The 288,358-nt window shown below is 43.7% G+C and overlaps 1 protein-coding gene and 1 pseudogene across 3 annotated transcripts; both read left to right on the forward strand.

Moving 5' to 3' along the window:
- The first annotated feature begins 10,473 nt into the window (after positions 1-10,473).
- On the forward strand, positions 10,474-136,870 carry LOC121438881 (annotated as a pseudogene).
- Positions 136,871-166,280: 29,410 nt separating this feature from the next.
- On the forward strand, positions 166,281-191,417 carry LOC121438935 (tribbles homolog 2). 3 transcript variants are annotated; one of them, XM_041639443.1, is made up of 4 exons: positions 166,281-166,386; positions 166,564-167,952; positions 173,217-173,509; positions 189,061-191,417. In XM_041639443.1, the coding sequence occupies exons 2-4, from the start codon at positions 167,683-167,685 to the stop codon at positions 189,527-189,529; spliced, it is 1,032 nt and encodes a 343-aa protein (XP_041495377.1). In that variant the 5' UTR covers positions 166,281-166,386; positions 166,564-167,682; the 3' UTR covers positions 189,530-191,417. The 3 variants fall into 3 exon arrangements, with proteins under 3 accessions (XP_041495377.1, XP_041495379.1, XP_041495378.1); XM_041639445.1 differs by lacking the exon at positions 166,281-166,386 and having other exon boundaries at positions 166,431-167,952; positions 189,061-189,555; positions 190,264-191,417; XM_041639444.1 differs by lacking the exon at positions 166,281-166,386 and having other exon boundaries at positions 166,431-167,068; positions 167,221-167,952.
- Positions 191,418-288,358: the final 96,941 nt, after the last annotated feature.

A 288,358-nucleotide genomic window follows, 5' to 3' on the forward strand; every position in this document is an offset into this window, starting at 1 on the left:
GCCTTCGAATTTGGCTGTCTGCAGATCTTAGGCCACTGATCCTTCACAGTCCATCCCTCAGGAGGCCCTGGGCAGAGGAGTCTAGAACTATCCCGGAAATGTTTGAAGGTCCAGTCTTGGTTAGAGGTCACCCACTGGTATGGAAGGACTTATCGACAAGCTGTCCTTGTGATGTCTCCAACTATGGGGAGTGCAAGAGACAGGCTGGACCATCAAACAGAGACAGAGGATTGGGTTGTGGGGTCCGTGCAGACTGAAGGATACAGTTGTCAGAGGCAGGAGAGATGTTCCAACAGTTAAGAGCATGTGCTTCCTGCAGAGGACCTGGGTTCAGTTCCCAGCACATGTATGGTGGTTCAAAGCCAACCACAGCTCCGTTCCAGGACCTCTGACCTCCTCATCTGACTTCTAAAGGTACTAGGCACACATGTGGTGCACAGGCATACATCTGGGCAAATTACTCATGTGCATAAAATTAAAATAAATCTATCACCGAGTGGTGGTGGCACACATCTTTAATCCTAGCACTTGGGAGGCAGAGACAGGTGGATCTATGTATGTTTGAGACCAGCCTGGTTTACAGAACAAGTTCTAGAATAGGCTCCAAAGTACAGAGAAACCCTGTCTTAAAAAACAAAACAAAAAATAAATTTATCTTAAAGATCTTAAAGAATACAACTGCGGCTATAGTGGGTTTGAGGATTTGTAGAATATAAAAATGTACATCAAATGATCACATGTGCTTAGACACATACACATGTGTAATTTATACAACAACAACAAAAGAAGGTAGAGCATTAAAAATGGCTACCAGATATACATCACAGACAACAGAGTAAAGCACATTAAAAATGGACACCAGAAGTGAACAGAAATTAAGCTGTGTATAGTGGGACATTGTTGAAATCTTAACACTTGGGAGTCTGAGGCAGGAAAGCCAAGGGTGGCCTGAGCTCCAGAGTCCTCTTGGCTGGGTGGGGCTGTTCAGTGACACTTGTCTCAGAGTGATCTGCACACTTGTGTGTAATGTAACTCCAGTAGGCTCATTGGTTCACCAATGTGATTAGGTGTGCTTGTTTCTTTGGTTTGCTGTCAGTGTTCTGTCTGGGGAAGCAGACATTTGTCTAAAACGCCATGGAAAAAGTCACACCTACTGGTCCCTAACGTGTAGACCTGGAAGAGGATTTGTTCACACCAAAATTCTGCTCAGCAGTTGGGCAGTTGACTTTAGGCCATTATTTCAGATGGATTCCATGGTTCTGACCCCAACACTCGGGAGGATTTGCAAATCCTTGAAGCAAGCTCTCTTCTGAGTGCTTTACTGGGAAATGTAAGAGAGTTGGTGAGACAGTCACAGAATTATTATATCTACCAGAAATTCGAGTGCAGAGAACAACTTCTCAATTATTCATTCATCCCCTGATTTAATCAGTAGATGATCTCTTGGGAGAGCTCCTAACAGGTACTGAACTGGATGGGGAAATCAATAAGACAGGGCCTCTTACGATTCTACCTGGAAAAGCTATCGGGAAAGTTCTGGAGAGCATAGAAGCAGAGCCACTTGCCCTGAATGATGCGGGCCCCCAGGGGGGGGGGGGGTGGAGAGGAATATTGTAGAGTGGAAACAAGCTGGCTGAGGGCATATAGAGGACTAACATTGCAGGAAGTGCAAAAGGAAACCTTTTTAAAATCTGAGTTTGAAATGGTAGGCCGTCCTACATAACAGTAGAAGGAATAGCTGCTCTCTCTAGCATGGAAGACATTTCCTGAGCCATTAAAGACCCTTCCAGGCAGAGATCCTTCTAGGTCTGGATGTGAGCTCTCCCCAAGGACTGACCCTACTCTTTGCCTGGAGATGTCTGCTTTGGTTCGTTGATCTGTTCTAAAGCTCTCAAAAAAAGGTCTGTGTGATTCTCATTAAATGTTGTGCTGCAGAAACACATGTGCATGAAATGCTTAGCCAGGTGTCACAAGTAAGCATGTGGGGAGCTAACATGGAAGGGAAGAAAGAAAGGGAGAGAGACAGAAAGAAAGAATGAAAGAAAGAAAGGAAAGAAAAAGAAAGGAAGGAGGGAGAAAGAAACACAGAAAGAAAAAAAGAAAGAAAGAAAGAAAGAAGAAAGAAAGAAAAGCAAGGAAGGAGGGAAGGGAAGGGAAGGGAAGGGGAGGGGAGGGGAGGGAAGGGAAGGGAAGGGAAGGGAAGGGAAGGGAAGGGAAGGGAAGAAGGAAAGGAAGACTGAATGCCTGGACTGTCTCCAGGGCCTCTGAGAAGCCCTAATGAGGCGCTGCTTTCTGGAATCCAGACTGAGAAACACTCTTATCCTTAGTCCAGGATACTATGAGAATACCAGTTTGGTCTGCTGAATCTGGATTTAGAGGTGCCAAAAGGCTCTGAGGGTAAAAATTTTCTTTCAGGGCTTTGATGACTAGAAATCCTAAAGTGGTTCTGCATGGCTGGAGCTTCGGGCCATTCTAGACTACTCTTTCCTCCCCCAGTTTCCCTTCTTTTTTTTATTTTTTTAAATTTATTTATTTATTAAGAATTTCTGCCTCCTCCTCGCCACCACCTCCCATTTCCCTCCCCCTCCCCCGATCAAGTCCCCCTCCCTCATCTGCTCGAAGAGCAATCAGGGTTCCCTGACCTGTGGTAAGCCCAAGGACCGCCCACCTCTATCCAGGTCTAGTAAGGTAAGCATCCAAACTGCCTAGGCTCCCCCAATTGGGGGTCTGAAAAAGCATGGGATAAATCCAGACTAGCTGAACATAGTGGACAATGAGGAATACTGAGAACCCAGTTTCCCTTCTAAGCAGCCCCACCCTTTCTATTACAGTGTGAAGTCAGCAGCTTTAGAAACTGTTGTCTGTCAGAGAGAGTGAACAGGAAGATGCTACCTGAGGCCACTCACACCAACTCCAGTGACTGCTTCTAGATTAGGAGAGTGGCTCTCCAGTTCCCAGCTTCCCCTGTTAACCAAGACCCTGAAGAGCCAGCTCATCAACATTTCACCTCTGCCTCATTCATTGCAGGTATCCACACTCATCAAGATCTGCAAACACCGGAAGGTTTGCTGACACCGAGTCTTGTCTGCCTGTGGCCCTCCAGAATTCTGAACAGACTTGAGAAGTATGGGCAGAGTCCACCATTAACTCAAAGAAAAAGAAAAAAAGCCACTGCGAAAGCTGCTGGCTGTTCTTATTAGCTTGCATATGTAGAATGTTTTCAATTAAATAAGCACAGATGTGTTTCCCAAAAGGAAACGACAGTTAACTGGGTGGAGGAAGCGAACACTTGGTCACAGAACTATCTCAGAGTTTGCCCTCCACAAGAACAACACAAGAAGGGCTTCTTTTCTGCTAGGACCTATGGCTTATCATGAAAGAGAAGATCTGTCATCATGTGGACAGGCCCGTTTGGTTCTGAAGGAAATCAAAGACTCTGTTTCAGATTACCCAGACCAAATTCTAAATCAGTGGCAGACAGAAGAGCCCCAGAAGGATCCTTGAGAGATCCTGTCAGCCAGTAAGGCTAGTTGTCTCCTCAGACATCTTGTTCTGGGGATCCCATCTCTGCCTCCCCAAGCTGGAATTACTAGAGGGCTTCCATGCTCACCTGGAGTTTACATGAGTTCTGGGGTTCCAAACTCTGGTCCCCTTGCTTTGGAAACTTTAACTACTGAGCCATCTCTCCATCCCAATATTAGTATTTTTGGTTAAGGGAATCCTAAAACACTCAACCAAGTGTGGATCTTGCTTGCTTCTTTCTGGGTTCCTGCACTGAAAGAATAGCAGAAAATGCCCACTCCTGTTTTAACTATTGCTCTCAAAATGTATGGGTATGAAAAAATAGCTGAAAACAAAGTAAATAAAAAGGAGGTTTTAAAAAAATAGGCTACTTTTTGCTTGGTTTGTGGACATGAAAGATAATGGAAGGGGAGGGGCATGAACAAGAGGATGATAGGGGAAGACAAAATAACAGATGGTTCTGGTTATATGTGGAATCTAGATTTTTAAAAATATTTACATATACACATGACATGAAAGCATCAGCGAGGAAGGAAAGGCCCAGTGAGAAGAAGGAAGGAGGCTCTGGAGGAGGACTATATAGAAAACACAGGCTGCATTTGTATAAAAAGAGGATAATCAGAATACCATTCTTTTATATGCTAGTTACAATATAAATATCATAATTAAAGATCATGAAATGATACAGAGTATTTTGTTCTCCAAAATAGCAAGCCAAACAGTTGATTTGGTAGAGTGATCCAGCTCAGGGTCACGCCTTTAGAATGGCCTTGAGATGGACACACTGTTTGGTTCTGCAGACTTGACTAGGTGTAGCAGGGAGCTGGGCCTGTGAAAGCAGGTCAGTTAGCAGCATGGTGAGTGTAACTGTGAATAGACACACACACAGTATGCTGTTTTAGAATGTAGGTATCACGCAGTTTTTAGAGTTCAGCCGCTTTTCCACGGTCATATCATGGTCATCAAGAAACTGGACACCACACAAGCACTCTGGATATGAGAACGATCCTGAGAGTGTGGCAGCTGCTCTAATATGAGGACCAGTACCTCTGGGTTTGGTGGCTGTCTCCAGTAAGACTTTGGCAGGCAGGCTACTGAACTTCTCTACCCCACGTGCCTTCATTTATAGTTAGGGCAGCAGGCTGCATGGAGAAACTGGGGAAAGTCAAGACAGGACTATCTAGATAGATGAAGATCTCAAAGAGGATAGCAGCCATCCACATGGGAGAGCCAGGGGAAGAAGCTCAGCCTCTCTGTGCAGATGCAGAGATGTGCGTTTGCATGTCAGTTTCCCCAAGTAAGGATAAAACAGAGGCCACCTGGTGTAAACTTGTCACATCCAAAATCCATGAGTCTTCAGCTAGCTTGAATACATCTCCCCCCTCCCCAATCAGGGAATAGATATGAAAGTAGAGTATGATTAACAATCTCTATAAATTCATTGGAAAGCAAGAGAAGATGATGCGAATGCTCCATCTGAGACATCAAGTTTACTTGATTTTCCAAGCAGAAAGTGAAAAGCCTGTAAAAGAGATGGTGTAAACTGGGCTTCTCCCAAGGAGGTATGGAAGACAAACGTGTTCCTTCCTTCCTCAGCTTCATAGAGGCACTGCCCAGGCTAATAAAAATCAGCATGTTTTAGAAAGGAATATTCCCCCGCAAAGAAAACCCTAATGGTATTGTAGGTGTATATATAATTCCTTAAAACCTACCAGTACCCTATCACTGAAGAAATAAAGGAACACTGCCTGAAGCAGTAAGAAGTATGCTGAACTGAAAGGGAGTTGCCTGGCAACAGATTAAATTATTTCAACTTTGTTTCTGCCTTGATAAAAATGATGCAAAGAGAATCATGAAGACACTATGAAGATCTTTAGGAACAGTAGCTTCGACAGTCCCCATATAGCACAAGACAAAGTGCCTATAGCTAGAGATGCATGCTCAGACTACATTTCCCAAGCTCCCTTGCAAACAAGAGTCTCTTTAGAATATGCCAATGGATGACTTGGGCTGTGAGTGGAGGGAGAAGCTGGAGGACTGTGTTCTGACAGTGGCTGTATGAGACTTAGGGGATCTAGCTTCTAGTTACCTGAATAGGGTAGCACCTATTTGGGAATGCCTGCCTTAGGTCCAGGGAGCCCTTGTAGCATGGATCTGAGAATGTTCTAGCAGGTAAAAAGCAGCAGCAGCCTGCACACCCATCCCCAAGTGTGTTAGCACATCATGATCACTGGATCAGACTGTCTTCCCTCTCATTCATTTCTCTTCCTCTTCATATACTCTTTGGGTCTTCCTGCTCTTATAAGACCTTCCTGCAGTTAGCACCTCTATTTGAAACCATCAAAGCTGTTTCTGCATAGATGAAGACGGAAGGAAATCTATGAGAATTACATTCTCTTGTCAGACTCAAAACTGCAGAGCTATAGCAGTATTTTGTTTGTGTTTTAACAAAGCTTACTGAAGATCAGAGTGCAAAGTTATCCACATTTGTTAGCTATAGAGGTCGGGCGGTGGTGGTACATGATTTTAATTCCACACTCTGGTAGACTGGGTTAGGGTGCAGAACACTTTTCTTAATGTTGAACCATTCTACTAACCATAGCTCATAAGTCAATTGCTTGGGTACCAAATGCTTCATGGAAAAAAAAGTGGGGGGTGGGGTGGGGTGGGGAATCCATACCTGGGTTTTGACAGACTTTGAGCAACAAAACATGTGTTTTCTAAACTCTGTGTCCTGGATCATGGTTTGGGGATTAGCATGTAGCGTGTTATCACATTTAATGCTTTTCAGAAGATGGGAAGAAATCTCAGTCTACAAGACAAGCACTCTGCATGGAGGGCCAGTGGGTGACGTCTGAGAAACAAATAAAACTTCAGATCAGTGCTCTCTCTGTGCAGACAGCCCCAGTCTCTTTCCATACTACTTTCTGTTACATTCCCTTGTGTGGGGCAGTGTTGGATCTATTGGCACTTGGTGTGTCTAATTGAGGAGAATCTCTGGCGGTGGCAGTTTGGGCGCACTGACATGAATTTATATATGCGCTGTCTCTCCAGAGCAATGACGCTATTGTTATCTATCCTCTTGTGGGAAAAACTTCTAGAAATAGTCTTACCACCCACTGTGTGGATGCACACAATGCCCTGACACCAAGCAGAAGGGCCAGAGGTTGATTCACCACATAAAATTGTCCCCAGCCCTAGGACTGTGTGGGTTGCAAAGACTAAGGCAGGATCTTGAATGTCCAGACTCAGGAGCTAATCGGTGGAAAATCCCTCTAGTCATCAAACATGTAAAACACTAAGCGGATAATTTGAAACAGAAGTTCCGTCCTTCCAAGAATGTAGTTGATAATGCCGTGTCTACTATTAGAATGTCCCACATTTCCCCCCCTTCTTTCCAGAAAGGAATCAGATGTGGGAGAATAATGAACACAACTTTTCAAATGTCCTGCTAAGTTGATAGGAAATGCCAATGCCGAAAGAAACAGCCAACTCCTATTCTCCCAGCACACAGAAGACTGCTTGGGACTGCTAAGAAATGCTGACTTGACAAAATTCTTAAGAGTGAGTTCTGTGTAAGCGAGTGCCGAATGTCTTCAAACCTAAGCCTTATTCTAAGGCACCATGTGGGGATAGGTTTTCCCCAAATATGGCATGATATTGCTGATTAATTATGACAGAAGTTCTCTGAACTATTAATGCAGAAGCCAAACAATTGAAGGAAAGATCAAATTGTCTATATAGTTTCTCTTTGCAAGATCTGATAGAACTATTATCTTAGCTTGTGATTTCTTTTGCTGTGATGAAATACCATGACCAAAAGCAAATTGAGAAGGAAAGGGATTATTAGGCTTATACTTCCATGTCATAGTTCATCATCAAAGAAAGTCAGGAAAGGAACTCAGATAGGGCAGGAATCTATAGGTAGGAACTGATGCAGTAGTCAGAGAGAGGTGCTGCTCATTGGCCTGCTCTTCATGGCTTCCTCAGCCTGCTTCTTTACAGAATCCAGGACCACCAGCTCAGAAATGGCACCACTGATGGCGGGCTGGACCCTCCCTCCATCAACCACTAATTAAGAAAATGCTCTACAAGCTTGTCTACAGTCTGATCTCATGGAAGCATTTTCTTGATTCAGGTTCCCTCTCCTCAGATGACCTTAACTTGTGGCAAGTTAACATAAAACCAGCCAGCACACGTATGAAGAAAAAAAGAACATATATCGAATTTATGATTGAGTTTTACTAAGGCATGATTCCTTCACAACGTTTTTCCTCAAAGAAGTATGTGTATGTATGTGTATGTAAGTGTGTATGTGCATGCATGCGTGTACATGTATGTGTGTGTGTATGCATATAGATGTACAGAGGTCAGAAAATGGCATCAGATTCTTTGGAGTTAGAGTTTCAAATTAATTATGAGCCATCTGGCATAGGTGCTAGGAATCAAACTGAAGACCTCTGCAAGAGCAGCAAGTGCTTTGCACCATGGGGCCACCCTCCTTCCAACCCCTCACATCTGCTTTTGAACACAAAAGTGAAAACCTTCGTTCTAAGCACCTAGAGTAGCGGTTCTCAACCTGTGGGTCGTGACCCCTTTGGCATCCAATGTCAGATATTTCCATTATGTTTCATAACGGTAGCAAGATTCCAGCTATGAAGTGGCAACAAAAGCAATCCTATGGCTGGGGTAACCACAGGGTGAGGAAGGATATTCAAGCATCACTGCATTAGGAAGGTTGAGAACTACTGAGCTAGAGGATATGGGTACTTGGGGACTATTGGCTGCATAAAGGATTACATAAATTAACCAACAAGGCTTTGCTTTATATTACATACACACATGTATGCACACACATTGATAAACAAAATGATATTACTGGTGGACTTCTTGGCCTCTAAGTAGGATATCTATACCACCTCCTCCAAGGTTCGGGAACATAGTAGAAGAGGAGGCAGACCAAATAAAATGGTAGAGCCGGAGGATGACCTCCTAGAGATGTCTTTTGGACATGGTATTCTTGATCTCCCTGCTGCCATGGCTACCTTGTGTAGGTAATCCTGACCTGTACAAGACTTAGCCCATCAACATTTCATCATGGGTGGGAAAGAAGAGCCCATGATGTCTTCCCCCTCCCCAAAGAGCTACCGATAGCTAATGGTTGCTGGAGGATTAGTTTCACGTTCTTTAACGATATAGCCACTAATATACTGTCTGTCCCCTAATAAATAAGATCCCACGCACACTTATACAAGTAACTCTGATTAAACTCATTTGGTCATACATACAGAGAAAAAGACACTAAAGTAGGAGGGGGACCTGCTGGGGTGAAGAAAGGGTTTGTTGGGAGTGGGAGAGGGATAGGTAACAGGGAGTGGAAATGACTGAAATAATTCATTAGATACATATATGAAACTCTCAACAAATAAAATAATAAATTTAAATGGATTTTAAAATGCTATTTACTCTTATTGAAGCTAGCCGACATTTACTGAGTATTTGTTCTACCTACAGGCACACACGTTTTTTTATTAGTGCAATCCACTTAGCTCACACAGAAAGGCAAACATTCATGTTTCTAAAGTAGAATTGTTTTTGCCTGAGGTCATACAGACAATTGTTGGACATTTTCCCAAGGTCAGCAAATAAGTTATCAAAATACATTGAGTTGCTTCTATTTCCCTATAAAATGTCTACTGAGCATTGAGGGAGGAACACAGAAAGGGGGGGCAGGGATTTGGAGGCTCAACCAAGCTGTTATTCACCAGCCAAGATGCCCGAAAAGGTGAAACTCCATTTCATTGTTTCCTTGCTAGACAGGGAGAACACAGTGAGTGTGTGTGGGTGAGAACCTTAAAGATCTGAGGGTCAACCCAAGCTCTGACATTTTCCAGTCAAGGTTCCTGAAAATGTCAAAATCCACTTCATCATTTCCTTCTTGGACAGTGAGGACACTGTGAGTGTGTGTGGGTGAGAGGCAAATTTTATTTTTTAAAAACTCTTTCTTAGGACTAGAGTAATATAGTAAGAATAAAGACCCACGCTCAATCCTCTAGAATCCGTATGAAATTGTAACATGGTGGCATGCTCTTGTAGGCCATTGCTGAGGAGACAGAGACAGGCAGAAACCTGAGGTCACCGGCCAGTCAGTCATGCTGATTTGTTAAGTTTCCAGCTGAGAGACACTATCACAACAAACAAGGTGGATGACACCTAAGGAATGACAACTGAGGTTGACTTTTAGTTTCTGCATGGGTGTATATAATATTTGCACACTTGTGGATAACACACACACACACACACACACACACACACACACACTTGATGCTATTTCACCAAAGCCTCTATGCAGAGAGGGGGCATGGACCAGTCCCCTGTCTAGTTCAGAACTCCTTCTCAACCCTAAGTAAGTTTCTTGCTGAAACATCACAGCATCCGTGTGTGCCAGATATTATAGACTTTCTCAAGAAGAACATGGAACCAGCTGCTCAGAAACTGCCCCTTGCCCATCTAGAGGGTAACTGAAAATGGCATATAGTCATATTCAGTGTGAGCACCAATCATAGCTCTTCTGCTCATGGACCAAGAACCATAGCTCATCCTTCCTTAACCCCTCCTTTCCCACTTCTCCATCTCCTCAGGGCTTCCCACACCATTCTGGTCGGCAGGGCTCTCCTTCCTGTCCTCCATTCTTGAACACTTGCAGACAACTCAAGTCCTGCTGAAGTATTACGACTCTCACTGGGTATTCTATTTGGCATCACCAGGTGCAAGTTGCCCCCTTGTAAGTTCCTCCTCAGACTCCAGTTCAGCAAGCTTCTTGGAAGGGCTTCTTGCTGGTTGATGTCTTTACCCTTAACTCAACTCTGAAGTCTTTGAATCAGGGGAAGCCCTAACAGCTTGGAAGGCCTCGGCACTTACACCAAATACGTTCTCTATAAAAACGGAAGAATGGGTCTTGGAAAAGAAAGGTCTGTGTCTGGAGCCAAGAGGAATGGGAAGCAAGGCCACTTGGGGGACTACACGAAAGTAGAGGAAGAGAAGAAAGAGCAAGAGGGAAGAAAAGACTCCACTGTCCTCGGGAATGAACAGAAGGACCACCATGTACCAGGCAACAGATGGAGGAAGATGGTAGGTGACCTGAGGAGTTCTCTCTAGACAAGAGAATGCTGATGTCTGGGAGGGCAGCCGGCTCAGTCTGGCTGCCACAGTTAGGAAACCATGAATAGGTAGACATCTTCAATAACACAAGTTTACTTTTCTTAGCACTTAAGTCTACAGGTCTAAGGTCAAGTTCTAAAGAGGGTCTTCTTGGCCTCTGTGTGATCAGTTCCTTGGGACACCTTTATAGGGACTTTCCACTGAGCACGCCCAAGTCTGTTGTCTCTTCGTCTCACAGTCTCACAAGGATGCCAGTCTTCTAGGATGAGGTCCTCATTTTGCCTTAATTGTCTCCATAGACTATTATTACTTCACTCATGCTCAAGGCTAGGAATGTAACATGTGTGTCTTAGGGGGAAGTAATTCATTCTCACAAGACGGGTATTGACATAAGGAAGAGGTCTTTGGCCATCCCAGACGCTGCACTGTGTCAGGCTCCCAGGTAGCAGCAGTGATGAGCTAATTTGCCAGACAAAGGCAAAAGAACACCTCAGGGCACCCAAGAGCATAAGTGGATCCACTTGCAAGATGGTTTCTGTCAGACAGGGAACTAAAGATGGGAGAGGGCTGGGCAGCCTCAGCAGACAACAGATGCAAGAATTTTGGAGTTGAGTCTGGAGTTTTCCCTCCTAAGAACACAGTGGCACAGAAATAAAGCCATCTTATTCTTCCTCTGGTCCTGGGAGATATCAGAGGTCAGGCCTTGTTCAGTCATTGGCCAATGAACTTGAGATAGTTGTAGGTATGAGTACAGAGGAACTTTCTCAGCACAGACTTGACCCTCAGACACTAGGTCGGGAGAGCCATAGAAGACATTCAGTAAGGAAAGATTATGGTTCAACCCTCTGAATTTCGTTTTGAAAATAAGTGGCTTATTAAAAGGCCCATCTCTAGGACTGGAGAGATGGGTCAGTTGATAAGGTGCCTGCCTCATAAACACAAGGACCTGAGATTGGATCCACAGTACCCAAGTGAAACCTAGACATAGTGGCATGCATCTCTAACTCCAGCCCTGTGGCGAGAGGGGTCCAGAGACAGGAAGATCCCCAGAGTTCTCTGATTTGTTAGCCTCGCTAAAACAGTGAGTTCTAGATTCTAGAAGGGACCCTGTCTCAAAAAAAAAAAAAAAATAAGTTGGGCTGCAATTGTAGAAAACACATAACTCTGGCCTCTGAACACACATGCACACCCCCCTAAGGATCCCACAGAAACATGGACGCATGTCACACACACATCTCACCAGCCCACCCACTATTCTCCATCTCCTTCTAAGCCAGCGACTGTTCTTAGTTACTCGACATTGTAATCCCATGAACTATGTTTATTTTTGAGTGGGACTTGGCTCTGCTTTTAGTGTTAGGTGAAGCGGATGACAATGTACAAGGTCCCTTCAGGAGGAACACTGTAAATCAAAACTCTCCTTCCTGGCTCTCGGCCATTTTGTTTCGCATACGTAGGACACATCCATTATATCCCATATAAATTGTTCATCTTTTTAGGATCTGCATCATTTGCTCCTCTGATTCACTACAACCCCCTGTCTCTGCTCAGGAGCTGCCCTGATTGGGATGTAGCGGTCCTTACTTTCACCTCGCCTGCTGGAGCCCTTGCTAGGAGACACACTGGCTCACATTGTTCCCCCCAAGAGGTAAAGCAGACAGAGTGGGCCCGAGCATAATAAGACAGCCCATTGGAAACAGTTTCTATGCTTACATCTAACCGACTTTCATCATAAATTAGGGATTTTGAGGAGAATGAGTCATAGAAAAAGAAGAAAGTAATAACCTGCTTCAGCAATCAGCATATTCTATCCCCCTGGTGACTCATAACAGCAGACTCGAGTCAGGACAAACAGGGCTCCTGCCAGAAAGTGCAGTTAAAAATAAGAGCAAAAATAGGGACGGGGGTGGCTGGGGAGCTGTACCTGGAGCTTCCTAGCCTTGTGTTCCCTGATGAAGAGCTGGGCTACAGGCGAGCTGAGAGTCTTCAGCCCTTCAGGAGAGGAAACAGAGGGAATTTCTGATTAAAATCTCAGTTTAGAAGGGCATTAAAGCCCTGGATGTGGCTAACCCCTTGAAAGGACGGTGGCTGGTCAGCAAGAAAGGCTTTTCCAGAGGGTCAGAGAAGAGGAGAGCAGACCATGGATCCAGAGTACGGTCCCCAGTCAGTGGTGCCTTGGGGAGGCAATCAGGCCTGTAGAAGTTGGGATATGTAGAAGGAGTTTAGGTTATTAGAAACATGCTCAAAGGGGAATTCAGGACCTTAGCCCTTCATGCCTCTCTCCTTGTTCTCTGCTGCCATGAGGTGAATATGTCACATGCTCTTGCCACAGTGTGTTGTGCCAGCACAGGCCCAAAGCAGCCCTTGACTGAGCTCCCTGAAATGAGGAGCCAAAACTAACCCTTTAGTTCTCTACTGTACTTTGTCCTGTTGGAGAGAAGCATTCAGACACTGTGAAGATGAGCAGGTGTCCACATTCCTAAAAATAAGGCTCACATTAAATAGCTCTTTGCTTCAAAAACCAGATAAAAACAAACCTAAATAGGGATTTCCAAATCCTCAACAAACTGGGAGGACAGGCTTTGGGGAAGGTTGCAAAATCACAGTCCCACAAGCATAGATTAAGCCACGCTCACCACAGCTGTGGTATCCTGAAATCTCCTATGAGAGCAATAAGGAGCTGGTCTAAAAGTTTCCCTAAATCAAAGAGGCTCTTTCCTTAACCTCTTCCTACCCAGTGTAGGTGGAACTTCCTGTGCACCCTGGGAAGTCCCCCCACCCCAAATACATCTCCAGCCAGACAACTTCCTGTTAAGCATTGAGTCTTCCACTTCCTGATTACACGACATAAGCAGAATGCTTGCTTTCTCAGACGCTTATTAAGTAGGAGTGTTCCTACCTAAACAGAGTCCTATGTCACCGAAAATATACAACCCAAGCGCCTAAAATAGCATGTGTGTACAAACCAGTTGATGGGCCTTTTCTTTCCCACTCCCCTAATTAGTAGCTGCAGTCTGGTAACGGAAAGTAAACGAATTAATGCAGACACTCCCCTCCAAGTCTTAGGAGCACGGGGGAATGTCTGCAAAGGAATTAAGGTCTCCAGTGTTAATGGGAAGGAAAGAGCAAGATTCATGGGTCAGCTCCTCTGGGTCTTCCTTGGTCATTTACTCCCTTGTTCCCAGGAGAGGTTAGGCGATTCTCTCAGTGAGGGAGGGGACTCCAGTTTTCACAGTTCTGCCATCCCAGGCCCTACTTTGAAACTACAGACCTTGACAATGGACTCGTAGGGATTTGTGGCTTAGTGTTCTTTGTCCTTCCTTGTGATCTCATCCCAGGAGCCATCCACAGGTAGAGTGACTTTATAGGGACAGAATAAAGGTCAGATAGTGGGGGCTGGAGAGATTGCTCAGAGCCAAGATGGCTAAGAGCGCTTGGTGCTCTTGCAGAGAGCCAGTGCTTGGTTCTCATCACCCACATGGTGCCTCACAACTTTCCGGAACTGTAACTCCAAGGAAGCTGATGCCCCTTTGGCCTCCGTGGGCTCCCACACATGGGCCATTCACTCACAGACACACATACATACACATAAATAATAGAAATAAATCTTTAAATGAAACCCAAGAGCTCAAGCCATGGGAATGAAGAAACCGACCCAATGGTCTCCACACACTGCCGTCACGCAGTTGTTTCAGGCTATCTCTCATCACACTGACAGGACCCATTACTGAACTCCATTCTTTTTTCCCAGTCAACGCCCTCATGATCTTTGAAAGTCTACTCCTATGAATAGTTCCAGTACAGAGCTAACCTGCAGCTAACACTCTTCCCTGTCATTTCAGAAGTGTACGCCCAAGGGTCATCATCAGCTGGCTTAGATGGGCAGTCATTGCAGCTGTGGTCCCTGCCCTCAGCTTGCCAAAAGGTTTATACAGAACCCTCAAGCTCTCCCATTTCACCATATCCCCCCATTCTCACATAATATTGTCCACTCCCAGAAAAGCCCAAGACCCGAGATGATGGATGGAACTCAACAGGATAGATTATGGTCTCCAGAAATGACCATTCATAACCGTGGTACTGATTGATCTTCCACAATCAAAAACCAAAGTATATTTAACTGTTCTGAAGCCCTGGAAGGCCTTTATGTATGCTTCATGATGGAGGAGGCAGAAGAGGCACCTGTAACTTAAACATCCTGATTGGAATCTCTGCTACATGTTTTGACATACTCGATGGTTCATGTATGTGTCATTTTCTCCAAAAATTCCCTTGGGAGCTCTGATCCACCATGGAAGAATCCCAGACCTCATGAGGCTATCTGGATGTTTCCAGGATAGAATTAACTGCTAGAGAGAGCACACAGGGCAATCAGGACAAGAATCCACCCACACTAGTTCAGAAGGTTAGCTCTTTCAGTGTTGCCAACATCTAATTGAAGAAGGAAAGAGGAGTTGTTGGCCCTAGCCACATTGGATCATACCTACACAAGAAGCCCACAGCACTTCCCTGCTGAGTCTGGGCCAGGCCCAGAAATGTGAGAAATTATAAAAGGAGAACAATAGTGGAATACTACTGTTTAAAACTAAACACGTATGCAGTAGACCACTGGAGCTGCTTTTGCTACCTCTCCGTGAGGAATCACTCAACACCCCGAGGATGCCATGTCATGGGATTTGGGATAAGTTAACTAGGGGGCAACGGGACAAAGGGATAAGTCAAAATATAGGGAGTAAAAATCTGGAAGAGACTCAGACTTCAAGCAGATTGTCAGAGGAAAACGAGCAGGAGTGGAAAACCCTCTATGAGAAACTAGAGTACAGGGCTCATTTTACATGAAGGTGAGCATCTTGGCACCTGTGACACGGATGTGTACCCAGGATGACCCAGACACGATTTCAAGGCAGAAGACTGACAGTGCTGAGTGACTGCTTCAGCTTAGGTGTAGCGACATGGGAAGAAATAAACAATCTATGATAAAGGGCTGAACAGATATAGGTGCCAATCACCAACCTGAGGATGTGTGTTCCACCCACATACATTATCATGTTGTCCTCTGGCTTGTACATGCCCTTTGTAGTACATGAACCCACAGACATGCTTACACATGTGTGTGTTTGTGCAATCACAGACACAATAAATAGTGAGAATTAACACATTTACTGAAAGTCAGTAAGCATATACTATATTCTAAAAGGAGGGAAGAATTTAGGAGTGCTATCTGGGAAATCCTCCCTAAGCATTAGGATGATGAGCATATATATTGAATAATTTTGTTTTTGGGGAAATATCTAGACAAATCCTTAGCTGGTATTTTTTATTGCGTCTTGGGTTCTTAATTTTTCTTTTCTTGTTATTGTATTTTAGGAGGTAGAAACATGCTTTGGAAGCCAGCCCCTTCTGGTCATTTTCTTCTATTTTGTAAGCCAATTTTTTTCCTGTTGGTCATCTCCTCTGCTTTACAGTGTCTTTTTAGCTTAACTTAGTAAACCTTGCCTATTTTGGCTTTTGATGTCATATCTAAGAAGTCATTACAAGAATCAAAGTCAGGAAGTCCTTTCTTTTTCTAGGTATTTTACAAATTTGGCTAAAATGCATTTAATTTCTTAATCCATTCTGAGCTATTTTTTATGTAACTCGTAAAACCTCTTCTACATGTCGACATCCAGTTTTCCCAGCATTATTTGTTGAATTGTCTTTCTGACATCTTAGGGTCTTAGCCTTCCTCCTGAAATCAGTTGATCTTGTGAGTTAGCCAGCTTCCTGCTGCTATGAGAGAACCCCAGAGAGAATTAGCACAGAAGAAGGTAAGCTTGGGGGCACCTCACAGTTTGAGAAGGTTCTGTGAGTGATTGGTTGGCTCTGTTGCCCTGGGCGGTGGTGGCATGGTAAATCATTTCAGGAGCCTGCAATGAAGAAAAACCGTTCACCTCATGGGAACTGGCAAACAAAGCAGAGACAGAAGGGGCCAGGATGCCAGAATCTTCTTCAGGGGTGTCATCTAACCATCCAACTTTCTTCCAGTTGGTTATGTCCTCGAACTGTCTTCCTGTCTCCCAACGGTGTACCAAGCTGATAACCAAGCCTTTGACTTATGCACCTTCAAGGAACATTCAAGTCCATGCTATGTACATGTGAATTAACATAGAAACTTTATAATCTGCTGCGTTTGTGTGTGTGTACCTCTGTAGTAGTACTTTAATTACTATAATTTTGTACTATTTTTAGAAATAGGGAATTATTCAGGGAATGTGAATCAGACTGTGATGAACCTTGAATCTGCCAGGCTCAACATTAACACATTTTTTACTTTGTAATAGTAAGGATTAAGTATTGGTGAGGATGTGGATAAAATCAAATACTATGGTTTGTTGAGAATGCAAATGATGTGGCAAATGAGAAACAACTAATACATTCACCAAAAACTGAGATGATAACTGTCATATAATCTAGAAATATCTATTCTACATAGTCAAAAGAATTTTAAGCAGGAGACACCTGCACTTCCACATTTACTTCAACATTATTCGTAATGGCCAAAATAGGGAATATGTATCAGTGGTTGAAAGAACAAATGAATCCAGTGTGGTATTATATTATACAAACTAAATACGGAGTTGTTTGTATCAGCAGAGGTGTTTAAAGCAAAGGTACGACAATGTATCCCAGGCTTGAGCACAAGAACACCCTGGACCTTACTTCTTGGACACCCTGTGTTAGTCTTCAGAATGGGAATGCCCGTCATTATTATTCCGTTTGCTGCCTTTTCTGTGGTGTGTGGATACAGAAGCAAGAGCTCACGTTTCTTAATGCACCATAGTTCTTCTGATCTTGGAGAATCTGCCTAGTGGTGCTGTGGTTTTGACCTTATTTGGGATCTACCTTAACATACTTGGAACAGGCTAAGACAAGACAGTTGGCAGAAAGCCCTGGCCTGATGATGTCGTGGATCAAGGCTTTGGGCAGTCTTTTGAGGAAAGGCAAGGGACATCAGTGGATTTCTAATTTTGAAATAGAGTGGATTACTGTACCCGGAGGGTAGATCCTGCAAACCATTTATTTTTTACCTGAAAGTGTTCACACCATATATATAGACTAAAAGACCCCGTTAGGATCATCCCCTTTCCAGAGCAAGAGATGGAGTCTATGAACTTGGGTAGGAGTTTGCTGTGGCCTTGATCTCATGGCCACCATGGTGGAGAAACTGCATGGCAAAATGATAATGACGGAAAGAGATGCCCAAGTTCCTCCAGCTGCTGTAGCTCCAGGTATTGGAATCTTTTCCATCCCAGCTGGAAATATGGGTGGGAATATCCCGATTACTCCAGTCTTAACATTGACTGGCTATAGCAAAATAAATGAAACTCAATTTAAATTATTAATTTGAGGTCAGTTATCTTCCAAAGATTGAGAAAAGACTGATGCGTATTATTTTAAAGTCACATTGTCTGAGTTAATTTGTATAGAGCAATAGATAAGCAGGATAGTGAAGCAGATTTAACTATAAAGAAATAATGTTAGGCTAGCCAGCTACATCATTACAGCATCATATGCTGGGGAAATAAAGAAGAAAGACGGAGATCCAGACAGAGAGGGCCGGGCAGCTGTAAGCCAGCATAAAATAAACAAAAGGATGCTACTACAAAGCACGAGAGAAAGAAACCACTACCCAATAGCTACATGTGGAGATATCATAGGCAAAACCAGAAATCAAGAGCCACTGAGAAGACTCCAGAGGCAGGATGAAAAACCAGCATGAAACAAGCTGGAATCAAAACCCTCCCAATGAAATCTAACTCTCTGAAAAAGAAAAAGGTGAAATACTGGATGCACTCAGTGCTGGGGAGGTAGTTCACTTAGTAAAGTGCTGGCCACACAAGTGTGAGGGCCTCAGTGTGGGTCCCCAGCACCCACAAAAGCAAGCCAGCATGATGTTGGTAAGAGCAACCCCAGCACAGCAACAACAGGAGTCAGAGGTAAGACAATCTCTGGGGTTCGCTGGCCGCCCATGTACCCAAATCAAAGGGCTCCCGCTTTGATGAGAGACCCTTTCTCTAACAATAAGGTGGGGAGCCAGTGATGAAGGCACCCAATATCACTCACACACATTTGCATTCACACAGACATATGCATGCACAGACATGATTATGGACATGTGCCTGCATATAGGTACACATTTACACACACATATACATGTTTGTACATGTACATGTACATATACATGTTTGTACATATACAAACATGCATGAATGCACTCACACACATGCAGACATAAGCATACATATGAGCATGCATGCACACACTTGCATAGGAGCATGTACATACATGCATGCACACACATATCATGCACACAAACTCACATACACAGGCACACATGCAGACAGTTGAATGTGCACACTTGTACACATCCACACACAGGAATATCCACACACAGGTACACATATACACACACACATATGCAATATTTTGAAACTCATCTCCTAGACCATACAAATACATGGAGCACAATATTTATTCTCTTGAAGAAGATCATCTGGAGAGGATGACAAGGGAATTGGGAAGCAGCAGCTACAGCCTCTGCATTCCATAGCAGCTACACAGGGGACGAGGGACAGCTATGAGCGAAGCTCAGCAAGGCTTTTTATAGCCTCCATTTGAACTGCATCCTGGGTAATACTTGGAAAGGTTTCAGCATTAGTTGGAAGCTCTACCCATCATACAGAGACATTTTCAAAGTCGGGCAAACCTGCTGATGTTCCATCACTTTCTCCCAGCTGTAGAGGAAGCAGAAACAGCGACAGAGATTGACCATAGCAAATGTTTACGTATAGTTATAAAGAATAATACACTGAGACATAAATCTTGATGAAGTTTGGTTGTCCCTTGAGGAAAGGATATATGGGGAGGCTCTGGAGAAGCAGCCCCACATGGCCTTTCCTCTGGACTTCCTTGTTTGAACAATAAATCTCCCTCATTTTATCCAGCACCATCTGGGGAAAATGGGTACCAGCTCAGCAGAGTCTAGGGGACTGGTAGTATACAGCTGTCAGGTCATGTCTTTATTGCTAGAACAATCCAATATAAACATAATTACCCCAGCCATATAAGAAAGATACACTCTGGAATACCCAGAATAAACCCAATTATGATAATAAAATTATACAGAATTGAACAGGAAACATCAACAAATCAAAGCAGTCAATTACCTCTGAGGCTTCTTAAGGAAATGGGAGTCATGAGCAGAGAAACCAGTTCTGAAATGGAACCTCGATGGTGAGAGACAAAGAAGCTTTTTCACTGAGCTAGGCCATCCAGAAAGGAAGCAGCTGAGCCGAGCTGTCAGTATCTGAGAGGCGTGAAAGAAATCTCAGGCTACTGTAAGCTACTGTGAAAGCAGGAAACCAGAGAAAATGGAAAATAGAAAAAGGAGCCCGTGAAGACACCATGGAGGAGTTCTGCCAGAAGGAAGTCTTCACCAAGTCACAGGATGTATTCCAATCCAACAAGACAGTTTCTCAGAGTGATTGTATTAAAAAGACACAATCAACTGATATCCTGGCTTAAATGCCACAGGGTTGTCATCTCAGCTACTGCAGAGGATGAAGCAGGAGGATCACAGTTCAAGACCTTTCTGAGCTGCAGAGTGACCTCCAAGCCAGAGTTGAGCAAGTTAGTGAGACCCTGTCTTGTGATAAATAAAAAATAAAAGAGGAGATAGGAAGCAGGGAATCAGCTCTGTGGTGAGATGCTGACTCGGCATGTTCAACACACACACACACACACACACACACACACACACACACCACGTTCAACCTATAACACTGGAAAAAATGGTCAATAACAGGCAGGCATAAAAGAAAGCAGCAAACAGTGAGTATCAAACATTAGCAATCTAGGTGAACTCAATCATGCCTGAGAGCTGTCGTTACTGCCCAGTTTATTGCAGTAGCAACCACAATAACTCCACTATGGGATCAGCATAAGTGAGGGTTAGTGACTGTGTGTGAAAAAATGGGACCCATCTACACAATCACAACAGATGGCATTGCTCTCACACAAAACATGAAACCTTGTCATTTGTACCATTTTACAAATGTACCTTCATATCAAGGGGAATAAACCAGGCATAGAATGACACCTCTTGAACAGTTCACCCACACTTGGGAGCTACAAACGTTAACCTTGTGGAATTAGAAGGCTGGTAGTGCTTTAGTAGAGGGTGGCAAAAGGGGCGGGGTAAAGAAAAGATGATTGGAAGCACATAGGTCAGACAGGTAGACCGCAGTCTAGCTTTCTCTCACACAGGAAGGCAGCTACAGTCAGAAGTACTTCAGTAGGGGTTTCAAAAGGTCAAGAAGAGAATTTTTTTTAATGCCCCTGACACAGAAAATCTTTAGTTGTTTGAGAGAATGAATAGGAAATTTCCCCTTGTTCAGTCATCATATATTGTATACATATGTTTAAATATTACACTGTAGCCAACGATGTTCATGGTTATTATGCGTCAGTTAAAATGAACTGCCACATAAAAAGTAATGTGAAGGGCGAGGAGAAGAGGGGGATGCTGAATGGAATCAAGGTGGTTATGGAAGAAGGGACTGAGGTCATCAGGAACTCACTGGGAAGCACTGTAGGCGGCGGCAGGGGTTACAATGGAATGGCAGAGAGGAAGCTACACATCACAGAAGCAGTGTATGGGCATCCACATCCTTGGAATGCAGAAGAGGAAATGGTGGAAACAGCTGTCAAATACAGAAGAGTAATTTCTGAATCTCCCAATTTGGGAATATTTACATACACATAAGAGAAGGTGGTCCAAGAGACGGTTGGCATGGATCCCAGCTCATCTGACTCTGGGTAGCCTTCTTGGGTTGATTCAAACAGTAGAAAAGGAATACTGAAAATGCTAGTTTTGTAGCTGGGAAGATCGCTTGGTGGATACTGTGCCTCCTACATAAGCAGAAGTAGCAGAATTTGCATGACCGGCACTCACATAAGCCAAGTGGAGATGGGGAATAGTGACTTACCTGTAATCCCACTGCTTGGGATACAGAGACAAGAGCTCCTGGAGCAAGCTGCCTAGCTGGAATAGCTGAATCAACAAGCGCTATGACAAACAGCAAGACACTCTGCCTCAGCAAAAGAAGACATGAACAATAATACCTGATGTTAACCTCTAACCTCCCTACATACACACACACACACACACACACACACACACACACAAACACACACACACACACACACACCAGTTTAAGGTCTTGTGACTGAGAACACAGTGAGTTAACTGTGATAGATTGAAGGGCATCACTGTGAGAGGCTGCATCTACAGGTCTTAGCAATTGTTGATGTCTTTGTCAAACTTCTCTGAACATTAGTTGGGGGTGTGGATGTGAGACTCTTGCAAAAGAGAGTTAAAAAAATAAAACAAAACTTAGACTTTTACAGAACACTGGGTAATGGCAGACAAAAATGCAGAAATGTCACCATTTCATGACGTATGGGGTGAGACACACATGATCCAGGCATGTTATAGACAGCCTGGTAGTCATTTAGGTATAAAGAGCTTGAGGGACGGACATCCTAAGAAATGCTAGGATCCTGAGACTGAGACTTTGGTAAAACTGTTGGTCAGAAGCCAAGGAGAACTGAACCAGACTGAACCAGTTTAATATAAGACTATGGGTAGGAGGACCGATGATGAGGATGGCGGCCATTGAGGAACAAGAGCAATGAGAACGGAGGCGTTTGGTCATCTAAAGTACATGTGCTGGCTTAGACAAGCACATAGGTATGCATTTTAAAATACAGAGAAGAGAAATCATTTTCCTTGTGAAGAAATATGACCTTGTAACAATGATAGACTATGGGAAAGTGTTTTATAACAGTTCTCAGGAGTGTATGTGAGTGTGTGTGTGAATGTGTGTGTGTGTGCTTGTGTGTGTGTGTGTGTTCACAATGGAAAAATGAAAGACAGAAAATTCATTGGAAAAGTTTTTGCTTGCATGAAAGTAGATCCTATGAAAACTGCTAAGATGAAATCTTCCTAAATATAATAAAGAAAATGCAGATGACTGAAAACCAAAGGGAATGTTTTATGAATAAGTCTGAACAGGTTGAAATGTGCAATGTGGAGAGTAAGGTCTGGTGGGTCAATTCTGGACAGGGAGCTTCCCAGGAAGTGGGAGGGGTGGGTGGACCTGTGGACTTGGTCTCTCTCTCTCTCTCTCTGGCTCTCACCCTCCCTCCCTCCCTCCCTCCCTCCCTCCCTCCCTCCCTCCCTCCCTCTCTGTTTCCCTTCTTCCTTCCCCCCTCTGTCTCCCTTCTTCCCTCCCCCCTCTCTGTCTCCCTTCTTCCCTCCCTCTCTTTCTCCTCCCTTCTTTCCTTCCTTCCTCCCTCACCCTCCCTTCCCGTGTGTCTGTGTGTGTGTGCAAGTGTCTCTGATGTATGTGCACGAGTATATGGTTGTGTTTAAAGGAGGATGACCCTGTTCAGCTCCATCTTCCTGCACCTTATTCCCTTTTCCCAGGGTCTCTCACTGAACTAGAGCTAGCCTGGTGACCCACAAACCTCATCAACTTTCCTGCTCCATCCCCACAGTGTGGAGTCACAAACATAACAACCCATCATGCTTCCTACCTGGGCTCTGAGAATTTGAATTCAGGACCTCATGCAGCAAGCTCTCTTACTAGTGGAGCTGCCTCCCAGCTGTCTTTTCTTTCTTACCCTTTCCCCAACCAGGCTTATTTTTATTTATAAAAAGTTAGGAATATAAACTAGTATGAAAGCTTTACCTATCTTTAACTCTAATATCAACTGTTTTTCCAATGGTGTCATTATTGTTTCAAGATGTTTAGGAGCCAAATTAAAAATCACATATAAAATCAAAGCTGCCTCAGTAATTTCTTTTTCCTAGGTTCACACTCTTCTTTCTCTTCTTTACCATAAGAAATGTAATAGGTTCATTAATTTGTAATGAACAAATTACAATTGTGTTCATGAACTTGCTATCTCAGAAATGGAATCATGTATATTATTCTGAAAACTACATTTATAGTCAAACTTCTTTCTTTAATATGTTCACTTTTTCTTATTTTTCATTTAGATATGTTTATGGATTATCTTAAGTAAAATAAAGTTTCCCTGTTACCAAGAAAATATATATCCTGCATTGCTAATTGTAGGCAATGGGTGTACCAAGAAACTCTATAAGTAGCCCTGAGGCCCCTCAAGATGGATTGGCCTTCACCAAAAGTCCTAGCATCAGGGAGGCTGACCAATAGGGTTTTGAGTTTGTGTTTAGCCTGGGTACATTGCCTGTGGGGAGGGGGGTAATATAAATAACAAACAAACACAGAAAGAGAGACTAGGTGAGGAGAGGAAGAAGGGGCCAGAAGGAGACAGTAGAACATGAGGGAAGAGGAGGGATGTTTTAAAAACCCATCGGCATATAGCAAAATGCACAAATTAGCATCAAAAGGATTTGTTTACCAGAATAAGAATGAGTAGCAATTGCAACCTCACTGAGTCATGGTGAAGTGTGGCAGAGGATTCAGTCACGAGTGCACACACCACACCTGTTTAACCACTTTAGATCACACTCATTTAGGACGAAGCTGAGAGAACACTCTGGCAAAAGAGGATCACTACTTCCAGATGATTATCCTGCACCCCCTCATCGTCACGGTCCACAACAGGAAATGCTAGGAACACCCAATGGTCCCTTATCCCGAAATGATGATGGATAAATAAAATCACAGCAATACCCTTGGAAGAAATGCTACTCTTCATTCAAAAGGAGAGTAGAGCTAGTATTTATGAGGATGAGCCTGTTAATATAAAAGTTGCCTTATTTATTCTCTTTTGTTAGCCGTTTATTGATAGTGGTTTCCATGAGAATTCCTCTTGTTTTCCCTTTGCCACTTTGTTTTTCTTTCTTTTAAATCAGATTACAATCTTGTGCATTACTTCTCCTGATGCTGTTTGCAATATTGACAGAGAACAGAAAAAGTACATTCATTGCTGCTCAAAATTAATGCGGAGACACAAGTGAAAACCAACAAGCAAGTTTTCGAGAGGATGCAGAGGATACCATTTGCATATTGGAAAATGTACCAGAAAAGCTCAATCAAGATGTAAGTCAAGTAATACTGTGAAATAGCTGTGAGTATTGATGGCAGGAATATGAGTTTGTACAAGTCAGAAAATTAGGGATCATCTATCAAAATTAAGTATTCTGTTTCATGATTTTACAATTTCATTTTTAAGACTATGTCTAAAATAATTACTCAGATATCTCAAATTATAGACATGAGGTTATTCTTGGAAAGAACATAAATATCCTTATTTAGTTCAATGGGAATAATTTCTCTTGCTTTATACAATTTACCACGTGCACTGGCTGATTTTGTCAACTTGACATAAGATGGAGTGATCTGGGAAGAGGGAAACTCAACTGAGAAAATTTCTCCACCAGATTGCCTGTAGACAAATTCAGGCGGCATCTTTTTGTGTGTGATGATTGATATGGGAGGTCCCAGACCAGTGTGGCTGGTGCCATCCCTGGGCTGCTGGTCCTGGGTTCTAAAAGAAATCAGGCTGAGCAAGCTATGAGGAGCAAGTCAATAAGCAGCTCCCGTTCATGGCCTCCGCATCAGCTCCTGCCTCCAGGTTCCTTCTCTGTTTCTCCTTGACTTCCATTACTGATGGACCGTTACCTGAAAGTATACACAGAAGTAAACCCTTTCCTCTCTAACTTGCTTTTAGTCATGGTGTTCATCAGGGCAATAGTGACCCTAAGACAGAGGCCCAATCCTAAATGAGAAGATAGTGAGAAAGGCCATTGCTTCAAGTCCACAGAGTATGACTTCATCCTATCAAGCTGCAGAATCGGACTAAACCTACCCATGATGATAGGGTAAGAACAGAGGTTATTTGGGGGAAAGAAGGGCTTTGACAACTGAAATGGAACAAGGTCCCCTTGGAGATGTCTCCTCCCTCCCCCCAGCCATCCTCTGTGGCTAACATATCTTCCACTAGAAATATTTATCAAGCAAATAGTCATCAATTTTGCCCTTCCCTACTTCTTACATCTCAGGCAGTTTGTCAAGGGCTTTTAGGAAACCTTAATATGCTATGTTCTTGGCTGATTTCCAGACTCACAGTGGAGAGATACAGGGCGGACTGAATGATTCAGTGTTCAAAGGGTTAAGCCTAAGATGACTTGGGGGGTGGTGGAGTTCAAAGCCCTTGCCAATAACTCTGCATTATGTGTGGTATTATCCAAGTGAAATTATCATGTGTTAGGGAGCGAATGAAGCAAATGACTGGTGATGTCATCCAAGTGATCACTGCTAATGAATATTTTACTCCTGGGATTGCCCGGTGCTGCACAGGCAGGAATGAGGGAGCCGATTTCCACCAGTCTCTTTGGGTTGTTTACAAGCCATTCTGCAAGCTGTAAATGCCAAATGTCAGGAGGTGATAAACCAGAATTTGAGAGCGAGGCATGGATGTGGGGAAGCCAAGTTGAGTTCTCTGCCCTTTGGCAGTGTTTGGAAGGGCTTTGTCCTGGTGACATGTATTAAACGGTTATACAATCTCTAAAATAAAAGAGTAAATTAATACTACAATATTCAGTTTATTTACAGAAGGGAGTTGAGAATTAGAATGAGAATGAAGTGGAAGACATAACTTGAGTGTGACATACTTTAGATTCAGGGCCATTGCCAATACTGCTTCTTGATTAAGTGACTTATTAACTTAGAATTAGTGATTATCAAAGGCTCAGGTTTATGCTTGCCCTCACTACTCAGCCCATCTCTTTGCTTTCTGCTGCCCAGTAGCATCTTCCTTTGAGGATGAGAAGCCCAAGGACTGGACTGGTAAGAAAAACAAGGAAGAATTGCTCCAGTAGATGGTGAGGGACAGGCACAAGCTAGTGTGTGCAGAAATACTCAGAGCCATGGCCTGTCATGAAAGGATTTTGCTTGTCCTGAGGTGTTCCATCCACTTAGGCTGTCTGTTAGACATGAATAACTTGGCTGGACCCTAGCCCCATGATACTGACCTCCAGAAGAAACTGGATAAAACATAAAAGCATGTCACTGCTAAACATGATGCCTAGCTTCAGATCTGGAAAGACAAGGACAGAGCCATTCACAAAAGAGAAAGTATATATTTCTCTGGAAGCCATGAAGGTTAAGGGCAAAGTCAACTTCACAAACTTATAGTAGCCACGACTAGAAGGACCCCATTGTTGGTGATACTTTGCTTCTGCTATCTTGGATTTACTAATAATCTTTTAAAGATTTTAAAAGACTGTATTTGTATGTCCTTGTATGCAAGTCATGTGTATGCGGGGGCACGGTGACAGAAATGGGTATTGGGTCCCCTAGAGTTGGAATTATAGGTGGCAGTGGAGTTACCTCACATGTGTGCTGGGAACAAAGGTTGGGTATTCTAGAAGAGCAATAAGTGTTCTTAAATGCTGTTGAATACTCTCTCTCTCTCTCTCTCTCTCTCTCTCTCTCTCTCAGTGGTGTTTAGTGAATCAAGTTGTGCAACCATGGGAACTTAGTGGATCTGAGAGCAAGTACAAGGGTACCGTGCTCTACGAACCGATGTTTTCCATTCATGCTGACATGCTGTACTTAAAATTCATCAGATATTGAGTCTGGAAAGATGGCTCAGTCAGTAAAATGCTAGAGGGCTGGCTCAGCATCTGTGTGAAAGTGAGCACATGGTGGCATGCCCTTTTAATGCCAATGCTAGGGAGGTGTGTAGTGGATTTTAACTGTATTTTTAATAAAGACTGCCTGAAGATCTGAGACTAAAACAATCCCACTGGTTGGCCTTACGGACCAGATTATAGTAACACACACCTTTAATGCCAGTAGCAAGACTAGTTGCCTTAGAAACTGGGCGGTGCATGCCTTTAATGATGATGGTCCACACTTTGAATCCCAGCCCTAGAGAGGATTATAAAATGGGAGGAAACAGCTCTCAGTCAGGCAGTCTCCTTCTGAGATTCCGGGAGGCAGGATCACCATTTCAGACTGAGATTAAGGTCAGAGCCAGTGGCGGGCCGTTTTGCTTTTCAGGTCTTCAAGTTGAACCCTAATTTCTCTCTGAGTTTTTCTTAATTGTGCTTCATTTGGCACCCGACTTTTTGGGGTACTGATGGAGGAAGGTCATTGGCTAATAAAGGAACTGCCTTGGCCCATTTTATTGGTTAGAGGATAGGTTGGAGGAGTAAACAGAACAGAACGCTGGGAAGAAGAGGAAGTGAGCTCAGTCTCGACCGCTCTGATCTCGGGAGCAGACGCCTGAGAGAGACGTCATGCCCCGCTCCCGGGATGAAGCTCCGACCCAGGATGGACTAGGCTAGAATCTCCCCGGTAAGCGCACCTTGGGGTGCTACACACAGATGATTAGAAATGGGCTAAATTAATATGTGAGAATTAGCCTAGAAGAGAATGGGCCAAGCAGTGATTAAATGAATATAGTTTGCGTGTTGTTATTTTGGGGCATAAGCTAGCCGAGCAGGCGGCTGGGGTGTTGGGGACGCAGCCCTGCCACCCCAAATACTACAGGGTACAAATTCATGAAAATGCCATTTGCCTGAGACTTTTTAGCTACCAGCCCAGGTTAGAGTCGGGAGTGAAAGTCCACCTCTAGGAACAGGACCCAAACCTAGTCTAGTCCCTTGGGTTCGGGAGAAAAACTAGCACTCTCAGCTCTGTACTATTCCTGCTTAGCTTCCATGTAAAGATGCAAAATATACAGAGAATCTGGATACTGTATATTATTGTGTTATCTTTGAATTGTTTGACTGCTGAGGAAGGAGCAATAGCTGTTAAAAGGCTTTTGATTATAAATGCTCCATTAATCCAACTTATATATTTTGAAAATGCCTTGACTTCAAAATTTAATTCAAAAGATATGTTACTTTGGAAAAGAGGTTTTGCTTTTGTTTCCACAGGAAGTGAAAGGCTGTGGATTCATTCTTGCTTAAGAAAAATAAGGTATGATCAAAGAAGACCTCTGAAAAATCTCCAATGGGAACAGGTGACCCAGATGATCCAATGTTTCAGAGTACATTTGTTGCAGTTTCCTCTGAGTTCTACATCCAGAACAGCTTCAACACTGCTGGCTGAGATGACCCAGCCTCACAGAATACTCTAGTAAGGAATTGATTATAGATCTAAATTTTCTTTGGGTTTCCATAAGATTATCAGTGACCCCAATCAGCAGGAAGTAACCTGTAAAACTATGACCACATTCCTCCCCAAAAATATTATGGATGTTTGTTTTTGTTTAATGTGTTGGTTACAAGTTGTTACTGACAATGTTCAGGAAAAAAGCTAAGCAAAGGAAATTAGATTCAAGGTTCTTGTTTTGAAAAAAAAAAAAGGCCAAATAGTGGTGGTGCACGTCTTTAATCCCAGCACTCAGGATCCAGAAACAGGCAGGTATATATGAGTTCAAACTCAGCCTGGTCTACAGAATGAGTTCTAGGATGGGTTCCATGGCTATTGAGAAACCCTGTCTCAAAAAAAAATCAAAGATAGAACAAGAGAGAGAGAGAGAGAGAGAGAGAGAGAGAGAGAGAGAATAAGAAAGGTAGATTATTGAATCTACTCTGAAAAGAAAAAAGGGGATATATATATATATATATATATATATATATATATATGATAAGTTTAAAAAGGTAGACTATTAAATCTATGTTTAAAAAGCAACTATTAAGAAGTTCAAATGGCCAAAAGACACTTAAGATCATGCTCAACTTTCTTAGCGATCAGGGAAATGCAAATCAAGACAACTTTAAGATACCATCTTACACCTGTCAGAATGGCGAAAATAAAAAACACCAATGATAGTCTTTGCTGGAGAGGTTGTGGAGAAAGGGGTACACTCATCCATTGCTGGTGGGAATGCAAACTTGTGCAATCACTTTGGACAGCAGTGTGGTGGTATCTCAGGAAATTCGGGACCAACCTACCCCTGGACCCAGCAATGCCACTCTTGGGAATATACCCAAGAGATGCCCTATCATACAACAAAAGTATATGCTCAACTATGTTCATAGCAGCATTGTTTGTAATAGCCAGAACCTGGAAACAACCTAGATGCCCTTCAATGGAAGAATGGATGAAGAAAGTATGGATTATATAAATATTAGAGTACTACTCAGCAGTAAAAAACAATGACTTCTTGAATTTTGCATGCAAATGGACGGAAATAGAAAACACTATCCTGAGTGAGGTAAGGCAGACCCAAAAAGAGGAACATGAGAAGTACTCACTCATATTTGGTTTCTAGCCATAAATAAAGGACATTGAGCCTATAATTCGTGATCCTAGAGAAACTAAATAAGAATGTGAACCCAAAGAAAAACATATAGGCATCCTCCTGAATATTAACCTTCATCAGGCGATGAAAGGAGACAGAGACAGAGACCCACATTGGAGCACCAGACTGAAATCTCAAGGTCCAAATAAGGAGCAGAAGGAGAGAGAGCATGAGCAAGTAACTCAGGACCACGAGGGGTGCACCCACACACTGAGACAATGGGGATGTTCTATTGTGAACTCACCAAGGCAAACTGGCCTTGGTCTGAAAAAGCCTGGGATAAAACCGGACTCTCTGAACATAGCGGACAATGAGGACTACTGAGAACTCAAGAACAATGGCAATGGGTTTTTCTTCCTACTGCACGTACTGGCTTTGTGGGAGCCTAGGCAGTTTGGATGCTCACCTTACTAGACCTGGATGGAGGTGGGTGGTCCTTGGACTTCCCACAGTTCAGGGAACCCTGATTGCTCTTTGGGCTGACGAGGGAGGGGGACTTGACTGGGGGATGAGGAGGGAAATGGGAGGCGGTGGCGGGGAGGAGGCATAAATCTTAAATAAATAAATAAATAAATAAATATCAGTTATGCCCTGCAAAAAAAAGCAACTATTAGTTTTAAATGTTTTACATTGGTTTTACTTTTGTATATTGTATGCAAATTTTGTATATTGATATAAATTTAATTTTGTTAAAACATATTTTACAGACATTTCTAATCTTGTTTAAGGTGTTATACCTATACGCTCATTTAACAATGTAATGCAAATTTCTAGTCCTTGAAAATTATTATTATAGATATGCTAGGTTTGTAAGCCAAATATGCATACCCCAACATTGCAGAGGAACTTTGGGTGACTGTCCAGGCAGCCAGATGTTTCTGTCATTACTTACAGTTTTTGGGAATCGTTTGCTTGCACTTCCTGCGAACTCAGTTAGTATTCCTTCTTGGGTCTCTGAGAGTTAAAGGTTAGATAGCCGTAGTTATAGTTTTCCAGACGCAGAAATGAAGTTATGGTAGAAAGTAAATTGGACTTACCAAGATAGGATAGATATGAAATATTTTTTTCTGAATTTGTCAAATGCAAATGGACTAGACATGGTTGATGTATTTATTGCTTGTATATATTGTATATAGCCATTGTACCTATTGTATATAGTTTCCTTATATTAATTATAGCCTTTATTTTAGACTAAAAGGGAAATGTAATGGATTTTAACTGTATTTTAATAAATAAAGACTGCCTGAAGATCTGAGAGGAGAGTAAAACAGTTCCACTGTTCAGCCTTACAGATCAGATCATGGTAACACACACCTTTAATCTCAGTAGCCATGAGGACACACACCTTTAATCCTAGTAGCCACACTAGTTGCCATAAAAACTGGGCGGCGCATGCCTTTAATGACAGTGGTACAAGCCTTTAATCCTAGCTCTAGAGAGGATTATAAAATGAAGCTAACATTGTATGGCATCCCAACAGGTCTTGGTTAAATTAACATTGCATGGCATCCCCACATCTTGGTAAAGAATATTGCATGTGGGGCTATACAGAATAAGTCAATAATTCACTGATTTGGGGAACAGGAGTGGAGCACTTTTGTATTTGCATTGTATAAGGTTAAGTTTTCTGTGTAGAATGATATCAAATATCATCAATTATCAAATAAAAACATTGGCTTACATATGCAGACACCATGGTGGAATAAGGCTTTGTATTTGTGTTTTACACTGACACTTATACGTACACACACACACGCACATACACACATGCACATAAACACACACACACGGAGGCATAGAAAGGTTTCCTTATATATCCTAGGTTGCCCTCAAATTCATGATCCCCCCTGTCTCAATCTCTGGAGGGTTGGGACCACTGATCAATGACACTACACCCAGCTTTATATTTGAACTAATTGCATGTTACTTATACTTTTTGAACTAGGGACATCATATTTTTCTTTCTTTGTCCAGAAAATCATGTCACTACTCCCAGTGAGGAGTTGAAGAGTCCCTGGCTGGCCAAGATGGCAAATCAGAGGAGAGTCGGGGATGTGAAGTACTGTGTCTATTCTACATGCCTGAAAACACTCCCTGAAAACTTGCCCCAGTAAGGCGAGATGATATTTTCCCTAAGCTCACACAGCCTGAGTTTCAACAAGGCAGTTTTCTTTCTTAATTTGTTGTATGAAGTTAATTAAAAATTTAATAAACATTAAATAAAATAGCAAAAATCGGGAAAGTTGGTGTTGTAACCATTCCAACATTACAGCCATGTTTACTGCCCACAGCTCACTCTGTACTTTTTTCCTTACTCTGGTTCTTGCTTCCTGCTGGAGGAGAACCTCAGATGCCAACCCTCTAACAACACATCCCTCAGCCGCACCTTTCCCTGGGGGGCCGCCATGTCTTCATTGCTGTCCCTTTCAAATTCCCTGAGGCATAGCAGCACATCTCTTCTTTGCTTCTCTGGACCTGGAGAACTCCTTTGTTAGAGCCCCTACCCCTGCTCCAGGAAAGGAAGCTGCCATCTTGCTGAGGGGAGCCAGGCCACACCTGCCTGTTGATTCAATGCCCATTTCCCCAAATCACTTTTGACAGGAGCACCCTATATGTGGCTGTCTTTGACAAGTTGGTAGGAGATATGTAGAATGCGTGGAAAGGGAATTGACAAATTATCTAATGGTAGGATGGTTTTAATGAAATAAATTACCTCAAGTTCTCAGCAAACATGGCAGTTACGTCTAGAGTAAATAACACTGAAAGGTGCAGGCTACAGAAACTCTCATTTGGTGGCAAACGTTCAGGGCGTTCATTTCTCACTTCATCAGGAAGCAAACATGTATAACATAGTCACGTAAAATGGATCCACATCCCAAGTTTCCTGTATCTGACATTGTCCTTTTCAAATATTTATTTAATTTTTAAAAATCACATGTGTGTATGTGTTTCTGTGTATGGGTATGTGCACGAAAGTGTATGTTTTGACTGTGGAAGCCAGAAGAGGGTGTCCAATCTCCTAGAGCTGGAGTTACAGGCAGATGTGGGCCACCTCCCAGAGTTGTATGTGTCCTTAATGTGCCATCATTTCAGCCTACTATTTGAAGTTCTTGAGAGAGGGAAATCTCTGCCTCATAATCCACACCAGGATTGAAAATGAGAGAATTAGATGCACTTATCAATGATGAGGCTCTGACCAACTTTCTGCCACTCAATGTCCCCACCTGTTCACCTGGGGCTATGAATATAGATCATAGTTTTATTACCAAGATTGTAAAGTGCCAAAGAGACAGAGAAGGTGATTGTAATGGCACCTGAGAAATTCTAGAATCTTTAGAGTGAAGAAAAGAAATCCCTGTATTGTCAAGAGCATCTCATCTGGCAGGTGCCATGATTGACACGTTAACCACATTTCTCTTCATGACTTTGAGCGGACTAGACCATTATCATTTGCTGTGAATGAGAAAATCGACTCTGAGGGAGAGTGGATCAGCCTCACTCCTTCTGGCGCCTGCTATGTGGAAATCAGGAGGGGACTCCTTCATACCTAGCTGGCCAACCTGCTGTTGTCCTGCTTCTTTGCCTGCAGTCATGTACTGTTAGGGACTGCAGACCACCAGACCCTTGTTTTCCTCTGCTCTGAGAAACCTGCAGCTTATCTGAGCATGAGACCCTGATGACAGGGGAGTGGTTTCTGGTGGACCTGCAGCTGAAAGATCCTGAGAACTGGGGTGTACCAGAGCACTATATAAGCTGCCCCTGAACACAATAAAAGGGGCATTCTTGGGGAATTCAAGGATGACCCGTATCTCTGTGTTTGTGTGTTTAAATCTCCAAGCCCTTGCCCAAGACTCATGAACCGTCTCAGAGCAGGCACTACAAGTAGAGGCTCCCAGAGAGATCGGGAACAGGGACAGGCTGAGAAGTTGCCCTTGGGAATGGGGAAGGTGAATGGAAGGCCTCAAAAAGAATGGAAGAAGAAGAGTAAGTTTTTAAAGAAACAGAGCCTAGACAATCATATTAAAAGGAAGTCTTTAAAGAGACAGAGTATAGACAGATTAAAAGGAGTAAAGAAATAATAAGCCATGAAAGTATGAAATTTACACAGAGAATTTGGATTATGTATATTGTGTTTTCTTTTGGTTTTTTGACTGGTGAGAGACATTTGATTCTGGGAACTGCTAAGAAAGGTATCTTGACTTTAAAATATGGGTCTAAGGATTTGTTGCTTTGGAAAAGAGGTTCTGCTTTTTATTTCCATAAAAGATGAGAATCTATGGATTTCTTCTAGACTAATGTGGTGTGATGCACTAAGACCCCTCCGAAGCTCACTGTGAATACCCCCAAAGAAACTTCACCCAATAAACAGCAGAAAGTAGTATAGAGAACAACGCCCAAATTCCCCAAATTGTTTGCTAGAGGTTGTGTGGCCGAGGGGGACACTGCAGCAGTGCCAGGAGCATCGGGAAACAAGGCAACAAGTGTTGAAGCCGAGGTAAGCGGGAGCTGCTCAGACTCTGCTGGGCTGCCCGTCTGTGAGTGGCGTATGGACAAGGCAGTGGAGGGGTGAGGAGAAGGCAATGGAGGGGTGAGGAAAAGGCAACAGTGGTTCTGGCTCTGCGGGCCCATGGTAGTATAAGCAACAGGCTTTCCTATAATTGCCGAGCCGTCATGTAGGAGACTTCGGGATCACCGCAGGTGGCCACTATTGTCACCGCTGCAGCTCCTCCATGGCAGCTGGAATTGCCATCAGCCAGACAGCTGCTGTGACTATCTTGTAGCCAGGACCAGCATTTAATACCATTCAAGTGGAACATAGAATGAGCATGTTTGCTAGGGCATTAGTCCAACTTATTGCTATCATATTTGTGCCACACCCAGGACAGTTAAGAACAGTGCTAATTATATAGAAAAGGGGGAGATGTTGGGGACTGTGGACCCTCAGACCCTGAATTTCTTGTAAACAATTTGTTATGCTTGCAGCTGCTCTGAGCAAAACAACTGTTTTCCTGTGTTTGCAGCTGCTCTGAGCATGAGACTCTTAGGTGTTCCTGATTGTCAGGGAAGTGGTTTCTGGTGGGTTTGGCTGGGGCATGGCTATCAGTTAAGGATCCCTATATAAGCTGCCCCTGAACACAATAAAGGGGACATTCTTGTTTCAAGGATGACCTGTGTCCCTGTGTCTCTATGTGAGTATGTGTTTAAATCTCCAACCCCTTTCCTGGCTGGGGAACCATAGCGCATAGAACAGGCATAGTGCGTTACAATGTACCTCTCACTCAAGTCTCTCCAGTGCTCTGAAATTGGTAAAGTGACTTCAGATTTATGAGTATTGTGTTCCAGTTTATGAGGGTTGTCCGTGCACAGTCTGACTCTGTTCCCAAGGATGAGAAGGCAGATGAGCAATACCAAGAAATGTGTAGATCTGAAAGGTGATAGCATTGTGACTAACACTATAATAACGTGAGCAAAAAAACACAAAAAAACAAAAATAAAAACAAAAACTAAAAAAACAACTACATGCCATTGTATTCTCAGATGCTAAGTGTTCAGACCTAGTCTGTGGTGTGGCATTGAGCAATGATAAAAAGTACAACTGCTGGTACCCAGTTACTAAAATGAAATAGATTTCACTAGTTCCTGGTTATAGGCATACATCTGATACAGGAAGATGGGTTTGAAAAAGTCCAGCCTGGCTGATTTCAGAATCTTTGCTTTACAGTTTACCCAAGGTCTGTAACCTCAGTGGGGAGGTGTGAGAAATGAACCACGTGACAAGCACGGACAACTGAATCTGAGATGGGCTTTAGAGCTAACTGCCACACTGAGATTTACTCTCCACCAGCTCTGCCCAGGCCATTGTTAGAGCCCCATGGTATTTGTCTTCCTTAATTCTTGCCTTAACTGATCAATTCTTTCCATCCTATAAACCACAAATGTCAGTCATTCACCCTCCCTCTTCTCCCGTCCCCTTCCCTACAAGTCCTCTGCCCCATCCAGAGAAGAGTACAAGGATGCTCTGCCAAAGATGCAAGACACAGCAATGTCATCATGCATCTCTAGTCTCACTGATAAATATTCCTACTGACTACCTACTGCTGTCTGTACAGAGAAGCATCTAAAGGCCTCTGAGGTCTGTCTAGGGTTCGCCCTTCTACCTCTGTTTCATTGTCTATTAATATTCCACTCATAATCTATTCACTACCACTCAACGAATGACACTGTGTCAGTTCTCATGGATGGGGGTCTTTTCTCCTATAAAGCTTCCTGTGGGGGCTGCCTTTCCTGAGCTCCCACTGTGCTGTGAGGGTGATGTTATTTAACAGTAGCACCCCTGCTGTAGGTGACAACTCTCCTGTCAAATCTGTTTTTGTGTCTTTACTGGAATCAGAACATACATCTTGGAGCCATTGCCACTTGGTATGGTATCTCACTCAGTTCAGACACTTGCTCAATGGTTGCTGGCTAGACCCATCTGAAACTGTCCAGTGTTGTAAGGAGTAGATGGTTTCTTTTCCATATTCCCATGCTTATACACCAATCAGGGTTTCGGTTTCTTTTGTTTTACTTGTACTTGAGGCCTCACAGATGCTAGGCAAGTACTCTGCCACTGAGCCATATTCCCAGGCTGGAAGATGTGTGTGTGTGTGTGTGTGTGTGTGTGTGTGTGTGTGTGTGTGTGTGTAATGCACTGGTAATTTATTTGGGAATTTAGTATAATCTTTGGGAAACATTAGTCAATAGTCAGATCTAATAATAATTTAATAATTTAAAATTAATTATTGTTAAATCACTTAATGTGATTTAATAAGAATTAAATGATCCTATGTTTCTATGGCAGAGATAAAGCTTATCCTGCAGAAGATGGAACCTATCTTAATTTCCTATCCATATCACCCTCAGGTGTGACATCTATAGAGATGTGAAAGTCATATGTCATATGAGGAAGGACTATTTCTCTCCAAGTTGGTGCTAGAGAAGCCAGGAAACAGACTCCACTTGTTACCTCTATTAGGGGTTATCTTGTCTGCAGAAAGCTATCTTGCTCAAGGTCATTGTCTGAGAATGATCCACAGCCAATGTCTGATCAGGAGCATGGACTTATCATCTCATTATATTCTGTGAAAAATTCCAGAATGAACAATGGCTGTTCTGAGAATGGGGGTACCAACACCATCACCATAAATTTCATTCACAGTATTCTGCTATAGGTGGGACTGACAATAGGGCAGGGCATTGCAGAGACATAAATATAGTCAAATCATTATTAATGTCAGATGGTAGCATTTAATTATCAAAATCCAACAGCAATTGTAGCAAAATTAGAGTGGCAGGTAAGAAGGCCCTTTGTACAGAGTAAGAAAGATGGTCAATAGGTGATGATGTCCCTTAATTAAAACACATGGAAAACCACTAAGAACTGCCTTAATTCACAGCATTACATGAAATTGAGGATGCATGATGTGGTAGCTGAAAACAACGGCCTCACTGAGAGAAATTCCCATTCTCCTGTAGCGTTCTGGACCTGATCCAGTGTTTGTATCGAGAGCCCATTAAGTAAAGGCAATCAATACGAAGAACCTGCAACAGAATAGGATGAGGCATGGGAACTGCCCTGATGATGGGGCCCAGTGCTTTCCTCAAAAGGACCAGTAGACATTTACCCAAGGGACATTATATGGACTGAGTAAGAATATTCAAACTCATATCCTTGCTGGAGGCCCAAAGTCATCATGGCCTTACGTTGGCGTATGACCAAGTGAAGTGATGGGATCTGATTAATGTCCAACTAACCATGTATTTACAACTTTGTTTCTTTTCCCAAACCCATATGAAACTGATCTTCCACAAAGTTAAAATAATGAAACAAAAGCAATACTGGATTCTGTAGGTGTGTGGAAGGTGGGTTTCTTCCTGGAGGTTTTCCTTATCAAATCCTCATTTGGCTGATTGGTCTAGCTGTACAAAGGTCAGATGATACTTCGAGGGTAAAGGACTGCCACAAATACATCTGCAACTACAGCTGCACCCCTTGCTGATTTGGTACCCTAAATAAAATGGATTTACCTGGTTTCCACACATGGTTTGTACCCACACTGCGGTCATTTCTTTCAACTTCATCAACAAAGATCATAATCAGTTCATCTTTAGATTCATTAGACAAAATTAAAGGCCTGAAACTATGTCCAAGGGTGATATTTATTCTCCCCTTCTTCTGCCTTGCCAATGGAACAGTCCAAAGAGACCCGGGGCTATTGAATAACCCAGGGCATCAAGCTGATCTTGTTCATCAATCCTTATCAGACAAAGCAGACTAAAGGATCCTAAAGTTGCTACCCCATTAGAAATCATGGAAAGGCCCGTGCACAGATGGTAGGGGGAGAGAGACCCTGCAGAGATTCTGATCTCAGCACATCAAACATTTAAGGGTCAGTAGTTCAAGACAATCCAGGATCCACTTTACTATTTTTCTCTGTAAAAAAAACAAACAAACAAAAAACAAACAAACAAACAAACAAACAAAAACAGCTAACATTCCCATGTGGTTCTTGAGCCATAAATCTAAAACCAAGGTATTAACAGGGCCATGCTTGCTCAGAAGACCTTCATAGAAGCTCATCTCTTGCCTTTTCTTGCTTCCAGTGATTCCGACTTGTGACCACATCACTACAATCCTTGAATCCTTGTCTACATTAGGACTTTGCTTTCTTCGGTTGTTAAATTTATCCTTTGTCATCTTAGACTTCTGTGTTTATGTGTATGTGTATAGGTATTTTGCTTGCATGTAGGCACAGGCACCATATGTGTTCTTGATATGTAAGGAGGCCCAATGAAGGTTTTGGCTACTCTAGAACTACAGCTATGGACCATTGTGTGCTTTTAGGTGGGTGCTGGGAAGAGACCCCAAGTCCTCTCCAAGAGTAGCAGGTACTCTTAATCTCTGAGCCATCTCTCCAGCCCTTTAACTTGTCATTAGACTCATTGCCAACCTGGATAACCCAAATTATTTTTTTATCTCAAAATCCTTAACTTAATTATGCCTTCAATGACCTTTTTCCCCCCCAGGGAACATTGCTAATATCTTTTGAGGATCCACCATTCATTTTTACAAAGGAATCCAAATAGCAAGTCAAACTACTCCATCGATCTTAGTATACATAGATTCATAGGCAGTAGTCTGGCTAAACAGGGCAAATATAGGAGGACAGAAAGAGCTAGTGGGGTTGAAGCCTATGGGTGGGCATGTGTGTGTTTGGGGGTGTTGTGATGGATGCCGAAGCTGACTTCGCATTTGAGCAGGATTGATGGAGGAAGGTCATTGGCTAATAAAGGAACTGCCCTGGCCCATTTTATTGGTTAGAGGATAGGTGGGAGGAGTAAACAGAACAAAATGCTGGGAGGAAGAGGAAGTGAGCGCAGAGTCTCAACAGCTCTCCTCTGGGGCAGACGCCTGGGAGAGACGCCATGCCCTGCTCCTGGGCAGACACACGCCATGAAGCTCCGACCCAGGATGGACATAGGCTAGAATCTCCCCGGTAAGCGCACCTTGGGGTGCTACATACAGATGATTAGAAAATGGGCTAAATTAATACGTGAGAATCAGCCTAGAAGAGAATGGGCCAAGGAGTGTTGAAAAGAATACAGTGTCCGTGTAATTATTTCAGGGCATAAGCTAGCCAGGCAGGCGGCTGGGGTATTGGGGACGCAGCCCCGCCGCCGCCCTTATTACTTCACACCATATAAAAGCATCCTCCACAGAAGTGGCATGGAGCAACCAAATAGAGAAAATGTCAACCAGTCCTTGTGTGATGGTTCATTTCAATGGCCAGCTTGGCAGGATTTGGAGTTACCTGGGGAAAAGAGTGTCAAAGAGGGATGGTCTAGATTACATTGACCTGTGAACATGCCTGTGAGAGATTTTTCTGAAGTGGGTTAATTTGGATGGGAAGGCCCACCCTGGATGTGCGTGGCACCATTTCATGTGCTGGTCATGGACTGGATGAACAGTAGAGAGGGAGCTGAGCATATATACTGTCCCTCTGTTTCCCAACTTCAGATTGGATGCTGAGCACTCCCACAAGCTCTGCCTCTATAGCTTTCCTGCCATGATGCACTGTAACTCCAGCTCTGAGCCACAATAAGCCCTTCCCCCTTGAGTTGTTTTGGTCAGGTATTTTGTTGTAGCAACATATAAAATAACTAAGACAGCTTGTCATAGCCCAGCGCTGACACATGAAGCAAGCATGTTGACAGACATAGAGTATCTAGAGACTGACCTAACAATAGGCTCACTCTTTGACCAGCTCTGGTGTTGTCATTGAGTATCTACATCAGAAACAGAAATACTGCGCCTTCCCCTGGAAGATCAGCGGGTGCAGTCTGTCCTGCCAATGCTGGTGACTTTCTCAGAAAGACTGACAGACATTTCAAAGTATAGAATGAACATCTCAGCACCACTCTTTGAAGGCTTATAGAGGTTTGGGTCTGCTAGCAATGGTAAAGACCCAATTGAGCCCACTGAACAGCAGAACTGGGAGGCAGGAAGTGGGTCAATCATGGCAGAGGTGCTGCTGGTGGATACCATACCATCCAGTGCATCTGCCCTGATAAAGCTCCTAAAAAGTAGATACAGAGCTTCAACTGTTGGCAAGAGAGGCAGCACATGCCTTAAAATGCCCAGGAATCTCATCTAGGCCACTCTGCTCATAGCGTTTGTATCCACAAATAAAACCTACCCAGGACAGAAACTGTTCGCAAATCTGTGACTGTGTTAAACATGTATCTGCTTTGTGTTCTTACTGTTCCCCAGGCAGTATAACAATTTATAGCATTGGTTATTAAGTATAATCGGGAAATGATTTAAAGTATAGCGAGGGTGTGCACAGGTTTATGTATCTTTTGTTAGGACTTGGTTTTAGTATCCTATCCTCAAGGATCCTGTGAGCATACCAAAGGAGAATTGTGTTTCCAGCCATCACTATATTCTGTGTATGCTGTCAGTCACACAGGACTGTTACAGTCATTTGAGATATTCACCAACTCCAAAAGAAAATTGTCTCCTATATGCCTTTCTAAAAAAAAAAATAGCTTTAAAAAAGGGAGTGGTTGGGATAAAACCGGTCTTGCTGAACATAGCGGACAATGAGGACTACTGAGAACTCAAGAACAATGGCAATGGGTTTCTGATCCTACTGCATGCACTGGCTTTGTGGGAGCCTAGGCAGTTTGGATGCTCACCTTACTAGACCTGGATGGAGGTGGGCGGTCCTTGGGCTTCCCACATTTTAAATTTTAAATAAATTTTAAAAAAAAGGGAGTGGTGAATCATCAAAAATATAATGTTCATTAAGATTATAGTTAAGCAGAAGGCAGTCAGGAGGGTGTGATGTGATGCCAAGGGGAGACCTGGTATAATACCATGCCTTGTGCCCAGGCCTCTGCCTGACCAGAGGCTGCCACAGGGAAGATCTGCAGACAAAGGAACAGATACTTTCAGTGTACCCACCTTTTTACTGGGGAAGAATCTGGGCTTGGAATAGTCATCATATCAAATAGAAGTGACAATCAAGACATTAAGAAGACGAAGCTGTCTGGGAAAATAAGCCCAACTGCAGTGTCTTCCTGAACTGTGAGAGACTGGAAAAGTCACAAGAACAGACATTGCATTGTTTAAAAAAAAAATCAAAGTACAGTTTAAATAATGGCAAGTTGTAAGGATGGTGGTAGAGTCAGTGTACACAAGTAAGGTGGAGAAGGGAGAGGAAAGAGGGGCATTCTTCTCACGTGCCCAAGCATTACCAGTGACATCGTGTGTCAGCTCTAACATTGGCGTGGTACCAAGGACGCTGCGATGTTTGCCCCAGAGGTCTTGTTCCGTATTAGTGTCCCTTTCTGCTTCTGTCTCCTTTCTGACTGTAGGATAAATTTCCCCGTTCTCATTTGACCAGGCAGTGCTGTATTTCTCTTGAGAAACACTTGTTAGTGTTAGCTTCAGTTTTCCTGAACACCATGAATCTCACATAGTCGGTTATCACTTCTGCCCCAGATGCCAACACATGCAAACGTGGCTGCATTCTGGAATTTTTGTTCACCGGGGCAGGATGCACTGATACTCGTCTTGCAAACTAACTGCATCCCAATTCATTAATTTTCCTGACCCTCACTTCCTTACTCTCTGCATAGTTTCTCCATTTAAAATTCTAATAATGACTATATTTCTTAAGTTCCCTTCAATTATTTTGTTTTTGAAAGAACCAAGCTAACAAACAAATGTATAAATAGATGGGGTGTTGAACCATTAATAAATTTCTGGATTCCTCTTTTCTAATTGCTTCTCCTGTTTATCCTGGGTTGCCACCATGCCTTCCCACTGGAGCATAAATTTACAAATATCATGCAAATGCATTATTTGTAATAAAACTGACTAATGAGCATTAAAAGCCAATTATTTCTATACATCTGCTGGCTATGGCTGGCAATAACTATGCATCTTTTGGATTTGTGGCTGTGTTTGCCTTAGTAAGATTTTAATCACTCATTAATTTATGAATTGCAATACGCAACATGGGCACCCACAGTCCCCAGACTGCCTCAGATGTATAAATGAGAAAGCAAGGGAACCTCAGAGTACAACAACACAGCCTTCCTTTCTGAGCCATTTCTTCATTCACTGTCAACTGGAGAATCAGGGATGGGATCAAACAAAACCTCCACAAAACATGTAACATGCAGGTGATTTTGTATTCTGTTGATTAATCACTTTACTATTTATTATAGGAACATACTGTAGTGAGTTGTATTGATTGACAGCTCTGCAGGATCTAGAATCACCTAGCAGACTGCCTCTGGCCCTTATCTAGATCAGGTTAATTGAGGTAAACAGATCCACCTCAACAGTGGGAAGATCCACCTTTACTATGGGAGTCGCCCTTGCACTCCATAGAACAGGGTGGGGTTCCAGAACGAATTAAAGGAAGAACAACAAGCTGAGACCCCACAGTCATCTCTCTCTGCTTCCTGACATGACAGAATTGATGTATGCTTCTGCCGGTGAATTTCATCACAACAACCAGACAAGTAGCTGGGAAAACCACTACTACTTATGTCACTCTGGATTTCCTCAGTTGACTTCCGAGGAGCCTTCACCTTTCTGGAGGCAAGGTGCTCATGGAAGGCACAGGCTTTTACATTCAGATGGAAGTGAGTCAGACCCTGACGTCATCTAGTTCTTACTTGTGATAGAATCATAGACAGGTGTTGTTGGGGTTTCTGTCCTGCCCAGTTCTCCAGTCATTAAGTCCCAAAGAAATCACACAGAGGTCTTCATTAGTTATAAACTGGCCCATTAGCTCAGGCTTCTTATTAACTCTTATAACATATATTAACCCATTAACTCTTATAACTTATATTAACCCATTATTCTTGTCTGTGTTAGCCATGTGACTTGGTACCTTATTCAATGAGGCAGTCACATCTTGCTTTCTCTGTGGCTGGGTTAGGACTGCAGGCCAAGCTTCCCTCTTTCCAGAATTCTCCTGTTCTTGTCGCCCTGCCTCTACTTCCTGTCTGGTTGTCTCGCCTATACTTCCTGCCTGGCTACTGGCTAATCAGCATTTATTTAAAATATAATTGACAAAATACAGACCATTGTCCCACACCAAACAGGCACCATAGTGTCTTTATCCCCATACCTGCCAGCGAACATGTATCAAATGATAAAAGCATGCGATTATGAGTAGATAGGAATTACATAAATGACAGTCTCGCCTCTGAGAGAGTCACCCTTAACTATGGCAACAAGTATCTTCGAGAAAAGGTCAGTGACAGACTTCCCAACTGTGCTGAGAAATCCCACCCTAACCGAGAAAGGCAGAGTGTCTCTGACACCCTCTTAAAGACACACAACTGTGTGACTGAACATAATGTCCTCAGGTCATGTGTGGAGGTCACATGACCTCCCTTCTCATGGGGCTTCCATAATTTCCCTTTGGCGCACTGCCTGCTTCCTGCCCATCTGTCCTTGACCTCAGTAAATCCAGGCACAGAAGCAACACCACTGGAAGGAATGAATACTGCCTGCAGTAAATCCATCGTGGGCCAGCAGAGAATGAGAGGAAGGGCTGCTCGGGTAAGGTACTTTTACCTGCCCCACACTTACATGAGCAAGGGAAATGCAGGCTGTTTCAAACATATAGAAGTTAGGGTGCAAAATCATAAAAACTTATCCAAGAGTAAGAGGTCAGCATTAAGATGAGAGAGATGATTGCTTCTGCAAATTATTGTGAAATGAAGGTCTGCCACTCACTAGGCATTTAGCTCACGACACAGTTTAAGATTTAAGGGTGATAAGGAACACCTAGGTGAACAATAAGAGATCAAAGTGGGGGCACACTTTCCAACTGGGCTCAGGCTAGATTCATCCATATGGCGGCTTGTGTACAAAGACGTAGCAGACACAGTGCAAGACAGCAGGAGCCTCCTGGGTTGCAGGAGAGCGTTCTGACCCCCTGCAAAGCTGGGATTTAGCAATAATGAGTGGAGTGAGAAACAAGGCATGCAGTAGAATAAACAACCTGAGTCCATGTGCTTTGTGTCCTTGTTCATGAGAAAATATTATCACAGAAAGTTATACAGAGTTTGCATTGGTCCAGAGGTTGGCAAGGCTTTAAAGGAGCTGGTGGAGTTGGGAGAAAAAAATGCATCTGAGCCTTAATATACAAGCTAGACTTAAAATACAGACTGCTGGCAGTAGAAGGTGAACTGACAGGAACTGAATAAATGATATGGTATAAAGGTCAGCAAACAGATTCCCAAGGTCCAAATCCTTGGGACACGCCTGCTCTTATATTGGTCATGAGATCGGAACGGCTTTTATGTTTTTAAGTGGCTATGAAGGGGAAAAAAAGGATAAAATTTTACGACTTAGGAAAGTTACATAAAAACCAGATTCCAATGTCATTCATAGTGTTTTTCTAGACTACAGGCTCCCCTTTCCTTGTTTACAGATTAGCTAAAGCTAATTTCAGAAGACGATAGCAGACTCTGTGAGGCCACAAACCTTCACATCCTTGCATCTGCTTTTCAGAGATGATGGAAAGCATGTCAGCTTCAGATGTAGGGGACTCAACACCCAATTGGTGTAAGACACAACATGCATTTACTTTCTGTGTGTGTGTGTGTGTGTGTGTGTGTGTGTGTGTGTGTGTGTCCCTCCCTTCTCCCCATCCCCATGCATGCATGTTCCTGCAACTTTACTTTGGACTCGGAAATTGTGAATGGAGCCTGCATTATCTATAGCTCTCTTATTTGGACATAGATGGTCTATCCAACACATGATGGATAGACAGCCCCTCCTTCTGTATGAACTAGAGCTGGCAACCATTGCCTTTTCAGGATCTTAATATTTATCCGGCCACTGGTATACAGATATATTTATCCACACCATGTGAAATCCCATTACCTTGCCACTGTATAAAAGGGTAGCTAGGAAAATCTCTGTGGCCCTCTGGGGATTTCAGAGATGCTCCTCCAGTATCTGCAGGGATGAATGTAGGAAATGTTGGCCTCAGAGGCCCAAGCAAGTTTTCCAGGGCTGAATGGCACCTTTGTGACAGTCCCATGCCTCCCCTGCTGCAGGAGGACTTCTGTGGGCCTGAAGGAGTTCAGGCTTTATAGCGTGTTTGGCTAACGTGAGAATCAAAGGCCTCCCAGGTGTTAACAGTGGCAGCGGTGTGGAAAGCCCAGAGTGACACAGCCTGGTCCTGGCTTATGTTGGTTTGATTGCCTTTTTTTGGCATTAGCTAACTCTCAATTTCCTTTCACCTTTGGATGGAATGAACTGGGGGAGCTGAGGCAAAGTTTCCTAGGGATTAGGACGTAAACCTGATCTTCCTGCAGCCTGGATCCCTGGCTTGCACGAGGGGAGGGAAGGAGATGGAGAAGCATGCACCCCCAGGAAACCACAGCACTCTTCCTGCTTATGAGATGCTGAAGAAGAAATCACACTCGGCAGAGTTTGCTGATTACAAACAAGGGCTTGTCTCTCCTAGGCCATGGTAATGAAGGCTTTGCCTTGAGCCACCTACACCGTGCAGTGCCCGAATGGCTTCCTCTGACATGACACCTACAATCTGCAAGTTAAGGGCTCTACTGGGAATGCTGGGGTCCACCCTCCCCAATCCTCACCTCCAGACCAAACCTGATTACTTCTCTAAAACAAGCAAACAAACAAAATAAAATCACCAAAATAATCGCTTCACTTTACTCTTTGAGAGAGGGTCTCCCACTGAACCTGAAGTTGTTTCAAATTTCAGATAGCATGGACAGACAGCAAGCCTGGGCTCCACCTGTCTCTGCCCCCACTGCTAGGAGATTATGGTCACAAGTGTCTGCGCTTGGATTTTTTTAAACTGAATTTTATTGAGCTCTACATTTTTCTCTGCTCCCCTCCCTGCTTCTCCCCTCCCCTTTCAACTCTCCCCCAAGGTCCCCATGCTCCCAATTTACTCAGGAGATCTTGTCTTCTTCTACTTCCCACATAGAATAGATCCATGTAAGTGTATCTTAGTGTCCTCATTGTTGTCTAAGTTCTCTGGGCTTGGATTTTAAGTGGATTTTGAGCATCAAATTCAGATCTTCCTGTTTCTATCCTTTATTCCCCGCCCTCCCTCTCCAGAGGGACAGCGTTAATATTTCCACTGTTATACTCACAAGCATCAGGACTGTAGAGGATACCTGCTTAGTGGAGATGCCACTAACAGTGGGTGCTTCAAGAAAAGAGACCCAGGAAGAGACAGCCTACTGTCCCTCTGACTCTCACTGTGCCCCACTCACAGAAGGCAGACAAAGGCCACCGTGTTTCTCTACCAGTTGCCTCTCAAGACGAAAATGGTCACTGATTTTTTCCCCCCACTTAATAATATTTCATACAGAATACACTCAAAGAGGTCTGGGTTCTAGCTCCCAAACTATATTAGAGACAAACCCTATGCCAGACTCCAGGTTTCCAAGGACCTCTGACTTGCAAGCAGGGGCTCAGTCACTGTGGCATGCGGCTCTCATCTGGGGAGGTCAGCTCTTCACTCGCTTGTTTATGGAGAAAAGCCAGATGTCCTTGGCAAGTGGGCACTTGACATTCGAAACATAGGCTCCAGCCTGGCTTTGTTTCCTCTGCTCGAGACCGGGGCCTCTCCATTTCTATCTGCAAAGTACAAACAAGCCTTCTGCCATGTGTGTCAAGTGTTATTGAAAGCAAGCGGTGGGGCGAACTGTAAAACCCTTCAAGCGGGGTCAGAGAAAGCGACTTCACGCTTCTCTGAAAATGGACACTCGCATTTGATCCAAAAAACAAACAAGTGTAGAAAAGCAGGCACACAATCATTAGTCTCCATGCTTTGCCAAGACTAGGGCAATTGTTCTATTTTAATTACTTGATTGTGAAAATCATGGATGCTGAAATAAACAAAAAAAAGAGACAAGGGAGCCTGGGACTCTCCTGGGGTGGTCTTAATCAAATCTGATGGGAGCATCGGGAGGTTTAGCTGAGGAATGATGTATTGAACTAGAGACACTGTGCTCGGAAGGTGAAATGTCGGCTCATGCATTTGTGGACTCCCACCCTGGCCGAGAGTGACATTTTCGGAGTTGTGGGGCCTAACCGGAGAACGGTGTCGCAGAAGAGCGGGCCTTGGTGCTTAACCGACAGCCCTGCTTCTGGCTCTCTCTGCTTCCTGTTCCCTACAGATGGAGGAGGCGAAGCTCTCCACCTCATTCTCACACTGCCTGTTGCCATGCCTTCCCCAAGGAAGGACTATATCTGCTCAAAGAGTGAGCCAAAATCCATCCCTCCTCCTTGGAGCCCATTGGTCAGGGATTTTTGTCACAGAGACAGAACTACCTAATACAAGCGGGTAAGTACTAGAAGGAAACCAGGAGAAGGTTGGTAAACAGCTGCTGCACAGGGCAGACACAACACAGTGCATAAAGGAGTCAGAAATAAAACCATGGTGGCTGTGGATAAAAGAAAAATGAAGGAATGAGAGGTAGAATGTGGATTTTCTCGCATATTTTAATTTGGGCTAACAATATTTTATTGCTTTTTATTGCACTATACATTTTCCTCTGCTCCCCTCCTTTCCTCTCCTCTCTCCTTCTACCCTCTCCCATGAATCCCACGCTCCCAATTTACTCAGTCTTTTTTCCTTCCTTTGTAGATCCAACTATGTCTCTCTTAGGGTCCTCTTTGTTGTCTAGATTCTCTTGGGTTGTGGCCTGTTGGCTGGTTTTTCTTTGCTTTATGTCTAAAAGCCACTTATGAGTGAGTACATGTTATATTTGCCTTTCTGGGTCTGGGTTACCTCACTTAATATGTTTTTTTTTCTAGATCCATCCATTTCCCTGCAAATTTCAAGATGTCATTATATTTTACCACTGAGTAGTACTCCATTATGAAAATGTACCACATTTTCTTTATCCATTCTTCGGTTGAGGGGCAACTAGGCTGTTTGCAAGTTCTGGATATAATGAATAATGCTGCTATGAACGTAGTTTATCATATGCCCTTGTGGTATGATTGAGCAACCTTTGCGTATATACCCAAAAGTGATATTGCTGGGTCTTGAAGTAGATTATTTCCTAATTTTCTGAGAAATCGCCACGCTGATTTTCAAAATGGTTGTGTGAGTTTGCACTCCCACCAGCAATGGAGAAATGTTCCTCTTACCCCACATCCTCTCCAGCATAAGCTGTCATCAGTGTTTTTGATCTTGGTCATTCTTACAGGTGTAAGATGGAATCTCAGAGTTGTTCTGATTTGCATTTCTCTGATGGCTAAGGATGTTGTTGAGCCTTTCCTTAGGTGTCTTTCAGCCATTTGAGATTCGTCTGTTGAGAGTTCTCTGTTTGAATCCCTCAAGAGGAAATGAAAAATTCCCTCAAAGATGTAGAGGAAAATATTACATAGGCTAACATTTTTATATCTGAGGGCAGATCATAAATGAAAAACTCTGAAGGTGTGAGGACACAAGGTCCAACAGGCAATCTTTTCAGCAGGTTATAGACTGGGACATTTTCTCTCCTTAGGGAAAGATGATTTAAGCCAGCTTTCTAAGGAGTATCATGGTCCCTTGACCTCATCCATCTGGCCCAGTGTAGTCAGAAGGGTTTAACCTGCTGTCTCAAAACAGCAATGATGATCGCATGTTCACTGATTAACCTGCTTGTATCTTCAGCTCTGTGAGGATCTTCCCCAGGTTTTCTCATCAGATCTCAACCCTAAGGAGTTTTGTATCTCGCCATAATGTGAATCATTATAGTTTTCAATCTCACCTCCACCCCTAGACCATTATTCTAAAGGTTTAGTCACCAGTACCCACACTGTTGGGAAGTGAGGACCCCTTTGATATAAGAAGGAAGTTAGATCTTTAGATGCATTTCTTTGAAAAGAATATTGGAATCCTCTCTTTGCTTCTCAGTTATCATAAAACAAAGGTGTCTTCTGGCATGTTCATTCGCCATAAGGGGTTACCTCACCACAGGCTCAAAACAATGGTGCCAAGTGACAGTAGACTTAAACAACTTGCTCAAATAAATCACCTCCTTGTTAGTTGGCTTTCGTGTGTGTGTGTGTGTGTGTGTGTGTGTGTGTGTGTGTGTGTATGCATATATTTCAAGGCAAAGACCAGCTAAAGGATATGAGTTTGCTCATCTTTCAGATCCAGAGCTGGCATGAAAGGAAGACACGCCTCATCACCTTCTGTCTCAGACAATTCTCAGGATTTCCATGAGAGGCCATGAACTGTTGATGGAGTCACAGACACAGAGTGTGAGTACTGTCCCTGTCCCAGGGTGGATAACAGAGGGTGACATGTACAGTGTCCCATAGCCTCTCACAGCTTCAGTTTCCTCCTTGCGACAAGACGCAATGGATCCTGTGAATACTGACCTAACATGGACATGGAACAGTACTTGGCGCTGAGGTGCTGTCCAATAGAGGGTGTCATTCTGACTAACTTCCATGCCTTGCTGTCTGCAGGGAAGGGCCTCCAGTGTTGAAGGAGCTGCTGGCAGGCCCGCTTTTTGTCCCACCTGGCTCTTGCACGGCTAGCTTAGCCCCAAAAATAATAACACGGAAACTGTATTCTTTTAAACACTGCCTGGCCTGTTAGTTCTAGCCATTTATCAGCTAGTTCTCACATCTTGATTAACCCCTTTCTAATAATCTGTGTAGCACCACGAGGTGGTGGCTTATCGGAAAGATTCAGCATGTCTGACCTGGCGGCTGGCTCCATTGCGTCTGCCCTCACTTCCCTTCTTCCCAGCATTCTGTTCTATCTATTCCACCCACCTATGTTCTGATCTATCAGGCCAAGCAGTTTCTTTATTAATTAACCAATGAAGTCAACAGATAGAAAGAAGACACTCCCACATCACTCCACGTAGGGAATGGAAGGGCCTGTGTAACACAGACATCCCCAGACTGGACCGTCTCTAACCACTGCTGGATTGATAGACTTCTGTTTCCGTGGGCCTTCCAGTATTGATTGGCTTTGTGCAACCGGGTAATTAGTGTTTTCCTTCTGTGTCTGTACCCCAAGGTGGTTGCTTTTTAGAAAGAACATCCCAAATAAATGATTAATTAAGACTCCACAAAGTATCACTCTTGCAAGCCACTTATTATTCAAGTAGGAAACAGAAATGTTCACGCTGGGTTTTGTTAAGTCATGGCACACAGACCCATTAATTTCTCCGTCAAGTCTTAAAGCAGATCATTTCTTCATCAGTAATGTGCTTGGACCGTGGTGGGCGCTGGGGAAGGCAAAGCGAGAAAGGGAGGCATCCCAAGTGTAGAGACCTTTTAATGACAAACACTCTTACGTTTAAATTTACCCTACGTGCGTAGAAGGCAGATGCTGTTATTGTCTCTGTCCACAATGGGAAACAGGAGGCTTATGCTTTTGTGGATTTTATGTATAATGGAAAATGTCACAGGACCAGGACTACTGAAGCTTGGATCTGGAGCCTGATACAGTTGGTTGAGAGGTGTCTTTCTCCCCACTCATTCATGTGGTCTCTCCAAAGGGTGATGAAAAGTAGCCCATGTTTTACATGACTTCAGTTTTAGTCAGCTAAGAAAAATGCAGACAAAGCAGATATGGTTCCAGGCCGAGCTGCTCCGTTTTGAGTCCTAATTCTGAAAGATGAAGGAAGATGGATGGATGGAAGCTATGGTTTAGGCAGTTGATAGGTGGGCTCATTTTCTGAAGAGCAGACTGGTGTGAGAAGGTGAGCTGGGAGTTTGTGGGAGGTTAGGAATACTGCTGACTAGGAAATATATCAACCCAAGTTGGGCCAGTTCAAAAACTGAAGTAGGTACTCAGGAGCTGGCATATAACTCGGTCACCTAGTAATGGCCCCAGCTGCTGAACTTTTAAGGATTTGCGTTGTGTTCTCCACAACCCACATGCTGGAGGGAAGATAGTCAACTCTACCTTCTAGGCTGTCCTCTTATCTCCACTCACAAGATATGTGTATACAAGCATATGTGTATATGCTCGAACAGACACACACACACATACACACACACAGAGAGAAAGAGAGAGAGAGAGAGACAGAGAAACAGAGAGATAGAGAGATGGAGAGAGGGAGGGAAGGAGAAAGAGAGTAAACAGAGTAACTTTAAAAAATATTTTAAAGGCACTCGTGGCTGCTTAATGCACCCAAAGGCCAAATGAAGAGCTTTACTGTTTGGCTTTTGTGTGGCTAGAGTGTGTGGGTGGTGATAAAACCCAGGATGTCTACACACTAGACATATTCTCAGAGCGTTTCCTCGACCTCCACATTCAAAGTACTAAAGATGAGAACTGGGGATCCCATTATTAGCACACTAGACCTCACGCACATCAGCGATTCTCTCATTGGCATGGACATTAGGTTTGCATAGGTCATAATGTCTGTGATTGACCCCTTAAACATCCCGCTCATGGGGTATAAATTTTATTCATACCTTAAAAAGTCTTCAGAGATGAACCTAACGTCCTGGCAGACTTGGAAATTACTGGAGTGGAACATTCTCTTATTTTCCATAGACCTCATTGGCTCAGTCACAATTTAAAGATGACTCATAGGGTATCACCTTTCTCTTTTACCTCTTTCAGTTTCAATGATCTTTTTTTCTACCCCATCTCTGTCTCCCTTTCTCTCAGTCATTTATGCCCAGCTAGGATGTGGTAATTCAACCCAAGGTACCAACTCCTGGGATTTTCTTACTGCTAAAAATAGGCATTAGTGACTTTACAACAAGGTCGTGGGGGAATCTGTGGAGTCCATAGGAGCTCACATAGGAAGTTTAAAGCAGCTGCAGTGGATACGCAAACCTACATAGGGATCAGACACCCACTGGGATATCCCCTGGAATGAAGCCTCACTGACCATGACATTCCCCAGGTCCAAAGGGATGTTAGGCAAGTGATCCGTGCACTTGATCCTTTACTCCCAGGGTCTACACCAACCCTGGAGAACCACCACATACTCAGCTCGCCATGCGCCACGATGCTAGACTCTAGCCCTTCAATCCTTACCTTCCGGTTGGGTGGGAGAACGTACGGCCACTACTGTGGGACCCTGAGCACACAGAGAAAGGAAAAATGTATCCTTCCCTCAATCTGGCGCAAGTTCAAGCTCCAGATTCAAGATTTCCTGTGGCATATAAAGACTAAATAAAGGCTATGATCGCATAGCAAAACACTAGGAGAGAGACCACCCAGGTGGGGGCTACTGAGCCAGGGTGAAGAGAGGCCAAGAAGGGGGCATGAAACATGTGAGGAAATCATTGAGGGAGGCTTGTGAGTGCACGTGAATCTCAGCCTGGGTTTAAGTTCTCTGTGTACAATTAAGTGAACTGACTTCCTCCCAGAGTGCCTCCTTTTCCGGCAGATAATGACAGTGAGCCTCACACTCCACAGACCCAATCAGCACATGTGTGGATAACACATGTGTTTACTGCTTGTGGTGGGGAGTGCTGCCTCCTTTTGGCTTTTCAGTTACTTCTGGCCAGTCTGTGATGGACAGTGTCAGCCCTGGATCAGCCAGCTCTGTCCTGGCAGGTGTTCTCCCATGCCTGATTTCAACCAATGGCCAAGGTTACACGTCATTGGTCCAAGCGTCATGGTTAACAGCCCCTGATTTATGGCTTCCCAATAGTAGGTGGAAGAACGACTAGAGTTGTTTTTCTTTGATTTCCTGTCTCGTATTTCTCCTGGAAAACTTTCTCAAACAGATTTTGTGTGGAATCCAAAGCCAGAAGCATCTGGTTTGTTCTGGTTCCTGACTCTGCTTTCACCCAATTCTCAGTTCTAGGCTTTTAACTACAGGAGTCCCAGTAATGCTTATGTCTTTGCCTGAAACAGCCCCGAGAGACACTGACAATTTCCTCCTTGACTACAGATTTGTGACTGTTTTATGACCAGCTCTAAAGATTTGAGCAGACTGTAGAAGCTAACTTTGATTGGATGCCTACTGGTGTCATTCTAGATATGATCCAATGTTCTTATCCATTGCATGAGATAAAGGTCTTGATTACTATTGCTCTGCCTACCTCACAGATGAAGGTTGAGGTTTTTCACTTTCAATCCCCTAGTCTTTGGACCAAGTGATGAGAAATGGCTGCCTTCCTGGTTGACCCCGCCTTCTACCTGCGAACAGTTTTGACCACTCTCTTTTTACCCCTGTGTGTTTCCTAGCACTGATGACACAGAACGCACCAGTTTTACTTTCCATCTTATTCATCTAAATAATTTGAAGAAAACTGCTTGTCTTGCATGAGAAATCAGTCCAGTAGGTTCTAAATGGTGAGGGTAGAAACGTTTGAATACCCCGCCAATCACAACACACACACACACACACACACACACACATACACACACACACACACACACACACACATACACACACACACACACACACACACACACCAGGTACGTTAAAAAAAAAACAGGAAACTATAAGCCTCTCAGGTATATTCACACATTTATACTACAAATGAATCTCTATTAATCTATAGAAAATTAGGCAAACAAATATATTAAATCCATTCAATGGTAGATAGTGGCAGAGTGTCTACATTAGGACAATTTGTACAGGGCAAATTGTACTGCTTTTTCACAGGGGACATATCTTCCATATGCCTGCCCCATAAACAGCAATGCACTACCTCGTTTTCTGGAGTCTGCCCTTGTCTCCTTGTGTAGGGATTGAATTGCATAATTTCAAAACTCATTTCCTGAATCCAGAATCTCCAGGATCTTAGCCTGGGAGCGCAGTTGGAAATAGGACCTTTAAGCAGCCGTTGAGAGAAAATGAAGTCATTCATATTGGATCTAATCCCAGGGCCGATGTTCTTTTAAGGACATCTTACACCCACAAAGGAAACCTGGGGACACAAGAGACACCAGGCATTTGTGTGCCCAGGAGAAGGGTCACAGAGGACGCTGGTAAAACAGCCAAGAAGTGCCCTCAGGTGACAGCAACCTATTGGCTCCTTCAACTTGGACTTCTGCCCTCCGAAACTGGAAGAAAAAGAAAATCTGATGTCTAAGACACAGTTTGTGACTTTTTTTAAATAGAAACCTGAATGCACTCATACATCCTCCAGACAAACTTTCTCCCTTCCCCAAGTAGAAGTAATTTGTCCTCCATCGAATACACATATTATTACACTCATAAATACTTGCCTCTTCTGTAAGAAAAATAATTCAATAGCTGTGTGGTATTGACCAAGTTACCACCCTGGATCCATCCGCCTCCACATCCCTAGCTCTGAGGTTACAGGTGTGAGCCACTGTGCCCAGCTCTCCAATGAGGATCCAATAGGTGGTTCTCTTATTTGCAGAACAAGCACTTTACCCCTGGACCATCTTCCCAGCCCCTCCGTTGTTTTCCCTATGCAGTTCTTTCTCTAAGGGACACAGAATATATCTATTTTATTTTCCTTTTTATTCATTAATATGAAGAAACTGCCTCTTGCTTGGAGAATCAGACTCCTGGGTTTCCCATGGCATCTTTTCTTAACTTCAGCTGCTTATTGGAATCCCATCGGATCTTTTCCACTAAGCCTGCTGTGCCAGGAAGATACCAAGGCCTGGTTCTCTTGTCAAAGAAGCCCAGATAACTCTGATGTACCCTAAAGGAGAGAACACTGCTCCTCTGGCAGGCTGGGAGACTGTCTCACCCATATAGGTGAGAAAATGGACAGATGCAAGGCTATCAGGAGGCCTTATAACCCATCACTGATGTCACTCTGATATCCTAATACCAAAAGATTTTACACATGGAAAAGCCATGTATGAGCTTCTATCAAAGATGTCTTCTTCCATTTTAAGTTTTAAGCACATGGATTTAGGAGACAATTTGAACCATCTCTTTTCTATTCAGGGACACTGAAGTCATAATTAGAGTGCTCTTTTATAATAAATTGGTTGATGGCCAGGATTCCATAAGAAAAGACCTGGATGGTCAATCTGGGTGGTAAGGGTATGGATAGAAAGTCAACACTGCAATTCCATCACATCTAGAGGGTTCCAAACACACATCCCATGGGTAGAGTATCCTCCCACCAACAACTGCATTATTTATTTTTGACAGAAAATAATTGTATTTGAGAAAGGAAAAGACTGGGGAGACTCTTTCAGTTCCCTGTGTTCCTATGATCCCCTCCACACTGGGATCATACATTTCTCTGTGTCTGTCTTTGTGTCTCTGTCTAATCTCTGCCTATCTCTGTCTGTGTCTCTGTATCTCTGTCTGTGTCTCTGTATCTGTCTGACTCTGTCTCTGCCTCTCTCTCTCTCTCTGTCTTTCTCTCTCTCTCTCTCTCTCTCTCTCTCTCTCTCTCTGTGTGTGTGTGTGTGTGTGTGTGTGTGTGTGTGTGTGTGTTTGAAGGCTTTGATCCATTCTTTTGCCAAACCTATAGTAATTTGTACCAGGAACAATATTATAAAGACAAAAACAAAAATGTCTAGTTCTGGCAAGATCTGAGTTGAAGGAGCAGATTTTGCAGAATGGACCAAATGCTCAAATGTGAGAATCACTTCCTGGCAATCGTGGAAGTCTGTACTAAGTAAACATCTACTCAGGACCCAGGTGGTATAGATGGAGACAGAGAAGCTGAGGAAAGAGACAGTGCCTAAGTCAAGATTACCAAGGAATGATTCTGTTTCTATGACAGAGATCAGATCTCTTGCTTCCTGGGTTTTTCTAACCTATCACCCCCCCCCCCCCCCCCCGCCCCAGGAAAGGCTAAGTAAACAGAGTTGAAACATGGACGTGCTTTCCTGAACTGCACCCCAGCAGGATTGGCCTGGAGAGCCATTAGCACTGGACATTCAGAACAGCTGTCAGGAAGTAGATGACACAGTCTACTTCAAAGGCCAGAGAGAGGGTCATTGAAGACTCTGACTTCAATATGGATTAGGAAGTGATACAGGTACCTGGAATAAGGGGACCATTCGGAGCCCGCTTCAAGTCTAGGCAAGAATGCAAGGTGTGGCTCAAGCCGGGTTCTGGGTGGCAGGGCTAGACTAGCCTTGTTGAGGTGTGCTTCCCAACCCAGACCACCTATACATCCGACTGTGTGTCGTACTGACGCAAGAAGATGGTAAAGATGGCACTGGTTCCCAGACTCCACCTCCCTGCTCAATCTGATTATTTTCTGGTTTATTTTAGAAAATGGGCCTCATAGTGCTGAGATACACCATAGTTTGTTCTCATTCAAGCCATCTTCTCTTCCCACTTCCCCATCTTGCTGGTTCCCCCAGATATCACCACCTTTTTGCTTTACTAATACATGCACCGCATTTTCTGTTCCTGTCTACCCTGCTCCTTCCAATTACAACTTTCTTCACGTGCTGATACACACATACATACATATATACACACACATATACATACACATACACACATACATACACATATATACACACATATACACACATACAGACATATATACATACACACACATACAAGTACACACACATACATACACACATACACTCAGATGAGGAGAGGGAGAAAGGGGGAGGGAAGAATGGAGGGAAAGAAATACTATGTGTTACAACTCTAATTAATCAAAACAGAAACCAGACAATTTTTTGGAATGAAGATTTCTTGGTAACCAAATTGCGAGTCTGTGTAGACACGGCAGAGTCAGGGCTGGTCTTCTGAAGCAGAGATCAGAATGACCAGCAGAAAAGTCTGAAGGTGACACAGAGTGACAGAAGAGACTACTTCCATAAGGATGAGGGGTAGAAGTGCCAGACATGGAAGGTTTTGGAAATGGAGCACCCTTGCTGGAGATGTGGAGAGCCCAGGATTTGAGGCTGGCTGATTAGAACGAAGATGAGTTTTCACTTAAGTGTGCTGGCGGAAGTACTGAAGCAGTGGGTATTAACATCAGTTCATTGACAGGAGAGGGCAGGTGATTGTCCCATGTTAGAGACAACAGCACAGGAATAGTCTTGAATGCAACCAGGGGCAAACAAAGAGTCTTTTAGCTAAGATAAAGTAGCTCACAAGCCACTTGGAGCATTGGGACTGGGGGCCCACTCTTTCACCCTCCACAAGGTGATAATGCTAGGGCCTTTTTTTTTTTTTTAGCACGTTCTAGCATCCTGTATCCCTAAAGTCCAGTCTCACGAAGTTAGCTGTAATACAGGACATGGAAGTTTACTGGAACATGACATCTATGAAAGCCTGACTTAATCCTGGCTTCTGTGGTATGAGGGGAGATGAAGAAGAAAGGAAGAAAAATATGGACGTGAGATACATGGAACTCCATGAGGGCCTTCCTTTGTGGGTGGTTGTGAACAGGGACAGAAATAGATAGAAATATCAAGGCTGGAAGATATAAGCAGAGCCTCGGGTGTTTCTCTGAACTAGGCAGACAGCTCAGTCTTGTGACTTGCCCTCACTATCACCAAACACAGCTGAAGCTAGACCACCATGACGGCTGCTCTAGAACTGGTCATCTACACTGTGCTAGTAAGGATTGCGGTGCTCTGCATAAGACCCAAGGGTGCTAGTCTGCCTAGTGCTTCCTAGAAAAGTTGTCATTTACAAACAGAGATATAAACATTTTCAATTTCACTTCCCTGTGCATGGCTGCAAGAGAAAATGTCACAGATAGAGCAGAACTCCAGGCACCCTCATGAAAGCTCATAAAAAGTCTCCAGAAGGATGAAGACTAACAGAGCCATTTCCTTCTAGAAGCTTCCTCAGGGCTGAAATTTGCCATTGATGGAACACAGATGCTATCTGATAGACATATTTTCTGTTTAACTCCCATAAAAGCTTTGCTAGGATTTGTGACCTATGTTGCCTAAGGTGAAATGACCATGTGGGGTACAGAAATGTAAGGACATTGGACTGTCAAGTTCCAAGGTCTGATGTTTGACAAAAATTTGCTCTTGCATCACCTTCAGACTCTTCCCTCTTCTGTTAAGACATGGCCAGATCTGCAGGCTGGGCCACTCTCAGGCCTGGGAGGGCAGCCAAAGACTACCTTGAATTCATTAGAGGGCATTTTGTAGGTCACTATAGGACATAGGAAAGGATTATACCAGGTGCCAAGAACCTCACACTTAAACCTGTGTTTTTCCCTTTCTTCTAAGTCCACCCCATCTCTGGGTTGGGTGTGTACCTCAATGTGCACATTACATCCTTAGAGCTCCAGTCTTCGCTGAATTGAATAATTAATTGATGGGTGGTTACCACACAATGTGTTCTGTCTTCTACTAAACCAAGTACACAACTGCTGGGTGATTCCCACAATATCCAGCTTGCAGGTTGGATCTTATCGAGTTAGAGAGATTAAGGAATTTCTCTAACTTATGAATACCCTTACGAATATCCTTACATTGGCTCTGTTGAAACATTCTTGGTATCCTTTTATTTGGCTATTTTCCTTAAGTTTTAACAACAGAATTCAGTATGAACTAACACCATGCATCAACCCCATCACAACATCATCATCAACTACTTCAGAATAGTAGGAACGTCCTTTAAAAGTTAACAATGTTGGTGATTTGGCCTGCCTTTCCATGTATGCTTCTCCTAGAGCTAAGCTAGACAAACCATGGCAAACAATGCACCAGCTATGTCCATCAGGAAAACAGCTAAGCCTGGACGAGACAGAACCTGGCAATTTGAGTTAGAACGTGTTTCTTCTGATCAGGCCAAACAAAGGTAGTGAAAGTTTGTAAGGTCAGTGTCTGCCAACTTTAACCCACACCACGTTTTTTTTTTTTTACCTGACCCTTCTGCCCAGTTTATAGTTCATTGTGCTTAAACCATATTTTGTTTAGCTCTAATGCTAGATACTTTTCAATAAAAGGAACACACAGAGACAATGGGCAGTCCTGACTGGATCTCCAAAGGGGCATGGCTTTTTAAAATCTGACTTCTCTAGGTCTGGGTCAGGAATGGCAGCATGGAGGTGGTGCCTGGGTCTGCCCTATTCTAAGTGTGAAGAATTCTGATGACTCCTGAGAACAATGCTCCTCCCCTTCCAGCTCTGGGATTTCTACACTGAGTGTGCCCTAGGGAGGAGGCAGAGCTGTTTCTGGATGGGACAGGATCACTCGCATGCAGCAAGGCATTCCTACTCCTGAGTCCGGATTTGCTTGGGAAAGAAAGAAGTGTGGGAAAGTCAGTTCCCACTTCATCTCTTTGCATCTGGGAGCTAGGAAAGCCTCCTGAGAAAGCCATGGGGAATCTCTGCAGTCACTGTGTGCGTCTCCCCAACTGCCAAGACCCGGTGACATAGAACTGAGGTCATTCTTCAAGAATGCCTGTGGATTAAATGCAACTTCAGCTCGAAGCAGTACGAGTCAAAGCTAACGATGGTAAGGATGGCAATCATTCACAGAACTACTTTCCAAACTGTTTTCCCTTACGTTAGCAGTTGATTAACTAGCACTTTTTGTTCTGAAAGTAGTATTTTTATAGGAAGATACAGAAATGGATATTTAGTATTGTGAGAACATGGTTCAGTTTCAAATCCCATCCTTGGGAATGGCCAGTGTATGACATCATGCATGTCACTTCGACTTATCTCCAGCTCCGTTTTCTTAGGTTACAAATAAGTATCTGTAAACCCACAGAAGGGATTAGTTCCTGCCTCCAGGTAGGTCCCCAAATTCCTCCTCTGATTGTTTTTCATGACGGACAGTGACAGGGACATGTGAGATGAAATAAACTCTTTCCTCACCAAACTGCATTTGGTCGTGATCTTTATCATAGCGATAAAAATCTGTACAGGAGACCCCATCTTGCAGGGATGGAAAAACCCTTGGGTGTGAAGCCCAGCCATGGAAGGGGGCAGGGTTCAGGACCTTGTATTCCAAGATGGGAAAGGCATTTCTGAGTGGAGAGGGATGAGCGAGGCAGCTGTGCACGGTTTCAGACAACAACGTGAAATCTCTCCAGGCCATTTCAATTGCACCATGTCCAGCTGGCCACTGGGCAGGGGGTGTTGGAAATTATGCAGGAAGGACTAAGAATGGCCTTCCTCTCTGCTTCCTCAGTGCTGTGCTCAGACCCGGTATTAGTGTCTCTCACACACCGGGAGTGCTTTATTTTCTCACTGCTTGTTGGTCTATGAGCTCAGGATGGTAACATATGGTATTTTTAGCTCCCAACACAGGGCCCAACATAATGTTTTCCAGAGGGAAGAATGTTGATATATAGCATGGTAATCCTCAGAATGTCTTTTGCTCCAAAAGGAGGAATTGACATAAGGTTTCCTCTAAAGTATTGAGTTTGCGTGACATGATCACTCAGTACATCCTTTTGTACTTTAAGCACCATTAATTAGTCATGTCATTTATTTTCTTACCTCCACTTTGAGTGATATTTAGCTCTTTACCAAAATCAAACCTTTTTTCAAAATCCAAAGATTTAAAATCATGCGTAAAAGTGAAATTTGTCCTCCCATGCCTCAAATCATGCTATTTTGTGTTGTAACAGTGTAATAACAGTGCAAATATTTAACCTTGACAATGGAATGACTTTAAAGGTGAACTGCACTGATTGGGTGTCCACTGCATGCAGAGTGTGAGCCTCCTGCACATTCGATATTATCTTTATAATAAGGGTTCAAGGCTGATGATGTTATGCCTCGTCTCTAGAGATGATAATCCTGAAGTGTGGGGGATTGTTTGTTTTCACTGATAACATAGGGAGCTAGGCCTAGACTTGCGTTCTGTCTAAGGCCAAACCCTTCTCTCTTCCCTCCTGCCCAAACTTCTCCCTTGTGCACATGGACATGAACGCTGAAAGGGTGTCACTTCCTGTCAGGCCTACTTTACCTAGATGAGACATTCCAATTTCTCTGGTTACAAATCTCCGCAGTGTTCCACTTTGTTGGTGACTTTAATAAAGTACCACAATAGTGTCGTGTGTCTATTGACTGCTGGAACTGAACACCATACAGAATCTAGCATTCCCATGACGTGACACAAATCAATAAAATTTGTTCTTGGAACAACCATAATAGAATATTAGCAGGACCTAGATAAGGTCAAAAGGGAACCAGAATTAGGCTGTGCTAACTGCCATCTGAATGCACCTGTAGGCAGGAAAGTGTATAGAGTTGCACAAACTGCAAAAGGACTCCAAATTATATTTGTCATTTGTTTTTATTATAACATCAGAGATCTATAGATGGCCCCTGAAATATGATGATCAGACCCAAGACATCTCAATAATGGTGGGAAGGGATGAATTTGTGGTAGAGGCCGGACTTCAGGTTTTGAATCTGGATCTTCTTCAAGGCAAGGGATAAAGATTGTGGTCCTTGGGTTTCCCATCATTCACTTGATCATTAAGATAAGGGACAAAGAGAATCTTGTTGGGACAGCTGCTAAGCTGTGCCAGTTGGTAGAGTAAATGTACTAAGTCTATTTTCAATTGAGGATTACATGGATGTAACCCTGTCAGAAGCTGAGTTACTTCTGCAATTGTATGAATTAAAAGTGATGCAGTTTTATTTTTTAGCTCTAATCAAGAGAGAAGAATGGGGCAGCTAAAATATGAAAAATAAAAATTACACAAACAAAATATAGAAATCAAGGATTTTTCTTTTTGAAGCTGGCTATCGGGAAAGAAAAGGTAGGAGGGGAGGGAAACAAATGGAAAATCTCTACAGTTTTCCCTGCTCACCATCTTGAGCCTGTTCACCAACAAGCACAGGGCTACATAACAGTGAAGGGTGCCAAGAGTCAAAGGAAGCTGGAGAGGGCAAGATAGAGGAGAAAGCTACAGAGAGCAGAAGCCATAGATGAATGAGAAGAGACCTTGGGATTTTCAGCAGAATATTGATGAAGTCAGGCACAGAAAAAAAAAAAATCTTACACACACACATACACCGGGAGGGGGGAGGGACAGACAGACAGACAGAGAATAGAATCATACTCATAATGAACCCCTGTGAGCCCAGATGTAGTACCCATTTCCCCAGCCAGATTGGAAAAATCTGGACTAATGATTCCCTAGACAGTGGGCAGACCTTCAGGCGAGGCTTACCTCAGTGAAACAGAAGAGTTAGTCCTGAACTCTTGGTGTTCTTCCCAGTAAGGATCCAGGAAAGACTTGAATAGATTAAACTTTTCTCAAATAAAGCAACTGCATACTAGAATAAATCTAAGGAGTATTTACAGGAGTGAAGTGAATCCACCATTGGACAGTATTTATGGCGTCTGGCAGCCAGTCCAAGACTCTGCCCTAGAAGTGACACATTTGTTAGCGTCAATAAACAAAGACATTAAAGCTGATATTCTAAATCTACTCCGTATGGACAAGACATGATGCCAGAGACATGGGAGTTTGGAGTTTATAAAGAAATTGAATGTCTAAGGGTAAAAATTACATTATGTGAGATGAGAAATACATTGGATAGAAAAAAGAAAAAAATCTCAAAGATGAATGGAAAGAGATGGGTGGGAGGATAAGGTGGTGGGAAGGGGAAAATAGGTTCTAAGTACCTTGTATGAAATTCTCAAAAAAATTAATTAAGATATTGTTCAAGAAAGAAAAATATATTGGATAAGATTAGATATTTTGAGAAAGAAGATTAGTAACCTAAATTCATAACAAATGAAAAAAACAATCAAAATGGTAGAGAAGTGTAGCTTATTACTAAAGATTAAGTTTTAAAAAATGAGTAAATTTTAAGATTATTTTGAGTAGCCCAATAAATGATTTGACACCTGAAGAAGAAAGGAGAAAGGAAAGAAGTCCAAATGTTTCCTGCTTTTGATCAAATCATAAATCTACAGATCTAAGAAACATGGAGAAGTATGTTATCACACATAACATTAAAGATAATAAAAATAAATACTTTACAAAGAAATATAAGGCTGAAAATTTTATCACTAGCAGATAGCAACTGTGGAAGACTTAAAGAAATTCTTTTGTGTAGGATAAATCAACACCAAATTGAAATATAAATCCACAGATGAAAACATTCCCTGGAATTGACTACTAGAGAGAAATACATATTTTATTATGAAATTTCTTTACAGAACAGTTCATTGTTAATAAAGAGGGTGTGATGAACAATGTTATGTGAAAGTAAATAAAGTCTGAGTGAAGAGGAATGGGAACACGTGATATTCTTATTTTTTATGCTATAAGTGAAGCAGCATAACCATGTTCTGGATTGGTTGTGAGAATGAGACAATGACTTAATATACTAACAGAAGAAGTAAAACAGAATCAGGACATTTAGTCATGGTGGGCCACAACTGTGGTTACTATATTTGGGAGAGTCAGGCAGGATGATCAAGGTCATTTTCAACTATGTCAGGAGTTCAAGGCTAGTCTGGGCTACCTGAGAGCTTATCTCAAAAACAAAACAAAACTTAGAATAGAAAGCATTTTTCTTAGATCTTGTTAGTTCTTTGGGGATTTCATATAGGAATGATCCTTTCACCCCTCTTCCCTATTTCCCCCCAGGTCACTGCCTCTTCCCTACTACCCAACTCCTCCCAGGTCACCAGTTCTTCCCTTCCTACCCAGCTTCACATCCTCTTCTCTTTTTAGCCAATCAAATAGAGTTTATCCTACTTTAACATATAATTAATGTCAAATATAAGCAGAGAAAGAAAAGAGAGGAAACAAAGAGAAAGTAAATAAAATAAATAGCTGCATTTTTTTTTTAATGGCAAAATGTTGAATGTGAACCTAATGATCTAAGGGCATTGAGTTTCATTCAGAGACTTCCAGTAAGGGCCAGAACTGTTCCTATTTCATAAGAAAATAAATACACAAACACATGTTGCCCATTAAAATGCCCATGGATCTGTAGAGCTGGCACAGAGGTTAAGAGCATTTGCTGTTCTTGCGGAAAATCTGTGTTGTTTCCAGCACCCACATCAGGATGCTAACAACCACCTGTGATCCTACTTCTAGTCATCCAAAACACTCTGGGCTACATGGGCACCCACATGCATACTCACACCATGATTCTATGCATAAAGGTATAAATGGGTTAAATACAGAAAGTTATAGAAGGCTGCATCATACAAAATACTCAAAATAAACCTACTTTAGCCATGTTATTATCAAACAAAGTGGATGGAAGAGGACATTTTTCTGAATAGTGAATGTAATTTTATAACCATATCAATAAAATGTGTAAAAGTTATATTGCTTAGAAAAATTTAAAAATTCTAAACAGATATTCTTGTGTTTGGGAAGAATTACTACTTGAATATTCAAAACTTTCCTATATTAACCACTAGCTTAATGTGGTCCAATCAAAATTCCAAAGGTCATTTTTATAGTAACCACATATGCAATCACTCAGGAGTAATATTAACTGAATCATGTTTGAGAAAGGAACTATGTGGTAGGCTACTACTTCCTGATGTTGACTTCTAAAGATGTAGCTATGAGGGCCAGCAAGATGGCTCTGTGTGCAAAAGAACTTAGGCACAAGCATAATGATCTGAAGTTCAATCCCTGAAACCCCCAGCAAGCTGGATGTGGTGGCTCACATCTGTAATCCCAGCAACCCTATGAGGAGATGGAAGGAGAATGGGATGGGAGGAGAATCACCTACAGAGAGATAGTAGGAGTTCATGGACCAGCTAGTCCAGAGAAGACAGCACAGCAGAAACAAGAGGGATCTTGCCTCAAAAAGGTGGGATGAGACAGATTACTCTTAAAAATTCTCCTCTGACCTCTATACACATGCCATGCAACACAAGAGCACATGCACACAGGCGCGCGCGCGCGCACACACACACACACACACACACACATATGCTTGCTCACACTAATAATAATACTAAGAAAATAACAATAATGGTAATAATAAATATTTTATATATTATATTGCTTTTATTGAGCTATATATTTTTCTCTGTTCCCCCTCTTCTTCCTCCCCCTTCTCTCCGCTCCCATGATCCCCACACTCCTAATTTACTCAGGTGATCTCTTTTTCTACTTCCCATGTAGAGTAGATCCATGTATGTCTCTCTTAGGGTCCTTTTTGTTCCCTAGGTTCTCAGGGGTTGTGTGCTTGATTTTCTTTGCTTTATGTCTAAAAGCCACTTACAAGTGAGTATATAAAATATTGGTCTTTCTGGATCTGGGTTACCTCACCCAATATGATATTTTCTAGATCCATCCATTTGCCTGCATATTTCAAGATGTCATTATTTTTTACTGCTGTGTAATACTCCATTGTGTCAATGTACCACATTTTCTTTATCCGTTCTTTGGTCAATGGGCATTTAGGTTGTTTCCAGGTTCTGGCTACGACAAACAATGCTGCTATGAACATAGCTGAGCACAAGTCCTTGTGGTATGATTGAGCATCCTTTGGTTTATATACCCCAAAGTGGTATTATTTAGTCTTAAGGTATGCTGCTTTCTAATTATCTGAGAAATCACCATATTGATTTCTAAAGCAGCTGTACCAGTTTGTTCTCCCAACAGAAATGCAGGAATATTCCTTTACCCCATATCCTCTCCACCATAAGCTATCATCAAGTGTTTTTGATCTTGGCCATTCTGGCAGGAGTAAGATGAAATCTCAGAGTTGTTCTGCTTTGCATTTCTCTGACAGCTAAGCATGTTGAGCATTTCCTTAAGTGTCTTTCAGCTATTTTAGATTCATCTGTTGAGAGTTCTCTGTTTAGGTCTGTACCCCATTTTTTTATTTATTTTATTTTTTATTTTTGTTTTGATGACCAATTTCTTGAGTTATTTGTATATTTTGGAGATCAACCCACTGATTGATGTGGGCTTGGTGAAGATCTTTTTCCATCCTGTAGGCTACTGTTTTGTCTTGTTGACTGTGTTCTTTGCTTTAAAGAAGCTTCTCAGTTTCAGGAGGTCCCATTTATGAATTGTTTCTCAGTGTCTGTGCTATTGGGGTTATATTTAGGAAGTGGTCTTCTGTGCTAATGTGTTTAAGGGTACTTCCCACTGTCCCTTCTATGAGGTTCAGAGTGGTTGGTTTTATGTTGAGGTCTTTAGTCCATTTGGACTTGAGTTTTGTGCATGGCGATAGATACAGAACTATTTTTATTCCTCTACATGTTGATATCTAGTTATTCCAGAATCATTTGTTGAATTTGTTTTCTTTTTTCCATTTTATACTTTTTTCTTCTTTGTCAAAAGTCAGGTGTTCCTTGGTGTGTGGATTGATATCTGCATCTTTGATTCGGTTTCATTAGTCCTCCTGTCTGTTTTTATACCAATACCAGGCTGTTTTCAGTACTATACCTCTGTAGAGTTTGAAGTCAGGGATTGTAATGCTTCCAAAAGTTCCTTTAAGGTACAAGATTGTTTTGGCTATCCTGGGTTTCTTGCTTTTTCCATATAAAGTTGAGTATTGTTCTTTCAAGGTCTGAGAAGAATTTTGCTGGGATTTTGATGAGGATTGCATTGAATCTGTAGATTGCTTGTTGTAAGATTGCTATTTTTACAATGTTAATTCTTCCTACCCAAGAGGATGGGAGATCTTTCCATTTTCTGGTTTTCTTCGTTTTTTTTCTTCAAAGAATTAAAGTTCTTGTGATGCAGGTCTAGAAATCTAGAGAATCATCAGGTCATACCTTGAAAACCTGTACTCCACAAAATTGGAAAACTTAAAGGAAATGGACAATTTTTGGATAAATATCACTTACTGAGATTAAATCAAGACCAGATAAACAAGCTAAATAAACCCATAATCACTAAAGAAATAGAAGCAGTCATCAAAATCTCCCAACCAAAAAAGACCAGGGCCATATCGTGTCAGCACAGAATTCTACAATATTTTCAAAGAAGAACTAATACCAATACTTCTCAAATTGTTTCACACAATAAAAACAGGCTACAATTACCCCGATACCCAAAACACACAATGACATTGCTATGAAAAAAAATTAGAGACCAGTCTCAGTCAAGAACATTGATACAAAAATACTCAATAAAATAATGGCAAAATGAACCCAAGAACACATCAGAAAAATCATCCACCATGACAAAGTAGGCTTCATCCCAGAGATGCAGGGATGTCTCAATATATGAAAATCTCTCAATGTAATCCACCATATAATATAACTGAAAAAAATGATCATCTAATTAGATGCTGAAAATGTCTTTGACAAAATACAACACCCTTTCATAATAAAGGTATTGGAATAAGCAGGGATACAAGGAATATACCTAAACATAATAAAGGCAATATATAGCAAGCCAACTTCCAACATCAAACTAAATGGAGAGAAACTCAAAGTGGCCCCACTGAAATCAGGACAAGACAAGGTTATCTACCCTCTCCATGTCCATTCAATATAGTTTTTGAAGTTCTAACTAGAGCTAATAAGACAACAAAAGCAGATCAAGTGAATACAAATCAGAAAAGAAATCAAACTCTCACTATTTGCTGATTATGATGGTATATCCAAAAATTCTACCAGGGAACTCCTACCACTCTAAAACACCTTCAGTAATTTAGCAGGATACAGGGTTAACTCAAAAAAGAATCAGTAGCCCTGCTACATATAAATGATAAATGGGCTGAGAAAGAGATCAGAGAAACATCACCCTTCACAATAGCCACAAATAACACATAATACCTTGGAGTAAATATTTGTCAATTTTGCCATAAGACAATGTTCTATAAGAAAAAATATAGAGAGATATACATTATCAGAACAGAAGAATTCAGAATTTGACCCAGATATATTTTGATTATAGATTTTTCAATAAAAAATGAGAAGAAATGAGTCATGAGAAAAGCATCCTCTCCAAAAATCTGATGCTGTGGTGCTTTGATGGCCACGATACCCACCATCAGGCCTGTGACACTGCTCTAGGCACAGTGGGAGCTGGGAGGCTTGAGCTGATAAATGAGGCAAACTAAAGTCTCATCCATCTAGAGCATCAGCCAGTCTCTACTCTTGGGTTAAGAGGGGTCCCATGTGTAGAGTGTACATTCACAACTGCAAGCCACACATGGCAAAACCAGGTCTTTCCATAGAGACACAGAACCAATAGCAGTAGCCAGTTGTAATGAATAAGCTGATGCAAACTGGCTCCTGTCTGCTGCACCTGGGAGGAGCCCAAAAACAATCCAAGAACAATGCCATACTTTTGAAGAAACTGAGCTCACAAGGCTCTTTTTCTTGCTTTCCTCACAAGCGTACAGAAATCGCCTCCCATGACTCCATTCTTGGACCATGTTCCGACAGGCCTTTATGTTTTCCCATATGCAAAAATAACTCAAAGTAGATTATAAGGCTAAACATAGAACCCCAAACTCTAAGAAAGAAACCTCTGGGAGCCTGAGTCATACAAAGATATGACACCAAAACCCGAAGATAACAGATAAAGTTGGACCAGAGCAAAGTTGAACGCTTCCATTCTTCAAAATAGTGCTGCTAAGACAGGGAAAGGAACCGAGGAATAGACCCGAACATCTATAAACCACATATTTGACATGGTTGCATCCCGAAGATATAACACATCCTTGCAACTCAACGAAATCAACAACTCAGCTTAAAAAATAATAAATAACCATGGCAAATATTTGAGCAGGTGCTTCACCAAAGAAACTATACACACATGGGAAATAAACACATGAGAACGGGTCCTGGATCACCCATGCGTGGGCACAGGGTGGCAAATGACACACCTGCTGAAACTGCTGAGCCCCGGAAGAATGACTATAGAGTGTTGACCGGGTGTGGAAATTTTTGGTACCATAGGTGGGATATGAAATGACAAAGCCATTTCAGATTATTAGTAGGCTTTTAAAAATATGAACAATTGTCCACCATATAATCCATCTTGTTTCCATGTATTTACTACAAAGAAAGAGGAACATGCACTCTGATGAAGACTTGCTTCACAATGCGTGTAGAAGCTTGATTATAACAGATCACCCTGAGAAATCCCTCAGGCAAGAATGGTGAAAACACAGCTCTGTAATCCCAGCTTCTCTGGAGAGGTGAAGCAAATGGATGCAGAACCCAAGGCCTACGTGGGCTACAGAGCGAGTCAAGGCCAGCTGGGGCCATTTAATGGGACCTTGTATCAATATAAGGAGTAAAAAGCAGTACTGTAGATTAAACTCAATGCTACTGTCCTTGACTAATAATATGTGTGCAACTGTAGTTCAGTTCCCCAGGACTGGGGGAAAAGCTTTCAAAAGTAAGTGGTAAAGGGTAAACAATTGTGATATATCCACACGATGCAATAGAAACACCATAGAGGTCAAGGATGCAGGAGGATGGAGACATTCATGAGGCAGTACACAGCACAGCTCAAGAGCAGAAACAAGAGAGACATTGCCTCAAAACAACATCAAAAGATATAACCTAGTCCTAAAAGATCCTCTGACCTCCACGTATGTGTTTGAATCTCTCTCTCCTTCTCATCTTCTTTCTCTCTCTCAGACAAACACACAATTCATAATTAAAAATTTAAAGACAAAAGTATTGTTATATTATGCATGAATCTAAAATTAACTGTTCTAGGCCAACTCAACATACATAACTATATCCTGGTAAAATTCTTGGAAATGGGGAGTGCACCACAGTGAGAGAAAGCATACTGCTGTTGGTGGTAGGAGGGAGGAAGTAGCAGGGGGACACTGGGATACTTTTAAAGAATGATAGACATATTCATCACTTTTCTGTGTTGATGGTTTCTAAATAAATGTGTTAGCATTTAATCAAATTGCATTAATTGTGCTGAGTTTATTATAAATTGAAATAATTGGTGCAGTTTTGAAGAACAAGTGCTTAAAAAGGCAGCCTTTTACAGATCATATTTCCAGGACTACAAAACAATGTTCTGATGAAATATTGATTAAAAATGTCCCAAATAAGCCACAGGACATGCGTGTTAAACATCGATGCTTGCTGTTCTGCTTGGTATAACAGCTAAACAGCCTGGAGGAAAACCCGTGACAGCTAAGCTCAATAGGACTCAGTGGACCGCAACATCCCTTCTTTCTGAACTGTGCCCCTTGTAACTGGTGCACAGTGAGAGGAAAGGCAGCCTGTTCTTGTGCCCTGAATCTGGGAACAACTGGCTCCAGGATAGCACAGGTGGATAGGACAGATGGGCAAGAACCTACAGAAGCAGAACAGTACCAAACATATACAAGCCGTACCAAACTGCAGAGAAAAACAAAAGATTCCCCCTTCCTTACATAGTCCAGTGGTCACCATGAAGCAGCTCAGAGGGTTTGGAGTGGGTCAGAAACCTTAGCACTGGAATACCCTCATGGTCCCACACTGTGGCAGAAATAACATCAGATTTGGTACTTGTGTCCTTTCTCTTTATATCTTCATACATTCCTCCCTAAGGTTTGAGTCAAGGCCTCTGATTCCCTATTACCCAAGGATGGAGCCAGAGCAAAGTCTCCTACTGGCTCTCACTATTTCAAACTTCTGTTTTCTGATTTTCTTTCCATTCCTTTCTTCTCTCATTCTTGTATTTTTCTGCTTCCCTTCATATGTGCTTCATACGGTGTCTGAACAAATAAGGCGAGACACATATGAACCATGTCTAGAAAGCAGTGACTAGGTAGCCTCTAAATTCTCTACTCCTACCATGGAATTCCAGGGACTGAAGTTAGGTCATTAGGTTTTTGAACAAGTGTCCTCACCCACTCAGCTATCCCACCAGGCCCTCAGCCCAGTGTTTGGATGTAATCAATAATGAAAGGGGTTATCTAAATGTTAACGAGTCCAGTGAACAGTATAGGAAAAGGCAGTCATGAGCTTGATATCCTTGTGACCTTGGCAGCCTGAGCAGATGACATTTGGAATGTAATAAGCACACAGAAGATAAGCACATTCCATCTGTCTCTCTTGATTCAAGGAGAGAGATACTTACTGGGAAGAAAGTAAAAGATTCATTAGACCTGCAAAGGCTCTTGGGACAGTAAAGAGAACTTTTGTAGGGGTTGTGCCCCTCTCTGGTCCCAAGTACCCAAGCAAACAGCTGGCCTTGCTATAACAAAGGTTTGTGCAGGTTAGAGTAAAGAATGTCAAAGTCCATCTGTAGAGAGGAGAGGTCATCTAAGGGAGCCAAGAAAGGGAAGCATATGATGAGTTATAATGCAAGTAGGACTCAGTGTCAGTCTGGACTTGTTTGAGGGACCCTTATGCTGACAAAAAAGAGCATCAGAGAGTCAATGGGAACCTGGTTGGGATTCTAGTTGTGTTCTTATTTGCTGCAAAACGCTTGGCAGGATGTTTGCTATGTTGTTTTTATTAAGGTGGGAGGAGGTAGAATGACATCTGCTACCAAGGGATGTCATAAGGATTGGGATCATTAATACAGAGGTCGTGGCATGGTGAGTGAAGTTCTTTTTAACATATCTGCTGCACATAGCCTACTCCCTGTCCACTTGGTGAAGTATGGTAAAAAATGACATTTCATGTGTACCTAGAGTTACTTTAAAATAGGTGACCTACACTCAGGAGGCAGAGGCAGGTGGATCTCTGTGAGTTCGAGGCCAGCCTGGTCTACAAGAGCTAGTTCCAGGACAGGAACCAAAAACTACGGAGAAACCCTGTCTCGAAAAATCCCCCCCCCCAAAAAAATAGGTGACCAACTAAATATAGGCAAATGGTCCCTGAATTTATGCCAGTCATCACTTCCGCACCAAAAGCCACAGATTCTTTAGTAAACCTAATGCAGCTTACTTTTTGTTTTTTTCAAATGGTAGAGCATTAAAAATAACTGAATTGGACATCAAGATGCTATTCTGTCTTAAAAAATTAATTTCTAATTTCAGCTTTTAAGAGGTATGCAGCTAGTCAGACAGCTATCAAATCCTAGAAGCAGGATTCTAGCTGTAGTTTTTATAAAGCCATCCTAGGCAACTGTCCGAGATGAAGGACGAGTTCAAGGTGAAATCTAGAAGCAGTTAATAAGGGAAAATGAAACAAGAAAATAACCAGGTGTGAGGTCCACTCAAGGTCTCAAAGGTTTTTTTTTGGTGGAATATTGTTGCCACAGGACAATACTTCAGGCTCCAAGAGACACTAAAGCTATTTTCTAGCCTTCTCACCCACCCATGCTTTATCTAAGTCTGTGTTTTATTCTCCTTCAATAGTCAGAAGTGATTGTCCTACGTGAGATTCTTCCCAGACAATTCTCTTAGCTACTAATACAGGTCTTCACAACTGGCAGCAAGCAAACAACCTTTTTGTTTTTTTTTTTTTTTTTTTGTGTGTGTGTGACTCCTCTCTCAAGAAGTGCACCGATTTCTCCCTCTGCTGACCATGGCCAGGTCCAGGTCACACTGACTATTAGATGAATAGTTGGTGGTTGTGAGCTCTAATAGATCTGCTAGCTCCTATGCTCTGGGAATCTATGCCATCCTGAAGAGAGGTCAACTAAGCTGCAAAGGCCTCCCATGAGATCCAACTCCCAGACCCCGGGCCTAGAACACCTCTTTGAGATTTCCCGAATTCTGTGGGAGACCCTGCTCCACTCACAGAATGTACACACATGAGGAATGAATCAGGGTTGTCTTAAGGACCCTAACTTTCAGGGTGGGTTAAGGAGTGATGACACATGCCTGAAGCAACTACATTCTCTTCAGTGTTTGAGAACTAGAGGATGAAACACATCACTATGTGCAATGCTATAGAAAAGTTTTTGGTCCTTCATGCTCCTCCAACATTACCAAACCTTGATACTTTTTATAGTTTAAAACACAGATTTATATAGAGAAAACCTATCTTTCCCTTCTTTCTCATTTTACATGCTGATTAAAATTACCTAGCTCAGCTAACACATTTCTAGAAGAAACAAACCTCTAGGCGCCCAAGTTCAAGTCACTATCCTACCCATTCATTTTCTTAGCTTTACTTGCAATTATATATTCAACTATATACATGTTTGCCAGTTCTGCAGAGGCCAGAGGCATCAGGTTCTCGGAGTCTAGAGGTATAGGTAGTTGTGAGCCTCCTGGCATGGGTGCTAGGAATCAAATTTAGGTCTTTTGTTCTGAAAAAAAAAGTGTGTATTCTTAACCATTGTGCCGTAACTCTTGCCCTTCTCTTTATTTATTGAGGCATGTTCTTTCAGTGGAAGTCAGAGCTCCCTGGCTAGTGTATTGGCCAGATTGTCTCAGGGATTCACCTCTACCTCTTACATGCTGGGATAACAAGGGGCTGCTAAACCTACTGGGCATTTATGGTATTAAGTGGATTCTGAGATTCTAAAGTCTAGTCTTCAGACCTGTACAGCACGTGCATTTCTACTGAGCCATCTTCTCCTACCTTCTGTGTTTCTAAAATCTATTACAGAAGCCAACCATGAGGAATGTATATAAATATGGTTGGAGTTACAACTTCTAGCCATACTTCTTATTGTCACCATAAACTTCAGGAAAGAGATCACTTGCTATCTGGTCCATCAAAAGGAGATAATAAAACCAACAATGTAAACTGAGGCACCGTGACTCCTCTGTTATGTTTAAGCGAGACAGTTTCTGAAGTATAACAACAAAAGCCTTTTAACGCTAGGATACTTAGAAAGAGAAGCAAGTTCAACAGATCTATTTATGTTGTTGGCAATAAAATACCCCAGACATTCCTCATTGAAGTTAAGAAAGTTTTGAAATATAATATGTAGTTATTATATAATGGGTTAGAGAGATAAACTCAACCATGAGTGCTTGCCTTGCGAGCTGGAAGGCCTGACTTCCATTCCCAGAGGCCATATAAAAAAGCCAGATGTGCTTATACGTGCTTGTATGTGCTTGTATGCGCGTGTATGTGCTTGCTCTCCCAGTGCTAGATGTGTAGAGGCAGGTGGATTCCTGGGACCAGGTGACCAAAAAGCCTTGTGATGCAGGTTTCAAGCCATGGAGAGACCCTGTCTCAAACATCAAGGCAACCAGTGTCCTGTGGAATGACACCCAAGACTGACCTCTGACCTGAATGCCTCACCTGTGCAAGCATACTCCACACACTGATGCGTCTGTACACACAAACATTCCCACAAGATAATATACAAAACACAAAACCAAACAAATGTAAAAATAAGACAGGGAGATGGCTCAGGGGACAAAGAGCTTGCCATGAAGCTGTCAAAACTGGCCTTGAGACCACCAGACCCCAGGGTCTGGGACTCTTGCACACAGGAGGTAGAGGATGCCTGAGCAATGATGACTATTTACAGGAGCTAGAACTGACTAACCCGGGGTCGGTGGGAGATTCTGCCAGCACAAATTGGGGAATGAACAACTCAGATATTTGACATCAATTTGAGTCCAGCGTATGTAAGTGGGCATGCGCATGTACACCTGAACACGTGTGCAGGCAAACAGGCATTCAAGCGTAACACACATTACTTATACATTCAACAGGCAGTATTAGTCACCTATTGGAGACTGACTGTGAACCTGTAAACTTAAGGCCAAAGGATTCAGAGACACAAATAATCCAACCATGGATAATCACGTGAGTTTGCTTGGAGAAAGCGAATGGTAACTCTATTGATCATTTCTTTATGGTCAGAATGGGAAGTTGTCTATGTGGAGGCCAGACACCACGAGCATCGCAAAGGAAGCTGGTGGAACAGGGAACTGCAGAAACTAAGGGAGCACGCATGACTCTTGCTAGCTTTTGCATCTGTCCTAGTCTCGGCAAGCCAGATGTACATGTCTTTTAAGACTTGACATCTCTGAAATGCAAACACAGCCCAAGTAAAGGAGTCTGGAGACTACCGTCAGCCAGACAGCAGTCATGATGCCCTCGTCACAAACCACACACCTGTGTGCTAAGGCCTGGCTGTTCACAGGTTCTTCATCATGTGGCACTGCCCTCATTAGATTTTATTGTCACCTTAACACAGTTGAAAGTCACTTTGGATGACATAACCTCAAATGAAGGGTTTTTGGGATCAGAGCACACATCAGAGTGGCTATGCCTGTGAGGAATTGATGACTACGTGGGTGGACCCAGCCACGAGGGATGCCAATCCCATGGCAGGTGAATCTAGGCTGCAGAAGAATCCTGAGCATGATGCATGAAGAAAGCCACCAAGTGCGTTCCCAGATAGTTTCTGTCCCAGGTTTGTGCCTTGAGTTCCTGCCCCAACTTCCCTTAGTAGCAGACAGGTAACTGGATAAGTTGAAATAACTTTCCTCCTCTTAGGTCATGGTATTTGTTTATCAGAGCAAAAGAAAATAACTAATAGAGAAATACCAGAAAAGAGTTTTTCTTTTTCCCCCAGTAAGTTTAAGATGAAAATTTCAAGTAAGAAGAAAGAGACTGAGGAGATGGCTCAGTGGGTAAGAGCCTTTGCTGTATAATCATGAGGACCTGAGTTCAAATCCCCAGCACCCAGAGATGGCCACCAAGTATGTACCTTTAACCCCTGGGACTCTGCCGGTAGAGCCAGTAGGATTTCTGGGGCTTTCTGGTCTTAAGTCCATATCCAGGTTCAGTAACAGACATTATGTCAAGGAAGTTAGAGTAGGACATTAGTCATTCTCCTGTGGCCTCAACATGCACAGGTTCTCTCTGTCTCTCTGTCTCTCTGTCTCTGTCTCTCTCTCTCTCTCTCTCTCTCTCTCTCTCTCTCTCTCTCTCTCACACACACACACACACACACACACACTTCCAAACAAATTAAATATGTTTAAAAATTAGGTGGTGAGGAATTCATGGGCCATCATGCAATGTATCTCTTCCCTCTCTTCCTTTTCTCCCTATTTCTCCTCCCAATTTTTCCTGGTTCCTAAATCATGGACTTCCATGCACCTGGTGGCATCCTAGGTAAGAAGAAGTGAAGTGTTCCCACAAAGAAGACATTGCTGAGTGAAGCTGAATTTTCAGTGCTTTTCCTCGTGCAAATCCCCCAATCCTGAGCCTCCCTGCAATTGAGTCTCATTGTAATTCAGCTTCCTAAACCCCTGTCTCTGAAAGGAGAAACAAAGCAAACACTGGACAGGCATATCCCCGGATGCAGCTTCTGGGCATGCCCAGGTTGGACTTTCTCACTGCAAACCCAGTGGGATCTAGGTTCTGGCCTTCCTTGCCCGAATAAAGGTCTTGTCCGCAGAGTTGAGGAGTTCTGGGTCACGCAGGAGCTTCTCAGTACAGCGTGAGCTCTTAGCTGTGGACACTGTGGAGGAGTTGCCAAACCAGAGTGACTTTATTTCATTGCTGTCCCCAGAAGGCTAACCCTGTTCAAGCTGCCTGTCCCTGGTTCCTGTTCAGCTGATTCAATATGGGGCAATGACAACGACGAAGGGAAGGGACAAAGTTAGAGCTGGGTTAGTTTTGTCTTTTCCAATGATGTCCTGGCAGCAGCTCGTGCTGTCTGTGTCTCCAGATCTCCCCTGCAAAACTGGGGTGGTTTCAGCTTGTGCACTGGTGAGGGGTTTTGACGAGCACCGTGTCCATCTCCACACTGATGGCAAAGGTACAGTCACTCTTCTTTCCCAAGTTTACACAGCCACCATCTGTCCTGGTGGGCTCCTTAACCTCTCATCTCTCTGAAACTCCAAGGGGCTTTTGTCTCTAGTTAGGCAATGGCTAAGAAACTTGAGTTTGTTTCTCCAGCATGATGATGAGCAGCTGAAGTCAAGAGATCCACCTTTTACCTCTGTTCATAAGCGCTTGTCACAATTAGTTGACATGGCACTTGAGATCTCAGTTGACAAAACTGACAATCAAGAGGTGGCTGTTCATTTTCAGTGCAGCTATGTGCAACTATTGCTAATCTAGACTTCATTTGAAAACCCACGACTTGTGCTCTTGTTAAGGTTGTGGGCACTAGAAACATCATTTCCTTTGAACCAGGGGCCGGAAATCAGATACTCCCCAGAAGGCACCAGGAAGAGATGACAGTATGGTTCTCACCACGAACATTTGTCAGTTAATGGGGTTCCATCTACCAGAACTGAGGTTCTGAGATGTCAAAGAACGACTTTGTCTTAGTTACTTTTCTATCATGATAAAATACCATGACCAAGGTGACTTCTTTGTCATTCTTTATTTTTGTTTCTCTGTTTGTCTGTTTCTTTTGTTTTCTTGTTTGTAGCCCTGACTGTCCTGGAACTCTCTCAGTAGACCAAGCTGGCCTCAAACTCACAGAGATCCACCTGCCTCTGCCTTAAATGCTGGGATTAAAGGTGTGTGCCACCACCGCCTGATCACCAAGGTTACTTCTAAAAGAAAGCATCTAATTTGAGGCTCACTGTTCCAGAGGGTTAGAGTCTATGACCATTATAGCAGGAAGCAATAAAGCAGTCAGGCAGGCATGGTGAAACAGTGAGTAGGAGCTCACATCTGATCTACAAACACAAGGCAGAGAAGCATGAAATACAGAGAAAGCTAATGTGAATGGCCTAGGTTTGGGAAAAACTCAAAGCCACCTGGCGGAACATCTCTTTCTGAGGCCACACCTCCTAATCCTTCCAAAACAGTTCCACCAACAGGGAGTCAAGCATTCAAATATGTCAGCCTGTGGGGGTCATTACCATTCAAACTACACATACTCTAATTTTATATAAGTGACTCAGCATGTCATCCTGTGAGTTTAAAACTTCGAGGAACAGGAGAATCAAGCACTGACTTGAAATAGAATGTCCCAGTCCCATATCTAGAGGATCTAATTGAACTAGTCAGAAAAGATACTTTGTTTGAAATGTAAGAATTCACTTGTAGCAGTGTCCCCTTGATTTTAATAAGGCAATCCCTCAATTATACTTTTAAAAACCCTCAGTAGAAGCACATATCCATGTCATGTCATCTTAGAGACACATCCTCAGATCCTGTGCTGAGCACTGAGCCAATGACTTGTAAATAGTTGTAGATGTATGGACGCAAGGAGGGAATGAATAAGAGAGGAGGACAGAGAGGGAGTGAGGGAAGAAGAAAGACTTGGCCATTTTTGTCTCATTTCAAATCTAAACATTTTGCACATTTTAGACGTCACACTAAAGTTAACAAAACTTATTTATTAACATGCTTGCTGAATTTTATATTCCAGGCCAGTGCTACATGCTAGGGAATATGTTGATATTCAGACAATATCCAACAGTTTCTACCCTTCCAAGAGTCCCTCATGTTGTTATAGAAAAAGCCACGCAAGTAGGGAAACATAGCTTTCTAAAGAAAGCGTTAGGAGATTTTGTAGATTGCTATGTATAGACTATAAAGGAAATAACCAGTTGTATCTTGAGAGAGGAAGTTGAGGACCCCACAGAAGAAGTCATGCCTACAAGTCCATGATAAATCTTTGAGTGTTTGCATGTTTGTCAGTGAGCTATAGGATGGAGGAAGCATTGGGTACCACAGTTGGCTGGTGTGTAATGGGCTCCTAGGAGTAAATTGGCCCAGCAGGGCATCACTCAGGTTGTGAAACTCTCACACACTGAGGTGTGACTAGGGACAGAAGATTAAGGAGGAGGGGGAGGGGAAGCGGAATACTTTGTTTACATTAAGTCTTTGAATAAAGTAGTCTGGGCTGGAATTGGAATTTTGCAAGGGACATCTCAGTCCAAAGACTTGAGATGCTCAAAACCTCACCTGCTGTGGGAAGTCCTTCTGTATATGTGTTGTTTTTATTGGTTAATGAGTAAAGCTTCTTTCAGCCAGGGAAAGAAACAACTCTTACCCACTTAGCTCTCCAAGAAACTGGGAGTGGAGGGGAGGCTAAATTTTTCAGCCATTGTTATAATTGAACTGGTTCACTGACAATTTCATACACAGATAGAATCTGTCTTGGTTACTATTGTTCCCCTCAGTGTCTCATCTCTCTCCATCCCTGTCAAGATGGTCTCTTTTCCAGATTTATGACTTTTTGTTTCGCTTTGACTCTCCCAGTCACCAGAGCCACCTGTGTGGCTACTGGATTAGGTCTATCTTCTGGTGCCTGGTGGGGTCATGAATGAGCGGCCAACTGAGAACGATGTCTCTCCCTTCTCTAAATCTGTCAGCGAAGCATAGTTCAATAGAAAATCATAGGTTACCCAGCCCCTCTCCCCTGTCCACACCTGGCTATTAATGGAAACATTCTTCTGCAGGTCCATAGAGGCATCTTTGCTTGCTGAGGCTTCATGACTGCAGTGCCCATGTCTTACCCAGAAAATAGCATCTTTGAGCCCTTCTCCCCTATCTCCCAGCTCTTGAATTCCTTTCCCCCCTCGCTTCTACTCTTCCACAATGTCCCCCAAATCTTAGAGGGGATGACATAAATGTCTTTGGGGGACAGGGTGGTGAGTAATCTACTTTTACGTAGTCTGAGTACCTTGTACAGATGAGAGTTTCTGCATTCACCGTGGTTCATTGGAGAGAGAGACCTCTGTGAACTGGACTGAGAATGGGAACTGTCTCTGGGTATAAACATGTATATTTAAAACTCAGTTCAACACTGTGTCAATTTAGCTAAACAATGTAATTAAGAACTAAATCCTGATCCAAGTGTCCCCAGGCTCTACTTTAATTCAAACCCACACAATCACCAAGTAAAGGGCCCTTTGTCCTCAACTCATCTTTGAGTTTATCCCATTTTCCTCCTCTGGAGCTGGGGACAGTGACGCCTATCAGAGCTCAAGTGGCCTGTGTGGAACCACCCAGCTGGGCAGTCCTCTCGCACCACCTGTAAAGGGACTTGAGTGGCTTGGGTTTTGTTTCCTTCCTGTCTCCCTTGTTTGAGTCTGGAATGTCCCTAAAGGGATGATGACAGACAGGACCGTTAGGCCATCTACAGCCACAAAACAGCTTAACATCACCCCTTTCTCTTCTCTGCAAACAGCATGTGTGGTTCGTGTCTCACATTAAAGTAATTGAGACTGTTACATGCCAGTGTTGAGCAAGCCAGAGCCATGAAATGGAAGGCTGCATTGCAACCTTGAACTTTACCCTCCTCCTCTGGCCTGAAATCTACACATCTGGGGAAAATACATTTATGTTCTGGGTTGTCTTCATTCCCCAAAACCATTTCTGAAGGATAACTATTTCACGTGGAAAACAATTCCTGTTGACTTGGGTATTTTATGAAAAGAAAAACACAATTGGTTCAGGTACAATCTGAGAACTTGGCTTTGTTCCTTGGAGTCATAAGCAAAGGGGGCTGGAGAGATGGCTCAGTAATTAAGAGTGCTTGCCACTCTTGAGGGGAACCGGAGTTAGCTTCCCAGCACCCATGTTGGGCAGCTCAGAGCCACCCGCAACTCCAGCCAAGGACACTGGTGCACCGCCCTCCCCCGCACCCCCCACCACAATAAATAAACAAAACAAATATTTTCAACAGTAGTAGGTAAACCACTAAGCCATACTGGGTACCATCTTTTGTTCAGCCAGAAAACTGTTTTAAGGTGACCACAGCAGTAGAGTTCAGGATCTCTTCAGCAGAGATTTTCTGGAAGCCTTAGTGTTCTTCTTCATTATTATCACGTTTGACATAATTACACCTTGTAAATACCTCAAATTTGTAATGACATCTTTTCAAGAATTAATCCTAATTATTGTACTTGACATGACAAATTAAACATGTTGTTTGACGTAATTACACAAAATATTCAAAATGCTAAGCATGCTTAGAAATAGCAATTAGCATAATTAAATAAAAAGTGACTATAAATTTTGATACCAAATCCCTGTCTTAGAGGGAAGCAGCTCTAGGATGATGTCAGGAAAATTAGGCTATGTGATTTATAAAATAACTTTTCACTCAAGAGTGGTGGAACATTTCTGGTGATTCGCTAAGTCCTGGACTGGGTAAGAGAAGGCAAGAACTGAAGAAACAGGTGATATCGTAGTCAGGCTCAATGAACCACACTCCAGTGTGAAGCCCCAACCTAGCCAAGGCTTCTCAGGAAACACTGAAAGGGAAAGGGGTGTCCTTCAGAACTCTTTTCCTCTGTAAAAGGAGCAATGTCAGACTGGAGGCTTCACATAAGAGGGGACCTTTATAGTGACTGATAGTCTTAAATGTGCAGATAAAAGCAACACTAATTATTGTGTTTTGTTTGGACCTTTACCTGATTGCTCTTCTTTGCACTTGTCGTTGAAGAATGTGTAAGCTGCAGACTCCTGACATTATAGACATGAATCAGGAGGAGTACTCATTGATACATCTAGATTCTCAAGTCCTGAAACAAAGGATTGGGCCGGGGCAATGAATAGCCATAGATAGATAAAGAATCTGCTATGAAAGAAAGAGGCACTCCCAACAGTAGGGTGGACACTGAGCAGAGGGCTTGGCAAGTTCCGGGCTCTAAGACCTTGGAACACAAGAGTCTATTACCCCTGTAAAGTCATTACATAGCACCAGCCTTCCAGGCATTTGGGGACCCGGTGGTTAACATTGTGCAGGCTCTGTTTTATTAGGCGTAGCTCATGCTGGCCAACATTTCCAGTGTTTCTTCTTTAGTTCTTTCTTTCATGATGCCTCTGAAGCATCCCTCTTCTGTGGGTTCTCCTGTCTCACTAGGCTTTGGAGGAAAAGAGCATTGCATAAAGTATGTTTCTAACCAAACCCAAAGAACAATCCCAGAATGGTTGGAGGAAGGACTGACCAGCTCTTAGTCCATCAGGCTGCTTGAACCGAGACTCTGAGTTTTTGTGACTTGCCTGAGGTCAGCAGGTAGGAACTTGAGTTTGAACTTGAATCAGAACTTGAACCCAATCTGAGGGCAAAGAGAGTTCTTTGCTCCATTAGGTCTTTCTAGCAGGAGGACTGTGTCTCTTGTTGGCATTGCGTGCATCTACCTCTCAGAGATGCATGTCTCCCAGGACCACCTGGGAACTACCAGAGCTGGTGGAGGAGAGAACACGTACATTCAGATCTTGTGTGTCAAACACTGTGAGAAGATAACTTTCGTTCAAAAGAGTGACAATTGATCACACATCTCATCAGGAAGGGATGACTGTCAGTATGCCCTTTCCATCTTAAGGTAAAAAGACACGGGAGACAGATGTTATTATGAAGTCAATGAGCTGACTGGCAGGAACTGCTCTTGCTAGGGAGTGGGGAAAGGTTGACAGCATCCCCCACCCCCACCCCAAGGGAGGGCCTCAGGCAGAGGTTCTGCCTTCTACTCCCAAGGGGCCAGCTCAGACTGTGACTGCAGCTTGAACCACTCAGCCCATAGACCTGGTGCAAAAGAGTTCCTGCAGGCAAAACATGAGAAGAGTAAAAAGCTATAGAGGCAAGTATTTTTTTTTCTTTTGTACCATTAACTGGGCTCAATATCTTGGAATGGAATGGGGCAAAGGCTGCCTCATTACTGAAAAGATACATTTCCCTCCAAGCCTCTCCTGAGGTCGTGTACATAAAGACAGAAGTGAAGAAAAGGAAAAGAAGTAACTTAAATGCTAAGAGGGGAATGAGGTGCTGGGTGTGTGTGTGTGTGTGTGTGTGTGTTACATGCACATGAGTGTTTGGGTACTTGTTTCTGTATGAACCTGTAGGAAGGCCAGAGCAGGGTGCTATCACCACTCCCTATCTTACTGCTGTGAGACAGGGTATTTAACGGAACCCAAAGGAAGCCCACCATTTCAGGTAGGCTGACTGGCTACTGAGCACGTGGGATCTACCTCGCCCTTTGTAATACCTGAATTGCAGACTCAGGCAATGCCGGGCATTTTATAGGAGACCGCAGTTCCTTATGCTTACAGAGCGAACCCTTACTCACTGACCCATCTCCCCAGCTCACGTGGCGCTTTAACTAGTTTATCATTAAACAAGTTTTTCTGGTGACCTTGTATCTGAACAGACAGGAATGCAATTGTGTTTATGCACATATGTGTGTATGTGTGCTCATGCCTGCGGGTGAATATGTAGTCACAGTTCCCAGGCTTTCAGAACCTGGTGGACTAGGGAAGACCCACAGTTGCCTTCCCCTGCTCTTGACTAACAGGTGACTTGGGTAAGTTTCTTAATTTCTCAGAGTCTTGAGTTGTTCAGCTACTATGAATATGGATGGGGTGTCTTCATGAGGAAGAGTGTCTTCATGGATAAGACGTGCTCTTTGTGATCTGTTTGCTCTTAGGTACCAACCTTTATCACATCACCTAAGTGTATGCACTTAGTGTTTACTGCCCATTTTTTTCAGATTCACAAGGTTCTTTCCTTCGTATGTGTATGTACAGACACCATGAAGCATCCTATTTCCCCAAAAAAGGTAAATATGAAATACCAAATTTTAAGGCCGGAAAATAAGGTTTTGTCTGGCTTGACCCATTACATGACACCTGATCATGGAAACGTCATTAATACTCCCAAACTTGCCCCATTCTGTGTTGAGTGTGGAGGGTGGTAAATCAAGGTGGTAGAGGCAATGGGGACATAAGGTGAAAGCTAGGACACCACTGTGTAAGTCTAGCTCACAGAAAATACAGAAGAGAGGTGATCGGGAAAGACGACAGGGATCCAGAACGGAATTGCTAAGTAGACGATAGAGAAGATTATACAACCACCAGTTAGTGTCCTGGGGCAAGGACAGAAGTCAAGTTTATTAGGCAGATGTGTGTGAACACAGAGCAGGGAAAGTCAGACAGGAAGAAAGAGGGTTGTTTGGGAGCCAGAGTCTCTACAGAGGAAACACTTAGACCCAGGAGCCACAGGACAGCTATAGGTTACCCACGTGAATGGGGCTGTCCTTCATAGGCAAGCACCTGAATAAGTTCCCCTACATTCTTACCACAGACAGAGATAAAATGAGTGGGATGTGGCATCCTTGCATCCACTGAGATGGGGTGAAGGAGAAAGAGTTGGTGAAATTTACAGAAAGTCATCAGAGTTCTGTCGTCCTTTACAAAACTTTGGGGCCATCACTAGGAGGCAGGTGAGGGGAAAGAGCTGCAAAGATCGGTGGAAATGTGGATTAAAAATACCAGAGACTTAAGAGAGTAGAGGAACACGGAGAGACCCAGGAGAGCTTGACACCCTGGAGGGCCCCTGGCAGTTCTGCCTTCCCGAGCTCTCCACACCTAGCCTCAGATGGGAGCACTCCTTCAGGTGCGGCATGTTGGATTTTCTATATGATCTTATTCTAAGATGCATTGGACTCCATCTTAACTTAGTTTATGGGAGTAAAGATTTGTGCTTTGGAAGGTCTCTTCTGGCCATAGCCGTGTGGTTTCCATGACAATGGGTCTGTGAGGAAGCAGAACATCACGGCAGCAGTACCATGTGACAGAGCAGATACTCCTTGTCATGGTGGCCAAGAAGAGAAGGTAGGCATATGAGAAAAGGCCCGGGGATGGCACACATCCTTTAAAGACAAGCAAACTTCTTCCTATGTGTCCCCTACCCCACCTTACCAATAATGTCAGCATATCATGAATCCATCTATTCATAAATCATTGATTATATCAGAGCCCTCATAACCCTATGCCTTACCAGAGTCCCTTCTATGAACACAGCACCAGGAACCAAACCGTCGACACCTGAGCCTTTGGCAGAACTCATCATAACCAAGCCAAGAAATGATAACCTGCTTATTTGTACTTCAGGTGACCACTTCATATTAACTGGACTAATTAAAGTCCTAAGCAAACTTACAGACCAGCCATTTTCTCCTTCTGGGCTTACTCTTTTTTCCTACTTTCTTAACCAGTTGGAATGGCACTTCCAACTTCCTAAGGGCCAGGCTCCTTCAGGTCCATCTTTTGGGATATGGTATGGCATGCCTTCATTGTTCCCGACACAATGTCCCAGGTGTTAGACACCTCCTACACATTTGAGCTATGGACGCGGCCCCATTGACATCAGTAATTTTCAGTTCGGTGAAGAATCCAGTTAGGCAACATGTAAGCATTGAGTGTGGATGCCTTTCAGAATCCAGGTGTTTCGTAACATGCTCAAAATGGCACGAGAAAACCATGCGGGGTAGGACGAGTTTAGAGATGACTGGCCTGTTTCTACTTGGCTTGTCAGTTTGGAGGAAACGTGAGCTTGTTTAGAAGGTTAAATAAATATGTCCAGAAAAAAAAAGAAAGGAATCAAAGGAGTCAGCGAGCCAGGGGAAAACAGAATGGCTGAGAGAAAGTCGCAGAGGGAAGTCTTGAAGAAGGAAGCCCTGTATTCTGTAAAGGAATGGATGTGAATTACCATTGAGAGATGGTGAGAACAAGGGGAAGCAGGCAAGACAGGAGTGGGTTGCTTGGATATAGGAGAATAAGAGGCTTCCTCAGCCTCAGGCTCAACGTCTGCCTCGAAATTTTAGATTCACTTGAAAACAGAGGAGACTGGAAGGGAAGGAAGCTGCAGGTGAGAACTATTCACACTGTGCACATTAGAGTATTTAATCATCATACTATGAGCTAGCTACGTTTGTGCACTGGAAGAGCCTAACCGACTCTGAAGTCAAACTGTAGTTTGCGATCCATTTTGGGTCCAGACTAGAGATCTGTCCAATTACATTTCTCCATCCAACTAGTGTTCTTTCTCTCGCCTTGCCCCTTTTCCTCTGCATCCCTGTCCTTTTCTCTCCTGCTATTAAATTTTACTGTTACCATTAATAAGTTTTCCTAAGGTCTACTGTGCTTCTGTGTCTTATGAGTTACCACCCAAGGAAAGCCTTTGCTTAACTATACAAATATCTAAGAAACTGGTATTATTTTCTGCAATCTAAGGGGCATGGTTCAGTGGATAAGTGCTATGCAAGCTAGAGGACCTGAGTTCAGATGCCCAGCATGCACAGGAAAAGCTGGGAGGGTCAATATATGCCTATAATCACTGTATTGAGACATGGAGACAGAGGGATCCAGGAGGGTTGCTGCCCAGCCAGTCTAGCCAATCGGCGAGCCCCATGTTCAATGAGACAAAGTGTCTCAAAAAATAAAGTGAAGAAAGGTACAGGGCGAAGCCTACCACTAACTTCCGTCCCCATTAGTATATCCACAAACAGTTTGTACAGGGATCTCCTGTACAAACTTTCATAAATCATGCAGCTTTCATAAATCATCATTCATGCTGGGATGGTCTCTTTGGTGACACAGCTGCCTTTGAATCACAAATGCTTCAGCAAGGAGCCCCAATAAGCTCTTGGATTCATCATGCTAGACTTGAGCAGAATCATTGCTTTGGTCTGATTAGTACCCTATATAAGGTGAATAGATGCTTGTCCACATTTCCCCACGAAAAGGCAAGGAATAGGAGATATGACTGCCCTATTCATTCTTCCTTTCCTCCCGGTGAAACTATGTTGTATGACCTATACAAAATCCTTCAGAGAACCTGCAGTATGTCCTTGTGCCTCTCGGCTCCCTGCGCCCCTGATCTTACCAACTTGTGAATAACACCTTCGAGAAACCCAGCGTGTGTGTAAGCATCCCAGTTCTCCTTTGCATACCTGGGTCCAGTGTGTGTTTGCAAAATGAATGAATGAATCAGTCAGCTACTCAATCAATCAAGACGGACCTTTAATTAAATGGTCAAGTATTTATTTTCTGGTCTACACTGGAATTTGTCACGCTGGCCGTTAGAATAAGAGCCTTTCTAAATGGAAACCTGAAAAGCTCTACATTGTTAAATAAATTCCTTTTTGAACATTCTATTTCTGGGGATGCTTTGTTCTGTCCATAGACGTTGGGGATGGAAAGCTGAATGAGCAATCAGCGCGACAGCTTCTGTGATGACTCCTCTAATCTGCAGTGCCTAAGTGGTGGCCTTGGGGAGACTCTGAGTCTATTTCCTTATTAGGAAATCATAGTGATTTCAGGAAAAGCACAAAGGGAATATTTCTGCTGAGAAATGGCATGCTGCAACTAACGAGGGAAGGGAAAAGTATGTATGTACTTCGAAAACCCCACATAGTAATGCTACGCCTCCTAAGGAAACTGTGTCTTCCAGAAACCCTACGCTTGCACTGGTCCTGGGTGAACAGAAAGCTCTTGATCCATGTGTGTGTGGCCTCTGAAGGCATGTGACCGTCATGACCTGTAGCCTGGTACCCTTTATCAGTTAACACACATGGATTGTCTGTCTTCCCTTTATTTGGGGGTGGGGTGGGATTTCAAAACAGGGTTTCGCTGTGTGGCCCGGATCATCCTGGATTTCCACCTGCCTCTGCCTCCTGAGTTCTGGGATTAGAGGTGTGCACCACCACACCCTTTTGGATTACTAAATTCTATTTTTAGCTTGTTTTTTATTGTTTTTATAGAGCTATACATTATTCCACTCCCCTCTCTTTCTTCCCTCTCTCCCTCTACCCTCTCCCATGACTCCTATGCTCCCTGTTTACTCGGAGATCTTGTCTTTTACACCTTCCTATGTAGATCCATTATCATTACATCCTTTGTGTACAACCAAACTTCTGCTTCCCTTAAAGGCAAGGTTGTGAATGTTACCCGGTCCAGGGCAACTAAAAAATGAGTAGGGACCCATATAGTTCAGAGCTTTAGTTACTTTACACTGGCTCCTGTCAACCTTCCTCTCATGGCCACAATTCTTTCCTTGCTATTATTATGCAGCCACCATTTCTAGTTACTGAAAAACGCTTCAGCTCTGTTCATTGATAAAATTTATGCCATTCTGATCTCAGGAACACACACAACAAGTCACCTTGAGTGTAGACATTGAGAATGAAGTGTTTGATTTGTATTAATATAATCAGTGTTTAAGCAAGATTGCAGAGTTGAGAGTTTTACCCGATACGTTCCGACACTATGTTCCTAGTACCTAATCTGGGCATTAAAGATAGGATGGTAAACAAACACACAGTGTTTTGACCTTGCAGGCTTCTTTAGCTAATAGGAAAGGCAAAGCTGGAGGAGGAAATGCCAATTTCAGATGCAAAATTGGCTATAATACAAGTATTTGCTATAGCAAGCCATAAGAGAATGCAGAGAGGGGATGGCCAGATAGATAAAGGTGTCTGATTTCTTGGCTAGTAACTACAAGCCAAAATTTCTTATCCATAGCTCACAATGATTGCAGGTTCCCCTAGGACTGGCTCCTTGCCTGACATACCCTGGGATCCAGGCTGAAGGGAACCGGTGAGACTCTTTCTGAAATACATAGAGGGCATGAAGATGACACAGCGGCCAGAAGCAGCCCTCGTCACTTTCTGTTGTTCTGTATTGGTCCAAGAGAGTCTCACATCTGGAACTGTGTTAACTTAATATCGTACAGAGAACAGAGCAAGGAGATGCAACATAGACTGACGGGAAACTGCCAGGTGTTATGGCTGGAGCATAAAGTGAAAGATGAGACCCAGGATAAAATGGAAGTAGGCGATGGGGGCCTATAGCACTAAGAACCTGGCATTTGACTTAAGAAATAGTTACAATGATGAGGCTTTACCCTGTCCATCATTTCCAGGAATTTATACCTCAATCTTATCCTATCTCATAGAAACATAGAATGTGGTTTAAACAACCTTCCAGGCTGATGGTCAAGCTAATTTGATCTAAAGAGTCAAGAGAGGATAGTTGAAAAGCAAGAGTATGTCTTTCTATAGCTTCCTTACAGAAATATAAAAATAATAACTGGAGAAGCTGCTTCACATTAATTAGCAAATGATGAAAATGGATGAAAAAAGAAAAAGAAAGGAAGAGATAGAAAAACCATTAAGGAAAAAATGCAATATTCTATATTAAAATCTTAATCTTCAGTACTGACATAGCAAACTGCAGCTCATCTTATTACTCTTAATACTACATTATTTTTGTCTGACAACTGGTATTTATTTTTTCAGATGGTAAAACTTATGCCGAGAGATTATTCCCCTGTCACAGATTAACAGCCTCTCCTATTGAGGTCACACCGATCATTTGGTATGCACAGTCACCTGATAGCCTCTGGCTAGTCCACAATGGGCACCAACTGGATTCCCACCCACCAAGACCAATCAAGATGACCAGAGGAGAGCAGTGTTGAATTCATTCACAAATAGTAGGAACAAAACCTGACCTACTTTCAGTTGTGAAGTGGGGCTCCTTAGCTTCCATTTCTAGATGAGAAGAGCTGAGCCTGCCAACAGGTTTTGTTTGATCTGGACATCAGGCATTCATTTGCTGATCTGAGGGGACAGGGCGAACACACACTACACAGTCGATGTCCCTTTCGGGTGCTGGCTTTGGCAGGGCCAAGGGGAGGAGCAAACAGAGCCTATAATGAGTTCTTACCTTCCTGGTATTTCATTAATTTGACTTCAAACTATTCATCTCTCAGAGAGATGAGTGATTGTTTTAGGCTGTATTTCCTGGTGCTCACTGATAAGTAGGTTGCAAGAAGCAGGGTTTCACAGATAGAAGTATAAGAGCTAAATTACTATCCAGGACAAGCAAGGCAGAGTGCAGAGGATTGAGCTGATCAGAGGAGCCCAACACCAGGCCATAATGGGCAGAAGGCACTTCATCGTATAGCAATGTAAAGATGTGTTAATGAGCAGGAATGGGTTCAGTTGCCTTCTCAGGTCATATCACCTATGAGCAGCAAAGCCAGATGAGATGATCTGCAGAAGCCAGTGAGTTGGGCTCCTGGGTTTTCACCCAGTTCTCCCTGTCTCAGAACTCCACCCTGAAGATAGGATGGGGCTGTCGTGGGAGAAGAAACTGAGTTAGCAAAGAAAAAGTCATATGCCATAGTTCTGCTATGCCTTTGCTGTGGACCTTAGGGAAAATGATCTGCCTGTGCTCAGACGGGAGTCAGAATGCTGAGCTGGCAGTGCTTGCTCCAGGAGTGGGGGTTGTTGTGGCTGCGTGGACACCATCAGTCTGGCCCAGCCATCCTCAGTTGTCCAGATCTAGTGTTTGTGCTATTTATGGCTCACCCCACATCTCTGTGGCACTCCTGGGGAGCTGGAGGAGCACAGTTTCTGCTTTACTAAGAATTCTGCTATTCTTTTTCTCCCTGGAGAAGCCTGTCCTCCTTTGATCCGAGATTGACAATCAAGCTATTCTGAGAAGGACTAATTACAGAACACATCCGGTGAGTGTCCCTCTTTCGCCCACACACAGTTACTGGAGCTGCAATGTGACAAGCCAGTCTTGCCAAGTGGCCCAAACCTATGGCACCTGTGGGCAGTGGTTGCCCGTAGCAACAGCAAAGGGGAGGAGCTGTGAGGAAAGAAGTTACAGTGTCTGTCTGATTTTGCTTATGATTTCTTTCTTGTGTGTGTGTGCATGTGTGTGTGTGTGTGTGTGTGTGTGTGTACATGTGTAAAGAAGCATGCAATTATAAGTGAGAGAGTCAGGAGAAGGTGCTGGGGAGAGAAAATGGTATGCCTGCTTGCATTCATTTTAACATATAACTTCTTAAAGGGAGAATATTCCGCTGAGGAACCTGTGTCTCCTCATTTCCTGGCGAATGTAACCATCCCTCGGTATTCATGGCAGATGGGCTCCAAGAATCCCCAGGGTTGTCACAAGCCTTGTAACTTCAAACCGTCTATAGAAAAGAGGAAGTGTATTTGCATGGAACTTGTGTGTGTTCCCCGTACCACCCAATGTACTATAACTGCTCTTCAAAGTAAGTGTTACACCGTGTTGCTTAGGAAATTATGACAAGAAATAAATTCTGTATATGCTCTGTTTAGATGCCATTCTCTCCCTTCAACCTTCTTGTCTGTGGTTGGCTTCACCCGAGAGCTGACAGCATGTCTACAGGTAACAGAGATCCTCACTTCATCCCACCCCTCTCGGGAAGGACTTTGGGTTGTCTCTGTCCTTTTAGGATGGATGATGAAGTTGGAAAAGGAAGAGTCTTGGATCTCATCAAAATGGAAGTCCACACAGGCGGACACCAATCATTATAATAAGCTGGCCCCAGGATGACAGGAATGGTGGCCACAGAAGCTTAGTGGTTTGCCATCTCTGCTTAAGAAGGGCCAACAGAGAGGACTGTGCAACCCCTTTGGGCATATTTAGAAAGATCACCAGTCTCCTAGATTCCCAGGCCTCCACAACATTGTTCATCAGATAGAAATCACTTCAACCTTTTAGGCTACTTAAAATTTCTGCTGCAATTTAGAAAGTCCCCAACCCAATGCCAGCCAGCCCGTGGCTTGTAGAGATTGCAAGACCCGTGCCTGGCAAGGAGCACTCTTGCATGTGTAACAGGAAAGAGGGAAGGGCAGAGAACAAGTACAGCCAGTCCAACCAGCCTGTCCACATGTTGGGCTGTCCCTCTTACCTCCTTCTAGGTTTTGCCACTGCCTGGTTGCAGCTCAAGCCAATTGCTTTGGGAGACACTCTTCCTGGTTTGTAAAATGGAGTTAGGCGTGTTCTGCTTGCAGGCTAGGATTCCTGAGGACCAGGTGCATTTGCTGCTAGGCAAGGTTCACTGAACCCTGTAACCAAAAACGTACCTGAACGAGCAAGAGTGGATTATGGTTGTGCGACTTCTGAATGTGTAGGTGCATGTACATTTGCACAAATATGGTATGAAGCCAAACAACAACATTACTTGTAGTTCTTCAGCACCTGGGATTTTAGAAATAATTTTGTTAATTTTTTGAGAATTTCCTACAATATATTCTGATGAAATTCACCTTTCTCTCCCTCAACTCTCCTCAGGCCCAGGCTTTTCATACTCACCTCCCTACCCAGCCAACTTTGAGTCTTCCTCCACCTCCTCTTCCTTTTAAACCCACTGTGAACCTTACTCTGTGATGTGGTCAACTGACCAGGGGTCACGTCACTAGTGAATTCTCTCTCTCTCTCTCTCTCTCTCTCTCTCTCTCTCTCTCTCTCAGAACTTAGTCGTGTGACTTGTGTGCCTACCTCCCCTCTTCCATGCTGGAATTTTTGTCTGGCTCGACTTTGTACAGGTCTTGTGTATGTTGTCAAAATCCCTGAGTTCCTTGGTGCAAGTGCTCTGTCCAGAAAACCACATTTCCTTGAAGTTATCCATCACTGCTGGCTCTGACAGTATTTCTATCCCTTCGCCTGTGAAGAACCTCAAGCCTGTCTGTCCCGCGTAGGGTTGAGCGCTCTGCAGTTTCTTATCGTCTGCAGCTGAGCAGCTGAGGTGTCTGTGTCAACTGCCGTCTACTACAAGGAGCGGCTTCTCTCGAGAGGGTTGACAAGTCCACTTTAGTACTAGGTCTACTCTGCAGAGTAATAGCATTAGGTTCTACCTAGGACCCGTGACCTATATAGCCACAGTCTCTTGGCCTCACTAACCATGAGCCCTAGCATGAGAAAGTATCTTTCTGCAGCTCCCAGAATGTGATCAGCAGCGAAAAGCTCACCATCAGTTCCTAAGTTGCTGCTCTGTAGCTCCCCACTTCCTGCTGTCTCTGACATCCCCTATTGACCGTCCAGTTCTGAGGAGTAAACTCATTCCGGGTCCTCAAAACAGATTCAGGGTTGAGATACATGATGAGCATTTGTGCGTGCTTTGATGAAGAGTTATATAATACAGCATGATAGGAGAAGAGGTGCATTTCGGGAAGGGTTTCGTGAGAAAGAGTTAGAGTAATGACCTTCACCAGAACAATTTGATAAAGGCGGAAGAACAAAAGGAAAGAAATAGGAGAAATAGGTTATATTGTCAGCTATATATACATATATACAAATATATGCACACACATATAGTCAGCTATATATACATATATGTATGTGTATACACACACACACACACATTGTCAGCTATATATATACATATCTGTGAAACCTTACAGTAAAGAGACGCTTATGGTGAAGAACATTAGAAAAGGTTTTCTTTTTCAGAAAAGGATCACACTGTCTTTGCCTGAGCAACTATCTGTCCAATCCTATCTATTTTTTTTTTATTTTTTAAATTTATTTATTTATTAAGGATTTCTGCCTCGTCCCCACAACCGCTTCCCATTTCCCTCCCCCTCCCCCGATCAAGTCCCCCCCCCCTCATCTGCTCGAAGAGCAATCAGGGTTCCCTGACCTGTGGGAAGCCCAAGGACTGCCCACCTCTATCCAGGTCTCGTAAGGTCAAACTGCCTAGGCTCCCACAAAGCCAGTACGTGCAGACAATCCTATCTATTAAGTTGCTACCATCATTGCATTTTTAATTGAAACATACTTCGTTGAAACCGCTCCAGGAGACAAGCACCTATATGCAGGCCTTCATGGAAAACAGAAAACAAAGCAGGGATTGGCATGTCAGATTGTGCCGTGCATAACACCAAGTCAAAGCTGTTCATCTCTTCCACTCCGTTTGTTCACCAGCTAAGTAGAAATAATGCCAAGGTCTCTTGTTCATGCCACTGTCAAGGTTTCAGGTGTTGGAAAGTCACAGTGCAGTGTGTGGCGTGCAATGGAGAACAGCTATGTTCCCTGCAGTAGTGGACAGCCATATTAAACCATCTACACAATGTTCTGACACCTTTGCAGAGACATATGTGCTATAGGTGAAACACCTTTGTCCCAGGGCTAGTGGAGCACCACTGCTTATTGCAGAGCAGATGATTATGCTATTTCCCCAAGCAGCAGAGTTTATCCAAAGAGCTTACTCCTCAATTGATTTCATAGTTATGCCTTGGCGTAGAATCCCCTCATCTACGAGAGCATGCAAGTCCTCATAAAGACATTCAGTACTGAGATCAAATGAAACTGGACCGTTTGTATCCTGAGTTGAATAGGCACTGTTTAGTGGGGTTAGAAAGAACAGAGGCCCCGGGGAAGAAAGCTGTAGTCATCATGAGTTGTAGCTTCTAATTGCCTGGGAAGGTGAGGAGTGTTCTTTCAGAGGAAACATTAGACAGTTTCCATCATTCACAGGAGTGCATCCTCATGTGCACAGAGACAAAGAAGTGAGGGTTCATTATTTATTATTTATGTCTTGCAAACACTGGAACATATGGTTAAATTTTCAACTTTATTTTCCTATGATTCTTCCTACTGAACAATATTCGTAAAGCTGTCACAGTCAAATCTGGGTGTGGGAAGAACAGAGAGGTACAAGTGCCTGGGGGAGAAAGAGCCGTTCCATCCTCCTGATGGGTTTAGGATGCAGGCCAACAGATGTTCAGCTGTGCTGGTTGTAGATGTGTACAGAAAACAGACCAGCATGTTGTATTTTAATTAGACCATTGATCAACATTTCACAGACATATTTTCTATTTCTCCATCTCTCCTTCCGTCACTTTCATTGATTTTTCAGCATCTCACTTAGGTTTAACCCATAATGGCCTTCAAAAAAGGTAAATTTTCTCATGTTAAACTTAAACGTAAGCCAGACATGGTGGTGGTGGTACGTGGCTTTAATTCTATCACTTGGTTGGCAGAGGCAGGCAGATTTCTGTGAGTTCTAGACTAGCCAAGGCAGCATAGTAAGAACTTGTTTCAAACACACATATGAGAGAGAGACAGAGACAGAGACAGAGATAGACAGAGAGAGACAGAGAGAGGATGTGACATTGTTCTTAGAATTGTTTTCTGCTCTATTTGTTACTTTTGCAGAGTACCTTCAGAAAGAAAGAGTAATTTCAGTACACAGGTTCAGAGAGTTCAGTCCATGAAGGTAGGGAAGCCATGGTGGAGCAGTTCAGCCCATATCATAATGGTCCAAGAAGCAGAGGAGAATGCTACCTACATTCCCCATCCACACAATAAATTTAGCTAAAAGTAGCCAACTGTAACCATATTGAGACCTGTATGCTGTACCGTCTTGAAATTCCCTCTGCCAAGTTCACTAGTCTGTTGCCTAGAGCCTTAACCTTTTATGAAGTCTGGGGACAGGGATCAAAAGCAGACAAATTCCTTGCTAGAATATGCCATACATTGCCTCTGTCTCAGGCTTTGCAACTGCTAGCCCTCTTTTCTGTACTGTCTGGTCCACCAAGATGTAAACTGGGATATGGTCAGTATCTTACCTGCAACAGTGGACTGGATCCTCTGAAACAATGAGCAAAGCAAATGCTCCTTCCTCAAATTTATCTATTGGGTGTTTCTGTCACAGAGACGAAAATTAGTACACATGTCCTCTAAAAAGTCACAGTTTAGAAGGTGAAGCAAAAGAAAAAAAGGTCTGTGGTTTTCCAAAAACATCTGAAGGACTCCCAATCTCCCCATTCAATACACATCCCACTGCAGATCCCACATTGCACAGGGGTTCTATTCAATGCTGTCCCCCACACTCAGCGTTCATAAACGCTGTCACAGGGCAAGTTTGTGACTTACTAAAGCATCAGACGTGGACTCGTTTTCCTCCCTTTCCTCTCACAAGCTAATGCAGAGATATCTGACTAATCTGTAGTACAAGCAAGGAGAGACTGGGCGTCAGAGAGGTCCAGTCCGCCAGGGAGAGGAAGTCACAGTGATGCCTCCTTGGCTTCTGCACCCACATGGTCATCTCTTAGGTTGTTTGCTCTTTCCCATTTGTCTTCAGGGATGTTTCCCTCTATCTCTCGGTCTCACGCAGAAACCATCCTGTCAGAGAGACTTCTTGAATTTCCCTAGCTAACACAGTTCTGACTTTCTCTCTGCCTTCCTCGTTTGGAGACTCATCTCTCGGTAGAACCAGATATCCATGCAGGCAAGGATCCATTGCTTTTGCCCTGCTATCTCAACAGAGCTGCACATAGAACACAGGTGTGGGAACATTTATGCATTGCTTCTTGCATCTCTTCTAGGCAGCTTCTTTGGGGGATTTAGTTGTCTTGTGCCCTCTGGGCTCATAGCCTTCTCTGGTATAAGGGGAAGAGAACGGGATACAGACTTTGTCGTGCTTCTGCCTTGTACAGACGGGGGTGGGGGTGGGGAGGGTGGGAGTGCACACGTGGTGAGGAGTAGCAGAGGGGGGATTTGCTCAGGCTTTCAGATCTTCTAAGGGGGAAAACTACTTCTTTGCTCAGGAACTCATCCCATTGTTTAGCCACACTGCCAGGAAATTCTTCTCCAGATCTGCCCCAAATTTGTCCAGCTGTGGCTGAAACCAGCTTTGCCTTGGGTGGTCCTCCGAGGGGACAGCTGTAGAAAGAACTCTTTGTGTCAAATGACACAACATCCCACCCAGGCCTTGAGAGAGAAGAAGGTTTAAAGCAAGCTGCTAGCCTCATGGATTTCACAGCTGGAGAAGTGGCCAGACTTCTGTGTAGGCAAAGTCCTGGGGGAGCCGGCTGATCTGGTTCCAATTCAGTTTTCTTCTGCTAGGTGAGTTGAACAAAGGTCATCCAACATCCAGAAATATCATCCGTCCATCAAGGACATGAATAACATTCTTATACCTAGGAGATCTTGCTTGTTTGTGTGTTTAGATTAGAAAGTTCTAACCCACAAACTCAGGTAAAATAAATAGATAAAAATAACCAGCCCAAGTTCACAGAGTGAACTTCTAGAAGGGTTCTGTATATCACATTTATCCAAGCTACCTCATTAGTGTTATAATTTCCCTTTGTGTCTCATGCAGTTTTGCTGTCCCTTCTGATCAGCTCATCAGAATAAAAGGAAATTGCTTGTCAAATAGAGAGAGGTTCCAAAGTCAGAGCATGCCTTCAACCATCTGATGAGCCCAGGAGAAACGCTCAGGCCCGGGGCTGCTGGCTGACTCCCTTTAGGCTTCGAGTCTCTCATAACTTTGCAGCATTCACATAAATTCAGTTCCAGTCATCTCTTCACCCCTGCCGCTCTAACAAAAGTGTGGAACAGCAACTGACAAGGCAGAGAAGCAGAAGCAGCCCAAACTTCAGAGGGGCTGCCTCGCCCTGCTGGGGACACAGGTGGCTATTCCCTGTCACCAAAGCTAAGCCCCCATGATGTGTGCTTCTGTCTTCCCTTCTCACATAAGCTTCCTTCCCAGATTTGCCCCACAGGCATCCAGGCACAGAGAAAACAGTCAGCACCGGAAGCCCCCTCTGATGGCTGTGTAAGTTGTGAATACGGTTTCTTGCTTGTTCATTTTCTAACAGCCCAAGGCTTGCTCCTGAGGCTCTGATGCTGGCAAGCATCAAACCAACAAATGACTCCAGCCTAGAGAATCTCAAAGCCTAAGAACAGTTTCCTGTGAGCAGGACTGTACTTTCATTTGAAATCATGGGGTCCTGGATCCATGGGCTTATTTGGGTTAGTCTACAAGAACAGAACAGATAGAATGTATACACGCGAGCACACACACACACACACACACACACACACAGAGAGAGAGAGAGAAAGAGAGAGAGATACACATATACAAAAAGACACAGAGACAGACACACACACATAGATATATACAAAGAAACACAGACACACACACACAGAGATTTCCAGAATGGCTCCTGAACCAACCCGTCTGAATACTGAAGAGGCTGAAACCAGTAGCTGCTCAGGCCTTGAAGCTCTTGGTTTAGCAGTCTCAATCTGATGCTGATGTCCTCCAGGAGTCTTAGAAGCTTCTGGGCCTCCAGTGTATGCACTGGAAACCAAAGAAGCTGGATTCTGATGGTAGCAGTGGAGGCAGATACTCCAACCAGCAAAAATGGAGGCAAGGGAGCAAGCTTGAGTTTTCCTCAGCCCACCTCATATCTGGGATGTGCCCATTCTGGCAGAGGATCTTCTCCCCTCAGGTGGTCTTGAGATGCCCTTGAGGCACCACCCAAAGGCAGAGATCTTAACTCTGGAATACTTTTTCTTTGTTTTTCTAACTTCAGAAAAAGCGTGGGTAGGGTCAAATGCAACACAAGCAGGAAAGGGTTTACAGGTTACAAGCCACCATAGAGGAAAGGCAAGGTTGGAACTCAAGGCAGGAACTTGGAAGCCGAAACTGAAACAGAATCCACACAGCAACACCGCTTACTGGCTCGCTTGCTCCAGCATGTTCATCTATCTTTCTTATATATCCCAGGACCACACATCCAGCTGGATCCTCCTATATCAGTTAGCAATCAAGAAAATGCACCCAGGGACATATCCATAGACTGGTCTGATGGAGGCAATTCCTCAGTTGAGGTGCCTTCATCCTAGATATGTCTAGGTTTGTATGAAGTCGGTGAAAAGTAACTACGGCAACCAGGTTTGGAGAATTTAGAGAGCCGCAATTGTCTTATGTCACGTCCTTACTCTAGCTCTACTGCAGTATGCCTAGTAGACATTGTACTTTGCTTGTGGTGATTTGCTTTCCTCTTGCCTCTTGGGTCCTTACAGAAAGGTCATTTAGGCACCAGACCCTCAACCTTCAGTGGCTAGGTCCCTGCCACTGTTTATGGATCCCAGGGCACATGCCCCCAGAGAGGTTTATAATCGACAACTTAAGCTCCAACTGGAGTAGCACCAATTCTTCTGGCTTTGGGTCAGATAGCATTGGCTCATCTTTGCGTAAGTCAGTTGATCTAATGAGGTCTGTGTTGTCAGTTGCAAAATGAAGATACATTAGTATGCCCTGCCTAACTTGTTTGACTGACATGTGAGATGAAATCTGAAAATGTGTTTTGTAAACTATGAAGTTTCACCCAAATGAAATGGATATAGCACCAATAAAAATATTTGTTTTTAACATAATGCAGTTTGAAGTTCCATAGGCTTTTTGCCTTTCAATAAAATTTATCACTGGAATTAGCATACTCAGAAAATTTGGGAGATAGTGACCCTGAAAGGTATAGGAATGCTCTGTGAAAGTTATAACCACTTCGTTTAATGGTAAACATGTGCTGATTTCCTAGTAGGCATCAGGCCCAGTTTATAAGATGTGGGGAAGAGATGCGTGAGATCCAGTTCTCAAAAAACTCACAATCTATTAGGAGGCAGGAAAGGAACCATGAGATCACAGTCCACACTCTGAATAGAATACCAATGACGAGTGAGTCAGACTCCATCAAATCAGGCCTGGTTCAAGGAGAAGCAGTAGCCCAAAATATACAGAGTGTCAATGAAAGACAGCAAGGAAGAATGCTCGAAATGGGGAGAGAGGTATTACAAAGAATGTCAGGCAAGAGAAGCATTTGTGGCCTCAAAGAGGAGCAGAGCCTTGGAGCAGATGGGATGGGGTTAAGTAAGACACAGCATCAGGTCTTATTTACTCTGAGATGTGACATATTCTGGCTTGTGTTTTCAGAAGACCTGTCCCCAATAATTTAAGTCTTGGGATAAGCTAGTGGCTGGGCTTTGAATAGTTAGTTGCCTATCGCATCAGAATCACTTAGGGAATCCAGACTAAATTCAGACTACTGAATGCAAACACTCAAACCCTAAATCTTAGGATTTTGTTTCTGCATCTGTATTCTCAAAGAGACTCATGAAGCTGAAGAAACTCTTCTGGGATTGATGGTGGCACCAAACAAGTTATGTCCATCATAATTTTTGGTTTTGGATGTTGAGGTTTTGTCATGTGTGTCTAGTATAGTTGCGTGCATTTGAAGCAATCCTGAGAACAGCAAAACAGCTTGTTCTTACTATTGCCGGAGATAACTGTGTAGGCAGCCTTCAATGCAAACAAATGTATTTTCCTCTCTCTGGAGTCTTCACGTCCAAGCTCTTTGGGGCAAACTCCAGCTGACTGGTTTGCCTGAGAAGTGCCCGCCTCCAGGATGCACTAGTGCAAGACATCGGTCTCATTCCTATTGCAATCTTGGTCTTCTTTCAGGATGGACAAGTCAGAAGGCTTATCATTGAGATACCAGAGGCCTTCTGACTTGGCACCAGGGACCCCATATCCTTTTCATCAAGCTGGGAGGAGTTTCCTTAATGGGTTAGATGGGCATACATCTAGGCATGTGTATGTTTTGTATGTATGTTTGTGTGGCTGTATGTGTATCTGTGTTCAACTCCTTCTTTGTTAACTATATTTTAGGTGCATGCATGTCTATGTCCAGCTCCTTCCAGGACCCACTTATTAGAGTACTACTCTTCATGACACTAAAGAAATTTCCAGAACATGTGTCAGGTAGCCCAGGTCCTGTGGAAAATAAGGAAGACACAAGAAGCAAAGCAAGTATGATAACAGCACAGAAAAATGTTCATGTCTGGTGACATGGCTGGTGAAAGTGAAGGAGAATGACTTTGAACCCAGACAACTGTAGTTCAAACTGTCTCTGACTTTCACTAGTTGAGTTGCTACTAGCAAGTTTCCTAAACATTTTAAGTATAAAATGAAGAATTTAATATCACGTTTTGGATTCTCAAATCATACTTTCTCGAGTCAATGAACACAGAACGTTGGAGCAATCCATCCCATCCAAGTGCTCCTTAACCTGGAGCGACAGCTGTGCTCTGGCAGAAGTAAATAAGTAGGCAGCAGGTAGAAAAATGGGAGTCCAGCCTGCTTTAAAGTCAAGAGACGCTTGGGGGAATCATCAAAATGGAACCGGGAGTGCCAAACGGGGAACAAGGTTCAGACAAGATATTGCATCTGGCAGGAAGACTCTGTAGGTACCCCAACCTGTGTGCTAGCATTGGCCTTAAAGACAATGAAAATATATGCGGTTTTATAATTGATGCTAATTAAGAATAAGCCTTCTTTCCTGGGGTTACCTGTGACTCCTCAAAGTGTACAATGTCCATCTTCCTAGAAGCATAACGAGCAGCAGGCTGTCATTTCAAGAAGGAAGCTATTATCTCTCATCTGGAGAAGTCATTTCATCTAAGAAACATTTCTAAAACCTGTTTATTTTTATCTTGTTGGAATCTAATGCATCTTAAAAGGGTAAATCAAACATATGTAAGAGTATTTTTTAAAATATAAAGCTTTTATATGTAGTTCCTAAATACCTCCAACATTGTTCCCATTTTACTTAAGAACATAGTACCACACTTCTGAAGGGCATTATCCCATTATCATAGATATTCAGTGGACATTTAGGGGTCAGTCTTAGTAGCTCATTCATCTTGAAGTGTCACTATCTAGAGCAGTGGTTCTCAACGTTTCTAATGCTGTGACCCTTTAATTCAGTTCCTTGTATTGTGTTGACCCCCAACCATAAAAATTATTTTTGCTGCTACTTCATAACTGTAACTTGCTACTGCTATAAATTGTAATGTAAATATCTGATATGTAGGATACCTGATATGCAACTGCACCCCAAGGTGTCATGACCCACAGGTTGAGAACCGCTGATCTATTGTCTTCAGATGCTTGAACTTGCATGTTGAAAGACCACGTTATACTTCTCTCAACAGTCTCCTGGTTTCCATGGAGATCATATAATTCTTGTACATTCTCAACATATGCTTCCCTGCCCCTTTGCTACTTTTAGTAGAAGTTCAACACCCAGACCCACAGATAATCATTCAAAATTGTGTGCACTGATTTAGAGCTAAGCAAAATGGCTCCTGCCTCATTTAAGAGTAGGTGATTCCTAACTGAGTTCAAGAGGACCACAAGAATATTGGCTTCAAGACCACATTGGCTCTGCTGTCTGATCCTGCCAATGGCATCCTTATACCTACGGTGGCCCAACAGAACATTCAGAAGGTGAGCTCGCACTGAAAAAGATCCCATCCAATTGGAAAATTACTCCAAACCCAGTACTCACAGACATATGAATATTTCACCCCGTGAACTCAAGAATTCTGCCATGTACCTTTTCATCAGAACAAGCTCCAACACTTCAATAAATCTCAACAGAGTGCTCTTCTGAAAAGCCCAGCATTCGTGCAGGAGATGTATAATCGTGGGGCTCCACATTTCAGAGATGAGGCAAGCAAAGGCAAATATTCCATAATTCATGGTGTGCTACCTTCTAGAAACTTTTCTATTAAGAATTTGATTAATAGTCTAACCACTCTCCCTGCTCCCAAAATGGCTTTTGAAACGTGGGAAAATACACATGAGTCTCAAGAGAAAGCAAAGATTTTTTTCCCCAGATATTTTCCTTGTCTGGGATGGGTTAGTCTAGAAATCAGAATGACAAAGTAAGGCCGTGCTCTCTCCTTGCTTGCTCCTAATAGGGAATACTTCTCAAGGAGCCTGAATGAGATGATCATTATGTCTGTTCAGCTAGTTACTTCCTTAAGTGGGAGAGGCAGCATGGGGCCTGCAGGGAGCATGGGGGACTTGCTGCAATTAACAGCAGCCGCTCTGCTTTGTACAGACTGTGTGGCCCACCAGGACTGTGCTCCAGTCTCCAGCTGTACAGCTGGGAGGATGAGTTCAGGCAAAGTGTGCGCATTTCCAGCTCACAGCAGAGACACAATAAATGGCAGCTGCTTTTGGGTTCTGTAGAAGCCAAGCTCCCCAGGTTGGAACTCAGTTTTAAAGAAGGCAATTAGATCTCCTCCTAAATTCTTGGGCGGGAGAACACTGACATTTGTTGGGCCCTGTTGGTGTGGCAACCGATAACTCAGCTCATTCAACACTCCTACTCATGAAACCTGAAGTGGGCTGAATGGAGGCCACTGGGAACTATGTCCGCATCCAATTCTAATCCCTTACTTGAAAAAAATGTGTTTGGAAGTATGATTAAATTAGGGGGTTTCATGCAAAGTGATGATCCTGGGTTATCTAAGTGCATCCTACAAACAACAAAGATATTTCTACTCAATGAAAGGACTGGCAAAAAGAACAGACAGTTTTAAAAAGATGAAACACAAATGATCAATGAACATATGGAAACATATTCAGCTTCACTAGTTGTTAGAGAATTATAAATCAGTTCTACATAAAGATTCCATCTTACCCCAGAATGAGCATCATTAAACAGGTAAGAGCAGGGGCTGGAGGATGTGGATGAATCTGAAACCTCATGCACTGCTCCTGGAACTGTACACCGGTCCAGCCACTACAGAAGTCAACAAGGAGGTTTCTCAACAAACTGAAATTCCATCTGTCACAGGACCCAGCTCTACCCTTTCTGGCTAATTTACCCAAACCACTGGAAATCAACTTATCACAGAGATATTTGCATATCATTGTTATTGCAATGGTATTCACAATAGCTGAGTCATAGAACCAACCTAAGTAACTAATAACAGAGGGACAGACAAGGAAAAAGTGGCATATATACACAGAGGAACTTTTCCTGTCCTCAATAAGAGTGAAGTTATGTTGCTTCAGGAAAATGGATACAGCTATAGGAAATCATAAGTGAATTAAGCTAGTCTCAGAAAGACAAATATTGTATGCTTTCTCTCATTGCAGTTCCTAGATTTTATACTGATGAATAAAATTATGTCCATATAGGTGACATAAAAGTACAGAAGTAAATCCATCAAAAAGGACCAAGAGGAGGTTACTAGGAGAAAATTATCATCATATTATATATACATGTATGAAAGATTTTTCAAATATACATTTTGTAAATACCCTTATAACACAGAAAGACAAAGGAAAATTTGGGCACAGGAATATGGGGAACAATAATTAGATCCTCTCTATAGCTCCCAAAGAATATTCCCTCTGGATTTTAGATTTATGGCCTCTAGAACTGAGAGAGAATATGTTCTGTCATTTGGCACTGCTAATTTGCAGCCACTGTGAATATATGATTCTTATTCTACAAAGATCATTGAATAAGAAATATTGGAAGGGTTAGGGAACTGACTTCACTACAGTCATTTAGTAAATACTCTGCTCAAAATGTAGATCCAGGTGTCCGCATGAAAACATGGAGATCTGTTTGCTTGCTCTTTTGATACCAGTCAAATGATTGTGCTGAAACCATCGACAGAAACTGCTGGAATTAAAATGAATGGTGAAACTCAGAAATGATGAGTCACATGAACATCACAGCCATGACAACTACCACCCAACATAACCTGATCTCCTGAACAAATCCAGTGAAACGCAGCTGGCAAAAATCCTAATGTGGTGGTCCACACTATCAGTGTTAATAATTGCAAACACAAGCTTGTGAGAAAGAGCTAAGCTCTTGGCATGTCAACCATTGGTACCATGAGTAAATGTCACCAAAAGTTGTACAGTGGGAAAGTAGAAGAGTGCTGTGGGATAATACTCTTGCACACTGTAAAGATTTGTCATTCATATTGGTTTAGTAAAACACTGATTGGCCAGTAGCCAGGCAGGAAGTGTAGGTAGAGAGACCAGACTAGAGGAATTCGGGGAAGAAAAAAGGCAGAGATGTAGTCGTAATACAGATTCAGAGGAAGCAAAATGAGAATGCCTTACTGAGAAAAGGTACCAAGTCATTTGACCAAAATAGGAAAAAATTATGGGTTAAGTTGTAAGAGCTAGTTAGTAATAAGCCTGAGCAATAGGCCAAATTATTTATAATTAATATATACATCTGTGTGGGGTTTTTTTGGGGACTGAATGGCTGTGAGACTGGGCAAGACAGAAACTTTTGTTTACAAATGACACCCAAATGTTTGTCAAGAATTTCTACATTAAGCCTAAGAAAGCTTTTTTTTTGTATACTATAAAGATTTTTCACTCATATTGGTTTAATAAAACACTAAATGGCCAGTAGCCAGGCAGGAAGTGTAGACAGGTCAGACTAGGAGAATTCTGGGAGGAAGAAAAGCAGAGATACAGTTGTCATCTAGATTCAGAAGAAGTAAGATCAGAATGCCTTACTGAGAAAGGGTACCAAGCCATTTGGCTAAACAAAGATAAGAATTATCAGTTAATTTAAGTTAGGGCAATAGACTAAGGATTTTATATTTAATATAAACCTCTGTGTGTTTATTTGGTACTGAATGGCTACAGGACTGGGCAGTATGGAAACTTCCATCTACAGAAGAGTTGCCAAGAGAGGCAAACTTTGCCAACTTCCTAAAAATAAATATGTGTCAAGTCTAGGCCTTACCAAACATCCTAAGTGATCAATAGAAAGTCATTAATTTGCACTGACTTCTTTTTTTCTCCAGCAGCAAACAATGGAATCCTAAGGATCTATTACTTATAGAAGCACATTCAGCAACATTCTGAATCATTGCCTATCAGAAACATTTCTTTTTTTTTTGATGTTTTATAGGTATATCCTTGAATATACATTCATTAGTTTATTTTTTTTATTTTTTAAATTTATTTATTTATTAAGGATTTCTGCCTCGTCCCCACAACCGCTTCCCATTTCCCTCCCCCTCCCCCGATCAAGTCCCCCTCCCTCATCTGCTCGAAGAGCAATCAGGGTTCCCTGACCTGTGGGAAGCCCAAGGACTGCCCACCTCTATCCAGGTCTCGTAAGGTGAGCATTCAAACTGCCTAGGCTCCCACAAAGCCAGTACGTGCAGTAGGATCAAAAACCCACTGCAATTGTTCTTGAATTCTCAGTATTCCTCATTGTCCGCTATGTTCAGCTAGTCCGGATTTATCCCATGCTTTTTCAGACCTAGGCCAGCTGGCCTTGGTGAGATCCCAATAGAACATCCCCATTGTCTTAGTGTGTGGGTGCACCCCTTGTGGTCCTGAGTTCCTTGCTCGTGCTCCGTCTCCTTCTGCTCCTGATTTGGACCTTGAGATTTCTGTCCGGTGCTCCCGTGTGGGTCTCTGTCTCCTTTCATCGCCTGATAAAGACAACCCACTGACTGGGAGAAGATCTTCACCAACCCTGCAACTGACAAAGGTTTGATCTCCAAAATATATAAAGAACTCAAGAAACTAGACCGTAAAAGGCTAATCAACCCAATTATAAAATGGGGCACTGATCTGAACAGAGAATTCTCAACAGAAGAACTTCAAATGGCCAAAAGACACTTAAGGTCATGCTCAACTTCCTTAGCGATCAGGGAAATGCAAATCAAGACAACTTTAAGATACCACCTTACACCTGTCAGAATGGCTAAAATAAAAAACACCAATGATAGCCTTTGCTGGAGAGGTTGTGGAGAAAGGGGTACACTCACCCATTGCTGGTGGGAATGCAAACTTGTGCAACCACTCTGGAAAGCAGTGTTTCGGTTTCTCAGGAAATTCGGGATCAACCTACCCCTGGATCCAGCAATACCACTCTTGGGAATATACCCAAGAGAGGCCCTATCATACAACAAAAGTATATGCTCAACTATGTTCATGGCAGCATTGTTTGTAATAGCCAGAACCTGGAAACAACCTAGATGCCCTTCAACGGAAGAATGGATGAAGAAAGTATGGAATATATACATATTAGAGTATTACTCAGCAGTAAAAAACAAGGACTTCTTGAATTTTGCATACAAATGGATGGAAATAGAAAACACTATCCTGAGTGAGGTAAGCCAGACCCAAAAAGAGGAACATGGGATGTACTCACTCATATTTGGTTTCAGAAACATTTCTATGCTATATTCAGAGAAGGTAATATGTACCAAGTTGTAGCTTGTTAAAATATTCATTTTATCAAAAGTCTTTGATTCCACATTAATTCACTCATAATACATACATACATATATACATACATATATAAAGTCCAATAGGAGCATGAAAATTACTACCCAACAGGAATTAAGCTAGGTAGAATGTCTGTGGCCATTTTGAAGCTTAGCAGTCAGGAAACTTGAGCTCTTCTTCAATTAAAGGCAGGGCTATCCTACACAAATAGCCCCTTGTAGCTGACATCTGCAGGCAGCTCACACAGTGATGCTGCCTACCCAGTCACCGATTTCCAGGATTGGAGGCAGGCACACACCACCTCCACTTCTTAAAGGAGAGCATGTCTGAGCCTTTTGAGACTTAGAATAAGAGACTTTAGATCTAGCTGTGAACCCAGCCCTTCTTGAGGCAAAATTGCTGTGGTTCAATGTCTATTGGTGACACACAGGCATAAAATGGCATGCTAGCCTGATCTATTTTCTTCCTCCATGAAGTAGGGAAGTGACTTGCAAGCTTACAGAGAGTACCCCTCCTAGAGTAAGTAAAGACCAAAGCTATTATTTGTCTTGAAAGGTAAACTTTTCTCCTCATTCTCCTGGTACCTCCACTCAAGTGAGACTCTGCAGAAACATAGAAAATAAGTGAACCAATGAGAGATTCCATGAATCTATCAATGTGGGAGCTAAATCATAGCTTTTCAGAACTTGGCTATAGGGTGTTCAATTTCAGGTACCTTGGAGTGAGTGCAACGTCTGTCTGGTCACTGTTTCATAGCCTTTCTTCTGTTACAGTAAATGGTGATATTTGCTTCTGGGTCTAAGTCAGACAAAAAAAAGGAAAAATATGATGGTAAATGCATCTCATAGAAGAACCTGGACCAGCTAAACTTACAGATGGTTTAACAGAGAGATGGAGTAAACTTGTAATGAACTCTTTATCTTAGGATAAAGCTTTAGGATACTGCAAAAGACTGTGATGGGATGAGTTGGAGAGTTTCCTAACAATATATTTGTACTTGGAGGTGGCTGCTGGGCCCACTCTGGGAGGTGTCTCTGCTTCCCTGCATTCCAAGTGGTTGGCCCAGCTCCGTATGTGTTTGTTCTTTTTGGCGTTGTTGCTCTGATTATGTAATTGTTCCCTTTACTGTGAGACATCGGAGGTCGCTCACTCTAGCATCATGTCAAGACAGGGGCATTCTGTGCTGCTCAGATGGTTGCAGAAGGCAGGTAGAGGGCCATCCTTACCCAACTGAGGCATGCCTGTTTCCAGACCCCGTGCAACCTGTTAGCTCTTAGAAGACTAAGAGCATAGGCAATTCCATGCAGTAGCTATGAAAGAGCTGCAGGAGACCCACAAGTAAGGGGGTGATAGCTGTATTGTTGTACCCAACATTCATCTCAGGGGTCCTTCTGTATTTGAGCGTTGGGGCCAGAAGGTTAATGAGTTCATGGGGTTTTCTTCCTGACTGTGATTTAGCCTATATTCATATTTCGTGTTCAGATGATCAGCACGGGTCAGAAATGCTTACGTTCAAGAGGCAGGCTAAAACTCTTTCTTCTACTTAGAGAAGGGGAAAGCAAAGCAGTTATCTGAGAACTGGCCGGTGGGAGAGAGATATGCTCATGTGAATTTCAGATTGTTCAAGATTGTTCCAGACAGCTTGAGATTGGCTCCAGATATACAAATAAGAACATCGGAGGGAAAGGCAATCTCATATTTCTTATGAGGCAGGATCAAACTGCCTTCTCCCACCAACTAGCATGGCAAACTGCAGACATTTAGTGATTATGTTCATTTCTGCATTGTCTACCAAACATAAACATTGAAAGGGTTGGAAAGAAGGACCGGAGGTCTCACAACAGCCAAGTCCACTGAGCTTCTCTTTATCCTCGGTTCCACGCCAGCCTCTGACTTCCTGGCTTAGGTCCTTGCTACATTCCTTTTGCTGGGTGTTCTGATTTAACAGACGTCTCCTGTCTTGAGCCTGTACCTCAGTTTCTAGCAACTCAGATCCCAATAGCTCTGTTTTCCCTATTTTTCCAGAGCCCAAGATCCCCTGCAGTGTTCTTGGCCACTTACAGAGATTGGAGGGTGAATGAGTAAATGTAAGGCCACAAGTGACCATTTTTCTTATCCAGAGAGCCAGAGACAATAATGAGAACAGTAGCCAGGAAATGTACAGTGTGGCCTCTCAGCATCTTCCACTGTGACCTTGGGTATGACCCTTCTGCTGCCCTGGTCTAAACTTTCTCCATCTCTCAAAGGACGCAGTGACATTTGAGTTCTGGTTTCAATGTTGAAGAGTATAAATCGGGGATCCTGCAATAAGACAGGCTATTGTGAATTGATGATACCCTTGTAGATTCTATGAGGTTAAAAAAAATGTGGTCCCTAGAGAATTAACAAGCTATGTAAATGCTCTGCAAATACATGACCAATGGCACTGATTGTTCTTAATGTTGTGAGCTGTAAAGTAAATCTCAAAATAAATAAACGAAAAACCAAGAATTCTCGTCCACCAAAAGCCCTTCCTCTTATGATTCTTACTTCTTTCTCTCTTCACCTCTTCTCTACTTTCCCCTGTCTTCCCTTCCCCTCTGCTTTCTTCTTCTCCCATCTCCTAATTTCTTTTCTTACTACATTGTTTTTATTTTTCTATCTCTAACTGAAGCATCTCAGGCTGGAGTTGAGCATTCTGGGAAACTGCTGATGAAAGAACATTCTGCAACCACAATTTTGCGTGAAGAAGAACTTTGTCTTGGTGTCTGGGGCTCATTCAGGACTCCCTCTTTTAAGCCTCATATACCCCCCTGGATTGCCTTTTGTTGTTGCTCCTGCATCTCCCATACATAAGGGAAGATGGACACTTGTCCTCTCTGGGATGGTCCTGGGCTCCTTAATCTGGATTCCAATCATTATTTACCAACTCCCTCTCTGTTTCAACAAATTTCTCTCGTGAGTCCTCCAGAAGTCCTTCCATCCTTGTTGCAAGAAACCCTGATCTCTCCCACACACATGAACCAATGTCTTCCTCTGACTATTTACAGATACATGTTTTTAATTGACCTCATGCTTATAGAACAGGACCAGCACCTTTTGCAATTCATTTGGTTTTTATTTTTCTATACTGAATTCTGTACCAATAGATCCAGCCTCTAAACCTGCCTAAGGTCATCCATTTCCTGCCCTTTTCCTTAGCATAGCCAGAGTGGGCTTTGTTTCCTCTAGGCACTTCCCATTTAACAAGCCATACTTCTCCAATGTTAAAAGAGCTCTCCTTCTGTGGGATCTATTTGCAGAGCCCTTGGCCTCTTTGTACATTCATGTCATCTTTCCTTACTCCAGAACAGAAATAGCTTGGAAACTAAGTATTCTTTGCGTAGCTTAACTAAATAGGTGTATCCATAGTCTACAGCCCTGATCAGCATGTCCTCTGAACCGGGCACACAAAGCACATTCCTGGGAGACTCTGCAATACTATTACCAATTCCTAAAGTTCAATCATTCCAAGAATTGCTTGTTAATGAATAAAAGAATCTTACAAATACTCCAATGGTAGAACATGTAACTTAAATTTTTCTATTTATTTTCTATAACTGTATATATATATATATATATATATATATATATATATATATATATATACACACACACACACACAATTACTTTACATGGTAGTTACATATCCAGTAACATTACTGAAATCAGTTATTATGAAAAAAATTAAAATTAGGTTTCATTTATATTCAACTTCTATAAGATTTCTTCATAGAAACCATGTCATGTACAGCTACAGATAATTTTTCCTTTTCTGATTTGTTTGCCTTTTGTTTATTTTTTTCTTGCTCTATTACAGTGGCCACAAAATTCTAATACTTGATTATAAGTGGAGAAAGGAACCAAGTATTAGCATTTATGGCTGTTGACCTGGAGAAATCCTCCAATCCTTCAGCATAAATTGTGGCATTCTGCCTCTTCACAACAGTCTGGGTCCATGTGGTATGCAGCTCACTGATCAGCAGACCTGAATCCTGGATTTAATTCGCTGGTGATTTGCAAAGTCAGTTTCTAGGAGGTGTTCCTGGGTCTGTGGTCTGGGCATTTTTTTAATTTGCTTTTGTTTCTGACATTGGTATTTTGCTGAAAAGTTAGTACAAAAGTGGTCTTACCATTTACATAAAATACTTTAAAGCTATGTAAAGAGAAGATTTGTACAACTTTTCCATCACTAAACCCTCTAAGTCTGAGATGCTTTTGTAGCCATGAATCTTGACAGTGGCTCTAGTTTGCACACCCTCTGATAGGCACTTGGCTCCTTTGTTTACAGTCTTTAAACAAAGTCTGTCTCTGTCTCTGACTCTCTGTCTCTCTGTCTCTCTCTCTCTCTCTCTCTCTCACACACACACACACACACACACACAGAGAGAGAGAGAGAGAGAGAGAGAGAGAGAGAGGCTGATAGCTAGATATATATGTGACTTCCTCAAGGTCACCCAGGAAGTAAAGGACAATGTCCCTTAGTATGTGCAGTGTCCACAAGAACAGAAACATAGGAGTTTGCACTAACAGGCAGTATACTTATTTTGTGTTACCAGTCAATTCCCAGACAGGAGGTTATTTTTCGTGCCAGGCATAGTACAAATACACTCTCTGCTGAAGCGGGGAGGACATGGGAATTTAAGGAACTCAGCTTCCCAAAGACAGAAAGTGTTTGTAGATCCCAGCACGCCATCTCTAACATATGCTCACTCCATGAAGAGTGGATGGAGGAGGCATGCATGAATTGCACACAAAGGACTCAAGTGTACATCCTGAGACTCTCTGGAAGAAGAACTCTTAGGACTGAAATTTCAGTGCTAGAGTGGAACCTGCCCAGAGGTTTCTAAGAGAATCCCGCTCCATCCTGTAGACTGTAGACATCAGGTTGGCTTTAGAGCCAAGTCAGAACCAATGGCTGAGTGTGATTGTTAAGATTCAATGTGGTTTTAGATCCTTCATCTGCATGGAGAGATGCAGATATTTGCCTCAAAAGTTATTAAAAGGATCCGTTATCGTATAAAGAACTAACAGAGATCTTAGATTGTAATAAATGCCCAGTGAAAGATTTTTCTTAGTCATTCAACTGCCTTAAAAAAGTGAAATCAATATGTGTCTTTATAAAATGCTATGATATATTGGAGAAGATAGTAATAAAATTTAAAAGATACATGCTTGGTTTTATTTACCAGTGTTTTCTGGTTTAATTCATGTATGCTTCCAACAGAGTTCTCAGCTCACAACAAGGTCATGTCACCATTGCCACCTGTACTGTTCTAAATAATTCCTCCTTGAGGAAACTTAGCCCCTAATAAGAACAGGTGAGTGGGTTTGATTCTCTCAGGCCAACTGTGGCTTCAACCAAAGGATGTCCTTTCAACCATGAGCTTCACCATTTGGAAGCCAAGAGGAAAACGTCTTTATGAAAAGTTGTCAGTCACAGAAAATCTGGGAGAAGCAACCTCCCCGAACATCAATTGTCTATTTGGGTGTCATCTGATCTGTTCCTTCTATGTTATCTGGAACATTGGCCATTGCTCCAGAGGAGGGGGTGGGTCATAGATACCTTGCAAAACAGAGCAAGGAAAACCCAATGACCTCAAATTAAGATGTCCAACATGCCAGTCCTTCTCACCTCTAGTCCCATAAGTACATAAACAATGGCCTCATCCAGGTTGAGAGATCCCAGCAGCAGGCTGTTGAAATCTACCACCAGACTCTGAAGTTTGAGTCTTGGTTGATCTGGGAGAGCAAGTTCTAAAGGTGTTACACACTATCTATATGAGAGAAGTCTCTACACCTGAGTGTTTAAGCTGGTGCAAGAGCTAAATTCCCCTGAACTTTGAACTAGCATGAGAACACTGCTCGCTTCTTCTCTCTCCTGTGGTCAATCATTGATTCTGGAGCACCCTAGCAAGACCTGGTCTGATGGAACCTTCCCAGATCTTCATGTTCCCAGATAAAAGAAAGCAAACTTGAATTCTTCTGTCGTTAACATTCCCTCCTTTTAAGTTCCTGTAAATTGCCTCACCTTCAGTGCTAGTGATTAATTGGGAGCCAGAAGGAACTGCAGAGAGTTTGACAAGAGAAAGCAGATGAAACAGAATTGTCACCAGGCACTGAACTGTTTGACACGCAGAAGTGCTGGCAATGTGATAGACACTTGATGCTGACAAGTCAGCATCAGAGAATTAAAAAAGTTAAATAATTAAGCTTACATAATACCTCTCTGATTGAGAATCCAGATTGGATTTAATTAACATTTCTAACCTCTTTTTATCAGCAACAATGTATTATTAGACTTAAAATGGAGAACTTTATTTTTAAAAGTCATTCATATAGCAGCCTGTGAAATTATTGCCAAATTAAGCAAAGGAGTCATTGTCTTTTCACCTCTTCCAGTGGAACAAAAAAAAAAAAGAACTCTTACAATTATTTTTAATATGATATTATTAGTTCTATAAGAATTCCATACAGTGTACTGTAATCTTATTTACTTTCTCTCTTCCCTCTCATCCCAGATCCATCTTTAACTCCTGACCCCCTTCAAATTTCAAGTACCTTTCCCCTCTCTACCTCTCTCCTTCTATAAAAAGTGCAGTGAGACCAATTTTTGCTGCCCATATATTCATAGATATATGACCATCCATTGGAGCATGGTCAACCCATCAGGGACCACATCCTTAAAAGACTGAGTCTCCCTTCTAGAGCAGCCCATCAACTGTCAAGCATTCCTCTTGAATATCTCTCCCCCTCCTTGTTTGAGTTATTTTTCTTTTTTTTTATTTATTTATTAAGGATTTCTGCCTCGTCCCCACAACCGCTTCCCATTTCCCTCCCCCTCCCCCGATCAAGTCCCCCTCCCTCATCTGCTCGAAGAGCAATCAGGGTTCCCTGACCTGTGGGAAGCCCAAGGACTGCCCACCTCTATCCAGGTCTCGTAAGGTGAGCATTCAAACTGCCTAGGCTCCCACAAAGCCAGTACGTGCAGTAGGATCAAAAACCCACTGCAATTGTTCTTGAATTCTCAGTATTCCTCATTGTCCGCTATGTTCAGCTAGTCCGGATTTATCCCATGCTTTTTCAGACCTAGGCCAGCTGGCCTTGGTGAGATCCCAATAGAACATCCCCATTGTCTTAGTGTGTGGGTGCACCCCTTGTGGTCCTGAGTTCCTTGCTCGTGCTCCGTCTCCTTCTGCTCCTGATTTGGACCTTGAGATTTCTGTCCGGTGCTCCCGTGTGGGTCTCTGTCTCTGTCTCCTTTCATCGCCTGATGAAGGTTAATATTCCTGAGGATGCCTATGTGTTTGTCTTTGGATTCACCTTATTTAGCTTCTCTAGGAACATGAATTATAAGCTCAATGTCCTTTATTTATGGCTAGAAACCAAATATGAGTGAGTACATCCCATGTTCCTCTTTTTGGGTCTGGCTTACCTCACTCAGGATAGTGTTTTCTATTTCCATCCATTTTTCTAAACAGAGAAGAAATGAAGCCATTTCTGGTACTCAGGAGACAGAGACTGGTGGATCTCTGTGGGTTCGAGGTCAGCCTGATTTACAAGAACTAGTTCTAGGTCAGGCTTCAAAGCTACAGAGAACCCCCCTTTTAAGAAAATCAATCAAACAAAAAACCCTTAAAAAAAAAACCAAAAAAAGCTGTAAACCTAGATTATAATAGAGTAAGAGCAGAATTTCTCAGCACTCTTAGCAGGACATGGGGTAGAGGAGCCAAGAGTTAGTCTCACAGATTATGGATCTTATTTATTGAACTGTACAGTTTCATTGGATTTATTCTTTGACAGTTTCGTAGATGTAAACAATGCGTTCTGATTACTCTACTCCCCCATCCTCTCCAGTCTCCCTCTGATCCTTATTATCACTCTTCTTCCCTGTAAGTTCCTTTCCTACATTCAAAGTTATTATGTTTTTGAGATCCACAGAATTTAACCAGTATCATATGTATGACCCCATGGGTTTGGAACTCTCCATTGGAGCCTGATGGTTGCCCAGTGGGCACCCAACTGAAGAATGCGACTGCCCCTTCCCTCATAACCCCATCAGTGCCAACAGTTTAGCAGGGATGAGTAGGACTCCTTAAGTCCAACCTCTGATTACCTGGAGTCTTGTGCTTGCTAACTGTAGGCAACGCATGGCTCCTGTGAGGTCTTGACTACATAGGCTGTGCCAGGCCATTGAGACAGCATTTCACACTCCTTTATTCCACCCTCCAACTTTTATACTTTTTCCATGCCTCCTCTTTCCTAGTCATCTCTGAGCCTTAGAATGAGTCGTAATTAAATCCTGCTGAGAGTTGAGCGCTCTTCTCTCACTCACTCTCAGAATCTGGACTAGCCAGGGTTATTCTGCATTCACCACTATTCATCTCCAAGACAGGCTTCTCTGAGTAAGGCTCAGAGCAGGATTTGTCTGCAAGCATAAACAAGTGTAGTAAGCATTCCCCTAGGGTCTGAGGGATCTTAAGCACCTGGTAGGATGGTTTTGGTTTATAAGATTCCCTGCTGGGTTTGACTGTTGATGCCTTTTAAATTTCTGCAGGAAGAAAAAAGTTACAGTGTCTTCCTGCACTAGGAAAGCTAACCAGCAGAGAATGACCTTTGTCTTGGTCGCAAACTGATTTCTCTTTACCTTGCGACCAAGGTGTGCAATTTAATCAGCAATGGGGTTCTACCAATTAGCTCTGGTGGGCAACCAAGGAGAGTGGCAAGAACCTGTATTGTTTTAGCGGTCTGGGGTTTCCACGACCAACTGTGGAAAACTTTCAAAGTTTTATCAGTCTTGTATCAAATAAAGGAATGGTAAATGAAAATTGTCCTTCTGTTTTAATAATCCTACTCTAAGGAGCGTATAACATAACCTTCCAGTGTATTGCCTGTTATCCAGTAGATAGAACCCCCTTTACTTTTTGCTCTCCATAAACACTATTTATTAGCATTGTCCCTTTCCATTGTAAAAGTGTCCTGTGTTGAATAATACATTATTTTATTATTCTAAAGATACCTCAGCCTCACCTCATCTGGACAATATAAACTTCTTTTGATGTTACCAGGCTCTGGAGTTTTGGGAGTTACTGTCTTTTAGGTTGGCCTCTAGATAGTCTTGATCTTGGCCCTGCTTTTCCCTTTAATTATTGCATAGAGTGTTGCTTCTTTGATATTAAACTAACTGCGATGCCAAAAATTCTATTTATAGCCAAACTTACTCAGTAGAACCTAAGTGGCCTGGTATTTAATGCCTCAACAGGTAGACCAAGCACTTAGAAGTCAAGTCCACAAAAGGAAGTATTTCTAAAAATAATTTGATATATTTATAGAGTTTTGAAAAGCATTTTCTTAGGCAACGCTACTGAATTTATGTTTATTTTTTAAGCCAAGTTTTGGCTTTAAATTAGATGTGAATATTATAAGTATTATATACTGATAACCCTAATAATCCTTCCTCCTCCTTGGCCAGACCATGTTTTTCTAGGGTGAGAGCTGAGCTGCCTTAACATCCACATTTAAAGGTGATATGATCAGAGATATTGTTAGAGACACATGTAAAACAAACCCTTTTAGAAAGACTTTAATCCTGAAAAATCATTTAACTTGAGCAGGCCCAAGAGAGGAGAGCCTGAGTCAAAGTGAGAGAGCAGGTGTTTCATAAGGGTCATGGGAAGGAAGAATTACTGTGCAGTACATCGGTATCATTCTAAAAAGGAATTCAGTACCACAGTGGACCTTCCCATCTCCACTACAGGTTCTACAGTGGCCTGATCTTTTAGCCCACAGCATCTGGGCTATGAGGGAATACTTGGTCTTTTCATCTTCTTCTGGTCCAGGGACTCCCTCGTGGGGCAGAGTTCTAACATCATTTAAATGAGGTGCTTCAACTTGTTTTGGTTTCAACTCTTCCATCATTGAAGGTATGCTGTGAGATATGGAGGAAAGGAGTGTCTCCATTTCTGTGAATGAATAATTTTGCTATCTTCATGTTTGGCAGTTTAAATCAATAATATTTGATCCTATAGTAGTTAACCAGTAGAAGATAGTATTTTCTTATACTTTGAGAAGTTCCTTGAAGAATCAGTAAACCACACAAGTGAACTCATACTGGTACAACTGCCTAACTCAGCAGCAATGTTGGGGAGGTGCCAACAGAGAGACCAAATGTTTCTAACAGTTTTAATGTAGGTACTCCCAAGAGATTGCAGTCTAGTGGGACAAACAGAAGCAGACATATCTCCATTGACCTGTGGTAGTGATCAGGTAAGCATAGTCCACAGCCTCCAATGGCTCCAATGATCAACCCGGTCTTCCCGCTGTCTGAGTCTCTTCCAACTAAACTCACATCAGAATCATTTTCTATTATGGTTCACCCAATCAACTGTTGTTGCTGTTGCTGTGTCCATACCCCTGACCAAAGCTGCATGAGGGCCATATAACTATGACAACATAAACTGTTGATTGAGGGCATCATGGTGAGGAAGGCATGGTGACAGGGATAGGGGGTGGCTGGTCACATCCCACCCACAATCAGAATATACAAAGAGAGGAATGCTTGTGCTTAGGTCACATTCTCCTTTTTATTCAGGCCCCATGACCCCAGCCCAGGCGATGATGCTGCCCACATGTATCCTGAGTCTTCCCTCTTCAACCCAGTCTAGGAACTCCCTTACAGATGTGCCCAGAGGTTTGTCTCCCAGTCAGTTCTAGAACATGCTGAGTTGGCAATCAATATTAACAATCACACACAGCAGCAATTGTTGCATGTACGTGTGTATAAGTACATGCGCGTATGTGCATGTTTGTGTGTGTATACATGAATATGGTATTTGTATGGTAGGAGTGTGGATGTATACAAAATGCTTACTTTATTTCTTGCAATTTTTTGTCTCTTTTTTTCCAATAAAGCATAGAGTTCTTTGATGGAGGCAAGTGAGAGACACGGGTTTGGAGTGGATAATTAGTCACTACATCCTCCAGACAAAGGCTATATGATGCCTCACATTAGCAAACCAAGAGCCAGTGAATGGATGTATAGAAGGGAGAGTGAAATGAATGGATCTAATTTGGGAGTATAATGTGTCCTATATTCTAATGAGACCACATACTTAACTAAATATACTCATAGAAAATAGCTTTTAATGTAGCGTCAGCATGCCAGCTTCTCATTTGTTACGTTATTCAAGGAGGAATTACCAGTGTCTATCAGAATCTAGTTCCTACCTGGGTGTTAGGAGTATAAATGCAAACACCAGAGTCTCTTGTATGGGAACTCGCCATCTGGTTCATGACTTTAAAGAGATGCATTGTTGCATTAAATGCCATGGTAACCCAAGGGTACTGCTAAATACCTTTTTTCCCTTGCTGGCATGAGCATCCCTTCCCTAGGCACCTAGGGGTTGGGAGGGGGAGACAGAAAAATGCTACCATCATATAATTTATTTCCATTCTCAGCTGCTAAATCAAAGGCCAAGTATGAAAAAGGAAAGGGATCTCCCTATTTCCAGAAACATAACCCAACGTTAGGATGTATATCAGGTCTAAAATCTTAGCACAAGAGCACAAAATGAAACATTTCATGTGCTATAGCCAGGCTCTGGCAGAATGGAAGAACACCCCCTGCCACCCTCTCCCTACTTCCCTATGGATGTTTGGTGTGTGGTCTGGAGCTGAACCTAATTTTGTAGCTTTTCCATATTTACCATCTCAGCAAGCATGAACACTAAGAAGAAAAAGGCAAGGCAAAAATAGCTCTTTTATAAAGGAAAAAATGAGAACTCATTTTCTCTTTTGTTCACAGGAGTGTAATTGTGGGTGAGGTAAGTCAGTGTCCATCTGTTAGCAGGAGCCTAAGGGGTGGTTTGCTGCTTTATGTGGCTGCGACTGATGGCCAGGGTCCAAATAGGCTAATCGGGAGAAACCTGTCCCAATGGATGATGCTCTGGGTTACAGGAAGGATACAGTTGAGATCCATAGAGATTCATGGGCCCAGCAGCAGGCGGTCCACAATGGACCAGACCGTGACTGGAAGAACTCTGTTCTCAGAATCCCGAGGGACAAGAGTCCTGCAGAAAAAAACCTGAGACAAACCCTTGTGCCTAGGATTTGCTTCTAAATTGAGCCCAGGCTTCCTGCAATGGAAGAGAGGGGTCCAGAAAGCAGTGGCCTGATAACAAAGTCTCCTCTCTGCTCCAGAAACAAAGCCTGAAGGGATTACATTTCCAGCCTTCTTCCTCAGAATAATGGAGACAAGGACCATTGTGTTTGTTGCAGCCCTAGCTTTTCATATTGGAGCTGATGAAGTTGAAAGTGAGGATCACATTTCTGCACTATTTCCCAAACCTCTGTCAGCCATGACAGTTCCAGAAGAGGACAACTCAATAAGAGATCTGCTGAAACAAAGAAGGTAAGCCAGGTACCCTGGGAGGACAAGAGCCTTGAAGGTAGAAGCCTTCCCTTAGGTCTCTCATTATTAACCCACAAGTCCCTTTACATCTTTGAGAATAGCTGTTCTCCTCCATCAAGTACAATGCTACAAACTGATGTCTTTTGCTGTGACCTATAAAGATTCGGGGACAAGTTGGCTGCTACATATAGCTGCGGGGACCAGCTACTCCTTCCCTTCAATTCCCATGGCTTCTCCATGACAGGGTGTTGATGGAGGAAGGTCATTGGTTAATTATAATAAAGAAACTGCTTGGCCCTCATAGGTTAAAACATAGGTGGGAGGAGTAAACAGAACAGAATGCTGGGAGGAAGAGGAAGTGAGCTCAGAGGCCATGCTCCCCTCTCCCGGGCAGATGAGATAGCTCTGCTCTCTGAGGCAGACACATGAAGCTCAGACCCAGGATGGACGTAGGCTAGAATCTTTCCCGGTAAGACCAGTGCTACACAGTTTATTAGAGATGGGTTGATCAGGATAATCAGAATTAGCCAGTAAGGGCTAGAGCTAATGGGCCAAGCAGTATTTGAATGAATACAGTTTGTGTGTTGTTATTTCGGGGCATAAGCTAGCCAGGTGGCCAGGGTGCTGGGGACGCAGCCGCTCCGCTCCTATTACTACAGGGTGTCTTCTCTCTTCCTCATCATCTCCTTGTCATTCAGTTAAGCCCTTCTGAGAGTTAAATTCTCCTAGACACCCATCCTGATAAACAGACAATCAAGACTTCTTGTTTCTGAGATTTTGAATTAGAAGGTGTGGTTGAGAGCTTAGAGTTCATTCAGAATCTTTTTTTTTTTTTTTTTTGGAAAAGGGTTTCTCATGGGGTGTCATCTTCACAACTTACCTGTCCATGAAGAACAAACACCTAGAACCTGCTGACACCACAGGAGTATTGGAAGGCCAGAGTGTATGCTTATGTGAGTTTGCTGTTTGAACCATCAACTCTTGAAGTTTAGGGTGTTCCCCTCCTATTATTTTAGCTCCCTGACCTGTTGTAACCTTACTGCACATGGGTATCATGGACCCACCACCTGCTCCCACCCAGCACCCCCAGTTACAGTGTAAGTTTATAGTCACAGTCACCAACAGCTACAGTGTGCAGTACAGGGCTCTGAGAAAAGCAGCCTGCACCCGAAGCTCCATGAAGGAGTGAAAATCGCTGAGTCATACCAGTCAAGCGTTTCTTTCCTTAAATAAATCCTTATGAAGTTATTAGAAGGCACAACTGTCCGCTTAGAAAGTCAACACAGAGGCAGGGAAAGCTATCTCCTGGTCCCCTCTAGTCCTGCCCCCTGTGTCACCCGCTGAGAGAGACTTTCCTTGGTCACCTCTCCCATCACCCTCCAGGCTTTTCATACACTATTGCTATTCCTATTTCCCTCCAGCCCTTAACGTCACCTAACACAGTATGCATTGCATGCATTGTGCACCCCCTGACTAGCACGGATGTCTTGTGAATGCAAAAACCTGACCCATTTTGTTTATTGCCATATCCAGACGTAGGCCCGAGAAACCAGAGGTGTTTAATGCATTATGTACTGAGAAGGAAGGAAGGAGGCAAGGTGGGAAGACATACCGTACTGTGGTCTCCTGTTTGTTTTGGAAAGGGAGCAGTTGCTTTAACCTAAAGGCTATGACTCTTGACGTTCAAGGTCTACTGATCCAATTTTTATCGATTACATTTATCAAATAAACACCTCTCATGGTGATGGTATCTTTGTATTAGTAGTTTCAGGGTAAGTGGATTGAAGGGGCAAATGCTATTGACCCAACTGAAAATATGCAATCAAATCTCTCTGGAGCTAAGAATTGATATGGAGCTTCCATCACAAGGCAAATACTGGCAGAGTGCTGCTGAGTGTCAGGGGCAGCTCCAAGTACAGTGTAGAGCACACTCTTCCTGCAAGCAAGAACTACATTCGTCCATTTTGTGGAGGGGACTATTAGTGCAGCAGCACTGAGTCGGTTTCTCCCGGTCAGGGAGCTGTAAGGTGGGAAATACAGGGTTGGCACTAAGCACAAGGAGATACAAGAGATGGGATAAAAGAATTCCAATCAAGCACTGTCTCTTAACATCTGGGTTGCACAGGCAAGCAAGTCAATATTTAGGCAGCAGTAACTTGAAGTATCAAGCAAAGGTCACGATGCTGTGGGTCGCATGATCACTCAAAAAATGTAAACTAACTATACAGAAGGACACTACCCAAACCTGGAAGACAAGTGTCATTTCTCATTGCTTCCTTTACCTCCCTGGAAGTGAAAGTCAATGGCATTATCAGTTGATGGGGTTCAGGGAATAGGGCTATGTCTTCATAGGTTAGTTCTTCGCCCCCCACCCCCCTTTTTTTTCTGTAGCTTTGAACTAGGTCTTGTTGACCAGGCTGACCTCAAACTCACAGGGATTCACCTGCCTCTGCCTCCTGAGTGCTGGGATTAAAAGCATGTGCCACCACTGCCCAGTTTCTAGGTTAGTTCTTAATTGTTGTTCATGATCAAAGCAGCCTGCTTGCTAAAGCTAAGGTTGGGAGTGAAAGCACCCTTTTCTCAGGAATGGTGATGCTTTCCTCAGGCCCAAGCCAAGCCCAGATCCACACGTTCTCTTTATTCTAATGGGGCCTGAGCGGGACGCTGGGCATCAAAGGCAGGGACTTGAAGACCTTCATCTTCTTCAAGGCCTTTCCAAACTAGGATCGGCTCTGCCAGTCCTTGAATTTGAAATGTCTCCCCCATCTTTCTGACCCAGTTAATTCAAACTTTTCATATGCCTTCCTTGGGGAAGCCATTCTCTTTCCTTTTCTGAGCCAGGTCCCCAAACTCCCATGCTTGTCACACTCTGAACATCGCTGGCTTATTGCACAGTCACCGCTATAATGAAGTCATTACTTGAGGCAATTGGCTAACTTCTCCTCTAAAATATAAGTCAGATGAGGTTGGGGACAGCTTCTGTCCCCAGTACCCACTGTGCCTACAGCATTAGGAATGTGGCAAGTCTTCAATAAATATTCTGAATCAAAGATGGCACCAATTAGGTCCTTTGGGAAAGCCTCCAGCTGTCTGATTTATGTGCCTTCTGAAGGACATCCCTGGTCCATTTTATTCCTGTGCTGGGGCAAGTGGAATCTGAAGGGTCTCTGGAGAGAAAACATTAACATCACAGCTAGGACCCGAGGACCCTGGTTTCTTTCTCATGCATGTTGTAAGGTAAGAAATTCATACAATTAATCAAACCCATAGGCAAACCCATGGAACATTGAGTTAATTTAGATATAAAAGCCAGAAGGAAGAGGAGAGGGCATGTTGCTCATTCAGAGGGCAGAAAGACATCTAAGGACAAAAGTATCTCTGGGATTGCTGGAAGCTTTTCCATGGAAACCAAGTTATACAGAGACGTATCAGTGTTAAGTGCTGTTTCGCATTGGCCACAGGGATGAATCCTAACTTACTGCAAGTAGATGGCAGAGAGCTCATGCGCTACATTATTTATTACACAGCGCATCTGGCCCTGGAGCAATGATGATGTTCGGTTCCACCAGGATAGCTGTGTACTGCCTATTGTCGTTACAGAAAGGAAACTCGGAGTTTACCTTATGAAATATAAATTATCTGCCCATTAACGGCCGAGGAGCCCATCCGCAGTGGTGATGAGGCAAGCTGGTAATAGACTTCTGTGTGTTCTACTTTCTACGCTGGGTCCAGTTAGGCCAGCAGGACCCATTCATTCATTTTCCTCCCCTATTGTAAAATAGGTGACAAGCTAACTCCTTCCATTGATGAAGCAGCTACTGCTTCCCAACGTCTAGGGAGAGAAACCTGGGTAGAAGACTGACTCTTTGGGCTACTTTACTCTATCAAGACAGACTGGGGGAACTTGCACACTTCCACATCAGTAGAACAGGCTGAAGATTGAGGGAGACATGCTCGGGACTCTTTTTCTCTTATTCATTAATGTGGTTACTTCCTCCCCTGAGAAGTCACCTTTATTTCCAAACTTTCATGCCTTTTTCTACTTCCCTTGATCCTCCCCATCAGTCATCACACAGAGAATTCGCCCACTAGGCCCTTTGTCTGGCAGGCACACTGTAATTAATCTATGGAACAAGGAGAGGGGTTCTTGTCAAGTCCCTGCATGGACAAATAAGTCTGTGGCTTTCCTTCAGTAGTCTTGGGGCCTCTGACTAGCCTGGGTTAGAAAATACTGGAAATACAACCATTTCTTCTGGATGCCCAGCCTCCTTCAGTGCTCAGTGCAATCTTAGTTCAGATTTTCATCTGCCCAGATAACCATCCCCTGTCAACTCTCTCACCCGTTGCCCTTGCACAACTCCTCGCCAGAACTCTGCATCCATTCAGTAATGGTTAGTGACGCTTGTCTCCCGACACTCTGAGGCTCTTTCAGTGGGCAAGTTCCAGGCCTGTGAGTCATCATTTTGTCCTCTGTGCTAAGCACGGTCCCTGCCACTCACTGTGTGTTTGTGGCTATGAGAACAAATCACCATGACCTTGACATTGTTCTCCACAGCCCAAGTTCATTTCTATCAGGTTCCTTTTTGCCAATTTCATTCATCCAACACCTTCTCTGTCTTCTGGGCTTAGTCGACCATTGTGATCAATTGCAGATGGGTGCTGCAGATTATGATCTTGTACACTGCAAGGATTTGTCACCCATATTGGTTTAATATAATGCTGATTGGCTAGTAGCCAGGCAGGAAGTATAGGTGGGATAACCAGACTACGAGAATTCTGGAAGAGGAAAGATAGAGAAGCAGTCTTCACCCAGACACAGAGGAAGCAAGATGAGAATGCCTTGCTGAGAAAAGGTACCAAGCTACATTGCTAAATGTAGAGAAGAATTATGGGTTAATATGAGTTATAAGAGCTAGTAAATAATAAGCCTGAGCTAATAGACCAAACAGGTTATAATTAATATAAGCCTCTGTGTTTCTTTAAAACTGAATGGTTCTGGGACCAGGTGGGACAAAAATGTCCATCTATAGATAGGGAGCAGAGCAAGTAGAGAGGACACACTCATGGGAATGCATGTGATTTTATTCCTATCTTTAGTCCTTAAATCAGAGTTAGCTTCAGGGCCAGCCAAAAGCAAGAGCTCTTTCTGCAAGAGTCAAGGAGCCCATAGGTGTCCATATAAAATGCCAGGCTCTAAGGGATATTGACAATTCTCAAAAGCAATGTACAAGGGCTTAAAGCACCTGGCACAACTGTGAATAAAAGTATCCATATAGAACCCTTGTGTAGATATCCTCAGCCCTGAGGGCCACAGGCTGGAGGAGGAATGGCCAGGCCATTGAATGGACACACAAATGGCAAGCCAGTTTTACAGGGTTGGCTGAGGAGCTTGGGTTTTGAATTCCAGTCCTCTCGGCATCTTCTATCACTTGAACTTAAAACATCCCACAGAGGTTCATATCTTTTAAGAATGTTCCCCCAACAGGTGGTATTATTTGGGAGGAGACCTTGAAACAATTAGGAGGTGAGACTTAGCTGGAGGAAGAGAGTCGCTCAGGTAGGTTTGCTGAGAGATGGTAGCCCTGCCCACTTTCAATCTTGCTTTCTGGTCCTTGTTCCTCTGTGATATAAACAGGTTCCACCAATTGCTAGGGACTGAGCCAGTTCTCCATGTTGCCTTGTGATGGCTACACCCCTCTGCAAAATTAGGCTTCCTTTCTTTAAGTGGTTGCTACTAGTTACTGTGACCACGTGTCCATAATTATGCAAAAAAGTAACTCCTACAGCATCTAGCTGTCTCCACGCAGTGAACTGGCCAGGTGAGGGACTTCAGTCAAGGGATGGCTTGAACAACAGAGCCAGAGTCCAGCCTCTGCTCATGGGACTTTGAGAGGCTCTCTCTTACTCCCCCTCACTTGTGGATAGGTTAATAATTTACTGTCTCCTGTCTGACAATGGGGACAGGTGTGTGAGGGGAAATACAGGTGCACTCCACACGCGGAGCAGATGGCTCCTCCAAACGCACGTGCAGGCAACACAATCCAAGTGGAGTTCCAAAGGCAAGCTGCGATGCAGGTGCCTGGTCTTTTCATGGTTGTTATGAGGACAAAGATGGCCCCAGGGGTGCTTCCACTTGAGTGGCAAGAATGATGTACATCCTAGTACCATTGAGATATATATGAGGGCACCCCACTTAGCCCTGTCAGGTCAATACAGCACCCAGTATGTGACAATATGCCACAGGCTAGGGATGAAAGGGCTGTTCAACAGAGGAAGGAAGGAGGACCAGAAATGCATGGCACAAGTTGTGGTTGTGGGAGCATCCTTGGGGGATCAGGTAACATTCAAGCCCCATCTTAAAAGACATGAAGGTTAGTCACGTGAGCATAAAATTAAGAGGGTAGCTCTAGGGACGGCCACTGGGAAGACATGATGATCCAGATAGTTAGCTCTTGGTATAATCCCAGCACACAGGAAGCAGTGGCTGGAGGACCACAAGAGTTTCAGATCAGTCTTTGCTGCAAAAGAAAACTATCTCAAGTCCAAAGCAAGAAGATGGGGTTGTAGCTCACTTGGGAGGATCATTGCCTAGAATTCACAAAACGTGGGAGTTCAATCTCCAACACCTGGTAAAAACAAGCATGGTTGTATAGGCTAATAATCTCCCACTGGGGAGGTAGAGGCATGCGGGTGAGAAACAAAGTTCCTCCTTGGCTCCCTAGTCAACCTGTTTCAAAGCCAACTGACAAAACAAAACTGGAGAGCAGAAGCAGAAATAAAAAAACAAAAACAAAGCCACAAAACAACAAATTGTCAAGTCTTAAGGATTTAGTAAGTTGAAAAGCAGATTCTGAGTCTGACTGTAAAACCTGGGCACCCACTATATGCAGCAAATTACATGAAAGACTCGCTCTAGACCCTAAAGCAGTGGTTCTCAACCTGTGGGTCCTGACCCTTTGAGGGGGTCACCCATGTCTATCAGGGAACACAGATACTTACATTATGATTCATAACGGTAGCAAAATTATAGTTTTGAAGTAGTAGTGAAAATACTTGTATGTTTGGGGGTTACCACAACACGAGGAACTGTATTAATTGGTTGTAGCATTAGAAAGGTTGAGAACCCATGCTCTAGAGTGTCGGGGATTACAGACTATCAGATGGTGATGGCAGAAAGAAGGGAAGACCTAGCTAAGCCCTTTGGCTCTTGGTGCCAAACACAAGCTCTCTTGCCTAGATTTGGGACTCCTCCCCACAAAGATGCTTGTCAGGGAGGGGCCCTGTCACACCCTAGGGATTTCAGAAGGACAGAAAGGAACACATATAGTGTCAGAAAAAAAAAGAATGGTAACAAGAAATAAAATAAAACATTCAGGCAGAATCCAGGATGAGAAAAAGATGGGGATGGAGGGACAGGGGCGGAGTAGTACAGAGGAAGCAGGAGGGCTGAGAAGGTCAGTGTTCCAGATTGAGGCTGGATATCCCATTTCTCTACCTACCAGTCTTGGTAACAGGGCGCCATGATTTCTTTCCATCTCAGCTCAGTGAGTCAAGTCATGAAAGACAGAACAGACCCTGCTGGCCCCTTGCACCCCCCCCCCCCGTCCTCTCCTTTGCCTCACACGGGGCAGGTTGTGTACCCTGCAGTACCCAGCTCCCTTCCTGATGGCTCTGTACTCAACATGGCCTTAACTGAGCAGAAGCAAAAATGCCAAAGTTTAAAATGCTGGGCCATTTACCCTTTCCCCCACCATCTAGATTCTGAGTATCTTCTTAGTTCTTGGCCTTGGTGAGCTTAGACTCTCCTCCTGTTGTCCCCTTGTGATGGCCATAGCCACCTTTTCCTTGTCCCTCTCCATCCTGTTCTTCTGACTTCAAGCAGTACCTGTAACCAATTCTTTGGATTAAATCCTTCCTGGCTGAAATGCTTAAAACACTTTTGCTTCTCTCAAAGGACACACGGGCATCATTTTAAAACATAGAAAGCTACCCGTTCTCAAGCCTGAAGAACAGTACGAGACAGGATTCAATTTTTAAAATACTTGCCCTTGAAGCAGGGTTCCCTATCAGATGTATAATTTAACAGTAAAAAATACAGCTTGAATAGAAGTTAAAGTGTTTAGAGGTAGGGAGGTCACCTTCAAAAAACCATTCTGTTTCCTTAAAAGTGTTTCACAATGACTTAAGATGCATTATCATGCACAAGTCCATCAATATTTAATTTTCTTCTTAAAAAAATCCTCTTTGGGATTACCATTACAAAGGGAAAAAAAGGCTTTTATGCCAAGGGGGGAAAACATCTCTAGTAATGTGGTTGGTTTTGCTGATATGTGTGTTAGCACAGTGTGGGCCATGTGAGGTTATTTGGATGACTAGATCTCTTTTTAAATCCCTGCCTCTTCTTTATTTCACAAACTAAGCTTGCTGCTATCAGCAGGAAGGCAGAACATAAAACTTTGCAACAGCAGGGGATGTTCCCAAGTGTTTGGCTAATCACTGGGTGTTCGCACAAGAGGGCAGTGCAAGAATTTCAATGCTTAGGAGGGGCTCTGCAAACTTCTCTTGTGATTTTTTGGGCAAGCTAACATTTTGCCAGATGATGCCGCAGCAGAAGAATTCCGTGACTTAGTCCACTTCTGTTTGCCATTATACTCAGAGCCAATTTGTGGCTCTCTCCTAAGTGCTAAGTTTTAATAGACACTTTCATTCTTAATAATTAATCCTTTCCTTGAAGTGCTTTGATTTTTCTGATTCATATTCAGCTAAGTATAAATTTGGCGACTCTAGGCCTAGTGTGTCAATGCTCAGAGATCATGTGGTATTCAGGTCCTCTGAGACTCCATTGGAAGGCGGTAGGCAGCGGTGTGCTGTAACACTCCATGAGGTATGTAACACTCCAGGAGATGCGTGACATAATTTGTCCCAAAAGACACACACATAACCTTAGTGGAAATGTGTTCTGTGTCCTGTGTGCTGGTCTCCACAAGTACCTTTGGTTCACAATGTAACCTTTTGCCTCTTGAGATTCGGTCATCTTCCTTAGGGACCCTCAACCCCTTCCCTGCATCCACAGCTGCCCTGCATCCTGTCCTGAGCTTTCCCTTCATTGTCTCCACAGGGGACAGGCCATCTCCTGGTGATCTGCAGTCCCCCGTGGGTTCTGAGCCCCATAGAGCAGGATCTCAGGCCTTGTGTGAGTGCAGAGCCCAAGAAACCTCTCCAGGCAGGCAGACTGCTTCAGCATCTCAGAGCTGAGCTGAGCTGATCATTTCTGGAGTCTCTAGCTCATGCCTCCAGCAGAACTGCAAAAGGCAGTAATTCCCCCAGTTCTGGGCTCCATGACCATTTCAGGGCAATTCTGCATTCATCCTGTCGCTCCACAGCAGCCTGTGTTTCGGACTGATGCCACTCACATCTTCTCTTTTCTGCTTGGCTTTCTTCCTGCAGCAATTACACAATCCCCTGTCCTCCTCTCACCTCTTCCTCCTGCGCTGCACTGCACCTCCAACTCTGAAAAGCCATGAATACAAAGAGACAGCCGGCACTCCAGGATCCTGTTACTAATTCAATACATGCATATCTCTCTTTCTGGGAGGGTTGCAGACTTGCATTTTCTTGAGAACAACGGGGAAGCCAAAGAAGGCTTTCACTGCTTTCCCTGCAGACACATAGCATCTCGGAAACCTGGAAGGGCTTGAAGGGACTCAGTCCAGCTTTTGCCATCCATTGTAGGAATAGGAACATAAAGGATGATGCATGGACCACGTGCATTAGGAAGGTAGCTGCCACTGGCTTCCATTTAGCAACCTCCAAACAGCTGGTCTCCCTCTCCTCAGCTCCATTTCTTCCTTTGCAAAATAAGGTCATCGCTATCAATGGCCCAGTGTTTAGAGAAGATTAATATGATAGTGCCTTGCAGAGGCCAGCCCTCAAGGTTCACTGACAGTTACAAGTAGCAATTGAAACATTTTTTGGATGATTTTGAGGATGGTCCCAAGCTCATGGTTGGAATCTTAACCTGTAACTATCAGAATTTGTGCCCTTGTGTAAAAGCAGGGTCCTTAAAGTGGTAATCAAGTTTAAATGATTTGATTAGACTAGGGTCCTAATCTCATAGGAATAGTGTTACTATATAAAGGAGAAATTTGAGCCGGGGATGAGCTTGGACGGTAAAGTACCTGCCTAGCATGTATTAGCCCCTGAATTCAAAGTACACCATCCTGGGGGAAGGGAAATCTAAGCCCTCTGATTGTTGAAGCAGAGGGATGAGAAGTTCAAAGTCATCATCTAGCTAGGCGCAAGGCAAGTCAGAGGTCAGCCTGGGACTATGTGAGATCAAGAAAAACTAAGCAAGAGCCACACAGGGGTAGGGTCAGGTGTCGAGTTCTGGGAAGAAAGTATCAATGAGGAATTATCTTGCTTGCCTTCACTGATGGGAAGACCCAGCCTGAAAGTGGGTGTCACCATCCCCTAGTGTTAGGCCCTGATCTAGAGCACAGAAAATCAGTTCTCTCTGTCCCTGATTTTGAATGTGATGTGGCCTGAGTTCCTGCCCTGGCTTCTAGTTGATGACAGAGTGGAGCTTGGAAATATACTCCTTCGGGGTGTGTACTCCAATGGCAGGTACTCTAGCTGGTGGGCAATTAGTACATTGAAAACCAAGACACTTGGATGTTCCAGACTCACTACCTGTACCTTCACTTACTACCACAAACCCGTGTGCAAGCTGCCTTCCTGCCTCTCGCCAGGCTCTGAATGACCGGTGTCTCCTTTCTTACGTCCTATAGCACCTGAGCTAGAGGTTTACATCAGCTCACCCGGCCAGCCTGGTATGTCTTATTTACTTTGTCATTTCCTCAGTTTATCTGCTTAACCATTCAGAGGGCAATAGCTCTCTGGTACAGCCAGAGTGTGATTTCTGAAATCACAACAATTTTGAAAAGTACCAATAATAATAAAAAAAAATTCCGTGGTGAAAATAACTGAGCACCTATCTTGAATACTGAGACCCATGGTGACCTGGCACTCACTATCTTTATCTGGAAGCCATGCTAATCTCTCTCATTGAGCATTGTAAGAATAGAGTTGACTTACCTGTCCTGTTTGTTTCCTTCAGTCACACCAGACTTCGGGCCCAGAAGGCCTCCTGTTCTACAAACCAACCTGAACACCATTTTCAATAGCATTAGTTCACGACTCTCCCTCTCTCTCTCTCTCTCTCTCTCTCTCTCTCTCTCTCTCTCATTGTCTCTCACTCAATTTCATTCTCTTAACCCTCTGATAATGTATATTTACACCAACCACCCGCCTGGTATGGATGCCTGAACCTTCATGGATACCAAAATTCTTGTCTGTTAAATTCTCTTATATAAAACCACAGCAGATTTTCACATAAACTATGCATATCCTCCATATCCCCTAAGTCATTCCTACATGCATTCTAACACCCAATACAGTGTAAAGGTTGTGAAAATGTTGTGTTGTTTAAGGAATAAAAAGCTAATCTCTACCTTTTCACTGCAGAAGTAATTCTTTTCCCCAAAGAGTGACTGCTGGTGAATCTGCAGATCCCAATCTGGAACTACGAGGGCCAACTGTATTTGCTTTATCTCTGCCCCAGCCTTCTGCCATCCGGAGAATTGTGAGCATGTCTCCCTCCCACGCGTATCGCCTGTACTCAGCCTGGCATCTGCACATCCCTAGGTGTTCAGTGAATGTCTCTTTCGTGAATGAGTGGATCATGCTCATGGCAACTTGCTAGTGCTTTACACTTCGCAGTCCATTCTAAAAGGCCAGCAGTACAGGAAGAGAGAAAGGGGAAGAAGAAAGATCCTACAGATGTCAGAGCTGTTCCACTGAGGGAGGGCTCCTGCCAACGCTGACTAAACTCTCAAGGATTTACTGCTCTCTCGGGGCCTGAAATGGGGATGCAGCTGTTAGGGGAGAGCCATGGGTTTATATTCAGACAGAAGCAGACAGGCTCATACATATATCTGGGTATAGAGACAGACCAGCTTCACCCACTATAATTAAGAACACCATGCTTTTCACAGAATCAACTGGAACCCAAACGCTAAGGCTGGCATAATAGATGTGTCTGCAGCTCTCAAAGGGGCAGGTAGAGCTACTTCCTCTGTTGAATATAGGCTGCTTTCCCAAATAGAACCATATCCTGAAAATTAAAGGCCATCCTTCCTATTTATTGAAGCTTTGGCCCCCAGTTCTTCATCTCTATTCTGAGCTCTGAACTCACTGCCAAGGCTTCTGGTGAAGCCATTTGGACACGGAGAGGGCCACGCAGAAGGAGAGCTGACTTCCAAGCAGTTGCTGAGAAAGACCTCCTTGCCTGGGCCCCAGGAGGCTAATGGAATGGTCAAGAGCAGGCCTTGAGCCAGTCGTATCTACTGTCCGCCGGGCTCCATCTCCTGACATCCACCCAGCATTCCTGCGTGTGTTGACAGCCTGAAACACCACCCGTCCCCACAATCTGCCTCTGGCATCATTCCAGGCTATCCCCGGTGCCTGCATAGCTCCTGCTTCTATCCTGCGCCCTTTCCAGGTTTCACAATCCCTTTTGGCTTCATCCCCCTTTGGCTCCAATTCTTAGTGAACTCCTGTGGATCAGCAACTTGAGTTCAGATGAGAAGGCTCAGTTTCTACCGTCAGTAAGCCATCGCCTATTCCTTTCCCCAGCACGTACCCACTCAGTCACCACCCTGGGTTTCTAACCCTCAGAAGAATGCATCTACTACTCCTTGCCTTTGGCCTTTGTATGCTGAGAGCAAAGGAGAAGGTTGGAGAGGTGGTCATCTCATAGCCAGGCATTGTTTTTTCCTTCTTGTTCTTGGTTGCTGTTTGTCCATCTGTCTTCCTTTCTTTGAGGCACTAATACAAGGGCAGTTGGGTTTCCCTTGGTTCTCAGTCTTATTAATAAAAAAAAATTTAAATAGACCCAATTGCAAGCACCATTTTACACTAGCCTAAAAGACAAACCCTAAGGAAGACAAAATGTAAACCTCAGCTGCTAGCCAGAGGATGTACCAGAGGAAAGGAGGGGAAAAGCCCTAGCTAGGAAGCTGGCATAGAGATCAACACATGGCAGACATGCTGCCACTGGCACAGGGGGCATTCTGGGGAAGCGTAAAGGAGGTGTTTTAGGGTTTCTACTGCTGTGACAAAACACCATGACCATATATCAAGCTGGGGAGAAAAGGGTTTGTTTGGCTTATACTTGCACATTATAGGGCATCACTGAAAGAAGTCAGGTCACAGACTCAAACAGGGCAGGATCCCAGAGGCAGCAGCTGATGCAGAGGCCATAGACGGGTGCTGTTTACTGGCTTGCTTCCCATGGCTTGCTCAGCCTGCTTTCTTATAGAACCTGAGATTCCAGCCCAGAGATGACACCAGCTGCTACCCTCCCCCACTGATCACTAATTAAGAAAATGCCTTAGAACTGATGCCATGAAGGCATTTTCTCAACAGAGACTCCTTTCTCTCTGATGGTTCTAGCTGTGTCAAACTGACACACAAAACCACCCCGTACAACTGACCCCATGTCAACTTGACACACAAATACATCACTATTAAGCCACAACCTTTTTTTTCTTATTCATCACCTAGGTATCACATTAAAAATATAATTTTAAAAGTCCCACAGTTGTTATGAATTTGAATACATAAAATTTCAGTCCCTTTAAAATAGCCAATCTTTTAAAATTCAAAGTCTCTCAACTGTGCCTTACTTCAAGAGGGGAAAATCATCCCAGTCACAAATCAAATCAAAGCAACCAAATTCCAGCCAATGTCTGGGACCTACTCACCATCTTCTGGGCTCCTCCAAAGGACTTGGGTCACTTCTCCAGCTCCGCCCTCTGCAGCACACACAGCTTGTCTTCTAACGCTGGCCGGCTCCACGACTCCTGTTTTTTATGGTCATCCCATGATACTGCCATCTCCAAGATGCTAGGGTCTTCTGCTACATCGAGGCTGCCCTTTCCCCAGTAGGCTCTCCACATGGTGCCAAGCCTCAGCTTCTTTGCATGACCTCTTTAGTGGGGCCATCACCTGCCACTCAGGCTGCCTTACCAATAGCCTCTTGCAGTACCAAGCCTCGGCTGCTCTCCATGACCCCTTTGTGCTTTCAAAACCAGCATCACCTGGGTGGTGCTGGCACATTGCCATGTCTAGCTGCCAGCACGAGGGACAACCTTGGCCACCTGTGGAACATAGCTTCTCTGGGCTCTCAGGAAATACTCAGAAGATGCCACCTCCATAATGTTGGTCTCTTCTTAACTACCACTAATTTCTTAGCTCCAGCGGACCAGCGTCAAGTATCCCGACAAAGCAAACTTTTGCTTTGGCAATTCTGGGATCTTGTTCGTCACAGCTGATTCTTCAGCCCCAGCTGATCAGAACCACGGGATCTTAATTCAAAATAACACCAATAGTCTTTAAACTTCCCTCTGAAACTCTGCAAAGTCAAGCCTCCACATTCTCAACATTCTTATCTTCCATGCCCCTAAAGAACATCCCATTGAACTCTTAACACTCAATAGTTCTTTTAGCCCAAAGTAACAAAGTCTTTCCATAATCCTCCCCAAAACATGATCAGGTCTGTCTCAGCAACATGCGACCATGCTGGTACCAATTTCTGTCTTAGTTAGGGTTTCTGATGCTGCAACAAAATACCATGACCATAAAGAAAATTGGGGAGGAAAGAGCTTATTTGGCTTACGCTTCCAGATCATAATCCATCATCGGAGAGGACAGAACAGGAACTCAAGCAGAGCTAGAACCTGGAGGGGAGCTGCCTACCGGCTTGTTTCCTCTGGTATGCTCACCAATCCAGGGATGGCACTGCTCACCATGGGCTGGGCCTTCTCCCACTGATCACTAATTGAGAAAATGCCTTACAGCTGGATCCAACGAAGGCATTTCCCCAAATGAGGCTCCTTCCTCTCTGATGACGCTAGCTTGCGTCAAGGAGATGCATAAAACCAGCCAGTCCAGAAGCCAAAATGTTGGGGATTGGGGGAACTCAAACTATTAAGGAAAGCATGTTTAGAAAGAAGATGGACAGGAAGGGAAAGGGGAAAGTTACACTTTTCTGGAAAGTAATACACTCAGCCCTCCATGGCTGCACAACCCACAAGCTTCTGCATGCACTAAGGGTGGGGATCAGAAGGGAAAAGAACAGTAACTCATTAAGGAACGAATATCCCACCCATCTCTTTAGCATGGCTTAAGGAGCAGTCCCTTAGCCAAAGGGACTGACTCAGCCTAGAGGGAATGTTAGAACTCCACTCAGGCCAGGTATTCGATTCCCCTGAGCAGGTGGTGGTGGTGGTGATGGTGGTGGCAGCAGCGGTGGCAGGGGTGCCTGGAACCTGCTATATAGACCTAGCTGGCCTCCAATTCAGAGATCCTTCTGCCTCTGCGTCCCCATTACTGGGATTAAATGCGGGTACCACTATATCTGATGTCTTAGCCAGGGATGTTATAACCAGCCTTTTCTGGCTGTGGGCTATGTGGAAGGCTATTATACCAGGGTGATTGGTTGTACCCTCAAACTCTTTCCTGTGTTTTGTCTTTCTCTGTTCATCTTTTTTTAGCCTTTGTTTTAAAGCTTTCAAAGCCTGGGTAGGAAGGATGGGAAAATGTGACTATAGCCAGTGAAAGTCTTGATCTTCAGAAACAGACGTCATCTGCACAAAGACGTGGAGCATGCTTTGTGTTCCGTGTGAGCTCTCTGAGATAGGGAATCATTTGAGTGCTTTCTTGTTCCCGAAGCATAATCAGTTCTTGGAATATCTTAACATGTCCTAGGAACACAGAGAGGCAGGGTGAGGAACATGCTAGAGGTATTCTGGCCTAATGTTTACATATGAATGATGGGTATACAGAATCCAGTGTTCAAACTCACCCGAGTTATGCGTAAGAAGAAGCCAAAGACAAGATCTTTCACTCCATAAGGAACTTGTTTACTAAGTACCTACAACATTCACAAAAGGGCAGAGCAGAAAAGCAGTTGTGAGAGTGAGCTTTGCATGAAAATAGCCCCAGGTTCCAGGGCTCCTCCTACCGTGTTCAGCCAGGTCACGGCAGAACTTTAGGACTAAAGACTCCATTTGCCTGCCAGAGAGTTTGATTACCTATACAGTCCGGTGTCAATAATGACATGAATATTTTGAAAACTGGGCCATTAGGTGAAATTTGTTTTATAGGAGCACACGAGAATATATTTACACAAACCAAGGTAGGCACAATGTCCAGATGCAGCGCATCTTGTGGATGAACATCATGCATGAACATCCATGTCCATCCTTACCAAGATGTTCTTATGTAACCCACGGCTGCATCTACCTGTGAGATCTTACAGAGTGTTTCACATACAATGTTCCATCACCGTCTCGTGTGTTTGTGTGCAATCTCAGATTGCCATCACCACGGGTAGAGGGACACACATATATATTTAGGTGTTAATACACAGGCACAGTAATCAAACTGTGAAAAGGCTGCCTTGGAAGCCTAGAACCTGAGATGTCTTCACTTGTTGGGATGGCAGACACAGTATAAAGCGTGCATATTGTGTTCACAGATGAGGCTACAATAAAGCTTAGCAAAGCAACACAGGCGAGGACTGCCCACATGCCTACAATCACTGTGGATTTAATTTTTAAATTAATTGTTGACTGTTTCACCTTCAGAAACTCTTTGCTGTTACCAAATTTTCATCACCCCTCAAAAAAGATTCAGAAATGTCATTCTCTTTACAGCTCTGTGAGCTAGAAGTTCAAAATTAAAATACTGGTATGGCTGGGCTCCTTCCAGGGTCTCTCAGAGAATGTCCTTCTTGCCTCTTCCAGCTTCTGCTGGGCCCAGAAGCCCCTGGGCTTTGGTAGCACAATTCTAGTTTCTCCTCTGTCTCTGTCTGAAACCTCAGCAGAATCCCCCGTAGCAAATGTTTGTCCTCTTAGTAGCCCTTTGCAGGCAATATAGGTTTGTCTTTGGGTCACGTGCCTCAAGATTCTCTCACTTGCTGGAGCCACACACAAACAAAAATGGGACCCTTGTGGCTCTCAGCCTGCACAATGATGTCCGCAGTATCTGCCTGGAGCTTGAGGAAAGGAAGTGTGCCCCACCCCCTCCTGGTCCATCTAGAAGGGCAAAATCCATGTCTACAGACTGAGGTTCTGCCCCTTCATTAAAAAGGTGCTGATGGTCCTGAAGCCCAAGGGAATCTGGCCTGAACTCATCTATCTCAATCTGAAAAACAAGCCCAAGTAATTTTTCAAGAAGAATTGGACTGGCTGGTGGCAGTTCTGGGGGACAGTCAGGGTCACTTGATCCCCAAATCTATCATCACTTGTGAGTACCTGGAGGAGGAATACCAAGAGAAGTTGTTTACAGATGACCCTTACAGGAAAGTTTGCCAGAGGATGACCTTCGAGAGATTCTCTGAGGCTCTGCCTTTGCTTACAAGCTTACTGGGGTGGAGAAAAGGAAGGAGGACTTTCTGGCATAAAAAAAAAAAAAGAATTGAGAAACTAATTCCACAAGTTAGAGGAGGCGATGACTAATCAGAAGGCAGCCTTCTTTGGTGGGGATTCTCTCTATATGATTGATTACTTTATGTGGCCTTGGTTTCAATGACTGTCATCATTGGAACTCAATGAGTATGTAGCCCATACTCTTAAGTTCTGGAGAACAGTCATGCAGGAAGATCCCATAGTAGCATCCCACTTAACTGATGCTAAGACTACCGTAAGTCTCTACCTGCAGGACAGCCCTGAGGTTGGTAATTATGGGCTGTGAATGGCAGGAGTCCTCAGGGAATGATGTTTTCTTGATATGTGTTAACCGTATTGTAAAGATCAGCCCACCTAAAGCCTGTAACCCAGGCCAGTCATGTTACAAAGCAGGTAGGATTTCTAGGTGACAGTCTTGAGGCACAGCCCCTTCTTAGGGGAGCACCAGGATTTTACTCTTCAGACCTTCTGGCTATTGAATGACACACCTTGTCAGGGTGACTTCTGATCAGACAACTGTAGATGCTGATCACACCCACAAAATATCTTCACAACAACTTCTAGACTAGCAATTGCCCAGACGCCTGGGTCCACAGCCTTGCCAGCCTGACCCCTACCTAGACCTCAAAGGAGCGGTGAAGGTTCACTCAGCCCTGAACGGGAAAGCTTGGAGCAGGTGACAAGAGCTAGTGTCTGCATCTAGTTTGTCCTCATGTGCTTCATTCCTCCAGCGCTCCCCCACCTCTCAGTCCAGATTCCCGACTCTGGGCTCTGCTTATCCCTCTGGGCAATGTTCTGAGCTGGCATGGCTGCTTTGCACAGCTTTGTAGGGGGAGGAGCCTTGATCGTGTTATAATAAACAAGTCGCTCCGAATGGAAGACATCTCAGGAAGATACCTACAGAGGCGACTGGGAAGAGAAATACCTGCATATGTGATGTAAGCTAAAATGGATAATGAAACCAGTAAGACATACGCCAGTAGCAAACAGAAGGCCTCTGAAGCACCACAGTTCCAACCCCGTTAGTCAATTGAGTTACCTGAGGAACAAATTGAACACCAACAGAATGGAGGGATGTAATGAGCACACACAGATGCCACTTGCACACTCTACAGATGGCGGCTTTTCTTTCTCCTCCCAAACATTTTGTTTTCTTTCCGCCTAATGTCTTCCTGATATTTCGGATTCATGCTGGGGCTTTTTCATGAAATGAAATTACAGCGGCTTAAAATTACATCAATAATTATACTCTGCTCAGACAAGAAGGGTAGTGTGTTCCAAGATGCTAGCAGGACCTCGCTCAACAGTGGGAAAGCAATTTCTCTGTGTGGAGTAATTATATGTAGAACGTTCTAGTAAGAGAGTCAGAGGAGAGATGTGTGGGAGAGGGAGGCCAGGGAGACCTGGGGAATTTCACTAGTTAACTTGTAACAGTAATAACTTAGAAGTAACAATATGGCCACCTCACAGGTTTAGCGTGGTTGAATGAGAAGGGTTACATGCTTTGTAAAGAATATCCCAGAATTCTAAGCCCTTATTGGGGCTCCTTAGAAGTTGCTTATGTGACGGTTTGGGTCCATGATTTTCCTTTTTTCCTTCTGTGCTCTTCTGAGAAGCCTCTGTCTCCCTCCAGCCTGGGATTGGCATGTGCCCTGCTTGGAGATGGAAGATAAAACAAAGAACCTGAGGGAGGCTTGGTAGGTAGTTAAAGGGTGTAGGTGTTTTTGCTACTACCTTGAGCAAAGGTCTGGCCAGCCTGGTCTTCAGAGACTCCAAGAGACTCAGTTGGCGTCAGTAGACTTGGAGAAGTATGATTAAACCCCACGGCAGTTATCCTGGGCACACCCACCAGATCCTGAGAAGAAAGGTTTGTTGAGTTAGACCTCTATGTCTGCTAGATCCAGGCTGACCACAAACTTGCTACAAAGTTGAGGATGACCTTGAACATGTCTTGCTCCTGCCTCTACCTCCTACTGTAAGGATTATAAGTAAGCACCATCATGCCAAATTCATGTGGAGCTGTTCTGAATAGAACCCAGGGCTTTCTGCATGCTAGACAAGCCCTCTACCAACTGAGCGACATTTCCAACCAAGTCACTGAGTTTCACAATGATCAGCCGAACAGTAATTTGTGATACCCACTAACTTGTTACTGAGTAGGGGTGACCATGTAAGCCAGTCTACCTAGACACACTGTGTGCTTGCTGCTTTGATGTCTCCTGCACTCCAAATTTCTCATTTCCTTTTCTCTTATAAAAAGTATTAGAACTATACTTGTTGAGCTCAGTTGAATTGGGTGGACCTTCTTCTTCTAGTGAAATTTTTTTTCATGATCTATATAGTGGCACTGACCTTCATACAGTCATAAGCAAGTCTATTTTAACATGGTTAAACCTGAAAGATAAGCAAACATGACCTCTCTCTCTCTCTCTCTCTCTCTCTCTCTCTCTCTCTCCTCTCTTCTCTTTCCAGATGAGTTGCTTTTCACGACTCACCTTGGATAACAAAATGTAGAAGACTCGATTATTCTTTGCCACTAGGATAAATAGAGCCCCAATTTCTCCTATTTGTGAGTATGGCCTTGAACCTGCTCCTTCCAGTCATTTGGTACAGTAACAGTGTGCTCTGACCACAGGGAGGTTCCCGAGAGTGCACAGTTGATCTCAGCTGTCACCTCGATGAGCTTTAGAACCACCTGGATATGGGGCTCTGGGCGTGCCTTTTGGTGGGTATCTAGATCAGGCCTACTGAGGAAGGAAGAACCAACCACTGTGGGTGACATCATTCCCTCCACTGACAACAACCACTTACTGTTCTCTGCTTCCTGAATGTGAACACAGTGTGACCCGCCGCTTCCATTTCTCTCTGCATGTATTCCCTGCTATGATAAACTTGTACCTTTGAACTGTGAACTAAAGCAAACTCTTCTTTCTTTAAGTTGCTTCTGTCAGACTATGGTTTTTTCACAACAGCAGGAAAAGAAATTAAGAACCAAATGTGTAGGCCACTAGTCAGAGAGGTGTCTAGGAAATAAGAGAAATGTAGGTAAGGTGGATGTAGGATAGATTTTGGAACACAGTTTAAGAAATCCTGCATAGATGGTTATACAGAAAAGAATGCTATGTACTACTTAAGGCAAATCTATACTTATTTTTAAGGTATTTTATTTTAGCATATATCCCTTTGCTATTAACTATATGAACATCAAGAAAATCGTATTCTGCAAAATTAATTATGTGCAAGTATGAATTTCTGGGTTTGGGTTGTTTTGGTTTTAAGACAGGGTCTTGCTGTGCAGCCCAGGTTGACCTCAAACTCATAATCCTCTTACTTCAGTCTCTCAAGTGCGAGAATTAGAGGACAGACAGATAGATACATAGATAGATACATACATAGACAGAGAGATATGATTAGATAAATAGATAGATAGATAGATAGATAGATAGACAGATAGGTATGTAGATAGATAAATGATAGGTAGATAGATAGATGATATATATTATAGAATATATATTCTATAAACCTATATACTTCTGTTTATCAAGAAATGTTGATTATGATATGACACAAAATGTTTATCATCAACACTTCTGCTCTAGGACAGAGGCCATTATGATGTCACTAACCACAGAAAAACAAAAAAAAGCAGTTAGCTTGAAGAAACTTCAGCACTCACTTCAGAATTATTATGAGAAAAGAAAAAGGCCTGTCTACTGTGATTTAATCCACAAAGTGGCAGTGGGGTGACCACAGTCACAGTATAAATCATCACTCTGTAGTTAAAGCAAATTGATGTTCAAATTAGTTCTGATTTATTTGCTTATTTAAGTGAAAGCCTCACTGGGCAGCACAGACTAGGCTGGCATTCACTGTGTAGAACAGGCTGGCCTTGAACTCGAGGCTGCCCTCCCACCTCAGTCTCCCAAAGTCGAAGGTCAGAGGTTCACACCCACACCAGTTAACCCCTCTCATTTTGATCCTCATTTCTTATGCCTGTACCAAAGGAACCTCGGATTTTCTAATAGCAACGATGATTCGTAGAGTTAAAAAGTTACAGTTTTATGAAGGAGAAAGATAAGGTCATTGAAATAGGAAGAATAGTTTGGATAATGAATGTTCTTTCTCTGTTTAATGTTAAACCGAAGGCCACTCATGTGTTAAAATGAACTAGAAATTCAATTAAAAAGTTCAACATCAATGATCATATTATTTATGCCATGGAATATACATACTGCATTAGTAAATATAAGAAACAGAACTGTCCTTGGAACTGTTGTTAGGCAAATACAATTAACAGTGCCATTAAGATGGAAGTAACCAATCAAAGCTGTTAACAAAATATATAGATAAATACACACCAGTATATGAAAATCATAAGTAGCCAAAAAGAGACATCTTGGCAGAGATGATGTCAATTATTTAAGAACTCAGTACATATGCACAGCTTTGTTAGCCAGGCTTGTATATTCAGGATTTCAGAAATATTGAATTTATCCAGACCTACTCTGTGAATCGAGTTCAGTGCCTCTGATGTCATTCAACACTTTGTAAACAGGCCTTTGGATTTGTGTGTGTGTGTGTGTGTGTGTGTGTGTGTGTGTGTACACCTGAGTGTGGAGACTGTAGGTCCACCTCAGTGTCACTCTCCGGAAGTCTTCTATTTTGTTGTTTTGAGACAGGGTTATCCACTGAACCAGAAGCTCACAGACTAGGCCAGGCTGCTTGGTGGACATCAGAGACCTACAAATCTTCCCCTCCCTAGCACTGTGATTACAAACTTGCACTGGAACACCTGACTTTTTATGTGAGTTCTGGGCTAGAACCTAGGTCTACATGCTTGTACAGAGGGCACTTTACCAACTGAGCTGTCTCCTCATCCCTCAAATTAGGATATTTCTAATCAAACAATTAATAAGTGTATTGTAACATCTCTAAAAGAATAAACAGTGAAAAAAACATCCTGTAGCTTTTAAGTCTTAAATTGCAGTCATTAAAACAGAGCTGAGAAGCAAGAAGATTTTAGACTTTGTTCCCTTAAAGGCAAAGGATGACGTGAGTAAGGGCGGAGGGGTAAATGGTGAAGAAAGGCCAGTGAAGCCTTGCGGGCAGAGGGGAACAAGAATGTGGCTAAACACGGGGACTGAAACAACATTTGGCCTGAAATATACTTGTAAGGTTAAGACAATTATAAAATATTCTCCTTATTTACAGAATTTGTTCTGACTCTAATATTTCAGACATCCTGTATTTAGAAAGTCTTTTTTATTTTTTAAAAAAAGTTGATCTTTTACCATTTTATACATTACACTGTGTATTTTGGTACCCACTCCTCCTCCCCTTTCCTCCTACCCTACTAGCCAGCCCCCTCAACATCTCTTTCCCCTATTTACTAGTTTTTGTTTTATTTAGTGTTCCACAGAGTTCATGGACCACCTATCAAAGCATGGTGAGCTCATTCATGGTACACAACTAGATAGCATGTTTCTCCCTTCTCCTAGAACCAGTCAGGTGCCAACAGCTCTACCGTATAAGGTCTCTCACAGCTGTCCATTAGGACAGTTTGATGCCTGGGGACCCCGTGCCGGTTTGTACAGCTACTATGAGTCTGTGGTTCCCATGTCAGTGCCCAGCTTAGAAAAGACAGTAATTCATAAACCCCTCTCCATCTGGTAGCCTCCCTTCTCTAATGTTCCCTGAGCTGTAAGGAGCCGGGATTCGTGTTCTGTCTAGGGCTGAGCCCGTAGTCATCCTTCAGGCTCAACATCAGGTTGAACAACCATGGGTCTTTGCTTTGATCTCCATTCACTGCTGGGATAGATTTCTCTGTTTTTAGGTGATGTCTATGGATACAAACACAGATGTTTAGGGGGTGGTTGATATCATGTCAGTTCAGCTAAGCAGCCAGCTTAGGTTCCCATTCCGCCCCAACACACACACACATACACACACACGTTTATATAGTAGGTTTCTAAGTCAGTTTTTGCAAACATCGTTAATGTTAATTACTGCCCTCACTATGCCCCTTCTCCCTCCTCACTTAACCCTCCACATTATTAAGCATTCAAATTTTCTATTCAAACTAAGATATATTTGGGGATTTAAAGGTTATACTAAAATGAATTGAAATTAAATATATTTATTGGAATTTTTATTTATCAACTAACTGTAAGATTAGTATGTAATTATACTAGAACTATTTTCAAAATTAAAATCCTTTTCAAAAATTGAAAAACAATTAAGCAACATGTATCCAAGTATATAAAATCAAATGGAAAAAAGTTCTTTATATGGACTATCTAAAACATACAATGCATTCAAGATTAAAAATCAGTCTTGGAATATAATTATGTACATTAAACAATTCCTTATCCATTTCTTTCTCCAGAGCTATGTCACAATATTTTTTCCTGAAAACATTTTCAATAAAATCTTATTTCCTTTAGTAAAATCCTTCTCACAGTGTTATTGTAGGATTAAGAAATTTGAAATCTGGCACAACTGACTTGCTTCTGCAGCTCATTTTTAGAAGGTTTATTTTAGTTTTAATTATGTGCAGGCACACGCATGAGAGTGTGCATGTGCATACATGTTTGTGTGTGCATATGAGTGTAGGTTTCCATAGCAGCCACTTATGTCAGGTCCTCTGCAGCTGGGATTACAGGGGATTGAAATTTGCCTCATGGAGGTGCTCAGCATCAAACTGTGGTCCTCTGCGTGATGGAGAAGTACATACTTTTAACCCCAACCTATCTTTTCAGAAGACAGATGATGTTTTTTATAACTTAGGAAAATAGGACACCTTAAACAACCTAATCAAAACCTTACAAATTATATCAACACACACACACCACCACCACCACCACCACCACCACCACCACCACCACCACCACCATCATTGCTGTAATAGTGACTTGACCATTACAAAAGTAGCCATTTGTTCCCTAATTAGATTTGGCACTTGATCTTTAAGAAGGAATCCATGCCTAGTATTGTAAATCTGGTCCCAAAACAATAACAGCTATTGTTTAGACCCTGGGGAGGTGTGTCTGTGCGTGTGTCTGTGTGTGTTAAATAGTTACTCTGTGTTGGGGGTGCAATGCTCCCTTCAGAAGCCATTGGATGCTTAATTAAAAGTCCAGTGCCAGGTGTGAGATACCGGCCCTTCTGTTGTTGGTCCAAAGGGATCCCAGAGGACCTCCCTCCCACTCCAATCCAGACTGTTGTCATTGCTCTTGGTTGCCCATGAGAATTTGATTGGAAGACTTTACTGCTGAAGACACTACAGAAATGACATCACGACGATCCAGGGAAGTACAGATGTAGTCAAAGGTCTACACTGCAGAATGCAGCTATGGAACGCAACAATCAAATGTTTGTGGGTAGTTTGAAACCACTCTGTGGTTCATCTCTGGCTTAAGACTGAGAGATGTAATTCCGTGCTGTCCAGGTGAGTTTGGAATGTCACGAGCAAATGAATGTGTCATGAAGGGTTTTCCATAACCGGTTAATCATGCATTTTTTTTTCTTAAAAAAAAAAGTGAGCTGCCTAGCAGATACTTCTATTAGTCATTTCTATCTTTCTGCAGGCAAAGCCATCAATGTCTCAAGGTTAATACCTTTTAAAAATAGTTCAGCCAAAGATGTCGAGGGTGATTGAGTATGGCCTACATGAGTCACGTGTGTGTTAGAGTCCTGGAACATGCATCTTAACTATAAAATGCACTTGTCCCAAAGCTGTTCTGTGATCTATTTCCCCGAAAGTATTGTAGCTAAAGTGAAGGCAGTTGGAAAATAAGAATCCAGCTAATTTACGCAGTCCTGACCTTCTGAATCTCAGCCTGTAAGTTCTCTGACCACGATTTCCATGTGGCTGTGACAGTCTGTTTCACACATTTGTGGGCTTATTCTTTTGGGTATTTCTCATTTTATTTTATTCTTCTGTGATTTGTGTGTGTGTGTATGTGTCTGTATGAGTGTGCGCATGCACATGTGCAAGCATTTGTGTTTTCAGGTGTACGTGCCCATGTGGGCACATGTTGAGACCAAAGGCTGCTATCCAATGTCCTTTGTTGCTCTCCACCTTGTCTTTTGAGATACCATTTCTCATAGAACCTGGTACTTGCCTGTTTAACTAGATAGGCTAGCTGGCTAGTGAGCCTAACAGATCCTCCTGCCTCTGCCCACCCAAAGCCCAGTGCTTGCTTGAGTTACATGTGTTTGCAGTCACACCTGGCTTTAGATGCAGGTGTTGCATTGTATTCAAATTCAGATCCTCAAGTCTGACCTGCTGACCAGTAAGCACTTAAGTCACTGAGCTAAGCACCCAGCCTCGTCCTTTGCAGTTTAGAAAGTGTTTCTACATAATCATGTTAGTGGGTTTGATGGGTTTCCTTTCAGTAGGACAGACCAATATCATGATGCTTGTACATTATTTAAACAAAGAGACCAAAAAAAAAGAGTAGCCATGCTTCCCTATTCCAAGTTGCATATCATATCAATAGATTCTGAAGCTAACCTAGTGGAGAGTCATTCTCACAGGCTGCCAAGTTTCTCAGCCATTTACTTAGGTATGTGGCTTCAGTCAGAGTAGTACCCTTATTCACTCTGCATACTGCCTCTCAAATTATCCATAAAGCTAAATACTACCTAACATTTTTAAATAATCTTGGAATACTTATATAGATTGATTAATGTTTCAGCTAAGACTTCATTTGGATCTTTAAGACTTGTCTGTGAAAATTTGGAGATTATAAAACAAAGATATATATATATATATTCACTATATATTCACAAATATATATTCACTATATATATATGTATGTATATATATATAGCCACAAATTAAAATGGTCCACCACTATTGCAGGATCCAATAAAGGAATGATCACAGAAAATGGCTCATTTTCTATAAGATGAGTTGATAATATTATGTAAAGAAGAAATTGAGAGAGAAAGAGAAAGGTCAAGGATTTGGTTTGCAAAAAGAATAATCAGACTAGAACTAGGCTGTACAACTTGCAAAACTTTAAGCTTTAAATTCTGAATGCACTACAAATATAAATTATTGAATTAATGCATATTTATAAAACATCGCCATTACCTAATGTTACACAAGACAGCACTGACTCATATTTAAAATTGTTCTTAGGCCAATTTTGTCATTTCAATAATACATACACTTTTTAAGTAGGATTTTTTTCCATTCAACAAGTATTTTCTAAGTACTTTCTCTGGCTCATACATCAGGAATACAAAGCTAAGAACACATCAGTCAGTGTTACCAACTCAAAGCCTCCGCTTTTCCCTTATGTTCTCCAGTCCAGTTCTGGCCTACAGAGAGTTTAGCATATAGAGTTATAGCCAAGAACCTTCACAAACCCTGCGTGTACATACAAGGAAGAGAAAAAACAGGGGGGATGGGAGAGGGATGAGAAGAGTGGGAGGGGACGACAGACTTCTGTATAGTCTTTAGGTTTAGAGAGGCTGGATGCTCAGTCCTCAGCCTTCCTCTCCAGGATGCGTACCCAAATCACCTGGGCTCAAGTCCTGTAAATGAAGTGATGCCGTATTTGCACAAAACCCACACATCCTACCCTATATCTGAATCTTCTCTAGATTATGTAGAATACTTAATGAAGCATAAATTCTATCCAAAATAGTTATGCTGTATTCCTTAGTGAATGACAGGAAACAGGATGTTTCAACATGATTTTTGAAAACTGTGTTTGATCAGTTGTTGGCTGAATTTCAGATGTGAAATTCAATTATAGAGTATTATATCTTGAAAGATATAGTGGCAGATTGCTTTAATATAACATAGTGGGTGCAGGATGTGGCAGGGTAACTGAGGGCCAAGTACGCATGGCTTGCCAGGGTGTTTAACTGAACGCGAGAAGCCCAGGAAGACAGCTCCAAGGCCACAGTGTTGCCGGATTCTGAGGACAAGCAGAAGACAGTGAGCAGAAGAAAGAGCTGGTTCATACCTAGTCATTCATATGAAGTTGATTAGATAAAAAGAATGCCTTATTGATTGGATGAACGGTGGTGTGTCATCTTAGGCTTTTGTTGTCTTGTTAACTAGAAATACAGGAACTCAATCATTCTAGAAGAAATGGAAAAGGGAGTGTTAGGTCAGAATGTTCTGGCTACACGGAACAGAACTTGTGACTGAATGTTGCCTGTATACATACCGAACTAGTTTAGTTGTTTGGTTTCAACTGTTCCTGGCCACAGGGAATTCTCTCTCTGGTTCTTTCTTCTTGGGGTGTCTATTCTTCCTGAACCATCAGCACGACAATACATATTCAAAACCAGCCTGGGATTGCTTCCCAGAGATCTTCATTCTGGGGAGAGAAATTTTACTTTAAGATCCTGCAAGGATCCTTTTCATAACCAAAGATCAGGATACCATAACATCACTGTAGCCATGCTTCTTTCTGTTGCATAGAAGTCTGTGAAGTAAACATTGGCATTGCAAGCTCTTTGGAGTGAGCTCCTTGTGACCGCCATGGAAGTGCGGGAGGATGGTTCCTGGCTATGTCAACAGCAGTCTCTGTCACAAAAGCTAAGTGAATACTAAATAGGAGAACTGGCAGTATGCAACTCTGAAGTTCCTTTGTATGCTAAAATGACACATTTCCAAATACAAAATTTTGACAATTTTAATGTAGCCAATTAATACCACCGTCTCTTGACTTTTCTCTTATGTATGGAGGACTCTCACTAATGAAAGAATTGCCTTTGAAAACAGTATTAACATGCTCACACATGCAGAGGTTGTCTTTTTTCTTCCTTAGTCTTGCAGTTTAAATCAGTTCTGAGAAGTGTAATAGCCCTTTCAGAAGACGGAACTGAGAGGAGGTGAACATTATTCCACACCCGGCTTTTCTTAGCAATATGACATATATTAACCTCATTAGGTCCTTCTGCTGCTCCTGTGACAGATGTGGAAAGGAATTTGAGGCCAACTAGGCCAAGTGCTTGTGTCAAGTAAGGGCAGAGAGTGGAGCTAGGCATCGCTGAGTGGACTGTAAAGAGAATCCCTAGGCTCTCCTATTTGCCTGTCAGAAGGTAATGGTTTCCTGGGTATCTGGGTATGTTAAAACATCTCAATTTCCCAACCACTACAGCTTACAAAACCCTGGAACATCAACAGCAGGCAGAAAATGTCACATTGAACCCTCCCTCGTTTATTAATTTATTGCTTTCATATTATGCCTCTCATTTTCATAGTGCAAGGAAATCAGAGCAGATAGTGACAGTCAGATTCAAGGAGACTCAGAGAACTTAAATCCAAGCATTTAACTTTCCCCTGCAGGTCCTTTCTCAAAGGTATCATTTATCTAATGTAGATTTCCCGAACATCCCCTTGCACCCTGCCCAACATACTCCTAGCAGCTTGTGAATACTAATCAGATGCCAACAAAACAAATATGTCTCTCTCTCTTATTTTAAAATGAGGCTGAAGCCATAGGAGATTCCCATGCACTGAGAACTAAGCCAAAGCTGCCTCTTGCCCTCAGGACCTCTGCGATGAAGAATCCCTCTTCAGTAACAGAAAAATCTGGGACAGGGTCCTTCCTTTCCCACTGACCCGGGGAGCCTGTAAGCCCCATGCCAATTCATTTCTATTCTGACCGGTTGCAGGGCCTGCCTCCACCTCTCTCTTTTCTCCTCTTCTAGATGTCTTGTGAAGCCAACCCCTCTGGGTGGCTAATCTGGACTCCCTCCCTCCATAGATACCTTTCCACTGGGGTCAGCCAAGGAATGACCCCACAGGGTGTGATAATATCCTGGTGGTTTTTCTGCTGTCTTCATTTGAACTCAGCTACATGGCATCCTCACATTTCCCCGAGGACCCTGGCTACTCATAGGGGATTTCTCTCCTGTTTCAGTTCTCACTGGATTCCGGGAACACTGTTGTTCTGCTGTCATTTAGACTATGGACATGGTGATGGCCTACTTTCCTTGGCCTGCAGGTGCCTTTGTTTGTTTGCCTTCATTTTTATTACCTCCTCTGTCTTTTGAGAAGTATGTGTCTACGTATAGTTTCAATGGAACTTTCTCATCTGGACTGACAATGTTCCCTCTGAGACCCAAAGTCCATCTAACAAAAGCCACAGCATTAGGCATGAGGATCCCTCCTTTGAGTTGCTGGCCAGGTCTGTTCAAATGACTGCCTCTCCCCCAAAACACAGTTTATGGTTATTGCCCTTGGTTGCCCCCGGAAACGGAAGCTAAGTTCCTAATGCTGAAGAGATTATGTGATTCAGACACAGGACCCAGCTCAGGAATACCTGAGCTAGAACTGAGCTAACGGCCTCTCCCTAAGAACTGGCTTTCATGTTACAAGAAAGCACCGTGCAAGCTGCCAAAGGAAAGACACCACCAACAGTCCTTCTCAGCTATAATACCTAGAACCACACCAAGGACCAGTGTGGCACAATAACCCTACGGGAGCAGTCATGGCATGCAGACATTGGTGGTAACCAGCAGCTCTCTAATTGGACTTAAAACCCACTGAACAAGAGAGAAATTGAGGCTTACAGGTATCGTAATTTTCCTCATTTATTCCCTGTGCTATAGATGTACGCTTGTTAGGCATTCCATGCTTGAACTGCATCTGAAGCTGGGTATGGTGGCTTCTGTTTGGAGCCAGCCTTGCCTTTACAGTGAGATCCAAGCCAGTCCGGGCTACAGACAGAGTCATTCTCCAAACAGAAAGGAAAGTTGGTTCTTATTAAAGCCGGTGACTAATCAGAATATGAACACTGCCGAACCTGAATACCCGAGGTCTCTTTCTCATTTTACAAGGGTGGAAAGACAGGCTTAGAGAGGGCTCTGCATATGGCTCCTGAGAAGACTGGGAAGCAGCTCACCTCTGTCTCCAGCCATGCTACTAGCGCATGTATTCCCCAAAGCGCCTCTTCTCCCGGGGTGAGCCCCCTTTCTGCCATGGCGTCTGCTCTTCTGAGCTTTGAGCAACAGCCACTTCTGCAAGCTTTGGAGCCTGCAGGCTGAGGACATGAATGAACTGAGTCATCCCCAGCGAGCTTCATTAATTTTCAGGCAATTTAAGACTTCTGAGTCACGGGCTTCAGTCATTTAGACTTTCCCAGCTGGCACTGTACTTGCCCACACACATTTTTCTTCAAAGATTGCATCTGTGTCTAGATGTGTGGTTCTGCCCACTCTCCATCAGTTTCGGAGAGGAAAAAAAAAATCAACTTCGGAGATGCACGCAGGTTGTCAAGATCTCTGTTTGCCGTGTGCCGTGTGCATCTTCGTTTGCATGAGGGTTTTAATGAAATTAGCAGTCGGCTGTTGCATCCACACTCGCTCCACCACAGACGTGTGCAATTCTAAATTCTATATCCAACACAATATTGTACCCAGCCTCCCAAGGAAGCTCAGTTAGACCATATGGTGACTCCACTCACTACACAATATTTAGCAACTCAATGAACAAGGAATGAATCATATCTTAACCGTCTTGGCCAAATATTGTTTTATATAGCAACAGTATTAGTAATATATATGTTTTACTTTTTTTAACGGTAGTACTTCCTGCTACGCCCACTGAAGATTAAGAGCTAGACCTCACTGGAAGTTAACTTCACAACAAAAGAGTTCTTGCTCATTGGCAATCATCTTCGGTTCAGCATTGCACTGTACATATGAGACATTCAGGGTGTCTGCTTTTTCTTTTCTTCCGGAGCAGCTGCTGGGGTTGAGCAATAGTCTCCCAGGGTAACGAAGCGAGGAATCCTGGGGCATTTCCCAGATACTGAAAACAAAGGACATGTAGCCACAGGAGGGTCTCTCCTTCCCACCAGAGAGAAGCCTCTAGAGTCTCAGGGTGTGGAGAAGAAGTTTAGCAAGTCCCTAAATATGGAAGGGGCAGGGAAGGGGAGAGGTGTGTCCTGTGGGGGGCAGGGTGACCGCTTTCCTTTAGGAGCCTCAGTTTTGTCATTCAACAAGGATAATAATGAAACCTTTTCTAAGTCATAATTTTTTAGGCAAGAGCTAAGTCCTTTGGGTAAAAAGTGTACGCATTGTCTGCAGCACAAAAATACATATATAGGCTTTCTCTCTCTTTCTCTCTCTCTCTCTCTCTCTCTCTCTCTCTCTCTCTCTCTCTCTCTCACACACACACACACACACACACACACACACAAATAAAATGCAATATTCCCCTTCAGTGAACTTACAAGTTGACAACTGGAAGATGCTGAGATCATTAAAATAAAATGTGGTGTGGTTCTGGTAGAGCCACATGCTGAATAGAAACTCTTGGCTCTGTACAAGAGTCCCTGAAGATGCCCAAGATGAAGTGTGAATGTTCAAAAAATATTTAGGGAGGAGAAGTTCTATATTCCAGCTAAGAACATAACTCCTTACTGGAGAATATAATGCAGAGACAAGGAATCGCAGGCAACAGGCTGTGTTCATAGCAATCAAGGAACATTAGTTAGCTTTACTAGGCTCACAACTATTTTAGGAAAATCAAGGAAGGTTGGAAGGAATTCTGCTCTGTAGCAGTAGCAGTTTATCTCACACCACGCCTTTGAAGACCACCATGCCCATCTCTGTGGGAAAATTGTTAGCTGTGCGAAATCGACTTTATTAGAACCGGAAGGGAAGAAAGCCGTCCTGCTTTATCTGGATTCCTCAGCATTCACATCTAGGGAAAACGTAGCTACTGTTTGCATTCTTGGAAAAACAGGAGTAGCTGGACCCCATCGCTTATTAGTGATAAAAACAAGACTCTTCCTCGGAGAACTGAGTGCCTGAGATGGAAGAGACTTGAGGATCATGCAATCCACGTCTTTACAGTGACTGGGCCTAGTGAGATCACTGAACATGGTAAGAGCCACCAAGAGGAACACTGTCAGATAGAAGGCTGTGTCTCATGGTGCGCCTGAGGATTGGGTGAGTGCTAACACCTTGAGGCATTAGAGTTGGCTGTCTCAGTTTGCACATGGCCCAACACTGTGAGGCCACTGCCATGCAGAGCAGAGGAGAGAAGAAATGACCCTTGTCCACAGGGAGATCCTGATCTATGAGGAAGATAATTTTACCTCGTACAATAAGAGAATCATCATCTGAAGATGTTGTCTATGAAAGACTGGCCTGTGTTTGACAGACACCATCTTTCTCTGGACCATTATACCACTTAAAGTTTCTTCGATGTAACCCATTTTGGAGGAACTGTGGGAGATGACGTAATGGCTAGTCTTAGAACACAAGCCGCTGAGGCCCATCTCAGTGTGGCAGCACCTAGTGGTGATCCCCATAAGAGGGCATGGAGATAGGAAGCTTAGCATTTTCCTGCTTGGGCTCACTCTTGCCAGCAAAGCAATCTATCCTCCTGCGGCAGCTTTTCTTCACCAAGTTTAGGTCCTAGCTTCTGGCTTCCACTGTAGACTGAAGACCAGTGGTTCTCATGGAATCTTCTAGGCCTCCAGTGTCAGATTAGGATTGCTGAGATATTCAGTTTTGTGGATCAAACCACTACAGCATTCCTAGCCTCTCTAGCGTGAGTCAGGCATTGTTGAACTACCTGGACCATTTCCTGTAAGCCAATAACCTAACAAATCCCCCTTTAAGATACATGTTTATCTTATCAGTTCTGTTCTAGGGAATCCTGACCAATGATTCTGCATTGGCCCAGCTGTCTTTGCTGAGTAGGCATCTTGTCCATTGCTTTACCTCCTGATGCCATGGGGCAGCTGATATCACTGAGGTATTTGGTGGCTTCTAGTCTTGTCCAGAAGGAGTGCAATGGCTTCATTCACATGCTTAGAGTGCAGGGTTGCCCCGGCCTGCTCTCCCTTTCTACACCCCCTTCCCTGTCGTTTCTCTATCAGGATCATTGGTTGGCTGAGCAAAAACACATTCAGCTCTCTGAGACATAAACGCTGAAGCTTTCTGAATCGCTGGGGTGAAATGCAGAGCTAGTCATATATCGTCTATGCTGTTTTTCTCTGGGTGTATGCAGCTTCACACTGCCCAGATTCAAAAGGCGGCCAGAGCTCCCTTCTGAGATCTGAGGCTTCCTATTCCATCTTTTGGCCACAGATGTCTTCAAGTGTGTGGTCCCTCTCATCAGAACTGTTCTGTCTCTACTTTGTGTCACTTCATGCATCTAAGAGTGTTTTTTTTATTCCTTCTTCAAGGAAGAATGTGATAAGAAGCAAAAAGGGAAGCATCTCAGATGAAGAAGCTGCTATAAAAATATGCAGGCAGCTCTGCCTTTTGACCTTGAGGGTTTTAGGAGCCACTTTTATGTCCCCCAGGTGCAGCACCAGGCATGTAGAAGGTGACCAGTTGGCGGAAGTGACCTAAGTGACAAGAGTTTGGTAGTGTATTTGTTGTCCTAAGAATGGATTTCTCACACTGAACCTCCCAGGAAAGGTGCCAGGGGAATCCTATTGCAAAACCAGCAGTTTATTGGGTCGACAAAGAGAACATTCAATTATAGAGAGTTTTGGAACACAATGGAATCATTTCAGTTATGAAATGTGGACTTAAAAACAGTAATCCTTTAGAAATGCCCTACATGCATTTGAAGACCGGCTGGCAGACGCAGCCTCTTTTGGCTCTGGCGCAGACTCACTGAGACCTTTTGTGGACACAGATGGGCAGGGTCACCTGCGGAATCAACGCCTCCAGTCCTTTCTGCTCCAGTACAAAGTGCTGGCCATCCTGGCATGGATCACCAGGCTTCTAGAAGCACGCCACAGACAAATCTTCTAAGAAATAAGGATGCTGCTCACTACATGCTCAACCTAAGCAGAGAAGATAAGGTGGGAAAAACAAGTCCTAGATTCTAAGAGCCTCCTTCTGTCTAGGTCAGAGCAATCTGTCTAGTCTTAGATCCCAGAGGAGTGCACTGGTTACTATCAAGATGACAAGGGGCCGACAACCTGAACCCTGTCATGGAGTCACCATATCAGGAAAAAAAGGAGCCTCTGTGGGTATCAGGAGGATATCATTGTTCTTGAGGTTGACCAGTCATTTTTAATCTCTTCATCTTCCATCAACTATAAGAAGCTATCATTCAGATATGCAGCCCTAGAGAAGACCATAATTGCCGACTTCTGGGATGGTTTTCATCTTACCAGGGACCAGAGAGAAATCTGCGTGAAAGAATAACATCCTTGCACTTAGCTCGGCTGTCACATGTCCTTATGAGCTAGGCCATCGCCATGTTGCTCTTCCTTAGAGTGCTTGCCTTGACCTTCGGCAAGCCTGACTGCTGCTTCTCTTTCTGGAAGGTCTGTGCTGACACACACATATCTAGAAATGCTCCCCAAACCCCAGTGCTGGTGATGAATCCAAGGTCTCACATATGCTGAGTAAGTGCTGAACCCCAGATCTGTATCTTCAGCTCTCTTTTGGGTTCGTTTAGCTTGAGACAGACTCTCCTTCATTTGTTAAACCTGGCCTTTGTTAAATTCACTGTGTATCTCAGGCTGGCCTTGAACTTGCTTCTATTCCAGGCTCAAGAGTGTCAGTATCAGAGGCATGGGGCAATGCGTAGCTAGAAATATCTTTTCTTGGCCCCATAATACTCTGCTTGAATTTCAAGACCAGTTCCAATGCTTCCTCTGTCTCAACTTCATCAACTTAGATTCTTTGTTCTTTATACTTCACTCTCACCGACTCTCTTAGGAGAGAGAGAGAGAGAGAGAGAGAGAGAGAGAGAGAGAGAGAGAGAGAAGAGAGTGCATTATATTATATAATATCATAGTGCTAAGGACTTTACTAGATAAGTTGTCAGTCTCCTGCCTTTACTATTAGTTGTAACTTCTACTCTTTATGGTGTATTAATTTATACAAATCTGGGTGCCTAAATTCTGTGATAAATCTTATATACAAAGGCACAGCCATTCTCTGTGATGTTTATTGTAAAAGGTTCTCAAAATATAGTGATAGTGCAATACAGGGTGATTTTGTCTTCCTCCCTCCAAACAGCAGACTGAAGCTCAAAGCCTGTAACATGGTGTAATAATCAAGGTTCCCTAGAAGAACAGAACTTATAGAATGAATATACATAAAGGGAACTTATTAGAATGGCTTACTGGTTATGGTCAAGTTTGTCCAACAATGATTGTCTGCCAATAAAAGGTCCAAGATTCCATTACCTGTTCAGACAGACACCAGTATATGCCAGAATCCTGAAGACATATATTTTAATGCCAGTGAAGAAATGGGCTTGCCATCAAGAGTGACAGAGAGCAGGCAAAGAGAGAGTGAGCTTCCTTCTTTCAGGTCCTTTATTTAGGTGGCCAGTAGAAGGTGTGGCCAGCAGAATATGTGGCCCAGATTAATGGTGGATCTTCCCACTTCAAAGATCTGGATTAGAAGTGGGTCTTCCCCTTTCAAATGATTTGATTAAGAAAGAAACAGTCACAGGTATATCTTGCCCCTTAGGTGTTAGCTAATTACTGATGTAGTCAAGTTGATATCCACGAACAGCCACGTGAGTATATCTGGGGCGAAGGCCTTCTATTAATTCAATCCTGGATGGCAGCCCACAGGGATGCTCCTGGCTATATTCAAGGTATATCTTCCCTCCTCATTAACACCTCCAGAGAGTACCCTCACAGACACCCCAGAAGCTCCCTGCCCAACCCTGTGTGATTGTAAACCTTGCTTAGATGACAGCTGAGGTTGACCATCAATCACACCTGTCTACCCCTTCAGAACAGTGAACCATGTGTTATTTAAGTTTCCCCGTCTGTATATTTTGCTTCGTTTGTGGCTTCTAGAGATGACTGACGGCCTGCTGCTTGACCAGACTCTCAATCAGTGGTATAGACTGAGTAGATCCACTACTCAGTGGGGAAATGTGCCAGAAGAGAAGCATGGAACATTCAACTCTGTATTAGTGTTCTCTAGAGAAACAGAACACTCTTGCATGAATAATAAAATCCCAGAGACAGATATTGGGGTTCCACCCCAAAACCAGAAAATCAAGGCAATCAAACCACTAGAGAAGTCTTACCTCTACCAAGGCAGGGCAACCTCAAACTAAGCAGACTATGTAGACTAAGCCTCTCTCTCCTCTCATTTTTTCTTCCCTCTAGTGCCGGGATTAAAGATGTAGGCCACCACCACCTGGATTTGTTTCTTCATTCATCTTGTGTAGCCCAATGCTGCCTTGAGCTCACAGAGATCCATCTGCCTCTGTTTCCCAAATCCTGGGATTAAACGTGTGTGTCACCACTGCTTGACCCCTAGTGGCTTGGCTTTGTCCTTCCGGTATTCAGACAAGCTTTATTTATTAAAACATAAATAAAATATCGCTATAGAACACAGAATGGATAATAAATGTGTGTATGTGTGCTTGTATAAGTATGTGTGTGTGAGTATGTATGTGTGTGTGTATGTGTGTGTTTGTGTGTGTGTGTGTTTAAAAAACGTAATATAAGGGATTAGTTTACAGGCTGTGGTCTGCTGTAGGAAGATTTACAGCTTGTAATTACCAGCCTACTGGGGTGTGGCCTCATACTACATACGCAGATGCCGAACCTCTGTCCATCCCTTTTCTCCTTCCCCTTGCTCCTTTTCGCCGATTGCTTGTTCAGATTGTTTGGATTCGATCTCCATCCACCGTTCAAGCAGAGAATCCTGATTTGTGAGTTTACCCCTAAATAAATAACTATCTATCTCTCAGTTCTGAGCTAATGTGGAATTTCTTTTAAGAGTCTGTTTACTGCTTCACCTGGCAGGTTCACCGTGACAGTGGTCCACTTCAACAATGACTGTCTCACACTGGAGAGGCTGAGAAGCTGGTAGCTGTTTGGTTCACGAGTGTGTATCTCTCAGCAGTCCTGATCTAATGTTAGAAGCCAGGAGGATTCCTGGAGACAGGCTGAAAGCCTGTGAAGCTCTTAGTGTCAGGGAAGGAACCAGCAGTGGCAGCTGCAGGGTAGATGACCTGACAGTGAGAGAGAAGGTGAAAGGAGCAAAAGGAAAACCAAACCAAACACACACACACACACACACACACACACACACACACACACACAAATTATTTGACCATGTCCTTTTATCTAGGCCACCAACACACTCGCCACCCATGTGAAAGCCATGACAGTCCCCAATAGACATGCCCAAAGGTCAGCATGAAACAGACAATGCTCTATGAGTCTGTCCTACCATAGGACTCTAGAGCATGCAAAGTTGACAATTAAAACTATCACGTGCTCTATTCTTTACTAGCCAACCAAAGCAACTAATCCTCATCAATGTCATTTCTCTTCTGAATAAAATGGGCGTCATCCTCTCTATACAGCCTGATTAGCGCAAGATGTGAGCCAGTGTTTGCAAAGCACTTACCAAGAGCCAGATGCAGAACTGCGTTCATTCTTTCAAATTTTCTCCCTTCCCGAGATAGCCTGATGCAGAAGGAGCCTCCTTTAAAATCTAGATATATATATTTCACCATAGATTGTAGGTGGAGTTTTCTGTCCTGATTGCCTGTTCCCAAATACCTAAGAGGCGCTTCCCAAATTACCACATTGAGGCTTATATGAGTAATAAATGCTTGGCCAATAGCTCAGGTTTGTTACTAACTAGCTCTTACATTTTAAGTTAACCCATATTCCTTATTTACGCTCTGCCACATGGTGCTACCTTAAATAGCATGACCCAGTCCTCTCCTGCTTCCTCTGCGTCTGTTTGACAACTCCTGAGTCTGCCCTTCTCCTTCCCATCATCCTTAGTTTGGTCACTCCACCTGTACTTCCTGTCTAGCTACTGGCCAATCAATGTTTAATTAAGTCAATTAAAGCATCAAATCTTTACAGCATACAAGATGATTATTCCACAGCAACAGATCTTTTTGCATTTATTTTTAGTTGAAAACTATTGTATTGAACTCATACAGCTCTTGATTAATCATTTTTGGAGTGATCCCTTTGATTTTTTTTTTCCTGAGGCTAGCTGGCTTTCTATTCCCACATTGGGTCCTGGTTTCCTCACTTCCCTAGAAAGATCCCTGGGCATAAATAAAAACTAGCCAGGATTCTTTTGAATATTCCAGACTCTAAAATGCCCTTCCTTCAGGTGCTGGCCGGCTGTGTGCCCAGAACTTCGTACAGATGTAGATTTAGTTCTTTGGTCACTGGGGAATTGTGTCTCCTACAACCTCATGGTGTCGTTTTTTGTTTTCTCTGAAAAAAAAAGAAAAACAAAAACAAGCCAGGCACTCTGGGAAGCAGACAGATGATCGAAATAATCAAAATAAAAGATTTCTGTTGTGGGATTATTTTAATTTGCCTGTTTAACCTGAGCTCTGCCCGTTTTTTCCCTGGGGTACTTTGAGAAGCTTTGCAAAAGGGGATCCCAGTTAGCGGCTCCAGAATTTGGCTTCAGAGAGGGGGCATGGCAACTCGAGCTGAGGACACGCCTCATTCTCTGGGTGGAAATGCCAGAAGCCTCCTTTGTCTCTTCCTCTGCAGTTGTGGCTCCTGTCTCATCCCAGACTAGACTGAGGGGGTTGAGAGAGAATGCAGAGCATCTCTGTCACTCTGAACTCTCTTGTCTAGCCTGAAGAAGCAGAAGCAGCAGAGAGAGCAAAGGGGGCTGGAGGGAAGACTAAGGGAGAATTCATACTGACTTTACTAGTTCTGGTTGCAATGATAGTACTAGCCAATGCTCACTTCCACCCAGTCACTAAGCCAAGGGGTGGGGGTGTTATCTAAGTTTCCCATTGCTCACAACAATCCCATGCACTACTACCCTGCCCTGGAAAGTCTTTCATTCTTACCTAAGATTGAGGCGTTTCTAACTTCAGTTCTCAGAGCTTCCTGAATGAGGGTTGGTTGACTTCCTGAATTCAACTTCTTGGAGTGTTTTCCATTGGTCCATCCTGGATTAAGTCCTAGGATCGTTGAGTAACTGTACCATTCAGAGAGCTATTTATTTCCTGGAGTGGAACTTACATAAAAGTCATGTTTGTTAGCAAGCTTTATTATTGAACAATATAAAATTTCATGCTGGCCCAAGTATAACGATTATACTTAGATATATGTTTTAATTGCCTCACTGGAAAAAAGCCAACATTATGAAATCAGTTTTTTTTTATTTACATTTTACTAGCCACCAAAGCATGTATTCATATTTGCATATTTGAGTGCAAACTAGGGTCAAACGTATTAGTGATTCCTGTCATGGTGTCTTAGTCACTGTTCTATTGCTGTGAAGAGACACCATGACCAAAGCAACTCTTACAAAACAAGGCATTTCATGTAACTGGCTTACAGTTTCAAAGGTTTAGTCCATTGTCACCATTGGTAGCAGGCATGGAGGCACTCATAGAACTGGAAAAATAGCTAGGAATTCTATCCATATCCACAGACCAAGGGTGAGAAAGAGAGAAGCAATGGGAAGACTGGAGGCCTTTGAAATAACCTCAAAGCCCACTCTCAGTTGTCCACCGCCTCCAACAAGGCCACGCCTCCTGTCAAAACCTTCTACTTCCTGGTGACTAAGCATTCAGATATATGAGCCTACGGGGGCCATTCTTCTTCAAACCACCACACATGGTTTATTCAACGGATGTTCCTGACTACCTTTGCTGAACACCTGGCCTCCTGGGGACACAGGGCTCAAGAGTGAGAAACTATGACAGATAGAGGTTGTTTTGTTGTTGTCGTCGTTCAAATGTGCTTTCTTGTTCTTACAATCACTGAGCGCTATTCAGATGAAACACCATACAGATGGCCCAAGGCAGGATGCAAAAGTTGTCATCAAGTTGGAACTGTGTTTAGACACAGAAAGAAAGTGGGTGGAGAAGAGGAAATGGAGGACAGTTGCCCAAGGCCATCATCACAGGGTCACAGCTTATGCCAGTGAATGGGTGGACTGGATCTGTCCTTCAGACTCAGTGCCTGATCATGAGACCAGTAATGAAACCTCCTTTGGGATACTACTGTGAGGGTTAAATAAGACAAAATATACAAGTATCTTATGAATTGGCAAGCCTGATACACACATCAATTCCTATTCTTCTTAGTCTAAGATCGTAACCAAAGACAAGCCAAAAAAGCCAATTGATAATTGCCTGATTTTGGGGCCCAAGTTGGATGAAAACGCAATTCATCCTTGTTCACATTCGTCTACTTGTATTATGCCCATCTTGACCTTATGGAAGACTGCATCATAACATCTGAAAGGAATCCTTAATCACCATTTCGTTTCTCCCCTTCCTTTGTAAGTATGGTACCATTACTCTTTTCTGTCTAAGATGAGAGTCAAGCAATTCCAAGTGACTTTGAAACATGGATGTCCTGGCCCTGGAGCTGCTGCCCCACGCAGAGAGCTATATTTTGGAGCCAAGCATAGAAGAACATGGTAGATTTACCAGAACACCCTACAAATAGAATCCTTGGCCAGGAACCTAATTCTGTAGCTAGACTGTAACTTTCAGCACTTAAGTAAGTGTTCCTTTTTACCTGTGTTCACTTTCCTCTTTGGTCTGCTCAGTGAGTCACAAATGCACAGAGTTAAGTCTCATACCCTGGGACAGAGAGCAGAGGTGCCTATTTAATGTTTCAAAGGGAACCTGGCCCAGCATCCCTGAGTCCCTACCTGTTACAAGGTCTTCCTGGATGGTATATTCACCCCCTACCTTGAACTTTCCATTGCAAAGGGTCTGGGCTGCCCTTCCCTATATAATCTGACCGTTTTGGTTACCTGCCTCTCCCCTTTCATAACTTTGCCCTCTAGGCTGCTATACCTTGTACCCCTCTCTCAGCTCCTCACCTCCTCACATGACCCAGCTTAGTCTGTTCATGTTCACTCTGGGCTCTCCTGGATGTCCCTGTCTCTGATACCCTCTCCCTCTCATCTACAATAACTTTCTCTGGCAACATACCTCTGAACAGTCATGTCTCTTTCCTTTTTATTTCTCTTTTGTTTTCTTTCACTGGGACAGCAGGCAGCTTGTACTATGCAGAAAACTGTCACAAGTTGATTTCCCCACAACCAATTATATCTCATTTCAGTGCTGGGCACACAACAACTAATATTCCCAGAATAAGTTCCTGTAGCTTCTCTTCTTATTCCCAGAATAAGAGAAGCTACAGGACGAAGACCCAAAGGTGGGGGAGAGAGGGAACAAGTATGTCCTTCTAAATGTTTTTTCTTTGCTTTTCTGTATTTATACATTGGACTTTCCTGGTAGATCATTTAGCCAATGGGAAAAGTACATCTCCTGCTAGCCATGGTACAACAAATATTTAACCAAAATGTCACCTTTTAACAGTCACTACTAGGAATCACCTTGTAAATAAGAAATGGATTCCCAGAATATGAACAGTATAGACAAAAAAATACAGTGAGAAAGGAAATCACCTTTGTGGGAGAATTTTAAGTGGCCCATTTAAGCCTAAGGCTTACTCAACTCTAGAAAGTGTGATGACGGATACGTTGTAGTGAAAAAAAAAAAACAGTTTCAGAATAAATTCATTTCCTTGCTTCTTCTTCCTTAGCACAGAAAACACACACGGACACACGCATGCATTCATGCACACACACATAAACATGTATGCACACAGGCAAAGACCTTTAGGGCCACTGAGTAATGGGCTATCCTGGAATAAATTAGTATTGCTTGGTCTTAGTGTCTTCATCTGTAAACTGGGGGCAGCAATTCAAAGCATTCTATAAGAATTGGGGAGAAATACTGGACTGATTTAGAACCCTAAAAGCACAATTCAAGACTTACAAGTACTGAAAAAGAGTGACAGAGAAGATTCTCTTTGTAATGGAGCAGTTTATGTGATACTAATACAACTGATACGTGCCAAAAGCCTAGAAGTGTGTCCCAGGCCTCATCCTGCACCCAATGCATCTCAAGTTCTCCAAAGTATATAAGCACAGCACGTCTGGGCCTTGCTGAATGTATAGATACAAATGTGGCTATAGATACAAAGGAAGGCACCTTCTTCCCCATCCCTTCCCTCTTCTTAGCAGAAATGAGTGGCAGCCATGCTTTCCAGAATTAGCTAAAGGCTTAAGGAGGCATCAATGGACTATGAAGTGAAGGACAAAGTAGGGAACTTGGGAAATCAACCTTGAACTGTGTAAATACAGTGAGTTGTGTGGTGGTGGGAATGTCTTGAGAAAACATTCCAGAGGAACAAGGACACACAGAAAGTGGGACGGGGACAGGTGTGACCCAAGCCAAGCAAAGAGGGAAGATCTTGGTGTGCTGAAAGTGCAGTATGCAACTGAGGTGAGCATCAAGCAGTCCCAGGGCTCTCCAGGTCCAGCTCAAAGATCAGGGTGCCCGAAGCACCAGGTATGTTCAAGGAGTGCTGCTCCAGGTCAGATGTTTGTACTCCTCTGACATTCACAGGGCACAACACTCATTGACTATGACCGTAACAGGAAGTAGGAACTTTGTCAAGTCATAAATGGGATTAGCACCCTTATACTAGAGGCTTCAGCCTCTCCTTCTCCACCACACAAAGACACTACGAAAAGACACTGTATAGCTAGAATACAGGTCCTGACAAGATGCCAGGTCTTCTCAGTCTCTAGACTTGTGAGGAACAAATGTGTTTCATTATTCAGTCACCCAGTTTGCTGTGTTGTTATATCGCCCAGACTGGGCTGAGACAATGCGATTTGCACAACTCCAGAGAAGCCACGAAGAGACATCCTAACGGCAGTGAAGTCTGCAGTGGTGGATAGGCTGAACTCTACACACAGCTTGAACTCATAAGCCCTGCAGCTCATTTTGGAAGTTTCCTGTGAGTTTTTGCGCTTGGGAATGTTTTGTTAGAATTAAGAGAGAACTGTTGTCACCTCTTGTGGTAGTTATTCTTAGTTGTCAATGTAACTGTACCTGGAATTAACAAAAAGACAAGCAGATGGGTACATTTCCCTGTGAGGTTTTTTTTTTCTTAACTAAGTCATTTGAAGTGGGAAGATCAATGCTAAAGTCCGATCTTTTGAGGTGGGAAGAGCCACCTTAAATCTGGGCCATGTCTTTTGGTGGCAGCCTATCTGAGGGATATGGAAGAAGGAAGAGCTTGCACTTTGCATGCTTGTTCTTGTTCTTACTGTGGCAAGTTCATCCCTTCAGTGGCTTTAGAGTCTACTTCTTCATGATTCTTTCTTATTCTGAAGACCAGCTGAGACATCCAGCCCTGAGAACTGAACAACTGCTACATTCTTGAACTTTCTATTGGTAGACTAGGTGGATCACAGCCAGTCTGTAAACTACTGCAATACATTCTTTAATAAATTTAATAAATACTCACATATATGTATATATTATATCATATATATGTTCTTTAGAGGAACATAATGCAATATATATCATATAATATGTATATCCTATATGTTTTATTCTTCTAGAGAAACTTACTTAGCTAGAACATTATATATAGTGGGCACAAAAATTTGCTGAATAAATAAACTAATGGGCTATGGAGAGAAGGAAGGAGTAATGGGAAATTCTAGATAGCATGGCAGCCTATAACCTGAGATAGTGACAGCATTTGACTGACTTTCCTTCAATATGGACTAGGAAAAAGTTATACTTTTCTAAGTGTATAATCCTTGTTTTAATGCCCACGCAGCATCTCAATACATCTCAAATACACTATATTTACCCTATTCCTATAATTATGTTTAATATCTTACATGTCTTATTGACACTGGAAACATTTTACCCATTATTTACATTATTAATTAGTATATGTTGAGTTGCTTTATGTGGCTGTATCCCAGCCATTGCAACAATTACAGTAAATAACAGCAGGTTTCTATTATGTAGAGAATACCATGTTCTTTGGTTTATATAGGTATCCCTCTTAGATTTCATGTGTCAGCAAAATTCAGATTTTAATCCCATGTTAGAGAGTAAGATATCTCAGAATGATCTAAGATCCTGTGGGTAAACACTGGGGTTCTGGAGATTCCCACCCATCTGCTAATAGGTTTCTGTCGATTGAGGAAAAGTGCCAAGTCAGCATCCATGAAGACAGTCACGTCTGTGGTATAAACGATCAAGTTTTTTCCTGTACTGTTTGTGAATGTCACCCTAAACACAGGGCTTTACAGAGGAACAGTGTGACTGCTGTATCACTTTCTAAGAAGTGATGAATTCACTATCAGTGGTGGGCAGGATCCATCAGGCATCAGTGTAGGCTGAGGCTTTGCTTCATCTGCTACTTCTACAAGGCTCTCCTGCCTCTCTGATGCCCACTGGAAATCACTCCACAATGGGCACCGGTGTGTTCTTCCTAGGATTCCAATACAACCCTGTCATTTCCTTATTGAAAATCAGCTTGACGTGGAATCTGTTTTGTTTTTGTTTTTTGTCTACCAGAAGACCACCATCTTCAGCTGCAACACAGCCAGTCATTCCCGTCTAATTGCAATGAGCTCTATAGCTTACCTGGCCAGTGCAGCACCATTATTAAAAAGCTAGACCTTCCTACTCCGTTGTTTTGCATATTTTTTCTCTGCCTAAAACGCCAACACTAATATCTTATATGTGTATTATTTTATGGCTCATTGGACTAATACAAGGTCCACAAAGAAAGAAAAATCTGTATTTTCAACAGCCATATCTCCATATCCATTGTCCAGCACGTAGTAGGTTTTAATAAATATTTTCTCTGGATTCTTCTAAGGTAAAGAAAAGAAGAAAGCGTGTGTTCAGGCAAACTTCCTGGAGTCCTGGGAAAGCCCATACTTCCTTGGGCCCTCTTCTTGTAGTGGGTGCATTGTCATACAATGGGGATGACTTGTTTCACATTCCTTCTCTGGGGCTAGACTGAGCTCTTAGGTGGAGGAAATCAAATCTTACTCATACTTGGATCTTCAGCACCCAGGCTTAGCTTGTTGTAAGCCAGTGGTTCTCAACCTTCCTAACGCTGCAGCCCTTTAATGGAGTTCCTCATGGTGTGGTGACCCCCAACCATCAAATTATTTTTGTTGCTACGTCATAACTGTAATCTTGCTACTGTAATGAATCATAATGTAAATATCTGATATGCACAGGATCTGATAGTTGATCCCTGAGAAAGGGCCGTTTGACCAATAGGCTGAGAATCATTGTCATAAGTCATCTTCACAGACTTCCCAGAACCGCAGCTGCAGCTGTAGGAATCGCATGAGGTCAGCAGGGGTGTTATTTAACAGATAAAAAGTAGAGACCCGGGTAGGAAAGAAAATTACCGACCTAATTCTCTTCTGAAATCAGAGACTGGTGCTGGAACGTGGGTCTTTCAAACCTTATCATGGGGAAATTTGGTAGAGGCCACATGGAACCTTTCTCCATGGATCCCCAGTAGTGACTGCCTAAGAACTGTTCTTAAACTTGGCCCAAACTACAGAAATACACCAGTCTGTATTCATGGTGACATCTTCATGTAGTTATGCCAGATTAAGGAATCAGGAGACTGAGTCCAAGGCAGATGTATAATAGGGAGAAGGATGTGAGAAGTGTCAAGAGACATGGACCACTTTATTTTCCTTCCAAATCTGTCCTCTAGGGTGGCCAGCTGGACAAGAAAGTCCTTTTGGCGTTCCCAGTTAGCCCCCAGGGACCTTCTTTTCATTAGAGCGACTGTTGTCCCAGTTAATATAATTATAACTAGTTGTCTATTTTGTTCAAAAGTGGTATTACGGAAGACTGTTGCCTTCCTGTGTAGCAAGAGGTGCCTTAAGCAGGTAAAAACTCAGAGGACTCCCAGCAACCTTGCCCCAGGCCATCTCTTTCTCTTTCTGTTTCCCCCTAGTATATTGCTTCTTTTACCAGAATGCATTTGGTAAGGTCTAGAAGTTGAAGTCTGAAGCCCTGGCCTGAACTTTCCTCGGGTCTGCTCAAGCCAGTATTCAGGAACCTTCCCAGGAAGTTAAGAATAAGCCTGGGGAGAAAGTGCAGCCTTCCTTTGACCCCAGCATTGAATGTGTTCCTGAGAAGCCCAGCTCTGGCTGGAAGCCAACATCACTAGGTGGAAATGTGGGTGCAAAGGTGCCTCTCCCTGAGCCTCCAAATAGACCTTGCCCTGAAGCTAAAAGATGCTGAAAGTATCCCGAATCCTGTAACTGAGGAGTGGGGGAAGGGAGGAGGAGGTGGCGACACCGACCAAAAGCCCACAAAGGACTTCTGTGACTTCTGTGAAATGAGAAGCGCTGGAGAGAAAGAATGAAACTAATTCTAAAGACTGGGAAGCAGAGCTGTTGCAAGAATCGTTCTTCAGAAACTAAGCAGCTCCTCTGTCAACATCACATCAGAGGGGGCCCGAAGCTCCAAGGACGCATGGCTTTCTGCAGAAAACCAGAACGAAGAGGATCTAATTCCCAAAGTTAACCTGAGCCCGCCCGCCTTGGTTGCGTGGCGGCGGGGGTAGATACACAGCCCAGCATCCCTCCTAGCTCAGCAGCGCGCGCAGCAGGCCAGGCATGCCCGGAGCCCTGGACCGCGGAAGGATATAAAGCACTGTTTACCTCCCGCCTGGCCAAGCCTTCCAGGGGCGAGGCCGGCGCCCAAGGCTGGGGCGCTGCGGGAGTGACGGCAGCTGCCCTGGCCGCCGGCGGGCGCTGGGGAGCCGTGCGCGCACTGGCAGCGGCGCTGCTGATTGATGGGCGCCCGGTTCAATGACATGGGCCGGGGCGCGGGTGAGGCGGGGCCGGCGACGAGGGCGGGGGCTCAGAGGAAATGTGTCAGTGACATTGAATGGGGAGACCGAGCGCGAGCGAGCGGGGCGCGCGCGCACACATACGCGCACACACAGCCGGGCTCGCTCCGAGATCCCCGGCCACGTAAGTAACTATTAATACCGCCTCGCCCGGGGATGCGTGCGTGCTGAGCGCCGGGATTGGCCTAGGGCGCCTGGCCATCCCCTTTAATTTTTAAATACACGATCCTCTCCTACTTCTGGGTGGCAGGAAAAAAATAATAAAGGAAGAAAAGCCGTCGATTTCAATTTTCTCCTCCAGAACAAACCCCTCCGTGCAATTTGGTCGCAAGGCATCTGAAGGCAAGAGTGGTTTGCAAATTTTTCCAAGGCTCAAGACCCGGTTGTGCAGCGGGAAAGGAACGCCGCTGGTTGGCAGGGTCCAGGGAGCATCTGCTGCCAGCTCCTGCAGGACCCCTGGAAGCTCCTGCCAGGGACACAGAGATCGCTGGTCGCTGGTCTGCCCAGGTCACCACCCGCACTTCTTGCTTCCTTCGGAGGAGGATCCCGGACGCGAGCAAGCGGCGACAGCAGGAGCCAGTGCTGACCTCGCGCGGGCTCAGCCTTGGGCTTTGTCGTGGTACCTGTGCCTCCTCCACTCCTGCACTCCCTGCTCAGTTTTTGCAATCTTTTGTTGGCACCGCTGACCGCTCCAAGTTAAATGCTCCTTTGCTATTTTGCTTTTTTTCCTGTCTACTTTTTTTTTTTTTGAGAGCTCTGCGATTTTTTTTGAAAAGCCTCAGACGCCATCTACAGTTAAGACTTAGGTAACTGCCCTTTCTAGCACCCCCTTCCACGCCCCCCACCCTTTTCACCAAAAAAAGGGGGGTGCAGCGCGGATTCTGACTGCCGCGCGGCGTGAGCCGGTAGACTGGTGCTTATTTCCTTTTTCTTTTTGTTTGGTTTCTAACGCGTGGAGGGCGAGCCGGCGCCGCGCGCTCCCTGAAGACTGCACAAACTCCACGCAGGGCTCCTCCGCCCGGTCTGCGGATCCTCAGCTGGGGATCGCTCGGGATTCCGGCGCTGCAGCTCCGCAAGCCAGAGGCACACTCACTCGTTCAGATCCACGCTGGAACAGAGACCCACATACTCCAGAGCGCGGTTCTGCACCGCGCTGGCTGCGTCGGGGTAACAAAAGGACCCGAGTTGTCTGCTGAGCGAGCACCCCCGGGAGCGGGGCTCGCAGCCGGGGACCTGCCCTGCGGCGCCCATCCGGGGGCTAGCTCCTAACTCTTCCCCCACGGAGCCCTAGTCGCGTCCCCTCCCCTTTTGATCCTTTTAAGTCGGTGGCACCGAGGCGCCTGCAGCCGCGGCTCATCCATCTCTCCAGCGGGGTTTTTGGTTTGTTTGTTTGTTTGGTCGTGTGCGATTCCCCACACTCATGAACATTCACAGGTCTACCCCTATCACAATAGCGAGATATGGGAGATCGCGGAACAAAACCCAGGATTTCGAAGAGCTGTCGTCTATAAGGTCCGCTGAGCCCAGCCAGAGTTTCAGCCCGAACCTTGGCTCTCCGAGCCCGCCCGAGACTCCGAACTTGTCGCATTGCGTTTCATGCATCGGGAAATACTTACTGTTGGAGCCTCTGGAGGGAGACCACGTTTTCCGCGCTGTACATCTGCACAGCGGAGAGGAGCTGGTGTGCAAGGTAACCAGCCCCGGCATTACTTTTGCTTAAAAAAAAAATCATCCCGGTCCTCTGACAGGGGCTGGGATAGGGAGGAAGGTCGCTGAACCCTGGAGTCCAGGGCGGGAGGTTCGTGGAATCATTACGCGTGGCCTTGTTAAATGGATTTATTTGTGTGTCTGTCCACGTTTGACGAGTTGCGAAGTTTTTAGACCCTTTCAGACAATAGGGCGGGCTGCGGCGGGGCGTTTTGGGGAGAGCCGGGGAGGGTTGTGAGTCTGAGCAGGGGCACGGACACGCGTGCCCTAGGAAGCTGGTCGAACTCCTGTGCACCAGGTTGGGTACCCTTGCCTGGGGATTTCTCTCTCCGTCGAGCCCCCTCCCCTCCCCAGGAGGACTAGGGAATCCCTGGTTGGTTTTCAGACAAGGCTCACTTGGTTCCCTTTGTAGCCATTGTTCTTAGCAGTCTGCAGGTGCTAAACCTTTGTTCCAAAGGTGCCCTTTACACAAAAAAACAAAAAGCAAAAACACTGTCCCCTCTGGCTGAGCCCAGGGCTCTAGTGGGCAAGGGCGTTTTAAAGCCTTTTCTTTTGCTTGGAGCCTGGAAAGGAAGGCTGGAATAGAAATCAACCCCTTGCGCACTTTTGGGAGAGCAAGGAACCCTCTGGCTCTGTCTTTTTGTCCGGGTTTCTTCGCACCTTCAGATTTCCTGTCTGCACACCCTGGTGGCTGCTCCCATGGCACCCACAACACCGCCGTTGCCTGTTTAGAGACTGTCCTTTGGAACCCCTTGTGCTAATACCAAGAAGGGCACGTCAGTTTCCTTTTTGTCTTTGACCCTGAACAGTGACCGTTTTGTGTCTCCCTGTGTCTGTGTGTCTTTGTGTGCATTCACCAAGGGGACTGGGAGAGTAGGAACAAAATATTCGACTACAGTCTCTTTCCTATGCAGAGGAGAGCAATACTACCTAGAACTGGATGTGGATCAACAATACATTACCACTAAAATTTAGGTCTTTTGCATTGTTTTCTTTATTTCTTGAGGGGGAAGTGGGGTTCCTGCTGCCTCTGAAATGGGTACCATGCACGTCTGTGCTACAAATACTGTATTACACTTTCCTCATTCATTGCTGGCGGCTTTGTGAAATCGCCCTATTTCGTGTTGAATTGGAGCGCTTTCCTTGCAAAAACCGGATGGGTGAAGATCTCCAGGCAGTTTTGAGATTAATTCTGAACTTAAAGGAAACCAAAGACTCTTTAAATATTGCTTTTTGCATGTACTAAGCACTGGGGGCACCTTCTCCAAGTTAGTGTAATCAAGAGCAGCTATGCCCAGCTAAAGCATTAAATTCAGTAGGCAACTCTGAGCCTGTGGAGAGCCCTGTACACTGCACAATAGGACAGTCATCCTTCGAAATGAATGAATCCACCAAGCTGTCATTCTCCTATGAAATATGCACCATCATCGGCAGTCGCTGTTCCCCCTCCCTTTGCTCAACTTCAGCACAGCATTTTACTATTTTTTTTCCTCCCAAAGGCTAGAGATGATTTTAAGTAATGAGAATCCGCTGCCAAATCCTGCAGGAGCATCTTGCTATTATTTCTTTGTTTAAAACCAGGCTTGTCTCTGGCCTCTGTTCTTTCTCATTTCAGATCCTTCAAGACATATTTCACTGTAGGCTGACCTTACAGTGTTGTTTGCAGACTTGCTCTCTGGCCCCAAACTGTACTTAATCTGCTGGTTTAGTTATTGCAAAGATTGAATCAGCCCCTCACCAATTACAGTGCGGCTGCAAGTGGATTTAAGTGCAGTATCATTGTTCTGCTTGACAGAGGTCATCCCTTTACAACTCAGCAGCTTCTGTTCTCCTGCCTTCTTACCTGAGGTGCTGTGGGTGACTTCTACAAGCATAATTGTGTGCCAGACTCTCCAGGAGAGTTTTATGATGGTGATGCTGGGAGCTACCCCAAGATATGCACTGTGAAGCATTTTTTTTAAAGCTTGCTACAATGTTGAATCCACCTCCTTTTGATGTCTTAGCGTGTGGGGTTCCTGTTTCTTAGCTGGGTGTTCTTGCAAGAAAAAGTGCAAAAGCAGATTAAACAGAAAGGTTGTGTTTACTGGGGAAGACTCTGCAGAGGGTTCTGGAGGGCATTCTTTTCTGGGAGGGGGATGCAGAGTAGACCTTCCAAGAAAATAGCCCAAATTCCCCAGCCTGATTATTGTCTCCACGTGCCCACTTTAGTTGGCCAAAGGAGGGGCAGATCTTTAAGGGTTGTTTAGCTGTTTTCACAAAAATTCTTGTAGCTACTGTGCAAAATGACATAATTACTATCTTGGAAGAATGGGCACTTCTTTTTTTCCCCCTCAGACATGATGAATGTGGCCTGATCGTAGGGCCTTATCTGAACTGTCACATTATATAACCAAGGCTCCCAATTAAACATTTAAAAGGAGCTGGCATCCAGGCTCATGGCTTGATTTTTTTTTTTTTTTTTTTTTTTTGGACTTGAGGGTGATTGTTTAAATACCAATCCAAGCCTATAAATGCCTGTTATAGCCACTAATAAAAGTTTGGCTCCTTCCCGTGTAGGAGGACGTAAGCAGTTCTTTTAGTTTTTTTTTCCTTTTCTGTGTACCATTTTGCAGTCTTACACTCTCCCACAAAAGGGGATGGCCGCACTGGAGAGCGACTGGGAATTTGTTGGGTACTTTCATTAATTCTCTGTCCATTCAGTTTTTCAGCCCCGCTCGGGGAGAGCAGGCTAACCATGCTGAGCAGAAGGTTGTTTTGTTTTATTTTTATTATTGTTATTTTAAAGGTAACTGGAAACAGGAAGTGCATTATAAGTAATTAGAACTGTAGGCAGTGGAGACAGAACCCACATCCTGGCCCTGCAGAGCAAATCATGCTTGTTATATAATGCAGCCTGTTGATATTAGCCATTGTGTGTGTGTGTGTGTGTGTGTGTGTGTGTGTGTGTGTGTGTTCATGTGTGTTCCTCGATGAAATTCCTCCCTGGTTTTGTGGCCTGCTGTCTCTGTGCTAAGGTTGACTCAAGCACTTCAGATTCCTAATTGAGCAGGCCTCTGAGGTCACCGCTCTGAGGTCATCCTTTGACAATATCTGGGTGTGATTTGTGGTCTCCGGGGAGGTTCCAGCATTCATTCTTAAATTCGAGGGTGTAGTGGCAACAGCTGTGGCACTTTCCTGAGCTACCTCATTATGGCTCATTCACAGCCTTTCTGTTGACTTTGCTTCCTCAGCCCCAGTTAGCACCAGCCCCCTTGAGGTGCTTATTGTCCCTGTTTGACTCACAGGTTTTTTTTTTTCTTTTTTCTTTCTTTCTTCCTTCCTTTCTTTTTTCTTTTTTCTTTTTTTTTTTTTTTTAATACTCAGTTACTTAACTCCTGGATTTTCACATTGCAGCCTGTGTTCCTGCATGGGCCCCAGAAAGTCCAGGAATCCCTCAGAGGGTTCTAAGATATTGCACACATTTGAGACTGAGCCTTGGCAGTGAAGAGAATTGAGACAGAGCTTCCTGGGTGGGATCAGGACCCAGGGAAGGTGGTGGTGTCTAGGTCAGGATATTTTTACAAAGAGGGAGGTTCTTTGTCTCTGTGCGTTATCCATCCTATTTGGATGAAGCCAGCCAGAGTGATGATGATCCCCTAGACAGGGGGTTTCTCTGGCATCTCTCCTACCTCTTTCCAAATACTGGGGATGGGGTTTCACCTGGGACCAACTGACAGGCGCTCATTGCTGCACAGAAGACAAGCTAGAGTTTCTGCTAGACCTTCTTTTAAAGGAAACACCCCCTCACCCACCCCATACCACTTCCAAGTAACACTCCCCTTACCACATCCCTCCCACCCTGCCCAGAGCAAGGGAAACCCCATTCCAATCCTAAGTGCTGGTGTAGCTGAGTTAGTATAGGCTTTGAAATGAATGGAAAGCTCCCCTTTCCACCCTCAACATTTTTCTATTGTGTTCATTTCTCTTAGGTCGATCTGTTCAGAAGGCATTGACGGTGCATTTTTCTTTTTAAGGAACAGGGAAGTGGCATTTCACAGGCTAACTCTGATTCATAGAAAAATCATTGCATGATTGATTCATTGAGTTAGGTATCTGTGGAAGGAAGCCAGTCCGATCCCCTATGGAGACGGCCCATGTGCTATTCCTAACGCTGCCACTGGGGGCAAGATTTAAGCTTGTTTCTTTTGCCTCGGTTTGCCCATCTGTAAAATGAATTCATAGCACGTGGAGAACTATTAAGGAAAGTCTAGATGTATGATGAATTAATTGTACATTCGTGTGCATTTTGGTGCACTTATAAAACATAAATAGATGTTTTTGCCCAGTGGTCACTTGATTTTTTTTTCTCTAAGTATTTTTTGTAGTCATTTTTTCTTCTATAAATATGTTCTCTCCTGGGGAGAATAATAAATCCCTTTGGACTTAGGTACTAGCTCAGACAGTCAAGTGCTTGCCAAACAAACAAAATCTGAGTTTGACTCTTGACATTCACATCTAAAAAGCTAAATGTGGTGTTGCATACTCTAATAATACAGGGACAGGAGGATTCCAGGGCTCTGTAGGTCCAAGGCCAGTGAGAGACCCTGTATGAAGTTTCTTGAGGAGGCATACCTGAGGTTGACCTCTGGCCTCCACACACAGACACATATTTATACACACAGACACACAGGCACATACACACATAGAGAGATACACACAGACACACAGGCACATACACAGACACACACACACACACAGACATACAGGCACATACATACATAGAGACACACACAGACACACAGGCACAGACACACACACACACACACACATAGACATACAGGCACATACACAGAGAGAGACACACACAGACACACACATACAGAGACACACAGACACACATAGGCACATACACACATACACAGACACATAGACACAGAGGCATACACACACACACACACACACACACACACACGCACTGAATAATAAAGCTTAGCGTTTGTTTATTTACTTCATTTTCCCCTTAAAATCCCCCCAATATTGAATCAATTTTCATTTACCCATTTTGTGTCAAAGATTAGGAGGTTCTGGGCGGTCAAGAGATTAGTTGTGCACTATACAGCGGGTAGCAGGCAGAACTGGTGTGCTCGGGGTCTGAGTTCCCTTTATGCCATGTCAGAGCACAAGCCCGTGGGAGGCTTCAGCATTCTGTGGTTTGGGTCGTAGGAGGCACCGCTGACGCTGACTGGGATCTTGTCAATTCTGTTTTAGGTGTTTGAGATCAGCTGCTACCAGGAGTCCCTGGCCCCGTGTTTCTGCCTGTCTGCCCACAGCAACATCAACCAAATCACAGAAATCCTCCTGGGGGAGACCAAAGCCTATGTGTTCTTTGAGCGGAGCTATGGAGACATGCATTCCTTTGTCCGCACTTGCAAGAAGCTGAGGGAGGAGGAGGCAGCCCGACTGTTCTACCAGATTGCCTCTGCTGTGGCCCACTGCCACGATGGAGGGCTGGTGCTGCGTGACCTCAAGCTACGGAAATTTATCTTCAAGGATGAAGAGAGGTGAGTGTGGCTCAACCCATGCAGATGTGTGTGTGTGTGTGTGTGTGTGTGTGTGTGTGTGTGTGTGTGTGGTGTGTGTGTGGCTGCTTTGATAGAGTGTCTTCATCTGCATCGGCAGGGAGCTTGTTCTGCTGCCTGCTGTCCAGGTGAGGGTTAAGGCAAAGAGAACAAAGAGAGAATATTGTGGTGCCCCCGTGCTATCCTCGGCAAACAAGAAGCCATTACTCCTATCGTGAAATGTTCAAAGGCCAGGGGATGGGGTTAGTCTGTGGCCTGCTGAATGTGTGTGTTTTGTGTAATGTATTCTGAAGGGGGCTACAAGCCAGTGTGGCAGTTTTGAAGTCGACAAAGACAGGCTTCTAAAGACCCTGTGCCATCAGAACACTCACTACCTAGAGGACATTGTTTATAGCCCTCCCACTACAATGTAGCTGTTTCCCATGCATGTAGTAGGTGTGCCCCCCAGGACTGGTAGTGAATGTCAGACACAGGACCTACAATAGCTAGAGGTGAGTCCCCAGCCCAGTGTGATGTGATGTAGGGATTGTTAGTTCTAACTGGATCCTGAAGAACCAAGGAACATGTTAAGGTGAGAAGAGCCTATCAGAGGTCAGGTTGGAAGGACTGGCTTCCCAGGTGAGGAGCTGATGGTATAAGCTTTTGCACCAAGGAGGCCTGACTGACTGTCTCAAGAAGCATCTGTTCAAGATATGAGCATCTGGGCTTCATGGATAGACCATTAACTCATCAGGTTCCATTTAGCCAACCTCTGAGAAGCCCATCTTTCTCTTCACTCGTAAAACTTCCTTTGAAGAATAGATTTTCTTAGAGGGATGCAAGCAATGCATTTGTTCTTTATGCCCCAAGACTTGTTTAAGAGGATCCACACACCTGAGTCCATGGAGTCTCAAGTCTTGAACTTGATCATTCTGAACTGGAGAAGAGGGTAGGGAATGTCAGGGCTCTCCGCTGGACCATATTCTGGCAGTATGGTCCACTTCCTTCATGCCCTCATCCTGCTGACATTTCTTTGGTACTCTCTGTAAATTACATAGAACTTGGGAGCAGGCCTATCTGCCTTCTGTTTTCTTTGACATTCAGCTTGGTGGCCTGTGATATTTTCACGTCATTGTTTGCAGAAGTCCATTGTCCCTTTCTCCATGAGCCTGATCTAGTCATTTGTGATCTTCTCTCTCTCTCTCTCTCCCCCTTCCTTCCTTCTTTCTTTCTTTCTTTTTTTTCTTTCTTCCTCTCATTTGTTTATTTTCTCCTCCATGTTTCAAATTAATTGGGGACTTAATGTCTGGCAAGCACTTGGGGCTTAGCAAAGGAGAAGGGCCTGTTGTTACTTAACCCAAATGGAATAATTTCATGGGTGATTATAATCCAGCTGTGCATACAACATGTAGAAAGCTTCTGGGCTTCTTGCGCCTATAAAGGTTGGTTATCCTTTGCATATTTTTACATGTGGCGGTGGGTGGGCACTAGCAACTCTGAAAGCTAATGTCCTGGCTTTATTGAAATGGCTTCATTTTTTTTTTCTTTAACAAAGTAAAGAAACAGGCTCCCCTAAGATTAGGATGTGGGTAATTCTCACCTTTTTCCTTCTTCAGTCAGATGTTCCAGCCCTTGAAACACAGGTGATTGGTCCTTATGCTTTTGTCTTTAATCATCCTTATGACCTTGGGATGCCCTCTCTCAACCTCATGCTCATCCTCATTATGTTGTCATGGCTTTGCCATGGTGGCTCTTCATTCTTCTTCAGTTTTAACATACATGTTTCTCCCTCTTTGATGTTCTCATTTGGAAGATGAGTATGTATTGACCTAAGATATTCTCTTTACCGTCTGTTCACCTACAAAATAAGGCGTGGTCAATTTACTTAATTCTTTGTAAAGATGGAGGGAGAGAGAGAGAGAGAGAAAGAGAGAGAGAGAGAGAGAGAGAGGCTGCAGAGCAAACCCTCTTTGGACATTATGATGAGCACTCCACCATTGAGCCCATGTGCACTTTGTAGCCAGTGTCTATGAAAGCGGGACTGCTGAATTCTCAGAGTTAACACCAAGAAAGAGCAGAAGGTGCATGAATGTCTGTAGGAAGCTAACTTGGCTGTCAAGAACTCCATTTATCTGACAGAACACATGAGCCCTCAAATGCTCTAGCCATCTCCCATGGGCTCTGCATGAATAAATATTCCTTTAGAGACCTAGTCAGGCATCAGGGAATGTTGGGGTAGCACATCCCAAAATCACACCTGGTGTGGGAAGTACTTCTGTCTGTGTGTTGCTTTTATTGGTTAATGAATAAAGAATCTGTCTTGGCCTGTGATAGGGTAGAGTAGATCTAGGCGGAGAAAACTAAACTGAATGCTGGAAGAAAAAAGGCACAGTCAAGACAAGCCATGCTTTTCAAGAGAAGTAGAGACCAGAGACAGACACTGAACAGAATCTTGCCGGTAAGCCACAGCCACGTGGCGATACACAGATTAATAAAAATAGGTTTACTTAAAATGTAAGAGTTAGCCAGAAATACACTTAAGCTATTGGCCAAACAGTATTGCAAATAATTCAGATATTCAGTTTCTGTGTGGTTATTTCAAGTCTGGGTGGCCAGGAAATGAACAAGTGGCCTCCTACAACACATACCTCCAGCGAATAAAGGAAGTGAGTCAAAGAAGTATAACTATCCTCATGGTACAGAACACTAGAGAGCATGGCCCAGAGGCAGCCTTTGTCTGATTTCTAGCCCTTTCTTCTGTGTTCCTTTGGAAACAGCCCCGAAACAACCAAGAAGGACTTCTTTGTCAGCTCCTTGTTTGCTTATTCCAATAGCAATCTCTCCTCTCTTTCATCTGTTCTCCCTTTGAGATAATTTTGTAATATAGCCGTGCTACTTTGGAATTCAGTATCCTCCTGCTTCAGCTACCCAAGTATATAGGCATGGGCACTATGCCTTCTGTTTTCTGATCCCAAGAGCAACAGAAAGTAAAGCATCCTGTGGCAGAGTTGACTGAGTCTCACTTGTTTAGAACAAGCGCTGACTTCTGTGTAGGTTTTAGATGGGAGACTACCTTTGACTGAACCTGGAGCCATCTCTGAAGGAATCTTTAGTGGAACTGTCAGTGCTTTACCAACACGATGTCATTTTGATGACACGCAAGGTCATATGCAGACTCAAGGCCGGTATACCCTCCCCTGCTATATTGGGTCGTTGACAGCTTGGCTTCACCTGATAGCCTTTGGCCTTGGTTTAAGTTCTAGATTCAGGTCCTTGTCTTGAGTGTCTCTTCCTGTTTACAAGCTGCAGCCTCCTCCAGAAGACTGCTGTAACTGTAGCGTCCCTGGAAGGTGGTTAGCGTTCAGGAAGAAGATGCCGTGACTCAAATGCAGAGCAGGCACTCTCTTTGTGACGGCTGAACTTGAAGTCATTGGGGGAGAAGAGTGCCATTAGGCATGGACAGCCCAGAAGGCTTGGTGGGTTCATGATTGATGAAGGATGAGGTCACGCTCTATAGCAGCCTTGTCTGTGGATAGTAGTTCCTTCTGGTGTAAGGTCGATTCCACCTAGACTCAGGGAAGGAGTGTGTTTCTGCAGTCTGGAGCGCCTCTCCAGTGTTCACCCTGAAGACCCACCATCAGTGAGCCTCATTTTGATGAATCCCCAACCTTCATTGAGCTTTCCTGGGGCACCCCTCAATCTTGCAGAACCCTTCATGGCCTCCCCCAATCTGATAAAAGAGAGAAAACTTACCCACATTGCCACAGGGAATCTCCAGTACCTCCATGCCTGTGTTATATCGGGTTACTTGCTTGGTTAGCATATCGCTAGAGACCCATGTGTTTCAGATGGACCCTGCAAAGGAAGGTCTGAACTTAAGAGAAGTGAGCCCAAATGGTTGTCTGGGTTCCAACCCCTGCTCTTGTACTTATTAAGAAATCTAGCCCTGACAGAACACCGAAGCTGTATGCCCAGACTGCCTTGACTATAAAATAGAACGAGGAAGACCTTCATCATAGAAGGAAAGGGATCAGTGTTGACCTTGGCCTCTACGTCTGCTTCCCACCCCCGCCCCTTTATATCTTTGCATCCCTAGGCTGTTGAGGAAAGCGGTAGGATACTGTTCCAGCCGTGACCTTCCGTCTGTTTTGTCCAGCTAGCTTCTTCTCCTGGGACAAGACTTCTTGCCCCCCTTAGGCTCCACCCCCTAACCTCAGATCACTGTTTACATCTCCCAGCACAGAAATGTCCCATGTGAACTCAGAAACTTGCCTTCTTACATGCTGCTGGTCCACAGATCTTTATCTCTTACGGTGGTTGCTTTCATTTCATCTGCTGTGTGGCAGCCTGTCTGCTTAGTGCCTGCCTCTGCAGGCTGGGCGCTGAGACCTGCTGTGTACAATCAGGGGCTCCCAGGAGAGGGAGGCCTAGGGATGCAGGTGGGCTTTGTACTGCTTGTTCCTCCTCCCTCCCCACCAGCAGAGGCTGAGGCCATCTTTCCAAGGTGTTGTTGTCTGTGTTGGCTCTTCCTTTTAGGTCTTTAAGTTGCTCCCACCTCCACCGAAGTTTCTATACCTGATAAAAGATTCAGGGCATGCATCAGAGCCCTAGAGGCCAGGCTCAGCTTTTCTTTCACTAATAGCTATATATAATTTTGCAAATTGTAGGCATTCTATTTTAGGTAAGTTCTTTCTTCTCTCTCTCTGTCTCTCTCTCTCTCTGTCTCTCTCTCTCTCTGTCTCTCTCTCTCTCTGTCTCTCTCTCTCTCTGTCTCTCTCTCTGTCTCTCTCTCTCTCTCTCTCTCTCTCTCTCTCTCTCTCTTTCTAGTGAGGTAGAGTGTCCAGGAAATGCTCATATTTATGTAGACCATATGTCCTTGTGCCTGTACCAACTGGTGAGACAAAGTTCTCTTTCCATTGTACCAAGCTCCCTAGGATGACTAGGTGTCCTTTTCCCATGCATCCCTTTGCTTATATGGCAGACACCTCCTACTTTATCCTCGTGCACACGAGTGAGTGTATATGCATATATGTATATGCACGTACCTGAGGAGGCCAGTGGTCAACTTTAGATGCTGTTTGTCAGGAGCCAGAAGCCAGGACTGTTGTGTTACTTTTTGAAAGAAGGTCTCTCACTGGGACCCAAGGTTCACCCAGTAGTTAGGTTGACTTGGCAGTTAGCCCTGGGGATCTGCATGTCTTCATCATCCCAGCACTGGAATTATAAGTATACACCCCCCCCCCCCCCCCCCGCCGCCGCCACCGGGGTTTTTACATGAATTTAGAACTCGGATTCTTGCTCAGCAAACACTTGGTGGACTGAACTGTCTCCTCAGCCCCTCCTACTTGGTTCTCACGGCCTGACCTAAATACCCCTTACGAAGCTGCCCTCTGTTCCCCCGTCCTTGCTCGTGCTGGACTGGTGAACTTCCTGGGGACAGAAGTTGCCTTTCATTCGTAGCTCCCAGAACATGGTAGGCATTGCTATTTGTTGACTAAATGAGAATCTCCTTTTTTTGGATAGGAACAGCTCAGATAGGATTCCAATGACAAGATGAGAGAGTCAGGGATACATAGAAATCATCCAAATGTAGGTCGTTGCCTAGAAGGGGAACCCAGAAAACTTATGGGCCCCCATGGAGACACCTTTTCAAAGACAGCTATTTTCAAAGTTGCACATTGAGTGAGGAATTAACCCGTTGCTGCCTGCTCAGTTTACTGATTAATGCCTAAGGAAACATTATTTGCGATCTTGTTCTCAGCATACTGTAATTTCATTTAGGAAGGGCTTTGCTCATCATTGTGATAATTGGCTACTCTTCCCCTTGAAGCAGCCTAACTCCTGGATATGGGTTGGCAGGATTTATGTCTCCTTACTGGTTAGCCTCCATCAGTCAACTAACTGATGGGGAGTCGGAAAGTAGGAAGTGAGCAAGGTGGCAAGAAAGACTTGGTGCTTCCACTTAGATCTATGATCTCAGCTTCCTCTCTCACTTTCTTAAGTTTTGTTTTTATTTTTATGTGTGCGTGCATGTGTGTGTGTTTGCCACATGTGTTTCTGTGCGCACAGCAGCCTATAGAGTGTGTTGGATCCCCTAGAGTTAAAGGTGGTTGTGAGCCACCCAAATATGTGCTGGAAACTGAACTTGGGTCCTCTGCACAAACAGTAGGGCTTTCAACTTTTCAGCTATCTCTCCTGCACCCTGAACCCCACCTTTTCTCTTTCTGGAGATAGTGTCTTGCTGTGAAGCCTCGGCTTGCTCAAACCTGCAGTGGTCCTTATGCCTCTCTCCTTCGTGCTGAGGTTAGAGGCGTGCACCACCACGATGTTTTGTCTTCTCTGTAATTCATGGGAGATGCTCTATGTAAGGCCCCTAGCACCAAGCCTGTTGCATTGCCAGATCATGAAGATATTGTTGCATCATGGCTTCCAGTCACTGCTTCATGGCACTGAGCTTCATAACTCTAAAATGGCAGATATTCTTTTATTCATTCAAGGAATGCATGTTAAGCACTGGTTATGGACCAAATACTTCTAGATGCTGGAGGCTACTGGACTGAATGAGACCCATGTCTTGTTTTTATAGGACCTACATGGACTAGACTGACTCTGTTCTAACTACTGTGCTTAACTTCACTGACTTCTAATTAGTTGGCATGTTTATTTAGATTTGTTAATTGTGTGTTTGCATGTGTGTACACATGTCTGCAAGTGCACTCATGCATATGCGCGTTTGGGCACATGGATGCTGTGGTGAAAATCAGAGGACAATTTGTAGGAGTCACTTGCCTCCTAATACCATATGGATTTGGGAGTCTGAACTCAGATTAGCAGGCTTGACGGCCAGCGCCTTCAACCACTGAACCATCTCACACTGCTGTATTTGAATGAACAAACTTAAACCCATTTGGCAGAGACTTAGTCAGTTTACAGATAAGGAAGTTGAGGCCCATTCTTTTCCAAAAGGGTTGCTGCAAGGTGACGCAGTCAGACAGGTATACACCTAGTGCACCCAGCTGCCAAAGTCTACCTGAAGCTCAGTTTTCTGAGGAGTCCTGACATTTATGGACGGTACCACCAGTTGACCAAAGCTTACAGGCAGTCCTGTTGTTCCGTGGGTGTGCTCTGTCTCTTTCCCTCCACTGTAAGAGAGGTTTTTAATTGCTTGGTGAGCGACAGTTGGTGAAATAGATGTGTTGATAGTTCCTCATGCCCAAGATACATACGTATTGTAAGAAAATTCCCTGTCTGTGTCAAATAGGAGGTAGAAGGCAGTGGACAGAAACACTTGACGAATGTGCTTTTCCGGCTCTCGCGGGCGTTTCTCTAGCTGATGGAAGGATCCAATCTGAAATTTCTCCGGGTTCCAGACATAGCTCATATTTATTCTTTAAGGGTCCTAGAAAAGAAGGTTGGGGTTGGAGGAAGAGGGGCTTAGATTCTGAAATCAGATGATTTTGCGAATATGTATGAAGTCCTTTGCTATGCCCTCTTGCAGAGCTAGAGGTTGTGGGGCCAGCATCAGGATAAGAAAGCCAAGAATGAGGAAGACAGTAGTTCTTCTAGATAGTTCACTGCTCCAGCAGCAGGAGTGGACAGGAAGGAGCCCTACCTCTAAGAGGCAGTTGCCCCCGGGGGTGCGGGTCATCTGGGAATCAGTAAATAAAGAGACCGACAGGTAGCTAGGGCCCTGGATAGACCTCCTGATCTTACCCTTGACCTGAAGCTAGGAAAAGTCACTGATGGATTTTTCCAGACTGCTGGAATCAGAGTAAAACAGTGGGAAGAGTACAAGGCTGACAACCAGGGACAGTGAGATTGTGAACTGTGTTTCCTACATCCTAAACATGGCCGCACTAAAGCCAAGAGCAGGACCAGACTTCCTGCTTCTCTGGGATTACTGAGTCTGGGTTTAGCCATATGTGGGGATCCCTGGCCTTTTGGAGCTGCCTGCCAGGTAGGGCATCTTCTTCTGTCCCAGAGAATGCATGGCCACATGCACTCATGGCACTGCCCCTTCCCCAACACCAAGACTTAGAGAGGAACTGTCTAGATAATGAGCCAGCCTGGGCAGCGCAGCCTCCACACCACCGGACACTCTCACGAGCACGGATCTCGGTGAAGCTTTTCTGAGAGGTGAATCAATCGATTGATCTGGGGTAGGACACATCCTTCAGGAGCCGCTTCTAAGTGCAGGAAGCAAATGGTGAATGGAGAGTCAGTGTGGCTTTGTGTTCTACCTCGGGTTTCCCTGTCTGTTTCCATGGCGACCAGAGGCATGAAGCCTTGTAGGCTGCAAGCTGTGGCTTATGTGGAATCTTCCAAGCAATAGAATGACACTCCAGGTGCAATGGCTTCCCCTGTGGGTCCAGTAGCCTCAGTGAGTCAGAGGCATGCCCACAATGCTGGAGGCTCCATGGCAGTGGGTGCGTCCTCAGGTTCTCATCCCAGCTATGTCCTGACAGGTCCTTTCTCTTTCGTAGCTGCCAGGGTCGCTCCAATTGTCTTGTGCATCCAATTCGCGCAAATAACCAATCCCCAAGCTGTGTGGTGCTACAAGATACCGTGGCATAGCTTCCCTGGCTTCTGCCTCCTTGTCAACATCTGACCTGCACCATGGAGGGTTTTCTTGACTAATGTAGCAGCTGCTTCCCTGCTCACTTCTGAGCTACTGCAGACCAGAGATGGACAGAATCACTAATACGGGCCCTGGAGCAAAACTGGCTTGCAGTTGATTGCTGGGGAATTCTGTATGTACATGAAACGAGATTAAATGAAGGATTGTGTGGTGCTATGTAGCAGCCTGCCCACTTCTGGTGTGGCTGCAGAATCTGAGCCATGCTTCCTCTAGTGCTGGGTGACTCCTTCCCAGACACCTCTGGCTACTCACTGTAGCAGGCTTTTTTCTCGAACCAGGGGCACATTTTCAGGAGCAGAGCAAACAGCCTGGCTGCAGCTGATCTTTTCCCTTGGCTCCTAGTCTGCCTGGACCCCGAGGCTGACAGCCTTCTCTGGCCTCTTCTGCAGCTATGGACGATCTGCCACTGGATTTCCTGTCCCTGTCAGGCCCACTTTGCTGAACTGGCTGAGCCCCACCCTGTCCTCACTTCATCCTGCCAGGAGTGCAGGGTGAGGCCTAAAAGGTTTCAAAGCAAAACATGGCTTGCTGTTAGGACTGTGTCTTTTCTTTTCTCTTCCTTCTTTCCTGTTTTTGTTTTGGTATTTTTGCTTTGTTTTATTTTGCTATGCCCCCCCCCCACCCCCGTAGATGGGATACTATATTAGAGGATTAAAAACAAAAACTCGAATTCGAATCTCAACTCTGCCATTCCTTGTCAGGTAGCCTTTGGCCAGTCTCCTTGAGTTTCGGATACCTCAGTCTTTTCTTCTAGCATGTGAATCCATCCACCTCTGTCTACATTGTGAACCATATAGGACAATTAAGTACACATGGCAATTAATTAACACATGTGATATGTTTGTATGTCAGTAAGTCTAGTACTAAAGAAAGTCTCCATCTGATCAACAGTATGCCTTTGGATAGCTCTTCAACACCTTTGCTCTTTGAGCATGGGGACAAGATGTATTTGGGGAGGACAATGGCATTCGAAGCTTCCTGACCTCCATTCAGGGTCATTTTTTTTTTTAATTCAGCTAGCTTGGGCATTTAATTCTCCATACCTCAGTTCCCGTATTTGTCAGGAAGTGTGCATAGCCTAATCCCTGTCTTTCATTTTTGATATGAGACGTAAGAAGGCAGGCCATCCAAGCCCAGCATCTGGTCATTCTAGCCTAGTGACTGCTATTTTTCATATTATCACATTCAGACTGTTAGGGTGTCCTAGAGGAGATTTTACAGCCCGGCAGCTACAGAATTATCAGGAATACAGAAGCTGGAAGAGCCCCCTTTCATATTCTGTAGTTATGTATGTTCATGTTTCATGGGAGAAAAACATTTGAAAGCCCGAGGTTATGTTACTAGCTGTTCTTGGTCATTGTAGGCGCTTTGGGGCCTGGGCTGGGGATGGGTGAGGGGGACCTGGATTTTGAGGGGGACTCCTGATATTCCACAGATGCTGAGAGAGAAATTGTATTCTGCGGGTCCTGGCTTCCTCAGCTGGCATTGGACCATGGTGATAGAAGTCTGGCACTAGGCTGCCCATCATCGAGTACACAGACTGCCCTCTTGATCGCCTTGTTCACCCATTGGGTCAAAAGCAAGGCAGCTCACCTTTCTGTGCCAGAGACAGACTGAAGTAGGCGCAGGGAGAGCCAGCTCCCCTGGTCGAATGCAATCTGTCCTAGGCTCCTGCACTGGACCTAGGCTCCTAGTTTATAGTTCTTCCAAATCCCACTATCTATCCTTGTCTCCTCCCTCTGCCCACCATGTCACTTTCAGAAGTCTGTCTTCTTCAAAAACCATCTCTACTTCCTCCACCCCCACTTTGCACATCCCGAGGATCTGAGGGTCAGGGCTGAGTGGGGCACGCACTAGGCAAGAACATCTCAACCAAGGGGTGTACAAGTGCAGAGGGTCACGTGAACAGAATGGGCACAGCATTTCCATTAGTCCCACCTGCCCAGGCTTGCATTTACCCTTGCTCCTCTGCCTGCATCACTAGACTTTACAGTTGGGGGTGGGAGTCTCCGTTTAACAATCGGACCCATATAGTTGCCACCATGTGATAGGCAACTCTGCCACGCTGGGCTCTCTGGGATATCCTGTCTTGCATTACTTCATTTAATCCTCAGCAAATCAGAGAGAATGGTTGTTGCCTTACTTGTCATGGCCAGATCCCTCGTGCCTAATTTGGGAGCTCGAGCGGAGTAAAATGCTCCTGGATGTCTTTGAAATGCCTGAATGATTAGTGGGCTATTTGAATCACCAGGTCCACAGATGCTCTTGTTGGTTTTTATGGAAATAGACTCCTCCTTTGCTAGGGAAATTCATCATCGCCCCCTCCCCCAGACTGTTGAGGAGACTTCAGAGGAAGCCTGTTCATTCATGTCTGCTCCTATCTGTCTGCAAATGTCCCTTACCCAGGCACAGTCCTGGGAGAAGAAGCAGCTTCTTTTCTGAGAGGAAAAGGTCAGGCTTGGAGTAACTGGGTAGCTCCCGTGGTTGCACAACAGGCCCTCAGGCACTGAGGCTGAAGCCCGAGCCTCCTGGCTCATTTCCCTCTGCCCCACCCCACGGAAAACATCCTGGAAGATCAGTGTTTAAAGATAGAATCCAGAACCCTTGCCCCGACCCTTGTTAGGAGTGATGTAAACAAGCCGAGGATGTTCCGGGGAGGAGCAAGGTTAGGGAGTGCCTCGGGGACTGCATTTCTTCTCCATCCTGTCTCCAAGCTGCTGTTGTCCTCTCCCCTCGCCTGCCTTGAGTGCTGATGCTATGGAAGGAAGTAAAAGCTGGCTCTGCCCACCTGGATGGAGCCTTCCTTACTCCATGGTTCTGAGCGGTGGTGGCTGAACATGCTCTGTGGAAAGATTGAGGAGCCGGCCCCCAGCAGCCTAGCCAGGTGTACTGACTGACTTGGCCTCGGGGCCTAGGGTTCCTGGTTCACAGTAAAGAAACATATACCCAATATAGTCGCTTATGCCATAATGCATATGCATAAACACCTAGATGTAAAAAGGTGCAGATACATAAACACCTGGCTTGCATCAGGGATGTAGATGGCATCTGACATGGTGCTTCATAGTTTTTAAAGAATGAACTTGAGCTTGAAGCTGACTTTAGCGTGTGCTTTGGTATCTGAGTTGTTCTGGTTCCTGGGACAGCTCAGTTCGTTGGCTTCAGCACTTGTGGAACCTGGTGACTTGTGAGCCAGGGAACTTCAACTGTTCCTCACCACATCCTCAGACCTTACTGGATGTAGCCGTAGCCCCTAAAGCAGTGGTTCGCAACCTTCCTTTAATATGATCTCTCATGGTGTGGTGACCCCAACTATAAAATTATTGTCATTGATACTTCATAACTGTAATTTTGCTACTGTTATGAATTGTAATGTAAATATTATGGGAGATGGAGGTTCGCCAAAGGGGTTGAACCACAAGGTTGAGAACTGTTAACAGGAAGGAGGGTAAAGCTACCTGTCGACTGGCCAGGCACAGCCCAGCCTCAGCAGCAGGCAAGTGGTTTTAGTAATTCTATCCTGATGTGCATAATGACTTGAGACGGGAGTGAGTGAGAGAGAAGGACTCGGCTTGGAGGAGTGGACAAAATGGTGGCCCTGAACACAGTCTAAAGGCCTCATTATGGGGCCACACGGGTACAAGATGAGGGGTCGGCGTGCTTTGAGTGTGGGGGTAGGAGGAAGAGTGTCAGAATATACAGTTGTGACGTTCAGGAGATGAGCAGGGACCAGACAACAGATTGGAAGATTTGACTCAGCTTCAAGCGCAGAGTTGAAAAAGACTGCCTGCTGACAAGGGGAGCCAGGGGTTTATTCCCTGAAATCCCGTTTCCCTTCTCTGACCACATGCCTGGTTTATGTGCCTATCCTGATTTCTGCATAACTCTAGCTAGATAGGAGAACGGGAAGCCACTGTTCCTTTCCAGCAGAGCAGAAATCCCCAGAGTTAATACCTGCTTCTCAGAGTCATTCCTATAAGTAATTTGGCACCAGCAGTGGGTCAAGGCACTTGGACCACGGCAGCGGCATGTAGTAGATCTTGTCTGCTCCGTCCAAAGTGACTCTGTTCTACCGCTTCAAGCTCCTGGAGCTAAGGAATCCAGGAATCATTTCCAAACAACCTCCGGGTGGTCTGTGGATTCTGAATACCAAACCATGTAGATAGAAGGGAGCGACATTGGCAAGGCTGATGGGAGGGAGAAACAGGGCTGCTTTGCGTGAGGCTCCGGGTGAGCCCTCTTCACGTCACTCACCTGAGTAGAGACCCACCGACAGGGAAAGAACATACTACGAATGGGACATTACAGAAGGTTCCCAGGGGGACTGAGTCAGTTGCACACTGCCTTTGAGACACAGAGAAGCAGGTGGGACACAGATTGCATTTGGAGGATAGGTACCCAGGCATGGAATCAGCAAGTATGACAAGGACACTTCCTCCATGTGGATGACCCAAGACACTCCTTCGAGGGCTTCATAATGGCAATCCTGTCCCACCTGAACCCTCTGGTTCCAACACTTAAACGTTTCCTCCTGAACTGGCAGCCATTCACACACAGAGATTACTTCCAAAGCCAGAGTTCAGAGATAAAGCAGCAACTCTGCCCTCAAGACAAGGGAACTGGGGGAGAGGGGTCAGTTTGGCCCCCCACTAGGCACGAGCTTTAAGGATGAAGTAGGGTAGAAGGAGCTGTTGAGAGGAGCCCTTTGAGTCTATGGCTCATGATCCCCTCCCTCTGCACTCATATCCTCCTCTCTGGGAATCTTGGAACATCTGGTAAGGCTGCTGAGTGGGTCACCGCCACCTGCCACCTCCTATTAGGAGAAGTAAGCTTGAGAAAGAAAGATTTGTTTTTAATCAGTTCAATTCCAGATTAACACAGCTAGCGTCTTCCCTTCTTAGTCTTGTAGGCCATTAGTTACGGGAGAATTCAGAAACATGCATGTGGTAGGGTCATTCTTGATGACAGCTGAGCAAATGGCAAAGGAGAATCCTTGTGGCTGTGTATTATGGGATGTTAAACCTGGCATTGACACCGAGACAGCTCTGTGCAGATGGATGCATGGTGATTAGTGGGCATCACGAGAGTGAGCTAAATGAACACTCAAAAATGGATATGATTGCCAGGCAAGGGTGGTGCACACCTTTATCCCAGCACTCAGGAGGCAGAGGCAGGTGGATCTCTGTGAGTGTGAGTCCAGCCTGGTCTACAGAGTGAATTCCAGGGCAGCCAGAGCTGTGACATAGAAAAATCCTGTGGGCAAAAGATGGTTATGTTGAATTTTACTTAATGTAAAAGTTACTAGGTAAAAATTAAAACCAACCAAACACACACACACACACACACACACACACACACACACACACCATCTTCTCCAGTGTTTCCTCTTTAATGCTAAGAAGCAGGAAGGTTAAGTGACTTTAGCTGAAGTCACAAAGCTGGAGAGATAGAACCAGCTGGAGTCCACACGCCTAAAGACCACACCATCCAGGAAAGCAATCGCTCTTTGAATTTTGGACTCACTGACGTGTTCATAGGAGACCCTAATAGCAGCCCATCTTTTTCACCCTCCCCCCACTGTACATAGCTCCCAGCGCTCTCCTTAAGTAGATATTGTCAGTGGATTTCAGACCACCTTGAAAGCCTGAGACCTGCAGACCCAGGGAGGAAGAAAAGAGGGAAGAAAGGAGGAAGATGGCCTTGGGCTGCAGGCTGGGACTGATAACCAAGGTGGCTTCATTGTAGTTTGCTCCAACACTTTCGCTTGCTCGTTGAGCTCTCTGGCTCTTCCACACAAGCAGAGTGGAGGCCTAGACATGTCCAGTTAGAAATGTGGGGGACAAATGCTGTGAATCCTTGGACCTTATAAGTGTACCCAAGTCCTAGCTCCAACTCCAACTTTCCTTAGCCACCTTCCCAGCAGAACTCCAGGAGTTTGCTGAGAACCAGCCACGCAGAAGAGTTTCCTTGCAAGCACTGGCAAGCAGAGTGTTTGTAGGTCTCATGGAGATGAGGCTGGCCTCCATCTTGCTGTGGATCTGAGGTTGTCTTTGAATTCCTAATCTTTATTACTTCTACTTTTCAAGGGTTGTGATTCCAGGCATGTACCACCATGCCTGGCAGCACTCTGTCCTCCGCTCAGATCTCGTTTCTTTTAACACGATTGATGTAAGATGTCATCTTATTTCCCAGATTTTCCTTTTTCACTGTGTATGTCTTTATTTTACACTCAATGGTGACACCCTGGATCCTTGTCATGTTGATGGTGTAAACCAGTGTTAGCACCTCCGAAGTTTCTTTTCATGGCTCCACCTCTGCCAGCCCCTCAAGGACTTGCACTTTCCTATGTATGCATTCATGGTTCTTGAAGAGCTGGGTGGAGTGGGGATAGGATGAATAGTTTGAAGATACTCTTGGGGTTCATGCTGCTATGTCATCCCCATCTTCCCAGACACACAGTTCTGTGTGAATCATACACCTGTAATTACTGGTAGGTGCCAGGTCAAGGACCCTAGGCTCTGGAAGTGTGACAGGCAGGTCAGATGAAAATCTACAAATGTAGATGAACTTGATGTTTGGATGCCAAAGTTTAGAGGGACTGAGTGGTGGAGAATGCTTATATTGAAATGCCCCAGCTTGTGCCTGTGTCCCAAAGAGAAGCATTGGGCACAACTAAAGAACAAAATGGTAAACTGAGGAGTTCTTGTTTATTTCCCAGTGAAAAGACTTTAAGAAAATTGCTTAAACCTCCAGCCTCAGTATTCTATCTTGTGAGTTGCATCTAGCTGGTAACATTGGTTACATGGATGGATGGTTGAATGGATAGATGGATGGATGGACGAACAGCGGCAGCCCTGATGAATCAGTGTGTCTCCCCTCATCCTTAGGAGCTCCTGTCTCTCTGTCTTTTCTACAGGACTCGTGTCAAGCTGGAAAGTTTGGAAGATGCTTATATTCTCCGGGGCGATGATGACTCCCTCTCTGACAAGCATGGCTGCCCAGCGTATGTCAGCCCAGAGATCTTGAACACCACTGGCAGTTACTCGGGCAAGGCTGCGGACGTGTGGAGCCTGGGGGTGATGCTGTACACCATGTTGGTGGGGCGTTATCCCTTTCATGACATTGAGCCCAGTTCCCTCTTCAGTAAGATCCGCAGGGGCCAGTTCAACATTCCAGAAACTCTGTCGCCCAAGGCCAAGTGCCTCATCCGAAGCATCCTGCGACGGGAGCCCTCAGAGCGGCTGACCTCACAGGAGATTCTGGACCATCCTTGGTTTTCTACAGATTTTAGCGTCTCGAATTCGGGATTTGGTGCTAAAGAGGCATCTGACCAGCTGGTGCCAGATGTCAACATGGAGGAGAACTTGGACCCTTTCTTTAACTGAGCTTAAGGCCCACGGACACTTAGCAGGTACCAGGAGCAAGAGAGGGTCCCAGAAAGGAGTTCTAGGCCACAGGTGGCCTGGCTGAGAAGCAAGACGGACACTCGTATTTACACATTTCTTGGTTCAGAGGAGGAATACCTTCCAGGAGCTGACCGAACACTTAGCATGGGAACAAGACCTGTGGGATGGGGGTTGGGTTTAGATGGTCAGGTGCCCCTCCCCTAAGTTTCTCTTCCCTGGGGTAGCCTGAGAGTCCCCTCTGCCAGTTGGGCTACTTCATCTACCCCCCCTCTTTTCATTTTATTCAGAAATAGTTGCAGGTCTCGATAGAACTGAAACTCTTCTGCCTCAAACACACACCTTGGCATTGCACTGTTAGCGTTTAACTTCTTGTTATGATTCAGGGAAGGGACAATTGATCGAAGATTTTTTTTTTCTAAACAGGCCAACCACCTATGTAATAATTAATGGGATTCACTTAAAATAATAATAATAATTCGGTGCACACAGACTGACCTGAAACCTGGGTGCTAAACAAAAAGAAAACGAAAGTTCCATTTGTCACCTCTCATTCTCGCTTTTCAACTCATTTCTCATAAATAAGTGATTTCCTGTTCCGATGAGGAAGTGACATGTTAAGGCTTTACTTCCTGAAGAGGGAGGGGGAGGGGCAGATCTGTTCTGTGACAGACAGTTCTGCTTCTCATCAGTTGGGTTTTTTTTTTTTTTTGCAGGAAACGATTAGAAGTCAAACTTCCAGATGTAGTATCACAGTCTGGGGGAAGAAGAAAGGAAAAGAGAAAAAAAATCCAACTCCTTTCTGGGTTTTGTTCTTTTGAAGGAAGAGGGTTCCCACTGCAGACATTGCTTTCTGCTCTGAATACAGCGAGGGATTCCAGAGGGGCGGGGGCGGTGGTGGCTCCTGGAGTCAGGTCTCATTGATGATGCTGATCTCAAGGTTGTGTTTTTGCTTTATGGGAAAGTAGTAAAGCGAGACAGGTTGTCCCGTGTGTATAAAATATAGGGCAGCTATTTCCTTTTCTTTGCTAAGAATGGTCCTTTGGGCTTGGAAAAGCCCTCCGGTTTGAACAGAAGGGATGATATAAACACAAACAGCGCTCTGTCCCAATACGCACCTTTGTATTTTCAAGAACTCTTGTATTTATTATGGAAAATGTCACATTGTGATGTATTAAGCCAGTACTTCAATTACGGGTCGACGGGATGACATGTTACATGCTGTAGTTATCACTTATAATTTGTCCCCCTGTTTGAGTATTTCTGTCCCTGGAATAACCTCTCATTTGGCTCTTTCTAGATAGCCTTATTTGATTTTGAGTGGCAAAATGTTTTCCTTTTGTATTCCGGCTTTTCTATTGCTGTATGATACAGAACTCTTTTGGCATAAATATTTGTGTTCCCAGTACCTCAGTCATTTGGGTTTTACTGCCTGCATATGTTTTGTGAAATGGTCCTGTTTTGGTAGGTAACACGTGGACTCTAGTGTGTAAATGTTACTTGAATCTGTGCTTCACTCTAGTATGTCGCATGTGTGCGGACTCTTGGATGCTTCACGCCTACTCCACAGGAGCCCCTGTCCCCAGGAGGAGGCTTCCCCATTCATAATAAGGAGACAAAGCTGCCATGGATATACCCTTGGTTCTATTTTAATAATGGAAGATACAGAGAGAGGGCTGTTACAGTCAGAAGATGGTGCTGAGGCAAGAAGGACCTTCTGTCTTCTCTCTCCCCTCTCTCTCAAGTACTGGGTGGGAGGAAAGATTGGTGACATGCATGGTGGGGACTAATGGCCTCTGGTGCTTTGTCCTGTATTTGGTTTAATGTTTTTGTCCTAATCTCTTCAATCAATAAAATTGTGCGTATTTAACTAAAAGTCTGGGGTCTAGGAAATGATGTTTTTTCTGCCAATGTGTCTGTGGCCATTCCATACCAAGCAAGGCATCCATGATTTCCCTAGGTTTACACTCTTCCCCATCAAACCAGGGTTCATCAGTGCTAACTAACTCATTAAAGTGGGGCACACACTGGCCAATCTAGATGTAATAGCTCGGAATTACCCACCATATCACTCCTAGGAAGGATAAATCATGCTCCATTTACAGGCATGGGTTTCCTCAGATGGACAAGCACGTGTCTCGTCAAAGGGGAAACAGCTCAGAGATGTCAGAGGTGACTCCTGCGCTTTATATCTGTTTAGTCTCAAGCCTTTTCACTGGCTGTGGTCTCAGAGCAGAGGGGTTCTCAGGGAGTATAACAGTTACCCCAGAGTTATATCTGTTACTCTACACCTCGATCCCTTCTGCCACGAGGATGGTCTGGGGAAGGCCACACCCAGTACAACACAATCTGAACTATTCACGCGGCATTCTGTTGCAGAGCGCTTCAGTGTCCTCCCAAAGATCCATTGATGATGTACGGGAGGACATGGCTGACCCAGAGATCAGTTTTTCTGACTCCAGCGTGTCTACAATTGGAAGACATCACCCATGTGACCTCAGCGCCTGGCTGGTGGCTGGCCTGTAGTCTGACAACCCTAGAAGGATGCAGTCCCTAAATGGCTGCTCACGAATGTGTCATTTGTGCCGGATGACGTAAGCTGTGCACTTTTCTCCCAGTCCCAAGGCTCCAAGATGCACAGCGTAAGAAGACAGCCAGGAAGCACTTGCAAGGCTACACGTTGGCTGATCCAAGTCTGCTGCTCTCTCCCTGCCTGTGATTAAGCAGGAATGGGCCTTTTGCCTAATGAATACCAGTTTGAATTGTGTTGTATCAGATCTCTGCATATGTGACTGCTCAGGTCTCTGGTACATCCTCTGTGCCTATATAAAAATTAGCTTCAACCTCTATGGCACTTAAACTCAGCAAGCTCCTCTCTTTCTCTCTCTCTCTCTCTCTCTCTCTCTCTCTCTCACACACACACACACACACACACACACACACACGTGTCTGAAGATTTGGCTAGCAGAAAGATTTTATTTTAATGATATGCTATGATATATATGTGTGTGTGTGTGTGTGTGTGTGTGTGTGTGTGTGTGTGATTATGATCTACATGATTTAACTCCATTGGGACAGGGCCTGAGATAGGGAGGACGGAGAATTGAGGAATCGGTGACAGCAGGCTCAGGCTCTGAATCCCTGGTGTCATATAAGCTGTGACTTGGCAAGTCACTTTACTTTTATAAGAACCAAAGGTTTCTTAAGGGATGACTGAGTTAAGGTGTGTCATGGGCATAGGGCTGGGTCAGGATGGAACGGGAATCCTTACTACTATCAGTGAAGGGAACGCAGAGTTGTTTTCACTGGGGAGTGGTACTCAAAACTGAGACTCTTTTAGGAGCTCTTGAGGAGAAGGGAGAGGGGTCACAATGGGAGTGTCTGCCTGCTGTAACCAGAAAAATCCTCATGGACCAACTTTTCATGTCGAGTTCTAATATAGACTCAGGTAGAGGCACATTAAGAGGTGGGGTCTTTAGGGAAGTGATTAAGTTCTACCCTCTTGAATGGAGCCCGATGTAAGGAGACAGCAAAGGTCTGCTCCTGAAGTAGTGAGCACGTTCCCCAAATACTGAACCTATTGATACCTCAGATTTGGTCTTCCCAATGTTAGGGACAGTTAGAAACTATTCTCATTCATAAATTCATTCTAAAGTACTTTGCTAAGCTCGATGAACAGACTAAGGCGTGTTTGAGAAGCACCGATTAAGCCCAACTTCGTAACATTTTTTTTTTTTGTAAAGTAGCCAGGGTTCAGAGAGAGTCAGACCTAGGAAAGACCAGAGTCACTTGGTGAGCAGAAGATGCAGGGTGAACTGGAGGTTCAAATATGGATGTGCCTGCAAGCGGACAGCCCTCCACGACATCGGCTCTTCCTGTCATCAACACAATTCTCTTCAGAGTCCGAGGTTCTCTGTATCACGGGCTTCTATTCCAGCCCATCCTTGCGTGTGTCAAGCTCTGTGGCCAACCTTCAGTCTGTGCCAAGCGTTCATCTGTAATAATTATGAACAATAGTTATAAATGCCTTAAGGCGTCCTTATGCATCATCTGTGGCTTTCAAATGTTTCCATGGATGCAAGTCTGGTCATTCATTGCTCGTGTCTCAACAGAGACAAGAAGGGCTGGGACAGCCAGCTTCGTAGGCTGAAGCCCGAACTGAGCCCATCCACAGCCCTGGTCGGGCCTTCTTAATTTTAGTCTGGACAAATGAATCCCCAGCTATGTATTATGTCACTGCAGGGAATCCAACCCTGAGCAACATCCACCTTGAGATGCAGGAGGCTGCTACTCTGTGAATACACAGTCTTCAAAGATATGTAGCAAATTGCACAAATAAGTGTAGTAAGGCTCATGGGAATAAATGCATCAAGACAGCCATGCAGAAAATGAAAAGACAATGTGTACATTTGATTTCAGGGATCTCAGTTCCTGAAGTTGTTTCACACCAACCCGTTGCTAGAGACATAGCTACCACGATGTGGGAATATTGCCAAGCCTCTTCCCTCACCTCTCCCACCCTCACCTCTCCCACCCTCACCTCTCCCACCCTCACCTTTCCCACCCTCACCTCTCCTACCCTCACCTCTCCCACCCTCACCTCTCCCACCCTCACCTCTCCCACCCTCACCTCGAGACAGTGCGCTCTGTGGCTTTCTCTACACTCAGGACTACAACAAAGGGGAAGTGAGGTTTCTGCCTTTCCCTGAACTCGATTGCAATCCAACCAGATTTGGGCAAGAGCCTTTGAGCACATACATATTCCATCTCTAAAGAGAAATGTCTTTGCACCTAGACAGCTATTCGAAGGTACAGTCAGCATTGCACTGACCTGCTCAGGCTGTTGTAGCAACCATCATACTCTGGAAGTTGGAATGGCACCCTTCTTCTATTCTGAAGCCTGTGAAGCACAGGGTCAGAGTGCAGCTTGGTGGTTGATGGCTACCCCAGTCTGACTTTCTGACAGTTAGTTTTCTTGCTACTTCCTCAAATGGAAGAGGCAAAAAGGATACTATCCTTACCCAGGAAGACATCGCCTTCACTAGTCAATGTCCAAGGCCACATCTGTGCATCCCATCACTGTGGGGATGAAGGTCTCAGCATCCGTGAGGCAGGCACAAGCAAGTATCTACGTGGAATGAAGAGGGAGCATGGTTTGCAATGCAGACACCCTATGTGTGCCCTGCAAGACATTTTCCTGTTGAGTCTCAGTTTTTCTGTCATGAAATAGGTAACTGAGACAAGGTACTCAATCTGGGGTAAGCACCCTGATGTGCGAGCTGTAGCAAATGTTTCTGCATGGATAAATCCCTCTTTGGTACTGCTGCTTTTAGGCACAGAAATCAACATCCTAAGACGGATTCAAGGGAGTGAGCAAAGCAGGCTTCATCTGGAGGTAAACACACAGCAGCTCTGGAGGACTGAACTGACTTCGCATCCCAAGGTGCAGGGCTATGTCCCTCAGTGTATGAGTTCCTTGCCCCTATAGCTCCTAAAAGAAGTAGAGAGAGGTCTCTCCAAGAAAGAAACACTAGGCTAAGTGTTTCTCATCTTACCCCTATGGACCACTGGGCCAGGTGAGGCTTGACAGAACCTTTAAGGAAGCACCTTAGCTTCTGTTTGTCTTGTACCTGGCATTCCCACTTGCATGTGGACAGGTCAAAAATGAAGAATTGTAACTCTCCTTTACTGAATTAAGTCAGAGTATTTCCTAGTACTATGCTTTAAACTGCCAAATGATACCCTCAAATGTGACCTTATTGGGTAACAGGGACTCCATAAAAAGAAGTTGTACTTGATTATGGCTTCTCCTAATCTAGTGAGATTAGTAGCTTTAGAAGTAAAGGGGATGAGAGAGAGAGAGAGAACTGTGGGCCCCTGGGGGTATGAAAAAGAGACAAGGTGGGAATGGTAGCCAGGAACAGTCAGAGCTCTTGGAAGAAAGCTAGAAAATGCCAGGAAAGATACTCCCTGAGAATCAATGGGGTGCACGTAGCCTGTCAACACACTGACTTCAAACTTTGAGTAGATAAATTTCTGCTGCCAAAGCAGTCTGGTTTGCCCTCTGCAAAAACTAACACACCTTGGCATCTCCTTAAGTGGTGTTGCCAGGCTTTGGTATCACAAAGAGAACTGAAGCTTGATATTTCAAAATCTTATTTCACACTCACTGCTTGCTGGGGTGTTCATGGCAGTTCCTATGGGGTGGGAGGACAGACTACAGAAAGAGCATGTTAAGTAGCAGGTTTCCTGGGCATCAGCCTAGACATACAGGCCATGAAGAAAGGCACCCTCCACTTCCAGTCAGGTCCTCATTACAGGCAATGATGCTGAGAGGTAAAGCAGAAGACCTTATGATGGAGGAAGGTCATTGGCTAATAAAGGAACTGCCCTGGCCCATTTTATTGGTTAGAGGATAGGTGGGAGGAGTAAACAGAACAGAACGCTGGGAGGAAGAGGAAGTGAGCAGAGAGACTCCACAGCTCTGCTCTCCTCCTGGGAGCAGACGCCTCGGAGAGAGACGCCATGCCCCGCTCCCGGGCAGACACACACCATGAAGCAAGCCACCAGGTTAGACATGCTGAACCTTTCCCAGTAAGACCGGTTCTCACAGATTATTAGAGATGGGTTGATCGGGATAACAGAATTAGCCAGTAAGGGCTAGGGCTAAAGGGCCAAGCAGTGATTAAATGAATACAGTTTGTGTGTTGTTATTTCGGGCATAAGCTAGCCGGGCAGGCGGCTGGGGTGCCAGGGATGCAGCCCTGCCGCTGCCCTTACTACTTCAACCTTATGTAGACCATTAACCATGGGTAGTGGACTAGGGTTTTCTAAGGGGAACAGAACTGATAGAATGAATGTATCAAAGGAAATTGTTAGCTTTTGCTATGTGAACTGGGCAGTCCCACAATGGCTATCTGCACACTGGAGAGTCTAGGAACCCTGTTGCTGCTCAGTCCACTATGCTGGGTGCCTCAGAAGCTCCAGTTTGGGCCTGTGGAGTTCCTGGAGTTTTCTGATTTCTAGTTTGGTTTGAAGGTGGGAGAAACTGGGTTGTGAGTGCAGCAAACGATGCTGGGAGCAATGGTAACTGGATCACTGCACCCACTAGTGAGAAACAAAGACAGGCAGATAGCAGCATTGCTTCCCTCTCATGGCTTATGTCTAGGCTACCCCTGGAAAGTGCACCTACTGTGTGAGAGGGTTCTGTCTCCTTGGTTTATTCTCTTAGAAGGGCCCTCATAAATCTGTGCAGAGGCCTGTCTCAGTAGATTCTAAATCCGTTTGACTCTCATGGTGACCCATCATAGTTGATCACTAATGTCCCTGCTATGCATCCTACCCAGAAATGTGATAAGTACCAGTTAGCCTATTTATAAGCATGCAGGTTCTTTTCATGCCAGCTCCATTTCTTTTTCTGGAAGAAACTCTTCTTCTTACATTCTCCCATGACCATGTGTGGTTTTACTTTCAATTACTGTGGTGGTTGAATCAGATTGTCCCCACAGGCTCATATATTTGAATGCTTAGTCAGTAGGGGAATGGCACTATTTGAAAGGGTTAGAAGAATTACAAGGTATGGTCGTATTAGAGTAGGTGTTAATGGAACTGTGTCATTGGAGGGTGAGCATTGAGGTTTTAAAAGCCCATGCCAAGCCCAGAGTCTATCTCTCTCTGCCTATGGATCAGTATGTAGCTCTCAGCAACTGACCTAGTACCATTCTGCATACTCTCGTGCTCCCCACCATGATGACAGTGGACTAAACCCCTGAAACTGTAAGCAAGCTTCAATTAAATGTATTCTTCCTAAGAGTTGCCTTGGTTATGGTGTCTCTTCACAGCAATAAACAGTGACTATGAAAATTAACTATTTAGTAGGTATTCATGAAATTTCCTTCAAGTTATGATGTTCATTGAGTACCTGTCTCATTTGGTACTCATGACTGTTGTATACATGCTTGAACGTCAATTATTGCAAATCCCTTTGCATTATTCAAATTTTTATGGCATTCTTGTCATTCTTTATATTTTAGAGTTATAAACACCTAAAACATTAGGCAGTTCTACCTGCCTTCCCTTTTGGTCCTTTGGATTTTTAGTCTACCTCTCTTTAAAATTCTTTTGATTTATTTGCTTATTTTTATGTGTATAGGCGCTTTGCATATATGTATGACCATGTATGATGTGTGGGTCTAATGCCCACAAAAACCAGAAGATGGCATTGAATACCCTGGTTCTGGAGTTAGAGACAGTTGTGAGCTGCAATCTGGGTTCTGGGGATCATACCTGAGTACTCTGGAGGATCACCTAACATTCTGTTTTTTTTTTTTTTTTTGCTTAGAGAATCAATGAATTTAATGAGGTTGCTTATAAGAGTACAGGGAAGTGTTTACCCATGGAACCATATGTAACTCAAAGGGAGCTATTCAGTAGCAAAACCCATACTATAATGGGTGACAACCCATGTACGCTGCATCTCTGAAGCCCTCTCCACAAGTTTCAGGAAGCTCAGAAGAAGACCAGAATTTCTTCCCCAGAAGTTGATTCTGACTTTTTTTTTTTTAATAATTTTTTTTATTAATGTGCTGGCTTTGTGGAAGCCTAGCCAGTTTGGATGTTCACCTTCACCTAACATTCTTAACCACCAATCCATCTCTCCTACCCAACTTTTCTCATTTTTATATATTGTAAAAATAGAAGTATTGAGTTCTGAGTATATACAACAAACAGAACACATTCTACATCCTTAGGATGCTCTTAAACATTGCACCTATTTTCCTGCAGCTTTGCTAATATGTTCTTGTAGCTTTTTGAGGATCGCATATGAAGAATTCTATATAGATCTCAACCTGTGGATCATGACCTCTTTGGGGTTGAAAAAACCTGTAACGGGGTTGCCTAAGACCATCTGAAAACACAGATATTTACATTACAATTCATAACAGTGGCAAAATTATAGTTATTACATAGCAATGAAATAATTCTATGGCTGGGGGTCACCAAACACAAGGAACTGTCTTAAAGGGTCACAACATTAGGAAGGTAGAGAACCACTGGCGTAGATGATGAGGTTGTAAGTAGACACTTTTGTTTCTTGCTGATTGGATGCCTTGACTCTTTCTTCCTTGCCTGTCGCATTGACTTAAAACTCCAGCACAATCTTGAACAGGTCAGTTGGGATAAAGACCATTTATATGGCCCTAAGTTTCCTAATACTTATTGTATCTGCTCAGTTACTGAGAAATTAAATATTAGCATAGCTGACTGGAATCTGTTTTGTTTCTTGTCTCTTCACAGGAGTTGTGTTTCTTATATTTGAGGTATCAGATGTTAGGTCCATTACTATTTAGGAATTAATTCCCTTAATGAAGTGACTCCCTCATAATTATGCAATTCCCTTCCTAGCTGTTGATAAGAATCTTTGTTCTGGAACGTATGTGATTTGATATTAGTTTAGACACCTACTCTTTTGGTAGTATCTTAATGATGTATCTTTTAAAAATTAACCCTTAGTTTTAAGATATTTAGTATTTATTTATTCATATTTATAATGGCTTTCTCACAGGAAACTTTTATCAAATGTGACAGGCTTTAGTTTTAAACAAAATTGGTTTTTAATTATGAGCTTGCAATGTACAAGTACCCATAGAAATATCACACCCCTTGGAGCTTCCCAGTGTGGGCAGTGGGAACTGAACTGCGGTCCTCGAAAGAGCCGCACATAGCTCTTTACTGCTGATGTATCTGTCCAGTGATTGCTTTTTGATGACACATATGTGATTATTGATATGGCCTATTTTGCATCATCCAAATTTCTACTGGGGTCATTTCCTTTTTTTTTTTTTTTCATCTCTTTGACTCTATTGCTCTGGTTTAGTGGAGGATTTTTTTAAACAATCCCAATGAATCTCCTTAGTTGGGTTATAACCTACATCTCCTTGTATTATTATTTTGATGGTTACTTTAGGATTTCAGAGCATTCATCTTAAACAATCTACTTGTGGGTGATAATGTATCATTTGCTGCATAAGAACCTCACATGGTGAACTTCTCCTTGTGTGCAGTCATACTTCATTCGCCAGACTTTTTACAGCTGAGACAAAATGCCTGAGAAAAACAACTCAGGAGGGGGTGGATTTGTTTGGGCTGATAGTTTTGAGGTTTTATTCCATTACTGAAGTTGAAGAAAGGCAAGACAGAACAGAGGAGTTTCCATGGTGGCAGAGAGAGCAGAGAGAGAGAGAAAGCGCCTGAGCAACTTCCTCCCTCCCCATTATTCCATGCAGGCTCCCAGGCAGGGTGTGAGGCCACACACATTCAAGGTAGACCCCCTCCCTTAATTTAATGCTGTCTGGAAATATCCCCAGGCTTCCCAGTCAAGAATATACTTTATTATTCTCCTAGGCACTTGTCAATCCCACAAAACCAGCAAGAATGACCTCATGTGTCTTGTGTTATTTGAGTCACACACTTTGATTTCTATGGATTGTAAAACTTACTATGCATTGTTACTGCTTTACGTCAAACCATTGAGTATTTTTTTTGGACCATTGAGTATTTTAAAGATTTTACATAAACAATTATCTTTATAACTACACATGTCTTCCCAATCTCCTATTTCTTTGTGAACTGTTGTAATAGGAGCAGTGGGGCTGCGTCCCCGGCACCCGGCCGCCCACATGGCTAGCTTATGCCCTGAAATAATTACAAGGACACTGTATTCTTTTAAACACTGCTTGGCCCATTAGCTCTACCCCTTACTGGCTAATTCTGATATCCTGATCAACCCATCTCTAATAAACGGTGTAGCACCGGTCTTACCGGGAGAGATTCAGCATGTCTGACCTGGCGGCTTGCTTCATCACATGCGTCTCAGAGAGCAGAGCTATCGCATCTGCCTGGGAGAGGGGAGCATGGCATCTCTTTGACTCAGCTTCTTTCTCCCAGCATTCTGTTCTGTTTACTCCACCTACCTAATTTTCTGTCCTATTAAAGGGCCAGGGCAGTCTCTTTATTTAACCAATGAAATTAACACAAAACAGAAGACTCTCCCCCATCAGTGAACATATGCTGTTTCCTTGTTTGAGGTAAGAGGTGAGAGATACAGCCTTTTATATTGTCCCTAACCTTTTAAAACATTGGCCAAGCATCTGGCCCCCTAATCTTCTGAGTATTTATCTTCTGGCTTTTGATTATAGATATTTTATAATTGTTCTCCAGGCCCTTTTCTTCCTCCTTGACTAGCATAATGTAGGCAGCTTCATGGCATAATATGATGCTTTAGGGAGAAACTTTCATAATCTGGGTCTTTTTAGAATCCACTATGGAAGGAAACAGTCAACACAAGTTTGAGAAGATTAGGGCATGTATATTGTTATCCATATGACATAGATACAAATTACCTTTCATCTCTGATGACTTGAATAAAAATAAATATGCTTTTAGAGAACACATGCCATGTGTCTGAGGCCATGTAAGTCTGCACTGATTCAGTGGTACCACATCTGGACGTTATTTTTGATGGAGGGAAATGTGTGACTGAGCCTGTGGATATCGACAGGTATTTCCAGGATCCATCTGGCTTCTGCAGGAAACAAATCCTTCATCTCTAAGTTTTTGGAGGTGGTGCAAGTGTTCACCCTCTGCCTGGGAATGCAATTTTGTTCTTTATTTGCTTTCTACAGGAATGTCGAGTGGGTGGTTAGACCACTTCAGAGCCTTCTCTTTGGTTCCTTCTTCAACACTCATTCTGACCCAATAGATCAAGACAAAAGAAGGTCTTGCTTCACAAGCATCTCAACTACAAATTGTACATTTAGAGAACCAGGAGATGGCCACAGCCTATGTTTGCAGACTCTGTGGACCTGATTTGAGTTTGGGTTCAGCAAGGACTCACTATGACTGTACCTCCCCTGGTCCCCTCACCTCCACCCCTGTCTCACTCATTAAATTGTGAGCCATGCTGAGAGTCTCTGAACATCAGGGTCAAATCTCACTTGTAGCCGGGGATTCCCAAGAAGCCTAATTAGGTCTGTGCCCCTGATGTTCAAATACATGGCTGTAGTTTTTCTTGGAAAATCCATGCATGTTGGTGTATTCAAGGTCTCTCACTGAAGTATGAGCTTGCCATTGCTTGTCTAGCATGGCAGCTAAACACGCCGCAGCTTTCTTTCTGTCTCCATGGCCCCCGTGCTAGGGTTGGATGCTATACAAGCTACATCCAGCAGTTTTCTTTTCTCCTTCCTTCCTCCCTCCCTCCCTCCCTCCCTTCCTTCCTTCCTTCCTTCCTTCCTTCCTTCCTTCCTTCCTTCCCTTTTTCCTTCCTTCCTTCTTTTCTTTCTTTTCTTTTTTGTTTTTGTTTTTAGAGGCAGGGTTTCTAACAGTCCTAGCTGCCTAGAACTAGCTCTTATAGACCAGGCTGGCCTCGAACTCACAGAGATCCACCCTGCCTCTGCCTCCTGAGTGCTGGGATTAAAGGTGTGCAACACCACCGCTCGGCCACCCAGCAGTTTTCTACAAACAATTTTCATAGTTCATTTTCCTTATTCTTGAGTATGAACTCTGTAATAATAATGACAGATAGTGACAGTATCAATATCCAGTATTAGAAAGTTGGATATACAGTAGGTGGTACTCACATTTCTTTCCTGTGTAGTTAAACAAGGCAGACACAATGCTTACACACTTTGTGACTGGAAGCACCTGGAATTCATTAGGTTATAGACTTATCTAGACAAGTTTATAATGTAACCCAAACAGTTAACCTGGCTTTCATAAATGGAGGCTTTGCGAATGCAGTCTTTACAGGGGTCCTCCCTTAAGAAGGAATGGTGGCTGGTGATGGCGGAAGAGCAAGAATGCTTTTCCGGCTGGAGCTCTCAGAATCTGGATAGAATCCTCGGGAAAATACCGCAAAGTACAGCACAGACTACAATTTTCCCAACTATTGTCTTGCTATAATGCATGCGCCTTAATGTAAAATTTTCTCTTAGGTTCTTCATTAAGTATTATGATCCTGAGCCTAAAGCTCAACATTTTTTTGTTTATCTGCAGTGGGCTGAGTAAATATATACTTCACTTAGGATTCATATGTAGATATCTGAACACCTCAGGAGATGGTATCTGGAGACAGATGAAACTTAGGTGTTATGATCCAGTACACTTTGTAAGAGGCAATGACCTCTGTCCCAGGTGACAGCCATACAAAGGCAACTCAGAAGAGAACCTCTCCAGAACCTGGGTACTGGCTCTCTGATTATATTCTTTATGAATCACTCACCTGAAGGTAGTTTTATGAGCACATCTTGTGTGGACTCTGTGTCTTACTGACCTGGATTAAGAACTTCTAAGTTACCAGAGGTATCATTTGGCCTTTATCATCTTTGATAATGTTCTGTGAGCACTAATCTTGGTTGACAACTTGACTGCATCTGGAATCACCTAAAACCGATAAGCTGAAATCACTTGTGAAGGATTTTCCTCTCATTCTCCTAGTATACGCTAAATTCTGACTGCAGTTTTCCCTACCTCCACACCTCCCAGTTCCTCTTTTTACCTCCCTTCTCCCCCAGATCTACTCCTCCTCCACTTCCCTTCCAAACAGAGCAGAACTTCAAGGGATGCCCACTGAACATGGTCTAACAAGACACAAAAAGACTAGGCACAGGCCCTCATATCAAGGCTGGATGAGGCAACCCAGTAGTAGGAAAAAGTCCCAAGTATAGGCAAAAGAGTCAGAGACAGTTCCACTATCAATGTTGGGAGTTCTACAAGAACACTAAGCTACACAAACATAAGGCATAAGGTGTGTGTGTGTGCAGGTGCACATGCATGGGCATGTGCACATCTATCTGTCTGTCAGTCTGTATGTCTGTGTATTCATTCTATCGGTTCTATTCCTTTAGAGACTAACAAATTCTCTTTGCTTTACTCCTGGCACGATGATGAGGTTCTATTATCTCTCTACCAAATTGTTCTCGCGCATTTGCAAATATTTGAATAGTGGGACTATCAGATCATTTCTCAATGCTACTGCTGGTAGAGTTCTTAGCAATGAAGCCAACAAACCATTCTGGGAACTAACTGGGCCCCACTTCCTTCCTGGGACAATGTCTCTACTGTCATTTGAGTGGTTAGTGATCCAGACCCCTCAAGCCTCACCTTACCTCTTTATCTTGGATCACCCTCCTGGTCTTACTGTGTTGATAGGGTCAAGGTGGACTTGCATGGATGGAAGATATGTTAGGAAGACATGCCTGTGAAAGGAAGAAGCATAGTCCTTGATTCAGAATCAACAAGTGTCTGTCAGTCCAAAACAGAGCTCAGCAGCACACACTGGCCATTAAGATGTAAACAGTAGTGCTGTCATTCCAAGCACTGACTAGGAAGTTCTGAGAATACCACACCGTCAGAGGTAAACAGAGACAGACCTGAAATAGCTTACAGCTAGGGGCTGTGGTCACACAGTGTTCTTTCCTGAGCTAGGGTCTGGGCTACACTTTCCTGGGTCCAGCTCCTGGTCCCACACCATCCATGAGATGTGTCTAAATAATTCACGCTTAGGGAAATGTACATTCCACCCCAAGAGTTTGTTTTCCCTCTGTAAAGACCTGATTGGGTTCTGTGAGGTTGCCATGTGCGTGCACCCCTGTTCTAAGCTAGTTGGGAAGACCACAGTTAAGACATTTTAGCTTCAGTGGGATTCCAACGTCTGATCATTTCCCATTTTTAAAAGTAAATAAAATAAGATTTCAAGGGGAAGTACACATCCTTCCTGGAACAACCCAGCCCTCAGGAAGGAGAAACAATGGCTTCCACCCTTGAGCTCACTCTTGTCCTCCTGGGAAGGAAGTGTGAGATCTGTGGGCCTGGACAGACCCTGAGATTCCTGATGCATTATCCACTCTTGCTGCTTTGGCAGAGACTGGGCCTCTCAGGAAGGCAAGAGTGGCTTGGGGAAGACTAATGTTCAGTCTTTGGGTAGCTTAGAAGGGAAAGAAGGAGACCCAGCATGACATTGCTGCTCTTTTGTCTTCTGCAGGTGAGACTCCTATTTCCATAGTGCCTTAGGCAAAAGAGACAGGGAAAGCAGGAGATTTACCACAGGAGGCCAGCCTTCCTCTGATAGCTTTTGCTAATATCATGCTAGCTGATTCTCTGTAACTGGGATAAAATATCTGAGGTGACTTATGGGAGGAAGGATTTATTTGGGCTAATGATTTCAGAGTAGACTATTCCCAAGGATTAGTCTATGGCTCTCTCTATCATTACTGGCCAATGCTGAGGCTGCGAGCATGTCATAGCAGGACAGGCATGGCAGAAAGCAGAGACTTGTTCCATGGAGAGCTGAGAAATGGAGAAAGAGAGAAAGCATTTAGCGATATGATATACCCATCAAAGACCTGTACCCAGTGACCAACTCCTTCCTGGTAGGCCCTTCCTTTGAAAGTCTTCATGACTTTTCAACAATGCCATCTGTTGCTAAGTCCATCAATAGTTTAATCTATCTATGTTTTAGGTCAGAGCCCTCATGAAGCCCTTGCTTCTCAATGCCCAGATCCACCAACCCCAGACCAAGCCCTTAATACGTGAGTTTTTGGGAAGTGATGGCTGCCTATGACAGCAACAACTTGAAGAAGGAAGTTGAAGAAGGAAGAGATTTCTTTGGCTCATGGATCATGGGTATCGATTGTCATAGGAGGGAAATCATGGCTGGCAACAGAAGCTTGAGGTAGCTGATCAGATTGCATCCACGTTCAGAAGGTACAGCCAAATGAGTGCTGACTATGAGCTTGCTTTTGCCTTTTTATTCAGGTCAAGACTCCAGGCCAAGGATGGCTCACCCACATTTTCAGTGGGTCCTCTATATCCATTAACCCCTCATAAATATGCTAAGATGTCTGTTTTCATGGTGATTTCTGAGTCCCAGTGAGCTGACAATCAAGACTAACGATCACACTTAACAATCATTCTTTCTCTGTAGAGATGGAAAGCCAGGGTTAGCTGCCTGGTCTTCAGATTGTTAACATACAGCTAACTCCATAGAACCAGAGTCAGGGCAAGAGAACTAATCTGAAATGCCTAGCACAAAAAGGGCCGCTTAGCTTAGGAATTATGTGCCTGTCTTTCAATATTTTCTACCTGGCAAAGGAACTTTCGAGTTACCTAGTTGGTGTCCCTATTTGTATGAATGGGGACGTTGAAGATCAAGGGGGTCAAGACGCATAGCAATAGTTCTTGATCACCAACCTTCAGTAGCTCTGAGGCCACATATTCCAGAAAGGCACGCTTGAATTCTTTTCTTTCCTCGGTGATTCATCTGTGTATTGATTGGCACAGTCATGGATCATAAACACACATACTGAGCAAATGCAAGAGGAACCAGAGGTAATTTAAAGGGCACAGCAGAGAAACATATGTCCCGTTGTTACTCAGAGCTCGGGGACCTGATAAAATTCCAAGAGGGAAGACAACTGGCAGAAGCACAGGTCACCCAGAAGAAAAGCAAGGGGCCCTTGGTGAGTTGGAGAAGTCATGCTTTCTAAAAATGACTTTAACTGACTTCCTTTGTCATGAGAGACTGTGGTTTTAATATATTAAGTCCAGCTGACAGCCAGGGTGGCATACAAAGCTATAAATCCTATAGTACAGCCATGTTCTGATTGAATACTTAAGCTCTTTGAGCCAGTTGTTATGGCTCGAGGCCCCATGGGCACATGGTTTAAGCACTGGGTCTTCCATGATGGTGGTACTGCTTGGAGGAATGTGGAGTCTTTAGGAGGTAGGGTGTAGCTAGTGGAATTAGGTCAGGTCAACAGGAGGTTTGTGGTCTGCCTGCACTGTTTCTCTGTCCACTGCCTTGTGCGGAGTCTCTCTCAAGTGCTCCTACCACCATGAATCCTGCCATGCCTCCCCAACCATCGTATACTGAAATTCCCTTGAGAGCAGGGACTTGAAACAAATCTTTCTTTCCTGACATTGATTCTGTTGGGTGCTGTGGTCACTAGCTAAGGGATTGAAATAGAACATACATGAGCATCTTGAGTGTGTCAGGTAACATTTACTCTTGAAATTTCATGCAACATTTGATACATAGTTGCTCATCAACAAATATTTCTGGAAATTAAAAATACTTGGTTTAGCAGACCTCTTTATTTCTAGAGAATCCATATAGCTCAAGACCTTCCTTCTAAGACACTGTTTAGAATAACACTGTAGTGATTGTCATACACGTGCAATTCTTTAAGTGTTTTGACAGTGTTCACTAGTATCAGTGTGAACTCTCTAGAAGCACTTAGAGTATGGTGTCCAGGATGTTCAGTCTAGGAAAAATGAGATTGCTGGTGGAGCAAAATATTTCCTTATAGAACTACTTATCTGACTAACATATCTGATCTCTGAACTTTACCTTCTTAGCTAGATTTTTTTCTGGTACTATTCCCATGAATTCATTTTATACCTTATTGTCATTATGAGGGGGCTCTTGTTAAATTTTATTCCCTGGAGTTTGTAGTTTGTTTTATTTTGCTTTTAGACTGTATACCTCTCCTCTACCAAATATAAACATGCTTTGCTATGTAGCATTCTTTACAAGCTGTGTGCATAGCACCATACAATCTTCCCCAGCAGAGACTCTGACTGTTAACCCATGGGAAATGCCTCTATGCTTTTAGCATCCTCTGGAGACAGAGTTTCATATGGCTCAAACTGGGCTTGATCTTCTTACTTCAACATCCCATATCTAGCTGTGTCTATGAATTTTAACAAACAAGATCACAAGGAAAGACCATGGGATTCAATAACCCATACCACTGAAGCCCACAGAGCTTTCAGCTGTTGTGGCCATCCACAAAGACCATGAGACATCTAGCAGGGTGGGGGTAGCAGGTACTCACTAGATCCAAAACCCGGAGGTTGATGGACTGAAAAGATAGAGATATTGTGTAATGGAGAATAAGACCTATGGCTCAGGCCCAGTGCCATCACTCTCCCAATGTATGTCCTTAGCTCTCCTTTACACTCTGGATCTAATCGCCATTCATCACACTGGAATAAGGATATTTGTATTGACAACTCCTAAGATCATCTGCCAATAGCACTAACCTTACAAGAGGGATGACTGAAAAGTGCAGGGTGAAAAGTAGAGGAAGGGGCAGGTTGATGACTGACCCTCCTGTCTTTTAGCTGCACAGCTGCACACTGTCTTTGTCTCAGGGGCTTCAGTGTTCCCCGAGGATAACAGACAGCTTTCCCAGGAGAACCAGTCTCTAAGTCCTGTAGTATACAGACACTGCCTTGCAGTTCTTATCAGAAAAAGGCTGCTGACTCGGTTCCCTAGTACTCCGCTGTCTAAGGGCAGCAAGCCCCCTTTGCTTCAGGAACACAAGCAAACCAACTCCTTTAAGGCTAAGTCTTGGAGGGCTCACACAAATGTCAATTGTGTTTATTGCTATGTCATCCCACAGAGATCTTACTTGCATTAATAAATTTATGTATACTGCCTGACTTTTTTCTTGATAAAACAATGATATATAACTCTAGGCGAGACCAAAAGGATGGGAGGAAGAAAGAGGAAGTAGCTGACTCCACTGGCTAAGGAGCCAAAGTATAATGAGGGGTAGCAGAAGATACAGGACAGTCAGATGTTCTCCAAGTTTGCCATGACTAAGCTAAACCTGAGGAATCCTGGGGCCCTAATCATGCTTTATGAATGTAGAGAAAGACTCAGATTGAGTCCTGGAGGATGAGTAAGCATTTCTGAATCAAAAAGCCAAACATTTTGCATAGAAGCATGAGGAAATGCCGATGTAGAAGACTATATGATGTCCAAACATCTGTGGCTCAACGCTAAACATAATTAGTTGTGACATATACCACTTTTGAGTAAACAAAAATTATCCAATAGTCAGGAAAAACATACGGTCTTGTCATTAAGCTGAGAGGCCTCCAAGGAATGCTCTTTATCTTTACAGAGCGCAGTGACATGACTAGATGTACTCAGGATTGATCTTGTTAGAGATGTAGATATAGATTCTGCCTGATTGTGCCTTAGAATCCCTTAAAGGTCTTACAGAGCTCGCTCTCTGCATTGAATTAGACAGCATGCCATGGTGGAGGATATATGGGCTTGGTGAAGGGGAATTATTCTGTGGGGACCAGTGTGATCAGCAAAGGCTCTATGGAAAGATACTACTAGCTGTGGGCCTTGATCACTTTCCTGATTGAATTATCTTCCCAAAGGGGTTCTGCATGGCTTGTGCTGTCGAGTTTGCTCGGTGTTGACATCTCTGCCTTCAGTTCTGCCCAAATTAACCAGGTCCAGTGAAGGACAGCAGGTAGGACTCCATCTCTATGCATCAGCTGAGGGCTACTGAACTCTGTCCTCCAGGGTCATTTTCTTAGTAGGTCCCAGGTATAATACGGTAACCCGCTGGCAGCAAGAATGAGTTATACTTTTAGTTCCATGCTATTTGGAAAAAATAGTTTTGTGTAAAATGAAAACAAACCATCTTTGTTTTCTCATAAGACAAGGAAAAGCATATGCCCCCTAGACACAATGAGAGTTGTGAAGGATTCAGGTTTTATGTGCCTCACTTTCAAATGAGTATGCTGAGATCCTAAACAAGAGTGCTGTTAGGAGAGGGACCTGAATGGGAGGCTCCAGGCCATAGGAGATTCCTTATCCTGCCCCTTACCTTGTGTGGAGGCTCCAGGCCATGGGAGATTCCTTATCCCGCCCCTTACCTTGTGTGAAGCAGCAAGGTGCAGTAAGTTTCTATTGGTTTGGACCATTGATCGACTTTGTTGAAGTTACACATTAGACAAGATACTTAAGTATTCTATGTCTTACTTTCTTATTTTTTCATTTATGGGTATTACCTACCTCGTGCGTTTATGCTGATATATGTTTGTGGGATAGACAAGAGATGTGGCATTCTTATTAATTTTGTTCGGTGCCCAAATCTCAGGAAGCTTTGGGAAAGATATTTGCCTGGAATGGTGCAAAGGAAGAGTGATTGCAGACTGACTACCAGTGACTTCACAGACTGTCTGGGAGACAAAAGAACAAAAGGAGTTCTTTTTGTTGCCCGTACACAATTGGGACTTTTTGACGCAAAACGCAAAGGGTGTGCTGGGGTGGTAGCAGGGCCAGCGCTGGAGGCGACCTCAGGTATCCCCATGTAAAGCAGCCCAGCCACTCAGGAGAGACTGTAAGAGAGGAAGGATGCCACGAAGTATTGCCATGCTGTTATAGAAGATTCATCTGCTTAGCATTAAGCCTCCCCTTGTTTAACCCTCAGAGGTTTTGGACTCTGTGTGGTGTGAAAATTTTTTTCTGTTTAGAAAGAGTTCCGCTCATTACTTTAGCAGACTGCACATGGGGACAGCTTGTTTATCTGCTAAATGAGTCATCAATATCCTGCACTATATGAGCCATGGAATGATAGACTTGGACGGGGCTCACAGACTCACCCAGTTCAACCCCCTCATCACCAGCAGGGAAATGGTTGTCTGAGAAGACAGGGACTTGATGGGGCTGGGCCCAAAGAATAGGTCTCCAAATTCCAAGTCTTATGTACATCCTACTAAATGCAGCAGTCGCCTGCAGAACACTGAAGAGACCAAAGCCAAAGGGAGCCAGGCTCGCTATTATACATATACCACTCAGGAACCCTGAGAATTATTTGTTTTTTTAAAAAAGAAACATGGTACTTGGTTGTGCAGATATCAAGAAGATAGCCCCATTGATCCTAACACATCTAAGCATTTACATGTAGCTACTGTAATAAGGACTAAAGTACCAAGGAAAATCAGATAGATAAAATAGATACTGGCCTTGTCCTGATGGAGTTTTAAGTCTAGAGTGCACCCTATGCAGATGGCTTTGTAACTGCCTCTTTATATACTGGGGTCCTGCAGAGATGCCTTAAGAACTACTCTGAGGATACAAAAGGGCTCAAGGTTGGCTCACTCTCCCCCTACGTGACTTCCTAATAGTCTCCTTTTGTTTCTACACTGGGACTTCATGCAAGATTTCCTTTGGAGACAAGACTTGTTGGACTTCTTTGTATTGTTTAGAAGATATTCATCTGTGAGCCCAAAAGCTCACATACCAGCAATATAAGCAATAAAATATACCAGAGAGTTTTGGATTTGCAGCGCTTTGGGCTCCTTTATTTTGGGAAGATCAACTCTTTGGTACTGAGTAAGTGAGTATATGCATATGCAGAACTTAAATAAAGATGACATGATTTTCCATCTTTTCTTTTTTCTCTTGTCTTTGCTTTTCTGCTGATAGTCATGTGACTTGATTAATGACAATCAACTTCTGGTTGCTTGCAGATCCAGATATATAACTTTCCAGAAACATTTTGTCCCCTTATGTCTACAAAACAATCCCATATAAGACTGTTGCCAGTTCCCCTCTGCCCTTTTATTATTGTCACTGAACAAATCATAGCAGATAAGGGTGTAGACAGACTTCTGCTGTCAAGCTAATGTTCTGGTGTCAATTCCTGTGGAGAAGGACAGTGCATTTTGATTGATCATCTTAGTAGGATTAAAGAGAATGGTAAAATAGTCTTTTCCAAAGATAGGGTGAGAAAATATATTTAGGTAAAAAGACCACAAAATGTACATACTCTTTCTTGGCATGTACATATTCCCTGATAGCTGCCGTGGTTTGGCCACAGCTTGTTTTCTTTGAAACTTCTATGGAACTTAATCCCATCAGTGTTCTATGGTATCAGTTGGGACATTCAGGATGCTGTTAGGATGCTGTCTTGATGAATGTACTTAATAGATTGATGGGTCAGTTTACTGTGGGAACTCCTTCAGCCTATAGCCTTTAATATACCAGCTCACTTTGGGTATGGTCTCATGTACTATAAATGCAGATAAAAAGTGTGTGTGGGCCTCTCGGCTGCTGGATTTGGTTCTAGTTCCCAGTGCATGCAGAGGACTGCAAATTGCTACTCTTTCTGTGAGTTTATTGCCATATAAGTAAGCCCTTATCATACTCCATTCCAGGCTGTTCTGGAACTCTTTTTATGACAACAAAATGACGCCTACTGTCTGGGGTATGGATCCACATAAGACCTAAAAATCTTTGGAAAAGGGGGCCTCTAGACCCACAAAAATGGGAGTCAATTGGAGCATCTTGGCGGCCACATTTTTTCAGATGGCTGTCTATTGACTGCTAGCAGCAGCATGGCTTCTGGTTAGTGCTAGTTTCTCGAACGGCTGCTGGAAGCATGAACAGTTCTTGATCTTTTGGGAGGTCTTGTTTTGGAGCATTTAAATGGGGTTTGTGAGAAGATTGCTATAAGCTGCTTTATGGTGACACAGACTTGTCGTGTCCTTGGAGCTGGGGTGGTGAATATGGCTCACAGAGCTGGTGGTAACGGTACCTCCATATTGAAAGGCTAAGAGAGGCAGAGACAACATTCAGGGACACAGAAGCCACCCTACTTAACATTTAAAAAGTGCTCCTAGTCAGAAAATTATTACTGATATGAAATAAAGAAAGATTCAGACAGAAATAAGCCTCTGAATGGGTCACAGTGTGTTTTAAAAAAAATGTATGTAGGCTTGGGAAAGAGAAGAAAAACAGTATAAACAGTTATAAAATATAAAAGTTTTTAAAGAGACAGTAAAAATAAGATAAAAGTACAGACAGATATAGATTAAAAGAGTAAAGACAATAGGTATTAAAGAGAAATAGAAAAATAAGCCACATAAAGATGGAATATACACAGAGAGTCTGGATAGTGCATTTTTTTGTGTGTTCTTCGAATTTTTTCACTGCAGAGAGACATTTGATTCTGAGGGATGCTAAGCTAAACCAACATACATATTTTAAAGGTATTGACTTCAAAATTTGGGTCTAAGGATATGTTACTTTGGAAAAGAGGTTCTGTTTTAGTTTCCATAGAAGATGAGAACCTGTAGATTCCTTCCAGGCTAATGTGATTTGATGGAACAAACCCCTTAAAAGGTCTCTGTGAACCCTAAGAATACTTTGCCCAACAAACAGCAGAAAGCAGTTTGGACAAAACAATACTCAAATTCCCAAAATGATTGTTTAAAAGTGTTTGTTTCCTTTAAAGGGGACTTATTATAAGTATTAATGGTCACAATCAATTTCTAAAATAAAAAAATAAGGCAGATATGGTATAGAGATGAATACTTTGCATTAGCATCTTGTATCTTGATCTATTGATACAAATTTAAGGTCAATTTGTTACACTGTATATATTTATTATTTCTGTTCTTGTTTAAGGCATTATGTGTTTGTGCATGCAGCTCATTTAAAAATGTAATATATAGTTAAAATTATAGATTAATAGTCATCTATAATAGTTAAACTGTAGTCATATTAGTTAGGTGTTCTAGATGTACAGAGATGTATTTCAGATAGATAGGTAATCTTCAAACAATTCAATGAACTGTAGAATATGGCATTTAAATAACTTAGGATTCTGTTGATGTGAGACACAATTGCTCCTGGCAACAATGATCTATTTCTGAGAGAATGTTGGACACTGAAGACACTCCACTTTGAGCTTGTTTACTTTTTGACAAAACTGGCCTTTGGGCAAAGAACTGCCCATACCTCCACCACTGACAAAATGCATGGTGTCTAGACTGGACAAGCATGGTACACGTAAAAAGACTGCCAAACCTTGCCAAGACAGGGTAAGACAGTTTTGAAAATTTTTCTACCTCTGAAAATGGTCTGACAGATACTCTAAGCCTTAGCCAAAGATGGTTGCCACAACATTGCAAATGAGATTTTGGTTGATTGCCCAGGTAACTGGTTGTCTCTGTCATTTCTTGCACCTTTTGGAAGTTGTTCGATTGCATTTTCTGTTTACTCTAGTAATATTATTTTTCTTCTCAGGTCTTTGATGGGTTTGAGGACTAGGCAATCATAGTTACTTTCCTCTCATGACTTAGTCAAGCCATTTTTAATATATGACTTAGACTCTTTAGGATGGGATAACTATCAAAACATTTAGCATATGTTTCTTGCTTGATGTTGTTCATGAGGGCTGTAATTCTAATTTTTATGTATGTTATTGCCTCTTCCTTTTCCTGGACAATACTTGATAGTAATTCTTATTGTATATAGTTTTGTATTAGGCTTAGAACTCTTTTAGCTAGACAAAATGGGGAGGTGCTGTGGAAACTCCTTTAGTCAATAGCCTTTCAGATACTAGCCTGCTTTGCACATAGTCCTATGTACTATAAATGCAAATGAAAAGCATGTACAGGCCTCTTGGATTTGCTCTGGATTTCGTTCCAGTTCCCAGTGCACACAGAGGACTGTGGATCACTATTCTTTCTGTGTATTTATCCCCAAGTAAATAAACATTTGTTATACTCTAATCCGGGCTATTGTGAAACTCTTTTGTATGCCAACATCAATTGTTTAAGAGTCCCTTGTCTCTTACCATAGACCACCCCAGAACAGTGCCATATGGAAGGCCATTTCCAGATATATCCCTTTTGCCTTGAACAAGAATTGTAGCCCAAATAAACCAACTTCCATGATAATTTACCCAATAGTATTTAAGGAGCCAATTACTGTTTGACTGAATGCCATATTTCTGGAGGGCAAAAAATTCAAGCCTGGGTTCTAATATTCTGTGTTCATTTCTATTCTCTGTCAGGTTATCTAGGAATATTGCAATTATCAGCTCATTTTTGCCTTTTTCCTTTGGAATCAGAAGATGGAGTTTGAACATGCTTTCTTTTGAAGTGTCTAGAGCTTTCTTTGCAATTATCCCAAACAGAAGCAGATACACAGAGAGTTGAATATGATTGTATTTTTTGTTTTCTGTTGTTAGTGACATAACTTCTAGTCATATCATCTTCCCTTCAACAGGAGGTCCCCTTCATATTTCAGTATGATGACAGGCTCATGAGGGCTTGTGGTAAAGTCAATTGAATTGAGAAAGTTGCTGTAATCAAGTACTCAATAAAAAGGTTTGACATTAAGCCTTGGTATGGCTGAGTCATTATTACTTTATTGCTTTCTTATTTTTTCCAGTAGGAAAATGCATGAAAACCAAAGAAAAAGACAGAAAGAGACTGTTGTATCTAAAAGTTAATAATTCTGAAAGGGAGGTGATTTGATTATGTATCTGGCTAAGATGCTATTTGTTGTGTGGCTTTGTCAAAATCCTTTTCTTATTTGGACTTTGGTGTAAATGTATTCAAAACACAAATCCGTGTATGATTAAGAAGATGTATTCTTGTTCTAAGAATGCATTTCTAGACTACATCTAACAACATGGATTCTAGAAGACTCTGTTCATCGCTATTTTCTGTGTGCTGGTTTTAGAAAGTGGTCTCAATTGATCATACAGTCTAATGTTTCCAAGTTGCTTTTCTTCCTGTTCTTTTAAAGCTCTTGCCTTTTTTTTTTTTTTTTGGCCTGAGGAAGACTTTGTATCCCCACTACCCCTAGAAGTCTGCTTATATGAGTAGCTATCTTACTCAGTATATGAGATTTACTGAAATACTCAAAGCTTTCCAAGTCTTTTCCTTCCCCAGTTTCCCTTTGTGATCTGCAGTTAGGTCCGTCAACTGTTAAGTGACCAGTTTCTACCTTGTTTATCTTTTAAGAGAGCACCCTGAAGTCAAGATCCCACCTCAAATAAGACTTAAAACTGCCCAGCTCACTCCTCCACATGTTTGAGGTGCCTATGTTGAAAACACAGAAAACAGGCTTTACTCAAGTTAGATGAGGTTCTTTGCCCAGTCATGTGAAGAAACTAACTAAATATTTAAGGTTTGTTGATGCCAACATATTGTTTTTTAAATTCAATACCCTTCTACTTATTCATGTGATTCTCACAAACCACTCTGCAAAGAGGCATTCATTGTGTCTCTTCGATTAGGCAATAGAGCCACAGATGGCTTCACTGGAGTGCCAAGACTGTTAGTAAGAAAGGGAGGGGACCAGGGCTGGCATCCAGCTGTCACCAACCTATTGCAAGAGTTTGGCTAGTGCTGTGTAGGAGCCCTGGGTCTCAGTAACCCATGGCTAAACTAGGGATCATAACTCAAGCCCATCTACCTGATTCAGAGGTGTGAATGTATTACCAGATAACACAATGCCAGTCACTTATTATTGACTGGCATCCAAGTGTACTTAATATCTCAGCCACATGATCAAATATCAAGATCTGAATTTAGCATTGCTTAAAGTCAAAACAAACCATTTTTCACATAAACTCTTCCCTTGGCTTATATTAAGCTTAGACTCTACTAAGGAATTTATTGAGTGCAATTATTTTCAACCTTCCTGATGCTGCAACCCTTTAATCCAATTCCTCATGTTGTTGTGACCTCGAACCATAAAATTCTTTTCTCTACTACTTTATAACTGTAATTTGCTACTGTTATGAGTCACAATGTAAGTATCTGATATGCAAATGGTCTAAGGAAACCCCCGTGAAGGGGTCACAATTCACAGGCAGAGAATACTAATCTACTGGGCCCTAAGAGGGGAGACATAAACTTCACCATTCTGATTTTTTTAAATGTAGTTTGACATTTCACTTGTAAAATGCTATGATGGGAACATTGTGCTCATTTATTTATTTGTTAACTTATTGTGGACACTAGAGCTAAAGACAAAAACAAGAGGGAAAGTCATCTACTTGAAACCCTTACAAACATGACAAATCAGTAATTTACAACTGTGCTTTCATTTATTGAACAATATTGGAACATTCATATCCACTGCAACTTTTCTCCCTTCACGAGAAACCTTCTTCTTCAGTATAAAGAGAAGTATATGCCTAATGAGGACCCAAAGAAGACACATTTTTAAGTTTTCAAAATTTATTTGTTTATTTTACATCTGGACCACAGTTTCCCCTTCTCTCCTCCTGGTCTCTCTCCCACACCTCCCTTCTGCCCCTTGCCATCCTTGTCTCCTACATTTCTATTCAGGAAAGGGCAGGCCTTGTATGGATAGCAACAAAACATGGCATATCAAGGTGCATTAAGACTAAGTAAGCACCTCTCCTTGTATTAAGATCAGACAAGTCAATCCAGTATGAGGAAAAGGGTCCCTAAAGTCAGAAAAGAGTCAAAGACAGCTTCTGCTCCCACTGTTAGGGGCAAGAAGACAAAACTATACAACTGTCACATCTATGCAGAGGGCCTAGGTCAGTCCCATGCAGGATCGCTGGTTGTCTGTTCGGGAAGAGAACAATTGTTAACAATCATATTTAATGAATGCAAGGGTGTAAATCAGAGGACACCTTTTGGGAGTTGGTCCTCTCCTACGCGGCGGGTCCCTGGGATTGAGTTTAGGTCATCAGGCTTGGTGGTGGATAACTTAGCCCACTGAACCATCTTGCTGTGCCCCACTGCAACTCCTGCACATTCTTCCGGTCATTTTACTTACTTGGTGGTTTCATCTCCTCTCTGCCCTCTTCTTGCTACTTTTCCTCTTCTTCTTTGCTTTTCTTCTAGGGCACCTCTGGAGAGGTAGCTCTGGCTACTACCTGCAGTCCCTTAGCAGCCTTTGTGTAGAAGCTCTGTGCTTTGCTGTCACTCGGGTGTCCCTTCTTTGGGCTCAACTGTCATTGGAAGTTTCTGATAGCCCCTAGCTCCTAATCCCCATGAACTCACCTTTAATACCCCTGTCTCTTGAGAATGCCTGGGCTTTATTGCTACGATCCTTATATTGGCTTGAGTCTAGCAATCGTTGTGGGGCCCTTCAGTTAGTATAAAGTTGCCATGTTTGGAAAATAAAAATAGAAGATGTTGAACAGAATTTGCGATTCAGGTAAACAATATATATATATATATATATATATATATGATATACATATGTATTATATATATCAATGAATTAAAGATAAGCATATCATGTATCATGTATGTCCTTGGGTTTCTGTGCTTGCAAGATAAACAGAGTAGAAACTAATGAACTGAGTTATGGATAACTAAGCTCTTTGAGTATCTAAGAAGTGGTCCAGGACTGCCCTGCAAGGAGGTAATGGTACTGGCAGGAGAAACAAGTCTGGCTGCCCTAGGGCTGTGTTTTCCCCTGGCAATGTCTTTATCCAATGCAACAGTGAAGTTACTGTGTTTGACAGTTTTCAAAACACATTCAGATGCACGATCTTAATTAATCTTCCCAGCAGCCCTCTGAGGTAGGTGCCATGTCTCATTTGTTTTAAGACGTTTTTGTTTTCTGCTTTGAGGATGTATTTCCTTGTCAGCTGTGGGTCAGCCTCATGGACAGCATTGCTTCTGTTTCCCATTCCTTCATAAAATAATGTCATCGTGGAATCCGTTAAATGCAACATTGTCTTTAGCCAAAGACCAAGCTGCCGAAGCTGGGTCTCCAGTAAGGTGCTAGGCATGTAATTAAACCCTTGTCTTTCTCACCTTCCATTCCTGCATGCCAAAAAGAGATGACGGATTTTCTCTCCGTGACAAACGGTGAAGTTAGTGAGTTCAGCGAACTAGGCCAGACATGGGAGAGCCTAGCATGTCCCCCTGCCTGATATCTATAATAACTCAGACACTATAATAACTCACACAGTTAATTCATGGGTCTGGCAAGGGTGCGGGGAGGGGATTTGCTTCCCTTTGCCTGTGTCCCATAGAGGAACCATACGCAGCGAACAATATTAGTTGCAGCGTCCCACAGACGAAAGCCTGAAGAGAGGAGCAGAAGCTTGTCTTGGCAGAGTCACCCTGAGCCTGACCCAGCCAGCTGGAGAGCTCTCCTGACAAGGCTGCTTGCTCCAAGCCTGACTCCCAGCCTGATCCCCCATGAGTCAGGCGGTGCTGCCACAGCCTCTTCCCCCTTGGAACCGGGTCCGCATGCAGTCTAGACTGCTCTGGAAAGCGATCCCGCTTGCCAATGGGCCCAGACTCCTCAGTGTGTATCCGCAGAACCTCAATCCAAGTATTGGATTCCTGGGCTCAAGATAGCTAATAACAGGAAGAAATCTTCATTAGAAGACAGAGATATGTTTAGCAGGAGACAAAAGAGGAAGAAGAGAAATTAGACAGTTGCTGCAAGCAGGGAGATTTGAAATGGAATTGATTTGGGCTTCTAGAACCTAAGGAGCAAGGGCTACCTGCCTGAAAGATGAGTACTTCGAGAAAGATGGGGTGCACACCACAGAATTAAAGGTGCCTCTTACTTTAAAGACAAAGAGGGTCTCCCAGAGCAAAAGCATATCTACAGGCAAGGCTGTGTGTTAGATGCTTCGCCAAGTCTTCAGCAATCAGTCATAACCCACGCCCCCCCCCCTCCCCCGTGCCCCTACACCTCTCTGTACCTGACAAGTGAGGGCAAAGCTAATGAGTTTGAGAGGCAAGGAAACCAGGACCCAAAGACACAGGAAACTTGTTTAAGATGACCGAGAAGTAATGGCTACGTCGGAAGGAGACTGCAGACTTTCTGGGTTTGAAGGTTTTGTGTCCCCTTCACGCACCAGGTATTGGAACCTCAGGTAAAAAATGGTCATAAAGCAAGATTGCCTGAATATTAGAGTTCTGGGGGAGGGTTGGGGCGGGAGTAAGAGCCAGGGGGCTAAAGAATTTTCTTAGGTCCTGAGCCCATGGAATCTTTGGAATGCACGCAAATAAGAAAGGGGACCAGCTAACTTCCAGAAAGCTGCAATCTAAATCTAGGAAAAGGGGAGATATTCAGAGAGGGAGGGGGCTCAGAACAAAGCCCTTTGAATTTCAACAAGAGAGCTCATGATTTCCTCACTCCCAATGCAGCAAAGACCATTATTATTATTATTATTATTATCATTATCATCATCATCATTACTATTACTGTTACTATTACTGTTCCTCCAACACAGCCAGGCTTGCTCACAAGCCTGGGGAAGAGAACAGTCTTCAAATTAAACACAGCTGAGCTGAGGAAAGCTGACACAGGTTACTGTCCCCTCCTCAGACACCCCATTCTGTTTGTCCCCTCCGCAGACACTCTACGTCTGCTACTTGGTCCTTTACAGCCTCCCACATCACATCTGAGCATCTTCTCTGCTCCTTTCTCCTCTGTACACTCTCAGCTCCTGGAAGACCTCACATGATTTCAACTCCAGCACCAACATCAGTGTCTGGCAAAGATGAGGCTTGCTCTCTCTGTTCTCTCTGTTTGGGACAGAGAGAATGCAGGGCTACAGAGAAGGGAGTTGCTGAAGAAAACTACATAAATTTACCCCTGGAGTTGGGGTGTAGTGATATATTAATGGTATTTTAATAAATGAAGCTTGCCTGAAAAATCAAAGTGCAAACCTAAACCACCAGAGGCCAGGCAGTGTTGGCACGTACTTTTTTTTTTCCGTTTATTTATTTATTAAAGATTTCTGTCTCTTCCCCACCACCTCCTTCCATTTCCCTCCCCCTCCCCCAATCAAGTTCCCCTCCCTTGTCAGCACTTAGAGCTATCAGGGTTCCCTGCCCAGTGGGAAGTCCAAGGACCACCCACCTCCATCCAGGTCTAGTAAGGTGAGCATCCAAACTGCCTAGGCTCCCACAAAGCCAGTACGTGCAGTAGGATCAAAAACCCATTGCCATTGTTCTTGAGTTCTCAGTAGTCCTCATTATCCGCTATGTTCAGCAAGTCTGGTTTTATCCCATGCTTTTTCAGACCCAGGCCAGCTGGCCTTGGGGAGTTCCCAATAGAACATCCCCATTGTCTCAGTGTGTGGGTGCACCCCTCGCGGTCCTGAGTTCCATGCTCGTACTCTCTTTCCTTCTGCTCCTGATTTGGACCTTGAGATTTCTGTCCAGTGCTCCAATGTGGGTCTCTGTCTCTGTCTCCTTTCATCGCCTGATGAAGGTTAATATTCAGGAGGATGCCTATATATTTTTCTTTGGGTTCTCCTTATTTAGCTTCTCTAGGATCACTAATTATAGGTTCAATGTCCTTTGTTTATGGCTAGAAACCAAATATGAGTGAGTACATCCCATGTTCCTCTTTTTGGGTCTGGCTTACCTCACTCAGGATAGTGTTTTCTATTTCCATCCATTTGTATGCAAAATTCAAGAAGTCCTTGTTTTTTACTGCTGAGTAGTACTCTAATATGTATATATTCCATACTTTCTTCATCCATTCTTCCATTGAAGGGCATCTAGGTTGTTTCCAGGTTCTGGCTATTACAAACATGCTGCTATGAACATAGTAGAGCATATACTTTTGTTATATGATAAGGCCTCTCTTGGGTATATTCCCAAGAGTGGTATTGCTGGGTACAGGGGTAGGTTGATCCCGAATTTCCTGAGAAACCGCCACACTGCTTTCCAAAGTGGTTGCACAAGTTTGCATTCCCACCAGCAATAGATGAGGGTACCCCTTTCTCTACAACCTCTCCAGCAAAGGCTATCATTGGTGTTTTCGATTTTAGCTATTCTGACAGGTGTAAGACGGTATCTTATAGTTGTCTTGATTGCATTTCCCTGATCGCTAAGGAAGTTGAGCATGACGTTAAGTGTCTTTTGGCCATTTGAACTTCTTCTGTTGAGAATTCTCTGTTCAGCTCAGTGCCCCATTTTATAATTGGGTTGATTAGATTTTTATGGTCTAGTTTCTTGAGTTCTTTATATATTTTGGAGATCAGACCTTTGTCAGTTGCAGGGTTGGTGAAGATCTTCTCCCAGTCAGTGGGTTGCCTTTGTGTCTTAGTGACAGTGTCCTTTGCTTTACAGAAGCTTCTCAGTCTCAGGAGGTCCCATTTATTCAATGAGGCCCTTAATGTCTGTGCTGCTGGGGTTATACGTAGGAAGTGGTCTCCTGTGCCCACGTGTTGTAGAGTACTTCCCAGTTTCTCTTCTATCAGGTTCAGTGTGTTCGGACTGATATTGAGGTCTTTAATCCATTTGGACTTGAGTTTTGTGCATGGTGATAGAGGCATTTACTTTTAATCCCAGGACTAGGGAGACAGAGTCAGGCAAATCTCTGAGTTTAAGACTACCCTGGGTTATACAAGACTGATCCAGAAACAGATCCAGGTGGTGGTGACTTTAGTCCCAGTGTTTCGGAGTCACACACCTTTAATTCCAACACTTGGGAGGTGGAGACAGGAGTGATATAGCTGGGCAGAAATATAAAGAGGAAGAGACAGGGATGCACTGGAGTGTGGAATCCGAGGTTTGATGGAGACACAGTACAGACTAGGCAGTCTGAGGATCACCCCTTTGGTCTGAGCATTGGTAGAGTAAAAAGTCTCTCTAGTGGCTTACTGCTCTGCTTCTCAGATCTTCAGCTTTAGCCCCTATATCCGTCTCTGGGTTTTGATCAATTAAGACCAACTAGAGTTCATGCTACACGGGGTCAATGACTCAGGGAGGTAGAAAAGTTATCATGGAAAGCATGAGGACAGAATTTAGATCCCCAAGAGCCCTGGAGCATGTGGCAACCTACCCGTAGCTTGTAGTGAGCCAGCCGACTAGCAGAAAGGCTGAGCACAGGGTTCAGGGGAAGAGACCCTGCCTCAGTACACAAGGTGAAGAGTGACACTGGAATGCATTCCACATCAGCCTCTGGCTTTGTGTCTACTCTTACACAAGTGCATGCACACCTGGACACACACAAATACCACATACCTGGGAACATGCATGCACCATGCATACATATATAAAACCCAACCAAAACTTCTCTCCTGTTTACCCCTAGATATCCAGTCTTCTCTCTGGCCAACTTCTGCAGGTCCCGTTGCAGGCTCTGCCTCTGACTTACTTCCAGGTGACATAGAAAAGGTATACTTAAGGGATCAAAACCAAAATGTTTCCCCCATGGACCTAGCAAGTTACAGTGAGAATCTGTGGTGTAGGTGTCTACATTTGGGGAAACTCTTTCACCTCGATTCCTATCTCTTGAGTCTTGAACAGAGATGAGATGCCTCTATGGTAGGACAGGAAGCCACTACTGTATAAACACAGTACAAATGAAGAAAGTGACTGGCAAAGACATCAAGTTAGAAGTTCATGGTCACAGACTTCCTAGTGACTTGTTGTAAAGCTACCTGATTCCCTACTCCACACCTCTGTTGGCCTGTCTCTCTGAGATAATGAAAGCAGATGAGGCTCAAACCAAGGACAAGAGAAGAACTCTGTCCACTTCTTGGGCATGAGCTGTTGCTCTGGTGTCTAGGAGGAGAGAGCTGCACAGCCTACACTTCCTGCTCGTTTGGGAGACAGATCTTTCATCCTCAGAAGGAGAGTGGGCCCTGCTCAGCTACCACAGGAGCTGAATCACTGCTAGCCCGACTGTTTGATCAGAAAGAATGGCGTGGGTGGTCATGTCCCAGACAGAAGACTCTCGGCCAGATGGAGACGCGCCTGTACACTTGGATCTGCCACAGACTTGGATCCACTAGGCTTGTTGCCAGATCCCCAGGCTGCTCTCTTTTGATTGAATACACTGCCTAGGTGGTGGCAGCCTGGAGCCCTGAGCTGCAGTTCTTGGACCTCTAAAGTAGGGACATGGTCAAGAGTGACCACAGGCCAGAGACAGTGGTGCTGAGAAGCACAGAAAAACGTAACTTTGATAAAGAGATTGGGACAGTGACAGCAGCGGGCAAAGACACTATTTATACAGCACCCATCTGGTGAGCATTCTGGGTGCTTCCCTTCAGGCACATGCTGAAACACAGCAGGTTCTCAGGCTAAGGGCTCTGTCTGCTAGAGTTGAGCAGCTTAGACTAGAGCTCTGTCCAGAACTAACCCGCTGTGTGGACAACCAGATTACACAGAGCTCTTATGTCCATCATTGTCACATGGCACACATGGCCTTTGTGTGCCGTGTGTTACGGCGTTCCGATCTCCACAATGATCTTGCTTAGAAGTTGCCATACACCCAGTATATACATGAGGTGGTATCCACAAAGATTAAGGAACTACTCAGAGGGGAGGGCATGGGCTACTCTGGCTAACTGACTCAACCACAACCTCAGCTAGCTTTGCATGGGTTGTAGATGCCATGCTTCCGACCTCACGGCCCAGGCATGCTCATACTGTGCCTCACACCTTTCATTCCTGACTCACCATCTCTTCCTGGAGGAAAAGATCCTAAAATTCATCTTACTAGAGAGCCAAGGAGACTGCTGATCTCATTGGCCCACACTGAGATGCTGTATGGCTTCAGTTCCCTGGAATTTGCAGGCACATGTTACCCTCTTGTCTTTGGCAAAGCTAGCAGCACATGCCATATTCACAGCTCCTGACTAGAAGGCTGAGAAATGGGGCCTCCTCCTCCTGCCACCTCCAACTTCCTCTACTCTGTCTCTCTCTCTCTCTCTGTCTGTCCTTTCTTTCTCTGAGCATATCCGGGCTTGGCCAGCATCTCCACATCTACAGCCAAAGGAACAGCATCTCTGGTTCCACCATGCTCCTTTGGAAGTCCTGTGGGAGTCTGTTGGGGTGTGGTGGAAACATCTAAAATGCTGTCTGTCAAGGTTAGCCTCACACCCTGCAAGTGATAGGAACAAAACGGCGCCAAGAGAACATCTCAGAAGCTCCTGGGAAGCCTTCCTAACTCTAATGGAAACTACCAGAGATCTCAGAGCTAGTCAAATCTGGAGGAATCCCCAGAAAAATCAGCCCAATTTAGGTTTCCTGTAATGTGACAGGAAGGAAAGTTGGGAGCAAACACAGGGAGAGGGAAAGGAATAGAAGCATCCGTCATTTCCTGCCCTCTTAGAGGGGACAAGCCTCTCCCAGGGGCCGTGATTCTGGACCAGAAGGAGAGGCAGAATGCAGCTAGTTTGGATTTGTCCTGGAACAGGCTGCGACTCTTGGCAAACTGTTTCTCTCTCTCTCTCTCTGAGCTTAAAGAAATTCCTTGACATTCTAAGTTCCTCTGCAAGCCAATTGTGATAGTCAGTTTTAACTGTCAAAGGGATTGGATGGAGGTATTCCAAGGACACTGAAAGATGCACCTTTGGGAGTGTCTGTGAAGGGATTTCCAGAAATATTCAATGGATGGGGGAAGACCCTCCTTAAATATATAAGCAGTATCGTGTGTGTGTGTGTGTGTGTGTGTGTGTGTGTGTGTGTGTGTATGATGGATAAACAGAAAAACGAAAGAAAGAAATGAGTGCTACCCTGATCTTGCTTCAGTATCCATGGAAATGTGAGGGGTCCCACCCCTGTGCTCCCATCATGATTAGATGTAACCTCTTTAGTCACCAAACAAAAGGAATATTATTTTCCATTTCATTGTTTGTGCCTGGTGCTTTGTCTCAACAAAGAGAAAAGAAGCTAATACACACACACACACACACACACACACACACACACACAGAGAGAGAGAGAGAGAGAGAGAGAGAGAGAAGCTCCACAGTTCAGTGCTAAGCTCTAAGTCTGAGCAAAGTCTGAGTTAACAGCAGCAGGATCCAATGTCCAGCTCTGTGACGCAAAGGCAGTGAAGTCCCAGGGCAGGGTCCTGTCGTAGTCCCGTGTTGGTGTTGACGTAAAAAGCCTCTTGAATTCTCATTCCTCCATGAAACTCTCTGTTCTTTCCAAGGATAAGGGTCTGGATTAAGAAGGTCACCATTGGTCAGTGGTCAACCTGAACCACCAGCATGGATGAGCAGACTAAAAATGTGAGCAGAAGGTGGTTCAAGAGAAGAGGCAAAGGAAGAAGAGGGTTTGTGAGGAGTGGAATGGCTGAGCAGTGTGTGGAAAGTCTTTAGTCAAGTCTCACAGCAAGGCCGGCGGTAACATATAGGGGGATTATGCTATATAGTGGAGTGTGGTGGACCAAGGTAGCAATCACTGTCAATGGAGAGAGTCTGAGTTCTAGATCCACCATTAATCGACACACACCTTCCCCTTTTCTGCACCTCTACAAGGTGAGAGGTGTACACAGTCTTTGCAATGATTGTCTTAGACAATGGTGCTTCGTTTATTTCTGCCTGTACCCTGCAGAAAAACAGATGGCTAGTTAGTGCTTAGGTTGGTTGGAGAAAGAATTAAAGAAGGCAAGAAGCAAAGAAGGAAGGAAGGATGGGAGGAAGGAAGGAAGGAAGGGAGGGAGGATGGAAGGAAGGAAGGAAGGAAGGAAGGAAGGTTTTGTAGTTTCCAGTGAACAGCATCAAAAGGCTGAATATAAAAGATGTTAAGACAGAGAGAAAAGCAAAGAAGAGACAAACACATGGGACAAGAAAGAAGCGTGAAACCAGAGAGATGGGTGGCTGTGCTCCTTAAGATGTGTTTCTAGGCAGCTGCCACCCTGTCACCCCTGCCCCAGTCACCCATCCTTAGAATGATGTGGTGTGGTGACTTCCTGTAAGGAGGCGCTTATGTGACTGGAGTTATCCCATGCTCTGCCTGCCTGTCAGTGCAGACATTGTTTCTGTAGAACACTGCAAGTGGAATAATTAGCACTTGTGCTCTTGCTAGTGTGTACCAGAAGAAATGGGCCATGGAACCTACTGTCTGACTGATGGACATTCCAGCCTGTTGTGCTGCCTGAGGGAATATCCACGCAACCCCATTTGTCCGCAATGTGGAGATAGCATGGGGAGATTCTGGAAGTGGGTTCTCTAAGCACAGATCTCAGAAATCCAAAAAAGCCCAAAAAGATCAAACTAAGTCAGGAGAGGTTGGGGGAGAGATTATCTTGAGTGTGGACAATAGATAGCAAAGCTCATTCAGAACCACTATCAGTGGATGGACCTCTTTTGGATAAGTGAGTTCCAACATCACACTAACTCAAAATAAGCCTCACACCACTTCTTTCCACTGAGCAAAGAACTGAGCTTTTCTGAACCTCAGTCTTTTTATTTTTTAACCTATGAAAGGAAATGATGGATTCAATCACCATAATGAGAATGAAAGGTTTGGCCTGTGGCTGTTGCTCAGGCTGCGTTCCCTGACCCCGGCAGAATCTCAGCAGTTGCTGGTTCAATGTATAACAAAATACATGCATTACCAGACCATCATCAATTTTTCTAACAAAAAGCATAGGCTATGGAAAGGATAGGTCAGTTGGAAAGGCAAGCTGGAGGGCCTGAAATGGATGCCCAGAAGCCCCATAAAATAAGCCCAGTGTGGTGACTTGGTCCTGTAATCCTGATACTGGGCAGCACAATCACGTGTGTGTAGGTCGCTATGGCTGGCCAGGTCTATTTGGCAAATCCTAGGTCAATGAAAGAACCTGTCTCAGATGACAAGGTAGGTGGTGCTTGAAGACAGCAATGGTTGCCTTCTGACCTCCACACACATGTATGTGCATACATGTGAACCCAAACACACATACATACACACATGAAAGTTTTATGTGCCAAACACAGAAAAAAGTCGGAACAATCAACAGCCAGGGAGGCGCCATGGCATTGGCTCTCTTACTGAGGCTGTCAATGTTCTCTCTACCCTCTATCTTCTGTTGACTTCTGGTCACTCTATTTTGGTGTTAGTTCTGCTATGCAAATTCCTTCTTCTAAAGCAGCAGTCCTTTCTCTCTGGGGTGCAATCCCTTTGGGGGGGCGCATATCCGATTTTCTGTATGTCAGATATTATTGTGATTCAGAACAGTGGTAAAATCACAGTTAGAAAATAACAACAAAATTAATTTTAGGCTTGGGGGTCACCACAACATGAAGAGCTGTATTGAGGAGTCACAGCATAGGAAGGTTGAGAACCACTGCTCTAGAGAGACGCTTGGTGAGGGGAGCAGTGGTCCCTGGGCATCGTGTTGTAGAGCTTTCTCTCTAAAAACCTTCAAGTTTGCCAGGTGGTAGTGACACAAGGCTTTAATCCCCGCACTTAGGAGGCAGAGGCAGGCTGATCTCTATGAGTTCCAAGCCAGCCTGGTCTATAGAGTGGATGCCAGGACAGGCTCCAGAGCTACTGAGAAACCCTGTCTTGGAAAAAAAAAAAACCCAAAAAGCAAAAAACCTTCAGGCTTAAGCCTTATCATCTTAAAGTGAAGTTTTTTAACTCTCTTTTGCACAACTTCTGTTTCCTCCCTCAAACTTGGAAAAGTATTTTTGTATTCTTCTATTTCCTGCCTTTTCTTACTAAGTTTTCTAAGGAGAATCAGCTGTTCGTACCATCTGGTCATGGTCTTACAATCTAAAGCAGAATGTTTGATGATATGAAATGGGATGGATTTTGCTTCAGGTACACAGCCACGGATGAGGAGAGGCCCAATTTCTTCACTTCTTCTTCCTGGGTTGAGTGGATGCTGAGTGAAGGGCAGTTGATTGCGGTGCTTCAGTGTGGGACTGTCCACACAGGTGTGAACACACCCACTGTCTCTCACAGCACGCAGCAAACTGGAAGTGAGCTAGGCCAGACTTCTAATTCCACCTCCAGGGCTCATTTGCTGGATAGTGGTTGAATAGTGACATGATTCTACACAGTAGGCTGTGTTATTCTAATTTTACAGATAATGATTCTGAGGGCTAACACTTCTAGGCTTTGTTCTGGACAGGCCACATTGTTTCTGAGCGGGAAACAGTCACATTGATCCCTGCTGGTCTCCATACCAAGGACTCCAAACTTAGGTTTGAAGGACAGTCATTCATGCAGCTGTGTCTTACTCTATGATGCTGTGATTTGAATATGAAATGTCCCCCATAGGATAATATATTTCCAACACTTTGTCTCACTGTTTTTGAAAACTGTAGACCATTTTAGACACAGGGCTTAGGGGGATGGGGTGAGGCTAGATGGATAAAGCCTGAACTTGGGTCCATCCCAAGATCTCTACTTTCTGGTCCACCAAGATCTGGGAAAAAGTCACAGTCCTCCAGCCATGGACAAGAAATAGATTTGTCACCCATGCCTTGGCAGCCACGGTCAACTCTCCTCCCTGCACCATGAGCCAGAGAGGGTTCTTCCTGTGCACCACGATTACAATCTGCAGAGAAGTTGGATTATTCACGTAGACAGCTTACATACAGAGAGCTTCTCTAGAGATAGCTGTTAATGTGGGGTTTATAGGACAAGAGGCAAGTAGGGGAGGAGTCTGGGGGTACTGCCTCTGGAAGTGGGCTTTGCATGACAAAGGCTGTGAGCATAGTCTATGAAGGCTGAGAGCTCAACACATCCTGTGAATGGACATTGGGGGAGGATGAGGGAGTACCAACAAGACCACAAGTGTCTGTGGCACGTTCTGCAGACAAACTGCAGTGATGGAATGAGAGGTAGCTAACCCCAGTCTGTGAATTACATGGGTTTTTTTTTTTGTTTGTTTGTTTTGTTTTCCCAGAGACTCTGTTCTGACTTCTCTGTGGAAAAAGATTTGTAGGAATCAGGAGAAACAGAAGACGCTTAGGGAGTAAAGCAGAAGAGGTTAGGGGCGACAAGCTTGGCTGAGGTCAAAAGAGACTGGGGATAGGAAAGCTTCCAGTTGTATTTCAAATAGGCCTTGTAGGGAATGCAGGCTTCTCAGTGTGGGGGACAGCATCCTACTAACAATATCAGTGAAGAAATTTTCAAACTTGGAGATGATAGCTGAAGGGTGGCCCAGAGGATCAGAAGCATGGAAGAGGGGGCAAAGGAGGCTCTGAGGGAGGTACCATTGTCAAAAGACACTGAATGATCCAATCCAGTTGAAATGGGAAGGAGGGGGGTCAGATGACATCACATGAGGACTGAAGGATGTTTCCTCCTGAGGGAGCTGTGTGCTGCAGGAGGGGAGTCAGTGTGGGAACCATGAGAAAGGTGTGGACCAAGAGGAAGCAGCTGTGCTACTGGACAGCTCGGTCTATACCGTGCAAGACCTGAGAGGCATCCTCACGACCCACATAGGAAATAAATGCAGGAGAGAAGAAAAACCTGGTGTCATAGTTCTCACCTGTGATCACAGTACTGGCGGGAAGGACGCTGGAGGATCTTTGGGCTCACAGGATTGCAGCTTGACCTCCTTAGAAAACTCCAGTGTAGTGAGAGGCTTTGTCTCCAAAAGAAGAAAGAGGACATTTAATAGATAATCTCCAAGGAGTGACACTCAAAAGTGTCCTTTAACTTCTGTATGTGGACCCAGACACAAACACAGATACAAACAGACACACAACAGAGACAGGCAGACAGACAGACAGGCAGACAGACAGACAGACACACACACACGGAAGCAGGTCGAGGTAATCAATAAAAGACTTCAGACCTCATCAGAAGGACCCAGGGTGTTGCCACCTGGGAAACCCCCAAATAGCTTCCATGGATAGGCTGGATGGATGGACAGATGTCTCCTGACAGGGAAGCCCTGTTCTCTGGAGAACTCTGACTCAGGTCCTCCCAGGAACCTTTGTTCTCCAGCTGAGTCTGAGCTTACTTTCCCCTTCCCTCCTCCCCTTCCCTCCTTTGTCAGCAATCCCTATTGTCTGAGGTAACTGTGCAGGACTGGGTGTTGGAAGAAATCTCCTTGATGAAATGAGCTTTGCTCTCAAGTGTTCATGAAAGGGAAGCACCACACACTTCTGGGTCTCTTGATGTTTAAGGACGCATCATTCTAGTGAGTGCTAGAATGCTCCCAGCATTCTAGTGAGTCATAGACTCCGGAGATTATGTGAAAACTGTGTTATGAAGGAATCTGGGTTTGAGTGACTTACGACCAGAGACAGCTTCAAATCACCCTAGGGACATGCACGGCTCACCCATCTCCTGGCTGAGGCCTATCCTTTTCAAGATGGCTTGTAAGGTTTCCTTGGGGATAAATATAAGTCTCCTCCAAGCTGGAAGGCTCACTCAACATGCATCTTATCAAGTATGCTCAAATATTATATTATTATTTTCTTTCCTGGAGGGAGGTTTGGGAGGCAACACGAGAAAGCCAGACAGGAGGAGTCCATCAGAAAAGAGCTTCAGAATGATCCCCCTGGGACTCAGGGCTCATTCCGACCGGAGACTCCATCTTTGAAATGTCTCAGCAAAACTCCCTCCCGCCCTGCTTGAATTTTCACAGCTGGGATGCAGAGAGGACTTCGAAGGGCAGAAAGACAAGAGGATTTTTTTTTCTTTCTTCCTTCATGGTCATAGTTAACAGAAAGTTCCCAAGTGGTATTAATCAACATTTGAACATCAAAAAGCTAACTCGCCGTTTCTATATCCTTCTCACTGTCTCTCCAGCTTTGACTTACCAAATGCCTCAGCTTTTATGGTTTCTAGATTGCCTTCAGCATTCAAATATGAATCTATGTATATTTGTTTAAGTGTCTACAAGTGCTCCAGAAGTACTGGGGTGTTTCCATTATTGTAGGGAAGTTTGCTGAGTCTCAGTACAAAATAGGATTTTAATTCCAAAACCAATATACGGGACATAGAAGGCAAACATGCGTGAGTACTAGCTTAGATTTTTGATGGGAATCCCATGTGTGTTCTTGAATGCCGATCATTCTGCCTCAGTTTTTTGATAGGAAAAGATGGTCTTCTTTAGTGATGTTTTTATGCAGAGACCCTTGAGGCTCAAATCAAATAGTGCATTGCACATTAATGTTCTAATTAATATTGATTTCATATTAATATTAGGGTGTTTTGGGTTTTTTTTGTTTTGTTTTGTTTTCTTGCTGTTTTTATAACCAAACTATCCAAGAAAACAACACAAGGAAATGAATTCTGTGTGCTGGTCATGTTCAGTTGTAGAGATAACAGCCCGCTGCAACAAAGACGCACAGCAAATGTGGCTGCTTTCCTGGAAACTGAGGAGAAGGAAGAAGACAGGGCAAGACAGTGCTCCCAAGGACACTCTCCCAGAGATGTGCTTTCTTCAACTAGGCCTACGTTTTACCACCATGCAATGACTCCAACAAATACTGACTGAGCCCATCAAGGAGAGATCAACACATCTGTTAGGCCCCAGGAAACTTATGTTCCTTGGAAATTCCGCTACAGAGAGAAATTCCCTAGGCATTTCTTAATTCAGTCAAATGGACAATGAAGAGTGAACAGTACAGATAATGTATTCACAATAACAAGAAAGAAAGGGGTGTACAGCACATTGCTGGAAACTGCCTGTGGTGGCCAAGAGTAACAAGAGGTAAGGCTAGAAAGTTCGTTCAAATTTCCTAGCAAGTCAACCACTTAAGACTGAAAAATGTACTGACAGGGGATGGAATGAAAAGAAAACCAAAGGAGACCCCACACCAGAGACTTGTGTGTCCCTTGTCTCAAAGTCAACAGCTGGTAGAGAAAGGAGCTTAATCCTTGGACCTTAATCCTCTCAATTTGCCTACATTTGGTGTTGGCATGTCTTCTGGGGAGACCTTGTGGATGACATGCTATGGAACCATATGTCATAGTGACCAAGAGTCTCTGTGATAATGGCACTTGGGATGGGAGGAAGGACAGTAGAACCTTCATTAAACATATTCCATTTCCTACTGGTCCTACAGTTGAGCAGAAACACATTGGAGAAATTCAGACTCAACCACAGGAGAATAGCCATCAAGTTCCACCTGAGGAAAATAGACAGAGATGGAACAATGCTTTGCATAATTCCCCGAATAATGCCAATTTAAAAACCCTTACACTTGTCCTTTCACCTGGAAAGCTGAGGTTGAGAACAGCAAAGAGACAGTAAGACATGAACCGAAGCAGCTTGCGACTGAATTCTTCCTCTGCCCCCATCACTCCAACTCCAGGAATTTCTTCCCCTTTCTTGACCTTGTGTACATACTTCCTTGTGTATTATAACAGGCTGGATAATCTTTGTTTTATAAGATAGACCAAGGGGCTTGGGAATCAAATTACATGTCTAAGACAGTAAAAGACAAAAGACAGATGGGGCGTTTTTGTTCAAGCTGACCAGTGAAGATCCATGGGTTCTCGGGACCCTGCTCCTTCCCTGAATCAATTTTTCTTATTAAGTCTCTTATTTTAGCTGGCCCATATCCCCTAACCTCCAGAAATTAGGGCCTGAAAGTTAGGAGATAAGAGCCAGCTAAACATAACCTTAGGAAGTCACAGACTCCCCGTGTTAAAACTGAACCTTGAAGCATGCCATGGTCCTCAAGAAAACCTCTCAATGACTCCCAATGGCTTTCTGAATAAATGCCTTCTCAGCACCCATGCTGATAACTTTTGATTACTTCTAGCTGAGCATCAGACCACACACCCTCCCTACCATGCTTCTTGTCTCTCCGTCTCCTTGCAGTCTGCAGCTGCCACTTCTATGCCCAGCTTTCCATGTTGTCTCTACTTATAATGACCTTCTGCTCCTAGACTAGGAACTCACCCTTTAAATATGATCTGGCTTGTGCCACAGTGAAGACAGGCTTGACAGGATAAGAAGGCATTCAGGCATGATCCCATTATTGCCTTTGGCCCTGCTTTACTGGGCTGGGAGCTTCCCCACATAGCAAGGCCAGTATGTTTCATCTCTGCCTGTCCCTACCCTAACACCTAACATGAAAAGTATCTGTTGAGCATATAAATGTTTGAATGGCTTGGTTGCGGGCCCAGAACAGGGTATTTCTGTGTGTGATTCCCAGACCACCTGCATCAGCATATCCTTGGGGAGCTTGTTAAAACTGGGCAGCTCCTAGCCTCACCCAAGGTCTCCAACTCCTCTTGGTCCAAACCTGATAGCTGCATTACTAATGAGCTTCCCAGATGTTTACAATTATGCTGACAGTGGAAGATTGCTACAGCAGCTAGAAGCATCAAAATGTTGTGCAGAAAAGCTATTCTCAGGCAAGAGTTTAGAGCCTAATGGGAGGGTGTAGCAAAGCAGCAAAGTGGAAGAGTGAGACCTAATGTGGGCAGAAGTCTATGAGCTTTGTTGACAAAGGGCTAATAGGTAACCATGGTTTATCACTTTCTTTTCCTGTTGCTATGATACAACCCTGACCAAAACAACTTAGGGAGACTGGGTCTCTTTTACTCACCATCCCCGGCTAAAGTTCATCATTTCAGGGAAGTCAAAACAGTAGGAATGTGAAACAGCTATAGTCATAGTCAAGAGCAATAATAATAATAATAATAATAATAATAATAATGAAAGCATGTCTGTTTGCCATTAGCTCATTTTTTTCTGTTCATACATCTCAGGATCCAGGCTGAGGGAATGGTGCCACCCACAGCGGGCATGACTTTCCACCTCAGTGTAACCAAGGTACCCCCCGCTCCAGGCATGTTCACAGGCTAACAAGATCCAGACAGTTCCCCAGTGTGACTCTTTTTCAGGTGATCCCAGAGTCTATCAAATTGTTAATTAGAATTGACCTATCACACCTAATAACGATGCCATACCATCAAGAAAGGCTTAAGCTTGTTAGTGGTCTTCCTTTTATGAAGGAACACTAGTATATAGATTCTTTTAAGAGAGTATCCTCCTGAAACTGTCAGAGGTAAAATTTATGTGTGTGTGTGAGTTATGTGGTATATGTGAATGTATATTTTTTTTTGAGACACTGCACCAAACCAGGGTTTAGAGCTAGGGATAGAATGACTCTCCATTGAGCTCCTAGGGTCTGCCTGTCTTTTGTGGGAGCAGTGGGTATTTGAACTCAGATTCTCTTTTGTCACAGCGAATATTCTTACAATTTCCCAGCCCATAAGACTAGGGTTTTATAAACTAAAGAGTAAATTATTGTTTAGTTGGAATACAAATAAGAGCATGGAACATTCATAGGTGAATGTCCTAGGAAACAGCAGGTGCATTTTGGGTAATGACTTTTGCCCTGCCTACCTTTGCAAAGTCTTTAATGACCAAACAGTCAGTGTGCGAGAGTGTTTGATTACAAATAGTTCTTTGGGAAGAAAACAGGTTTTGGATTTCTCTCTACCTTATTTCTTGGGATAGGATTGTTGTAGGAGTCTGCTTGTGTGTTCCCAGCTGTGCAGACTACTGAAATAACCACACCGAAACCATATTATTTGCAATACAGTTTGGCTAATAGCTTAAGCATATTTCTGGCTAACTCTTACATCTTAAGCTAGCCCATCTCCATTAATCTGTATTTGGCCATGTGGCTGTGGCTTATGGGGTAAAGTTCTGGCATCTGTCTCCAGTGGGACTATATAACTTCTCACTGACTCTACCTCCTTTCTCTCAGCATTCAGTTCAGTTTTCCCTGATTAGCTCTGTTCTACCCTATCAGGCCAAGACAGTTTTTTTTTTTAATTCATTAACCAATAAAAGCAACACATACAAGGACCTCCAACACCATCGGATCTCTTGATGAACCCGGTGCTTATCAAATCAACTAGTCTATCTGATCAGTGAATTCCAGGAATCCCCTTGAACTTAGAGCTGGCAGAGCTGGGCTCTAGGGTTAGGTCCCTTTGGTTCTTACTTCCCCTGGGCCTCCAAGGCTCCATTTCCTACCTAGGTGATATTTCAATCATAGTAGCCCCTCCCCTTTATTAGTTTTCAGGTTCCTGCAATCAACTATGTTCTGCAAGTATTAAACAGAAAGTTCCAGAAATAAATAGTTCTTAAGTTTTGAATAACTTTTCTCACAGTATAGATAGTTTCCATTTTTATCCTTGTTCCCAACATCTTACTGTGAATGGTTTATAAATTATATTTGTCATGGGTATATAAGTCTAAGAAAATACATAGTTTATACAGATTCCAGGGCTAGCCACTGCCTCAGGCATCCCTTGGGATCTAGATTGCAGAGAGAATTCTGTATGCAGTTGTTATGAGAATTCTACTTAATGATAGACATACTGTGGGTTCTTTAGACATATTCTTACCAAATAAGTAATTCCCTAGGTAAGGAAATTGAGATTTAAAGAGTGTACAGACATCCCCACAGTTGTTAGCTAGCTTTACCTCTACTCTGATGGTAACTGTGTGAGCAGCATTCTTTCTCACCTGGCAAGATCCTAAAGAATTCAAATCTCTCCCTTTCTACAGCTAACAGGACTGTAATGTTTGAAACAAAAATGCCCCGATCATCTCAGATCGCCTTCACAATCATGTTTTGGCTTCGCCGATGAATCAGTCAGTTTCTTTTCTCCCCAGATTCTCTTTCTCTTGAAACATTAAACAAAGCTGACTCTGGACGCAGGTGACTGACATGGTAGGCAGATCCAGCCGCTGCAAGGTTGACCTCGAAGATGACCAGGATCAAAGTGGATGCAGGCTTTGTAGATCAAAGGCATGGCCTCCCCCGTCGAGCAACCCAGAGTGTGGATGTTGGGGCTGCTGGCCAGCCGAGGCTGCAGGAACATCATGCTCCCATCAGGTCGTGCTGTTAATTAGGCAGCCAAGTGTCTCTGTGGAGGCTCCTGGGTGGTCCGCATGTGCCACTCCAATTGCTCAGCACTGCTGGAGCTCCAGGGGATGTCCCTGGGCTTGACGAGTGGTGGTCAGGCTTAGGCAGAGGGGACAGTTCCCACTATTCCGCTGGAGTCCTCAGCTCCCAGGTTGTGGTCATTAGGCCCCGGAGTCTGCTGTCTCGGGCAGTCTGCTCTAAATTAACTGTTGGTTTTGTAATTCAACTTTGAGGAAGAGGTGCTTTGGGGGCTGGGAAGATAGCTCAGTTAGTAAAATGCCTGCCACTTAACCACAGTGGAGGGAGGGTAGCCGGGCACAGCACTGTAAATCTGTAAACCTAGCCCTTGGGGAAGGGGGCAGAGTCAAGAGGATTCAAGAGGATTTCTGGAATTTATTAGTCAGGTAGACCAGTGGAATTGATAAGCTCCAGGTTCAGTGAGAGATAGTATCCAAGAAGTCACACTATAGACTTCTAATCTCCACACCCAAGTGCACACCCAAGTGCACATGCACCCGCAGGCACTAGTGCACACACCCATACTAATGAGTCATCAAGCACACACACACACACACACACACACACACACACACACACAACCAGTGGTCTCCCATCTTTCCAACCACTTTGACTTCGCAATGTAGGTTTGCTGACCATAGTAGAAAATAGACGTTTGAAGAGCCCACATCATGAGAACCAGGGTGTAAGGACTCCTACACAGGTGCACAGTCAACAGTGATTAAAGCTTGCCATTTTTTAGACCTTGTAAACTTCCAGCACTTGACATATACCACTGTAATCTTCACACAAACCTTGCTTGGGCTACGGCCAGCCCCATTTGATTGCTACTAAAATGGGTTCAGAGAGATGAAACGCAAGCACAAACATCCTACCTATAGCTCCGAAGTGGAGGGATTAGGGACCTAAAGAACCTCTCAGGTTACAATTTGCATGCCATTTCTACAGTAGTGATGCATGACCAACAGCCCCAATCTCCTCTGGAAAAAAAAATGTATATTTTTTGCTTAGGATTTTCTGGAGGGGGAAGTGCTGTGCTTTGAATCAAGCTCTACTGACTGTGATTGGATTTGTTCCTGTGTTTCTGGTCAGCTTCTGGACTGGCTACAGTCTACTTACCATGGATGATCTTTGTCCCTAGCCTTAGAGACTGAGCTTGTTTAATGAGGGCAGCAGAGGACAGATGTGTCACGGCATGGGAAACCAGGCCTGGGTTTGAAGCTGTCACGATAGCAGATCAAGCTCATACTTTTGCCCAGGATAAAGTGCATTGTTAAGAGAAGGAGATGATAACTATAGATGGGCTACCTCTCAATCTACATGGCAAAGTGTCATTTGGTTGTGTAGAGGCCAGCAACTTGGGCCCTTGATAGCATCATTTGACCTGAAGCTACAAGCTTTTTGTTACGCCATTGTGTTGAAAATGAAGAAGTCTTGGGAATTCTTTACATTTTTATAGTTTTAGTAGAGAGATCAGAATGTCAACATCACCTTTATATACTTAAATTCAAAGATGGGTGATAATTCCCATCACATTTATTCAAACCTGCTGGTAATTGGAAGAAAACGAGGTCCCTGAATCTCCCCTTACTCCGTTGCACTTCGGGGTAAGATGTGAAGCATCAGAACCACCACTGTGGCTCATCATGGTTGCTAGTTCTAGGAGAAAATGCAAGGCTGAGCTAATTCAGTAGCTAAAGTCATCCTGAGATCCAACAGAGAAGCTGGGTATGTTAGCATGCAGTAAGCCTAGGCTCAGGGCTTAGATCCTTGGAATTCACTGGCTAGCCAGTCCAGTGGAACTGGTAAGCCCCAGGTTCTACTGGACACCTTGTCTCTACAAACAAGGTGAACAGCACCTGATATAGTAGCTGAAGGATCCACATGCACACACATACATGCATATGCATTGTACACACATACCACATACCCAGGGCACATGAACTCAGATACACACACACAGAGAGACACACACACAAAGACACACACACACAGAGACACACAGATACACACACACAGAGACACAGAGAGAGACACACAGACACACACACACAGAAACACACAGAGACACACACAGAGACACACAGATACATACACACAGAGACACACAAACATACAGACACACACAGAGAGACACACAGAGAGACACACAGACACACACAGAGACACACACACACACACACACACCAAACAAAAACAAACAAACAACAGCCCAAAAAATTTCTCATGAAAAGTAAAGAAAAAGAGGAAATGCAAATTTCTATAGCCCTTGACTGGTCTATCATGGCTACTGTCCACCCAAGCCTTATTTCTCCAGTCCCAGAGAATGGTGGATTGTCTCCAACCCCTCTCTGCCTCACTATCTTTTGCCTTGCTCTTTCATGTGGGGAGTCCTTTCTGTTTTCTTTCTTGCTCTCCTATTGGCCTCTAAATTTAAAGGGCCCATGCCTGAGCATTTTAAGCAGGGTCAAAACTTTTCTGCCCATCTCCAGGCTCTTCTCAGTCTTCGGCTGCTTGAGCCCCTCTCATGACTACTGGGAGTCCCTAAGGACACAGACGCCTTCCCACTCTGTTTCTAGTACCTTTCACAGACATAAGAAGAAAATGCATCTTTGTCAAATAACACCTGCTTTGAATGTCATTTATTCTTTCGAAAGAAGCTTTTGCAGTTTTGAATTTCATAATTTTACATGATTTAAAAAGATAGACAAGCATTCCTTCACAGAGCGGTTTACAGGACCTTCCTTAGCAGCCACACATACTGAGCTGGCTGGAAACACAGCAGCAAGTGGAATAGAGACCTCAATTGAGGAAGCAAAGCCCACAGCTGTTTAAGAGGGTTCCAGGCTGACAAGCCCTGTCACTGGCCAGTGGGACATCTATATGATCAGGTCCCAGAGCTGCCTTTCGGTCTCATCCCATTTCTCTCCTCTCTTGGGTCTGTCTGCAGAGACATTGACCTTCCATTCTGGACCACACGAAGTACTGGGCAGGGTGTGTCATGAAAAGAATGAGGGTGTGTATGGGCGCAGACATTTTCAATAAACAATCCCACCTCAGAGGCTTTGCTGAGGAGGTAGGATGGAGCGAAGAGTGTCAGGACCACAGAGAGGGAGTCAAATAAACAAACTCTGAAACTTCAAAACAATCCCTGCAGATACAGATTTTAACATCATTTTTATCTAAGTGTACTGTCTATATAGTACTATATATGCATATACTATATATATATAACTATGTAGTATAGATATATATGCTTGTGAGCATGCCTGCATCATCAACCTGTAAATGTATACTTAAACACATGCAATTACATCTGTAGTTTTGTGTGTACACATACCTAAAGCACAGCTCAGGGTGTACATATGCTTCCTGCATATACACAGATGTGTATGTGCTGGTTGCTTTTGGGCTGCTGTGAGTACAATGTCTGATAGAGACAACTTAGAGAGAGAGAGAGAGAGAGAGAGAGAGAGAGAGAACTCTGTTGAATACACACTTTCTGGAGTTTTACTCCATTATTGCATGACTGAGTAGTTCAGTTCACTGTGGAAGGGGCTTCAGGTCACAGTGGACCAGAAAGCGAGTTGGAACCAGGGACCCAGAAAATCTTTAATTATTTTCGCCTAGTGACCTATCTCTGCAATCTTGACACCCACCTCTCAAAAGTTCCACAGCCACCCAAAATATCACCATCAGCTCAGAGTCAAACATTTAAAATACAAGCTTGTAAGGGAGCTATTATTTATCTTCAGATAGGGGCAAACATACGTTGACTTTCTTCCTTCAAGCATACTAAGGCTCACTCATAAGCTTAGGTGCATAGAAATATTAATCATAACTACACCCTATACATTGCTGTATATATGTGTGATGTATCAATCGCTCATTATTCATATGAAGAAACGTTCATGACTAATATATATATAATTATATATATATATATATTACTTAGATTCAGACATGTCAAATCCAAGGCTTAAAATATGTAGTGTGAGTATTTTTGCAGAGAAAACATAGGAAGGAAGAAATTGAAGACTGTGCTTCATGTCTTATTTCAAAGTGGGTCTGGGGATACAATTTGCATTTAACCGGCTCTCTTGAACAGTTTGTGGGCTATGTCTACGGAAAGGAGGAAGATGTGTGAAGGATGAGCCTGGCGGCTGAAAGGAATCGTCTAGAATCTCAGGGGAAGGCAGGAGTCTCTGCAATGCACACTCCCTTCCCTTGGATTCCTTTTCTTCCTCTTTGACACGAGCACACTGTGTGAACCAGCGCCAGGATTCTTTGTTAGTGGTTACATGCTCTGCCTTTCCATTTTTGGCAGTCCTTAGTGGACTCAGACTTAGCCTTGCAAAGCTTTTAGCCAAAGTTTGCCTGAACAATAAGAAAAGAGCCGCCCAACTTCCAGCAGATCAAGGTCAGCGATTTCTTCACCAGTCCCTTCCACCTCTTTACTCCCATTTGTTCAACCATATCTCAAAGGATTTATAATAAAGAGATGTCTAAAATGTCTAATAGTCACAGATGTTCTCTGTCTTGCTATAATTAACAGAGCGTATGCCTCTGCAAGGATCCCGCAATAAAGACACAGGCAGGAGAAAGGGGATTGCCATTTCTCCATCTTAAGAGATCATTCCTTCCTTTAGACTGCAGATTGAGTTTTCCTCATATAAAATATATGTTAATTTTTGTCTCTGTTTTACCTCCCTGCAGAGGTTTGTTACAGAATCAAATGAGACCCCTTACAAACTTTGTGGAACACAGTTATTTTTTTTTTTAAGACTGTGATCGTAATTCAACTGTTTTCTGCTGTTTAGGTTTTAAAACGCAGAAATGAGGGGCTAGGAAGATGGCTCGGGGCTAAGGGCTTGTAGTCCTCTTGCAGAGGGTCTAAATTTGATCCTTGGCACCCATGTTGGGTGACTCACAAGCGCCTGTAATTCCAGCTCCAGTGTAGCATCCAACACCTCCAACCTCCCAAGGCTTCTCCCACTCCTACTCAATGTGCACACATACACATGCACATAAAACAAAATTAGAATAATGTAGTCAGAGACAAGGCAAATGTGAGTATTGGTTAATTTAGTAAAGCGAGAGTAGTGGGAAAGAACTAACCAGTTTCTAATGGTATGATAACAAGCTCTGAGCAGAGGCCACAGAACACAGCCTGGCTATATTCTATTAAGCCATTGGCCAAAAGCAGCTTCCTTATTAACCAATGGTATTCCCAGCATATAGAGGGGAATCCCACATCATCCCTTATGCACTGAGCCATCTCCACAGCCCAGCACATGACTTTATAAACAATCTAATAATCACTGAATAAATATCATGATTCAAATTTGTAATGAGTATAAACATTACAAATGAGTATAAACATTTACATATACTCATTACATATACTCATTATATATGCTAGAGTTTGTAATGAGTATAAACAAGGCAGTTGAGATAAACACTAAAATATAATGGTTCCTGTCTACAGGAAATGGTACAATGACCATGGCACAAAGATGTCAGCCCCTCACCCAGGGCCCTGACACAGACTCCAATGTCCACATAGACATGTACAGTGAGTGAGTTTAGGGTGCAGAGGGCTCAGACGTTCTTGAGTTCTGGTCCCAGAGGGCCACCCGAGCCACGAGCCTAACATGCTCATATGTGAAGCTGGAGGAATGATAAGTATGCCAGACCCAAGGAGAAAGGAAACACTCAGGAGACAATCCCAGGGGGCAGGAGTTGGAAGTTAGGGACTGAAGGAGAGCTATGAGTACATTTGTCAATGTAGCTGTCTACTTGGACGCCATGTGGGCTGGGATGGAAAGCTTAGATGAGTTCATTATGTTTATTGTGGTGGAAATGAGGCCACTCATCAGTTGCCTGACGGTTTCCTTGCTCTACTCAGATAGAAGTCATGGTAGATACGGAACCTCTCAAATGCTGGCCTCTGGGGGATTTTGCTCACCACAGTGTTCAGTACCAATGCCCATATAGTAAGGGAAGCAGATGCAAGACCTCAGGTATCTCCGCTCTTGGCCCTTGTCTGCAGCCAGCATTACAGCTGTCAGCCTCGACTCTGAGACCCTTGGCTCTGAAGACTTGATCTCTCTCTCTCTGGAATTCTGGCCATCAGGGCAATGGCTTCTCTTCTCTGGCTCTGCTGAGCTTTTGTCAACTGTCCTGGGGCTCATTGCCTCTGCTTCTTCTTCCTGCTCTGCGTTTTTTCATTTGCCTGCTCCGTGGAGGAACCGTCAGGATGACGCAGGATGCCTGCCTTTACCAACAGCAATATTTGGTACTGGGCACAGCCATGATACCTCAGGAATGGGCATCCTCTCTTATTGTGGGTGGGACTCAGATAGAATCAATGGTCTGTCTGTGACACCAGGGCCACCATGCTGAGGCAGGTTCTAGGACTTCACAGGGAGTTGTTTTTCCAGCTATCAAGCAGCTGCACTAAGACTTCTGCCACACTGCTTTTTCAGTCATCAGTTTGGTTGTTCAATGCTTTGTGCTTGGAAGCTGGCCCAAGAGTTCCGGAATCCCAGTGGTACCCTACCCCTTCACAGTGCTGGGCAGCGTGAGTGCCCAGGACCTCTAAAGTTTTCAGGCCTCGGGGAGTGCATGCAATTACTTTCTCAGCATAGCCCTGGAGGGATTTTCAGACATCAACACGCCTGAACTTACCCAGTTGTCAAGCCGCCTCGAGGGTTCCAGACTGGCATTTGCTCAGGTGCCCAGCCGCATGCATTGGTGCACCCAGCTCAGCTTACGTCATTGAGAACAAGCAAGGAAAAGTCCCTCAGAGATTCCCTGATGTTCCAGTATCAGGGCTGTGTCCTCTACCTGAATGAACTGGAAAGGTTGGTTTTCTAACTGGGGAGGGGGTGTCTGAGCCAATCACAGACGTTTGTGTCACCGATCACAGCGGTCCATTTGGGGCCAATCACAGTCAGCCAAGCTTTCTGGACAAGTGATGGCCTTGCAACCTCAGTCGTGGTAGTCCTTCGCTCACGGGAAGTCTCTAAGATGGAAATGGTTTATCGAGGTTTGTAATTGGAAACTTTGGTGCACACTGGTTTAAACAGTCCAGTCTGTCAGGAACAAGGCGATCAGCATTTACAGTTGTCTCCAGACATCGGCAAACTGTGGTAGACAGCTGGTGCTGGCATAATGGTAGTCTGGCTGGCTGTTTGGCTGGCTGGTGGACCGATAGCTCCTTTGCTGAAAGCAGTTGGGGGCACAGAGAAGAGTTCAAATGCCCCATCTTCGGTGCCTCTGCTTAGTTTCAGGAATGCAAACATTAAAAGAAGTACTTAAAGACATACTTTACCATTAAAACAAACAGTGACTTTAGCAGAACTTAATTGCGCTTTAACCATGTTTTACACCTGTCTAGAGCCCAGGGAGAAGGGGGTCCCCTGCTCTTCCTCAAAAAGAGCAGTCCTGGGACTACTGGGACTCTTACTTCCATACTGGTACTACTACCAGTACTGGCAGCAAATTTACCTGCACACACTTGTCAGGGACAATATGTTAAGACAATTACTTGGGCACTGAACCCTGATGACCGATGCTCTTATTTAGAAACCTAAATCTGAGGGAGGTGTATTTACCTCCTCACAGCCGCCCGGCTGGAAAGGCTAGGATTTAAGGCAATGGAGTCCATATACTATGGAGTCGATCACAGCAATACTGTGTCTCCAAGCGCTGTCTGAGTCAAGGTTCTATTGCTGTGAAGAGACACCATGACCATGGCAACTCACACAAAGGAAAACATTTAATTGGGATGGCAGCTTATAGTTACAGAGGTTCTGTCCGGTATGGACACGGCAGAGGCTGGTGCATGGTGATACGCAGACAGACAAGTAGCTGAGAGTCCTCCATCTTGCAGACAACAGGAAGTCTACTGTGACACTGGGTGGTGTCCAGAACATAGGAAACCTCAAAGCCTACCCCTGCAGTGACACACTTCCTCTAACAAGGCTATACCCACTCCAACAAAGCCACACCTCCTAATAGTGCCACTTCCTGTAGGGGCCATTTTCTTTCAAACCACCACGAAGGCAGAAGGCAGAGGTGGTTCCAGGAGACAGGCTCCCTAGTTAGCTTTCAAGCTGTTTACAATGGTTCTGAGGTTCATCCACCCAAGCTTCACCACTGCGCTTGTTAATGGGGATGACTAATGTGAGAAGCTAAATCCTGATTCAGCCAGCCTTGCAAAGGGAGGGAGGTGACAACAAGGTGCAATTTCTGGGCACAATCTGGCTGGTGTGGAGTGGCAATGCCAGCGTAGTCTCTTGGCTGATGGCATGTGCCATGCATGGGAAACATTTCCTTGACAATGACACATCCTACTTCATCACCAACAGGCACATTCCAGAGCCAAGGGAAGGAAACTTGGGGCATCTTGGTGAATTGAGATTGCTCTTACTATACTTGACTAATTAGAAGTCAGAATACGTTTTGTTTACGGAAAGAAATGAGCTCTGGATTCCATACACGATTGCACAATAGAAACCAAGGCCAATAACCATCGAATTATTTTTATGATATAAAAACAGAAGCAGCAGCAAGGGAACAACCCTGGGACAAGAGCATCACTCTGGGCATTATTCCATTTTTACACTAGAAGTGGAAGATTGTGTGAGCTGTGGCACACAGGATTGTATCAAGGTTCCACATCAACACCCCAGGAGGGCGTTTCCACATCCTGCTTTCCTGGTGCCAAAGGTGAGCCTGAACTGAGATGCACATACGCCCACTAATGGGGATGCCTACAGAAGTCTTTCCTCGGATTTTACTAAGTACTCCTGCTCTTTCCATAACCTACTCTATACAGTTGACTAAACAATTATTTAAATTCTTTTAAAGTTTTGCAAGTTGCTACCTCCAAAAATCACCTAAGTCCTAGACTTAAAGCTAACAATTTTCTTTAGCAATTTTCCCCAATGTGACTGTTGGGGTGTGTGTGGGGGAAATGTCACCATCAGTGGTTTCATCCATTGTGAACCACGCATGCCAAACATCAACCTGGAGGGCAAGGTGTACTCACTGGTGTCAATAACGGCATGATTATGTTGGGAGTGTGCTGGGATTTGAGACCTGTTCCTCAAGAGGGAACTCATGCCTGGTACTATAAACCTGGCCCAAAGCCCGTAGCTCGGTAGGTCGTAGGCCTTGGGAAAGAACCTACAACTGTTTTATTTGCTAATGGAATTGGTATTAAACTGCCTTCGAAATATTTGTGTTTACTATCACAGTTTAGCACTCCCCGTCCCCAGTTAGAGAAGGCTGTTGTTTGCAGTGGGCCACAGCCGAGACTAACAGCCAGCCAAAGCGCTGCACACAAACCTTTCTTGAGTGCCCCCAGTGCTCAGCCCTAAGAAGGACATATATACCTCCGCCTCTATGGTTCAGGAGACATTGTGAAGATGGTTCGGGAAGAATGTAAGAGGATGAGCGATGGACCATGAGGAAAGCCCAGGCATGACATGTAGTCAAGGACTCAGTGCAGCCGTGGCTGTCTACACAACACCCGCATAGGGTAAGGCCTTCAACGCTACATCTTAAATCTAGGCAAGACTCCTGAAGCCCATTCCTTCCCTGGGTTCTATTGGTAGGTGATGGCTGCTTGGGGGACAGGGAGACATTTTCCTCAATGTAAGCTCTAGAAAGTTGGGATCATAGGGTCTAGTGAAGAATCTCATATGCATGCTCATGAAAGTGATTTCAACTAAATTTAGTGTTCTCTGTTCTTCTCTCTCCCTCTTCCCCCACCACACGTAAACTCCCCCAAACCCAAACCAAAAAACACATGAAAATGTGTGTAGGTGGGGGAGACTCTTTGTAAAGAGGGGTTCAGTGGGAATGATAGGATAATTTCAGAGTAAACGGACAAAATAAATTATGCACATGTATGAAATTCTCGAAGGGTAAGAAAATAAATTTGAAAAAAAAATCTTTCCTGAATGACTTGGTTTCATTTAACGCCCTCTTTAACATGAGTGGTGGCATATGAGTTAATGATTTTTTTAAATAATTAAAAATAAATAAAGAATGATCAAAGACTGTATCTCTGAGCAATTGAAGCCACTACCTGGCCATGAAAAGAAGACCTTGCAAAGCTGTGCTCCTGCCGGCAGCCACATGTGCATGCACACGCGTGCACACACATACATACATGCACATATGCACACTTAACTCTTAATTATTAATACCTTAGCTAATCTAGTCTTTATTGAACAAACATTTAAGTCTAAGAATACAATTTCAAATTTTTGTGTAATTTGGTCTCATTTTAAAATTTCTTTCTCTGTTTTGGTTTCTTTTGGGACTTAAGACTGAGAAAAATATCTATTTATTACTACTGTTTCTACAATTATTTTCTTTATTCATGGCAGCAGAGGTACCCATGTTAAGCTCATTTTTCTTGGTAATGTGCTGTGGAGTTTCATTTAATATCCAAATGATAACAAGGATATAAATTCTTTTAAAAATATTTTATTGTTAAGTGTGTATGCGTGTGTGTGTGTGTGTGTGTGTGTGCATGTGCACATGAATGCAGAGCCTGTGGAACCCAGAACAGGTCGTTAGATCCGCTGGAGCTGAAGTTACAGGCAGTTTCGAGGCACCAACTTGAATACAGGTCTTTTGGAAGAGCAGCAAGTACTTTTAGCTGATGCGCCATCTCTCCAGCCCTGGGTTAAGTATTCTTAGCTAAATTTTACAGATGGAAAAGTAAAACAAAAATTCCTGTGAGTCTTGCATGATAGCAAGTGTAAAAGCCAGGTTTCAAATGCTGACAAATTCTACTCAAGGTTTATTATTCTTATACCATATATATTATCTCTCTGATGTAAAGTACCATGTTATATTGCAATGATTTCTTATATGCCTCCCTTACACAACTTTGGTGTCCTTATGCACAGATAATAGAGTTTATTTATCTTTGAATTCTTTATTAAAAGTAAGGAAGTAAGAAAGAAAGAAATGAACAAATGAATCTACAAGGGAAAACATTCCTTTAAAAAGTGTTCTACTGGATGCTCCGTGTGTTTGAAAACAGAAATGCATTAATGTCTCAGCTAAGCTCAGTCTAACAGTTATGTGGGTCCAAACATATGGAGAGCCGGAGAATCTACCACCAGCAGTGATGGGATGCCTAGAGTCTGTTGTTTTCTCATCTTGAGACAAAGCAGGTGGTTCATCACACGGGGTGGTAGAGAATTCATGGAAAAAGAGTTCTGGGAGGATGTTAGGGTCAGAGAGAGGATGTGGAAGTTGAACTATGGTCCGCACAAGAACTGGGAACAACTCCAAGGGACCAGAGTTCTAAGAGGAAAAATAAATTAGGTCTCCTTAGGATTCCATTCCATTGTGTGAGCAATGCTTGGATAGAGGAAGGAAGAAAGGGCAAGCACAAGGACTTTGTTAGCTGAAGTTATTTTCTTTTTCTGGACCACAACGGGCTTTATTATCCATTTAATTTTCTTCTTTAATAATTTTCTCATACTATGCTTTTATTTTAGTAGGGTATTTATACTTTCCTAAAGCATCGGCACTTAAGTATATTGGAGACATCTCATTCTGTCGGGGTTTCTTTCTCGTTTGGTTATAGGTTTTTCTCCATTAACATCTCCAGTCGAGTGAAACAAGACCTGGACATAGAGGCATAGACTAGGGTTTGTAGGCCACGCTGATAGTTATTAGTTCTCGGAAAACTCTTTCTTCATCTCTCATCTTTCAATATAATCAGGGATATCCAACTCTTGAATTGAAATGAAGATTAAATGAGATAACTATATGAAAATGTGTCTGCCGTGTATGAAATGATCTCAGAGAGTTTGTGTAGATGACTAAGCAAAACCTTCATCTTCCTAAGTGTTTTCCAACAAAGACTGTTCTGAGAGGAACTGTTGGAGGGACAATCAGTGAACAGCAAGAAGTGTTTGACCCACAGCATCCCTACTGATCACATGTCATTGAGTAGCCTTGCTGGGAGAGTAATATAAAACACATGTGGACTAGAGATACATCATCTAAGCAAGTTCTTTTCTCTTCTTAGGGGGTGGGGGTGGTGTCCATCCCACTGATGCTGAACACAGACCTCCAGGGTGGAGGCTATGAGCTATGCACTATACTGGTTTCAACCATGCAGCTAAGAAGGACATCATCCCATTCTTTTGGAAAGCATAGTTCTCTTGAGTCAGAAATATATCTACTGGGTGTGTTGGAACATCACAGAAGGGTCCTGGACAGACAGTTCTATGTTCAGATCCAAGGGTCCTAGATGCTAAGCTCATCCTCTGGTGCGAGTACAGCTGGATTCCCTTAGCAATATCTTAGATTTCAATATATGTGTACTATAAGCAGTGTGGGTCCCCAGTCTAAACATGCCACAGGAATTCCCACTTTTTGCGTCATATTGGCATGTAAAAGGTTGATTACGCATGTTTATGTTTTTGGTTTAGGAAGCTCTACCTCAATTTTCATGTTCATTTCCACCTTTAATCTCTAGGGGAATTCTACATGCAGTGTGTGTGTATATATATGTGTGTGTGTGTGTGTGTGTGTGTGTGTGTGTGTGCGCGTCCGAGTGTATGAATGTGTGTGTGTGAACAACAAAAAGGAAATTTGGGGATTAGGTATGATAAGCCATTACATTAAAGGAGAAATACGCTCCCTTCAAAACTGAAAAATGCTTATTAAAGGCAGGAGGTGTAGCTCCATTGTTGACATCTTATGTAAGTTGCACAAAGCCCTGGATTCTGTCCTCAGCTCTGCAAAAGCAGGTGCTTTTGTAGAAGGAAAGAGCAGCAGCTGAGAACATGTGCATACAATTGCAGAAGGCATTGTAATGTTTATTTGACTTATTTGGAGAAGAGAATATACTCTTTTTTCCTAAATATTCTTTCTAGTAACCCCAGCACAGAAAGACCGGGAAGAAAGAAAGAAAGAAAGAAAGAAAGAAAGAAAGAAAGAAAGAAAGACAGGGAGCGAGGGAGGGAGGGAGGGAGGGAGGGAGGGAGGGAGGGAGGGAGGGGGAAGGACAAAGAAATAAGGAAACAAAGAAACATAAACAAAAAACAAAGAAACAAAGAAAGAGAGAGGGGGAGAAAGATAGAAACAAAGAAACAAAAAATAAGAAAACGAAACAAAAAAAGAAAGAAACAAAGGGAGGGAGAGAAGGGGGGACAGAGGGGAAGGGAGGAAGGAAGAAAGAGTTTTATAAAAAGTTGTAAAGGAGGATCGACTGTGAAACTCAACACTGATACCTTAGTAACTACTTTATCTAAAAGTTGTCTTTCTTCGAAGATGTCTATTCTGACTGTCACCATGTTTAAATTGATTCCACATTTACTACATCTCGTTATAAGCCACAGATTTCTCAAGTGTGACATCTTTATTTCGATTCTCATTTCTAGCACAGTTTTTGTGCTCACAGAAGTTTTTATTTTTTTAAGGTCTTTTACAATAAGAACCATCTTGTTGTTGCCTTTAGAGCACAGGGGCATGACTGGATAGAAATAATTTGAGTCGCATCCCTTCTCTTTGAAGTCTGTGTAATCTTTTACAACACACATTTCCAATATTGCTCAAGTAGGGCCTTCTATCACTACATTTTAGTTGCCTATTTTTAATCAGAGCCACGGAGGCTCTGTTTAACCTTGGCCTCATGACGATCGGAATTCATCTATTTCCCCTGCTATTTATCCCTTCACTGCCATGTATACAGCTTTTCACCTCGGTGACTTATAAGGAGCAGGACTAGTTTCTTTTTTAAAGTTTTCTTTTTAAAGTGTGTGTGTGTGTGTGTGTGTGTGTGTGTGTGTGTGTGTGTGTATGTGTGTGTGAGAGAGAGAGAGACAACGGGGGTGGGGGCAGAAAACGGGCTGCAGCAGGAGTCACAGACCTTGGGAGTTGCCTAATTGGGGTCTTGGAAACTGAACTCAGGTCCACTACAAGAACAGTCTGTGATCTTAACCACCGACATATCTCTCTAGCCCATAAACATTGTTTTCACATGACAAAAATTGATGTAGAAATGCGAGATCTGCTGAAATTGCTTTATAAAGCTATAATAATTTAACTTTGCTGGTAATAAAGCTACAGCATAGTATAGCATCGATAACTATAATTATACAGCAATATGATTACTAAAACTACCCTCAGTTATAACCTCAAATTTGGGTCAGGCCTAACCAATATTCACTTGAACACAAACATTTATACTGTACATAAACAAAACTATAAAGTCTCCAGAGAGACATAAAATAAGATTTTAACACATTATAGTTGCCTAAAAAGAAAGCCCTCAACATCTTACTAGTGTATAAACTAGTCTGAATATCAAATAAGAGGCAATAAATTCAATAAAACTGGAGAAAACATGAAGATGCTACAAACGGTTACCGGTCATATTCAACATGCATAATTTCATGAATGCTACAAAATCAACCAAAATGATCAAAATCTCTAGCATTCAAAAATATGTCATTTGTCAATACTTCAGTTGTTGCCTGTACAATAGCAATTCCCCGGATATGTTCCACTTTGCTGTCTTGGTGGATTATCAGTCACTCTTACCTAGTAGACTATCAGACTGTTCTCTCGCAGGAAAGCATGCTTTTCTCCCACCAGCCAGCATGATGCACACCAACTCAGCCGTGTTTGTTCCCCAGCACAACCACCTGTAATTGTTAAAGTTGGTGGGTTCACTTTTAAACCAGTGGAGGCAAAATAGTGGCCACCCTATTTCGCAGCTGCGAAACTGACCACACAGGAGAACTCTTAATAAAGAATGAGTGGAGTTGGGTGGTGGTGGCGGCACATGCCTTTAATCCCAGCACTTGGGAGGTAGAGGGAGGCAGATCTCTATGAGTTCAAGGCCAGCCTGGTCTACATGAACTAGTTGCAAAGCTATGTTGACAGAGGATTGAATTGGGCATGAGACAAAGCATTGGTGAAGCTGAGAGCAGTGTGATAGAGAACATTTAAATCCTGAAGTGGTCTGCAGGAAGATTGTTTCATGAGTGCTTTGAAATCCCTACAGTGTGGAGACTGAACTTCAAACTGTAATAAACAGGGGGTCACGATTATCTTCTAGGCAAAAGGAAAAATAAGGGTCTGTCCGTGATCATTTGGACAAAGCTTACAAAAGATGTTTGGGTCACATCCAAAGATTGGGTCAATTGGCATTTAAGAGCAAGCAGGCAAAGGCTCAATGTGGGGAAAGCTTCATGTTGGGAAGTACATTTTGGTCCACAGATTTATTGAACTTATAATGATTTGGAGTCAAATTTCTTATTCTCATTTTTGGTAGAATGAGGTTGAGGTAGGATTTTACTGAGTAATTCCTTTTGGCCTGGAAACCACTATGTAGGCAAGAATGTCCTCAAATTTATGATGCCCCTGCCTCATGTCCCTGAGTACTTGGACTACAGGTATACAAGGACACACCCAGAGGAGCTGGAGTCTATTGTCAATAGAGAAATGTTTGCTTGAAGCAAATTGTACAAATAGATGAAATGCATTATGAATTATCATCTATCAGAATAATAGCCTTTGGCATGGAAAGTCAGGAAACCAAGATTCCAAAGAAAAATATCCATTGCCTTAATTATTTGGCTCATTTTACAAATGGACCTTTCTGTTTTTTCACAAACCAAAGGGCTCAACCATTCTGGAATGCCTATGGACACAGTCTATTAACGATCCTAAAACCACACAACCTGTCTGTTTACAGCTGGCTTTCCTTCACTCCAAGGCCTATGTTTCTACTTGGTCTAGCATTGACACATATTAAGCACTTACTGAATGAATAAGAAAGATCAAAATAGCTGACCCATGGGGTCCCTGATGCAATATTGTTCTGTGGGCTTGTTGTGCATTCAGAAGAGCACAGACTCCAGAATGGAAGCCATTTCCTGTTTTGTTCCTGCTGTGTGATCTTGGCTGAGTTTTTCCGCTTGTGGACTTCAACCTTCTCATCCATATAACGAGAATTAGACATTTTCGATTTGCCAAGAGGATTAGCTGAGAAAATGAATGTGTGTGATTCGTCTAGTCTAGGGACAGTTATTCACGAGTGGGAAAGCGAATGACGGAGACAAGGGTGTAGAGACCCTAAACTCACTGAGGAGTTTCGTCTTTGGAGAGTTGTACACTTTTCTAGGTTTTGGACAGCTCTTCCACATTCAAAAAATAAAAGGGCCAAAGCTTCTGAGAGAGGAAATTGCTCAGCTAGAAACCCTTCTCCAGTGGGTCACATTGCAGAAACAGTGTTTTGGCAAGCCGAACAAAGACGCCATTATTCCCAAGCATAGACAATGCCAAGAAGGTGCTGGGTGGTCCAGAATACAGGAGACAGATAATGTAATGGCTCCATTCATCAAAAAAAAAAAAAAAAGAGAGAGAGAGGGAGAGAGAGAGAGAGAGGCGAGTGTGCACTCCAGCTGCTTGCCAGCTGGAAAATGAAGCTCTTCTCCCTTCAGAGGATAATTTACTTCTGTTGGGGAGACTGAAATATTCTTCACCTTCAAGGGACCGACCAAATTCCTACGGTATCATTTAACTTTGTGTGGACCCAGCGAAGGGGTGCGGAGGGGGCAATTTAACCAAGGGACAAGAGACGGGACAGGACAGCCAAATGTCCCCTTGCTCAAGCCTGATCTGCTGTTCACCTTGTGAATAATGAGCATTCTGCAATTCATTATATTTCTCTTTCTGTTTGGCCAAACTCTAGTTCCTTTTCAAGTGTCAGTCGTACAAGAAAGCATGGAATGAATTTCTGAGAATTTCTACAGCCTCCAGTGGTTCCCTCTACAAATTTCAGTGTAGTAAATGAGCTGCAGTGATTAACCTCTTCTTGCTTTGCAGACAAGGAAAGCATCATTTGGATACTTGGTGTGTGGTTGAAAACCTATGGGCACTTCCCTCAGGTGATACGGAAAAAGAAACGATGTAGCCCTTGACTCAGAAAGTAGGGTCAGTGGGTAAGGGTGGGTAAGGGCAGCTGCCACCAAGCCTGATGACCAACTGACTCCTACAAGGTGTGTTCTGACCTCCACAATGCACTATGCCCCCCGCCCCAGTACCTCTCCCATACATACATATACAAATAAAGCATCAACTGTAACAATTGTTTTTAAAAGATATGGTAGCATTTCTTTTCTGGACATTGAACAAGTGAGATTTTCCTTTTCACTCAATTAAATGCATGTTTTTAAAATTGCAAACAATGACAACCACTTGGTAGATGAATTGTCTCATTAAACGTTCAAGATAATCCTTAATAAGCTCCATTTTTATTTGGATATTTAAACGATATATTGAGACCTAACACTATTAAATAGTTTATTATATTCCTATAGTTTGAAATCAAGGAATGCTTTGAGCCCAAATCCATCTGAAGGCAGACACTCAATATTATAATGTGATATTAACATTTTCTTATTTTTTTTTTAAATTTGAACTTTTTACTTTTAAAAAGAACTCGGGAGGCAGAGGCAGGCGGATCTCTGTGAGTTTGAGACCAGCCTGGTCTACCAGAGCTAGTTCCAGGACAGGCTCCAAAACCACAGAGAAACCCTGTCTTGAAAAACCAAAAAAAAAAAAAAAAAAAAAAAAAAGAACTTCATACTTGGGTACTGTATTTGCATCATTTCTAACCCCCAATTCCCTTCACCAGTTCCTGGGTGGTGTCTACTTCCACCCCCTCTCAAATTCAAGAACTCTTCTTTTACATAAAGCTTATGGAATCCATTATATTTACATCTGTTTAGGGCTGTGCTCTTAGAACTGGACAACCCATCAGGGATCTTGTCCTAATGGAGAAAACTGATTCTCTGTCTCTCCTTGTTCCTGCTTCTTTACTTAATATTTGTTATTCCTGGGGCTGTGGGAAGCAGTTGATGTGAGTGTGTTGATTTGAAAGGAAACCCCCCACCCCCTCCTGAAAGCGTGATCTAACTCACATGGCGAAATCCACCCAAGGGCAGGAATTGGGTGTTGCAGTCCCCAGAGGAAAGCAGAAAACTACAACAGAACCCGGGGAAGCAGGGCGGTGGAAATCGGGAAGGCATTTTGGCACAGCTTTCAGGCAGAGAGGAAATTATGCATAAGGGAAGCACAGGGGTCAAGAGGCAAGATTCCAGTCTAGGAAAGAGATGGAGGTTGAGCATGGCCTGAAGGGTGAGTAATTGCTGATCAAGACTCCAGGCTAGAACCTTTGAAGGAATCTGCAGACACGGATGGACTTTTGATTTACACAACTCTGTGTACATTATTTCTTCCCAGCAAGAGGCCTCCTTCCGCTCACACAATTTTCATGAGCTAAGAATCCATGACCCTCTGACAAGCCACTTAGGAGAAAATGCTATCTTCAGCCAGGGATTTTCTGTTCAGGTTACCCTTTTCGTAGAGGGTTAGATCTCACGGTTGCATTGCTCTAATGTAACCAGTTACATGCACATACACCCAGAAGCCATGAAGTCTATCTCTAGACCCTTTCTGTGTGACATCTCTTTCCATCAGCCCAAAGGGATGGTGTTTTCCTAGAAGATACCTGGACTTCGTGCAGCTGTCTCAGAGGGCTTGTGACCCACTTCTGAAGTCACCCAATCTTCTCTCATTTTTGTATCTGATTCATTTTACTCTCAAAATACCACTGCTGATGTTTATCTTGAATATCACCATAGAATCTTCTTCTAGCTACGGATGGAGATAGAGTCAGAAACCCTTATCAGAGCAACGGACTGAGTCCCAAGGTCCAGTTGAAGAGCAGAAGGAGGGAGAAGATGAGCAAGGAAGTCTGGACCATGAGGGTTTGGTCCACCCACTGAGACAGTGTGCCTGTTTTAATGGGAGCTCACCAAATCCAGCTGGATCAGGACTGAATGAGCATGCGATCAAACTGAACTCTCTGAATGTGGCTGAAAATGGGGGCTGACTGAGAAGCCATTGATAAAGGCACTGGAACTTGTTTCTACTGCGTGTACTGGCTTTTTGGGACCCTAGGATATTTGGATGCAAAGCTTCCTAGGCCTGGATGTAGCTGGGAGGGCCTTGGACTTACCACAGGGCAGGGTTCCCTGCCCTCCCTTAAGGAGGAAGGGGAGGGAGGAGAGTGAGTGGGGAAGCAGGAGGGGAATGGGAGGAGGGGGAGGAAGTGTAAATTTTTGAATGGGAAAAATAAAAAAAAAGAGGAAAAAAGAATAAAAATAAACAATGCTGAGGAAAAAAAAAACAACAGTTGATGTCTGATGAAGACTGAACCAATCTTTCAAGGGATTAGCTCAGGGATGTGGGCAACAGAAGGGGCATCCCAGCCCAAGGACACTTAAAATGTTTCTCCAGTGCAGTGCAGTCCGATAGTAGACTGTAGGACAGGCCACGGAAGAGGAGGTGACAGAGCTCCGGAGAAGGATGGAGGAAACCATGAACTTCCCTGCAAGGGCATCAAGATCCGTGGGGTGTGCTCTTCTTCTTCTTCCAGGGGGTCTTGGCCATGAGGTCTGCACACAGATATCCTCCAGGAATTGCCTGAGATTGAAAAATGTAGACACTCCTGTCTGATGGTCTTCAGGAGCTTCCTTTTGTAGACCCTAAGAGCTGACGGCTGGGGGGATCTTTGACTATATCCCTCACGACTGATCTCACCCCTTTGCACAGATAATTGACTTGCAAACTGTCAACTGGAAGTTTTAAGGCTACAAGAATGCCTAATAGTTTTGGAACTCTGTGAGGGCAATGACTTTGAGTGAATGTGGAAGACAAAATTCAGATGCACACACACATTCTGTCTCAGCAGATCTAGGCTTTGGTTGAGTATGCTGGCCTTGGCTGCGGTTCCTTTAATGTGTTCTGAGCACCACCTGGAATCGTCTCCACCTGAGAAGTAACCCCTCCCAAGAAAGAATGTGAACCAAGGAATGAGAAATTCAACACAAGAAAATTAAGTCATTTATTTTATTGGCATTCACTCAGCCAAAATAAGTTTCTCTGGTCAGTCACGTTAACCCTTTCAAAATATCTGTGGGACGTCCGTGTTCCCCGTGTCATAAGCTGCGCATGTGCACTTGGAAAGAGCGGTTTTCCTGAGACATCTGTTTCCATTCATGCACACAGCGCATTATTTTATCATGATGTATTCTTTGCGGTATTATTTTAGAACTCTATTACCCACTGATCACTAGAAGATCTCTTCTCCTGTCATCTTTGGGATAATGAACACTCTCTCCACATGTGTAAATCTGTCAGGCCGAGTCTTCTCTTGGAGAGACAGTTACTCATTCATTCACAAATCAAAGGGATCACTCTTAGGTTTCCCAACTGGGACTGCTTTAGTCTAGAAGTGCTGAACAGATCATTAGCTTCAACTGTAAAACAGCTCAGCGAAGAGCCTATCTAGAGGAAACAACTGAATCTTTCTCGTTGGCTCTAAAGATATTTTTTTAAATGGAGAAATGCTGAGATATATTCAATTCTGGGGAAAATAATTGATAAAATAGACCCTTATCAAATTCACTTTGCTAACCAAGAAGCCATCATTCATCAAGCAAGACACTGTTTTGTATTACGATTCTTCTGATCTCTATAATCAATGGAAATTCCCTGATCTTATCTCTCTGTGCTCAAGTGTGCAAGGCGTGAAAATGGGTGTGTTTGTCTTGGGTTCTGCTGGAAACTACTGCAAGCCTCTCAGGGCTGTCTTATGAAGGCACAAACAGTTTTTATTGAATATATGCTGTGTTGGGCTCTGTGAAACACTGGGAAGAAATCCTTCCCTCTGCGGTCTGCACTATAATAAGAAAATGCCCAAGAAAAGATGGGCCATCCCGAATCTCTGAGATTTTAGCATCTTCTTTGGAGATTCTTTCAACCACAATGTTTCTCCTGAAACAGGCTGTCACAGAAAGACCCAGAGGCCGACGGGTGCCCCCTGGGTGCTCAGAAAGAGTCACCAAATGAAGAACTGAGCAAATCACCAAACTGAATCCTAGGTTTAGGATTAATTAAAATGAATTGAATAGTCAGTGTCCCAGGAAAATAATTTCTGAATGACTAATTCACTCAGCTCAGATTGAAGTACACAGAACAGACAGCTAAATCTAAGATACACACACACACACACACACACACACATATACAAATGTATATGTATAATTTTTTCTCAAATGACACAGTGACATTTTTATATTTAACTAGATTTATTCAACATGTATTGTAATATTAAAAATTTATTAGTGATTAATATGAATCCTTTACAGTTTAAATACTATTATCTAAATGTGAAATCAATATCATAGAACACTGTAACATTTAAAAAAACTATTCCTTTGTCTTTAGCATTTTTTACATTTAAAACTTTTTTTGCTTTCCTCACGTGGACAATGATGTCTTACACTTGTGGAGGTCCTATGATTAGTTATATGTTTACCTAATACGTGTAAAATCTTATTTTTCCAAGGAAAAAAAATGGAATCATGTATGTTTACATTCAGAGAGAAATGTACTTTTGAATCTTCACTATATTGTGTCTAAAAGGAGAGATCTCATCATTGCTGAGCAGGCAAGGCTAAGGAGGATAGGTGTGGAACCAATCCCAAGTCATCTGTAATAGACTAGTCATTCTCAGAATGGCCTCTAAGACCGTTCTCTAAGGCCCCATAAAGACTGCATGGTTGCCTGTTTATGATCCAGTAATTAGGGCTTAATCCACTTTTAATTCTATGCCATTAGTATCTTTGTAATTGTTTCCTTAACAGTATATCTCTTAGTGATGAATTTTTTTTCTTTGACAACCTCATTCCGTTTCTGCTCTCTGTTACCTCCCTCCCATCCTGCCTGGTTATTTCCCCCTCTTTCTTACAGATTCCCTTTTCCACACTCAAGCCCTTTTGTTTTATTTTGTTGCCCACTGATTTTAACCAGGGCCATCTGTGTGGCTATGAGTGAGGCGCTATCCAACTGAAGCCTGAAGGACGCAGCCTTTGCTGACTGTCTCTACCCCAGCACTGATCAGCTGCCAGGAACTCAGGAAGGAGCTGTAGGGCCTCAGGAGTCACTCTTCCATGGGGTTGATGACCGGCCCAGTCTTTGCTGGTTCAGCCCTGTGAGATCACGTTTGCTGTGACTGTATCATGATTGGAGGAGAACATTTTCTGTCTCCTTTCCCCATTTTCTAGTTCTTCATTGCTGTATTTCCTGAGCATTAGAAGGGGTGGCATAAAAGTCCTGCTTCAAGGCTACATATTCAACCATCACGTATCCAAATTCCTTTGGGCATCCGGGCATCTTTGCACTCACTGTTCTTCCCTTCAGAGAAATGTTTTGGATGAAGAACAAAAGCAGAATTTGTCTGTGGATGTAAACAATAGGATTTACCCTACAGTTTGGTACCCTGTCAATTTAGCTAACTAATAATAGTGAGGTCATGCCTAGGGTAAAGGACATTTTAACAGGTTTAAAGTACCAGGGTTGTATTCACCAGGGAAGTGACTGAAGGACACCTACCAGACAGCACCGCACTGTGACTACTCTCAGCGGTCCTGTCTTTTCCAAGCAGAACTATAGAAAGAGCTACTGCAGAAGGGATAGCGTATCCTTCATGACCTAGAGGCCTCTGGGGTCAACGAAAGGATGTTACGGGAAAGGGAGGTTTAGTTTGCTTGAAAAGAGACATTTTGCAAACTTTGAGTCAAAAATCGTGGGATGTTTGAAGGCAGCGAGCAACCTTGCAATTACTGTGGTTATACAGGAGGAAGTTTAGGCAGGCTTCATGACGCTCTTTGTATTAAAATATTAGAAGCTCAAATGACCTGTCAGATATTCTGATTTCTCCGGGATCTTTCTGAGGTGGTGATCTATCTTCTCAATCTCCACTTCCCAAACAAATGGAAAGTCCAGGAGCTTCCTGAACCCTGACTGGAGCAGTCCTGGGGCAGGCAGGAAGGGATTACACTGCATTTTTCAGACTCTCAGAGTCTCCGGACCTGTGAGGGTGTGGAAGGAGCAGATGGCACTTTAAGACCTCCTGAATTCTGGGCACAGGGACACAGGTAGTGGGTGGCAGCGAAACTTACTGAAGTGCTGGGCAGCCCTTCTCAGAAAGCTCCAGGAGCTCCGTGCAAAGCTTATTCTCTAACTGTGCTGGCTTTTAGTTTGTGCTTCACGTTTTCTCTCCTAGACATGAGAATCAAAGGAAGAGAATCACCATGTGTGGCCTCTCGGGTGCCTGGGACTAGATGGCCTCAGGCCTTTCTGGCATAGCTCCCCCCCCCCTTTTTAAATCTGACTCCTGTTCACCTCCCTGGTCATTCTGGAATTACTTTAATCCTGTTTTCAACAGCACTAGGATTATTTTTCCGGCTTCTGTGTATAGAAGGATCTCCTCTGGTGCAGGTTTCTTCACTTTAATTTCAAGAAAGGAACAATATAGATTTTAGATGGTCGTCTCCCAGGTTGCCATTCCAAAGAAATGGATAAAGTGTATCCTGCTTAGCAAGAAGAACAAGCAGAGGGTTGTCGTAGTTGAACACAGAGTCCAGTGTAGGGATGAGGGCATGGATGAGGGCCGCAGGGAAGCCTCTGCTCCAACTTCACACTGGCAAGGCTTTAAGGAGACTGAACTGCTGCCGCTTCTCACTCGATGCTTCACACCCAAAACGAGAGAGTTCAGATGACCTCCAAAGCCTACTGGGGCTCCTAGTGACTCAAAAAGGTCGACAGAGGCCCAGTAAAGTCATTCCTTTTCCCAAGAGCACGAACATTTACTTCCAGCCGTGTTTTCCGGTAAGGGGAGACTTGCAATGACGGGCAGGGTGACAGAACCCTCTAAGAAGTGAGTGACACCTCCAGTATTTGCATGGTGTCTATTCTGTTTCTCAAGTCGTCACTGACACAGCATATTTATTGTTTGTTGAGGATTCCTGGCTCCAACACTGGCCCGTGAGCACTTGAGTGGCTTCGTGACTACAACGTAAAAGCAAGTGCCACTGTTATCGCTATGACGCGGTCCTAGGCAGCAAAACCCTGTTCCGTGAATAGCAGTCAACCCTGCCCTCTAGCATTTAAATTTATTTCATTTTACATTCGAGCCAGAAAATGACTCCCTTTGAACAGGTCTCTATTGTTCACCTTCCATTCCAGTTTCAGCAGAAAAGTGTAAACGGGGCCGTGCCGATTCCTGGATGATGTTTCCAATATGCTAGCTCAGCTCCCACTGCTCTGCAGCAGCGGAAATGAAGTCAGTTCTAGAGAGAAGGGGCTAAGCGGGTTCCTGTGGGAGACAATATCTGGAAGTATTGGGAAAAAGTCAAGGCAGAGTGCGTTTCGCAATCCCAGCCCCACCCATGCTTCAAGATTGCACCTTGGGAAAGTGACTTCATCTTGCAAAGAGATCTTTGGCTGGAGGGGGGTGGGGTGCAAGTTCTTCTTCTGAAGGGTGTGAAACCATGTGTAAGGTCATGATGACTGAACAAATCATATTATAAAACAATAGAATTAGTATCTCTAAATAGCCTGTCTGTAAACTTGATATTCCTTATACTTCAGATGAATGGGGAAATGTGACGGAGCTGTGAAATAGACGGAATGGGGACAATCCTGCCCTGCGGAGACTTCTCACTGCGGTCCTGGGTAGATTGTAGGAAAGCACACTTTCTAGTCCAGGCTGCTCTAGGTTCAGCGAGCCATTGCATTTCATGGAGTTCAACCTCTTCCGGTGTAAACACCGGAAGAGAGTTGAAGCATAGGCTGCCAGGGCTGTTTGCTGCTCTGGTCTCCTCTGGTTTGTGTGTGCTCCCTAGGCCGGCTCAGAGTGAACGACTGTGTGGTGTACCGGACAAAGCCAGTGGGATGCTTGGAATAAACCAGACATCCTTTTGCCATGGTCAGTGGCTGGCTAACAAGCAGCCAGTCCTACGATGCAATGGGAGTGGGAAGACAAACTCAAATATCTGATAGCTCACACAGCTCGCAACCATCTGGGACTCCAGCTACAGGGGATCTGATCTCTCTCTCTCTTTCCTCTCTCTTTCTTCTCTTGCTCTCTCTCCTCTCTCTCTCTCTCTTCCCCCCTCTCTCCTCCCCCCTCTTCTGTTCTATAGGAAGTATATCCTTAGAGAGGAGGAATGTGCCCACGCACCTCAGTATCCCTCTATCTGGGACAAGGGACCTGTGAGCGAGAGTAGAACCAGAACCTGAGCAACCTCAAGGAAGCTGTGGTCATCTTTAATTCCTTTTCCTTCTGGGGACACAAGCCTCATGCCTCTAACCTTCCCTGAACATACAAAAGTCTCATTGATTTCTCATTTATTTACATTCTACTTTTTTTTAAGAAAGAAAAAAAAAACACCTAAAAAGTATAAAATAGAAATTGTGAGTTCTATTTTTAAAAGACCAGACATTTGGATCTCACTAAATCTCCCTTCATCTAATACCATGAAGGAAGTGGGGCTACATACCATCTATGTGCTCTGTGTGTTCAGGAAAAAGGCTGCATGCCTCATTCTCTTCCTCCTTTGCTAAAAACAAAAGACAAAAATGGCAATGGAATGCAAGGGCCTGGCTTCTCTGTAGCTCTCCCTGCCATCCTGCCCTCTGCTTCTGCTCCTGGGTGGGACGTGGGTCCTGGGAGATGAAAAGCCTTACAAGGGTTTCTCTATCTTAATGGTGACAGAGTCCCATCAGTGGAAAGGGAGGTATAAAGATGATGCATTATTAAATTAGGCCACATGCAGCATTTTCATTCACTGCCTGAAGGGAAGCTTCCCTTATTTCAAGTACAGGGGACACTGGAATGACGGGAAGGCATTTATAATGTTGTGACATCCTTGGGAAAGTGCCCCTGAAGTGAATCAGTCTTTCTTTCCGAGCTGAAGATATTAAAGAAGGCTATAATAAGTGGACAGTGTGCCTCCTGAGTCTTTGTCCCAGCAAGTGTGCCTTTGAGATAGCCTTTGCATATTAACAATCAAGATAAAAACATAACCGTCATCTACCATCTACACCTTTTCCAGGGAGGAATACAGCATTTTTTTTTAGACTTTTGTATTACCTTCCATCCCCATAAACTTTGTAGGTCAACAAGCGAGATATAACCTACACATATTCATTTCTTAGAGGGCACCTTGAGAATATCAGAGGGTTTGGTCCAGGCTTAGTGAACCCAATATAAATGTCCAGAAGACACACAGCAAGAAGTCTGGCTGGAAAGCATTCCTAAATGTGAACTCTGTTCTAATTGGTCCATATTTGTCCTGAAAAATACAAAGAAATGTTCACATCAACTTCATTTTTGGTTCCCAGTCATTTTCTTTGATATCTTTCTTGAGTGACCCCACCAAAGTCCACAGTGTTGATAAGTACCAGAACTGAGCTCTGAAAGAGGCTGACTGTAACTTTGAAGACAGGCTAACTTTGGTTGTCTATTGAATTTTCTCAGCCATATTACATTTTACTTTACCCCCTTTAACAGTCTGTCGTAAAAGTAATTGGGACAGTGTAGCTATGTCACCTGTTTCAGTGACAATGGAGATGTAGGGTAGCGTGAAAAGACTATTTGGATGCAGTCTGTAAAACCATCAGCCCTTCTTCTGGGGTGACTGGAACAAAACATAGATTCTTCTCAGACAGAACCACAGTGGTGGACCAAAGAAATGATTCCACCCAACTCTATGGAACTGGTAGGCTTACTAGACTTTTCTCAGAGGAGTGTAGGCAATTTGCAGTATCAAAAACCCACTGGGCAGAGATGATGTATGAAAGCTTCTCCAACACAGTTTCCTGCCCAGCTTGTATACAGCTTCACCAAGGAGTTTCCCCTCCACAGACACTGGTTCCCACCATCATAAGCCCAGGCAGGGTCCTTGTGAGCCTTACAATATTTCTTTAAGAGATTTGTCTGCATTATTTTTAAGTCTCTCTCTCCGTGTGTGTGTGTGTGTGTGTGTGTGTGTGTGTGTGTGTGTGAAAGAGAGAGAGAGAAGGAAAGGGGATAGGAGAGAGAGAAGGGGGTGGGGGATAGCAGGTCCCCTGTAGGTGGAGTCACAGATGGTTGTGACTATCAGATGCGTGTTTCTAGGAACTGAACTCAGGTTCTCTGTATGAGCAGCGTGCTGAGCCATCATCTTTCCAGCCCACTGTCATAACTTTCCTCAGCCTCCCTCTGTTTTTTTCTCCCAAGGGATGCTTCAGTCCGGCTGAAATAGCTTCATAACAGCCATCAATGCTATTGGGGTTGTTTCTACTGGGTCTAATACTCCAATTCTTCCTGTCAGTCTCCTGATACCACAGCTGAACCTACAGTCACAACTCCCATGTCTTCTCAGTTCTGTGACCCGAAGGACATTTAGTTGTTTTAGGGGGATATGTTTTCTCACCAGGCCTATCTGAAAGGCCTCTCTCTGGCTGAAAACTCCACACTCTGCATGGGAACTCTTCTTTTTCTCAATGTGTAAATGCCGCCCTGAGAGTCGGGGGATCTTGGCCTACATCTTCCGTAGGCTTAGAGCAGAGTGAGGAAGGCAAGGCCTATGTCCTCCCTTCTCTTCGCTGAATTCTTTAGAAGACTATATTTATCCTGGCCATGGCCACTTCCTCTATGGCTTTGTAGCTGCACTTGGCTTCCTGTCCTTTCTGTACCCAATACCGCTGGAGGGTGGAGTTCCAGAAGTAATCATCTCCCCCTTCCCTGACACTTCCCTGCTGGCCAGATTCCCACCATGACAAGGGCTCTCCCAGCACTGTGTTAATAATTCAATCACGTATCACTCATGGGAACACCCGGGGCTTTTACCTAAAGATTATTACAAGCATTATAATTTATGTATTAAGGAAATCAAAGGATGGGAAGAAAAGAGGGAGGGAGATAGAAAGAAGGGAAATGAAAGGATGGAAAAAGGGCAACACTAGAAGAGAGAGGACAAGAGAAAAGACAAAATATACTCATGTAAGCACCTGCTTTGTGGACTGGGGAGATGGCTCAGGGATTCAGAGCACCAGCTGTTCTTCCAGAGGTCCCGGGTTCAATTCCCAGCACCCACATGGTGACTCACAACTGCCTGTAACTCAGTTCCAAGGAATTTGGCAACAATCATGCAGGTAAAACAAAATAAAAAACAAAAACCTGCTTTGTGGTCAGGCCTGGTGTAGCCACTCCTCTGCTCTGTGCTCTTGTGCCCTGGAAGAAATCTGTGTGTATGTTTTGCTGTTGAGACAGTGTCATAGAATTCGTAACTCCTCAGTCATACATACAGAAAATGCCATTTCCATCTGAGTACCTCAACATACAATAGTCGAGGTACATATAGAACAATAATGATAAAAAAAAAATCAACTCTCAACCAAGTCCCAAGCCAGGCACATCCTGAGTGACTGAGTCCTCACATGACTCAAGTAGGTAGAATCTCGCTGTGCGCAAAGCCTCCCGAAGCTTCCTAACTGCTGTCTTCGGTTGTTATTTACGGATCTATCTGGTTGCAGGCCTTAGTAAAATGCTCACCAAGGGGGCTTCCCAAGCTTCCAGCTCCATTCTTACAGAGCTCGTCAGATTCTGTTTGTTCTGCTGCCTTACTGTCGAAGACTTCCTACCTCTGAGAGGGGCACAGCCTGCTTGCGCCCTACTGAAGAAACTGCTGTTCATTTCCAGTCTGCATCAAAGCACCCAGAGACTACATTTTCAAAGGACAGCAGAAATCCCCCAAACATACATCTTTCTTTCACTTGGTCAAAGCGACTATTTATCTCAGCAGAAAGGCAAAAGTCCTGAAATCAACATACCAGAAATCATGATGCTTTTTTTAAGTTTTAAAACCTGCTGGGTTCCAGGGTTTTATGCATGATGGTCACCTTCTGTGAGGTAATGATCTCTTTTGTGCCTATCACATGCTACTCATTCCAGCCTCTCACTATTACCGGGCATAGTGATGACTGACCAATAATTACTGGGTGAATTAATGAGCCACGCAACTCAGGGTCTTTAGTCAATGATATGGAGTTAGTCCAGCCTTGCCAGTTGCACTAGCTCTTCTCAAACAATAATTCACGGTATCAGCTCAGAAAATGTGTAGCAAGTAAAACGTAACAGCGCCTTGCTTTCCCCTTAATGTTCTGCTCTCTGAAAGACTACCAGTTCTCTAGGTCATTAGAGAAGACAGAAATGGCAAAGCTTCTATACATAGACTGGGCTAGAAACATGGAATTTTGGACAGTGGTATGCAGGTAAATATTTGACATTCAGCTCTCTGAAAAAAATACACGTCATGTTGCTAACATGAAATAACATACGAATAATAAAACATACAATCATCTTTTCTACACATTCCACACAATCAATTATTTCTCACAGTGTTCTTTTGTTGGCTTTGCCAGACTCTTGAACCCATAGACGAAATGTGGTTTCAATTGACAGACGAGGATAGTTACAACATGGATGTTAGTTGAGATTTTCGCTCCTTTTAACAAGTAAGATAAAAGCCAAACAGCAAAGAAGTGAGTCAGAACTACACTCATTTGTCTACACCACAAGCGACTTCTTTGCTGAGTGGGTAATTGTTCTCAAATGCTGTGATTCATTCATATTGCTCGTGTTGATAACTCATGGTTCCTTCAGTGGTTAAAATGTCACACGTTTAAGTTGATTCTGAATTTATATTTCCCCATAGTTTTTCCACGAACCTGAAAAAGTCAGAAAGGTCAAACTATATAGCATTTGCCAATTCCCATGGTGTAAATAGACACCCATGGCTGACTCCCATCTCCCAGCATGCTGCTCCCAGATGCAGACACTGCACGGTTTACTGTCAATAGCACATCCCTACATAGTACACCTGACAAGCAATTACAGGAAGAGTAAGTGAGCTCTCTTCCATAGACAAGGGTCAAACTCAGCACAGGAGCTAGAAACTAACCATCGTCGAACACTTGTATTTGCTTTAAGTATAAATAAAATTCGTGTGATCGAACAGTCAATGCCGATTGTGTCTAAAATTCCTGGTCATGTGAAGATGCCTCCTATAAGCTAACACAAATCATCTCCAAGAAACTGAGAATTCAATTTTGGGTGTAAACTAAAAAATAATTGTGAATTCTGCATACTTAAAATGACTCATTTCAAAACTCACCCTGTTTTCTAACTTTTATGTTTTACCTGTTTGATTCAAAACAAGAATTCTCTCATCGACATTGAGGACATTGAGTGGCATACTCGAGCTTGCTGAAGATGTATGCTCATAACTGAGCATAAGAGGAAACATATTTATTATGAGAAATACAAATTTCAGACCTTTGAAAATTGTCTTAAAGAAGTATTCATTGTGAATATTGAACAATTCATTCAAAAGAAAACAATACATATTTTGCTTTTTCAAATTAATCCTGACCCAAGCTGGGTCCTAGACTCTTCTATTACATTAGATCCTTTGAAAGGGACTCTGTTAGGATCAAAGAATGTAGGGGATGTATGTATAGATGGAGAAGGACATTTAAATACAACATTTTATTAGAGTTTTTAGAATTTTGTCCAAGATTTTCTCTGTGTGGTGTGTGCAGAAAAATAAATTTTCGTCAAATTGGTTTTAAAATTCTATGCAGGTGCAGCCTTAGGAATTAAATAAGCCAATAAAAAAAGAAGCAAAAATTTAAAAGCAGATAGGAAATATTAGAAAATTCATTGAATATAATTCGACATGTATATCAGACATTTGAATGGTTGTCACAAAGTTATAGTTCTAGAGAGTTATGATGGTATTAAAAGACAGATACAGCAAATGATTAGTGTTCAAGATGTTGTTCCAGGTACCTGTCCCACCCAAGAAATCCCTCTCTGTCTTTACAACATGCATCTGTTTCACATGTACTAGAAGAATAAAAAGGAGAACTGTAGAAAACATGGCCCAAATAAAGTCAAGTTAGTGGAAAAGAACAAATTCTTAAGGACCTCATGAGTTACCAAGTCACTAGAGAAGAAAGGGACAACTTGAATGTCTCTGTACTTACTGAAGAAGTTTACTTACAGCCTAATTTTTTCTAAGAGCTTTTCCTTAGTTCTAGATCATTTCCTTGGTGGAAATTATATCAAAATATTATGAGACATTCATAGGAATTTTATTAAGATGTATGAAAGAAAATTGAGAGTGAAACAATTGTCTGAAAGACATTTTTAAGGCAATGATGTGATTCTTACCAAAATAAGATAAAGACATAAGGACAGAGACAACAGACTAACATCCCTCCTAAACATGAGTATAAGAAGACTTAAGATATTTTAGCCAGTTAAACCATGTCATAGTTTAAATGAAAATTATCTCCCAGAGGCATACATTTTGAACACTTGATCCCCTGAAGGTGACACTGTTTGGGGAGGCTTAAAGGTGTAGCATTTCTGGAGGAAGTATGATAGGGCACAGAGAGTGGAGTGGGGGTGGCTGTGGAATATTCATTTACACTGTGTGTATATATGCCACTCTGGTTGGCTTAATAAAAAAGCTAAATGATCAGTAGCTAGGCAGAGTTCTTGGGGCAGAGAGAGTGCTGGGGAGAAGGGTGGAATCTCATGAGTCCCTAGCCAGATTTGGAGGAAGCAGCATGGAAAGTTCTTAGATGAGGTACATGATGCTGGGGCAGCAGCCGGATGACTAGAAATGGTTCGTTTAAGTTATAAGAGCTAGTTAAAAGTAAGTCTAAGCTATTGGCCTAGTACTTATACGTCTCTGTGCGGCTATCTATGTGAGAGCCCAGGAGTCCTGACAAAAAGGGACTTTGAGAGCCTAAGGCCTAGCCCTAATCCCAGTTTCATTTCTCTGCTTTGTACTTGTGCTTAAGATGTGAGAGTCCAGTTTTCTGCTTTGGCTGTCTTCCTTATCAGCCATGGTAGTAGTGAGCTCTTATCCCTCTCAAACCATAAGCCCAAAGGAACTCTTCCTTCTACAAGCTGCCTTGGTCATGTGTTTGTGACAACAGAAAGGCCACTAACACCAACAGTACATTTGGATTTGCCAGGAATGCACAAGCACTTTATTATTGGAAAACAAACATTATTGACCTTATTAAGAAACTAAAAAAATTCCGCATCCCAGTAGATGGGGGAAAGTGTTTGACAAAACCCAACTTCTCCAGTTTCCTTTCCTGATTAAAAATCTCACCAACTTGGAGTAGAAGGTTCTTTTTCAACCTGAGAAAAGGCAACATTAAGGAGCTGCAACTAGGTGCCTGGACGTAACCTGGTCATTGTACTCAGGAACTAACAGCATCTGTGATTACTCGCCCCAAAAAGAACCTCTCAGTTTTCCATTGTGGCATGGGTGTGCAGCATGGGTGCATAAGGCCTCACCACTCACTACCTGAGATGGAGGCACAGGAATTTTTTGTCTTTAGTGGTGTAAGTTGATCATGGGTCAGTAAAGAAGGCTCCCCCACGCTATTGCAAACAACCCCAATGGAATGATTCAGTCACATGCGCACCCAAAACTAGATAAACTTGGGAGAGTGGCTTAGCAAGAAGAAATTTAGCCAGAGTGGGAAGGAAGGGGATGAGAGAGGGAAATAAAGAATGAAAATGACCAAAATATATTCTATTAATGTAGGAAATTATAAAAAAGTACACATATTTGTATAATCCTGTATAATTTGTATAATCCTGCAGCTAACGGCTAATCATAGGGAAATGCTAGTTTGCTACAACGAGGAGGTTGGCTTTCACGGGTTTTCTTCAGCTTTTTATTGGGTATTTTAGCCAGCGAGAGAAAACAAACAAAAATACCAACTAGCACCAAACTGGGAAGTCGGAAGTGAAAAGGTTTTGAAGTGAAACATGCATCCAATGGATTTGCATCAAAACCTATGAGAATTAACAAGCTTAACCAAAGTTCAGGATATAAGGGTTTATCCGTATTTCCCTATTTTAGCTATGATAATCACTACTTATATTGCTAAAAACTAGTCCCTCTCACTAGCGCATTGAAGGATACAGTGGACTAGGAGGGAGTCTGTGAGAAGACATGCAGATGGTCTGCGTCATAGAACAATAGGTAGCATTGCGTGAGCTGATGAGGCATTTAAACAAGAGTAGAGATGTACAGTGGTGTCGAGCAGGCAGATTTTCCCTGCACTGGTTCTCGGGTTCAGTGAAATCCTATTCAAAACGCCAGAGAGGATTTTCTGCAAATAATTGGCCAGTGGATTTGAAAGTTCATCCAGAAAAAGAAAATATTTAGAGCATCCAAACAAGTTCAGAATAGAACAAAGGTCTCTAGAGAGGAATGAATTTGAAGATTCACAGACTTTAGTCACCAAGCTTGCAGCGTATTGCTTTGTTTATTGCTATTGTTGTTTTGTAGAGTTAGTATTCTATTTAAGGTAACTTAAAAAAGTTTCAAATATGTGTGTGTGGGGGTGTGTGTCTGTGCACATGTACAACGGTGTGTGTTGGTGTCAGAGGATAACTTGTGGGAGGTGAATTTTCTCCTTCCAACGTGTGGATCCCAGGCTAAACTCAGGCTGTGAGCCGTGGTATCAAGTACCTTTATCTGTGGAGCCATCCTACAGGACGTATTAAAGTTATCTTAATATGGGATTGAGTGTGACGTTCAAAAGAGAATGATTCTCAAAAACATATGGAGATATACCGCCAAGCATGGGTGTAGGCTTCTCAAAGAGAGTCATAGTACATCGGTACTAAGATAGACTAACGTTTCAAGTTAACACAGTGAAGTCTAGGAACTAGATCAATACAGAGTCAACTAATTTCTGATAAAATGCAAAGGCAGCTGGCTGGAAAAGGTGAGTATTCTCAACCAACCAAAGTAGAAATTTTGTATATTCACAAATAGGAAGAGTGAGTGGCAGAGATGATGCCTGAAGTCAAGTCAAAGCCAACTGTAAACCTAGAATAAGACTCAAACGGCAATGCTTCTAGCAGGAAACCAGAGATGAAGCCTGAGTAATCTGAGAACAGATAAATACATCGTTGATGAAAATCCACAGAATGTTCAAACTAACCTCGGACAGCAGGGAACTGAATACCTGCTCTCAGAAAGATGCTATTCAAATAGCGAAGTGATAAAACTGCAGGTTGGAAGAACTTATCTGTGACTCACAGAGCTGAATAATGCAATGTAATAATGCTCTAATACAATCCTCCAATCAAGGGTCAGGGGTGTAGATCACCAGTAAAGCACCTGTCTAGCATAGGCAAGACTCTGCGTTCAATTCCCAGGACCACAAGTACATGAGTAAAAATTCAGAGTGATTAAATCTCTGGAGCTAGAAAGATGGCTAGGCAGTTAAAGACATTTGCTGCTCTGTTTTGTTCCTAGCAACCAATGATGCCTCAGGACTGCCCAGAACTCAAACTCTATTAGAATCGGGTATGTGCACATAGCTGCATACACACACACACACACAAATGTACATGCACACACACATACACACACATAAACATACACACAAATGTATACGCACACACAAATGCACATACAAATGCACATACCCATGTGTTTATGTATGTATATACATACATAAAAATAAAATTAAAATTCTTAAAAATACTTTAATAAACACAAAATCTCTAAACAACTAAAAGCCTTTCCCCCACAGCGAAAAAGGGGCAAACACATCCATATAAAATCATTTACAGTATTATTTACCACAATTATATTTGAATTAGTACAAAACTAGAGATAACCCAGGTGACCTTGCCTAGGTAGATAAATAAACATAATGGTATATCCACAAATTCAGGAAATACTACTATCAGGAAGAAACAGGATATGTGGATGGATTTCAAAATAACCACACCAAATCAAGGCATTCAGATTATGCACTGCCTGATTCCACTTAGGTCATTTTCTGTAGACAGTGTAAACTAAATGGTACCGGAGAGATGAGCAGGCACTGGTTAATAACGTTGGAAAGGGTCAGCCTGAAGGATCCTAACACGACACAGAGAGACTTGTAGAAGTGATGGCTTTGCTTGTCACCTTGACTGTGATACACGCTCATGGGAGTGTGGTGCACAAAACCATTGCACATTTAATCATATTCAGCTCATTTGTGCAAATTATACCCCAATACAGTAATGAAAGTAAGTGAGCGAGTGAAGTTTAAAAGCAGTTTCACCTCCAGGGCCGCGAGTGCGGCTCACTTCGGAAAGCATTCGCCTAGCACGCACAAAGGACTGTGCTCAGTCCCAAATGTGGCATAAATTGGGCATGCTGGAATGGGTTCGATCCTGTATTCAGGAGGCTGGGGCAGTGTAATCTTACACTGGGGGCTCCAGAGCAGCATAGAACACTCGAGACCCCCTAATCAAATCCTCAACTCATTAAAGGAAAACTGACCTCTTGCCCCCTGAATTTCTCAGGGAACAGGTATTTCCACTTCACACTCTTCATTTTAGGTTACATCAATCAATTCTTTCAGTTTATTTTCTTAACAAATATATTTCTTAAAATATTAAGTAATATAAGTCTGGGGTTTCGCGTACGAAGCAGAGGTTAAGAGATCTAGCTGCTATGACAGAGAACTAGAGTTAAATTCCCACCATCCATGTTGGGAGAGTCTCAACTGCCTGGAAAAGCAGATTCAAGGGCTCCGGCCTTCTCCTCTGATCTTCTTGGGTATCCGCAGTCACACACACATTCTGTCCCCTCCTACAAACATGCTTTTTTCCCCCTTTCTTAAGCTCTGCATATGTCTGACAGGGCTGTTTGCTCCTGGATCCATTTCTTTATTTACACAGTGCTAGTTCCCCTGTGACCCTTTTGGCAAATTACTCAGGGTTCTTTTGTTTGTTTGTTTGTTTTAATGGCAAGGTAATGAATGTATTTGCTTGTTTCTTGGTCACCAGTGTTTTGCACACTTGTATAGGAGTTTGTGGTTTCCTCTTGTAGCCTCCTATGCAGGCCTGGTTTACTGGACCTGGCTCTGGGCAGGAGCCTACAGCAGGGACAATGATACTTGGCTGATACTCCACCCTCACGCACCGACTGAAGTGTGTTTTGTTCACGGCTAGAAATCACCATCAACAGAGACTGTCCTTGATCTGAGCAGTTGCAGCCCTCTGGGCCTTGGCACCATTTGTATCTCCGATTAATTAGTTGATGTGCATAAAGTCCTTTGAAGTTGGAAAGCTCCGTGAGAGTCCAACGCCATGGAGTAACAATGATCATTATCTACCGAGGAGTTCCAGCCCAGCTGTTACGGTGGGAAATCGCAGTCTGACTTCAGCCCAGCAGTTCCAAGAGTCCTGAATCTGAAGGTTCTTTGAAAGGTGTGCTAAGTAGCTACACTTGGGAGCTCAGGAGCACACAGGGCTTCAGCAAGAGGTGGGCATGGATCCTCAGGCACCCTGTTGGACACAGCGCCCCTTGGCTACCTGATGCCCCTTCGAGCAGGATAGGTGCCAAGAACTTAGATGCTGGAAGTTCATTCAGTGTCTGGTAGAACTCAGGTTTCTCTTGCTTAGCTGTGGCCAGGAACTGCCGTGATTCTGACTACACACCACTGTAGGAAAATATGCCACCAGGGCTAATACTTGGTGTGAGTCCTCGGCTACCCCTGCCTTTGAAACAAGCAAGTATGGAAAGTTTCAATATCTGCTGCCCAATGTTTTGCTTGAAAATGCCTAATGAGAAGCAGACTCCTCCTGTGAGCTCCTCCCAGGGTCAGAGCGTATTGCTTCTGCTCACTGAAATATGTCAAAGACAATAAAAAATAGGACTTTTGTACTGTTTCCATTCATATGGATTTTAGCAGCTCTTGAAATTGTGTGTGTGTGTGTGTGTGTGTGTGTGTGTGTGTGTGTGCAGGTGCATGCAGCGATCAGAGAACAACCTTGGCTATCATTCTGTAGGTTGCCGCCTACCTTTCCTTTTAAGACTGGGTTTGTCACTAGCCTGGAACTCCACAAGTAAGCTGGGCTATCTGGTCCGTGAGCCACAGGGATCCCTCGATTTCTACCTCCAAATGACTAAGGTTGCAAGTGTGTGCCGAGATGCACTTCTGTGCTACTTACTTTTCTGCTGTCATAAATAAAAAAACCACTATGGCCAAAAACAATTGGTGGACACAAGAGTTTAATTTGGCCTATGATTCCATGGGTATGGAGGGGGGTCCATGATGACGAGGACAGAATGTCATCAGTCAGAAGCTGTGATATCATAACATCAGAGAGAGAGAGAGAGAGAGAGAGACAGAGAGAGAATTAAGTCTCACAGTCCACCCCTAATAATATACTTCCTCCAGCAAACTCCCTCAGACAAAATTTCTAAATTGGGACCAAATGTTCAACCTGTGAGCCAATGGGAGTGATGTCTCATTCAAAGTCCCATACCAGCTTTTGTTATGTGGGTTCTGGGAGTTGAATTTGGGTCCTTTTGCTTACAAGGCAAGTACTTTAAGTAGCTGAGCCATCTCTCCAGCCCTAGCTATACTTTTTTTCTTTTGAAGGTTAATCGCTTTTCTTTTAGAGATGCACCCCCCCCGAGCCAAATCTCTTATCCCAGTGGATCTCATTAGAGCAGTGGTTTTTAATCTGTGGGTTGTGACCTCTTTAAGGTTGGACGACTCTTTTACAGGTGTAGAATTTTAGATATTCAGCATATCAGACATTACCATTACCTTTGACAAGAGTAGCAAAAATGCAGTGATGAAATAGCAGTGAAATCATTTCATGGTTGGGGATCACTACAACATGAGGAACACTATTAAAGGGTCGCAGTATTGGGAAGGTTGAGAACCACTGCATTCGAGAAAAGATAAAGAATTTCATTTAATGTTTTCTTTTGTTTTCATGCAATCTTCTAGGCTCTCAAAATCTTGTTGCCAGTCACCCACTTCGTCCACGGAGTGTCTCACTCTAGGCATTAATGAAGTCCCTGGGTTCTAAAAGCAAATGAGTTAGCAGAGTAGCTGGACCTTGGCATAGTGTCTTGGCCTTCAACATGGTAGTTACAGACACACGTTTGCAAGACCAGGAGCTAAAATCCTTCCCCACCCCTTCATCAAGTGGTGACTGACAGCTAGATGAAGCTGACAGCCACAAGGCCCTCCCACTCACATCCATCCTTCAAGAACCTCTCTATTGGTGGCCCTACCAGGCCGTGGGCCCCCTTTCATTGTTAAGTTACAATGGAGCAAGCTTCTCGGATTGAGTCCTAAGGGAAAGTCTTTGGAGGATCCCCATGTGAGTCATCCATAATCATTATGACTCACAATTCAAGTTCAGAGACCAGGCTCCTTCAGTGCTTATTGTCCCATCAATGGCCTGAATTGGCCAATAGTTAATTTGCAAATTGCAGGACTCGGAAAGGGGAGAGAGTAAAGACAGGGCAATTAACACAGGTTTTTTTTTTCCTTTTATAAAAGAGAGGTGAGTTTATTCAATTCTCATTCATTCATTAGGCCTATGAGATAATCTTTTAAGCTCCTCCCTCAGGGTTTGGAGACTTGGTAGTCATCTCAATTCCTTCTCCTGTTCTCTGAGGCTCACAGATCTTGAACTTCTCTTATTCTTCCTCATTTCCTGTGGTCAGACAGTGTTGTTCAGCAGAGCATTATCTTCCTAAGTGACTGTCCTGTGTGCTCTATCTTAACTTCTCTTCCCGTGACTGTGACATAACACCCTGATAAGAGCCAATATAGGCGAGAAGGTGTTTATCTTAGCTCACGGTTCAAGGGCACAGTCCATTCTGGGGAAATCAACCCTAAACACAGCTGCTTATGTAATCCAAAAGCAGAGAGTGAGGAAAGCTGGAGCAAAGGCCACCTTTCCCCCATGACAGAATTCTTAGCCCAGGCAATGGCCCTCCCCACAGTAAGATGGCTCTTCTCACAACAGTTAATGTAATCAAGATCCTCTCCTACAGGCGTGCCTAAAAGCCCCTCTAATCCAGATGATCCTCTATTCTACCAAACTGACAATGAAAACCTTTACCTCCTTTCAGCTGGCCTCACCACTTAGCTGGGTGCCAATCAAAAGGATCCCTAAGAGCCATCCTGGTTACTTCAGGCTTTCTAGTTTATTTAACCGCCTTCTCTTCTCAGACGCTTGTTTCTCCACCTCTTGACTTTCTTTTTTCTCTACCTCTTGACGTTCTTGGGTTATATGTACAAAGGAGTGTGTGATCCACCAATCTGGCCTGTCTTTAAGCAGGGATTTCAGCCCAAGGCACAACAGAATGTGACCTTATTTGGAAGTCGGGCTGCCGCAGGTATAATTAGTACACATGATGTCACTCTGCAGTGGGAAGGATTCCACAATGAATGTGACTGGTGTCCTTATTTAAATAAAAATAAAAGCCACATGGATAAACCATGCCCAGTGAAGAGTGGCAAGAAAGAGAGCCAGTGGGGGCCAACATTTCCAGAAAACCACCAGAAGAATCAAAGAAAGCCTTCCAGGTATAACAACCCCAAAGCCACAGTGATGTCAGATGTTACTCTCCAAGCTGGACATAAAACCTATTTCTTCGTTTTCTATCCTACAATCTGTAGTACACAGAGCAATTTTTTTTTGAAAACTGCAAGATTTTTTTTAAATGAACAAGTATTTTTCTTTAAGATTTATTTATTTATTATGTACACAGTGTTCTCAGTACTCTGCCTGCAGGCAGAAGAGGGCACAGATCTCATTACAGATGGTTATGAGCCACCATGTGGTTGCTGGGAATTGAACTCAGGACCTTTGGAAGAGCAGGCGGTGCTCTTAACCACTGAGCCATCTCTCCAGCCCCCACAGAGAAATTCTTAGATACTAAGATACAGGGCTATGGCAGAAATGGCAATTGCTAGGCTGGAGCTGAATGAAGAGGGTATAGTTAATCAACAAATCTAAAACCCAGGCAGGGGTTAACATGCTCCGTCTTTGTGAAGGACATATCATCTTTCAGTGCTGGGTCTTGTTGCAGATGTTAACTTTGATTGTATGGATAGAAATGTTTATGTCTTCTGGACAAACATCTGGAATCCTTGCCTCTTAATGAAGGTCCATAGTCTGAAGTCCATAGTTTCTGTGCCGAGAGCTTATGTGCACGAACTCTGGCTGTGGGTCTCGCACAGAAATATCTCAGGCAGGGACATTCAGAAAGGGGCAAACAGGAAGCAAAGGAGAATCCTTGAGCTTAGTGATGGCATAGCCTAGTGTGTCAGGACATGCCCCTAGGAGGAAGATGTGTGTCATTGAAGGATGCCAGGACTTGAAGAGACAGGGATGGGGATGGAGAATCACCTAGGATGGAGATTATGCAAGTAAAGCACATGTTACTGTGAAGAACCTCAGCTGATTAGAAGAATGGGAAAAGAAATATAGGAGCATATCGGGACACAAAGTGAATCCTTCCCCCTCTCTCCCTCTGGCTAGACTGCCTTTTGAAGTCTGAGAGCCTCCCTTTCTTCCTCCCCCTTCTTCTGTTCCTCCTTTCCTCCCTAGCCACTTTCTCCTCTTTCCTTCTCTCTTTCTTCCCATATCTTCTTTCCTTCCTTTGCCCATTTCTTCAGCCCTGCCTCTCTCTGTATTTCATCGGTCTCCCCTCTTTCTTCCATATCTTTCTGTTGCCCTCCTCTGCCTTTGCCTTTCCCTTCTTTTCCTCCTTCCTGGGTTCATTGCCTTCTCTCTTCTTTCCTTGTATTTCACTGTCATCCTTCTGCCTTTCCTCCTATCGATACTTCACACAAACACACTGACTGCCTGTGCACCCTCTGGTGGGGCTGGAGATAAAGAAGCAAGCCACTCGCTGGGAAGGGCTGCTTGGTGCCGAGTCCTCTGCTGAGGTTCTGGGAGCAAAGGCCTGGAAATGCAAGGCCTGACCTATGCTTGACAGATATCCAGGAAACATAAACAGCACGTATTGATAGGCAGACACTGTCCAAGGGTTTTTATGCACATGATCTCATCCTTTTACTAACCCATGGAGTGATTATTATTTTGTCTAATGTACACACAAGGTTTAGAAAAAGTAAAGAAACAGCTCCAACCACACTGATCGTTTGGGGCAAAATTCCATTTTTGTGCTTCTGATAGGGATAATGATTCGGTCAGCTGGGGTCTTTCTCCTGGTGGCCTTGTGGCCCATTGAATTCTTACTCATTTCATACACACACACACACACACACACACACACACACACACACACACCTACCTAAAATAAAACCAATCTTCTATGAAATACCACCTTTTTCTCAAGGGAGAAATTTCTACCTAGAGACAAACACAGAGCAAGCCTGCCATGGTCCATGTGCAGCCAGCCACTGCCTGATTCAGCACACGGGAGAGGGAGGTACACCAACCGAGAGCGATGGTGGCTAGCTGCAAAAGCAATCTAATCTCATCTTCTGCCTCTGCTGGACGCATCTCAGGAATGTGGGAGGCTAGCATGTCAGATGGGCAATTACTGGCCGGACGCAGCATTGCATAATGGGCTGATGACTGGGGCTTCCTGCTTCAGCGCGAACGCGGCCAGCTTGCCAGAAAGCATTTATCTTCCCAAGAGAAACATGCCAACTTTAGGAGGATATGAAGTAACTGTTATTATGGGAAAAAAAAGACAGGCTTAATTTGAAAATACTCAAGGTCCCTTTCAGCTTGTGTTCTGTCTACACCCCTCCCCAACTGTGCTGCTTCCTCCTTCTTCCTTTGGTTCTATTTTCTGCTTTTCTATCCCTTCCTGCTGGCAGGTCTCTGAGAGTTCATCTTTACTGTCCCCTGGTTTTGTTCTCATACTCATTCTCTGATCAAATGTTCACTCTTGAGAGAAGGGTTTTGATTCTTCATAGACAAAATATACAGTGTTGATAAAAATAAAAAAAAAATGTGTTTGTGGTGGTTTGGTGTAAGAGGATCTTGCAGCCTGAAGATTAAATAGAAAAAAGACACAATTACTTAGTACACTACAACCTTAAATGTCTTTCAAGAGAACTAAATGATCCAATGACCTGGACCCGTTCCGTGCTCACTAAGGCCACAGTAGTTGCTCGGTAAACACCTTGACTTGACTTCCATAGGCTCCTTTGAGACAGCGACTCACCTCCTCAGTGTGGCTGTTTTGCTTGCTGCACTGAGGGGAGAAAATTCCTTATACAAAATGAGATAAAAACTAGCAGACAGAGCTCTTATAGAAATTCCTGAATAATGACTTTTTTCTTACCCAGATGAGGACAGTAAAATTCAGGAGAATAAAGTCATCAGCTCAGACGTTTCCAGCAAACCCTTAAAACTTCTGGTGCCAAGAAGTCAATATTTCCAACTCTGTCTTCCACTCTATATTAATACACAGTGTTCTCTTTCTTCCTGCTAAATAAGTTTCTAGTGTAATATAAAAATATCACAACTTAAAAAATCACAGCTAAACAATTATGAACTCACACGACACAGATACAGAAACATTCATACTTATACAGAAAGTCTTAGTAAATATTTATTATTGTCCAGAATGGCCATGCATCATAAAGGATACATATCATTTACTACCGAGACCAGTGAGCTGTGTTCAGGTCCTGGGACCCCTGTGGTAGAAAGAGAGAACTCACTCCTGCAAGGTGTACTCTGACATGGCCACACATCTCCCACCAAGCAGTCAATAAATGTTATTAGTACCCACACAAATAAATAAAATTATAAAAAATAATTTTAAAAAGAAGACAGAAAATCATATGATGATACTCAGAAACTGTTTAAATTTGAGTTCACAGCTTCAGGCTAATCTTGTTTGGAGTTTAAAGGGGTCAATATGAATTTCCTAGAAAAAAATTCCTGATTGACTTTTAATCAGTGTTAAGCACTTATTTTAGTAGGCATTGGGAACGATTTTTGCAAACTCTCGTAGTGTTCCATTGTTTGTTTTTGAAGGATTCAAGTTCAGAGAACTTGTTTCGAAGGTCAAGTTCAGAGAAGGAAACAACCGCCCCAAAGCAAAGCAAGCAGGAAGTCATAGGGAGATCAGAACACCTTCTGCCTGACCTCTGGTCTCACCCCTTCTTACTGCTTTCTTTCATCCTAGTGGATCATCAGGTCTCCCAGGTATAGAAGAAGGCAAGAACTTACTTCACTTGGATCAGTGAGCTCTTTCTGCTTGGAGGCCTCAAAACTTTGAGGGCATGAAGAAACGTCTGCAGGATTTTATGTCATCACAGCACAATTCTCCAACACACGAGGATTCCTAGGAAGGGATTCCTGGCAGTTGACCACCCTGTTCACAATCCTATTTTTGAACCTTTTCAGCTTTTCCTTGCAAAGAGCATCCATTCTTACATCATCCCCATGAGAGGCCTGACTAGGTTTAAATGTGGACAACAATGACCTCGGTGTCATAGAGAGTCTCAATCTCTCCCCTTCCTCAACTGAGGCAGTGCAGCTGAAATTTTCTCCCAGTGGCATTTCCCCCTTGCATAAACCTCCTGAGCAGTAGAGGGAGGCTCACTAGCTGCTCACTAGGCTTCATTTTGTGTTCATCAGTGAAAGAACCATGGGACAGACTTTGTCAATCCCTACCTCGTCACTGCAGACTTCCCATGCCAAGCCTGAGGCAGACTAGAAGGATCTAATAAAGCCTATGCTGAGGTGGATGGAAATGTGAGAGCCAAATGAATTTTGCTGACTCTCTCTGCGTCATTCCCATGCCAGGCCAAGACTTAGCGCCAGGCAGGCATCCACTGTTCCAGCACAGACTCACCATGCTTTGTTTTTCCTTTTCTTTTCCTTTCCTTTCCACCTTTCTTTCTTCTCTCTCTCTGTATGTCTCTTTTATATCCTTTACATCTCTTCTTTCTTGTTCTCTTTCTCTTCTTTAACCTATCTCTCATATACAGACATATACATATCTAGGTATATATGTGTGTTGTGTGTATATATATTCTTTCAAGCCTAGTAACCTGAGTTCAGTTCCTGTACACACACACACACACACACACACACACACACACACACACCCCTCAGATAGTTCAGGTAATTTGCCTAGATCACAAATCTAGGAAGAATTCACATTTAAGCTTGGCTGCCTGCAAAGCCCAAAGTTTCAATTACTGTTTGATTACTTCAAGCCCCTTGCAGTGGGCTAGCCTTTAGCTGGCACTAGCACCCTCCTACTTAGTACTGACATCTGTCTAAACTAATTTTTTTTGGTACCTTAAATTTCCCCTATGGATGCTCTGAGCAAGTTTGTATTCCTACCAGGATCACATGTTCTCCTAATTTTCTTTCTCTACCCTTCCCTTTATACCCATTTTTAGTGCTTCATGCCTTACAGGCCACAGAACATCCTAGGCCAAAAGTCTCAGACTTAAAACATTTTTCTCTTGACACAATAACCATTCACTCAGCTCATAACAAGTCTCTTGCCTCAGAACACATGACTTCAATGAGAAGCTTTTTTAAGCTGATCCTTGAAGTGACCCTATTCGCAAGACCTCTGCATCCCCCCGTATATATGAGGAAGTAAAGCTTCTCAGACCAGCTGAGCTGCCAAGAAGAGGCTCAGGAAAATGGAGTAGCCTAAGAGAAACAGAGATACTAGCTAAGGTGTCTGGAAGAAGCTCAGACCTACAAAGATATCTGGAAAGGACACTCTATGGCTCTGGTCCCCAAATCATGTCTAGGGGAGGTGAGGCAAGAAAGGAAGGACATACACACAGACACACCTACCATGGAGCTGGCATCAGCTTGGATTCTCTTAACTTCTGCAACCTGGAACCTTGGCATGTTTGTTAGGTATAGCACAGAGGGAGGACTCAAAAGAGATCTCTGTAGCCTCTGGCTGTGAAAATGGTGTGGCGGGGGGAACACTGCTGTTGGTTGTCTTTGCCCACACTGAGCAATTGTCCATAAACCCTGACCTGGACTCTTGAGAGAATCTTTGCCATCACACGGCTTTGCCCGCTTCTCATGGGCCAGTTGGTCCAGGTCCTTGATAGGTACTTCTTATATCAAAATACACATTTGCTGAAGAATTCACCAGCTGGGGCTTCCTCCAGTTCTCCAACCTGTAGAACTGTCTCAGGCTGTGCTGTGAGCTCCAGGCTCCCAGCTTTTGGGAGTTACCACCCATGATGGAGTGGGCTTTGAGTCACTTCTACTCTTGCATGTGACCCCAATAAAACCCATTGGTTTACCAAGTTTACCAAGTTGAACTTTGGTGGCATTCATATTTGATCTGTTCTTTGTTTCCTGTCTAACAATAAGTAAATGTTGGTTCACATCTCCCTAGGAAAGGTGCCAACCAACAAGCTCAACCGTATGTTTTCCCTTCATGACAGAAAAAACTTGGTGTCATATTTCTGTCACCTGGAAACAAACACTTTTTAAACCCTTCCACCTACCCATGCACCAAAGAGCTGAGTTTCTAACAGCCTCCGGATACAACAAACCTCCCTAAAATGAAATTCAGATTCCCAAACCACCTTTAAAGAAAAGGACTGGCCTGCTGACCAAGATGGGGTCAGATGAACGTGTGTGCTTTTCCCATTGACCCTGACTGGATCATGTTAAGGAAATGTGGAATGCTGGGCTGGATCTGAAGCTTCAGGCTGGTGTAAATAGACAGACAACACATACAGACAACATAGGAATAATTGTGACTGGAGAATAGGACATGGGGAGCGATTTCCGGAGGGGTGGGGATAATGAGCAGACACTAGGGAAATTAGTTATAGGAATCTTTTTGGTCTGTGGAGAAGAGCCCAGAACCTTGCTGACTGACATATTCTCTGGTTCCTGGGAAGTCGTTTCACTCCCGAAGAGAGGCCGTGCAAGAGGCACAGTGTTTCCTCCTTGCTCAGATTCCGCTGCTTCGAGAATGTTTACGGAGGCTTCAAGGAGTGAACCAAGTTATTAAAAGAGTAGCAATTAGGGTGGCCCATCCCAGCAATTTAAAGTTTCCTGTCTCAGGAAGCGCATGGAGGCCAGGGGAGGGGAAAGGGAGGATGCATTCCTGTCTCCTGATTGGACCTCCCCTAGATTCCAATTTCTGCCTGCAGAAGCCAGAGGGAGGGAAAGGAAAAGGCTGCCTAATGCCAGCTTTGCGCCAGCTCTGCTCCCCAAGGATGGACATGCCTTCACAGATGTCACAGCACTTGGTTGGGCCACTCCTCACAGAAGTTTCTAGCGCCCTTCTTTTGGGGACCCTGGCTCAGCTTTTGAAGTCTTTTATCTTCCTTTCCTTTTTTTTTTTTTTTTCCTACCTCCAGAAATGGAGCCGTGTTGGAAGCTGTCTGAGGAGTCAGGCTCTGCACCTTGGCTACAGCGGACATGTAAACAGAGGCTACCTGATGATTTAGAGCTGCCGTCCAAGAGGGCTTTTCCAAACACCAGCTCAGCTCAGCTGCGAGAATGCCCACTCTGTCCCCTTCAGACCAGCTCCGGGAGAGCAGAGATTGCCCTTTGCTCTGTTCAGGCACTCTTGGCCACCCCTCCTGCAGCCTGGAAGGGAGTTGCCAAGTTCATTTCTTCCATGCAACCTGAACTGAAGAGCAAAGTCCAGAGAGAAGGTTTCTCTGACAGGTCTCCTGGAGCCGGTCCTAGGCTGAAGAGACTTCTTTTTTTTTTTCTTAAGGACGTTACACAATGCCTAGTAGGCCCTCTGACTTGTGGTCACTGTTTCCCAGAATCCCAAGGGGCTCATCCAAGAAAACACCCGTGTTTCTAGCCTTATCATTTGTGTTCTCCCCAGAGGATTTCCTTTCCCTGGCCATGCTCAGCGCTTACCTGTGGAAGTCAGGGGCCCTTGGAACAGTGGGAACAGCTGTTATTTGAGGCATAAGTCCTTACATATAGCCTTCTTTCATCCCAGCTTGGGGTTCGCATTGTGAGACGTTCACTGACCTCTACCTGTGCTCAGTGTCTAGTTTTGGGCTGAGAGGAAGATGTTTCTCTCTGAGACACTCATGTTTCAGTTAAATCTAATTTAATTGGCAGAAAGCAGGGCAAAGGACATGCACCCATAAGACATTTAATACAATACTTCATTGCTGTGTTATTTTTTTTTCTGTGTATTTTCTTTTCTTGGGAGAGGTCTGTTTTTTTTACTCCCATTTATTTCCAGCCAACTGTTCCTATAATAACGCCAAAAACAGTGAGTGCTTCAGAAAAGTAACCGTTACAATGTAGATGCAACCAGATACAGGTTACTTACTGCATGCAGTGACCGTGATCAGGTAGCGAGGGCTGTGTGAATGAAGCCTGTGCTTCGGTGGCAGGACTGTGAGCAGTTGAACTTCTGTCCAGGACACAAACCATGTGGGTGGGCTTTTTACCTAGCGAGAACACAGGGTTCCCTTTCCTGAGTTGACATTCTCCTCGGGAAGGTGAAATACTGAAGGATGAGCAACAGCTGGAGCCAGGAGGGGAACATGCTGACTTTGGCACCGCCCTCCAGCAGTGGAGTGCCTATAGAAATCTGCCTCATTGCTTCTAGACTATAGACCCCCTGCCGCCGCCCGGCATCTTCTTACAGGTCTTGTTCAGGCTGTATCTTCAGTAGCGAAAAGAAGCAAAGCACCGTGCTACTGACAAGAAGTGAAAACAGAACTGGTCTTTTCTTTTTCTTTGAGTTCAGGATTGCTTTAAAACAATGCAAGCGTCCATGACTGTACCTGGAAAGGTTGTATTTTGTCCCCAGAATTCACTGCAAATGCTTACCCCCTCTGATAGATAGTGTTCAGAAGTGTAGCTTCTCAGGGAAGATACGTTAGAAACTGTCTGCCCTCCTCCATCTTTCCAGACAGAAACCTCACTGAGATCCCTCCATTGGTGAGCCACTTTCATATGCACACACACATATGTGTACACCAATGTACATGCACTCTGATGCTCACACACATGTGTGAATGCATGAATTTACACATGTGCCTACTCTTGCATATACATGCTCACACATGCCTATCCCACCTATTTAAGCATGTACAAATACAAACATACGTGTGTGTACATATGGACACACATATATGCATAAACAAAGATACACGTACTTAATTCTCTCTGTCTCTGTCTATCTGGCCCCCACCCCCATATATCAGTTACCTCTGTTCCTTTATTTGGCTTGAAAGAGTGCTCACACTCTAGTGTCCCTGTAAGTCATCCTGGTGTCTGCGTACATGCAGTCTGCTCAGTGTTGTTTTGGGGTCTGAACTAAAATTCAAATTTTCTATCAGACTAAGTATCAAGGACATAGAAGACAGGGACAGGACATCAACAGACAATAGAACATTTTTTTTTTAATTTTAAAATCAACTTTCCTGTGACCATGGGCAATTATTTCTTATTTGCAGCCTGCTCACTTAAAATCTCATGGTAGAGAACATCACCCAGCCCAGCCTGTCTGGGCACTGGGTCCAAATCCTCGGGGCACCCAAGCGGGCGGGAGTTCCTTTGTTTCTATGGCCTGCCTGCACCAAGCAGGGTAGGCACTTTGTTTGCGACCTGCCCAACCAGCACGGAGACCTGATGTCTCGGCGCCAGGAGAGCCAGCATTGGGGTGAGTTTCTGGTCCCACGGAGCCAGCCTGGGACGGGGAGCTCAGAGGTTCCTTGGCTCCCTATCCTTCTTGGGCTCTCTGCAGGGCCTCTACTCCCTGAATACCGCCTCTTTCTTCCTAGCCCACCCAGCTTCCATCCAGAACCCTCCCCACTTCGGCCCCACAGCCCTCTTTCGGCACATAACATCACTCAGACAGGCTGGGCACCTGGGCACCGAATCCTCGGGGCACCCAAGCGGGTGGGAGTTCCTTTGTTTCTATGGCCTGCCTGCACCAAGCAGGGTAGGCGCTTTGTTTGCCAGCTGCCCAACCAGCACGGAGACCTGATCTCTCGGCGCCAGGAGAGCCAACGTTGGGGAGAGCCAGCGTTGGGTAGGCAAGGAGACCTGATCCAGTAAAAGAAGATCCATAAGGGAGCATTTGGAAGAAGAGATGGGCAGATGCCAAGGCAAGAATTCGCCCAACAAGCTGAAAAGCAACATGAAGCCACCAGAAACCAGCGACCTCACAAAGGGAGGACATGAACACCTTAATCAAGAAGAATTAGAAAAGATTGACTTCATGAAAGTGATTGACGCCCTTAAACAGCATGTAAAAAACGCCTTTATAGAAATGGATGAGAAATATAACAGAAAGTTTGAAGAATTGAATAAATCAGTGAATGATACCCTAGAAAACCAAGGAAAAACAATCAAACAGATAATGGAAACAGTTCAAGACTTGAAAACTGAAATGGAGGCAAAGAAGAAAACACAAACAGAGGGTCGGCTGGACATGGAAAATTTAAGTAAACAAACAGAGTCTACAGAAACAAGCATAACCAACAGAATACAAGAGTTAGAAGAAAGAATCTCAGATTCTGAAGATACCATAGAGAAAATAAACACACTGATCAAAAAAAACAGCAAGTCCAACAAACTCTCATCACAAAACATTCAGGAAATATGGGACACAATAAAAAGACCAAACCTAAGAATAATAGGAGTAGAAGAAGGAGAAGAAGTGCAGCTCAATGGTCCAGAAAATATATTTAATAAAATTATAGAAGAAAACTTTCCCAACCTATAGAAAGATATACCTATGAAGGTTCAAGAAGCATACAGAACACCGAATAGGCTGGATCAAAAAAAAAAAAAAACCATCCCCGCGCCATATAATTATCAAAACACAAAGCATACAGAATAAAGAAAGAATATTAAGAGCTGCAAATGAAAAAGGCCAAAATACTTATAAAGGTAAACCTATCAGACTTACACCTGACTTCTCCATGGAAACCATGAAAGCCAGAAGGTCCTGGATATATGTACTGCAGAAACTGAGAGACCATGGGTGCAAGCCCAGATTACTATACCCAGCCAAGCTTTCATTCACTGTAAATGGAGAAAATAAAATTTTCCAGGATAAAAACAAATTTAAACAATACGCAGCCACAAATCCAGCCTTACAGAAAGTAATAGAAGGAAACTCCCTATCCAAGGAGTCCAACAATGACCACAATAACTCAGACATCTAGAGACCCTTCACCAACACAAATCAAAGAAGGGAAACACACAAACTCTATGACTAAAAAAATGACCGGAGTTAACAACCACTGGTCATTAATATCACTTAATGTCAATGGGCTCAACTCACCTATAAAAAGGCACAGGCTAAGAGATTGGATACGAAAACAGGATCCAACATTCTGCTGTTTACAAGAAACACACCTCAACCACAAAGACAGGCACCTACTCAGAGTAAAGGGCTGGGAAAAGGCTTATCAAGCAAATGGACCTAAGAAACAAGCAGGTGTGGCCATACTAATCTCTAACAAAGTTGACTTCAAACTTAAATCAATCAGAAGAGATGGAGAGGGGCATTTTATACTCATAACAGGAACAGTTCATGAGGATGAAGTCTCAATCAATCCTGAACATCTATGCTCCTAATATAAAAGCACCCACGTACATAAAAGAAACATTGCTAAAACTCAAGGCAGCCATCAAACCGCACACACTAATAGTAGAAGACTTCAACACTCCTCTCTCACCAATGGACAGGTCAATCAGACAGAAACCTAACAGAAATAAAAATCTCATGGTAGAACTGAAGGGGCTGACTTTTAAGGTCATCTTAACATTGATACTCATCTCACTTGACATTTAATTCTCCTTGCTTCCAAGAACTACACTGAATGAGACTGTGCATAGAAAGACTCAAGTTTATGGAGTCAAAAGACATCAAGAACACACTAAATAAAGCAAAGGGCAGACAGGCTTCTCTTTGGTCTTGGAATCTCGATCCACAGCACGGTTCTAGGACAAACATTCAAGCCACTAGCATAGCATAGATTCATTCATCACCGGGGAACGCTAATGCTGATGAGAAGCACAGCCAGATGTCATCTTGCACCAGTCGGAACTGCTGTCATCAGAAAGATGAGGCATGAGCGCTGTGAGGACACACATGGAAGGGGACCCATGTGCACTGTGAACACATGTGAACAGTGTGGTCCGTGTGGAAGACAGCATGAGAGGACTTCCAACTCTGCAGATAGAATGACCACACGATCCTACAATCTCACTTCTGGGTCTTTATCTAAAGGGAAGGAAGTCGATAGGTGAAAAAGACACCCCTTCCCACCATGCTCTTTGTGGCTCTAGTTACAATACTCAGGACGTGGAACTAACTGAATGACCATCAGCAGATGGAAGGGTAAATAGAGCGTGGTGGTGCTAATAGCGATGTGTAGGTGTTGTGGTGTTAGTGTTGAGGGGATGCTACTAGTAGTGGTGGTGGTAATGCTGGTTGATGGTGGTGGTGGTGGTGATGGCAGCGATGGTGGTAGTGGTGGTGGTGGTGATGGTGGTGATGATGAGGTGGTGTTGGTGATAGTGTTTGATGGAGGTGGTGGAGGTGGTAATGAGGTGGTGACAGTTGTAAACGTGGTGATGGAGGTGGTGGTGGTGATGGAGGTGGTGGTGGTGATGGAGGTGGTGGTGGTGATGGAGGTGGTGGTGGTGATGGAGGTGGTGGTGGTGATGGAGGTGGTGGTGGTGATGGAGGTGGTGGTTGTGATGGAGGTGGTGGTTGTGATGGAGGTGGTGGTAATGGCTATAGTATATGTTGTGTGTCTATGGTGTATATCTCTGTGTGTGTATGCATATGCACCTGTGCATGTATCTGTGTTTTACCTATCAGTTATCTAGGATTCATTTGCTCTATCTGGGTAGAAGCTAAAAAGTAGGCGCGGACAAGTGCTTCTGGTGGTCCCTGTTCCCTGCATGCTCAGGAACAGCCCCAGAGGCTTCCCTGCAAGCTCTGGTAGATAAGGGCCCACTGCTGTAAGTTTCAAGCTAGAGATTCAGGGCTGTAGGTTGTATGGGAGCCTCCTTGTGTTGGAGGCTTGTTGCTCTGCATTTTAACAATAAGCAGCCCTGCAGGAGCAACTCTTATAACCCCAGCAGGGATTCCAGCATCTCAGCAGAGACACATGCTGAGATTCCAGCCCCAGGCTGGGCTTTGGGACCCTCAGGTACTACAGAGGCTGTAGTTGCAGCTTTTGGACCTATGATAGGATGTTGGGATCTTTAAGCCTTTGGCAACAGTCCATGACGGGGAAATATCTGGTACAAACCGATCGGGGCAGTTGTAACTGGTGCAGTTCCCTCTGGAGCCAGAACCACATTCAGGAAGTAGCTTTGATTGCAGTGTAGCTTCCTTGGGGTGTTAATAAAAAGTTTTCAGAGCAGGGAGGCACCTTGTGGAGAGTCCAGCCAGCTGTTCAAGAGGGGCTGCATGACAGACACTCCTTCACTCAAGACAAATAGGCATCAGTGAAGGGCCCAACAACTGCCAGTGAGGAAAACAAATTTGTTTTGTCTCCAATATCTTAGCATGGCCATATTATTTTTTTCTTTTAGTGATTTATTGATATAATTTTAATAGTAATGCTTAATTTTTCTATCAGTAATTTAATTTAATTAATTTATTTATTTATTAAAAATTTCCACCTCTTCCCATCCTCCCATTGTCCTCCTACTCCCCCCCTCCCCCCCTTGCCCTCCAGTCCTAAGAGAAGTCAGGGTGCCCTGCCCTGTGGGAAGTCCAAGACCCGCCCCCTCCATCCAGGTCTAGGAAGGTGTGCATCCAAACACACTAGGCTCCCAAAA

The sequence above is a fragment of the Microtus oregoni genome, unplaced genomic scaffold (assembly GCF_018167655.1).
Source record: "Microtus oregoni isolate MIOR12 unplaced genomic scaffold, Mior012 000058F_ref0000040, whole genome shotgun sequence".
NCBI classification, from domain to species: Eukaryota; Metazoa; Chordata; class Mammalia; order Rodentia; family Cricetidae; genus Microtus; species Microtus oregoni.

Coding starts and splice junctions, on each gene's coding strand:
- LOC121438935 (XM_041639443.1), top strand. CDS start 167,683: ATGAACATTCACAGGTCTACCCCTATCACAATAGCGAGATATGGGAGA. Junction 167,953..173,216: donor GAGAGGAGCTGGTGTGCAAG/GTAACCAGCCCC, acceptor ATTCTGTTTTAG/GTGTTTGAGATCAGCTGCTA. Junction 173,510..189,060: donor ATCTTCAAGGATGAAGAGAG/GTGAGTGTGGCT, acceptor TCTTTTCTACAG/GACTCGTGTCAAGCTGGAAA.